At 32.3% G+C, this 287,317-nt stretch overlaps 33 protein-coding genes and 4 non-coding genes across 51 annotated transcripts; 19 read left to right on the plus strand and 18 right to left on the minus strand.

Annotated features, from left to right (window-relative positions):
- The first annotated feature begins 2,418 nt into the window (after positions 1–2,418).
- Positions 2,419–5,802, plus strand: LOC113869726 (LOB domain-containing protein 36-like). The gene is made up of 3 exons (XM_027506185.1): positions 2,419–2,566; positions 3,237–4,377; positions 5,520–5,802. The coding sequence occupies exon 2, from the start codon at positions 3,437–3,439 to the stop codon at positions 4,316–4,318; it is 882 nt and encodes a 293-aa protein (XP_027361986.1). The 5' UTR covers positions 2,419–2,566; positions 3,237–3,436; the 3' UTR covers positions 4,319–4,377; positions 5,520–5,802.
- Positions 5,803–14,677: 8,875 nt separating this feature from the next.
- Positions 14,678–20,775, minus strand: LOC113869172 (protein misato homolog 1). Of its 7 annotated transcripts, XM_027505372.1 has the most exons (11): positions 20,670–20,728; positions 20,499–20,579; positions 20,212–20,299; positions 19,563–19,812; positions 18,971–19,046; positions 18,084–18,174; positions 17,811–17,996; positions 17,017–17,266; positions 16,645–16,887; positions 16,453–16,572; positions 14,678–15,534 (listed from the first exon to the last, which is right to left on the minus strand). In XM_027505372.1, the coding sequence occupies exons 5-11, from the start codon at positions 19,030–19,032 to the stop codon at positions 15,092–15,094; spliced, it is 1,395 nt and encodes a 464-aa protein (XP_027361173.1). In that variant the 5' UTR covers positions 19,033–19,046; positions 19,563–19,812; positions 20,212–20,299; positions 20,499–20,579; positions 20,670–20,728; the 3' UTR covers positions 14,678–15,091. The 7 variants fall into 7 exon arrangements, with proteins under 7 accessions (XP_027361173.1, XP_027361168.1, XP_027361172.1 ...); XM_027505367.1 differs by having other exon boundaries at positions 17,811–18,174; positions 19,767–19,812; positions 20,198–20,299; positions 20,670–20,775; XM_027505368.1 differs by having other exon boundaries at positions 15,040–15,537; positions 17,059–17,266; positions 17,811–18,174; ... (1 more) ...; positions 20,198–20,299; positions 20,670–20,775.
- Positions 20,776–23,629: 2,854 nt separating this feature from the next.
- Positions 23,630–25,577, minus strand: LOC113869666 (transcription factor HHO5). Its single transcript, XM_027506110.1, has 5 exons — positions 25,283–25,577; positions 25,014–25,210; positions 24,550–24,904; positions 24,356–24,432; positions 23,630–24,241 (listed from the first exon to the last, which is right to left on the minus strand). The coding sequence occupies exons 1-5, from the start codon at positions 25,479–25,481 to the stop codon at positions 23,966–23,968; spliced, it is 1,104 nt and encodes a 367-aa protein (XP_027361911.1). The 5' UTR covers positions 25,482–25,577; the 3' UTR covers positions 23,630–23,965.
- An 11,312-nt stretch (positions 25,578–36,889) lies between these two features.
- TRNAK-UUU lies at positions 36,890–36,962 on the minus strand. The gene has a single exon. It is a non-coding gene; the product is annotated as a tRNA-Lys (tRNA).
- Positions 36,963–38,038: 1,076 nt separating this feature from the next.
- On the minus strand, positions 38,039–44,594 carry LOC113868556 (upstream activation factor subunit spp27-like). Its single transcript, XM_027504234.1, has 6 exons — positions 44,055–44,594; positions 42,007–42,124; positions 41,721–41,895; positions 41,204–41,260; positions 40,702–40,877; positions 38,039–38,493 (listed from the first exon to the last, which is right to left on the minus strand). The coding sequence occupies exons 1-6, from the start codon at positions 44,420–44,422 to the stop codon at positions 38,368–38,370; spliced, it is 1,020 nt and encodes a 339-aa protein (XP_027360035.1). The 5' UTR covers positions 44,423–44,594; the 3' UTR covers positions 38,039–38,367.
- Positions 44,595–45,425: 831 nt separating this feature from the next.
- LOC113869289 (probable disease resistance protein At5g66900) lies at positions 45,426–50,324 on the minus strand. Its single transcript, XM_027505542.1, has 5 exons — positions 49,400–50,324; positions 48,771–49,177; positions 48,172–48,539; positions 47,330–47,601; positions 45,426–46,531 (listed from the first exon to the last, which is right to left on the minus strand). Exons 1-5 carry the CDS (start codon positions 50,025–50,027, stop codon positions 45,702–45,704), a joined length of 2,505 nt encoding a protein of 834 aa, XP_027361343.1. The 5' UTR covers positions 50,028–50,324; the 3' UTR covers positions 45,426–45,701.
- Positions 50,325–51,058: 734 nt separating this feature from the next.
- On the minus strand, positions 51,059–51,130 carry TRNAW-CCA. The gene has a single exon. It is a non-coding gene; the product is annotated as a tRNA-Trp (tRNA).
- Positions 51,131–51,297: 167 nt separating this feature from the next.
- Positions 51,298–52,235, minus strand: LOC113870266 (reticulon-like protein B13). Its single transcript, XM_027506858.1, has 4 exons — positions 52,178–52,235; positions 51,868–52,066; positions 51,545–51,756; positions 51,298–51,464 (listed from the first exon to the last, which is right to left on the minus strand). Exons 1-4 carry the CDS (start codon positions 52,233–52,235, stop codon positions 51,298–51,300), a joined length of 636 nt encoding a protein of 211 aa, XP_027362659.1.
- A 2,966-nt stretch (positions 52,236–55,201) lies between these two features.
- On the plus strand, positions 55,202–58,451 carry LOC113869375 (L-ascorbate oxidase homolog). The gene is made up of 9 exons (XM_027505673.1): positions 55,202–55,277; positions 55,415–55,557; positions 55,679–55,788; positions 56,466–56,736; positions 56,905–57,001; positions 57,120–57,471; positions 57,577–57,942; positions 58,061–58,139; positions 58,248–58,451. The coding sequence occupies exons 2-9, from the start codon at positions 55,423–55,425 to the stop codon at positions 58,449–58,451; spliced, it is 1,614 nt and encodes a 537-aa protein (XP_027361474.1). The 5' UTR covers positions 55,202–55,277; positions 55,415–55,422.
- Positions 58,452–69,313: 10,862 nt separating this feature from the next.
- LOC113869458 (dof zinc finger protein DOF2.2-like) lies at positions 69,314–71,051 on the minus strand. The gene is made up of 2 exons (XM_027505780.1): positions 70,855–71,051; positions 69,314–70,670 (listed from the first exon to the last, which is right to left on the minus strand). Exon 2 carries the CDS (start codon positions 70,653–70,655, stop codon positions 69,633–69,635), a length of 1,023 nt encoding a protein of 340 aa, XP_027361581.1. The 5' UTR covers positions 70,656–70,670; positions 70,855–71,051; the 3' UTR covers positions 69,314–69,632.
- A 20,560-nt stretch (positions 71,052–91,611) lies between these two features.
- Positions 91,612–95,761, plus strand: LOC113870267 (pentatricopeptide repeat-containing protein At3g50420). The gene is made up of 4 exons (XM_027506859.1): positions 91,612–91,986; positions 92,257–92,382; positions 92,633–92,908; positions 93,578–95,761. Exons 1-4 carry the CDS (start codon positions 91,612–91,614, stop codon positions 95,759–95,761), a joined length of 2,961 nt encoding a protein of 986 aa, XP_027362660.1.
- Positions 95,762–96,746: 985 nt separating this feature from the next.
- On the minus strand, positions 96,747–100,995 carry LOC113869035 (nuclear pore complex protein NUP58). Its single transcript, XM_027505140.1, has 6 exons — positions 100,438–100,995; positions 100,169–100,283; positions 98,678–99,148; positions 97,892–98,420; positions 97,441–97,481; positions 96,747–97,245 (listed from the first exon to the last, which is right to left on the minus strand). The coding sequence occupies exons 1-6, from the start codon at positions 100,740–100,742 to the stop codon at positions 97,207–97,209; spliced, it is 1,500 nt and encodes a 499-aa protein (XP_027360941.1). The 5' UTR covers positions 100,743–100,995; the 3' UTR covers positions 96,747–97,206.
- A 1,192-nt stretch (positions 100,996–102,187) lies between these two features.
- LOC113869633 (GDSL esterase/lipase At2g23540-like) lies at positions 102,188–104,060 on the minus strand. The gene is made up of 5 exons (XM_027506062.1): positions 103,814–104,060; positions 103,579–103,709; positions 103,223–103,471; positions 102,734–102,989; positions 102,188–102,510 (listed from the first exon to the last, which is right to left on the minus strand). The coding sequence occupies exons 1-5, from the start codon at positions 104,058–104,060 to the stop codon at positions 102,281–102,283; spliced, it is 1,113 nt and encodes a 370-aa protein (XP_027361863.1). The 3' UTR covers positions 102,188–102,280.
- A 1,091-nt stretch (positions 104,061–105,151) lies between these two features.
- LOC113870268 (cell division cycle-associated protein 7) lies at positions 105,152–107,566 on the plus strand. Its single transcript, XM_027506860.1, has 5 exons — positions 105,152–105,432; positions 105,522–105,758; positions 106,122–106,205; positions 106,944–107,073; positions 107,168–107,566. Exons 1-5 carry the CDS (start codon positions 105,152–105,154, stop codon positions 107,564–107,566), a joined length of 1,131 nt encoding a protein of 376 aa, XP_027362661.1.
- Positions 107,567–118,020: 10,454 nt separating this feature from the next.
- Positions 118,021–121,993, plus strand: LOC113869293. Of its 3 annotated transcripts, none has more exons than XM_027505548.1 (2): positions 118,021–118,283; positions 118,365–121,993. In XM_027505548.1, exon 2 carries the CDS (start codon positions 118,739–118,741, stop codon positions 121,562–121,564), a length of 2,826 nt encoding a protein of 941 aa, XP_027361349.1. In that variant the 5' UTR covers positions 118,021–118,283; positions 118,365–118,738; the 3' UTR covers positions 121,565–121,993. The 3 variants fall into 3 exon arrangements, with proteins under 3 accessions (XP_027361349.1, XP_027361351.1, XP_027361350.1); XM_027505550.1 differs by having other exon boundaries at positions 118,021–120,628; positions 120,692–121,927; XM_027505549.1 differs by having other exon boundaries at positions 118,021–120,613; positions 120,677–121,927.
- Positions 121,994–126,600: 4,607 nt separating this feature from the next.
- Positions 126,601–128,919, plus strand: LOC113869822 (cytochrome P450 CYP82D47-like). Its single transcript, XM_027506315.1, has 2 exons — positions 126,601–127,587; positions 128,240–128,919. The coding sequence occupies exons 1-2, from the start codon at positions 126,616–126,618 to the stop codon at positions 128,867–128,869; spliced, it is 1,602 nt and encodes a 533-aa protein (XP_027362116.1). The 5' UTR covers positions 126,601–126,615; the 3' UTR covers positions 128,870–128,919.
- Positions 128,920–135,984: 7,065 nt separating this feature from the next.
- Positions 135,985–138,460, plus strand: LOC113868365 (cytochrome P450 CYP82D47-like). Its single transcript, XM_027503830.1, has 2 exons — positions 135,985–136,976; positions 137,624–138,460. The coding sequence occupies exons 1-2, from the start codon at positions 136,014–136,016 to the stop codon at positions 138,251–138,253; spliced, it is 1,593 nt and encodes a 530-aa protein (XP_027359631.1). The 5' UTR covers positions 135,985–136,013; the 3' UTR covers positions 138,254–138,460.
- Positions 138,461–138,504: 44 nt separating this feature from the next.
- Positions 138,505–144,334, minus strand: LOC113868364 (extra-large guanine nucleotide-binding protein 1-like). Of its 3 annotated transcripts, XM_027503829.1 has the most exons (9): positions 143,446–144,173; positions 142,739–143,382; positions 142,501–142,638; positions 142,290–142,394; positions 141,983–142,168; positions 141,329–141,506; positions 140,840–141,081; positions 140,332–140,495; positions 138,511–139,604 (listed from the first exon to the last, which is right to left on the minus strand). In XM_027503829.1, the coding sequence occupies exons 1-9, from the start codon at positions 143,948–143,950 to the stop codon at positions 139,013–139,015; spliced, it is 2,754 nt and encodes a 917-aa protein (XP_027359630.1). In that variant the 5' UTR covers positions 143,951–144,173; the 3' UTR covers positions 138,511–139,012. The 3 variants fall into 3 exon arrangements, with proteins under 3 accessions (XP_027359628.1, XP_027359630.1, XP_027359629.1); XM_027503827.1 differs by having other exon boundaries at positions 138,505–139,604; positions 142,739–144,334; XM_027503828.1 differs by having other exon boundaries at positions 142,290–142,399; positions 142,506–142,638; positions 142,739–144,173.
- A 2,071-nt stretch (positions 144,335–146,405) lies between these two features.
- LOC113869910 (protein JINGUBANG) lies at positions 146,406–147,785 on the minus strand. The gene has a single exon (XM_027506430.1). The coding sequence runs from the start codon at positions 147,783–147,785 to the stop codon at positions 146,406–146,408; it is 1,380 nt and encodes a 459-aa protein (XP_027362231.1).
- A 1,162-nt stretch (positions 147,786–148,947) lies between these two features.
- LOC113868387 lies at positions 148,948–166,874 on the minus strand. The gene is made up of 2 exons (XM_027503895.1): positions 166,329–166,874; positions 148,948–148,975 (listed from the first exon to the last, which is right to left on the minus strand). The coding sequence occupies exon 1, from the start codon at positions 166,838–166,840 to the stop codon at positions 166,334–166,336; it is 507 nt and encodes a 168-aa protein (XP_027359696.1). The 5' UTR covers positions 166,841–166,874; the 3' UTR covers positions 148,948–148,975; positions 166,329–166,333.
- On the plus strand, positions 151,183–151,488 carry LOC113868388. Its single transcript, XM_027503896.1, has one exon. The coding sequence runs from the start codon at positions 151,183–151,185 to the stop codon at positions 151,486–151,488; it is 306 nt and encodes a 101-aa protein (XP_027359697.1).
- LOC113868386 lies at positions 151,883–153,735 on the minus strand. The gene is made up of 5 exons (XM_027503894.1): positions 153,568–153,735; positions 153,384–153,436; positions 152,509–152,685; positions 152,349–152,432; positions 151,883–152,250 (listed from the first exon to the last, which is right to left on the minus strand). Exons 1-5 carry the CDS (start codon positions 153,619–153,621, stop codon positions 152,082–152,084), a joined length of 537 nt encoding a protein of 178 aa, XP_027359695.1. The 5' UTR covers positions 153,622–153,735; the 3' UTR covers positions 151,883–152,081.
- Positions 157,183–162,133, plus strand: LOC113868383 (wall-associated receptor kinase-like 14). The gene is made up of 4 exons (XM_027503889.1): positions 157,183–157,461; positions 157,729–158,499; positions 160,340–160,420; positions 160,656–162,133. The coding sequence occupies exons 2-4, from the start codon at positions 157,779–157,781 to the stop codon at positions 161,930–161,932; spliced, it is 2,079 nt and encodes a 692-aa protein (XP_027359690.1). The 5' UTR covers positions 157,183–157,461; positions 157,729–157,778; the 3' UTR covers positions 161,933–162,133.
- On the minus strand, positions 162,179–164,568 carry LOC113868385 (thioredoxin-like protein HCF164, chloroplastic). Of its 2 annotated transcripts, none has more exons than XM_027503891.1 (5): positions 164,213–164,568; positions 163,884–164,093; positions 163,684–163,787; positions 163,239–163,516; positions 162,179–162,394 (listed from the first exon to the last, which is right to left on the minus strand). In XM_027503891.1, the coding sequence occupies exons 1-5, from the start codon at positions 164,390–164,392 to the stop codon at positions 162,186–162,188; spliced, it is 981 nt and encodes a 326-aa protein (XP_027359692.1). In that variant the 5' UTR covers positions 164,393–164,568; the 3' UTR covers positions 162,179–162,185. The 2 variants fall into 2 exon arrangements, with proteins under 2 accessions (XP_027359692.1, XP_027359693.1); XM_027503892.1 differs by having other exon boundaries at positions 163,884–164,087; positions 164,213–164,562.
- Positions 166,875–167,064: 190 nt separating the features above from the next.
- On the plus strand, positions 167,065–170,609 carry LOC113868384 (NASP-related protein sim3). Its single transcript, XM_027503890.1, has 6 exons — positions 167,065–167,443; positions 168,183–168,439; positions 169,206–169,406; positions 169,522–169,612; positions 169,808–170,066; positions 170,147–170,609. The coding sequence occupies exons 1-6, from the start codon at positions 167,142–167,144 to the stop codon at positions 170,468–170,470; spliced, it is 1,434 nt and encodes a 477-aa protein (XP_027359691.1). The 5' UTR covers positions 167,065–167,141; the 3' UTR covers positions 170,471–170,609.
- A 2,362-nt stretch (positions 170,610–172,971) lies between these two features.
- Positions 172,972–173,062, plus strand: LOC113870570. The gene has a single exon (XR_003505591.1). It is a non-coding gene; the product is annotated as a small nucleolar RNA SNOR75 (small nucleolar RNA).
- Positions 173,063–173,117: 55 nt separating this feature from the next.
- On the plus strand, positions 173,118–173,197 carry LOC113870556. Its single transcript, XR_003505578.1, has one exon. It is a non-coding gene; the product is annotated as a small nucleolar RNA Z105 (small nucleolar RNA).
- Positions 173,198–181,410: 8,213 nt separating this feature from the next.
- Positions 181,411–183,257, plus strand: LOC113868953 (oxygen-evolving enhancer protein 1, chloroplastic-like). Its single transcript, XM_027504978.1, has 2 exons — positions 181,411–181,750; positions 182,315–183,257. The coding sequence occupies exons 1-2, from the start codon at positions 181,520–181,522 to the stop codon at positions 183,071–183,073; spliced, it is 990 nt and encodes a 329-aa protein (XP_027360779.1). The 5' UTR covers positions 181,411–181,519; the 3' UTR covers positions 183,074–183,257.
- Positions 183,258–184,439: 1,182 nt separating this feature from the next.
- Positions 184,440–186,381, plus strand: LOC113868836 (CASP-like protein ARALYDRAFT_485429). Its single transcript, XM_027504771.1, has 4 exons — positions 184,440–184,602; positions 184,841–185,039; positions 185,505–185,637; positions 185,717–186,381. The coding sequence occupies exons 2-4, from the start codon at positions 184,888–184,890 to the stop codon at positions 185,909–185,911; spliced, it is 480 nt and encodes a 159-aa protein (XP_027360572.1). The 5' UTR covers positions 184,440–184,602; positions 184,841–184,887; the 3' UTR covers positions 185,912–186,381.
- Positions 186,382–187,777: 1,396 nt separating this feature from the next.
- Positions 187,778–189,787, plus strand: LOC113870269 (pentatricopeptide repeat-containing protein At2g22410, mitochondrial-like). Its single transcript, XM_027506861.1, has one exon. It carries the CDS (start codon positions 187,778–187,780, stop codon positions 189,785–189,787), a length of 2,010 nt encoding a protein of 669 aa, XP_027362662.1.
- A 6,461-nt stretch (positions 189,788–196,248) lies between these two features.
- On the plus strand, positions 196,249–196,746 carry LOC113869911. Its single transcript, XM_027506431.1, has one exon. It carries the CDS (start codon positions 196,249–196,251, stop codon positions 196,744–196,746), a length of 498 nt encoding a protein of 165 aa, XP_027362232.1.
- A 10,402-nt stretch (positions 196,747–207,148) lies between these two features.
- LOC113870270 (STS14 protein-like) lies at positions 207,149–212,487 on the plus strand. The gene is made up of 2 exons (XM_027506863.1): positions 207,149–207,551; positions 210,587–212,487. The coding sequence occupies exons 1-2, from the start codon at positions 207,149–207,151 to the stop codon at positions 211,165–211,167; spliced, it is 984 nt and encodes a 327-aa protein (XP_027362664.1). The 3' UTR covers positions 211,168–212,487.
- On the minus strand, positions 212,487–217,492 carry LOC113868856. Its single transcript, XM_027504812.1, has 12 exons — positions 217,053–217,492; positions 216,864–216,939; positions 216,456–216,528; positions 216,027–216,110; positions 215,704–215,820; positions 214,985–215,446; positions 214,280–214,680; positions 214,099–214,198; positions 213,938–213,997; positions 213,772–213,858; positions 213,469–213,597; positions 212,487–212,812 (listed from the first exon to the last, which is right to left on the minus strand). Exons 2-12 carry the CDS (start codon positions 216,935–216,937, stop codon positions 212,510–212,512), a joined length of 1,890 nt encoding a protein of 629 aa, XP_027360613.1. The 5' UTR covers positions 216,938–216,939; positions 217,053–217,492; the 3' UTR covers positions 212,487–212,509.
- Positions 217,493–227,482: 9,990 nt separating this feature from the next.
- LOC113869230 (histone-lysine N-methyltransferase SUVR5-like) lies at positions 227,483–240,938 on the plus strand. 2 transcript variants are annotated; one of them, XM_027505457.1, is made up of 12 exons: positions 227,483–227,789; positions 230,903–231,438; positions 231,701–232,003; positions 232,110–232,220; positions 233,353–233,463; positions 235,162–237,963; positions 238,269–238,430; positions 238,891–239,007; positions 239,082–239,185; positions 239,277–239,414; positions 239,750–239,837; positions 240,115–240,938. In XM_027505457.1, exons 2-12 carry the CDS (start codon positions 230,968–230,970, stop codon positions 240,220–240,222), a joined length of 4,515 nt encoding a protein of 1,504 aa, XP_027361258.1. In that variant the 5' UTR covers positions 227,483–227,789; positions 230,903–230,967; the 3' UTR covers positions 240,223–240,938. The 2 variants fall into 2 exon arrangements, with proteins under 2 accessions (XP_027361258.1, XP_027361259.1); XM_027505458.1 differs by lacking the exons at positions 227,483–227,789; positions 230,903–231,438 and having other exon boundaries at positions 231,792–231,901; positions 232,120–232,220.
- Positions 240,939–245,241: 4,303 nt separating this feature from the next.
- LOC113870271 (serine/threonine-protein phosphatase 7 long form homolog) lies at positions 245,242–245,697 on the minus strand. The gene has a single exon (XM_027506864.1). It carries the CDS (start codon positions 245,695–245,697, stop codon positions 245,242–245,244), a length of 456 nt encoding a protein of 151 aa, XP_027362665.1.
- An 18,108-nt stretch (positions 245,698–263,805) lies between these two features.
- On the plus strand, positions 263,806–267,728 carry LOC113869350 (BTB/POZ domain-containing protein At3g50780-like). 2 transcript variants are annotated; one of them, XM_027505640.1, is made up of 3 exons: positions 263,806–264,095; positions 264,418–265,344; positions 266,384–267,567. In XM_027505640.1, exons 2-3 carry the CDS (start codon positions 264,721–264,723, stop codon positions 267,329–267,331), a joined length of 1,572 nt encoding a protein of 523 aa, XP_027361441.1. In that variant the 5' UTR covers positions 263,806–264,095; positions 264,418–264,720; the 3' UTR covers positions 267,332–267,567. The 2 variants fall into 2 exon arrangements, with proteins under 2 accessions (XP_027361441.1, XP_027361440.1); XM_027505639.1 differs by having other exon boundaries at positions 263,806–265,344; positions 266,384–267,728.
- A 6,419-nt stretch (positions 267,729–274,147) lies between these two features.
- Positions 274,148–281,865, minus strand: LOC113868396 (BEL1-like homeodomain protein 4). Of its 2 annotated transcripts, XM_027503912.1 has the most exons (6): positions 281,761–281,865; positions 281,461–281,686; positions 279,979–281,226; positions 278,345–278,730; positions 277,210–277,270; positions 274,148–275,163 (listed from the first exon to the last, which is right to left on the minus strand). In XM_027503912.1, the coding sequence occupies exons 3-6, from the start codon at positions 281,155–281,157 to the stop codon at positions 274,546–274,548; spliced, it is 2,244 nt and encodes a 747-aa protein (XP_027359713.1). In that variant the 5' UTR covers positions 281,158–281,226; positions 281,461–281,686; positions 281,761–281,865; the 3' UTR covers positions 274,148–274,545. The 2 variants fall into 2 exon arrangements, with proteins under 2 accessions (XP_027359713.1, XP_027359714.1); XM_027503913.1 differs by lacking the exons at positions 281,461–281,686; positions 281,761–281,865 and adding an exon at positions 281,362–281,403 and having other exon boundaries at positions 274,150–275,163.
- Between the last annotated feature and the right edge of the window lie 5,452 nt (positions 281,866–287,317).

The following is a 287,317-nucleotide window of genomic DNA, read 5'->3' on the forward strand; positions in this document are numbered from 1 at the left end:
GGTTAGGATTCAAATTTCTTTCTTTTTCTTCAGACTTCAAAAAAATATGGCTTTGTTTGGATTAGTAAGAAAAATATATAAATTATTATTTTTATTATTTCCAATAAATAATTTAAAAATCACGGAATTTTAAATGAAAATTTTTTTTTTACACTTCATTTTTAAATACAATTTAAGTGATAAAAAGGACAAATAAGAAGAAAAATGTATATACGATGAAAGAAGAAATGGTATTTTAATTTTTTTATGACATAAATTATAATAAATAATTTTATGTTAAAAGAAAGTATAAAAAAAAAATTCTAAAAATTTTATACAGTTTATCTATTTTTTTCACTCGTTCTTTCGCTTAACCATATAAAATACATTTAAGATGCAATCTTTTACCATTTACGAAGTCTCCGGTGGTGACATTAGAAAAATATTCTTCTATAATATGTCATCTTTTAATTATGCGTTATATTATTTGGACATTAAATAATTGATAAAATACTTTCGAAAATAAGACAGAATAATAAAATTACCTCACTTTTAATATACACAGATATTCCCCTTTAATTAAAAATAAAGAGGCATAGATTCAACATTTCTACGGGTAATTAAAAAAATATTATAACAAATGACCGAATTTTATTTAATGCACATGTTCGTTTCAAGTCTTCGGGATTTTAAAACTTCAGATTTAATTGTAAAAACAATGGTTATTTGAAAGAGAAGATTCTATAAATCAATATGGATCAACTGGTCAACTCTACCGTCTAAGCTGAAGTTCCCGTAGCCGCGGAAAGTAAAAACACACAAATCACACATTTGTAATTAATTAATTATATGTATATATATAAAAAAAAATTTGCTATAATTAAGTAAATATTTTTGCATTAGATGTTTAAAGGACAAAATGAAAAATTAAATGATAACATTTTATTAAAAGGAAATGAGTTCTATATCATTAATATATTAACTCTTATAAATTTAAATAGTAACTTATTATAGTTATATTTTTAAAAAATAGATACTAACACCTCTTAATAACTATTTACTAATTTAATCATTAAATCACATGGTATGTTTTTATGATTATCTATTATATTTTACATAATTTGAATATTTATTGAGATATTATCAAAATTTTAATATTTACTTATATTTTAAAAATATAATATATTTTTGAAATAAAATTATTATACTTGATAGCAACTTTTAAACTCAATATTAAATTTGTCAATCTCACATGAAAAGTTATAAAACAATCCAAATGTTGAAATTTAACGTACGATGATATCAACATATTCTCACGTTTTTTAAAATAATTAAATCAGATAGTTATGGTGTTATGTTTTTTAAAATATCAACTCTCAGCTACTAGTTAAAAGTAATATTTTTATTTTCATTATATCTTTAGTAATTTTTTCTTTAAAATCTGTCCACAGTTGCATTCAAAGCAATATAAATATTTTGACAAAACCATTAAATCTAATAATTTAATAAATCAAATAATTTAATATATGAATTTAATTAAATTATATTATTTTATTTAATATTAAAAAAATTAAAATTAATTATCTTAGTTTTAAAATGATGAATGATTTTAAATAGATTAATATAGAAAATAATTACTATTTACAAAAGTATAAAATTTGTTTTGATAATTAAAGATGTGGTTAATTATTTTGTTACATTTACCAGTTAATTTAACAACTGATTTTATAAATCACTTTTAATTCAACTAGTTATGTTTTAAATGTTTGTTTTTATTTTTCAACTAACTTGTCCAATAATTTTGTGAAATACACCTTTACATATTTCTTGTTGTATGCCTTTGAATATAGTTTTTTTCCTATACTCTCCAAGTTATCTTTCTACATATGAAATAAAAAATCATTTAAAAATATAAAACGTATATAATAAATAAGGGAATTTATAGGAATAAAAGATAGATAATCTAGGACAATTATAAAGAAATGGAATAATTTATGTGCATCGAGTATCACAAGGATGGGAATTACAAATTGAATGCATATAATATAATAGCACTGTGATTTAAGATTATTGAGATACACATGCACGACGATTGTCGCACAAATTGAAGATGGCAGCCGATCTAGGTAAGGTTATATATCGGGTTCAAACACGATGAGCACCACAGATGATTTTCGTAGAAGAATCAAAACTAACTAAGAGCACGTCAATTTAGCAGAAGGTGGGAAAGCGTGACAAATAGACGATTTGTTTATTTATAAGTTGGTGTTCTGAGTGAAAGAGGACTAAGCCATCTCTAATAACTAATATTAAATGTGAAAGTCTAAATATATAAATATTACTAAAAAAGATAAGGCAGTTAAGAAAATAGTGATGGTGAGTGTAAATAACAATGATAGTTGAACACAATATATAGGGTGGGACGAGATGGGATTTATTAAGATAGATTTATGAAGAAGGGAAGGGCAGTAGCAGTAGAACTCAAGAAACTTGAAAACCCCTTCCTCTATATATCCTTTCCCTCTTTCTTTTCTCAACACACCACACGCTGCCAATTTTTATCTTGCGCCGCGCCGATCTATTCAGAGTAAGTTCTATCCATCTCCCTCTCTTTTTTTTTCTCTTTCCTGTTTTATATATATATATATATGTATATATGTATGTATATATTCATCGCTTTGTTTCTAAAATCACACGAATTTCGATTACGAGCCACTGATGGATCTTGCCGCTTCTTTTCTCCGCCGCAGCCCTTAGATTTGTCTTTCGCGTCTTCAAACTTCATCTGCACGCAAACGACGCCGTATTCAGATCTACCGGTGCAACTTTTTTTTTTCAAACTGAGAGTTTCGCATTTCAATATTTCGACGTTCTTCACCTTCTTGTTCCGATGATACTTATTTTCGTTTCAGATTCTTTTCTTCCTATTCTATTTGATTTGAAATGGATTGCATCGTTTATTGACTCGTTTTCGAGTCGGTTATTAATTTCTTGTGAGAAAAGATTAGGAGACGCTTTTAATGACCTAGATTAGTTTAATATTATCACATTTGATTTCCTTTTTTAAATCCGCGATCACGAATCGGTACGTGAAGCTTCGTTGAATCATCCATTTTGTTTATTTCTACGATTCCTCAATTTCCATGCCTTCTAATTATTTACAGCTATTACGATTTAATTATTATTATCACTATTGATTAATTAATAATATTATCTCCATTTGACTCTCTCTCTCTCTCTCTCTTGTTTGTTTGTAGAAAATTGAAATCCTGATACCGCAGGGTTGTGGAAGCTAGATACTGATTAGATCGTTCATTTGGAGAAAGAGAAAACCCACAGTACTAATTTCTATTAGGGATTTGATTTAATTCAATACGATTTGATGGTGATTTAATTAACCGAAGAGGTTGCCTTGGTGTGTGGGGGAAGAGAGAGAGAGAGAGAGAGATCGGAAAATATGTCGTCATCATCAAACTCGCCGTGCGCGGCGTGCAAGTGTCTGCGGCGAAAGTGTACCCAAGAGTGCGTGTTCGCGCCGTATTTTCCTCCGGACAACCCTCAGAGGTTCGCTTACGTGCACAAGGTTTTCGGCGCCAGCAACGTGGCAAAGCTGCTCAACGAACTCAGCGCAGCTCAGCGAGACGACGCCGTTAAGTCCCTGGCTTACGAGGCTGAAGCGCGTCTCAGAGACCCTGTTTACGGTTGCGTGGGCCTCATCTCCGTCCTTCAACACAAGCTCAGGCAGATCCAAGTGGAACTCAACAATGCCAAAAAGGAACTCGCTACTTATATTGGTCCTCAAGCTATGCAGGGCATGCACGCCCCCATTCTCCAACACCACCCCAACAACCCCTTTTCCTCCACCATTTATGGCAACATGCCGGCGGTGGCGGCCGCCGCACACGGCAGCCAGTTAATGATTCGGGACGCTCAGCCACAGCAGCATCAGATCTTGGAGGCTCAGCAGTTGGCTGCGGCTGTGGTAGCGAGAGAGCAGCAAGAGATGTTTAGGAGTTATGAGAATCAACAGCAACAGGAGTTTCTGCGGTTCAGTTGTGGGTTCGAAGTTGGTTCGGTTTCTTCTGGTGGTGGGTTCAGCCAGGTGTCCCCAGGTGCTGCTTCAGCTGATCAGTTGTCTCCCTCGTTGGCTTTGGGATCCTTTGACAGTGCTTACCACATGCAGCAACCACAGCAAGGAGAACCTCATCCTCATCCTCACCCTCTTCCACTTGAGGCACAGCTATTGCTCCCTCCGCAGCAGAAGCAAGAGTCACAACTTCCCCTTCACCAGCAACAGCCCGAAAACGAGGAGTGTAGGAGTGTTGGTCCATCTTGTTGATTTCCAATTTTGCAGCTCTTGTGCCTATATGCTTTTTTCTGAAACAATTTTCAGCCTAGGTATGCTCTTCTCCCATTTCAATCCATCCATTGTGGGTTTTTCTTTTCTGCTTTTGTTCATTTGTGAAGTTCTTATGGTTCTTGATGTAAGCCTGTTCACGTGGGTTTTGCTAACGGTGAACTCTGTTTATGAATGATTATTTCTACGTTTTTTTTGTTTATGCGATTGTAATTATTAGCTAGCTTTTTCATAACCGGGGCAATCTAGTTTGGTGGCAGGAGAAAGTTAATACGAGTCCTCGGGGTAGTAAGCAAAAGGTCGGTTAGGGGAATGGTCTTTTCACAATGAGAGACGTATGGTCTGGATCATCAATTATGAGAACTTAGAACAGTAAATGACCACATTAGATTTGCCAGCACGGCATATTCTACCTTTTTGTCGTCAAGTTAAAATGTCATGCTGAATAACAAAAGAAAGTTTACATATCTAGGTGGAAATGTTATAAATAATCTATGTTATGCTCTGAAGTCAAGTAAGGTACCTGTAGGGTGTGTCACTGGAATTCGGCAATCTATCAATTCAAGTAATTTGCCCTTGCAATCATATTAACTATTCTAGTAATTTGTTTGAATAGTAACATTAGTCTCATGTGATTGCTCGTGTTTACCTAATGAAAGAGATTATAAGCTAATCCTCTGAAAGGTAATTTGTAGAAGCCGACATGCCAGCCAAAAAAAGTTGGTATAAAAAACAAGATGTGTCCTATTGCGGGCTAACACCTTTGGTCTGCTTTTGTGGCATCCTTAAACAGTAATCACAACATACTTTCGTTTTCTTTTATGAGATCTTAAATACTACGATTGAACACACGTTCATCTTGATTTGCCATGATATTTATTGTTTCAAATAAATTCATGCTGTGTCTCGTAGGAACCGGAAAAAGGCTTTGGCGAGTGTAAAGATGATAGTCCACAATTAACTTTAAGTAAATGAATAATATTAGAGAACATGGTAAACTTTATGTGCCATGCATTTGGTGTCCTACGAACATGAATGTCAATTGTAGTTGCATCATTATTTGGCTATATTTCGAAGTCTTCCGCTGGCTGTTCAAATCCCTTAATATAGAATTTGCAGGATTTCGATAATATGTTTTGTATTAGACATGCCTTAATACCTTTTTATTTGCCCTCTTCTGCAGTTTTTACCTGCCGGATAGAAATGGATAGAAAGAGAGAGACGCGTGAAGCATACATGCGAGATTCATTAATCCGCATCGGTTTGCTTGGCTTTGAAGAGACTAACAACGTAGACACGATTGGAAAAGAGTAATTAAGATCTTCGCTGATCTTGGATATCTTTTTTTTTTTTTTTTCTCTTCTTAAATTCAATTTAAAGCAGTTGCCATGTTTTATCTCTCTTCTTTTTGTCAAAACAAAAATTGTAAATCAGAATTCAGAGAGCTTTCAAAAGCTTTAATTACTAGCTCCTTCGTATTTGTCAGATTATTAGTCATATAGCTGTCCAAGAAATACAAGAAGAAAAAACTCATTTAGCAGCCGAAAAATTCAGTCTGCTAAAATGAAAAATTCAATTACAAATTTATTTAGTTACTGAAATAGCAATCGAACTGCTAAAATATTGGTCGCAAATAGATTTAGCAACCATAAATAAATTTTGTTAAAAAATTTAAAATTAGCAACCAAAATATTTGGTTTACTGATTCTTCGTTTCAATTGCAAATTTGTAACTACTATTTCTTATTTCGATAGCTAACTGCAACTACTATTAGTAACACACTATCTAATACACATTTTTAATCATAGAGTGAAGTTTAGGTATTTTTGACGTTTTATTTAATCAATCCATTCACTACAAGAAATGCTCCATTTAGCGTCAGTTTATTAGTGACGATTAATAATAATCGCCACTAAATTATTTTAAAAATAATATTTAACGTCAGTTTTAGAAATTGTCAAAATGCAAGATTTAGCGGCAGTTTTGTGTAATTGCCACAAAAAATTCGGGATTTAGTGGCGGTTTTGCATAACCGCCGCAAAATAGGCGGTATTTAGTGGCGGTTTTGCAAAACTGCTGCAAAAAAAGCAGGATTTAGTAAAAATGCGAGATTTAGCGTCAGTTCACAATAACAGTATATAAGAAACATCACTCCTCTCTCATTCTCTATCACTCACTCAAAGCTATCATTCATCTCCACCTTAGCATCATGAATTCCAATACTACTCCTCTCTCATTCTCTATCACCCACTCAAAGCTATCATTCATCTCCACCTTAGCATCATGAATTCCACCATTCTCTCTAACATTGCCGCCACCACTGCTCCTGCCATCACCGTCGCACTGTCGCCATAGCCAAAATATCTTCTCTAATCGTGATAACCTTGGTAATCTTCTACTATCATTTTCACTTACTCAAAAAATGGCTTTTTTTTCAACGATTCTACACTATAAATTATAAAATATATATGTTGCGATGTTAAAAAATAAATGGAATGTGAATCCAAATAGCAAAAGAAAAAAATTAAGTAGAAGATAAAAACGAAAAAAAGTGTGGAACTCAAAAAATGGCTTTTTCTCCAACGATTCTACACTATAAATTATAAAATATATATGCTGCGATGTTAAAAGATAAATGGAATGTGAATCCAAATAGCAAAAGAAAAAAATTAAGTAGAAGATAAAAACGAAAAAAAGTGTGGAAGTCAAAAATAGAGTACTACCGGCCAAAAATAAAACACAATCTCGCCAAAAACAGAACATTGTCGCGCATAGTCTAAAATTTGAATTTCAAATTTTAGCGACAGTTTTAAACCGCCACTAAATAACTGCCACATATTTAGTTTTACATCACCAATTTTAAGGTCAGTTTCATAACCGCTGGAAAAATATTTAGAGGAGGTTAAAATTTAACCGCCACTAATAAGTATCTTTTTTGTAGTGATTCTTTAATTAATGCCACTCATACTTCAAAACAGTGTGTTTTAAAATAAGTTTAAAAATTGAAATTAATCTTATTAGTTATAATTCATACATGAAAATCCATTTATAATTGGAATTAAAATTTCGTATCAATTTCATGAAGTTATCAATTACCAGTTAATTAATATTATCAAGTTATAAAGAACACTCAAAGGTAATATTTGTCTCAAATATGAGATATCTTTACTTTTTTATAACAGGATAAGCTTAGTTAAACAACATTATAAATAATAAAAACTTTAAAAAATATTTTATTGATTAAAACTTTTAAAATCATTTTAGAAAAAACCTAGTTTTAGAATGTTTTTATTGTAATTCTCATTTTTTTTTATTTCAAATCTTAAAATGCACTGCCAAATTTAAGGAATTGTTGATTTTTATATACTTACCAAATTTCCAGTAGCACTAAATTACTAACTGAAGCTGCACATATTTGTGTTTTTAGTTTTTGTATAGTTCATAAATTTAGATATTGATTGACTCGGTAAGATTTACACTCAAAGGTAATACACTATAACTTGAAATACTCCATGTTAGAGTAAAGAGATGGTGTTACCAAATGTAAGATAGAGAAAGACTTTAGACTAAAAAATTACTCCTAAAAAATTATATTTACCTCATAAAAAGGGTCGAATTGTTTATTAAGTTTTATGCTTAACTTTCATTCATGGTATGCTTTTTATTAAATAAGACGATCAAAAGTTTCTAAAAGTCTACTCAATAATTTTTTAAACCTAATAGAATGACTTTTAAAATAAATATATAATAAAATAATAAAAAATATTGTTTTTGTAGTAAAGCTATTATAATATTTTTAGAGTATATATTTATTTATACTTTTTATAATTTATTTAAAGGTTTAAATTTACTGGTTAATACACATAATAATGTAAAATTTTAGGCTTATTAATTTATTTAAAAAATCTTATTACAAAGTAATTAATTTATGCTGATAAAACGTATATATTTTTTTTATATAAGAATAAAATGTAACTTAAATGAGCCTATTTCCATCTCAAGCTCACCTTAACCTCTCCGTAATAAGATTAATGATTAGCTCCTTTTCAGACATAATGCGCTATACATGCAGATTCATAGAGAGAGAATTTGTTTAGTTTAACAGATGTTTTTATAATTTTAATTGCATGTTATTTTAATTTTTAGTATTGTTACACAGTCTCTTTCATTAAAAATTATGTTAAAATACATTAAAATATATAGGATGAGTGCATTTTTATATATTTTTAAATAAAAACATTTATTTTTATTTTTTAATTAGTAGTATTTCCTTTTGTTTATTTCTGCATAAATTTTTAAAAAAAACTATTTTCATAATTTGAATCAAGGACTGTACCTTATTCTCAGCTCGACCATTGAGCAATTGTCTGTATTGGCTATGGTTTTTATTTTTATTTTATAACGTGCATGTATCTCGATAAATTTACACAGTTTATTCGTCTAATATATCTAAACTCAAACTAAAAGCGATCCAGTATTTCACATCATCACCGTTAAATTATAAACGACATAATTTTATATTAATTCCATAAAAGATTCATAAATTAATCCATTTTTTGTATTAAAAAATTGTTTTACATAAAGACTGGTAATTGCATATCATTTCACACGCAATGTATGTCTCTGATAAAGATTTGACCAATCTGTAGAAAATAACAACACCCTAACACGTTACTTTGTTCATGTAATTTTTTGCAATCAAAAATTTCAGGCAAGTTGACCAAACAAAGATTATAGATTTGTTTTCCACGAAGATTGCCTTAAGTCAATGGTCAAATATAATAGTCCATTTTTCTGTAAAAGCTGTTTTGGAATCTGTAATCACTCAACCGTGTGCAGCTCACCGATTTGGGAATTAATACAAAACGCTACTTAATTTGATTTTTTGAGATCTGTAATTCTTTTATGGTGCGTTTTGATGTAATGGAAAATAAGTAGAAAACAATATGGTGAAAAAGAAATATGTCAGATTTGTAATTTTTTTATATCAGCGTGTTATCAAGCAATAAGATAATATTTGAAACATTTTTTTAAATTAGCAGAAAAGTTGATAATCTTGGATGATATAGAAATTTAGAATTTAGACAGTGTAATTTTTTTTATAATTAGGGTATTTTAATTAAATTCTTAGCGATATTGCCTAGTGTTTTTGAGCTTTCATTAAGAAAATATTTTTTTATTAAAATCACAAATAGTTATTAATTTAAAATAGAAATATTTAATGCTTATTTTTTAAATCATTAGAAGTATTTCAAAAATTATATTTATTAGCAGAACCCTTATTGTAATGAATGGTTTTGTTAATTAAGATATTGTAATGGTTCAGAAATTAAAAATTATTTTAAAATCCAACACTTACAAACAAATCCAATATAATAAAAATCATGAAAATTGAATCGAAAACTAATTGAATCGCTATATATAAATTGATTTTTAGTTCCTTAAATCAGTTAATAGTTTAAAAATAATTTGATTCGATTTTGAACTGTTCTATCGAATACTCCAATTTTTTTAGTTAAATCATTTTTACTTTATGAATTGATTTTCAATGTAATTTTGTATTCAGTAATATTCAAAGAACTTGATTGGCAAATTTAATACTTTTTTAATATATATATTTTTATTTTATTTTTACATTTTACATCTTTGTTTTTTCTTTTCTCTTCTTTTCTTCCACCTATTTCTCATGCATTAATTGAGTGTGAAATAATAATTACTCTCTCAGTTAAATTTAAATAGGAAAATGAGTAACATGTCTTTGTTAATTCCTCATAACAAAATCACCCCAAACAAAAATTTAGGAACATGTTCCCATGTGTACTAAAATTTAACCGAGGTTTGACCAAACACAAAAACATTTGCTTCCATATAGTATTTTTTAGGTAGATATGGAAATTAACGAAACATAGTTTACAAGGCTCAGACTAATTGTGAATAGGCACCTCTCGCCCAATGGTTTGTAAATTGGTGGTATTGGGAATCTTCGAGTTTGGTGAATGGGTTTGAGTGATAAGTACTGCATATTATATAAGGTGTTACCCATTTACTCGACAAGCTTGAGATTATAAAGAGCATTCATCTGCTCCGTAAGGTCTGACTCCAGTAATATTTTTAGCTTTTGTTGTTCACCTTTCATCCGTACAACATAAATCTGGCAACAAAAGAAAAATAACAATAATTTGATGTTTTCATGCTCAACTGGATACATTGATGAAATGTAAAAATTTTCTAAGACCCGAGATTTGACCCCTGGTCACCTTGCATATAACTTGCTTGCTCTCACTACTTGAACTATACTGCACGTTTAAGATATCCAATATTTAAATGCGGAACCCAAAGCCTTCTATGGACACTATCTGCTTACTGTTAGCCCAATGACAAACTGGGCTGGATCCTCACTTTGAGATTCATAAGTCATGTGTATCTTTGACAAAAAAGCAGCAGCAGCATATATGTAAATTCAACGCTTTATTCATATTCACTCTAGGAGATCATTGTTAGAATTTAGAGGTCAAGAGAGCTATTCCAAGGGTCCAAAACTTTTTGTAGTTACACAATCAAGAGGTTTCCTTAGAGTATTCTAATTGTGTGTCACTTGCATTTGAACACAACATAATTAACCAACATCATTGTGTGAAGTATGCAACATATTTCGTCCCATTACTCTACAAACAGTGACTCAAGGGATGGATTCTTTGGCAGATACATCCTTATCATCTTCAACCTGTTGCTAATTAGAGTAATTGCTGCCTACTGTTAGATCACATTCAGCTCATCCTTATTGACTCACCAGAATGATATCAGATCAGTAAGTTAAGAGTGCATAAACAAAAAGAAAACATAACATGAAGTGAGCCAAGTGCTTATTATCTGTAATTATCATATGTAAATGATAGAAGGTTTATATGTAACTATTCCTCGTGCTTTTAACACAACAACTAAATCTTATCTTACTAAGTGAAGTCAGCCAGGTAGATTATAGATATCATTAAACAACTTAAAACTAAAATTTTAAAAATATAAATTATCAAAAAATATTTTTTAATAACTTTATCCTAACACAATATCATTTTTTTAATAATTTAACTCTAACACAATATCGTTTTTATATAAAATGTTTCAATAATTAGTCACCAAAGATCTAACACAACCTTCCTACTTTATTTTTGTAATAATAAAAGAAAATTGTACTTATCTTTTCAACTCATAAATTAATGAGTGATTTAATAGTGTCTGTACAACATGGGTCTAGAAGGTTTTCATTAAATAGAATAAGTTAGAAGTTTGGTAAAGTTTCGTAAGAATTTGGGCCGCGCATGACAAATTAACATAAACAACAGTATGAAAAAGATGCCCACATAAATTATGCATTTCTTTTGAACCAATGCATTGAGGAAGTTGAACATGATCAGGAATCTTGTTACTGAAAGCCTTTTATTTATTTAAGCAAACCAGATGACCCTCCCAAATACTAGACACAAGAAAAACTAACCAGGGATTTTAGGTTAAATTAAAAGGTCGTACATTATAAGGCCTAGTATCCCAAAATACGTGACCCCGACTCGCAGCCTTTGCACATAACCTTGGCAAATTCAACCGTTTCTACAAGAAAGCCCAGTAAAAACAAAAAGGCCGCAGAGCGAGGAATCTTATACATGCTGATATAAAGAGAAAATTCTCACTAAATTTCTAATATTTTCCATTCTCAAAGAGTTAAATATTTTTACTTGTCTAAAAGTGAGAAAAAGGCCCTTTAAACTAATTCATATATCTACCACCCATACCTCGTTCTCATGAATTATTTAATAATATATTTTTAAATTGTGTTTTGTTAATCTCAGTTCTTAAGATTGAGTTTAAATATCTATAAATAAAAAAAATTTATAAAAAAGGTACACAGTTATTATATTAAAATTATAAAAATATAATAAATATTTTTTTTTAATAATTTTTTATTATTAGCTACTTATCCTCAACCATAGACCCTTAAAGTTGATATTAACAATTTTTTTTAAAATTTATTACATTTTTAAAGTAAAATTTTATTGAATTCAAATTTGTAAACAATTGTGGGGCATAGCATAGTATTCAAAAATACTCTATTCAAAATCACATGTTTTGTGTTGCAAAAGCGGGTGAAAAAGAAAAAAAATTCATTGTACAAAAGTGAGTACACAATCCCACACAATCATTCCTTTTTTGTCTTCCAAAGAGTCTCCATCTCCCATACTCATCTCCTCCATCTTTGTAGATCTATCAACATTGTACTTGTCCTATATTGCCGCCACCTAGCGTAAGCAACACCACAGACTCACCTTCAGAGCTAACTCCTTCGCCTCATCCTTCGGTTCTACCTCCTGAATTTGACATTCCCATTGTTCTTCAAAAAGGTATATGTTCTACTCATAATCCTTCTCATTATATTTCTTTTGAGTTATCATCGTCTTTCTCTTTCCTATTATTCTTGTCTTTCTTTTTGTCCTTTGTTTCCATTTCTAAGAAGCAGGTGATGCATTTGCCTATCTTGAATGACAACAAGTTGTGTTAGATGAGATGTGTATATTACACAATAGTGGGACTAGGGATCTCATTCGTCTACCACCAGAGAAGTCAATTGTTGGTTGTCGATGGGTGTATAGAATAAAGGTTGGTCTAGATGGCAAGGTTGACAGGCTTAAGGCTTCGTCGTCAAAAGCTTTACTCAAATTTTCAAGTTGGATTATAGGGACATTTTTTCTCCCGCCGCCAAAATGCCTTTTGATATGACTATTCTTATCCATTATTGCCATTTGTCATTGGCCTCTCTATCAGTTGGATATCAAAAATGTCTTTTATATGGAGATTTGCTCGAGGAAGTCTACGTGGAGTAACCTCCTTGCTTTGTTGCTCAGGGAGAGTTTTCTGGTCTTGTTTATCAACTGCAAAAATCTTTATATGGTCTCAAACAGTCACCCACAGTATGGTTCAACAAATTTAGTACTGTGATTCAATAGTTTGGCATAACTTGAAGCGAGACTAACCATTCTGTCTTCTATCGTCATTCACCAACTATTTGTTTATGTTGATAACATTATCATCATGGGTAGTGATCATCTCAGCATTGCACGAGTAAAGTAGCATCTTTTCAAACATTTTTAAACGAAGGATGTTAGCAAATTGAAATATTTCTTGGGAATAGAAGTAGCATGGTCCAAAAATGGGATCACCATATCTCAAAGAAAGTATGCAATGGATATTCTAGTAGAAACAAGAATGTTAAATTCTAAGACAATCGCTACCCCCATGGATTCCAATGTCAAGCTCATGCTAAATTAAGAGTAGTCTCTTATAGATCCTAAAAGGTACAAACGATTAGTAGAAAAGTTAAACTACCTCATTATTACCTGTCTAGATATCTTGTATGTAATAAGTGTAGTAAGTCAATTCCTCAACTCTACATGTAAGAAATATTAGGACACAATGACTCGTATTGTTCGATAAATTAAATGACTCCAAGAAAGGGTCTTTTATATGAAGACAAAGGATACACTTGAGTCATGGGGTATTCTGAAGCAGATTGGGTAGGATCTTCCCTTGATAGAAGGTTCACTTCTGGGTTCTGTATATTTGTTAAAGATCACCTTGTCTTTTAAAAAAGTAAACAAAATGTTGTAGCCAAATCCAATGTGAAGGTAGAGTATCGAGTTATGGCTATAGCCAGTCAGAAGCTTATATATCATTTATATGTGACAATTAGACCGTCATGCATATTGCCTCAAATTTAGTATTACATGAACAGACAAAACATATTGAAGATGATTGTTACTTTGTCAGAGAAAAAGTTATGTTTGAAGAAATGTCTTCTAATTTTATAAATTTTCATGATCAACTAAGAAATATATTTATTAAATCACTAAAGAGTCTTCGGATTAACTACGCAACAAGCTTGGTGTATATAACTTATATACTCCAACTTGAAAAGGAGTGTTAAAATTTTGTAAATATAATAATTATATATTTTATAATTATGTATTTTTTTTCTTATAAAATTCAATAGATAAATTTACTCAAATATCTCTTTGATTTCTCTTTTCTTAACAAAGTTTTTGTTAACATTATCCCTTAAATATGATTTTAAACATCCAGAAACAAGATTAATTTTTGTATTAAAAAATATTACATTAAAAATATAATAAATCTTTCTTTTCCCATAAAATCTTATTATTTTTAGTCACTTAAAATTAATTCTAATGTTAACATTTTCCTTATCAAAATACAAGGGCAATAACAGGTAACACGTCAGGAAACACATGCTAATCCAATGGCTTGCCACCTAATGGCCAGAAATGAAGAGGTTCTGTATATAAGGAAGGCATGGGTAACGAGGGTCGCAACTAGATTGCAAGGAGTTGAACGCCACCTAAGAATCAGCTTCAACAACTATGCGATTAATGTTAAAACAAAGGGCAAGGTTAATCCCATAGAGAAGCACCCCAAAGCTCCACACGGATCGCCAAGCAAGCTCCGAAGTTACAAAGATGACTGAGAAACAAAATCCCTTGTGTCATTTCTGACATTTCTTTATACCCATATCTTGAGTAGCTGCCCTAGTAAAAAAAGGTCAACTATTTGGCTTGAGGAATTGACCAACAAAATGTCCGAAACTCAAACAATGCCAAAAGGCATGAACAGCTAGCACAGCATAGTGCAAAATTGTTACTATAAATAACCGTACAAAATGTTACACTTCTTCTTTGGAAGAACAACGTATGTATTCTAATCTGAATCGGATGACAACTGAGGAGGACACAATGTCGCAACCATTTTAGACAACATCTCTTCCATTTCCACCAATTCTTCCCTACCAAAGCCCCAACTCCTAAGTAACTCCACCCCAGCTGCTCCTCGCTCAATTCCAAACCGGTGAAGATTTTGCAATTTTCTCTCCAAAAGTGGTAAGGCAGCACTGGTGGAACGTAATCTGGCTGCCATGGGAATGGAATGGACGTCAAGAGATCCTTTTGGTGAAGAATTAGTGCTTTGCCCATCCATCAATTCACCCCGCTGGCCAACATGGTTCCCAAAGATTGATGGAAAAGGCAAGGGAATAGGCAGCGGACAAAGAGCAACAGATAGATGACAGAACATTGGCCTTGTATTTGCAAATTGAAAAGCAGCATCAACTACATCCTTTACCTCAGAAACTGAAGCAAGATGACCTATTAAACCAAAACAGAAGGGTTGAGATAAAATAATCATGCAGACGACAGAACTTAAAAGCGACAGAATGGAAAAAAAAATAGAATAGAATAGGAGAACTAAAATAGTAGACCACTAACACATTTATGCTTATGAAGAATCTATTATACATCAAATAAATTTGCACTAGTTAACACCTTGTTCAAGCAAAATCAAAATTTAGTCATTCTATTGTCATAAATATTTTTTGAAAATCTCCTGTCTTCAAATGACTTTTAAAATGTAAAACTAATGAGGAAAAATGCATGGGCACGGTTATCTTACTTTTGTTCTGCCAACATTGCTGCATGTTCTTCTAAGTATTATTTTAATTTCTCATTTTTTTCAAACATCTTCAACTAAAAGCAGGTTTATCTGCCTAATTAAATAGAAGCACTGTATCAAAGTTTGACAAACAACTAAGATCTTCACAAATTGGTGAATCTATGGTGATTTAACTAAGAGAGTTCCATAACAAAGAAGATGAGTGCCAAAACAACCTGAAGCTACCAGAATCATTGTCAAGATTGTGGATTCATTAAAGTGTAAACACTGAGGTCCAATATCACTTTCCACTATGTTACAGCTGAAAGCTATAAAGTAATTTATCATCTAGTTCATTCAGAATTATAAAAGAAAGATGTAACCCATGGTGTTACTAAACATTTTATGTATGTATGTATATATCCTAAAATTCTGTTGTTTTCACATTACGGCTTACTCAGAATGGTAAATGGAATTTAAATTTAGATAATATACTATATACTATACAATAAATTAAACCAATATGCTTAAATGGGCCAAAAACATTGAAGTGGAGAATACTGTTTGATTAAGTTCGAAAGACTAAGACAAGCGAAACATTCAAGAAAAAAATTATAAATCTCTATAGCCAATACCTGATGCAAGAGCTCCGTGGACTGTCATGTGTTCAATTGCCTGCATGTCTTCAACATCCTCTGCTATTTGTGGGGTCAACGGCTGCAAATTCTCTAACAAAGACAGTTCATTCTGTCCCCCTGCATTTGAAGAGTAAGACCGATCAAATACATTTCTTATTAATATCAACCTGAAAAATTATTCACATTTACCAGTTAAAGAAGGTGCGGGCATAGCAGCATCCAAAACTGACACCATATTTTGCCTTCCTTGCCCTGACAACATTTGTACGACTCCATGAACATCCACAGCCCCGGAAACAGAACATGCATCTGCAGTAGGCCCAACTGGAACCATTCGGAAAGGTAGACTAATGGAGTGTATTGCAGCCGCATAAACTGCACTCGAGTGGTACTGCTTCACATCTTCAATGTGGAGGAATTTGGAAGCTTTACCTATGAAATAAAAGATGGTTCAGTAAAGTTGAATAAGCAAACATCAGTACTTGCTGGCTATTATCAAAGGAAGGGTATTCACTATTTAGTTGTCTAACATAAAAAATTCTATATTACAAAGATTATTACTTTTACTTAACGAGGGCAGACCAACAGGTACAATAAGTTTACAGTAGGATGATAGTCTTGAAAATGATACAGCATCATGAATATCCTCTACGATAGTACGCTTTCTGCTATGAAGATTTGTGCGTGAACCAGAACCTTGGACAGCATAGAGTAAGACAGGAGTGTTTGTATATTCATCTACAATATTCTCTAAAAATTCAGCAGCAACCGCAGAGAAACCCCCAGAATCATCAACCACAAATTGAAATCCCTGTCAAAATTGCCAAAATTTAGAGATTGCATAAGGCACATCAAACTAAAATGAATTTTCTTTTAGAGCCTAATGGACACAGGCTATGGCTAAGATCAAAACAACATATATGTTTGTAGTTATACTAATATTACCATCAATCTGAAAATTTCAAACCAAAGTTCATTAAGCTGAACAAGAAAAAAGTAGGAAATCCATTAATGCTTCAGATATCTAGTCATAAGGTAGCTTTGTGAATTGTGAAACTACAATGAATTAATGATAGGTAAGCATTTTAGAGAATCATGATTTCTGTACTTCTGTTTGGTTCATTAAATATAAGCTTTTGTTCAAGGCATAAGCAATGCATTCTCATATATAACAAGGACATTATAAAAAACGAAAGCTAAGAATATAAATTGACCGAAAAGTGAAAACTGGTAGAAAATCCAGATGCCACAAAGTATTAATTCCACTCATTGTTTCACTAAAAGGGTTAAAGTTAAAAGATACACAAGTATACCCCAAACCCAACTTAAAAATTGAAATAGCAAAAAACAGTTACCTGTATATGGTCACACTCTTCAACAAAAAATCGAAGTCTATCACTAATTTCTTCCCCTTCCGCAGCCCAAGAAAAGCAATCCCTTCCACTTCCATAATTGTCAAATTCCTCAACATCTGCCCAAACTCCATTTAATTCATATAGACTCCGCGGGTGATAATTTACTTTTGAGTAGTCTGTCCAAAACTGTACACCATTTTCTAGACATTCAATTATATCCTTATCCTGAAACTCACTCTGAGAACCATTATTTGAATCACTGATCTCATCTACCACATTCAAATTCTCTTCTTCTTCATGAAGTCTTTGTAGGAATAGATTTCTTTTATGAGGCTCAGAGGTTTGGGTGGAAACTCTGCCAGCCCTGCACCTTGGTGTATGGGCATTCAGTGCATTTGAACATAAATTTAAACCATGGGGCCATGACAGATATAACTGATTAAGTAGGTTTCATGTCCAATAAAAAGTGGCAGGCAAAACAATTTCAAATTTTTAATACCCTAGAAGGCTTTAAGTAGATGCTTGACACAAATGAAATATACAAGTGAACAGAACATCAAGAACTTTTGCAAGTTAGATACTTGTAAACATTGGCCATTTTTAATCTTTGTGCATACTTTTAAGGCCTAACAGTCCCTATAATTTCATTAAATTTTTAATAAAGCCCTCATAGTTTAAATACTTTTAATTAAGATTTAAGTCCTTATAAGTTTAACAATTTTGTAATTATATTCTTAAAGGTTAACACCATTAACCCTCGGTGACCTATATAACTCACTCCTTACTCAAAAATTATCTCTGGGGATGATTTTGAAAACATTTCAGTCACTGTATTTTTCTTTCTGAGTTTTCCTCTGAATCCCCCACCCAAATTCTTCCAGGTTTTCATACCCACAATTCCCATCACCATATTTTGATTCTTTAGAAACTTTTTCAATTATTAATGTAAGTAAGCTAAAAGATTAAAGCTGTTAGTCTGTTTCTGTAATTTTTGGTTAAAGAAAGAACAAGATACTTCTTGTCATTTCACTTGCCTACTTCAACTCAGGATCATTCAGACTGTGAAAATGAAAAATGAATAGATTCTCTATTTCTCTACGTTCATATGTTAAAACACTGCTACAATTATCATAGAAGCATAATAGACTAAAAGCTCTCACCAGGTGACAATATCTGGTGTTGTGGGAGCAACCTCCTTATACAATGTACCACGTGAACTCATACATCCAAGGGATCCTGAAAAGGTTTACAAATTCTAAGAATTGATTACAAGAGGGATGAAAGTGAATGATGTTTACACTGTACACGAAGAAAAAAAGAGATAAGAAATTATACAACGAATCTTATGCTAAAATAAGTTTGCATTGACACATTCTATCCTCATGAGATCAACAAAAGACAAAATTAACATGGAGCAAAGGAAAGTAGCAAGGATATTTAAATATAAAATTGAAGTACAAGAAGGAAACACTGCATAGGCAAGATATTGAGCTTTCTTCAGCTCCTTAAGGGATGATAGGCTAGCATGTTGCATAAAAAGTTTTAAAATGTTGGTGGATTGGTTTTCCATTAACTTAACATGCTTGCCTTGTTTCTACCTCCCACAAAAAAGGTTGGGGGATCAGTATCACAATATTTAAATAATAACTAATGAATTTTTGCATTTTGCACCAATTACATTGGTACTACTACATATTAGTAAAAAAAATAATTAGTATTCTTCTTCAGAATTCAGTTGAATGTAAGACTAACCATGAATCCTTTGCTACCACTTAGCAGCATCAACTCAATGAACAGCAATACCAGTAAATAGATTCTATAAAAAGGGCAAGAAGGAACAGCACTGATAAACAAAGGCGAGCAGTATAAGCCCTTCTCTGGCCTGGGAAAAAGCAGCGAACTCTAGAAGCTAGGGCGTTGTAGCTTCAATAATTTAAAAACTTATAAATTAAATACCTCTCAAGTTTAGTGAAACTAGGCGAGGAGTATATGTAAGGATGCCCTGCACATATTTAAGCAAAAATGGTGTAAGCATTAGAATAACATATAATGCTTCTAATCTACAGATTTGAATCGACTGTACCCAATCCCCATTTTCCCTTGCCACCACTAAAAATATGCCAACTAGATATCTGAGTATCAGTTAATAGTACCACAATCAAATTAACCCATACTCTATTGTACACACTGGTGCAACAGGCAATCTGGAAATGGTAAATGGAACAGGGACATCAGATAGCAGCAGACCATGACACCAATTAGACAAGTCAAAATGCAAGATCTCATTCAATCTTCTACAACACACTTCTAGTTCTAGTCACTAACGAGATTATTTAAATAAATATATAAATATACTTAAATGCCACTTCAACCACAGAAAATTGCACCTGCTGTGTCTCACCAGTACGATAAAGTACATCCATGTTAAGATCCTGATTCTTGAACACCAAATCAGCACATGGGTCCCCAGCCAACCCAAGCAATTCATCCTTACAACAGAACACAAACGAAATGCTACATGGTTAAACAATGAACACGCTATCAACAGTATTCCAGTGAAACACAATAAACTTCACCCCAAAATAAAGGGAAACAGAATAAATTATATTAGCAAAATGCGTGTCAAGAGAATCAACTTCCCATAAGATAAAAAATAAACGTAGAGGGGGAATGAATAGGAATTGAAACCTGAAAGTTCCAGAAGTGAGAACCAACGAAGTTGGCAAAACCACCAACTTGGATAGTCACAATTTCTTTCATATTCGCTTCCTGCTAGTCACAGAATAGCATAATCCATTGATTAATTGCGTGAAAGCAGTTTAATACGAAATTAAGTATGCAATTAAGTGAGAAGCGTACCTTAGGTTAAGCTCAGCGGTTGGTTTTTGGCGGCAAAGGGTAATATCGATGTTTGGGTGATGCAAAATATAAACACTTCAATTTAATTTAAGCGACTGAGTCTGAAGTATGAAAACAGATTACTCTTCGCCGCAAGCGGCGGAAGATTTTCTTTTCCTTTTCCGAATCGGGTCGGATCTACAATCCTGGTTTGGAATTTTTTTAAATTATTTTTTACCATAATTTTTTATTAAAAAATTAACTATATGTTTGGAATGAAATTATTAAAAATATGATTTTTTAATTCTCTCAGAATTTTATTAAAATAAATAATTAAAAAACAAATTAAACATATATGAACTTGAAGAATATTTTATTAAATAATCACAAAAAAATAAGACTAATTTATATTATATTTTATTTTTAAAAATAATTTTTTAAAACAGAAAGAAAACATGCTCTAAAGAACTACCTATGAATTTATTCTTTCCTATGCTTCTTTCCAAATTGGATCGGGTTTGATTTGATCCGATTTAGATCCATTAACATTATGGTCGGAGAAGATTTCAAATCGAGCCCCAAACCATGGCAGATCGGGTTTGATCAAGCTCGTAAAACTTGGCAGTTTTGGGATAGTATCAGGCAACAGGGTTTGGAAGGCCCAACTTATCACTCAACAATCAACCCACAGGCTCATTTCATATATCTACCAAATAACTTGACCCAAATAAAAAACAATCATTGTTAATATATCTGAGTGGAAAATAAAGTAATTTTATAAATGGCTTAAACCATTTAGTTCTGAAGATAAAATATTAGTTATACTGTAAGTCTTTTTAATCTAGATTACATTGTTTTTGGGCCACTTAAACCTATTTATTTTTTAAATTACACAAATTTTTTATGATTTTTCTTGTAACTAAAACTTTGATTTTCATTTTTAAATATTTCAGGTTTACGATGAATCTAATACATAAAACATGAGGTTTACATTGCTAATTACGTCTTAATTTAATATCCTTTTAAAACATTTTTAAATTATAATATAATTTTTTTCAAAATAAACTAAATTAATGTATTTAAACTATCATTTTTACTCATATAATTTTAAGTATTAGAAACTCAATTCTTAACTAATTTCTATATTATAAATGAGAATCTATTATTTAGAATAGAAATATTTAATAGAATTATTTTTTGTAGTATTTACCACATGTATATCTTATGATTAAAATTATGTGAGAATGATGTATAAATTAGTTCTACATTTTTACTTTTTTTATTTAACTAATTCTTATTATTTTATATAAACTTTTATTTTTTTAATACTTAGTTTTACATTTATAACTTTTTTTATCTTATATAAAATTTCAAAATTTTCTATAAATACTCGTATTTACATTTATAAAATTATATTTGTAATATTATTCAAACTTCATATTACTCTTGGATACTTATGTTTAATCCTACAAAATTCACAATATTTAATTTTTTATTTATAGTGCTTTAAATAAAAAATTTCAGTAATTACATGTATTTAATTTAATGCATAAAACATTATTATGTTTTTTAGAAGCTATAAAGTTAATCACTTTTATCATTTTTTTCCAAAATTCGTATATTGATCTGAAATACTCTCTTACAATCGTTTCTTTAGTTAATCATATAATATATATACACACACATAATATTTTATCTAATTTTCATTAGTGTATTATATTTTATTAGTTTTATAATTATGCAAATTTCTTAATTTTTATATTTTTTTATCTTTATAATATATTTTGATATTTCATATTAATGAAATTTTGTTCTTCAATTATATATAATACTCGTACATTATATGAACTAGTTGTATAAATTTTAATATGTTCTGAATGCGTGTACATATATGTGTGCCTGTATCTTAAAAAGAAATTGTGTTTTAAATTTGTTAAAATAATTGAATAATGAAGATGTGAATGAGTATTTTTATAATTCTGATAACCGGTTTAGTTTAAAAATATTGGTTTATTATTAACAAAATTATAGAATTGACAAGTAGAAAAATACGTTTTAAAATTACAGTATTAGAAAGTGCTTTGAAAATAGTATTTATTCCCACGTTTTGTCTTTTGGTATTTTTTATTCGATTATGAATGGTGAAAAAGGCAGAGGTTATCTCTGAAAAGAACCAAATGGATTATGCACATTACATTACCTTTCTAATCTCGTGCAATGAAAGTATCATTTTTGAAAAGAGTTACTTATGAGGATAGATGCTCATGAAAGAATAATGGAAATTATTCGTACACAGATCTGTTGATAGCACGATGAAAAAGAAAGAAAGCAAAAGAAAAATAAAAATTAACGGTGAAGAATAAACTTTCCCAAGCTTGTGAGAGACAAATTTACGTGTGAATAACATTGTAGAAATAAAGAATACCACTAACTTGGATTATTACTATATAAAAAGGTACCGATGAGAAATGACGAATGATATGCTGCCGGAAAAATTCTGACACTTTATGTCCACCTTAATAAGATCCAGCCAAAATGCTGAAACCACGTCTACAAAAATTTGAGAAACAGTGTCTGTCAATATTCTCATTCGATCATGGATGGCAGAGACAGATTGATTAACACTTTGATTAATGAGAAGCAGAAAAACTCCTGCTTGTGTTAATATCTGTGTTTTAGACATAAAATAATATCCTGACAAATCACAACGATGGTTGATCACAACACCCCCATTCTGTGCACTCAACCCATCTCCACAGGACACTGTGTGTTTCAATTATGTTAAAAAAATTATAAGCATGGATTCAACTTCAAATTTTCGATTAATAATATTAAAATAAATATAAATTCATAAACACTCAAACGTGAATCTATCTAATCACGCGCACAATAAACTCCCGTTGGTATACTTTAGGCAATAATTTATCTTGTTGCCCAAGTTTTAACCGCAATATCCAATTTGGATATTTCCAAGTTGGATTCCAATACGGTGTGACATTTGCATAAAATTCAACCACCAAAAGCCAAAGCACAAGATAAGAAATTAGAGCAAATAGCATTAATGGGGATTAATCTATAAAAATTGCCCAGTAAAATTACAGCTACATACAACTATACTATACTGATTGTGACTTAAAACAAAAACCCGAAAAATCTGCAAAACCTCAGCAGCTCTCTACAAAACAGTTTAAAATAATGGTAGCATAAACTAGATCTCTTCTATAGTTCTATGTTGTTAGATCTATTATTTTTATGTAGTCAAATTCTGGGTCTTCATTTATATATTTTATTATTATATATTATTTATCTGCAAAACTTTAGAGGCTCTGAATATCAACTTCTTGGTGCTGGTGGACCCCACCTTTCCAATTCCGGCAATCTGATTGCTCGTCTTCTGCATCCACACTGTTCCTTCCAGGGCTTGAAAGACCTTTAACAGACCCTCCTAAGAGAAGAGGACCTTGTGGAGAACCAGACTGTGACAAGCTCCCCTTTGATTTATCTCCACATTGCTCTTGCCCCATCCACAACCCATTATTAATAGCCTGTCCTACTGAAGAAACTGGGAATCTCCTAACATGAAGCCTGTACTTCTGCACAAACCACAGATCTACATAAGTTGTTGTCGACAAAAAAAAGATAATAATGATAATTGAATTCTTAATAAACAATAATAATTTGGGTTCTAATCTACTAGAAAAACGCACTTGCAAATGGCTTTTCACTTCATCATTTGTTAGGCCTTCCACTTGCATCAATTCTCTAATCTGTTTAGGAGTGGCCACTGCAGAACAGAAATAACCCAATTAGATTAGATTAGGTTCAGTACGCACCCCCAATTTACATGAACAAGAATCAATTAGGCCTTGCTGAAACTTATATTTGTTACTTATTATTATACCTTGTGCTCCACCCAGTTGTTGAAGCGCGTCCACAAAACGCCGGTGAAGCTCCGGCGACCAGCACCGTCTTTGTTTCCTCGGATTCTGCTGCAGATGTTGTGGTGGTTGTGGATGACTCTGCACCTCAACGCGGAGCAAAGAGGAGCCAGAACTGCTTCCTCCACAACCACTCTTGGAATTGCTATGACTCAGTTCAGATGCTGGAGTCATCAAACTAAAGCTCGGAGCTTGCGAATCCGTCTTGGGGGCACTCGAATTTCCATTGAATGATGTAAATGCTCCTTCTCTATTGTTCTTCTGCTCCCGTGGTTGAATTGGGTTATTAGGCACATACCCGTCATCTTCATCATTCCTCTGCCATAGCAAAAAATAAAAATAAAAAATCTTAATTCTGTTGAATTGAATTTAATTACATTAAAATGTAATCTATGAATACAAATCCAAACGACAACTTTAAAATTACCGATTTGGTTTCAGTGCTCCAAAGCTGAGCTGAGCTCATCCAATTCTTCTTGTCACAGATTTGATTTTCCATGGTTAAGGGTCCATTTCCATTTCTGTTTCCTCCAGAATTGGTTTTAAGTGGCATGAATTCTTCAAGCAAAGGTGGATCTTGCATTCCCGAACATTTGTTTTTTTCCTCTTTCAATCTTGCTATGGCTGCATGCAAAACAAAATTGTTATTTAAACCGAGAAAAAGAAATGCACAACAGTGATGATAACAAAACGCACCATCGCTTAGGAGGAGCATGCAAAGGGGAAGCTCCCGTTTAAATGCCTCAACCTTCCTCGATTCATCTTCCAATCTTTGCACAAAACTCTCGAGCATGGCGAGTTTCTCGCACTTGTCTCTGTTCCGAGAAACATCGCCGATAAACAGGGAAATTGTTTTGGGGACAAAGCCTAAACTCAAATCCAAGCTAAGTTCCATAGCGTTTTTGTTTTGGGTTTTTTTGTGTGACAGTGAGCACCACTAACGCTAAGCTCCAACAAGTAACAAAGGTGCGAAACTACCATACCCTGCTTGAGTTGAGAACGAAGGCATAAAGAAGAAGAAGATAGAGATTAATTTATAAATAAGGAAAGGAAAACTCAGATTCAGACCAAAAAGATTCGTGTCTCTCATTCGGGTCGTCGCGTATTTGTCTCACTTGTTAACACTGCCCAAGCTTATGCCAGAGATTATTTTTTACACAGGAATTATTTATATTGATAAAAAAGAGAGCTCAACGATTACATCCAGTCAAAGAGGAAAAGAAAAAATAAATAATTATCGCTCATATGATAAATAAACAAGAATTAGATGATAATAATAATAATATTTTTATGCGCTGTAAATTTTATTTTTTTAATTGTATGTATATAAAAAAGTAAATTTTTAAAATAATAATAATTATACATGATACTATATAAGATATGATATTAAATTTTAAATATTAAATAAAATATTAGGCTAAATTTTTCCACACTTTGTTTATATATAAATAAAATAAAATAAAATAACCACTCAAGTAAAATTGAATCTTATTAAAGTAAAATAACTGAAGTAATATGATAAGAAGAAAAAAGATAAGATGAATGAAAAATGTTATTTCATTTGTTTTTTAAAGTTTAAAGTTTTGTATAAAATTTAGGAAAATAATTAATGTTTCAAATTTTATTAAAAATCATTATTTATTATATGTAATCTTTCGCTAGATATATTAATTGTCAATGATAAAATTATAAATATGTTTATTTATTAATTTTATTACATAAAAAATGGACAGCTTAAAGTAATTAAAGTATAAAAAATATAATAAATAAATATTTATATTATTGGAGCATTTAATTTATTATTAAATTACTGTTGTTATAAAAAAAAAAGGTGAAAAAGTAAGGATAAGAGAAAAAACAAGAAAATAATTTGTTTTGTGCATGTGAGAAATAAAACCATGATAGATGAAACATTCTTTAAAAATATATCTATTGTTACTTAAAATTTTAAATAAATAAATAAATTTTAAATTTTAATTATTTTAGTTATGTTAACATTTTGTATTTTTAAATTACAAAAATATAGATATTTGAAAAAATATTTACTATTATTTTAAAAATTATTCTTACCACTTTTTGAAACCTTACTACTTTTATCTTTAAATGTATGTATCTATAGCTTTTTTAATAATTTTTCTAAAAAATTACAAAAACATGATTGTTTTGGTAAAATTATAAAAATATAATCTTTTATAAAGATTACTATTAGCGATTTTTTAAAAAATTGCTAACAATGACGTTTTTTTAGTATTTATTAAATATTTAATAATTATTTTAAAATTATTATTGACAAATTTTTATTTTTAATATTTTTTTGAAATGTTATCATTGTCAAATTTATATTTTTTTAATTTTTTATCTTTAAATTCTGTACTTACGCAAAAAAATTATCATTGATGATCTTTAAATTTTAAATTTTTTTAATTTTTAAAAAAATCAAATATAATTAAGTTTTTGTTCTGTTGATAATAGAAAAAATAATTTACGTATCTACATTAAAAAAATAGATATTTTAAATTTTCAATATTTTTATTTTTATTTTAAGTCTTTTTATATATATTTTTAAATTACAAAATATAGGTATTTTTAAAAATATTTTATTATTATTTTAAAAATCGTTATTACTACTTTTTAAAACTTTACTAGTTTTATTATTAAATATATGTATTTATAGCTTTTTTTAATGATTCTTTTAATAAGTTACGGAAATATAAATTTTTTTGTAAAATTATAAAAATTCAAATTTTTTAAACAGTGATTTTTTACTGTTTTTAGTACTTTTTAAACAATTAATTATTATTTAAAATTATCATCAATAACTTTTTTTAATTTTTAATATATTTTTTAAAATATCATTAACAACTTTGTTACTTTATATTTTTTATTTTTTATCTTTAAATTTTTGTATTTATACAAAAAAAATTATATTTTTAAATTTTGTATTTCTGTAATTTTTCAAAAATTACTATATTTAGTATATATAATTTTTAAATGTATAAAAAATAATCCATGTATCTACGTAAAAAAAATTCATATTTTTATAATTTTAAAAATATTACATTTCAGTATATATAAATTTTAAATATTATATATAAAAATAATTTATATTTTGTAATTTTAATTAATAAAAAATATTAATAATATGTGATAAAGTATGTCAGAAACCTCTGGATTCCGTGCTTAATCGAGGCAAAATGTCATTTGTTACTTTTGATTATGTGAAATTGTTTATCCAATTAGTCTGCTTTTGTGGAGATTCTTTGTTTGGTTGGCTAATCAGTTGTGTAAGGTGAGGTATAGTTGACCTGACACGTATCTGTTACAGTATTGATGAAAAGTAAGGGTATTTGAGTCATTCCAACACAGCACCTCATCCATGACCCGTACTCTTCGCTCGTGTTTGGCATGACTATATTTTGAATTTTTTATAGAATGATCACATTGGTCAAAATTTCCTGATATTATCATCTCAACTCCAATAAAATTATTGCTAGATATACTATTTTTAGAAAAGAAGTAGTGTGAAAACCACATATCAACATAGACTGAACTTGTTATTGCACCCAATGTTTGACAATTTCTGTTTCCTGCATTTCAAAGGTTTAAATTTGCAGTAAAATTCTCGGTGATTTTAAAGGGAGACCATGAGTCCAACAAAAAGTAGATATAAAACTATTTACCATGTGCAGTTTTTACGGTCAACAACCTTTATTTTGTGGCATTGATTCCTTATGTGATTTTGATTCTATATCTCCTAGCGTAACTCGCAATTATTGTATATTAATATTACTCATGAAAATGAAATTCATGAAAAAAAATATTATATATATATATATATATATATATATAAACAGTTGATTAGTTGTTTAGTTTTGTTAGATTTTTTTAAGTTTAATTAAAGGTGAAAGCTAGGATGAGTTAATAAAATAAATGACTTATAAATAATTAATTATTTTTAAATCGTTAAATGTATTTTAATATCTATAAACGTTTTATATCTTTTATCTATTACTTAATAATATAAGTTTATACATATTTATTATTTAATTTTTTATAAATTTTTTTTTTACTTTCAAAATTTTTTATTTTATATCTTTAAAATTTATTATTGTCTTTTGTCTTTAAAATTTTGGACATTGTGTTTTTCTTTCTTCAACTTTGTATATCATAGATCTCTTAACTTTATTTTAAGAAAGTATGCATTTATATACGCATTTAAATGCAGCTTAAAAACATAATCAAATATAACTTTTGGATCAATAAAATGTTAAATGTTATGTTATATCTTTAGAGTTTTCACAAACTCTATCTATGAAATTAATAATTTCTAAAATTAAAACTTTCATATTCACTCTTACTATCTCAATTCATCATGAAAATGAGATTTTATATTGATACATTATTTAATGCCTTTTTCGACATTTCTCATGTTCTCCTTATATAATGGTCATTTTTGTATCTACAAATTTTGCAACATTCACTTAAGTCAAATTTTTTTTTTCGCTTGAGTGAAAATTTAAAAAAAAAAAACTCATTGCATGTAATTCGCTTAAGCAGAATATAAATCGTTTAAGCTGTGAATAACAGCTTAAGCGATGATTATTAATTTAAGCGAATATCAAGGTAAGGAAACTTTTACATTATAACCAATATAGCTTAAGTGAATATCAAGGTAGGGAAATTCTTACATTATAAGCTATTTTTTCTAGCTTAAGTGAAAATTACAGGAAAATAGTGGCTCACTGGAATGATTTTATATAAGCGGTGATTCTTGCGCTGAAGCCATACAAGTTATATTACTCACTTAAGCGAATAATATTAGCTTAAGCAAATACAATGCTAAGAAAACCATTAAATTATAACTTATTTAAGCTTAAGCCAAAGACTATACCTTAAGCGAAATAATATAAGATGTAACAAATATGTTTTTCAATTTTTCCTGTATTGACCTATGTTATATTTTGATTTCATAATTGAATAGATATATTAATAAATTAATTATTTCATTCAATCCGCTTGAAGCAACTTACAAACCAAAATTAAACAAATTATCTTTGGGAGGATAGTCAAGGGGTTAATTATTTTAAGGCTTTAATATGTGATTGGTTCTTATAAGTTGCATTTTGTGATAAATGCTTATAAAGTTTTTTTAGTTAAAATTTAGTTCATAAAATGTTAACATGTTAAGATTTAGTTCTTGTCGTCAATCTCTCTTCTGTTAATGGGTGACCTCACACCTTATTTTATTCATTGTTTTAATAATTACAATGATAAGTTAATTGATTAACAATAAGTATTGACTTTTTATGATAATTAGGCTTAAGCTTTCAAACACTTTTATTGAAGTTGTAAAAAGAGTTCTAAAAGCTTCAATCTCGTTCCAAAATATAATAGTTACTATTAATTCAAGTTTCTTTGACAAATAAAAAATTTGTTCTTTAACAATCATTTCAGTTATGTAATTAAATTTTTAAATATCGAAAAAGTTTTACTAAATACATTCTTAGGCTTAATATTAACTTTTATAATTGAAATGTATGTCCAAATTAAAATTGTAATAAATAATTAAAAAAATTAAAAATAATATGAAAATTTTACTTTTTATACTCTTCTATTTTAAGTTTGAGATTTGTATTCATAACATATGACTTAGCTCAGTAATTTAATATCAAATTGATTAAATTATATTTGGTTGGACTAGTGGTATTTATGGTGATTAACAAATGTAAAATATATATATATACATTTTACTTTTAAATTTAAATTTATAGTTTAAGTGAAGATAAGAATGAGTCTATAAAATAAACTAGGTAATAATTTGTTATCTTGCTTGAGCAAATGATGGAAATTTACTAATTTGCTTAAGCTAATAATAATTTGTCTAAGCTAATAATATTTTGCTTAAGCTAATGATATATCGCTTAAGTTGATGATATTCTACTTAAGCTAATGATATTTTGCTTAAGCTAGTCTTTTGGCACTTAAGCTAGTATTATATTGCTTAAGCTTATAAAAACTAGCTTAAACCAAATAAATATAGCTTAACCAAGACAAGTCTAGCTTAAGCAAAATAAATAAAGCTTAAGCGACTAATTTTTTGCTTAAACTAAAAGTATCATGCTTAAGCTAATTTTAAGTTGAAGCTTTAAGTTATCTTGCAATACCTAACTCGTTTAAGCGCATGAATACTAGTTGAAGCAAAATTGATGCAGAGAAATTATATTGCATGAATATTAAGGCTAAAGTTACACATGAATCGTTGAAGAAAAAATTTAGTAGGTTGTTGCGCTTAAGCGAGTGGTATACCGCTTAAGCAATTTTTATATTTTATACAAAAAACCTCCCTATATTATATTTGCTTAAGCAGAGATTGAAGAGCTTAATCGAAAATGTAACGATTATATGTGAAACTGCAACACATTCTCGGCTTAGTTAATAATAACTTTGGTATTTTTGGATAATAAAATTGCACACCTAACTCACTCACTAGAGAAACCGTCATTGAGTTGTGACATGTCAGTTTTAACAAAACAATCACCTGAAAGATATTTTTAGGTTAAGCGAAATCATATTGACTTAAGCAAAATTTGACAAAGTGTTTATATTCATCACTATTTAAAACTAGTTTTAAGCATATCAATATTAGCTTAAGTGAATTTAAAAAAATATTTTGAATTCATCATTGTCTATTATTCGCTTAAGCTAATGATTATAAACTTAAGTGAAATATGTCAAAAAAATTTAGATTCACCACCGTCTATTATTCGCTCAAGCGAATAAATATTGGCTTAAAGCGAAAATTATTGTTTTGTTTCGTTCAACAAAATCTTTTCATGCATTGCCCCTATTCTGATATAATTACACCAAAGTGTTAATATCTAAGATAATTAGGATGAATATATAATGTTTTCAAATTTAATTGGTTCCACTTACAAATATTATATATCAAAGTATAACAATTCAAAAAAGTTGTAGTTTTTTAAGTTTAGGGTAAATTTGGGAAATAAGTTTGCATACTATTAAAGAGAGAAAAATAAGGAAGAATTGAAATTGCATAAGAAGAAATTAAAAAAAAATATTCGACAATATTTCAATAAAGGATTATCTGATTTTATTGATTTCATGGGTAGAACTTTTTAAACTTCTTTCAAATAAATTTCAACACAACCGCTGAATTTATTGTTGAACTAATTGTTAAAAATACCAAAAAAATTATTGAACTTGATATAGAAATAAATTTAAGAAAATATAATTTAGTTCACTTCAATGAATAATTATATTCTTCTTAAAAAACAGAGTATTAAAGGACTCGTTTTAAGTATCTAAAACATTAAAATCTTAAATATGCAAAACTTATTAAAAATTAAATTATAAATATTATAATTTTTAAAACTTGTCATACTTACTATAGCAAGTTATTTAGTTAACTTATTGGTGAGTCACTTAGTTTAGTAACTCACCATAACATTCATCCTAATTAAATAAAAAGTTAAAATGTGTAATTAATTTTAAAAAATCAACACCTTAATTATTTTTATAATTTTAAATTTGTAAAAATTAATTAATAATATATAATTATTTATATTAATCAAAGGAAAATAATATAGATTTTCAAAATTAAAAAAATTACAAGAATAATAAAGTATATTATTTTAGTTCAAACTAGGCATTCAAGTGGTATAAATATATTTTTTAGGTTTATTTTTTACTGTTCAAACTCTCCCAAATATTTGATTTTTTTTTCCTCAAGTTTCCCTTATCATTCTTCATCGTAGGTTCTATAATTAACTCCTTACAATAGTGTTATTCTTTGCATTTTGGCATATTTCATTCTGCATTATGTAAAATGTTAAATCAAATAGATGTTGACTTACACTGATGAAGATAAACTTTCTCTTTATCTTGTTGTCCTGAATATAAAATTTATTTGTAATGTTCCTTTAGACTGGTTCAAACTTTTTTATGCGAGACATATAAAGTTTATGAACAGTGACAAGTTGCCTTCTAATGACATTTCAAGTAGTTAAAACTCAAAATAGTAATATAAGAAACAGTGTGTTTCTATCATCTATATACTAGTGATCACATCAATTATATGCTATGTTATAATTAATTTTTATCCTTAAATATTTTGTCTTCCTTTGTTTACGTAATAATATAATAATAATTTTCTATCATAAAAAATAATTTTGTAATAAAATTTAATATAAAATACTTAACATAGTATGCAAGATATACTAATTTTCTTATAATTATATATACCTTTTAAATAAAATCAATTTAACATAAAATTAACAATAAAAAGGATAATTAATTTATAACAAACAATATTAGCAAACTACCCTCAAAAGTTTGAGGGCTACCTTCTATATAAATATGCAATCCATGTTTTTACAATTTGTTTATTTAAAAAAGAACCCCAAAAAAATAATTAAAATACTGATTTTTTAATTAAATAAAAAGTATATCATTCACGCTGTTTTCTTTCTCTCACACAAATAAACAAGTGTTAATTCTCTTATCACATGAATCTCGTGTTGCATATGTCAGTATCCCTCGTAGAGACAAATTTTATCCACATTATGTTTGTAGGGATTTTTTATATCTAATTTTTTATTGTACTTCAAAAAGTTATTTATAAGAAATATTTATTAAAAATTAATATTTTAAATATTAAAATTTTCAAAAAAATATTAACTTAAATCTTTACTGTGTGCAAAATATATATTTTATATTATAAACTTAATTTACTGTATCATCCAAACAACACTTTTTTAACCACTTTAACTCATTGATTCATTAGTCAGAGAAAAAAAATCAAAGGAATGAAGTGTGTTATTTTGGTCTCCCAAGTGATGTAAATGTAATAATTTTCCAAAAATGAAAAGCAGCATGATATGTCTGTCACGTGCAAGATTCTTTTGAAGTTATTTTTTAATTTTGATGTTTATCAACATGATGATTGATGATGCCCTATTGGCCTATTACTTTTCATCATCTCTCTATCCCCACACAACTTAACCTAAAGAAAAGTGGTTCTTGTGGTTAGTGTATCTTCGAAATAAGAATCTGACAGATTACAAAAATCAATTGTCACTACCAATGCAATAACAACACATGGCAAAGAATAACTTTTCACAAACGCTGTTATTCTTCTGCGGTTATGTGGTCGTCTTCTTCCACTACCACCCATTCGTGGCTTCCAGAATTTTAATCAATTTGATCGATCCATGACAAACGTCAGATCAGATGGCAGCACTTTGGATTCCATTTCTAGTTTGGATTCCATGATTTCAGCATCTGCGCGTTTTAAAAGCATCTCGTAATTTTCCACATGCATTATACCAATGGTTACAAGATATAGATAGGATTTCTCTGGCTTTTTCATTGATATGGGGTAATAAGATCACTTCAAATTTTTTAGTAGCTTATGAAAAACTTTATTACATTTTGAAATAAACTATCTCAGTGTTATTTATTTATGCAAGTAACTTTTGGCAGTTTGTAATAGTAAATTTGGACAATTTTAAATCACCGCAGATGGTTGTTGAAGTTTAAAGTAGGCAGATATTACTTACCTAAAAACAAAATAAAATGACTTTTTATATTTTATTTTGAGTGAAATTTTCAAATGTTTTACTCATTTACTAATTTTGAAAAGTTGTTATCCAATGCTAATATAGAAAAACCAAATTATGTGTGAACAGTGAACGTGTATTTTTACAAAAAAAAAAAATAATTATTCATTAAAAACCAAAAATTAAAATTGTGAGAGTACACAGGCATAATTAAATATAGAATTATTAATTAATTAAAATACAAACAGACTTTATCTTTTAAAATGTATTTCCTCTGCTTAAAATGAATTAAAATCTCCTTAATAATATATTATTTTAAAAGTATCTTTTTAATGTAACTTTTGTATTATATTCTTTTAAATGTTTGAAAAACTTAAACATTGAATATTTTTATTTAGTAAATACTTTGTTTCAATAAAAACGAATTATTCTTGATTTGTTTTCAGCATTTCAATGAACACAGAAAAAAATCTACACCTTTTAATAGTTATAATATGGACCCTACCCTAATCCATGATGTTAGAGATAAGGATTCGTAGGGGATGGGATTTGGTTGGTGTAGTTTATGTTGTGCAAAGACAAACCACAATGAAGAAGATGCCTCCTTTCCTTTTTCCTCTGGTATTCATTTCATCCATATGCGTATCAAAAACAGAGGACGATTACGGGTAGCCATTGGTTCTGTCTTCACTTTCCCCTTTATATTGTTATACCATGTTTATGTTTGTTATTTGCATCGCTCATGGGTCGCCGTTTGGGATTTGTCTTATTAGGGAAATAGCATAGGTCTTTCGGAACACTTGTTTTTCTTCGCTTCCCATTTATCATGGTACAAGATGATAGGACAGATTCTTCGTCCTCTGAAACAGATCCGGATAGATATGATGCTTTCAGGTGAGAGAAACTAGGGATATACATCACTTACCATCTAATCCATATTCCCTTGTAAATAAATCAAAATGCAGTAAATTTGTAAATTATCACAATTTTGAATAATTATATAAAGCTTATTCAATTGTACCATTTAATCGTAAACTCACATTGCTTGCGTTAAATATATGCAACACTGGAGCAGTAATCGACAAATATTATTTTATCTCATAATATTTTCAAGATTTGTATATACAAATGACATAACTCACATTATGGTTGCTATGTTATATTTTTAAAAATTTAAAACAAAAAATAAGGTAAAAAATAGCGTGAGATTCTTGTGATTATAATTCGCAGTGAAAAATAATTATTTTTTAAGATTAAACATTCATTTATAATATCCACACAAAAATATATATTAGTTTTTATAAAAAAATTATTTTAAATTTTTTTATTATTATTACAATGACAATTTCATATTAGTGTCAATTAACTATTTTTTTATTATATTTATCTTTCACATAAATATTTTAGATTTTTTAAATAAACCTTATAATTTATTACATTTTTTTATGTTTAACTTTATGTATTGATTAATTTTTATATGAATATTACTTTTAACATTTTTATCTTTATTATTTAGAAGAGTATTCTAAATTCTTTAAATAAGTTTCATATTTTTTTATGTTTAATTTTATGTATTAATTTATTTTTACATGAGTATCGCCTTTAACATTTTCATCTCTAGTATTGTTATTTGTGTGTTTCATAATATCTCATAATAATTTTTAAATCTCAATTATGTTCACTTGAGCCATATACAAAATTAAGAATTTTTTTTTTCTATATCTTTGATATATTGATAAAAAAAATTAGAATAACTCTTTAAACACTTATTTGATTTAGCTTTAATCTTTAATTTTTTAAAAATATATTTTAAAATAATTTTATAAAACTATTTTTAAGAAGAAAATAAAAATAAATTTTTTTTAGTAATTTAGTTTTTAAAACTGTTTTTGATTAAATTTTTATTAGCTGTGATGAGAGAAATAAAAAAAAAAGAAAACATAGAAGTAATTGTAATTTTTACTTTTAAAAACTAAAAATAAAAACAAATTTTTATATTTTTATTTTTAAAAATATAAAATTATATTTAAAAAGAAAAAATATACAACCTGAAGTATTATCATCATTCTTATTTTTATTCATTTATGTAACTACATATTAAATTTTTTAAAATAGTATTAAAATGAGAATGATAGAAGAAATAATGAGATTTATTATTATAATGTGATAGAATAGATAAATAGTAATTTTTAAGATAAAAATAACGCAAAGATAGATCAAGACATAAGATCTTCTCAAGATGATTCTTGCATGAATTTAAAATAAAAAGACATTAACTTGTATAATAAAACTTGATGTAATGAATTAAAAATATATGAAGTTTCTTTAATAGATTCAAAATATTTATTTAAAAATGTTGAAAAAATGTCATTATATTAATAGAAACAAAATTTTAAAAATAATTTTTTATAGAAGGATTAATATACAATTTTTTTTATTTATAGAAAATAAATTAAAAAAATGTTTAAAAACTAAAACAATTTAAAACTACCATGTCGAATAATCATTTATCACTAGAAAAGAAAGCTAATATTTTTATTTAAGAGAATAAATTTAATCTAATATTCTTAAATAAAATAACACTTCTAATTATAAATAGAAAAAAATAGTATTATCATTAAAAATTAGATAATAATTTAATAGATGATATAATTGTTTAATTAAAAAGTAAAAGAATTAAAATTAAGACCGGAGAATGAAATTTAAATCTAGTGACTAAAACAGTCGCCGTCTGTGGGAATCGAACCCACGACCACGTGGTTAAAAGCCACGCGCTCTACCGGCTGAGCTAAGACGGCTATGTACATTGTGCGACAGTTTATTATAACTAAAATAACTCTCCACTGTACAAATGAAAACGCACCAATTAATCTAATTTGGTGTGTCGCATTTTATTAACGAAGAAAATTCTTTAATTTATTAAAAAAATTGAAAGAAGGGCAAGTTATACATAAACATTGAAAATTGCAAAAAAAAAAAAAAAAAAAGGAAAGGAAGAGAGACAAAAGAATAGAAGTATTCTCATGACATTTTTTTTTTATATTTAGTTATATTGAATAAGTTTTATATAAATTTTTAAAATAGTTATTAAATTAAAAAGAAATAATTACACTTTTAGTTCTTATACTTTAAATATATATGTAATTTTACTTCTTTAATTTTAACTATTCACATTTAATTTTTAATCTTTTAAATACTGATATTAAATCATTCACTTTAAAATTTTAAAAATAATTTTAAGCATACATTTTTTATATGTTTATTTAAATTTTGTATATTTTTATTTATTCATTTGCATAAATTAATAAAAAATATTATACTTCAATTATATTTTTATTAATTATCGAATAAAGTTTTAAACTGAAGGACTTAAATTAAGCATTTAAAAAATTAAAGAGATCAAATATAAACAACTAAACACTTAAAAACTTGAAAGTTAATTCTTTATCAATATATATTAAACATAAAATAAGATAAAGCCTATCATACTCTTTTTCCCGGACTAGTCCTACATAACATTCATTATATTACAATTAAAAGATTATTGGGTACTTAGGGACTAATTTATTTTTATATACAGTAAAGGCCACCGAACCACTAATCAAGTGTTTCACTTCATTTTTTTTTTTTCAAAATCTTATTTTTATCAAAATTTCAAAAAAACTTTAAATATAAATGATTATTCCTTTTATAGAATAATCATGACCAACATGCTACAAGCCTTAACCGGATTTGGTCCTGCGGTCATAAACTCTAATTTTGACGTGTTTTTCCTTCAGCTTCTGATAGAATACAATTACAAGGGTTTCCTATGTAGACTGCCAGATCCAGATTTTATCTCGAGAGCTGCAATTACGTTTGCTTTCTGAAACAATATAGTGTATCGATACTCTGTAGTAAGGCCAAATGGCCCAGTAAAATATGAAGTTAACATGGTCCTCGCAGCTTCATGAACTAAAAATATACAAAATCTTCAACTGCGAAGTGGCAAAACAGGATATATAGAATAAATAAAATAAAAGGTCACGTAACATCAAGTACTTCGAAAAAAAAAATTACTGAAAATCTGTCACTTTACTAATTCCTATTCCTCCTGTTGGCGGACTGCCTAAAAGACACTAAAGAAGACCTTAAAAAACTAATTTGACAAACAAAATTCCCCATCTCTCCCATGCTTGACAGAAATAACAATGTACAAGCAACTCACTGCTCTGTCTTTATAAAATGAGGAGCCAGCAGTTTTGTAACTGTGAAACCATGGAAGGAGTCAACATCAAAGAGTTCTTTCAGCTTCTCGTCACATATTATTTTCCTCTTGTCAGAAGGATCCTTCACAAAGCAATCAGAAATTTAACTGGTGTTTTATCTAGAATGTATAACACAAAATAAAACCACAGAAAGTTCAAATGTGCAGCTTAAAGGTAGCCAGCATTGTCAATGCTTCAAGCTCAAACCCAGAGGGCGGCTCTTGCATGATGGGGCATGTTAGAAATACAATGAAGCCCTCAGGACCCCTCACACAATCGTTTAAACTCTTGGCAGGAGTAGCTGACTGACAAATTCATTATTCAGAAATGAGCACAGTTTATGGTTAAGAACAAATAATCACAATGATAATCATAGATCAAAGAAAAAATCTGAACAACATTGTTTTGACTAATTTCAACTTGTTAGTCTCATAATTTCTCTACTTAACTAGTAATATCAAAATTAGTTAATAAGTCCATATTTTGAAACTTGGCCTATATTTAATGAAGAATTAGTACTGATTTTGCCATTATTTAATGAATTAAGAAAGAATTTAGTCACAATTAGAAAAAAATTTGATAAAAAATAAGGTTACACATAGCAGGAAGCACAATTTTGCTTAAAAGTCAACCTAAAAGTGTTTCATGATTATGCACAACCATGCTTTTTCCCTAATTGATTAGGAGATTTTCAACTGTCTATGAGGGTAAACCTGAAATCCAAAATTAGTAACACAAAATCATATATTTCTCTATAGATAAGTCATATTTTCTATTAGAGTTTAAATATATTTTTAAAAAAATAAATCATTACATTTTCTTGAATTCTAACTCCTATATGATGAGCTTTACACATTTGATACAAGACACTTTTTCCTAGTCTACTTTTAAAGAAATTTGAGAGTAGAGATCGTTCATGAAAATATAAAATACCTTTCTGAAGTTTAAGTAAGTGATTGAGAGTGCTTTTTAAGAACAAGAACTCTTTTTATCTCTTTATTTTTAAGATCTCTTCTCAATGACAATTGAGATTTTCTTTTTAAATTGATTTTTTTCTTATTTATTATGTTTATATTTATATGTTTAAAATTGACTATTTTTAACACATCATAATTAATTGTATTGTAAACAACTGTACCACATGTAATTAATGAAACTATAGGATAAAACAAGACATAAAATTAATTAAATCAAACTTAATTTTTCTCTTTTTAATCGTTATTAAAATAACATAGACTCTTATGCTTTCCCATTCTTTTTGTTTTACATGACTACTGAAAATAATAGTTTTCAAATAATGTTAATACTGCATGATCATGTGATATTAGTAGTTTTAATGTGTTTGATAGTCATAGGAAAATTGAAATTAAGATTAAACTGAAAGTATACAAAAATGTGTAAAAGTGAAATCATATATCTTAAGTTCATCTCAAATAATTTTTTGTTAGAAATTGCATTATTTTCTTTATCTTTTGATTACTTTCTCTTTTTCAATTTTATTTTATTATGCACTATTTGGATTTAATCAATTAAATTATAATATTCACAGCAATTAAAAATAATTTGTGTGAGACGATATTCTAAAAATTCAAAAATCCTTTTACTACTTTTCGACCAGTACACTTACAATCGAATTGGATGAGATTCACAATTCATTTAAACATAATGGAATGTATATTGTCAATTAAATTTCATCTTTATCCTCTCCACTCATTCCATTTTCTCTCCAAGTACACCCATTGAACAAATTATGCAATTCTACAACGTCTTGATTCTCTTGGTCAATTGGAGTTAAAAGCTTTACAACTTGGAAAGGGAAATTCAGAAACAAAAAGAGACAAGTGGATAAGCACAAAAATACATATACAAAGAAGGATAATGAGTGTCATTTAATCCAGTCAAAGGTAGGCATTGGAAAGTCAAAGACTTCTGGAAAAGTCCATGTCCGTGGACTTGGTTATGATGTGTTAGAGGCTTTATGATTGGGTTTACAGCTAACATGAAATACAAAAGTACATCTTGTGATGATTTTTCACATTATCACATACAAGGTAGAGTTATAATCCAATTAGTGCCTTGCTTGAGGCACGCCATCTGAAATTGTTATGTTAACTGTGTGGCATAAACTGTGGTGTAGCTGATATTATTTTATTCAACCAAAATGTCCGATTATTTGTATACAACTTTTTAAGCTTTTCACATGGCCATTACCACTAATGCAGAGAGACAAATAAAGGTTTATTTAAGCAATATATATAGGACAGTAGGACAATTTAGAGAAATGACAAACCTGAAGATTGTTTCCTTTTATGTACTCCCACATTCTTTTTATGACATCAGCTCTTGATAACTCACTTTCTCCAGTACCAAGGAAGTTTACAAGGGCGTCAGATAGCTGAAGGGGAGCCAGAAAACCTGATTTCCCTACCTTCTGCCGTTTTTCCTTTCTTTTTGGCTCATCTGAATCTGTCAGAGGTAAGTTATAGGTGTAGTACACCATAAGTAATTGATTGTATTCATTTGACTACATGTATGAACAGGAATAGAAAAACTACAACCTCATACCATAAATTTCCCTAAAAGTTTATCCACTGTGTGCATAAATGATTTCCAGAATAAAAACATGGATTTCTTTTTGCCGATTCAAAAGAAGAATACTCCGAACAAACAATATACAAATAAAATATGTAAGGTGGGGTAAGAAACTGCAGACGAATTTATAATTGGTTAAGAAGGGACTGTAATCAGGTAGAAAAATAATATAAAACATTAATCAAATTCATTACTCATACCATCTTCTCTCTCTTGCTTCTTCTGCTTTTCCTTTGATGCAGACTTCACCTGGACCACTATATCAAGAGATGCAGTTTAAACATTTTTTTTTATTCAAATTATCAACAAAATATTGACTAGTAGAATGTAACAGGGAAGCACGAGTCTGCAGTGTCATCAAATCAAAGTAAACAATCAGTACCATGGAAATATATATATTATTATAAATCAGTAAAAGCTCTATCTTAATGCAAGAATATGTAAAGGGGTCTGGTGCACAAAGATCAGTGGTATTTTATAATGCATAATAACAGGACCCAAAACAATACTTTGATAAGAAACTCTCGAAAAGAAAACTTCGCAATTTCAAGGCATTAGAATCCCTACAATCACAATAAGGCCCACCTGGAGGAATTTAAAAACGGATTAGGTGTCTGGTCTAGAAAAAAAATTAAAAATAACAATATAAAAAAAATCCAACATCATATGCAGAGTAGCATAATAGTAAAAAAGAAGGGCAAGGTTACATGAGCATACCATCATCTGAATCCAATGGCCAGATATGCTTCGACAAAGCTTTGTTCATTTGGAACATGTCAATCGAATTGACACTGAAAAGGGCGCGCAATGGTTCATCGCAAATTATAATTCGTCTATTGTTTGTGTCTTGCAAATTTTTCTCCCTAATATAAGCCCATAGTTGCTTAACAACCTAAGGCCAGGAACAGAGTTACATCATACACACATTTTCACATAAATTGTAGGTATCCATGACCAGTAATATGGGTGTAATTTCTCATTTAGAAAAAGAAATTACATATACCTCTGTCCTGGCCATTTCTGGAGCTCCAATGAATTCTTGAAGTTGCGGAGACAAGCTACATAACTTGCAAAATCCACCACCTCTTTTCTTTACTACCTCATCGCCTAATTTGTTAGATCTGAAGAACAAGAGGAAACAAAACTGATGGTTTACTTCATCACCTAACAAGCCACTAGTTAAGAAATATTCAGTACAACCTGCTAAATGTTTTCAATCACTTAAAAAATCTATATAAAATTATTTGTGTTGATATAATAAATCCTTTCTCCTTTTATCATTGTCCCATGGATACTGGTTAGTATTTTTTGACATTGAAAATTCAGGATGAATAAAAATTCTTAATTTTTTTTTCTCAAGGTTGTAACATAAACATCATTACGTATAGATAAATTTCTCTTCGGCTGTCTTTGGTTTCTTTGATTGTTGTTGCCTGGTCGGTGATTATGAACTAGTTGTTTCATCTCTTTTTTTATTTATTGTTTTAATTTTGTTTTCAGTTTTCTTTGAGCCAGAAATTATAAGCGTGCGGCATCATAATAAGAATCAAAATCTTAACATTTGCTATGGAGAAATTTTTCATGAGTGCTTTAGAAACCTTTTAAGAATGATATATTCTTGTGGCTCCAGAACAATACAAATCAATAGTTGTTCGCAGATGATAGTCCTAGCAAAACACTGTATCAACCTGCAGTTTAAGTCGATACATTTTTTTCTTTTGGACTAAGATAGCCAAGGCCAATGGTCTGGATAAAGTTACATCAGCTTTCAGATCATCTTTCCTTCGAAAAATCTTTGAAGATAAGCAATGTATAAATACAATGACAAATATATGGTAGTGTTTTACATGCTTTTTCATTATTTTATATTTTGCGGAAGGGAAAGAATTTGACCAGGAGACTCTACAACTTTAAAAGGCCGCCTGTGGATCAATTCTCCTGCTGGCAATTGTGCAATAATTGCATAAGCATCAGCATTACACTTCAGGGATCCAACCTTAGTAATGATTAGCTAAAGTGACTTAGCAAATATTGAGGAAGAGGGATTAGAATATCCCATTTCATGATCTATAGTTTTCCAAGGAATTTCTTGGAAACATAATTTACAGAAATATATACTAATTTTGCAAAGGCTACTAATTTGGTTCATCAAGTTGTCTACATGAGCGGAAACTTGTTAGATGACAGAAAAAATTACTTAAAATTTCACAATAAACAGTTACAAAAAGGAAGGGCAGGGGAGAAAACAAAGCCCTTATCCACCATTATGGAACAGGTATTCTGAAGTCTTAATTTGAGGACAGTGTGATTACCGGGCATGAGAGGCAGAACAGAAGACCAGTAAGTTGTATAGTGTTTATGAAAAAATGTTATTACAATCTTCACAAGAGCAGAAAATCCGAAAAAATAAAAGTATAATTTGATGTGTCATTGGCATTACCATACAAGAAAGCATGCCTAACAAGATTAGATCGTTAGGCAAAGCAAAGAATGAGATGAATATGCGTGCATAAAAAAATCTAAAACTGTAAAGTTTCTTGTTCATGTAAACCTACAAGGCAAGAAAGCGTGGAATTGATGCATAAAAAGATTGAATTGTTAGGAAAAGAAGAGAATGGGATGAATATGGATGTATAAAAAAAGCAAAAAATTGAAAACTGTGTTGATGTAAACCTGCAAGGCAAGTAACCTCGTCACTAACTTGAAAAGCACACAATTTTTATGGAAAACACCAATAGAGAGGAACGTAGCATAGTCTTGGAGTGGACCCCAATTGCTCAAAATAACTGAAAGCCATGTGCGTGTGTCAATGGCGAATGCCAGCGAAATTAAAATTGATAAAAAAAATTCCAAAAAATAAAATAAAATAAATCGATATGATGCTATTGATTGCTAAATGGCAGGGAATCTATGCTCGAAGATAAGACCTTTAAGGAGAAACCAGTAACTGTCAATCAAATTTGTTTTATCCTTACACACAGAATCAGAAAATTCAAAGAAAATAGCATGAAAATCGAAAGGAAAGGAATCAAGAAGCAAGAACAGACTAACCGTGCTTTATTCTTCCCATTCTTGGCGCCCTTGGGTTTGGTTTCCTCTTCCTCTTCGTCATCGTTATCATCATCTTCTTCTTCCGATTCTTCCTTGGAATCAGAGCCTTGGCTTTGTTCAGGATTGGGCGCATCTTCTTCTTCTGCCTCTACGTCGTCGTTTCGGGGAGAATCTTCTTGTTGTGGTTGGTGGTGCTCGCTCTGGAGGAACAAGTCCACCTGTTCTCTAATGAATGCCTTTCGGTCGGATAAATCGATTCCGAAATCGGCCTCCAACTGGCGGCGGACGGTGGCGGTGGTGGTGGTGTTGAGGTCGGAGCTCCGGAGAAACTCGCGGAGGCGGCCGATAAGCTCCGATTCGGAAACCATAGCGTAGAGGGAGTTAACCAACCCTTCAATGCACGAGTTGCCTTGTAGCGGGTGACTCACTCTCTGACTCAGTCTCAACGCTAAAGAAAAAGGAATTGGAAAATGGAAATTCCTCAGCCAGGGACACAACTGGAAATATATAATTTATAAACCTTCTCTCTCTGTTTCGCTTGCTCGTTTCTCGTTACTCGTTAAGGAATAAGGAGTAGGACGAAGCAGTTGCCAGCGCCGCACGTGCCCAATTCTCCTTACTATTTCAATTAATAATTTTTTATTTTTACAATAATTTTCATTTTCTTCTTATATTTTTTAATGATGAAATAAAAATATAATTAATGAGGTCTAAAACTTGCGAATAAAAAATTCTTACATTAGTTCGTTTGCGCTGTCTTTTTTCCGATTTTGCCCCTCTGATTGTGGCGAAATTACCCTCCCATCCTGTCTCTGCGTTTTGGTTTAAGAGAATAATAATATTTATTTTTGGATGCACGAGAAAGGAAACTGATCTCAGGTTTGGATAAGTTACAAGTTTGTGTGTATTTGGATTTTGGCTTTTGATGCTCTGTCACATGCATAAAGTTGGGCTTTCGTCACCGAATCACGTTTCGAAAGAGATTTTTTATTTAACGTGATCCGGTTGGGCCGCGCTTACCCTCACTGAAATTGTCAAACGGATCAATCGTTTTGTGGGCTACATTCTTTCTAGCCCAAGTTCTTATTACAATTAAAAAAACCACTTATAAAAATCCAAGGGCCAGTCAGACAAAACCTTTCCAACCTTTCTTTGATAATTCAGTGTCCCTAATTATTGAAGTTATAAATAAAAAGCTGTCAACATTATAATTCATACCGTTTCTATTTTAACATTACTTTTAGATTTGGTCATTAAATAAATTTTAATATCGTTATATTTTCATTGTACAGTAAAAATCAACTCGGATTTTTTTTCATATACAAAAATGTATATTTTTTGTTTAGGGACTATGACAAAACACAAGTGAAACACCAAAATTACGATTTAATTTATTTATTTACATATAAAGATTTTGGTCAAACAAATATTTTCAGAGTTTATTACCAAAAAAAGTACCTAACCATTCTAAAAAAACTTATGAAGTGTTCTTCCAAGTACAAGCCACATTGATGCATTACGACTTTTACAGCATCACCTAACACAAACTCCTGCTTTTTTATTTCACTACAGCCAGCAACATTAATTTCAAATTTCGACATGATTACTAGCGATCATCAATTTCAGGATACAAGTCTGAGGAACTAACTAATGAAGCCAATTTAGGTTAATATCAACTTCAGCCATCTCTACCTTCAAATTGGAAATGGTAAGGGAATTTTCGCATAACTTAGCCATTTCTTCATCACAGATCACATGTATTGTATGCTTTAAATGTTCAAAATTGGTGACCGAGTATGGCAATTCTGATTTACACAAAGCTGAGCAACCCTTCATGTAGAGCTTCTCAAGCTTCTTCAAGTCACCAATGTCATCTGGTAATTTTGTAAGACTAACACAGTCTGAGATGTCAATACAGCTTAGCTTGTTAAGCCCTCCAACAGAGTCTGGCATCTCTACCAAATGAGAACAGGAACACAGCCTTAGCACTTCCAAATTCTCTAGTTTTGCAATTTCTTGTGGCAGTGCTGAAAGCTTGTGACAGTTAGTGATACTAAGCTTCTTCAATGGGGTAATGTTACACACCCCATCAGGCAATTTAACCAGATCCTTGCAATAGTCAATGCTCATTTCCACTAGCTTTGGCATTGCATCTGAGATTGGGATAGAACAGCTTTCAAAAGCCAGTTTTGTATTACACATATAAAGGGACAATTTTCGCAGATTCTTCAGCATGCAAAGGGGAGGGACTGAAACCTTATCTAGTCTGATTCTTCTCAAGTTGGATAAAGAGCCAAGTAGCTCAAACTTGTTTACTTCAGAATGATGGAAGCCATAATTTGTGACTATTAGAACTTTAAGGTTACTCATCTTCTCAGTGAAATCTGGTAACGAGTACTGGCTCGAGTGAAGATTTAAAATCAGAACCTCAGCCTCATCAGGTTGCATGTCACACCAATCTGAAGTGAATGTTTCATCTGCAAAAGCATCATTATTTGCATCAACAATGGGAGATGAAGTATGACATATTTCTCAATAATCCCTCAGTTTTCAACGTATCACTTGAAGTTTAAAATGCTGTTTGTCTCAAAATATGTCACTTTATACTACCAAGAAGGCCCTAATTACATTTTTCCACCTTTATCCTTATCTCTTGATATCTCCATGAAGTGGGATGAGAGAGCACTAACAGAGCAAAAGGATAATATAGTCAGATATACTTAGGATCTAGCTAACAAGAGCCTTAAGGACACCAATTAAAGAATTATTACATGATTTTTTTTATTAAAAATTATGTTAGAGGTGTATTGAAAATTACGGTAGCAGTACATTAACAATATCTTTTAGGAAAATGTTAACAAATGCTTAGAGCAGTAATTAAGGAATAAAAAAATAGAAAAATGTTATTAAGGCACTCATACTGTAATTTCTAATGTATTTTTAACATGATTTCTAATAAAAACTATCTTATAATTCTTTAACCAATGTCTTAGAATACTGGTTAACAACACCCTATTTTTAATAAAAAAAATTCCATTTTTAAATCTTCAAGTGTTCTAAGAGTATTGATTAGCAATATAAACTTATATTGCTTTAAAATCAAGAATAGTTAATGAATTTCTTAATTGTTGTTCAATAACTGACAAGTATTTGCAACAGAGAGTAGTATTTCTCATTTGTTTATAAGCACAACGTTAAATGAAAATGATTATGAAACGGGAAGTAGCATTTCTCATTTGTTTATGAGCATATAATGTAGACAGAGAGAAACTTACCAGTTGAAATAGACAATATGCGGGCAGCAACTCTTAGATGTTTCTGTTTTACCAACAATCTTGTGACTAATGAAAACATCCAGCCAATGGTTCCTTGCTGATTCTGTCCTATCCACCATTCAGGACGATTATCTCCATCCACATCAATAGTTAGCCTTGTTCTCTGTTCAAATGGTTCCCCTTTGCTTTGATGAATCGCTAGCTCTCTGAGGAGATCATGCAGCATGACAAAGTGGTTATTGTAGTACATGTCTGCCTCCTTCGCAACTTTCCTGGACAACAAGGGAAGGACCAAACCAATCAACAAGATGAACAATTTTATTCCTTTTGATAACATAATTTTACTTTGCTTCATAATGTCAAGCAGAAGAAAGTTACAGATGTCCATGCATTCTTCTTGAATTTGCACTGCTACATTTAACTTAAGTATATATTATACATATGTCTTTTGTATTTATTAAGTTTATCAACCATGTCAAATTGTAATATTTCTAACTTACACTTCCGTTTATTTTTGCGTAATCAGGTGGAGAGCACAATGTTGTTAAAGGACATCAATCTACCAATACGTTTTGGTATTTCTATGTTCATAGTGAAAATATGTTGTGCACCTTTAGAGCATTGAAGGTGCCTATCTGCCTATATTTGTTTAGACTTAAAAAAATACTTCAAAATAAGTTTGATAAAGGAAAAGAAAACAATCAAATCATAAAAGAACTAATACACCAACTCAAGCTTTAAATTTGTCTTAATGGGTCAAGCTTGAGTAGTTTCATGTTTTAGGTGCCAATAATTACATTAACCATTAAATAACCAACAAGGAAAGAGGGGAGGGGGTGTACCTTGTAACCATGACGTTAATCAAATTCCTAGTGGTTAAATCATGGATGATGGTCATTGCATTCCTGCCATTTTCATCAAGGTTATACAGTTCTGCCCACATATCAATGAGGGCAGCAACAGGGATTCTTTTGTCTTCAGGAAACAACCCTAAATCCACGAAGCACACCTTCTCGTTGATGGAGAACTTATCCTCCAACATATCTAAACTTTGTTGAAGGCGACAAAGCAAGTCAATACTACTAGACTCCAGAATGGATTGACTTTGTAAATGTTCCTTCATATTTTGCCACAACACAAGAGGCTGCTGACAGAGTGATCCAGCAATGACCTTAAGCGCCAATGGTGAACCCTTACAACCTTTCACTATCTGCATTTTAGTGCAAAAAAGTAGAATAAGACAAAAGGCTTAGGTAACTAGGTTGCTAGTATACTAGTCAGTGGACAGCTTTGGAGGGGGGCTTCATTGATATTTTTCTTTATCACCCAATGCAGAAGAATTAACATCACAAACAAGAATAAATTTGACTTGCATGTTGCATCTAAATTCGAATCATGTTTCACTGGAGTGAATATTTGGGAGAAGCGGAAGAAAATGCACCTCATGGACAAGGTTTTCATCGGGTACGTCTGAGCTGAGCTTGTCGTTCAGGTTAGCAAAGTGCCTGAAAAGGGATACTGCATCATCATGACTAAGCTTGTCCAACTGGCATGGGGTGCCAAATCTTCGAAAAGCAATCCTTGAAGTCACCAAAATCTTATAATCAGGTATCTGGATTATAAACTGCTCAAGAAGGGCCTCCGAGTTAGGCCAAACATCATCCAGTACCAACAATATTGGACATTTCCCAACATGCCTCAGCAGAACTCCCACTCGGTTAGTTGCATCTTCATCACTTTGAAACTCAGGCACGGGACATCCACAGCATTCAAATAGTGTCTGCACAATGGTCTTCAAGTTGGGCGTTTTTGACACGGTGATAAAGAAAATATTTCCCCCGAATTTGCCTATTCAAAGCATAAATAGCTTTCTTAACAAAGGAAAATTTGAGGTTGTACTATTCCGCAATGCATGCCAAAAATAACCAAATCAGCCAGTGAGTTCACCAAACTAGAAGAGTAATAATTTAGATAAGTAATACATCACATAATAACTAAAATGTATACATAAAAAATTGTATATTATCTCCAAAAATAATAGTGATCAGTATCATCAATTTTGTATATTACCTTTGACTTGAGGGTCCCAACAGATCTTCTTTGCTAAAGTGCTTTTGCCGGATCCACCCAAACCAGTCAAAACAAGAACCGAGACACCATCCTTGAGCAGGTCCATCTTCAAATTGTTCAAAGGCTCATCCATTCCAATACACACTGGTTCTTCAGGAGCACCACGTAGACCCCTTACCTGATACCCATGATATTGCCCGAAATTCTCCTTACTGAGCAAAATCTCAAGAATTTGTCCCACTTTGTACAGAATATCCATCAAGTCCCTCTTATTCTCAGCTGACACATTCATAGACAAGTGCCTCTTCAGATTCTCATCCTTGTTCCTAAGCTTTGTCTGGTAACGAGGGAAGGAGAAAATTCTCCATGGACCAAATTTGGAACACTTGCGAACAAGCTCTTCTCCAGCTTGCATATGGGCCTCCAAACCTTCTATCTCCTTCATGGGGCGATCCAACATCTTGTTGTATCTCTTCATCTCCTTCACAATAGGAGCCAAATTGTTCAAGGTTTCTATGTTGCTTTCAAGGGTGGGTTTGAACTCTCTACCCTTTTTTATGGTTTCAAGCGCCCCTTTTAACATCTCTCCCATCACTGCTCCCACCGCACCTCCGCTGAACAGATCCATAACTGCTAAGACACAGAAGGCAAAATCGAAACTTTCTCGGAAATCGAAGTAAAACACCGCTACGGATGCAAATGATGTGCGGGTTATATGATCTGAAGCAACAAGAACGAGTTTGTTTTTTAAAGCAAAAGACGTTGTGAATTGGTAGGAAGGTGCTACCTACGCTGCTACTAACGATGACCAATGTTTTTGGTCTTTCTGTTATCTTACCTTTAGCTAATGCATACACTTGACATTAATGGCTTCACACGCCAATTCACGGGAAGGAACATCATTAAAATTATTGCATAAATCTACGATAGATTCTGAAACATCATTCCTAAATATTCTTTACTTCTTTGAAAATAGAAGTTCAGTGAATAACTTATTTTTTAATTTCAAACAATTAAAATTAATGCTACAGAAGATATTAGTAAAACCGAATAATAGACAGAGTACATTGTTTTGATAATCAATAAAACCTTACATCAAAATTAAGTGAAGTTATCTAAATTCACCTTTTTCCAATTAAAAGAATGATTAACAGACTGGCACTTTACTAAATTAATGTACGGTGAGTTCATTAATCAGATTATATATCTCTTAATAACTTCTCATTAGTGTCAAATGGAACCAAGCCGTTATAAATAAAAACAACTTTAATCGATCAATTATTACACGATTTTTTGATATATGTCCCAAAGAATACAATAAAAAATTATATTAAATCGTGAATTTTAATATATTATTATTATTAGATATTATAATTTATAAGAAAATTTTATTTTTAGCGGGTTCGGAAAGTTGTCCCTATAATCATTATGGGGACGTTCAAACTTGAAACCATGAAAATGAACTTGGACAAGTTAGAGAGAACTTGACCTTCCACGATATTTCGATATTAGCAACAGCACAGAATATACACACACACCCATTTGGATTTTGGAGGGTAAGTTCAAACTTAAAACTGTGGGAGGCTAGATGTACCTTTTTATCACTAAAAAGAATGGCTAGATATTATTAAAGAGGCTAAAATAAAAATATTTGGGAATTGAACCCGACGTGAATCGAACACGCAACCTTCTGATCTGGAGTCAGACGCGCTACCATTGCGCCACGGATCCACATTTATTTAATTACTTATAATTAAATTTATAATTTCACTGTGTTGAAGTCACGATATATATATACACAACATTACCAAAACATAGCAATAGTAATCTTATCTTATTCACTAATAAACATTACATAACGGTGCATTTATATCTTACATACAAACTACAGAAGCAAATTACCCTGTTTTCTTCTCCACTATTTTGCTTTTAATCTTGTTGAAGGCCTTCTCATCGATAATCTCATGACATCTTTTGTGTTTCTCCCTCAACCACTCCCCGAATCTCTTGATCTTGTCCTCGTTCTTCACATAAGTTAATGGAACCATCGCACTCACTAATATACCTATACACCAAAATTAAAATAAACAGATAGTGAGTCGAGAGAGAAACAAATATAATGGTTAAAGAATATGACCACGTTACCTATAAAAACCAATGTTAGGAGGTCCATGCAATTTCCAACGCAAGAGAGTAACCACAATCCAGCCTCAACCCCAACAAACACAGGCCAATCTTTCTCTACGCTTACAAGGAACACCCACCTTATTGCTTCTTCAATCCAAGCTCGAACTGTGTTTCCCATTCTCAAAATTGTTTCTTCAGTCAATTCCAACCTCAACAAGTTCGGGGGTTCCCTAAATTTCACACCCACAGAAGAAAAGAATAAAAGAAGCTAGTTACTATATATTGCATAAAACATGAACAATTTTTCATTAGAATAAGAGCAAGTTGAAAAAGGTGCTCACTTGCCCAAAATTCCAAGCATGTTGGAATAGAGGAATATTGAAGCAACAACAAATATGGCCACCCATGAGATTACAGTGAGGAAGTTGAATTCATATACTTCCATCAACACCCATGTTGTTGTCGCCACTACAAGAACAGTTGCATTGAGTTTCTTTCTTCTCCACAAGACTAAATCCTTCACTATGTCATTGTCAACATCTACACCACAAAATCAAAGTGGGACCCGTGAACGTTTGAGTCATCTTCAATTTTCAATTCTAAATACTATTGCTACAAATTAAATAACATAAAACACGATCAAGTAATCACCTGAGGAACAAGTGGGTGTAGTCAAAGGTTGTGTTTCTGCTTTTGCTTCTTTAGACATAACAAAGATGGTGATGAAATGAAGTTGGTGTCCAAGGGTAGGAGCAGGAGCTACTAGTTTCGTTTTCCCTTCATATAGTGGTCTTTCGGTGGAAATGGTTGTCAACATGGTAGTTTTGTGTCTGACTTACACGTGTAGAACTCTGAGAAGACGTGGAAACCTTGCAGCCTTCGTGGCACTTTCATTTCCTTTTTGCATTCTTTTAAGCTAACGGTGCCGTTTTCATTAAAGTGGTAGAGATAAGCACAGGAAGGTAAGGATTAGCGTAGCCTCTCTGAAGCATGAAAAATAAAGAGTTACAGAAATAACGTGGCCAAAAAGAATCATACAGAGGTGAGCAATTGAGCAATAATAATGCTTAAAGGTGTAAATATACAACTTTAGAGATCCTCCTAATAATTTTGTTAATAATTCTGTATTAAATAAAAATATTAATCTGTTATTGTATTCCAAACATAAAATATATTAAATATTTTTTCATTTAATAATTAGGAGGATTTAGAATTATTAATAACTTTATAAACGGAGCCAATGAATGCTACTAACTTCTAATCGGCAATCAAAATCAAACTTAATGCATTCTCTACTCATCATTGGTCCGGTTGGAAAGATGTAGCTAACTATGTCTCGCACATTCAGTGTTTCATACAATGACAACAAGTGAAAAAACAGTGTATGAACTCCAAGATAATGAAAAAAAAGAAGCTGAAATGTGGATATGCAACAGTAACAGTTAGACCAATCTGAGGATATGTCGAACAAGTAATACATTGTGACATGATATGTTTCAAAGCATTAATTTTTTGTAGAAGTGGCAGTTTCTGCATCTGACAATTGATCCAGTGCCTAAAAAATCGTATATTTCATGTAATGGCTAGTCTAATTTTGTTGGCTTATTTCTAATATTGTGGTTCATGCTGAGTGTTAGCGAAAGGGTCCCAGTAAATAGCAAAAACTAACATTTTAGGTCATGGTTTAAGGTTAAGCCAAAACCCAGTCTAACCAGTCAATTTAGCAGTATTATACTTCATGCTAAATAAGTTCACATCATTAACTTCTGTCTAAACGGGAAATTAACGTAGTCTATATAAAGCCTGATAATTTTTTATAAATATAAGAATAGAAGGAGAAAAGTGTAAGATAAAAGATACGACAGAAAGAAATAAAAAAATAATATTACTAAAAAATGCATTATCTAAATTGAGTAATTAAGATCTTAAATGTGAACCATAAGACATTTCATGAAAACTATATGTAGTATTTAAAATAATGCTCTCCAATTCTATTTAATTATAAGATATTTTGTAAACAAAATTATACAAATTTTTTTGAAGTATTTTTATTTATATTTATTATAATGAATTTTTTAAATCTAATACATTAAATAATTTTTAATTTTTTAAAAATTTATGTGATTTAATTAAAAAATTATAAATAAGATTGGAGAGAATACATTATATCTAAAAAATATTAATTTGTAAACACTCAAGAAGTGTATACATCTAGAGAGAAATAATAAGAAAAGACAAAAGAGAATAATTGTGATAAACGATATAATCTGATAAAAAAATAAAAAATATTAAATGAATATTGATATTCTTGAAATATTCAAAATTTGATAAATTATAATATTAAGATGGTTAACTGGTTCAGGCATGTTAAAAATTCATCCTTAATCGCCCCTAAAATATTTGCACCCCTTTGAAAGATTATTTGATAATCAGCAATTGAAAAATCCAACCTATGATCCAATATCTCATCATATATGTGCCCATCATTAGTTGGCTTGGCCTACCTCTGTTTTCGTAGCTTTTTAAAATTTTCACCATAATCGGATAAAAAAACTTTATCATGATGTCCTCGGAAGTTGCATGGTGTTATTGCATCTAATATTAACTAAAAATAGTAGACCACTGAAATGAAACAAAAATTGCTTTTTTCATGTTTTACTACGAGAAAGCCATACTTTTCTTTTACAATATAAGTGGAAGAAAATTATATTGATTGTATTTTTTTAAATAATTAATACACTTTTATGATACAATACATTTAAATTATTTTCTAATTTTTAAATCAACACTTCAAATTATTGAAAGAGTAGTTTAGAAATCTAGTTGAGGTTTTATTCGCTTCTCGGTCGGTTGGTTAATTTACAATTTTATGCACTTGCGATCATGGCATCTCTTCGCTTCTGTTCACTTTTGTTTTATTTTCAACCTTATATTATTATAAAATTTTCCCATTTTAAATTCAAGTAGTTAAAAAAATATATATTATACTGCATTGAAGTTGTTCTTTGCACCCTTTATGAACTTCACATGGACGTAGTTTGAAACATTATGGAATATTATAAATACAAATATCTTCGTCAAATCACTCCCAACAAAATTCAAAATAATTGCCTTGTCGGTGCTTCTTTTCTTTTTGACAATTAGTCACTTACATTAACTACCCGTCATCTTTTTGGGAGTATTATGTAGTAGTTATAGTTTAATAGATCGAAACTTTTCTTTTTGGGGGGTATAATGATAGTGTAAACTCGAATGAAATTTATGGATACTTCCCTATTTTCACAAGGGCAGAGTTGCCTAAAAGAGTTAAATTATGTTCCTTACGCAAAACAAATCCACATTGTAATATTATTTGTCTAATATTACAACTTTAAAAAAAACAAATAAGTTTTGTTACAATACTTAGGAGGGTACTAAGTTTGGAGAAGGCTTCAAAGTTCACTTTAATATAATGTTTTATGTTCTACGTTAAGAAGACATAATTCGTAGAGGCATAGTATTTCGTTAGCTGGAAGCAACAACTAACGCGGAAACGCGTGAAACGCGCCGAACATGAATGATCAATTTGCAATCTTAAAAAACAAACAAAATCCTCAAATTATTATTAAAATAATAATTATCTTTTAACAAGTGCAATACAATCATGTTTTACCACTCCTTTTCATTTTTGTATATATTAAGGCGGCTCCTAATCTTAGCGGGTGTAAGTAAGTGTTGGAGTAAGTCACTCTTCCAGCAAAACCCAGATCTGGTAACTTCCAAATTGTTTCCTTTTATATAAACTCAAAGATAATGTTTCATTTGTAGTTCCTAGTTCCCAGCATTTTTTCTTTCGTTTTCTCTGAAGTGTGAAGTAATGTGAGTGTGTTTTTCAAATGTCATTTTCAGTAGACACAATGGGAAGCACTAGTTTGCTACATCTTCTGTGCTTTGTTGTTGCATTATTAAGTGTGCAAGCAGAAGATGCATACAAGTTCTACACATGGACTGTGACTTATGGGACTCTTTCTCCACTGGGCAGTCCCCAGCAGGTGGGTAACCAATCTACTTTTATTGGATCTAGGATCTATTCTTGGATTGCTTTATGCTACTACATTCTAGAGAGGTTCATTGGAACTTTGATTCTGATGTTTTAATGTTTACTCTTTGAAGGTTATTCTTATAAATGGTCAGTTTCCTGGGCCAAGATTAGACTTGGTGACTAATGACAATGTAATTCTGAACCTTATCAACAAGTTGGACGAGCCATTTCTACTCACTTGGTATGGTTCTATGCTTCTCGGTGCCTTGTCTCTTGACTCAAATTCTGTGCTTTATGGTCTGCATTGACTCCCTTTTGTGTATATTTTAACTTGTGGTTTCTTTCTATGCATTTGTATCTGTCCTATTCAAATTGAAGGGAATCTGTGGTCTCTAGCTGCTTAATCGTGATAGATCTTATTATTTCAAACCTTTTGGATGAAAAGAGTTGGAGAAGAAGAATGTCATTTGTGTTATATAGAACATTTACTATTTAACTTCCATAATTTTCGTACATCCCTTCAACTTTTTGTTGCAATGGAGGTTTTTGCTTTAAGAAAGTTACGTTTTCATGATTTTTGATGATATTCTGTACATTGATTGAATATCCTAAGGTTTGTAAAAAGAGCAGACATATTTGCCTAAAAGTAGCCCGAAGAGCTGCATTGCTGTCCACTAAGCCGATTGTTCAACTGTTTTTTTTTTAACCTCTATTATTATTATTATTATTATCAGTGGACAAAAGAAAAGAGGTTTGAAGATTTCCAATGTGTTTTTAAAGTTCTCACGTTGTTTCAAGATGCTGTGTTATACAGTAATAGCATATGAAACGGATTTAAAATTCTTTTTTCCTTGTTCATATTATTTGGTTTTTAGATTTTCTTTGAGAACATGGTTTAACATTGTTGTCACAAAACAGGAACGGCATTAAACAACGGAAAAATTCATGGCAAGATGGAGTTTTGGGAACCAACTGTCCCATTCCTCCAAACTCAAATTACACTTACAAATTTCAGGCCAAGGATCAGATTGGCACTTATACATACTTTCCATCAACTCAACTGCATAAAGCATCTGGAGGGTTTGGAGGACTCAATGTTTATCATAGATCTGTCATCCCAATCCCTTATCCAAACCCTGATGGAGATTTTACTTTACTCATTGGGGATTGGTACAAGACCAGCCACAAGGTGAGAAGCTAAGATTTTTTACGTTCTCATAAACATACTATTTCGGAATATCCTTCATACTGCCTTGTACTCCCTAGGAATATTTGCGTACATGAATCTGAGATTGGAGTAAATTAATTAAAATTCCTATTGTTTCCTGTTGTTAACTTCATTTCATTATATCTTCAGACATTAAGGCAATCTTTAGATTCTGGAAAATCTCTTGCATTTCCAGATGGCCTCCTTATTAATGGCCAGGCTCATTCTAGCTTCACTGGTAACCAGGGTAAGTCTGTTTTTTAAAGGATATGTATGTTCAAATATACACAAATTCTAAGTGATACGTTCAACTTTGTCAAAACTCAAAATTGCTTTTACCAACAGTATTTTTACTTTGTATTCAGGAAAGACCTATATGTTTAGGATCTCAAATGTGGGCTTGTCAACCTCAATTAACTTCAGAATTCAGGGTCATACCCTCAAACTAGTTGAGGTTGAAGGATCACACACTATACAGAACCTATACGATTCACTTGATGTTCATGTTGGCCAATCCGTTTCTGTGTTAGTAACCTTAAATCAGCCTCCAAAGGACTACTTCATTGTTGCCTCAACAAGATTTAGCGAGACACCTCTCACCACCACTTCAGTGCTACACTATTCAAATTCTAATTCTCCAGCATCAGGATCCTTGCCTGCTCCCCCTGCTGATAAATATGGCTATGACTGGTCTATGAGGCAAGCTAGAACCTACAGGTCATTCTTAAAACCCAATGAAGAAAAAGCCTTTTTGATATTTCCTTTGATTTTTTGTCTTTTTCTTTTTGTGTAGATTTTAATATTCTTAACATATTCCTGCAGATGGAATCTGACAGCAAATGCTGCTAGGCCTAACCCACAAGGATCATTTCATTATGGGAAGATAACTCCAACAAAAGTATTTAAATTGGCCACTTCAGCACCTTTGATTAATGGAAAACTCCGTTATGCTGTTAACAAGGTTTCCTATGTAAACCCTGATACCCCTCTCAAGCTTGCTGATTACTTCAACATTGCTGGAATCTTCAATATGAATTTACTTCAAAGCAATCCCTCTACTGGTCCCGCATACATAGGCACCTCAGTATTGCCAACTTCTCTCCATGATTTTATTGAGGTTATCTTCCAGAACAATGAAAACACCATGCAATCTTGGCATCTTGATGGTTATGATTTTTGGGTCATTGGGTATGTCAGCTTCCTAGATTTAAGTTTTCTATCTATCAATATATATTTTTATTGGTAGAAGAAATTTAGAATAATTAGCTTAAGAGAGTTCTAATGATGCTTATTGCCATAATTGCAGCTATGGTTTTGGCCAGTGGACAGATGCCAGTAGAAAAACCTATAATCTAGTGGATGCCCTTACTAGACACACTGCACAGGTAACTAAACAAGAAAGTGCCTTATTCCTTATAATAATTAATAGAATGTGCCTACTTGTTTGCTTCTTTTTCTGCTATGCTTAATTGGTGTGTTTCAAATGGATACAGGTGTATCCAAACTCATGGACTGCCATATTGGTGTCATTGGATAACCAAGGTATGTGGAATATGAGGTCAGCAATATGGGAGAGGCAATATCTTGGGCAGCAATTCTATCTCAGGGTGTGGAATGCACAGCACAGCCTTGCTAATGAATATGAAATTCCCAATAATGTCCTGCTTTGTGGCAAAGCTGTTGGACATCACCCTTAGTATATCAACTATCAACCTCCTCTTCGTTGCTGTATTTTCTAGTCATGAGGGCTTGACTACAATTAGATTTTTTTTCTTTTTCTTTTTTAAGAAAGGAAATAGATGGAGAAGTTAATTTCTCAAATTTCTTATAGTCTAGCTTGTATTTGAGAAAAAAATCTTGTATTAATTTTTCATTGCTCATTTATATGTCAACAATTGAATTCATAATTATTTACAGTTATAATTTGTGAAGAAACCCGTTTAGACTTGGTTGCTTTTATTTTGATCAGCTATCAAATTGATTTTTACCTGGCCGAATTTTAAGCACAATATATATTAGGATTCAATTGTTCATAGTACCTTATAATCACCATGCGGTAAATGCCAGTACTTCAAAAACAAAGGGAGGTCTGGTCGCCAGATCCTTTTCAAGCAATTCCTACTACTATTGAATTCTCACTCTAAGAAATCATAATCATTGTTAGCAAAATTGTAGGATTATTTAGTTTGGGAAAACCTTTTATTATTATTATTATTTATCCACGGCCAATGTACATGGGAATGTCATTAAGAAAATGGATGAACCTTTCCTCAGTACATGGTTACCGATCCTATTCCATCACTATTTACATTTTTTTTTTCATTATAAAAAAGGACTTGGGTTGGGAGTATAAAGGGTTTAATAACCATTATTTCTATTGTGCAAAACTAAGACTTGAATTGCTTTGTACATGGAGATAGTTCATAAGAATTTCATCTAAATTGTGCCTGTTCTATCAGTTATATTTACTAACAATTCTAAAATAAGTAAAAATTGTTAAGTATAATTCAAATCAATAAAACATGTATTAGCTGTAATTGTTTAAAGTAAAAAATCTTGTACATGTATAAAAAGATTAATATCTGTATTAAATTAACAGATTTTTTAGCATTTCATTTAAATATAAGCTCTCGTCTCTCTTCCCTGATCTCTCATTCACTCTTTCTATTTTTCTGTTCCTGTGAGCTACGTCATTGAAGTTCAAAGGGATTAAGCTCGAACAGTAGTATCAAGAGCATTAGGTTCATGTGTCTTGGAACGTGTTTCTGCTGCAACAATGGCGTCGATGAATGGGAACAGTGGCTTTTCGGTGCACATGCCAATCTTGGATGGGAAGAACTATGACAAATGATGCATTAAAATGAAAGTGATTTTTGGAAGATGTTCTTAACATTGTCCAAATGGCAGTTCAAGACTCAGAGAAGTTTGCTTCAGATGCTCAAGAGAAATTGTTCAAAGAGGCCAAGAAATGTGATTGTAAGGCACTTTTTCTCATCTATCAATGTGTAGATGCTGTTAATTTTGAGAAATTGCATATGCAAAAATTGCAAAGCAAGCATGGAAAATTCTTGCTAAGTCTTATACTAGATATGAGAAGTTGAAGAAAATCAGATTGCAGAATTTAAGAAGGTAGTATGAGATGTTGAAGATGAATGAGAAAGAGAACGTTTTTGAATATCTTGGTCGCATGCAAATCCTCACAAACCAGATGGGTACCTGTGGAGATGATTTGAAGGAGCAATCTATGGTGGAAAAGGTACTCAGAATCTTACATTCCTGGTTTGATCATATAGTTATGGCTATAGAAGAGTCAAAGGACTCAGAAAAATTGACTCTCGAGGAATTGCAATACTCTCTTCAAGCACATGAACAGAGGCTGAATGAAAGAACTGCAAAAAAGGAAGCAATATAGACACTATTTGCTTACAGTAATAAGAAGAATGTGCAGTGCTACAATTGTCAAGGCTGGATTCACTTTGCAAAAGAGTGTAAGAACCCTAAGAGGCCTACAGTTCGAGATGATGAGGCCAAACTGGTCAAAAAAGATGATTCAGAGGATAATCATGTGATGTTGATGGTCACCATTGCATTAGAAGGAGGTAGTAGTGAAGAAAGTGCATGGTATCTTGACACTGGTTGTAATAACCATATGACTGGAAGAAAGGATTGGTTGGTTAATTTGGATCCTAGCATCAAGAGTAAAGTGAGATTTGCAGATGATAGTATCATCAGAGCTGAAAGAATGGGAACTATGCTAATTTAGAAGAAAGATGAAGGAACTTCTTGCATTTTTGAAGTTCTCTATGTGCCAACCATAAGGAGCAAGCTACTCAGTCTTGGTCAATTGTTACAGAAAGGATATAGGATGGTGTTGGAAGACAATGCCCTAAAGGTGTTTGACAAGAAGAGTAGATTCATCTTGAAAACTCCTTTATTAAAAAAAAAATAGGACTTTCAAGGTTGAACTCCTGATAAATCACAAAGTAAATTACTTATCAGCAACTAAAGATAGTATGAGTTGGTTATGACACAAGAGATATGGACATTTAAACTTCAGAAGTCTGAAGAAGCTGCAATCTGAAGGATTAGTGATAGGCTTGTCTCACTTGAATGTACTAGAAAAGAAGTGTGAGAGTTGCTGTGTGTCAAAGCAAGTTAAAAAGTCTTACAGGAATCAAATTTTATATAGAGCAACAGTAGCTCTGCAGGTGATCCATTCAGATGTTTGTGGGCCAATAGAGACTAAGACACTTGGAGGTAATAGATATTTTATATATTTTATTGATGAATTTACTAGAAAAGTATGAATTTACCTGTTAAAAAGAAAACTAGAGGCGTTTGATGTTTTTAAAATATTTATAAGTATTGTATAAAAACTCTCAAGATAGACGATGGTGGTGAATTCACTTCCCAAGAATTTGAATCCTACTGTTTGAATGAGGGTGTTATTCATGAGGTAACTTTACCCTACACTCCCCAAAATAATGGCACAGCTGAGGGGCTCAATAGATCACTGATGAATATCACTAGAAGTATGTTGAACTGTTACAAGGTTCCTAAATAGTTTTGGAGATATGCAGTAACAATACCTGCCTATCTCATGAATAGAAGCCCATCTAAGAAGTTGCATGGAGTAACACCTAGAGAAGCTTGGTCAAGGAAGAAGCCAACTATAGCACATTTCAAACGTTTTGGTTGTTTGTGCTACAAACATACTCTAGATCAGAGAAGGCAGAAGTTAGATAACAAAAGTGAACCTAATAATTAGCTATCATCACACTAGTGTATACAGGTTATTTGATCCAAAAACAAACAAAGTTGCTATAATTGCAAATGTAAAGTTTGATGAATCTAGAGGATGGAACTGGGATCCGCAATCACAAAAAAAATCAAGGTTGACTTGGATGAATTATGAGGGAGAGAATCCTTCAGGAAATAATGATGGTGCAGAAATCATTCCAAATCAGGGTGTTGTAAAAGATGAGCATCTGTTCCAGGGAGAGGAAGCTATGATTCCTCCTAGTAGACCTCAGAGACAGGAAGAAATGCCACAAAGATTCAATGACTATTAGATCATGAAGGATAATGAAATAAATGAAGATGGTGAGATGGTGTACTTAGCATTACTAGCGGAGCTAGAACCAGTCTCATTTGACCAAGCAATTAAGGAGACAAGATGGAAGAATGCAATGATTGAGGAGCTAAATTCAATTGAAAGAAATCAGACCTGGTAGTTAGTGAATCTACCTTCTCATAAGAAACCTATTGATGTAAAATGGGTTTTCAAAGTAAAAGAAAAGTCTAATGGGAAAGTTGCTAAGTATAGAGTAAGATTGGTGGTCAGAGATTTTCTTCAAAAGCGAAGCATTGATTTTGGAGAAGTTTATGCACCAATAGTAAGGCTAGAAACTATCAGATTGGTAGTTGCAATAACTTCATATAAAGAATGGTCACTTCATCAATTAGATGTGAAATCAACATTCTTAAATAGATGGCTGGAAGAGGAGGTTTATGTGAGCCAACCTCCAGGTTTTGAGATTCATGATCAGCAACACAAGGTATATAGGTTGAGAAAGACTTTGTATGATCTAAAGCAGTCACCTAGGGCATAGAACAGGAGGATTGATGCTTTCCTTGCATAACAAAAATTTCTAAAGTGAAAATCTGAACATGGTGTTTATGTTAAACACATTTCTACTGCTAGGATACTGGTGTTGTATCTTTATGTTGATGATCTTTTAGTAAATGGGTCAGATAAAGGAGACATTGAAGATTTCAAGAAGGTGATGACAAAGGAATTTGAAATGACAAACATAGGAAAAGTAAGTCACTTTCTAAGTCTGGAGTTTGTTCATACTAGGTAGGGTATCTTCATGCACCAAAGGAAGTATGTAAGAAGTGTTTTTGAAATATTTAAGATGGAAAACTGCAACTTAGCAGTGACACCAGCAGAAGTTGGTTTGAAGCTCTCCAAAAATGAAGAAGGAAAACTTGCAAATCCATCTATTTACAAGTAAATAGTAGGTTCACTCAGGTATCTATGTAATAGTAGACCAGATATTTGTTACTCAGTTGGAATCATCAGCAGATTCATAGAAAAACTCAAGACCTCTCACATGCTAGTAGCTAAGCATGTACTGAGGTATGTGCAAGGAACTTCAGAGTTTGGAGTTTTATATCCAAATGAGGCTAGGTGCATGTAACACCTTAATTTAATTTCAATAAATAGAGAATTTCGCAAATTTTTAAAATGATAAAATTTCCATTTTCAATCCAAGTTCATTAAGCATTTTAAATAAAGAAAGACTTTACAAATTATATCGAACAGTTGCTATAGGACTTATTCCAAATACAACAATTTTTAAAATAATATTCTAAGTCCTATAATAGTTTCATCCATCCATTCATTGAGTCCGGTGCTGATCGTCTTGATTATCTAAAAAATAAATATAAGGGTGAATACTCTACACTAACAAAACATATAATTAAGCATAGAGTCTCACCTCCAGCACATTTTCAATACATTAAACAAATACAGGCACAGGTAACATTATCACATCCACAAGCATAAATCATGAACCCATGCATACGCACGCTAGCCACACTCACATTGACATTGTGATCACAGATTTACACCATGAATGGTCGCTGGTTACCTCCACCTCACGGATACCCTGTGGGCAGTCACGGGGTCGCTCAGCAAAAGTAATTATCAGAAGTCTAGTCATGAAGAGAGTGTGTGGCCTGTGGTGCACCCGTTCCACAGTTGGTATCACCACTACTCCCTCTTCCCCAAGGTATTTCTACCGTCCTCATCTTTCAGACTCCCAGTGTATCGCTGAACCATTCACAACACATTACAACGGCGTTGCACGCCTCAGTCACACACATTTCAATATACGGCACATAGCCCACATTAACAGTTATGGCACTAGGCCCACATTTCATTTTCATAGCACACACAACACATAGCTCACAATTCATTCAAGACACACGGCCCCTAGCTTATTTCCATTCATATTACACGGCCCTCGGGCCCACCTTTTCACACAAAGTTCATTCAATAATACGGCACGAGTGCCCATACCCATTCACAACATCCAGTACATAATTCACATCATTTCCTTACATCTACTGGCAACCAACAGAAGCACATCACTCAATTTCACACAATATGCCGGAGGTCGGACACCTCTACACTCTACCCAATTCGTACGATTCATCAATACACATAACCTTATCTCCTATTTCTATCACATTACTATATTCGTTCAAATAAACTCATTCCTAACAAAGATAACTAAAGTAAAGTACTCCCCTTACCTAAAAAAGAAGACCCGACATGAAACATTGATGGAATCGCTTCCCCACATGGATTTTGTCCCTAAAGCACACAAAAATTTCAAGGAAATTTAAGGAAAACCTCAGAAAATGAAAGTAAGGGACGAAAACCAAAACCCTAGCCATAGAACTTACCTCCAAGAGCTCCAAACACTTCCCCAATCCTCAATCTAGCTTCCAATCAGTCTTGGAGGGCTTTTAACCGGTAGGAATGGGTTTGGGTAGAGAGAATCGTGAAGGAGAGAGAGGAAAATCGTGAAAATAACCCTCTTCTCGAACTCTAACCCTTCAAATACCCCTCTAGTTGCGACACTCTCGCTACAGCGAGATATTCTCGTTGCAGCGATGTCCCATTGCTGCAGCGACACGCCCCCTCGCTATAGCGAAAAAATAAGAGAAAACTGCACTCTGGTTTTTGTAGAATCTCGCTACAGCGAGACTACACCCAGAAATGCACCCCAGACTGTTGCTCTCTTGCTACAGCGAGAAGACGATAGTTCTGGTCCTTTCTCCCAGGGCCCTCTCGCTGCAGCGAGAACTGCCAGTGTATTGCCCTGCACTCAGCCCAACCAGTCAAATTCAAACATACATCCACCCATATATATATATATATATATACACACACACACACACACACACACACACACACACACACAAAACATATTCACATCACATCTCTAAAATGCACACATGAAAATACCTTTTATTTTTATATAATTATCAAAATTAATATCACAAAATTTGGGGCGTTACATTGCATGATGAGTCACTAACTCATCTAGAAAATTTAAAGTTTTTAGGCATATTTCATTGAATTTGAATTATAAGTTAATGCAATTAATTAAGAAATTCAATGGAATGTTGTATTTGCTAGAAAATTCATGAATCACTCAAATTCTGAAGGTTGACAGTTTTATTTTGAAGGGATTAGAAAGAAAATTGCAATTAAACTTAAAGAGCAAAAGATGAGTGTTGCAGGACTCATTTGTGGGGACACAAATTCCTGATTATGGGGACACACTGCTGACTGAGCATATAAAAGCGAAAAACTTCTGAAAAGGCAGCATCTTGGCATCTTTTACTTTTCTGTCTTTTACGATTTCAGAGCGCAAAAACCTAGGTTTTACATACAGCTTATGTAGAATATGGTAGCTAGGGTATTTTTCTTTACATCTTTGCTAGAGGATTCTTATGGGAACTTGAATTTCATCTCATTTTTTCTGGTTTATGTACTGAAACAATAACTTTATCATTTCATCCACTTGCTGTAAGCTTTTCTGTAAACATGAATTAAGTATTTGCAATATATTTCAGTTTTATATTATCTCTTTGCATTATGCTAGCTAGATCTCTTTGGGTTGAGTGATGATTAACTTATACCTTTGCCCTTTGCAATGAACTAATACTGGATATAACTCAAGATCCATGCTTTAATCTAACATCTTAATTTTGAACTTAATGCTTCCTTATTTTACATGAATAGGGTTGATAAAAAGGAGTTTATTATTGGAAAGTAGTAAGTTTTTTTGGACTGGGATTAATTTGCTCATTATAAATTATCTAGGAATAGAAATTTGTGATGATGTGGTCAATGGATTTAATTCTTAATGCTGAATGTCTTTAATTGTATCTAAGGAATTAGGACACTAATTTCATTTTAGAACTAATTACCAAGGAATTGGGGTTGGGTACTTTAGAAAATCTGATCATTAGATGAAGTTGTATTTTGAGTTATAAATTTTTTTGTATGCAAGGAGAAAGGGATAAGGAATTTTGAACTCAACTTACTTTAAATTGTTATCAGACCCAATCTGAGTAATCATAATATTTACATTCTGCAGTTAATTTACTTTGTGTTTCCAAATCTAGTTTCTCATTTTGCATATTATACAATTAATTTCCAGCATTTTAATTTAGTTTTTATAATTCTACACTTAATTAATTTTCGCTCTATTTCTACTCTGTTTTTAAGTGACCCAACTAGTGTCATTCTTGTGGTTTGGTATTTAATATTAATCTTTGTGGACGATAATCTTTTGTTACTTCAACGATTTGGTGCACTTGCCAAAAAGTTATTAGTGCATGGATGTGGACTTGATTGGGTTCACTGACTCAGATTAGAAAGAAAGATCTTGATGAGAAGAAGAGTACTGTTGAACATGTGTTCATGTACTGCAGGACTCCGATATCTTGGAGCTCAAGGAAATAGGATGTAGTAGCACTATCAACCTGTGAGGCAGAATATGTAGCAAGAGCAGTTGGAGCATGCCAAGCTGTTTGGTTGAAATCATTACTTGAAGAAATGAAGCTAAGCGAAGTAAAGCGGGTGAAGATACTAATTAATAATCAGTCTCCCTTCAATCTAGCTAAACATCTTATAACACACTGCAGAACCAAACATATTGATACAAGGTTTTATTTCCTGCAAGACCAAGTCAGTAAAGGGACAGTAGATGTGGAATTCTGTAGATCTCATAACCAGCTAGCTGATGTTATGACTAAGGCTTTGAGGCCTGAAAGATTCGAAAACCTAAGAACTATGTTAAGAATGAAAACATTAAATGATTTGAATTAAGGAAGAGCTGTTAAGTATAATTCAAATCAATAAAAAATGTATTAGCTGTAATTGTTTAGAGTAAAAAGTCTTGTACATGTATAAAAGGGTTAATATCCATGTTGAATCAACAGATTTTCTAGCATTCCATTTAAACATAAGCTTTCGTCTCTCTTCCTTGATCTCTTATTCACTCTATTTTTTTTGTTTCTATGAGTTACATCATTAAAGTTCAAAGGGATCAAAATTGAACAAAAATAATAACTCCACTCTTTATTGAAGCTTATCATATAGAGTATTTAACTATTTAAATCATTCTAGGCGACAAGGTCAGCAGTCAAGTGTTTTATCATTGGTATGGAATTATTCTTAATACAATTCCAAATTTTTTTTGAAGGTACTAAGCAAACTATATCTTGGACATTTGCAAACGGCAAGTGTTCCTGTTACTATTTTTTTTTTTTTCATAAACGGCCCAAAAAGATTTTGCTGTATTTACCGGTGAAAAAGGAAATTAATTAGCCATGCATGAATCTCCATCGACATATGAAATTTATGTCAAATCCTATTGACAAGAAGGGAGTAATTCTTGCACGAGCAATATATAGCAACCTCAAATCATTACATTTTTGCTTCGTGTCGTTTTACACTTCCTTTTATTTTGTTTTTGGGTCAACATGTCGTTTACACTTCAAACAGCATGTTCTCACAACTGTAGCCACTCTTCGTTATCAAGCTGGGTCCAATTTAAGGCTTGCGGTCCATTTCAACAGGCCCAACTTTTGAAAAAGCCTAAATTGGAATTTTGACTAAATTGGATATTGCTTGATAGGATGGACTAACGGATTAAAAGATTTTGAGGTGGCTGAATTCATGACCGGGAGTCTTCCCATGAGATTAAGAGGGGAAGGTAAAGTTAGGTGGTGTTTGATTTGAGAAATTTTTTTCTTAATTTTAATTATATAATTATTATATATATATATATATTTAAAAAAATTTATATAAAAATATTGAAATTATGTTTTCAATTAATTTTTTTCTTGTATATATTTTTGAAAGTTAGAATAAAACAAAAATAATATGGTATTTTTGTAATAAACACACACACATATATAAATGATACCTCATGTTTGCATTGATTTTTTCCCCTTTTGATTCTTTGCTTTAAGGTTGTACATCTTATTACTAATAATGTGTTTTTGTTGTGAGAAAACATTTCTTCCGGACAAGTTTATCTCTAAAATGAGTAAGGATACAACCATATTTAACTTTTAATTAATTAAAATAATGAATTGTTTTAGACTGAATATGGATAAATATATTCTTTTATATTCGTTTTAGAGACGTTCATCACGATGGGAAAATTTTTTTGGTCAATATAAAAATTTTCCAATTCAATTCCGATCAGAATTAAACATTTTATTTTTATTCTTTTATTTTATTCTGATCATTTTGATTCTTATCAATTCAAATCAATTCAAGTGCATCCTTTAGCATAATGTATTAAACAATATCATAATGTAAATAATGTCTATAGACATATTATTAACATCTAATTTCTATAATTTTTTGTTTCAATTTTCTCATAGTTCTATCTGTTAGGATATTCTTCATTTGATATATTTTTCTTACTATAACTTTTACAAATTTCCTTGCACATGGTAAAACCACCTAATTAGGTAAATTTTTACTATAATTTCTACTCAAGGGTGATATCCCGACGTGCTTATCTCTACTACATTGCATATATTTTCCCGTTAACAACATTTAATTTTACCTATATAATATCACAAATCTAACAGTTGTGCAATAATCTTTTTCTCTCAACTCCTATTTATCACAAATAACACTCTCGCGTCTTATCCATTTTGCTTATCCATCTTACTTGAATTTGATATTTTTCATCTCTCTATTTTATTATTATTGCACAAGATACATCCTAGATACTAAAAATCATGTGACTTGTGTTAAAGAATGTTTTCTAAAGTATACGTCGAAGTTAGGGTTGCTGTAGCTCTTGCTAAACTTGAGCGAATGCCATGAGTAGATAGAATTTTTATTTTACTTTTTTTCGTTTCTTTTCAGTCCTGGAAGTAAATAAATTTAATGCGACACCGGAGAAGCAGAAATCAGGCGTAGTTGTTGAGTGAAGTCGGTGTCAAGAACCAATTACTGGTGGATTTCTCACAACCCGCATCAAGAATCAAGTGCTGTTTGAGGAAACTTTTTCCAAAGGCTGCTTTTGCATTAGATTCATCGATTTCTCGTAACAAAACAAAATCTTGCATTTGCATATGCTACCCACCATGCCTCCACTACCTTCACTTCTTAATGTACATGACAACTAAACCCTAAAGTTTTTGTGTTTACCAAGATCATATATTCCTGTAGACCAGCTTTACTCTATTATTTTAGTCTCTTATAAACATATAGGTTGACTACTACCCCTGATATAACGTCAAAACACCCCAAATCTTTCATTCTGATGATGCCTACTATTTAAATATTTTAATTTATTTTATAGAGGACCCACACTTCTTAGCCACTAGCCTACTTCTTAACAATATGTATTAGCATTTTAGAGGTAAAGTAAAGAAAAGGGAAAAAAGTTGAAAAGGTAAAATGTAAATTAAGGTGCATAAACGCTACGAAGCAATTGAGAAACACTTTGTTTTTCATTCATTGCAAACCCTCTGGTAGACCTTGAAATGCCTTACGAGATAGCAAAACAAACACCATTAACCAAACATCCAGACGGAAGCAAACGATAGAAAGACACGAGAGTGAAAGAAAGAAAAATCTAATACTACACATCCATATTCATTAACCATCTAAAATCCAACCAAACAAACATAAAAGTAAGAGACTCCAAAATACAGATTATCAACTATAAACTATAAATTAAGGAGTTCTATCTAATATCGAGAAAAAAAAAAGAAAAAAGAACAGTAGTGAACAAAAAAGATAAAAGCAGTTACTGCGGTTAATTTGGATATGCTCCATTTGTTGTCGGAAGATCAGACCAGGCAAGGGTTGGATTCCAGCACCCGAATTCACTGTTCCCAGAAACTGAAGACGACTCCAAAATGCTGGATAAAGAAGAGGAAGAAGCCATGTTGCCTAGAAACACTGGCGAGTTATCACTGCCACAATAATTCACTGACGAAGATGATCTGAGCTTGTGGTAAAGTTCTTGAATTCCACTGCTTGGATGCTCTCCAAGTACAAAGCCGTTACTTTGTTGTTGAGTCTGATCTTGATTGTTTCTCCAAAAAGAACTGCATAGACCCAGTGAAGGAACTTGTCCAACTCCATCGTAACCAAGAGTTCTAGGACTCATCAACCCATTTGCAAGTAATGGCTCATTCACCACGTGGGACTGCGATCCCATTAAGTTCCCTTCTTCCTTGACAGTAACAGACATGGGACTAGGGTTAGGGTTAGGGTTTTGATTTTGGGCAGCTCTCAGTAAAGCCATCAGATGAGTATTTTGCGGTGAACCCCAAAGAATTGGGGTTTGTGGAAGCTCTTGGTCGAAGTTATTAGGACCAAGTCCTGATGATGACCTTCCAAACTCAGAGGCTACCGCTTTCATCTTTGTAGCTGTTTGCTTAGCCCCCGAGTTGGACACGCCGGCGTTCTTGTTTTTCCGGCAGCCACCTCCGATGGGAACATTCCTGAGAGCACCACCTTTGGTCCAGTAACGGCGACATGTCTTGCAGAAGTGGCGCGGCTGAGTGAGGTTGTAGTTGTTGTAGTAACAGAACTTGGTGTTTGAAGAATCGCATCGTGGGCACCTCAAGTTTTGGTTGTCTGAAGTGGACGAGGCGGGGGTTGTGGTTGTGGAAGTGGTGACACTCGTTGTACAAGAAGGAGAAGGAGAAGAAGGGAGTGAAGTTGGAGAAGGTGTGGGTGGTGGTCGTAGAAGTCCTCCTCCTCCGTTAATGGAGATTTTCCTTTCTCCTGCTATGAGGCTAGTAGCACCCCCCAACAGTTCTTGGATCATCTTTATCTTTTAGATCTAGAACAATCCAAAAACACCAAAAGCAAAAGGGTGGTGCACTGGTGAGTCTTTTTGCGTTAGTGGAGAAAAGCGAAAGAAACTAAAGTAGGTTTTGCTCTGTGTGTTAATGTATGCGTGAAATGGGGAGAATGAGTGAGAGAGAGAGAGAGAGAGAGAGAGAGAGAATTATATGATGAATCACCTTCGGGAATTCAATTGGGTTGCTCGGTTGTTTTATGCTAGGATAGCTTCTTTGTCGGTTAGGTCCTTCTTGTTGCAAACGAATGTATAGAATGGGGACTGCCATGATTATTTATAAGTATTTTTATAGACTCCATGTGAGAGAAAGACACCCATGATTCATGAGCTCCTATTTAGGCCATCCATTTCATAAACGACAACTCGTTATTAATGTTGGAATTTGTATTTGAAGACAAGGTATATCATTATAGGGGGAAAAATGTTAAGTTGGTAAGTGTATAAATATACATTCAAATAAACCACACTAACATTCTTAAAAGGAATTTACAGAAATAGTGTTTTTTTATTTATTCACATACAAAATTTTATAGACTTAAAACAAGAGAAAAAGTCATTAGAGTTATATCTCTATTAGTATATTTTTTTATTTAGCAGAATTATTGTATCATGTTAATAGTATAGTGTACTAATAATATAATATTTTATGTGGGCAGTGTGAATTTGTATTTTCTTCATCTGTCGTGTTAAAGTTTTGTATACGAAATAAAGAATACATTTAATATTCCTATTTTAAAAAAATTATAATATGTTTTTCATTGTTTTTATGATTTTTTATTAATTAATTACTTCTTTATTTTAAATCAAGGGTATAATTTATAAAATAAATAATTATAATTTTGTTAATTTTGACGTTAAGTGATGATTTTGAGCATTTAAAAATAGTAATTTTTTAAAAAATAAAAAATATCATACTTTTATATTCTTGATGGAATAGATATTTTTTAATATTTTTTTCTCCTTTTAATTACCTAAAATTAATTTTAAAAATTGAAGTTAATACTTTTTAAAATAACAAATAAATACAAATATTTTTTAAAAACTAATTCATAAAAGAAAAATAAAAGAGTAACATTTATGCCAACAATTTAATTTTGTAAGATAAAGATTATATCAATATAGAAAAATTTAATAATTAACATTTTTTATGAATAATCTGTTTTGGTAATAACATTTGAATTAGTATTTTTTTTAATAAAGAGTAACTTTTGTTGAAATCGAAAATTAAATTACTTTTGCACTAATTGATCCATATGCTTAACGTGTGAATTTGTATTTTAAGTGCTTATAATGCACCCTGTGTACTTAAATATTTTTCAGAAATTAGGAGGGCAAAACATGATTATTCCTTAGAACTCATTATTACTCTGATCTTAAGTTTCCAATCACATTTAGAAGAGGTATGCTAATGCCTTGATCATTACACTTATTATATCATACGTGCGGTCTTGGCATAACCAATTATGAATTATGCAATTGCAAGGAGAAGAAATCATTTTGCCTGTCCCACTTGGGACTAAATAATGCCGATAAAGACTCATCGTTGTTTTTCTAAGGATCCGAACAGTTTCATTTCCCTTTCTATATTCATGCATACTTACAGAACCTTCACAACATTTAATCGATTTTGATTCTTCTTTTTTCCTTCTTACACATTTTAACTAATCTTTATTATTATTATTTTCACAAATTATAGCATGCAATTTTAATATATAATATTTCACATGTTTTTATCTTTATTTTAAAAAATATGTTTTGATTCTGACCATCTTAATAATCAAAATATATTTTACTCAAAAGAACTCTCATTAAATATGTCATAAGACACTAGTAATGAAGCTTTTAAAAAATAACAATCCTCTTGTGCATAACAGGTTTGCTAGCTAAAAGATGCTGGGGCTCGAAAAACCATCATGACAAGTTCAAGAAGACTAGGATAGGGCTAATCACGTGGAAGTACGTGTAAAGCTGATTGTCCCTACTGCATCAGTGCTTCTAACTTCAAAATATGTGTCACTGCACACTCCCTTCAATTTAGCCCTTCCTTCCACACACCAAAAATGTCCCGTCATCTACACTCATTATATTAAAATGAGAGCCAACTCAATTATGACGCAAGCATCTTCGGGATATAAATGGAGATGTCTATTTTGGTAGAATAAATCAGAAAAATAAACCTATACATAATAATTTTGAGAAGAAATAGGATTACTTAGACATATAAACAATGGTTTTAAAATAATAAAAGTATAATCCGTACGTAATTGTGATGGTAGGTAGGGGCGATCTCGCAATGATAGTGTGCTTCCTTGTTAATTACTATGCTAATTCTCCGGTCCACTTTACCAAACATGACCCACGATATGATATAGGGTTTTGATTTTCTCCCTGTCTTCCATTAAATATAGATATATTCCTATACCTTTTGGATGTAAAATTTATTCTTACTTAACGGTATATATGACCGTAACAACTCACAAAGTATTTGATTCGACGTGTATAAAAATGTATTTTACACAAATGTGAATTGCATCTTGGATTAATTATTAACTCATATCTGATCCAACTTATAATAAATTTATGTTTTAAATACCTTTCTGGCATTAATAACCCATCTCGAATTAATATCGCGTGCATATTGCTCCTTCAAAATCTATGCTTTAACCCAATTTTGGACGACTTTGAATATTGAAAACACATTTCACGCCATTTTCCTAGATAGGGTACGCAATCCTTGGTCAAATTCACACGCACGATTAATCTCATAAATAATTGGATCAATATACGTATTTGTATTTATTTAATTTGAGTTTGTTTGGTAAACATAATAAGAGAATAAAATATAATATATATATATATTTTTTTACATTTGTTTAATCAATAAAACATGAAAAGTCTATATCATATGCATTTATTTTACTATTCTATTTAATGTAAATTTTATTTTGAAAATTAAAAATATGTAAGATATAATTTGTTAATTTAATTTGCATCCAACAAAAATAAGAGTAAATTTTCTTTCATTTTTCCTCTCCTTCCTTACCCTTCAAATCATTGCTTTGTCTCTCCCTTTAAATTTTCAAACAATGCCTAAACAAACTAAAAGTAATACTAATTATTTTCTTATTAATTTTTTTATACTTTACAAAAAAAGTACAATAAAAATTACATTATTCTTTCTTTTACTTTAAAATAACTTTTTTTAGAATAATATATGCAACAATTCAATTTGTTTTAATGTAAACGAACTTTTAAGAGTTAATTTTTTTCTTTTAATAATTCAACATTATCAGCAACTAGTTTTAAATCTCTACTATGAGATTTTAGAACTAAAAAGATAAAATAAAGATTCTAAGTGAATTTTCAAAACCAATAATATGAGTGCTCAAAACACTATTTCATGTACAAAAAAGTCCACAATTGATAACCTTAAAATTAGTTGTCGACGGTCTTATGGGTTGAAGAGAGAAAAAAAAAACACTGAGGAAGTTTATTCATAGTTGTCCACCACTAACTGACTCATTTGAATTAAATAAATTTAACAGTAGCACCTATCAATCTTTCAAGAGAAGGAAATGAAATTTTCTAAATGAGAATAGAGAACAATGTAATTTAATATTTTTTTCCCTTAAAATAGAGTATTTGACTTAATTGTATATTACGTTAAAAAATATATAAGTCATTTAAAACTTGTTTACTTAACAAAATAAACATTAATTATGTTTGTATTTTTAATTTCATAAATATTTTTTTATTTCTTTAATCATTGTGATTGAACAATTATTGTGTGTACATATCTATATTAGAAATATATTTTACTAATATACATGCTAAAACCAATTAAAACCCTGTAAGAACAATATTTAAGAAGTGACAAAATTGATATAAAATTATTAGAATGTATATTAGTCTATGAGGAAAGTTGTTAAAACTAGAACATAAATATCACAGTATAGAAAAACGTTTTCCTAACTAAAATTGGATGCACGAGTGTATGCGTAGGTGGAGACGACTGGTCTCCATGATATGACTACATGAATTGGCCGAAAAGCATGCAGTTTGTAGAAATTTTACAATAGTTACAAACAAGACTCAAGTCGTAATGAATGACTAGATGTTGTACTCACCAAGTGTCCATAATACTTTATACTGTTTTACCTAATAACAAGAGGACAAATTGAGCGTCACCTTTATGTAATGTGCTAACTTGCCACACATGAGATCATGTGAACTGTAAGCATGTGTTATCGATCGATTAGACACTGAAATGACAAAGTAACCACAATTTGTAACATAATTATGTGAACAAGCTGCTTCGCGTAAATTGCTGATCTGGCCGTCTATAATCTTTTTACTATATATTTTCACCCAAATTTTGTTCGGAACGGGATGGTAATATAAAAGTCAAGAATAATTAGTTAGAGAAAGAAAATGATCCAAAAGGAGATGACACGAGGAGCTTATCGAAAAAGAAGGGGTCTATATGTCTCCGATTTGCAGAACCATTTGTCAATCAAGATCATGATTGATTGAGAGAGGATGTTGATGATGAAGATTAAAGTAATAGATGTCATCACTTAAATTGCAAGATAGTATAACTGCCATAGCAATTAATTTATTAATTGGTGATAGTTGAAAAAAGTCTCAATTATTTATAATAATATTTAACTATTTGCAATATTATTCTTTAGTATAAAATCTCATGGAATTGACGGATCGTAATGATTTTCTACCTAGGCATTGATCCTGTGGGCCGCAACCTTATCAAAGACTAGCCATAGAATCAAACACAAAATGTTTTAATTTAGACTACTTGACCAAAAGGAAACACTCTCTTTCACACTTGTTCTAGTCCAATACATTAATAAAGCCTATAATATAAGTTCATTGGCAAGACATAATAATAAGGTGGAGCAAACCATTATAAAACACGTTGGTTGGTTTTGCTAAGCTTAACCATTGGCGACAACGTTGATTGTGAGCGACCAAAGGCAACGGTCTCCAAATTTGACATGAGAATTAATATACAAAGTGGTGTGAACCTAGGAGGAGGTAAAATAAAACAAAAACGATTATCACGCTAAAACGAATGATGAAGGAAACTACTAGTTAGACGATATATACAGTGGTCAATATATATAATTAGACAGAGAAATTGAAAAAAGGTGAGAAGGATGAGAGGGGAAAGGGAAAGTGAAAACAGAGACAGCGCAAAAACGAAACTGCAAACGTCAATAATTGGGATCCATAATTCGTAAGGTGATGTGATGTATAGAGTGAAGAATGAAGGAAAGAGCGGAACAAGAAAATAAATGAGTAGCTAGACTGAGCGCGCGTGCCGTCCGGAGTCATTCAGAATATGAGAACGACGTGCCCTTTTGCCTTTTTATTGTTTTTGTGTTCCTATATTTATTCTACTTATAATTAACTTCATACTATATATACGGATTGAATGATACATAATGCATGCACAGTGCATACATACGGATTAGGATTCTGATTAAGATTAGGAAAGAAAGAGACAGTGAGTGAGTGAGTGAGTGGTGGCTGCAATGTTCAGTTGGAGTGCAAAACTTTATTCTTTCTCTAAACAATCAAAAGTTGCCACTTCGTCGGGCAGAGCGGAAAACGACGCCACCTTTGCCTAAAGACGACGTCTTGGGCAACGCGGGCAGTGCGCGCGGGCACATCTATGGTCGCCGTCAAGGGCCCAACTTTTCCCATTTCCCCCCTCTTATATTCTGTTTACCCTCTTCCCTTGTCCTTCTTTTTTTTCTATTATTATTATTTTTTTTACTTTCACTTCCTTTTATTCCAAGTCCCAACAATGTACAACGTTTTCTATTCTTCTGCTATTTTAACTTTCATGTACTTGTTCACCCTCCACATATAACAATATTAGTTTAATTTAGTTCAATGATGTTATAGGTCCTGCATACATTTTAACTAATAAGAAAAATTGACAAATTAAAAATGATATTTACATTATTTTATTTTTGTTTTATTTATCCAAATGAAGAAGGTACTATTAGCAGGAAGCCATGAAACTTAAGGGTACATAGGTTATAGGAACATGAAAGGACATGACTCCAATGCATATATGCATGCATGGTATGGGATACAAACCCATATTCCTATCTACATGGATCATGGGCCCCTACTGTGTCTCTCCTTATCCAGCACTACAGCTTTCTCAGGGTTCCTCTCATTTCGTCTTTTTGTCATATTTTTCCCTCTTTTTTCTCTCCCTTGTTTTCCTCTTCCTTCTCCTTTATAATATTAGGGATAGATAGATAGATAGATATACATTTGTAATCCCCAAGTATTGATGAATGATGATCAGTCGCTCTCCCATCTAAGACTGCATGTGATCTCACTTTTAATGATCTCTACCTATAGAATTTCCAACATGTGATTAACATTGATCCTTCCTTTAATTTGATCATAGAGAAGCGTTTGTGTTTGGCTGTATATAGACCCTCTATGTTACATATCAATCTATCTCGAATGTCTGTCTCATTTGATCATTGCAACAACACGCGATCACGCAGTGTGGGTATCGGATACCTATCGATCTACACGTAGGACACTAGAGAAGCGATTTTAACTTAAACACTAGCACGTCTTGTTTCTAGCCAGCTACAACATAATCCTCGAGGCAAAGCAAAAATGTTTTGAAATTTTTGGACTCACATGTACAAATTTATGGAAAACAAAGAAAATAGTCATCCGTATTTCAAAAGAGATCAAGATGGTCAATAAATGGTTTTTAGTTGTAGATTTTCTTCGCCATATTGGACGGTCCCTACCTTAAAAGCAGCAAAATATGCTTATGTTGGTCATCCACATTCCACAATGAGATTGATTGAGGAGTGAGAATTCCAACGAAGGTTTCAAAGCTGACAAAAGCTATTGTTTGACAAGATTCCTTGTGTAAGAAAATAGTAAAATTTCATAGATCACCTCACGTGTCGGGGACATATGGTCTCTAATTGGAAATGGGAGGGACCTATACGAGGAATTTCTGACATATATATCAAATTAGAACTCACAAAACCATGACGAACAAAGCCGTTAAGAGAATTTTCAGTTTACTGTTACCAATACTCTATCAACGCCTTGATCCTTCTTCTTGGGGCTTTGCATGCTTAATTACACAACTTTAAGCATATCTAATTAAAGAGAAATCTAACATTCACATGCTATAATATGGTGGAGCTACATTTCTCAACAAAAGATTTTATATAAATATATATATATATATATATATATATATAATTTTAATATTATCAATACATGCACCTCTATTACTAATTTTAATATTTTTTATTAATAAAGTCAATAATTAAAGCCTTCTTTGTTATGTAATAAACAAATAGCTACTTTATCAGCTCAATGTCCATGTGATCCTACGTTGAAGATCTCCACATCAAGATACGGTATCTAATATGGGGTGCATATTAATTAATTGATCAGTTATTCGAAATTTGTGAAGTGTGTTAGTTTGAAGATTAAAATAACGGATTTAGGAAAAAACTTATTTATTTAATATATTAAATAATAAAATAGTATATACATATAAATTAAGTGATATGATAAAATTTTTAAGTGCAATAGTAAATATAATATTTACCAGCTCATAAATATATTTTATATTATGTAATGTACTATATAAAATATTAAATATTTTAATTAATAATTAATTATTTTCTTTAATTTATTCGATCGGTACAATAATATAGATATGATGAGTTCATATTTTTCTGTAATTTACGTGCTAACGGGAGTTTGGTTTTGTAAAAGGGACTAGATCCCACAAAATGGCGAAACACAATTTAAATCTTTATTGGGAGAGATATCGTGCTTGAAACAAAATTATTTTCTGTAAAAATTATCTACAATAAACTTAAAAAGAAAAAACAGTTGTTGCACGCAGTGTAGGGCTGAATTCACTTGCTGTCAACATACGATGTGTTGTAAGCTGGTGGGGCATGTTATTAGTTCTTGTTTGGGCTATGAATAATAATAATAATAATAATAATAATAATAAAATTATTATTATTATTATTAAAAAATAACCAAATTATAATTATCATAAAAATTTGTCACTTATAATTTAATATTTAATCAACCTTCATTAGTATAAAATTTTTCTAACAAATATTAAATTATTAATATAGATATTACGAGTTCATTTTTTTTTGCTGATATTATGAGTTCATATTAATAGTATAATATATTATACTAATAAATAATTTTGTGGACCTTCAAATAAGTTGACTTTTTAATAAACGGTTCAATTAACTAATTTTGGATAAAAACTGGTTTTAAACTAAAGTTATTGTTCTGTTTTTTCTTGGAAAGTCCAATTTTAAAAAATTGGAACCAAGGTGGGTTTGAAACCAGTTTAATATTGATTCATGTAAAATCAAAGCATTTATATTACCAAATTCTCTTTGATTTAGTATTCTAGTGTGCTATTCTAATTAAGTAATTATCAATCTTATAATTATATTAGCTAGTCCTGTATATATATATATTATCAGTTTAATGATGGCTCATTCACAATAGGATCAGTAAATTATAAATGACGCCTTCAAATTCAGCAATCCGTCTAAACTGTAAATCATTGCTAGGTGTGCCTCTCAAGTTGAAACTGAACTCATCCAAAAAAGAAAAAAAAAGAGCCAACACAAGCACTTACCGCAGAGAGTCGTAAGTCCATATATGACAATCTTATCATACTGTTATAATAAAAATGCTGATAACATATTCTTTCACTCTTGGTTCTTTTAGTGTGGTATGGCTCTTACAACTTCAACTCGTGTTTCAATCTTCTATCTTTGGCCATCTACATCTTCTAGTTGAAGTTTTAACATATTTTCTTTTGGCTGATATAAAAAAAGTTTTAATTGCAGCTGTGATTACAATTTTATAGTTTTTAAAAATTTTAAAATGTTGTATAATTAGTTATAAATAAATATGGTCGATAAGTTATAATACCCTTATGCAATTGTCATTGGATGCACTTTAAAGAGTTCAAAAACCTTCATAACGTGGCCTCAACTGTGGTTCTGACTATAATTTTATTAACATTACATCTTGAAAATAAATTTAAGTATATAAAATTAGTGATTTTTGTTTTAAAAAATATTTATTATATTTTTATATTCAATATAAAAATATGTATTTTTTTAATAAAAGTTATAATTTTTATTTATTTAACATCGGCCTTAATAATTTAAATTTAAAACATTGCTTCTAGCAAAGCCACCTGGAAACTGGAACTATAATGGAAGCTGAAAACATCAAACAGTACATCTTCGTGAATTGAAACGGTGTTTCTAGATTAGCTTTCAACCGTATAGAAACCCATAAAGCACACAAGCCAACTTCCGGGTAATGATAATTAATTGTTTACTACCAAGCTCATATTCCTGTATGAGAATTCACTATCTGAAAGGGGTCCTTTTCCACTCAACAACTGATTATAGAAATAATTTAAATCTCACGCTTAATTCGTTTATTTTATATTGTCCTGTTAGAGCAATTATGGTTATAATAAGCAAGTGGCTATACTGTTAGTGATTGATGTGTACTACTAGATAATGACTGTGATTTTGATAATAAATTTGTCGTTTGTAATTTCTACATTGCTTGGAAGGGTAGTTAATGGATAATGGGGTCTATGTTATATCATTTCACACTACACATAATACAATGAACTGATGTGGTACGTAGCTTCTGTTCTTGTCTCCACATGATGTTAATTAATGCCTCTTCTTCAAATTCTATTGTGATATGGTCAACATTCTAAGCGAAGAGAACAAATACAGATAGTCCAAGCTCTGATCATTCTTTTATAAATTTTGCCAATATCTTTCTCTTGCCACCATCCATCACATTTATCTGCGATTATTATAACTGAGTACTAGTAAATAGTATATATGCATAGTTGGTAAAGGTTATTTTAAGAGAAATTTTCTTTTTAAAGTTTCTTTTGTGAAGTTGAAAAAAAAAAAAAACTAAGATAGTTTAGATACATATAAAGAAAGTCATTTGAGACAACATTAAAAAAAATGTAATTTTTAATTTTATATATAAAAAAGAAGAGAGCCGTAATTTTTTAAAGAAAATTATCGAAACAGATTAACCTCATGCTAATTATGTAATATTTAAAAAATTATTTTTTTGGGACCAAACTTACAACAACGTTGTGTGATCATTTAGTCGACTTAGCCGGATAAGATAAAATGAAATTACTCTTACTTCTTTTCCGAAGTTGCTGAAAAGAGGACCAGAACTTAAAATAAGCTGATAAATACTATGCACTTGATGACTTAAAAGATTCTGATGAAAATAATATTATTCATGTGTGAATACATGTGAGCTGAGGGATTAGAATTCTTTCATGTCAAAATTCACATGAGAAGTACGAGTGTTTAATCTCACTCTTTAACTTTATTAAAATATATTATTTAATAAAATTTTATATTATAAATAAATATATTTAACGATTAAAATTTAATCTCTCTCTTTAACTTTTTTTTTTTTATACATGATGGTGAAATCTTATTTAACTCTTAACTCCTGACAACTATTGGACAAGCAGAACACAGAAGACTGAAAAGAAGGCAAAAATCCAGGCGCAAACCCTATAAATGAAGTGTATGTAGCTATGATATGAACAAGAGTAAAATATAGTGATAATCGTGATAGACAATATAGACAATAGCATGCAAGGACAATTTACGGAATTGGTAGATCCTTCAAATAATGATATCAGCAGTGTTATATGCCAACATTGAAACATAACCTGTGCGTATACTGGTAAAGGTGGAACGAAGAGATAAAGGAAAAGAGAAACCATACAGCAGCCTTAATTACAACATTGTATAAGCATGTGCATGTCAGATTCCTCTACCTCACTGCACATTGGACTACAAATTAGCATATAGCAATATGTACTTTCGTTGGAGACCGGATGTAGCTTTAAAGAAAGGAAATTATGAACAATCTCTAGAAAGTATAAAAAAAAATGAAGAACATTTTAAATTTTTCCGCATGCTTCTACAAACGCTCTTATGCTATTTCCACTAATGTGACTTACATGAAGATGTAATGTATCAATACTTAAATGCCAGTTTATAATGTTCCCACAAACCTTCCCAGTTTATATGGGCATTTAATTTTTAAAAAACTGTATTTCATCTTAGGACAATATGTCCATCAAGTGTTCTTAATTCTTTCTCAAGTTTCCCCCTTTTAATGATTATAGTTTCAAAATCCTTAGTTGTTACTTCAGGAAGTTCTAGGCACTGTGTAATTTAAATTAACCCTTAAAGTGGTGCAATAAAATATAAACTACTTTTTTATTTATATAAAACTTATTAACTTGATTTATAACAACTTTCAATTTAACAACTTAATAATTTTTTTTAATTTTAAAAGGTTATTGAAGGTATAAGTTTCTCAAGATGTGCATATGATGTAGAACGAAGAAGATCCACATATTCTAACAATATCCCTTTATGTTGACCCCCAAAAAAATCCCCTTATTAATATCTATGCTAGGACGGTCGTCAATTATGTATCCTGCTTTTTCTGTGTGTTTGGTCTAAATGTTTGTTTTTGTTTTTGTGAACATATATATCCTGCTTGACTATTAACACTGTCGAAGAAAAGCCCATTTACACCGACAGCAGAGCAGTAGCCGGAGACTGGGCCAACATGGCTTCACTTGGCCAGCCCTGGTCCATGCATAAAGAGAAATCAAGAGCTAGTTAGTGTTATACATAATTTAATAATTACACATTAATTTTATAAGAAGAGAAGAAAAATATCATTTAAAATAACAATTTTTATGACATAACAATATTATTTAATTTTACCTTTATTTATGGTTTTGTTTACGTTTTAGCCCTTTCTATTTCAGTAACTAATGTGCTTTAGAAATCAATAAAATTTATTACAATTATAAAAAAAGATGTGAATTTTATTTTAATTCAATAAATTTTAATTGATAAATGATGATATATTAAAAATAGTACATTGCAGAATGCATTCCTTACCCTCTTCTATTTTGGTAAGGCTAGAATGACAATATGAACGCTCTGCATCAACTATGACCAAATTGAAGAATTCTAAACGAGTTCTGAGATATTTTGAACACGGTCCATTTATATAAAACCATGAAAATACAAACCCTTTGCCTTATTAACGAAGAAATTTTTTGATTTTCGGTCTTTATTGTGATTGCACATAATTTCGAAAACAAAATGAACAGTTAATTTGCTAAAAATAAGTGTTGGAGATCTCTTGAAGGCAAGAGAAAAGTTCTTGCGGTTTAGAGAACATGGCCATGTTATCAGCATCAGCAATCACTTTGACGTCGTTAGGAGGGTTTCGTCAATCATTGGGTGTTGAAAATCAGGGTTTATCACATTGTCTTCTTCGCACACTTTGGATGGATCCCAGAAGCAGCCATGTCTAGAACTGTCACTTTATGTCCACCTGATTTCAGCAAAGCAGCCATAGCAGGCTCCATGAACCAACACCAAATGCCTCTTCTTCTCCCTCTCCCTCTCCATCTTCGCCTAGTTCCTCTCACTCTTGTCATCTTGATGTTAGGTACTAAAGTAACTGAGTAATACCACACAACTAAAATAGAGATGAGAAAAGAGGAACTGAAACTTAATAATTTTACGGGGAAAACCCTCAACAGATAAGGGAAAAATCACGAGCAAAATAAGAGAAATATTTTTACTATGTGAAAGAAATATTACAATTTTTTTTCTCCAATTTACAAGGAGAGAACAATGACACTCTCTTAAAAAATAGGAAAAACTCACTCACTAGGAGAACCTCACAGAAAAATACTATTTTATCTCTCTGTATTTTTTTCTCTCTATGTATTTTTTCTACTCACTATGAAATTACATTCGATTGTGTTGGATGATGGGATGCATAAAACTGACAGAGGGTGCAAATATTTATAGGCAAGGATTGTTCCAGTGCCTTCAAATGCCACCGAACAACATGCAACATTTTTTCTTCAATATGAGCTGGATGTACATGCACCTAATCCATAGCCCACTTCATGGCTTCCTTTCATTTACTTCTTCCACCGAAAACAAAACCAACAATATTGACTATACAAAGTCAACAAAAGTGGCTTTACATGTTCACAATCTCCCACTTAAAGTCATTTTTGTGATCTTTCAAAACTCTCTCTTCTTGCCAGTTCCATGTTGCTTACGTTTCCAATAGGCCATAAGAGGATCTAATCCATGTAAACTTATCTGCATTGATTGGCTTCGTCATCACATCTGCTAGGTTATCTTTCGTGTGAATCTTTTGCAAGTCCACAGTACCGTCTTCTACTACTTCTCTGACAAAGTGGTATTATACCCTATGTGTTTTGTCCTGGAATGAAAGACTGGATTTCTTGCAATATGCAAGGCATTCTGACTATCACAATACACCGTAATCTTTGGTTGCTTATGCCCGAGTTCTTCCAATAACCTTTGTATCCAAATTGCTTCTTTGCATGCCTGAGTCGATGCCATGTATTCTGCTTCTGTAGTAGATAAAGCTACAACAGATTGTAATTTAGATAACCAGCTTACTGCTCCTTCTGCAAGTGTAAACACATAGCCCGTAGTAAATTTTCTTTTATCAAGATCACTTGCAAAATCAGAATCAACATATCCTCTGACAATAAACTCTGATCCTCCAAAACATAATACAACACCAGAGGTTCCTTTAACATATCTCAGGATTCTCTTTACAACATTCCAATGCTCTTTACCAAGATCTACCATGAACTGACTGACCATACTAATTGCCTGAGCAATATCAGGTCTTGTGCAAATCATTGCATACATAAGGCTTCCCACCGCTGATGCATACGGTACTCAAGACATTTCCATCCTCTCTACTTCATTGCTAGGACCCATACTTGAGGATAATTTATAATTGATAGGAAGAGGGGTAGAAATTGGCTTACAGTCTTGCATGTTGAAGTGCCGCAAAACTTTCAATAAGTAGTTCTTCTGAGAGAGCCAAACTTTCCTATCTTTTCTGTCTCGGTGAATTTGCATCCCTAAAATCTTGTTTGCTGGTCCCAAGTCCTTCATATCAAACTCCCTAGTCAATTGTGCTTTCAATTTCTGGATTTGATCTTTGTTGGGGCCTACAACCAATATGTCGTCTACATACAACAGTAAAATGATAAAAGTATCATCATCAAACCTCTTGTAGTATGTACAATGGTCTAAACACAGTCTATTGTATTTGAGACTCATAATGAAGGAATCAAATCTCTTGTACCAACATCTTGGCGCTTGCTTTAGACCGTACAGAGATTTAGTTAACCTGCAAACCAAGTTTTCTTTTCCTTGTTCTTTAAAGCCTTCTGGTTGGAGCATATATATTTCTTCTTCAAGTTCTCCATGAAGAAAAGCAGTATTTACATCGTAAATCAAATGTAGCACACATAGCTAGGACTACTCTGATAGTGGTAAGTCTAACCACTGGAGAAAAAATCTCATTGAAATCAATGCCTTCTTTCTGAGCATATCCTTTAACCACCAGTCTAGCACGATACCGCTCCACTTGATCATTGTCATCCCATTTGATCTTGTAAACTCATTTGTTTCCAATGGCTTTTCGACTTTCTAGAAGTGTTACAAGTTTCCATGTCTTATTTCTATGTAAGGCTTCCATTTCTTCCTGCATTGCTGTCATCCATAGAGAAACATCTGAACTGCTCACAGCCTCTTGAAAGGTTGACGGTTCTCCTCTTCTGTTAGAAGACAATATGCATCATGGCTTGCCATCACATAGTCTGAGTGCCAAGATGGTTTTCTTATCTGACGTGTTAAACGTCGAACTTCTGCATTATTGATCTTATTTGGTTCTTGTTTTTCATGCTCTGGTTCTGCTTCAGAAGAATCATCTCCTCCAGACTTTCTATCTATCTGAACAGTAGTAGCTTCTTTACAAGTGCTATCATTTTTCTACTCACCTTGCAGTTCATTATCTGCAAAAATTACATCTCTACTGACAATAACCTTGCGGGTAGCGGGATTCCACAGGCGATACCCCTTAACACCATAAGCATAACCCAAGAATATACATTTCCTGAATTTTGGATTTAGCTTTGTTCTTTCCTGGGTGTTGTACATAACATACACAGGACAACCAAATACATGTAGAGAAGAGTAATCTGTTGGCTTTCCTTTTCACACCTCCATTGGTGTTTTAAGACCAATAGCAGTTGATGGTGACCGATTTATCACGTAACAGACAGTTTTGACTGCTTCTGCCCAGAAAGACTTAGCTAGACCCGCAGTCTCCAACATAGCTCTTGTCTTCTCCAGAAGAGTTCTGTTCATCCGCTCTGCTACACCATTCTGCTGAGGAGTATGTGGCACTGTGAATTGCCTCTGAATACCCTCTTGCTTGCAAAATACAATAAATTCACCATTTGTATATTCTTCTCCATTGTCTGTCCTCAAGCACTTGATTTTCTTACCAGTTTCTAGCTCTACTTGTGCTTTGAACTCCTTGAATACTAGAAATACATCAGACTTCTTCTTGATTGGGTACACTCATAATCTTTTGGAATGATCATCAATAAAAGATACAAAATATTTTGCTCCTCCCAGGGACATTTCTGGTGACTCCCAGACATCAGAATGGATCAAGTCTAATATATGTTTGTTTCTAGTAGTAGACTTATTAAATTTCAATCTATACTGCTTACTAGTCACACAATGTTCACAAAAAGGTAAATTTATCGATTTGAGCTCGTGAAAAAGATTGCGGTCTACAAGAATCTTCAAGCCACGTTCTGACATATGGCCCAATTTACGATGCCACATCATCATAATTTCTTCTTGACTAGTTGAAGCAATTAATGCATCTGTCGCCTGCAATGTATCTCCTAGAAGCATGTATAGATTAGCAGCAATCTTCTCTGCTTTCATCACTACTAGAGCACCTTTCACCACTTTCAAGATCCCACCTTCAATATGGGTCTTACAACCGAGGTTATCTAATTGCCCTATAGATAATAGATTTTTCTTCAATCCCTTCACATGGCGTACTCCCTGAATTGTGCGAATAGTACCATCATACATTTTTAATTTGATAATTCCAACTCCAGCAATTTCTAAAGTATGATCATTTCCCATGAACACAGATCCTTCTGAGATAGGTTCATAAGTGCAAAACCAATCTCGTTGTAAAGTCATGTGCCATGTTGCTCTAGAATCCATTATCCATGCGTCAGTGAGCTGTCTTTTGCCTTTGAAACCAATTGCAGCTTCGCTGTATATAATTTCTCCATTGTCAAAGGTACTAGCAACACACCCTTGAGATGTACTTGCTCCAGGAGACTTCTCTGGATTTTTCTTGTTGTACCAACAATCTTTCTTTAGGTGCCCCTTCATGCCACAATTGTAGCATTTAAAGTTCTTCCGTCTTCGAGACTTTGATCTACCATGGTTCTGGCTCCCACTGGGGCCACGCTCCGTTGATATTCCCCTCGTCATCGTCAATGCTTCCACTTGCTTTAAACTTTCTTTACTATCTTCTTTATTTTTGCTTCTAGATTCTTCTTCAAGAATGGCTCCGGCAACATCATTAAAGTGCAAGCGACCAACAATATTATTATTTGTTATATTGATGATGAGTTGATCATACGAATCTGGCAAGCTCTGAAGCAAAAGTTTGGCACGCTCATTTTCTGGTATTGTGAAATCTGACGCTGTAAGCTGAGCAAACAACATATTCAGATTGTTGATGTGGTCCGTTACTGATGTGGACTCACTCATTCGAAGAGTATACAACCTCTTTTTCAAAAATATTCTATTGTGAAGTGATTTCACCTCATACAGTTTGATGAGGGTATCCCAGATCTCTTTTGCAGTATCCTTTTCTGCAATGCTTGACAAAACTGAATCTGCCATTGCTAAGTGCAAGGTAGAAACAGCGTTGTTATCCATTTCTTTCCACTTTTCATCGGTAATGTCGACGGGTCTACCTTCAATTGCTGTTAAAAAATTTTCCTTTCTCAAAATTACCTTTATCTTCAATTTTCACAGGGAGAAGTTACTCCCACTGAATTTCTCAATCTCAAATTTTTTCGCCATTTTTTTTAACTAAACCGGTTTACACAATTTCACCGTAAATAGTACAGTATACGTGAACAGTATTGTATATTTTTACCGTGCACCAGAATAATTCCAGTATACGTTAACAATCACTGCAAAAGAATACAACCACACTGTGAATAGTAACCATGAATAGTTCCATAGCGTCAACAACCAGTGGATGATTCTCCAACAACAAGGAATTAATCTTTTCTGATATGGAAGATCAGACTAAGCTACAACCACAGAGTATACTAAGAATATCCTACCGAACCATCGGCTCTGATACCACTGTTAGGTACCAGAGTAACTGAGTAATATCACACAGCTAAAATAGAGATAGAAAAGAAGAATTGAAGCTCAATAATTTTACGTGAAAAACCCTCAACAGATAAGAGAAAAACTACGGGTAAGATCAGAGAAATATTTTTACTAAGAGAAAGAAATATTACAATTTTTTTTCTCCAATTTATAAGGAGAGAACAATAACACTCTCTTTTGAAAAATAGGAAAAACCCACTCACTAAGAGAACCTTACAGAAGAATACTATTTTATCTTTCTGTATTTTTCTCTCTATGTATTTTTTCTACTCACTATGAAATTACACTCGATTGAGTTGGATGATGGGATGCATAAAACTAACGGAGGATGCAAGTATTTATAGGCAAGGATTGTTCCAGTGCCTTCAGATGCCACCGAACAACATGCATCATTTTTTCTTCAATATGAGCTGGATGTATATGCATCTAATCCATAGCCTACTTCATAGCTTCGTTTCATTTACTTCTTCTACCAAAAACAAAACCAACAATATTAACTATACAAAGTCTAACAAAAGTGGCTTTACATATTCACACCTTATGTAATGAACATACCATATATCCACTTCTGCAACTTATATACTATACATATAGTATATAACTTTTAATATAACAAACCTTTTTCTTTATATCAACAATTAATAAAGAAACATTCCATGATACTTTCTTTTTGGGATACCTGCTTTATTATTATTTAACAATAGTAACGTTTTAATTTTATCTTCCACCTAGTTTTAAATTTATCATTTTTATTAAATTTCAATAATACACTACTTGAAGTGTAACAAATACACACGCACACACATGTTTGTAAGTTAATTTTAATTTTAAAATATATACATGATAAAGTATAAAAAAATATTAAATTTACTAATATTTTACTTCCTAAATAATAAATTCTTATTTATAATATAAATGTTAATTATATCATATTTATTAAACTTAAATATTTTTAATTTAATCCTTATTATGGCATATAATGAAAGAATTTTTTTTTTAAATCAACAATTTTAGTATATTCTAATAGATAGTAATTTACTTGTGAATTTTAATATATTTTTTAAAAATATTTAGAAAGAGAACCTTTTTGCTATGAAATTTATACAGTTTGCAGAAGATTATTCTTGATAGAAAATATTTATGATTAAAAAAATGAACATAATTTTATAATATTTTAATATACATCCAGGTTGACACGTTAGTTTTGTTATCGTGTTGGGCAGCGGCATGCCGGCACGTGTGGCACTTTCATGTGGTTGGGGCATTCCTTTTGGGCCAGATCACAATCTCTGTCGTTAAATTTTTTAATAATAAAATAAAATGAATGTTGACTATTTTTCATTTTAATTTTACACCTACAATTGACAACATTATTAAGATTCTAATAACTGAGGAATGACATGCACGTATATTATTTTTCATGATTCACAAATTTTTTCAACAAAAAGTACATTTTTCATTGTTTAAATTATTTTAAATTTTCATGCAAATTTTATTTAATTTAGTCCTTTAATTTTTTGTGTCAGTATATTTTTAAATTTTTAATGTAAATTAATTTTTTTATTTAAAATTTTTAAAATTTTATTTTTTCTTATAACTTAATATTTTTTTAAAATAATATTTTAGACTATGTTTAACTATTAAACTATCAATCAAAATTGTCATTGGATATGTCCAACTAAATTTTTTTATTTCTTACCATTAAGGTTGAGCGTAGTCGTTTAATATTTAATCTCAAACACTAATATATATTTAAGTCAGTAATATTTTTTAATGTACTCTTAATTATTAATTATATTTTATTAAAATTTATAGAAATATAAGTGTAAATAATTAAATTAGGAGTTTACTAATATTTTTTTTAATTTTTTAATTTTTTTTGTTAATAACTAAAAATATGTTTAAAATTTTGTATTGCATTTTGGTTGTAAATTTTTAAACTCTTTAAACATTTTTTAATTAATAAACAAGTATATTCATTGTTTGTAATAAAATACAATATTTTTTAATGTCAAATAATGTAACTGATAAGATTTGTTGACTTAAAAATAATAAAAATTAAAGCAAATTGATAAGAGAATAAAAGATGAAGAAATCATGTAATAGAATATATATAATTAAGTTTAGAGCTTTAATTTTTTCTTATGAACATTTAAATATATTTTAATTTAATTGTAAATTATGGTGCAAGTATAATTATCAATTATCTAATCAATTATTACTGTCACTCAATAATTATATAATAATAATTTTTTTATTTAAGTATTATTTTAATAATTATAGACAATAATAAATATTAAAGTTTATTAAATTTGTCAAATTCAATTAAATGATTAAAAATATGAGTAATAGATTGATTATTTTAACTTCTATTCATAAATTATCTCTTAATTCTGTTTATCTATTAATAATATGATCTATTATTAATTGATTAATTATAATTTATTTTTGAGTAACCAATTTAAGAATAATTATAACAATAAATAAGTAATTATAATAAATATTTAGTATTAATAGTATAAAAATAAATTGAGATTCAAAAGAGTTACATCACAAATATTTACCGTAATTTCATAATAAATCAGTGTTGAGTTATGCATAGTTATAACATTTAACATAAAAATAAACTAAACAAACAACATTTACAATTCTAAATATAAAGGAAAGAAAAATTTCATGGCTAATCTACTATAAAAAAACACTCCTTTATGATGAAAAACATTATTTTCAAAATCTTATAAAGATGATGCATAAAATAAAGGAGACACATATAAAAATGTGATAGATGAAGGAATTTTTGGATGAAAGATTAAAATTTAAGTATAAAAGGGAGATAGATTTATTGTTTGAGTTTAATAAAAAGATAAATTTTAAAATATAATTTTAAACTTCAAAATTTAAATTAAAAATTCAAAACTAATTTTAAAATACAAATTCAAAATTTTTACCAATTTTTTTTACTTATTTTAACAATTTTTTTTATAATTTGAACTATTTAACTAAGTTACATTATCATCACTTCATATAATAAAATTAAGATAAATTTAAGAGATAAAATAATAATTTAAAAAAAAATTAAATTTATTAAATAAAATGACATAATAAATTAGATCATAAATCTCTTGACATGTATTATTATTTTAAATTATAATAATTTTTTGACATGTAACGGATTGCAGTCCTTTTCATACTTTATTTTTTTTTTTTCAATAAAATGTTATTACTTAATAATAAAAATAACGACATTAAGTTTTCTTTATAAATTAAAAGAATTTTAAAATTAAATTATTTTAATTATTAGATGTAAAGATGACGTAAACAAATTATTCAGTACAATTTATCCACAGGGAAAAGTTAGCTGGTCTTATAAACTACAGCAAAGTAAGGGTTCTGATAATATATATATATAAAAGACTGAGCATGTGACAAACAAAGGCATGATGGCTGAAAAACAGAGAGATGAAAAACATTTTGTCTTGGTGCATGGTCTTGGCCATGGTGCCTGGTATTGGTACAAGCTTAAGCCACTGTTGGAGTCCTCAGGCCACAAAGTCACGGCCCTTGACCTTGCAGCTTCTGGCATCAACACACACAGTATTGAAGACATCCACACGTTTTCTGATTATTCTAAGCCCCTTTTGGAGTTCTTAGCTTCCCTTGCTCCAAATGAAAAGGTTGTCCTTGTGGGACACAGCTTTGGGGGGATGACTATAGCCCTTGCAATGGACAAATTTCCAGAAAAAACAGCACTTGGAATATTCCTAGCCGCTTTTGCTCCTGATACCCAACACACACCATCATATGTCTTAGAAGAGGTATGGTTTTATAAAAAGATCGAATATGCTTAAATCTCCCTTGCTTCCTACATCCCAAATTTAATCTACTTGATTATTCTTAGAATTATTATCATTTATTTTTTCTAGATTCAGAAATAAGACGGTTGCTCAAATTTATAATGGGATATCAAATTAATTAGACATGTAAATTCCATCTGATAAAACTTTTTTTTTTCAATCAACATCAATAATACATTTCGTTGATCCTAATGTTCGTTATTAGTCTACGTGATCTCTTGATATTGACAGTACATTGGAAGATACGCAATTACCGGATGGTTAGACTCTGAGATCTCATATTGTGGAAGCAAAACCACATTGCTTCTTGGCATCAATTTCTTGTCCAACAAGTTCTACCAACTCTGCTCCAATGAGGTACTCGTGGCTTCTTTCCTCCGGTGTCAAACAAATTGTTATTAAATAATATAAATATGATCGTGTTTAATATTTTTTATCAAATAAAAATTTACCACAATTGATTGTAAGATTTATTGAATAAATTTAATAAAAAAACATGTCTTTTTTCTTTTAATAAGATCAATATAAAAGGATCTAAATTTGTGTCAAACACATAAACCCAAATGGTTGGAGCTCACTGGGAATGTGTTTGGATTGGATTTTGCAGGATCTGGAATTGGCGAAGACTTTAGTAAGACGAGGGTCACTTTTTCCTGAAGAGCTGTCTAAGGCGAAGAAATTTTCTAAAGAGGGTTATGGGTCGATCCCATGTGCTTATATTGTTTTCAATGAGGACTTGGCAATTCCAAAAGAGTATCAGCAATGGATGATCCAAAATGCAGAGATTGATGTGGTGCGAGAGATCAAGGAAGCAGATCATATGGCTATCCTTTCCAAACCCCATGAACTGTGTTTATCTCTCCTTGAAATCGCTGATAAGCACGCTTAAGTAAATGTTATTCGGGGATTCACTTTGAGTCTTCCACCGTAAATTTAATCCTTAAAAATATATCGTTTATTCATGTTGAATTTTTAAAGATGAAAATTATCATGAATGATATGTATGGTATATGTATTCGTGAATTATCCTTTTGTCTCCCAAACAATTATGTGATAATTTTTAATTTTTGAAAATAATATGATTAATGCAATATTATGTGAGAGGTTAACATTTTTTTCCCAATATGTTGTGCGGAATTGTCGGTTAGAATAACGTGATGATATTTTTAGCATTCTTCAGCAGACATAATTCGGAACCTTTATGTTATTAAATATTTTAATTTTTATTCGCTGACTTGAGAGTAATATTACACGATTAAGTTAAAATTTATTATTTAAATATTATTATTAGAAAAGTTGGAATGATAGAGACTCTTTATCTATCTAAATGAATGCTTGTTTTAATGCGGTGCGCAGTGATGTTAATGCAAGGCACCCAGTGAAGACTGCATTTCATCTTAAAGTGAATTATAATTAAAATAAGTTTCATTTAACGAAATTAAAGCTTGGCCACTGCTTAATATTTATTCAATTTCATTTTAGTTCATATTTGGAAAGAATCAAAGCAACATTGAATTCATCACCGCTTTTTTTGTTGGGGACAGTGTTTGAGATTTACCTATGCAGCATTGGCACAACATACATGAACAAAGTATGTTGTTGTGTAACGGAGCCTCAAGCTCCATCTCTGCTGCAAAAATGCAGCGCAGTGACATCACTGCGAGAGGCGCGTCGACTCCACGCCCTCATATTAACTACTACCACCGCCTTCAACTCCCAATCTCCGTTTGTGTTCAACAACATTCTCTCAATGTATGCACGGTGTGGTTCTCTCAGAGACTCTCACCTCGTGTTCGACAAAATGCCAGATAGAACTCTTGTTTCTTACAATGCACTCCTTTCAGCCTATTCTCGAGTATCATCAGAGCATGCTATTTCCGCCCTAAAACTGTATACCCAGATGGAAACTAAGGGTCTTAGACCCTCTGGCATGACTTTTACTAGCTTGCTGCAAGCATCTTCCTTGCTTCAACATTGGTGGTTTGGATCATCAATTCATGCGAAGGGCTTCAAGTTGGGTTTTTTGAATGATATTTTTGTCCAAACTTCTTTACTTAATATGTACTCCAATTGCAGGGATTTGGGTGCTGCCGAGTTGGTTTTTTGGGATATGGATGATAGAGATGATGTTGCTTGGAATTCTTTGATTGTGGGATACCTGAAGAATGGTAAGATCAAGGAGGGAGTTAGGCTTTTTGTTAGATTGGTGAAGGTTGGCTTTGTCCCAACCCAAATCACTTATTCTATGATTTTGAATGCGTGTAGTCGTCTGAACGATTATCATTCTGGCAGATTGATTCATGCCCATGTGATTGTTAGCAATGTGCCCCTCGATTTACATCTGCAAAATGCGCTGGTTGACATGTACTGCAATGTTGGCAATACTCAAACTGCATATAGGATTTTTAGTAGAATGGAAAGCCTGGATTTGGTTTCTTGGAATTCAATGATTGCTGGATATTCTGAGAATGAGGAAGGAGAAAAGGCAATGAATTTGTTTGTAAAGTTGCAGAAATTGAATTTTCCTAAACCAGATGACTATACTTATGCCGGCATTATATCTGCAACTGGTGCATTTCCATCTTCTAGTTATGGAAAACCTCTTCATGCACAAATTATTAAAGCAGGTTTTGGGAATAGTGTGTTTGTAGGAAGTACTCTAGTATCTATGTATTTCAAAAATCATGAAAGTGAAGCTGCTCAGAGAGTATTTTATTCAATCTCAGTGAAGGATGTTGTTCTCTGGACTGAAATGATTGTAGGTTATTCTAAAACGCCTCATGGAATTAGTGCAATTAGATGCTTTTGTGAAATGGTTCATGAAGCCCATGAAGTGGATGACTATGTTCTCAGTGGAATTCTGAGTGCATGTGCTGACCTGACAATTTTAAGACAAGGAGAAATAATTCATTGTTACGCTGTTAAATTGGGTTACGAGGTTGAAATGTCTGTTTCTGCCAGTCTAATTGATATGTATGCCAAAAATGGTAGCGTTGAAGCTGCATATTTGGTATTTTCTCGAGTATCGGACCCAGACTTGAAATGTTGCAACTCGATGCTTGGAGGATATAGTCACCATGGAATGGTGGGGGAAGCATTGAAACTTTTTGAAGAGATTCTTGAACAAGAACTGGTTCCAGATCATGTGACATTCTTGTCTCTGTTGTCTGCTTGCAGCCACAGTAGGTTGGTTGAGCAAGGAAAATTTCTCTGGAGTTATATGAACAGCATTGGTTTGATTCCTGGGCTCAAACACTACTCTTGCATGGTAACTTTGCTGAGTCGGGCAGCATTACTGGAAGAGGCGGAAGATATTATCAATAAATCACCTTATATCGAAGATAAATTAGAACTGTGGAGAACTTTGTTAAGTGCCTGTGTTATAAATAAAAATTTGAAAGTGGGAATTCACGCAGCAGAGGAAGTTTTGAGATTGAGGGCAGAAGATGGTCCAACGCTTGTTTTGGTTTCTAATCTTTATGCTACTGCAAGGAGATGGGATAAAGTTGCTGAAATAAGAAGAAATATGAGGGGATTGATGCTGGAGAAAGATCCAGGGTTAAGCTGGATTGAGGCCAAGAACGACATTCATGTGTTTTATTCTGGAGACCAATCACATCCGAAGGCTGATGAGGTGCAGACTGAATTGCATAGGCTAAAAAGAAATATGATTAGAACAGCACGAGACACAAAATGCATGCTACACAGAATGATTCAATGTAGGATTCATGTATGAAGTCTTTCTGCGTTTAGGGAATAAAAATAGAATTTTGTGAAGGAAAAAGTTTCGACAAATTAAATTAAAATAATGCCTGAATCAGTCTGATGTTAAGAGCATTTTAGGTAAAAAGAAAAAAAATTTGCCATAAGTTTAAAAAGTTCCGCTAAATTTTATTACTAATTTACATTTAAAATAACAATTTTTAAATGTACGTCACATTCATTTCACTTTAAATTTAATTTTTATCAAACTCTTGTCTAATTAATATCATTTAGAATCAAATTTACAATGACTCGTGCCCGTAAAACAGAGTGATTTGTCAGCCCACTATGACCAAGTATGTTTACTTTTACATTAGGATGTATTTCTACGTTACATCTATATTTATAGATTTTTAAACATATTTTCAAATACATTAATCAGATGCACTTTCAACCGAAAAAAAACGGCAACAATTACCCTAAATGAGATTAATATTTTTTTTTAATCAAAAGTTATACCTACTGCTCTTTGCATTTCGATAGTGTACTCTCTTTTTTTTTTTAGAAAAAAAATACATATTCTTTTGTACATTTGAACCTACAGAAAATCTATTCACGAAATTGGAAATACATTCCAAAACCGAAATGTGTAAACATAAACAATAACAATAGAAAAAAAAAGAACAATAATTATTCCTTAACATCCTTCGACCAAAATAATAAATAAATAAACTTCCAAACACTGGCACCATATTCAACTCCCGTTCCCCGTACAACCGCAGCCCAATTGGTCACATCTCAGCAAATTTTTCATATTGACAAAAAAAATGTTCCAAATCGTACAGAATCCAACTTAAGACGTTCGAGCAGCCACCTACTCTAAGTACAACAAACCTGTTACCTAAAAATTCTGGAAACCACTCCCAAAGTAATACTTGTGAAAAACATGTTTTTATTACGGTTAAGGCATAATTGAGTTAAAATACTTAGCACAATGGAGCAGATGGAGATTTCAGTAAAAATCTTGAAATCCATATAGAAAACTCGCTTTATCTAAAGAACAATTAAAAGCCAATTACTCCGTGTTTGAAATATATCAGTAAAATGTACCATGCTAGCAGTTGGCATCTTTTACAACAGTGACCGATGTATCCACCTCAAACTGGAACCAGGAAAAAAGCAAGTTGCAATTAATCAAAGTTTAGCATTCAAAATCATCTATCTATATTAATCTACAATGTTAACTCACGGAAACTGCCTAATGGAAGAGCTCAACGGATTGAAACAAGGCAGAAATTAAATGTTGATATGTACCAGTGCCCTCAATGCAGCATCTACGGTCCAAGACTCACCAAGTTCACACCAAAAACCATTTAACACCATTTAATAAGGAAAAACCAATATTTCAAGTGGAACATTGCATATTTGTTTGACAGCAGAAAATGTTCCAATCAACTTTATGCTTTCTGATCACGTCTATTAACGTCGAGTAGTCCTGGATTTTGCCCGTGGATTTTTCTGCAAGAACATCATAGAAAATAAGGCTCAGAAAAAGCAATCACAAAAGCCATAAATAAAATCACAAAATTAACAGATCATGATGCTTACTTCTATCAAGGCTGACAAGACACAATATACTAGAGTTATTTTCATTTAACTAATTAATAGCAGAAATAGTCTACAGACGAGCCAGAAAGGATAAAGTTTATTTACCGATCCAGGTCCAAAGCTTGCCCCAGATCCTGTTGCAGCGCCTGAGTAAGAAAAAATTACATATGGTTAATTTCATGTGAAGATAGAATTAAGAAACACGAATAAAACTCTCATCCCCTTCTTTTTTTCTTTTCTCCAACAACATGGTAGGAAACGAATTGAAATTGACAAAGACAAGGTCTAGACGTCTAATGGTACTGAGGGATACCGTTCTATCTTTTTGTCTCTTGCAATCAAGTTCAATAATATTATATTCAATAATTTCAACTAGATTAAAAAAAATAGACCAGACCAGCTCATCAAACTGGGAAAATTCGGTTGTCCTCCACCCATCCAAATGACCCAAATCAATTTGAGATTGTGATTTCCAAAAAAGAAAGTAAGATGACTACATAGTTTGTTAACACTTGAGAGTAAGATGACTATAATGAACTAAAACCCAAGAAATTACCTGAACCAAATGGCGTTGAAAAGAGTGAACCTGAAGCCGGAGTTGTACTAAACAATGAAGCAGTATTACTAAACAGTGAGGGAGTTGATGCAGGACCAGGTACAGATAATGATGTTGGACCAAAAAGTGAGGTTTGAGGTGTAGCACTAGATGATGCAAACCAAGAGTATCCTGGAGCAGGAGTTGATGGTGTTGTAAACAAAGATGATGACAGAGATGGAGCAGAAGATGGTGTGCCAAAAAGAGAGAAACCACTTCCTGCTGTCGAAGATGAAGTTGCAGCAGATGTCTGTTGGGCAGTCAATGCTGCTTGAGTTCCTGAACTGGAAAACAACCCAGCTACTTGGGTTGAGGGTTGTGAATTTGCTGGTAAATGCAAAGTTGGATGAACTCGTTTTGAAGCAGCTTCTTGTCTTGCGGTTTCCCGCCGATCTGCCTCCAGAAATGGATCATTCACCTCCCCTCGGCGGCGCTGATCAGCTAGGTATGCTGATTTCATTGACTCAATGTATTGATGAATGCTCTCCACCTGAACAACCGTTATTTAAAAATCTGTTATTATTGTAAATGAGATTGATAAATATTATGACACACATAAATACATATATAAGTAACTAAGAATATGATAAAGACAAAGGAAAGAGATAATTGATAAAAAGTATTAAGAGTTCTCCAATCATATAATTTCCAGGTCATATGCTGAAACCATGAATAGATAAGTTTTAAGAAGTACACATAGTCATAGCTGTATGTTATGAGCTAAAATTACTATATTTTCCATTCTACCTTTGCTGCCACGTGAACAAAAAAGTCATGCACATTTGTCATGACCTTGGGAAGAGATTGCAATAATGAGGATCCATTACTGGATGCATTTCTCTCAGACTCTAAGAGAAGCACCTGCTCCAGCTCTTCAATCCACTGATGGCATTCCCCAAGATACTTTTCAAATCTTAAAATTGTTTGTTGTAAAAAGGGGGATGGTTTCTTTGGAAGACCACTGTAGAAATCAAAAACAGGCACTATAGATGCAGTTGTTGGTTGGCTACTTGAACTAGGTGCTAGAGATGCTCCAGGAGTCTGTGATGGGGCAGTGGCACTTGATGTACCCCCGCTGGGATGAAGGAATCTAGGGCGTAGCATCATGAAGGAGCGAACAGCAACCTCTGTGTTGCGTAACATATCCTTAACAACAAACATCAGGTCCTGCAGCAAAGTTTTCTGTCGTTCCATAGCAGTGCTAATTCCACCAAGTTCCTGTCAATCAGAAGAAAATAGATTGTTTCATGAATAGATCACATTAAGCAATAAGCATAATGTTCCAAGAGAAGCGAGCAGTCAACCATGTCAACATTGATGATAGTTTATTAAAAAGAAAAGCTGATTAACAATGCATGAAAGCAAATAGGACACGGAATAGAAAATCGGATCTAAAAGTAACCTTACCACATCATAAAAAAAGCCTGCATACTTTAACATCACTCAAAAATAGGCTAGTTGGTTTCCAAAAAAATACTACAAGAGTTGGATTATCTGCTCAGTGCCTCAGTCTTAAACAGCCATTTACCAAGGCTAATAGTACATACCGGATCTTCAAATGACAAACAAAATACACAGAAAGCTCACAACCTTGTGTTTTTGAGGGCCACATGCCTCACCTAAATGAACTAATCAAATTTGAGATGCTTCCTTCATATAGTAACAGAGCAAATTATGCAAGTGTCAACTATCAACTAATTTTGCTACATCTTCCTTCTCACTTTATGTTGTAACTATCAACAAATAAACTTCTTTCCCACTTTACGTTGTAAACAATAAAAATCGAAATTTAAACTTCGTATACAAGTCAGCAAAGGATGCAAATATTTGCTTGACAGAATAATAATAATTATAATAGAAATGGCTAGTAGCAATAGCAGGTTTTGGTTTACGACTAGCAACTGGATAGCTATAATAAAACCCAGGCTCTACCGCATGCAAAGCAGTAGTTATAACAGAGACTCCATTAATTGTCAGCACCAACATCTTTAGTATATAATTACAAAATCAGACACATGAAATCAAATATGCCTCAACTAGAACTAGAAACATTAATTGTTAGTTTTTTTTTTTTTTTGGTAAGGGTGAGCTGCAATTTCACCAGAAGCTCTACTTCCGAACGAAAATATGGAAGTTAAAACGAAAAAAATGGTGTCACTGATTTATAACAAAAATGGAATAGATAAATAATTACCAACAACGAGAAGTCAACAATGGGAAAGAGCACAAAGATAACACCTGAACAATGTGGCTTGCATCAAGCTCAAATCCATCATTCGAAACCGAAGAATCATACAAACGACTACATTGATCTAGTCTCTGGCTTTCATCCCTATACTCCAATATCCGCTCCCTAAGTAACAAATAGCAGTCAAACAACCAAAAATTGAAACCAGAGCCACATAATAACCACGAAACACACGCAAACACTTCCTCTAGCCATTCTGTCTGTCTGTCTCTCTCTATGTTTTGCAGAAACATTGAAAATAAGGGGAAATTGAGCATACTCGATCTGAAGGAGAATCTTCTGGGAATCAGGATGTAGATCCGTCCAATTGGTACTATAACTAGCTGGAGTTCTATCGTTAGTGAACAAAAACAATTGTTGTTGTTGTTGTTGTTGTTGCTGCTGCTGCTGCTGCTGCTGCTGCTGCTGCAACTGTTGTTGTTGTTGTTGTTGTTGTTGTTGAAACTGCTGCTGTTGTTGCTGCTGCTGCGGTGGAAGGAACAAACTACTCTGCTGTGGCTGGAAAGGAGACTGCTGCGGTTGCGGTTGTTGTTGCTGGGGCGTGGAGAACAACGAAAATGACATTGTGGTGAGTGCTAACAGATTGAAGAAAACTACTTGTTAAACCCTAGTTTCAGGGAGGTTCAGGCTACAGCACAAGCACACGCACGCGCCTAGTTGCTCTGGGAATTGGGGGGAATCTTAATGAATTTTTGTTATCGAAGTTTCAATTTCATATTGAAGGTTTTGAATTAAGGATGAGAAATGATAATCTTTCTCAATTCTCAAATCCCGCGTCCCCAACCCATGCGCGGCCAAGTTCAAAGGGTATGTGCGTATTGGTTTTCAGTGCAACCACGGCCCATTTAAGCCCACCTTCTTTACAACACCCTCCAAGGCCCGTGTAAACCAAATTTTACAAATAGATGGAAACTGCTTTTTCACATCTCTAGAATGTTTTTTAGGTGGATTGGCTTTTTTTTTGTCTATTTAATATAAATTTGTTAATTTAATTTTACATAAATTAAATTTTGTAGAATACAGAGTTTTTAAAGCGATATAATTTATGTTCATAATTCTTCTTTCAAGTAAGTTTATGATTAAATTTAACAATTTTTTAATTTAATATAAAAATATAATTCATTACTTTAGTTCAAACGTAAATTTTAGGATAAAATTAATTTTAATAAGAAATAATTAAACAAAAAATATAAAAGTCATGTTATAATCAACTAAATATAATGCAAATCTGAATATGTACTTATAAAAAATAAAACTTTGGATTCGATTGATAATTTACTAAAAATTTATAGTGCATGAAAATTTTTAAATATATTAAAATCTAAGTTTTCTTTTTTGGAAAAAAATCAGATATACATAACCGTTAACAAAAAAATAATATTAAATTTATATAAATAAATATATTATATTAATATACAATAAAAAAATTTATATAAACAACGTATATTTAAACTTAAGTAGTGGAAATGCCAGGTTAGTAAAATAAGTAATCTTTCTAAATTCAGTTAAATAAATATTTTTAAAACGTTGGGTGAATCAACCATACAACATTTGTATTAGCTGCAAAAGGAAGTTTGTTCAACGAGAAAAAATAAAACCAAATTTAAACGCAAATTATTACACAATCAAAGAATTAAAAATTATCACGCATACAACTTACAAAAGTCAACGATTATTAGTAATAAAAAAATTTATAATTCAATGAGAATATAAAAATCTTTATAATATTTCAATTGAATTTTAAAAAAAAAGATGATTTGCAGGGGTTAAACTTCTTAAACGACCAAGGCGCAGAGTTGTTGAACAAAATGCCACCTTGCATGTGTTTGTTATCTCTATCACTGTCACTAAATCGTCTCCATCAACCCACAAGAAAATGAAATCCTCCCCGCTTAGCAACGCAAGGGGTCAAAGATCAAGTGTTGAACTTGAACCAGCAATGTAATAAAATCTTGAAACAATACATAACGTCACTTAAAAGTTAAAACAGGGAAATAAATTAAGCTTGTAAAATTGACAACTACAGTAATACAAATTGATAGAGAATTGTGTAAAAGGGAATTTGCGTGGACAAATTAAGACGTGGAAACTATAATCTATGATCAAAGATCCCTGAGTTGCCTAAGATTGATTGGAGATATGTATCTCTTGTCTCCATCAAGAAGCTGCTTGGCAAGTATTAGATTGGCAGCTTCACTTGGGTGATATTGATCCCAGAACACGTGCTTATACCTGTCTGAGCACAAGCTTGATGTAGGTACACAAGGAATTATCCCTGCAAATTGGCCTCCAATTCCGATTCCACAGCAAGCTCTACTCGCTGTTGTGAATCCTGCAAAACAACACATATATTAAATTAACAGTTGTTATAAATTTATAATGGATATTCCGGATTGATATACTAGTTAAGTTGGTGAAAGTCTCAAGTACAAAGATATATATTTAATTGTGGTACCCAAATGTAAAATATAATAATATATGAAATATTGGAGGGCATGGATCCATAAAAGAAAAATTATGACTTGAATACTTTTAAGACTGAGTTATTATTATACCATATTTATCATGATTTCTAATCAGTTCCGACACTAAATCATACACATTCGCGAGAACGAACGTGGCACCATGGAGGTTCTCATTTAGCTCATCAAGCAAATCCTTCAACCGGGCATTGTATTGGGTTGCAAGCTTGTCAGCCAAATCCACACAATCATCGTCATTCAGTTGATTTATAATCCTCTGGTAAGGTATGCAGCCTATTGGGCCAACGTTGCTGATGACAAACTTTCGAGCATCTAGTTGGTAAAGTCTCTGTCAATTCAAACATACAAACGTACCCAATTTAAAATGTCAGAAGCAAAACGATTAATTTCGTCTACAAAGTTAGTTTATGCGTTATATTTGACAAATTATAAATCATATTAACTTTGATACTATGTACACATCATTTTCAACTTAATAATTGGGGTTTTCCAATGAGAGAAAATATTCACTACATTTTATCTTGGGAGTTCAATTAGTTAAATTTGGATCAAGGTATATACGTTAAGTTGGGCCCTGAAGTGATTGATCATGTCATCGATGAAAGCGTCAGGGTTTTGAGAAGCTCTCACTCCAGTGGAAACAAAAGGAAGAAGATAATTATTGAGGAAATCATTAGCCCCAACGATGATGGAGAACATGGATTTGTTCATTATGTAGCCTCTAGCCTCCGATTCACCTAGCAACTTGTCAATTTGTTTTCTTGTGATGTTGAAGTAATCTACTTGAATATCCATTCCGATCCTATTCCTCTGAAAAATAAATCAAAGCACGTAACATGGAACAATTATATTGCTTAGTACACACCATGATATAAAATCAATCAAGAAATGAATGCTGCAGAATTAAAACAACTGACAAATATGCTTCCTGTTGCATTCAGAACCCCTCCTCCTCCTGAAGCATAATTGACTCCATTGAGTATGGCCTTCCCACTTGCGTTTGGTGCCAAATATGGGACAGCATAATTTGGTTGTCCTAATTCCTCTCCTGAAAAGGTTAAGAACCCAAAAACAATTGAAAAAAGTGAAAGCAAACGAAAAAAATATAAGAAAAAATATTGTTATATATCTCACAGAAAAGTCACCACTTACCAACAATATCACCAATGGTTCTTCCATTGGTGAAACGCCCAGTGGGGTTTCCTCCTGAGGCCTTGAAATCAATTCCATTGGGTGGCACGTTGGCTTTGGAAAGAGTTGAAAGATAGTTGTTGTTTCCTGCATCCACCAACGAGTCCCCAAAGATGAAAGAAGCTCCTAACCTGTCATTCTGAGCAGCAAAGCTAAGATTAACAAGCAACAGCAAAAACACAAATGTGTTATAATGCTTCAATGCCATGAAGGCTTTCATGCTCCACGAGTTCTTTTCACGTAAAAAAAGCAGTAAAGCACCCTTAGTAGAAGAAGCAAAGCCAGATGTGAAGCTTATAAGGAGCTTTCTTTGTGGACAAGAGAAAACTTGTAAGTAAATTCAATAGGTTTTGACCCCTTTTAACATTTAAAAAATAATGCAAAGATGTGGGCAATTTAAACATAATTTTCCATGTGGGTAGGTCATCAACATATGTACAAGTGCAGACTCAGATTTTGTTTCTAACAATATATAAGCTAGTCCTGCAATTCAAAGTCACAGGGTTATACATGATGACGTACTCTAGAGGCTGAGACCGTTGGCGAAGAAAGCTCTGGGGACTAATTAGGTGTTGTTTGGTGACCTTAACTAAAAGCAAATCCCCTTCGAGAAACTACATGCAATGCCCTGTATAACTCCCCTTCATCGTGTAATTTAATGCCATAGTTTTCTAATTTAATAATCAGAGAAGTGGTGAATTTTAGCAGTAGTCGATACATAATCTTTCAATAAAAAAAAAGACACATAAGAATAAAGAAAGAAGAAAAAATATTAAAACTTAAAAATTTCAAAAAAAGTTAAAGAAAAAATAAATTATTTTTATAATATTCTTTCTTTCTCTCTCTCTCTTTTTTTTAAAGAAACAACTTATACTTTTTATTTTTTGAAAAGTTATAATAAGATATCTCATTTAGTTTATCTAAAATTTAAAGAGAAATTACTTTTAATTTATGACAAATTTTATTATTTTTTATATAATTTTTTTATAAGTACTTCTAAAAAATATTTCAATTAATTTTGAAGTTTCATGTACATATCTTTTAAATATATTGAAATGAAATGTGAGGAAGTTTTGTTGTCCCATTTCGAATTAGAATAGAATAAGATGATGGGGGGTACAATATATATTTAAGAATGAAAGACGGCTGTGTAAAGAAGTAAAAACAATAAATTGAGGCGTACGAGGGCAGTGATACCCTTTTTAGAGACTCCCTTCCCTCTCCTAAACTCACTCCAATTCCAATTTCCAAACCCCAGAAATCGACCGTTGAAGCTTCCAACTTCAAATTCAAACAGCAATGCCCGCTCTCAGAAAGCGAACCCGAACACCGGACTCCGCTGGCACGCCTCAGGCGGTGAGTCACGATGATCAACACCACAAGGTGTCTGAGTATGAGCTATCCAGAGAGCAAAGAATACGCCAAAACCGTGAGAGAATGGGAAAGTTGGGCATTTTCGACCTTTCCCTCTCCCTCAAGCTCAAATCACACCCACCTTCAACTTCCAGATCAACCCACAAACCGAAAACCCCTCCTTCTCTTTACCCATCTGCCCCCGCTCCCCTTCGCCGCTCTTCCAGGTTCTCTATTCTATTCTTCCTTTTATGCAATTGCAATGCAACGTATTATCTATTTAATTTCGCCCTAAAAATATAATCTTTCTTTTCAGATTGCAGAATGTCACCCCTGTTAGTTACTCCGAAGTTCTTCCCCCCAAAAAAACCGAGGTTTTGGAGAATGGAAGGATCGTGATAGAAGAAGGTTCCAAGCCTGAGCTCTACACTGATGAACACGAGAAGCTGTTGGGAAACACCCAGAAAACTTGGACGCTGTTCGTCGATGGTTGTGGGAAAGATGGAAAACGGATTTACGATTCTGTCCAAGGAAAAACTTGCCATCAGTGCAGGTTCTCTCTCTACCCACTCAGAACTTAGTATTTTAAAACCTAAACCATTTTTTAAAATGCTAATCAGTGCTTGTTTAGGGCGTACTATCTGCCATGATCTTCAATATACCCCATTGTTTTTTACTGTATTCAGTTACTTGGTGTGAGTGTTTGTAGTTGGGGTTGGCAGTAAGTGAAAATTTTGAGTTTGATAAGCTTTCACTTTTCTCTTTTCATATGATCTTTGCAATACAAATAACCATTTTTACCATCACTTCATATGTATGATGATGAATTTAATTTGGTGGTCTATCCCTCCATCTGATTTTGTTCAGTTTCTTTTTCTTAATGAACTTGCACGCTGGATGAAATACTTATTTTTAGGCAGAAAACTCTTGGTTATCGTACACGCTGTAGCCAATGCAACATGGTCCAGGGGCAGTTTTGTGGCGATTGCCTGTATATGAGGTACGCTTTCTACAACATGCTTCTTTCTTCTAACATCTGCGGTACTGGTAAGAGATCGTGTAGTCTCTTCTCGTTGTATTATTTGGTAGGATATTTATAAACGAAAAAAGATAATTTTGAATTGTTCGTACTCTAGTCCCTTAAGTGTTACCCTCTAATATCTTGAATAGTAAAACAAGTTGTAGATACCGCAATAACCTTTTTATTTCAAATTACGTGTATGACAACAGACTCGGGGTCCTAACATTGAACACAAAGTGTCTCATTCCAATAATACATGTTCATAGGATGTAGCTGTGAATCAGTTTTGTAATTGTATTGTCTTTGCAAATATGCCTTTTGATTTTTCTCCATATTACTATCGTATGTTGGTTTTATTTAAGTATAGCGAATCATCAGTTTGCTTAATAGGGTCTTGTAGATTACAGTCACCTTATTTCACTCATAAAATAAAGGTTGCTCGATTCATATTATCTTCAGACTAGTTCAAATCTTCAAACGTTTATGGTTGATCATCTTGTTAATTAAGCTACTCCGTGACACTCCTTTGTTAAATTATTGATAAGTTGTTTTAATTGAAACATATAACTAGAGTTATGATATATCTGTTACTGACTTGAGATAGTATCAAAGTCTAATTTCACATGTGCAAACTAAAACTGTCTTCATGATTATGTGAGAGCCCTCAAACATTGAATATTTTGTCTGGAATCTTTAATTAGTCAATATGAAATGCAGATATGGGGAACATGTACTTGAAGCCTTGCAGAATCCAACTTGGATATGTCCAGTTTGCCGCGGAATCTGCAACTGTAGCTTATGCCGTCAAGCAAAGGGATGGGCCCCTACTGGCCCTCTATATAAAAAGGTTACTCCTAATTCTTTACCAAAATTTGGTTTATCCCTTAGTTGTTTCTCCAAAGATTGAGCAGAAGGTAAGCTCAAATTTCTCCTTATTTTAGGTATCAGGATTGGGTTACAGATCAGTTGCACACTACCTTATTCAAACGCGGCGCTCAGATATAAATGTGGAGAAAAATGCAGTTGCTTCCAACTCAGTTTCAGCAAAAAGGTCATTACCTTTCTCTGATGTGGACAACGAATCTCATGAGGTTGAGAACCATCCAGGATCATTGAAGCCTCTAGCTGAAAAAGGTGATGGTGAAGAGGTTTCGGCAAAGAGATCATTGTTTTTCTCCAGTGAGCAAGATCTTGAAAAAGTTGATTGTTCAGATACCCCAAAATCACTTCAGCTTAAAAAAAAAGTGTGTTCAAATACCATGAAGCAGCTTGCTTCTTCCTCCAAATCTCTCTCAGACAGCATTGCTGGAAGACTTAGGTCGAGGTTGAAAAAAACATGATCAGATTTTCTTTTAAAAAAAATAAAAATATTTTGGGATATTGTTGGAGGGTAATATCTGCTTGTAATTTTCAAGGAGGCATTACGTTTTGAGATAACCGAACATAGTGGTAATTTGGTATGAAAAACCTCTTTTGTCATAGTAATAGCAATGCTTTAGCATTCTTCAGTATCGTTTTTTTAGAAGAATCAACGATCCATTATTATAATTTCCATTTCTAAAAAGTTACTTAAATACGTGTTCAGTTTAACTTGTTAAAAAAATAAGTGATTATTTTTCGAAAACAGACACTTATATCCTTTTCCAAGATATTGGAGTTATGCATGCCAAGTGGCTAATTTTTCTTGTCAAAGTGTGGGTAATTTTCTATTTTTAATTAAATTGCTTTCTTGAAAATGAGATTTGTCAGAATAAGACTTTTGAGAAAATTTATAAATTATGTTTGATTATTATTAAATATGTTAAATAATATATTTGCTATCAATTACCATGTGAAAGTCAGATATCTTTACACTCATGGAAAAAATTTATTCTTATGAAGGTGAGAACACTTTATTCCTGTTTATTTATAAATTAGTATCACAAGAATCGTTTATTTTTAGGAAATGTTTTTATTCTCTTCTACCAAAACATATAAAGCTTTAAATTTCATGCCACTTTTCTGGAAATATTAAAATATTTATTGTACCAAAACCCATCTTTTATTGTTGGTCTATTTGAGGCTAGGCCTTAGTTTTGTAACCAAATGCCGATCCAAACAAAGCTATTAGCAAGAAAAGAATAAGCTTGCTAATAAAAGTCATATCAATTTTTAGCTTGCCATGCGAGCAAAAAGACATAAAATATGCAACAAATATATTTTTGTAACACATTCTCGTTAACGTATCTTTACTTATCATTAGTTTAAAATACATTATAAGATTTACTCATTCAAATTCCCTTTCTCAAATATACGGATTCTTAACAAATAAAACACGATATCGTAAAATTGACACACTTCAATTTTATCTCTTCTTTTAACTTCAATATCTTCGTCTGACATATATGCTCATTGAGATCGAAACAAAGAATTTATTTATAAATTATTATTCTTTTTAGAACAATATAACTTCATCTGTTTGTAACTTATGCTGTGCATGTTTTTGTCAAAATTAAAGACAGCAAAATAAAATATAGGTAATAGATATTATAAATGATACTCTTTTTTTTTGGCAAATTTATCAAAATATTGTAAATTAAAAAACAATTTATTATTTTATAGGAAATCTGAAACAATTTCTTAATCTGGAGTTTTTTTGCCATGTGGAACAAAATTTTGCTAAACGGCTGGCGAAAGTATTAATTTTTGAATTTTTTAATATTTATTTCGCCACAAAAAATACGAAATACGACTTCTTAGAGCGGTTAAATTAAAACCGCTCTCAGTAGTCTATTTTAGAGAGCGGTTCCTTTTGAACCGTTTTCATAACTCCATTTTAGAGAGCGGTTCCATTTGAACCGCTCTCAGAAGTGCATATTAGAGAGCAGTACTGCTGGAACCGCTCTCTTAGATTTAAAATAGACGGCTGGGGATATTTTGATACACGTGGCAACATCTGAAATGATTCGCACTGCTACTGGCGAAAGTTCATTTCGCCCTGCAGTTAGCGAAACCGCTGTTGACCGTCGCCCTTCTTCCTCCTCCGTGACGGTCCTCCTTCGTTTCCATTTAGCTTTTCTCCGTCTCTGCTCCTCTTTCATCGTCCATTTAGCTTTTCTCCGTCTCTGCTCCTCTATCATCGTCCTCCAGGCAAAAGTTTCAAATTTTGTTTTGATTTGCTGTGAAGGATCAAATACTGCTAAGAATTTAAGAGGTATGGAACTATAACAACATGCATTTATATATTATTTTTAGTTTGATTTTGTTAATTAGAAAATCTGATAATAATATTGTAATTTTTTTAAACTCTACGTATGTAAGTGATTTGGTAATTAAGTGGAGGTGAGTGAAGAATTTGCTGAAAGTTTATTAAAGATTAGTAAAAAAGAATTTAAAATTTACTACAAAACATGCTTCCATTGTGAAGGTCAGACATGGCCTCTTCTCCACGCTTCACAAAATATTCAATCAATCGTCCATAGATGGCTTTAACTAGTGCACATATGGGCAGGTTTCTAGCACCTTTAAACACTTTATTTACTGATTCTGAAAGATTTGTAGTCATGTGTCCATAACGCCGTCCTTCATCATCATAAGATAATGCCCATTTCTCTTTTGATATACTGTCAATCCACCTTTCTATATCTTCAGATTCATTGCGAAATCTAGTTAACTTTTGCTGAAAAATGACCTTCGATGGTGTATAACCTACATATACAACATTCAAAACATTAAAATATCTATCCACGGATTCGATGGATATCTAATAATTTAACCATAATCTAGATAAAAAAATTAAATATATCCAATTTGATGAGCTCTTTCTTCAATGCTATATTCTTAAACCGGTGATTAAAGTTGCTGGCAATATGACGAATGCAATATACATGATACGCATTTGGAGGTTGCCACCCAATGTGTGGATTTGACACAACTCCTTTTATACTTTGATGTCTATCTGATATCAAACAAATTCTTGCTCTATCGGTAACATGCAAACGAATCAATGCTAAAAACCATTCTCATGCTGACAGTGTTTCTCCTTCAACAATTGCAAAAGCTACTAGAAGAACATAATTGTTTCCATCTTGAGTTGTTGCAATGAGCAACGTATGACGATACTTACCATATAAGAACGTCCCATCCACTTGTAATATAGGTTTGCAGAATTTAAAAGCCTCATGACATTGTTCGAATGACCAGAATAGTCGTTCAAACACTCTATACCTATTATTTACTTGATGACCAACCACGTACTCTTTTGTTTCAAGTTTATAAACAGATCCAGGAGAATTTAATTGCATGTATTCTAACCAACGAGGCAAGGTAGCATATGATTCATCCCAATCACCAAATACTTTAACAATGGCTTTTTGCTTCGCCTTCCAAGCTTTTTTATATGAAATTTTATATCCAAACTGAGCACATATTCGCTCTTGTATCAATGAAATATGTACCGACGGTTCCTCGTTGACCATTCCTACATAAAATAAATTTTCTCAAGTTAATAACAATGTCATTGTAAAAATAAAATAAAAAACTTGATATTTTACTTACCAAGAATGCATGAACAAATTAAATCAGAATCTAACTTTTGATGATCTTGAGAAATTCTCATATTGACACATGTATGTGAACCACCCCACCTAGTAATTTTTCACTTGTTTGAATTCTTCAACAATGAAGCCCTCACTCTCCATGGACAACCAGATGTATGATTTAAGCATTTAACGTACAAACATGTTGGTTTAGACTCAGCCACAAAATAACTTTGATGAATCTTCATTGCGTAATGTTTTAATGCATTCTTCACATCTTCTTTACTGTCAAAATATAAGCCAACAAATAAAGGATCTCCTTCAACCCATGAATTGACTTCTTGAAGATGTTCTTCATCCATTTCTTGATCAGGATATTCCCAATTAATATACTTATACTTTGGAGTAACATTCCAAAAAGAAATTACAGTATCTTCTGCATTATATTTATCATTAATATATAAATAAATAACGACAAAAAATAAATTCTTTATAATTATTTCACATTATCTCCTACATTTTCGGTTACTTGTATATGTAAGTTGGAATTAAACTCGCCTTCAACATCAGTAAAAGAAGAACTGCCTAACGAAATTTCTGCTTCATCATCTCCATCAGTGTAACTCTCATAATTTGAGTGTTTATTATCTTCATCAGCATCATTCCTAACTCCTTTATTGCAACAAATTTTTCAGTTTTAATTCAATCAATTACATATATTACTTAAAAGACATTAGAACAAAAATAATTTTACCTTCATTATAATCACGACTCACAAAGGTCCTATCATTTTGTTGTGAAAGTAATAAATTTAAATTCATCGTCTGTAAGGACATTGATGAACTTCCACCAACAGCAATATCTACATATAACTCAATAATATTTCTACTAGATTGTTGTTGAAATGCACTTATCATACAATCAATATCTTCATCATCACATATATCCAAAGCTGTATACTGTCTAATATTTTCATCAATCAAAAAACGAGAAATTAATCTAGAAATTACTTGATTATGATTAAGATTGAGTTTCACATGAATTTTTCTTTTCAATGTTTCATAACTTATTCCTCGTTTTATTTGAATTACTTTTTTACTTCCTTCAAAACTTACTCCTTCATTTCCTTCATAGATTCTACCATTCCAATATATAATAATAACAATCCCACTCATCCTGCATTTTATTCAAATAAACTTTATTTAATATTTAAACTTTACAATAATTAACATAAATAAAATAAACAATACTCATTAATTAAATATAACTAAAATTATACATTCAAAATTAAATAATAAAATTATTAAATAACAATACCTGAGATTTTCTTCTAATGTGTCCTTCCGATGAAAATGAGAGAAGGGTTGGGGTATATTTATAGCGTTCAAACTTTGAAATTGGAGTGTGCAATTTCGCCACCAAAATGAAGAAACTGTTATTTGTTTCGCCAGTCCGGTAACGAAATTAATTTAAAAATATATTAAAAGAAAATTTTTGCCATCAAATATGCGAAACTATACTTACATTTCGCAATTCGGTTGGCGAAATTCTTTAGATACAAGTTACTGTATATACCTAAGAGAGCGGTTCAAATGGAACCGCTCTCTAAAAGGAGTTATGAGAGCGGTTCCATTTGAACCGCTCTCTAAAATAGACCTATGAGAGCGATTTTAATTTAACCGCTCTAAGAAGTCGTATTTCGTTCTTTTTGTGGCGAAATAGGTATTAAAAAATTCAAAAATTAATACTTTCGTCAGCCGTTTGGCAAAATTTTGATCCACGTGCCAAAAACACCCCAGATTGAGAAATTGTTTCAGATTTCCTATAAAATAATAAATTGTTTTTTAATTTACAATATTTTAATAAATTTGCCCTTTTTTTTTTGGGGGTCAATGAAAAATGATACTTCTAAAGTCACAAATGATTAAAGAAACATTTATAAAAAGTTGGTACCTATGTTGTTCTTTTGGGCCGTAGGTTAGATCGATTGATTGTCTATATGACCCAGACCAGATGATATGAATTGTTGATGGCCCAATGATTATTCAATCTATATGGATTGGTAATGAGTTCCATTAAACCGACCAATAAAGACGGGTATTGAGACCTGTTTCCTGAACATTGATGCCTTAGAGAACTGCTAAACACCACTAAATAATTCAGGTACAAATTGTTACAAGGCAACGTGTTAGTATATTATTGATTAAATTTGAAGTTAGAAAACAAGACAACTCTGAGGAGTGGCAGAAATTACGGTACAAGTGTGATGGTTTAGTTTTTCTACATTTTCGTGTACTAACTTCAACTATTGAATGTGAATACATATCCGGTAAACTATTAGTGATTTAATAATAACACCCTCCCCCAAATAATCACGATGCTGAGATTAGCAATGCAATAGTGAAGAGAAGACACAAAGGAATCCAACAATTACACATATAATGGATAGGAACATTACTTAGTGATCATTGGAACATAGTGCAACAGTGAAAAAAGAAAAAGAAAAAGAAAAAGAAAAAGAAAAGGCAGCCATGAAATTAAGAAAAGGCATAATATAATGGGCAGATAAAGAACATCCTCTACTCATTACTTTCAATTGTCAAATGAAGTTCCCTTAGTTCCCTCCTTTGAAAAAGTTGGGATCATGGTCTAAAGTGCATGATTATACCTCTGTGTACATGAACTTCGACACCACACAAATGCACTAAGTTGATGCCAAGTGAGGCCCCATCCCCCATTCAGCCAAGCCCTTTTCTTCTATTCATTTGAGACATTCAAACCTTTCTGTTTCTTTTTCCCAATTTTCAGAGGTGGGGTTGGGTTCGGATAGAGTGGGTGTGCCGTAGACGTATATACATATGCTTCACAATTAGGTCATCTTTGGTTTGGTTAGTTCTATCTGTTCTACCTATTTAATGAACAAAGACGCTGCCATTAAAGTCTGATTTCTTATAATGCATGCCAAGACTTATGATACAACACTCTTTCTCTCGTGATTTTGACCAAGGCGAATTTTGAACGCTTGAAAAACCATATTAACTGTCATAAATTGTACAAAATCTTCTATGGACTAGCTATATATAACTTATGTAAATTATTTTAAGAAAAATCCTTGAGTTAAAAGTTTTTTTTTATAAAAAAAAAACCAGTTAATGCAAATATTCAAAGGGAGTGAGAGAGATTAAAAAAATAAATAAAGCAAAAAATAACATTAGTATAAAAAAGGTAACATCATATTTATTGGCCTGGAAGTTGCTTAACCATCCATTATGTATTTATTATTTTTAAAATAAAAAGTTTAATTTTTTCAATGGTCAGGATATTCTCTAGTAATAATATCAGTGTAGGGAATCATTTTTTATGTAGAATGAGTTTCTAAATAACCAAGTAGTGGAGAGAGGGTAATAAAATATAATATTAGACTGGAATCATGAGAATTAGGGGTAAGGTTTAGAGATAACGATCGCAATCTCTATAAATTAATTAAAATAATTCAATTAAAGAATAACAATTAAAATTTCAATAATTTCATTGTTTATTATAAATATTTGTTATAACTGTAATAATTTTTTTTTTCAACGATTACAGTTTTACCCTTTAAATTTCTGAAGTGTTGCTCGAGGATTCAAATCCTATAAGCAAGTCGGAAGAACCACATTTAGCGGCAAGTTATTTCAAGAATAGGAAGAAGTTGATTTAAACACTGTATGTTATAATATTGAACTATTGTGTAATCTTTTTCCTCGCTCATTTGACAAGAAAAAGAATAGCACTTTATTCTTGAATGATACATTTGCTAGTCCATTAGTCAATTTGTTCCTTCAAACCCAATAAAATAGAAAAGTTAAAATCTGTAATGTCGTCAAATGCTCTTTTTCTTTATCAGTTTGGCTTCTAGGGTTTTGCGCACGGCCATTGAGAAAGGAATCCAAGACCAAGAGAGTAAAGTAAAGGGCTTGCTTACCACTTATTAAAGTAAATTAAGATTGGGTTTGGTGGGTATGCAGTAGAATTATAAAAAAATAATTACAATATAAAAAGTTAAGTTCACTCCTTTTAAAAGTTTTTAATATACTTTCATTGGCAAGACTTATTTAATTAAAGAACAACAGTATCAGCTAAAACAGGGGTTTTATGATTGATGATCAGCAAAATTAAAGTGACTATAAATTTTTAGTTACGCACGGCTTGCCAAACCTTATAGTCTCAATTGCGAAAATTTCTGTTAAGTTTTCTTTTAATTTGCATGGCAATATTTTTGATAGATGAAAAGGAACTGTAACATTGAGGACCCATGCATATCATGAAACCACAAGTGATTAGTAATAAAAAATTCCATACATTTGTAACTTGGTATCCGTTGTTTGCGCATATGTCTTGTTCCTCATTATTGTGTGCATATAACTTTAAACCTATTGAATGAAAGGCATCATATGTAATGCTAATGGGCATAAACTATCCCGTAATAATCTTTACATTATGACCAAATGCACTCAAAGCATATACAAGTATCCTAGTAGGATCCCAATAATATTCATAGTGAATCAATCCTTTCACTGAATCATTGCATAGTGTAAAGACCTCTGTTCTGGCAGCCATGCATGTTTTGTGGGTGCCTTTACTTTATACAGACAAAAAGTGATCATAAACTTAAAAAGAAAAGTGCCTCAACTTTTACATTCTGTTCTCTATCTCCGTTATTAGTATATTTCCCATTTTTTGGTAGTTTTCATTGCCACGGTATATAAAAATCTCTTTTATCACTTACTCTCTTTCGAGCTGTGGACCTAAACTTGTGAATTGAAGCATTTGCAAAATATTGTTAGTTTGCGGGGAAAGGAGTGCCCACTTTACCTAACCTCTTAAATATGGATGTCCTAACTCCAAGACTGCGTGGTTAATGGTTGTGCCTCGATAAATACTGCTTCTTCCCCTCCAAGTTCTGAATAAACAATGAATTTCTTTAAAGAAAAAAATAAAATTAGAGGTTAAAATGATTATATCAGATCCCAGGAATTTATAGGCTACTTTGGTACTTTGAATCAAATAATACAGAAATTTGATACCATCCTCGTTTAATTTTAATGGGAACTTGACAGTTAAAGAAATTCCTTAGCACAAACATTTTATATGTAAATATACATGACATTTGTAAAAATTATACATTTATTAGTGATAATTTCTCTCGTTCTTATAAAAAAACAGTTTTGATAATTTGCAAAGTTAAAGAGAAGTAAATAAGGATAGTCGTACTTTCATGAAGAATTAATAAAAGTCAATATTGGTAAGTCAGAGACCGATTAAAATTTTGATGTTTAAGATTTTCATGAGTTTAACAGAGTCAACAAGCAATCATCATTTAATTTGAATAATGTACCCATCACGTAATAAACAATATATACCAACTAAAATTAGCTGGGTAAACTATATACCGCATGTCATGCTGTGATTTAGAAATTTTTAAAATATTTTACAAGTTCTACATAATATAGCTTACAAAATAAATGTTTTTTTTATTGAAACATTTAATAATTAAATTTTTTTTCTACCATTATAAATTAATTCAAGTATCAAACTGTTTAATATCGCTTAAATGAAATTTTAAATTTGAGTATGTGTATAAATACAAAAAAAATTTATCCATAAAAAAACTTTTTAAATTGGCATAATAAAAAGTTTTTTTTAAAAAGTATATTATAATTTGAAAGTGTGTCATATATATAAGACACAAATATTATTTTTTATTTTAAAATAAGGAAAGTGATGTTTTTGCACTTTAGAAGATGTCCGAACATTTAGTCACCCGCACATCAAACATAAATTCTTTAATAAAAAATCAACAACTGCATTAAATAAGCACTGTTGGTGAATGTTAAGTAGTTGGCTCATCATAGCTGCATTAGGGAGCCCACTTGAATCCTATGAGCTTTTTATTATTTCCATTTACGCAGTAACGCATGGCTCTTAACGCTAGTGCTGCCGTGGCTTTGGTCTTTACCTATTTTGATGAAATGAAATGGAAATCGTCAGAATTTGGGTCTGTAAGAAATTCCAAGGTTATGACTTTGTTACTGCATAGTTTATTTGTTATAATTAATATATATGGAGATAAACGTCATAACAAAACAAACCTACCCTTGATTGAAAACTAGGAAGGCATGTCTTACTTTTTAAAATTGTCAATTTATCGGTTTGATCCACTTTGATCCTCTTGCTGGAGTTGACCACACCAAATATCACAATACATTTCTACAATCTCCTTTTAATAATCTCCTTCTCTGTTTGTCGTTTCTCCCATCCAAAACACCGATGAGCGAAAGATTATTGAATTGGGTTCACGAAACAAAATCCTCAAGCACAAGGCACTGACACGAGGAAATTGGCTAATTTTATAATCCTCACCATGAGCTTCTAAGCATCTGGATCAAAGATATTTTGAGGGGCTGGGAGAATAGATGCTTTATCAAAACTATAGTATAATGTTTCATTTGTTGCACGAGAGAATATCATAGCATGTATCTAATCTAATTGTGGGTGGGCAAGTCTTAAAATTAACAGTTTTTATAAAATTTTAATATATTCAATTATTATAAATAATTGTATATGAATTCTTCATAGCATATTTAATTATTCATTAAAAGCCCATTACGCATATGCAAAAGTAAAGATAAAAAAAATTCGCATTAGTTTAAACGTTTATTAAACTTTTATTTTAACGAAAACTCAAGGACATGAACCTACTGTGTTACAAAAGAAAACACGAGATCTGTGAAATTTAAGGAAATGACAGTAACGGTTTCAACCGATGTTTAATCTGGTTTTATTTGAGATTGGGAAATAGAAGATTTTATTTGAGCTAGAGTAACAGTTGGACAGAAAACAGCTTTTACAAACCAGCTTATTGTTTGACTTGGAGCCATAACTGCACCAAGGGAAAGGCTCTTGTGGGTCCCCCACTCCAACATCAATTCTAAAATAATGGAAGACTTTATTATTTTTAAATTATAAAATTAATCTCACATTTTTTTAAAATAATACTTAAATTCAAATTTATTTTTACATATCTCACTCAGATTAATATATTAATAAAATTAATGTTACTCGATGGAGTGATTGAAATTCGATATATCATTTTAATAACATAACACATCATTAAGTTATTAACAAATTGGTTTTTGTGAGAGTCAATGTCCTTTCTTCCTGTTTCTTAAGCCTCTCTTTTAGTGAGAAAAAAAATAAAAATTAAAGATCGTGGAGGCAGGGTCAGAGAGAGAGAGAGTTATTCTGAATTCTCTCCTCTTTTTTCTTTTTTCTTTTTCTTTTGTTCTGTATCTTTATTCTCTTTCTCGTTTTCAATTTGACAAGAATTCGTACAGTGATTCAATACCGTATGTCTGGTTTTACTCCTCTCGAGTGAAAGAGCATTCCATGTCTTTAATTACGCTGCAGTGAAGAGAGAGAGAGAAAGAAAGAGAGGGTCTTTCATCTTTGAGGAGACTATTCATGTTGTTTTATGAGGTTTCTGTTTCTATTGATCAAGGTTTAAAGTTTCCATTAGCTGTTAATTCTCCTATAAAGTCTTTAAACCCATTTTTTCCCCCAACATTCAGTGTTTTTTAAGGTATTTTTGGAGTTTCTTGTAGCTTTGGGAAGTTACTCTGAAATTTTTGGGATCTGGATTCTAGGGTTTGAGCCTTTGACTTTTTCTTTCTTCCTTGGATTTCTTCCATCTTTTATCTCTCTGTTTCCTTTTCAATTCATTCTGGGTTGTGCAAAAATTTCCTTCTTTGTTTGTTTTCACCTGAGTGACCCGTTTTTTGGGAGAGGTTCTGATTCTCTTGAATTGAGTCCCTTGAGGAATCCAAAGTTGAAGTCTTTCAACGATCGGGTTTCTTGTAGATTCTTCTGGTTCTTGGGGGTGTAGATACATAGGTACATGGGCTAAGCAAAACAGAAGAGTCTAGTTTGTGTGAGATTGGTTGGAATTGAGGTATCATGCATCTTTCACTATGGAAGCCTATTTCTCAGTGCGCTGCTCTGATCATGGACAAGAAGAGCAGAAAAAAAGATGAATCTTCCTCTAAGGTGGAGGCAAGGAGAAACCCATCAATTCTGCGGAAGCTGCAAGAGAACAAACTGAGGGAAGCTCTTGAAGAAGCTTCGGAAGATGGGTCACTGTTCAAGTCTCAGGACATTGAAACAGTGAGCAAAGAGGAAGAAGAGGGTCTAGGGAGATCCCGGTCACTGGCCAGGCTTCATGCTCAGCGCGAGTTCCTTCGAGCTACTGCACTTGCTGCTGAGCGAATATATGAATCCGAGGATGCAATTCCCAGCCTCCAAGAAGCTTTCTCCAAATTTCTCACAATGTACCCAAAGTATCAGTCCTCGGAGAAGGTGGATCAGTTAAGGTCTGATGAGTATTCACATTTGTCCCCCAAGGTATGTCTTGATTACTGTGGATTTGGACTCTTCTCTTTTGTTCAGACCATTCACTATTGGGAGTCTTGTACCTTTAGCTTGTCTGAGATAACTGCTAATTTGACTAACCATGCACTTTATGGTGGTGCTGAGAGAGGGACTGTTGAGCATGATGTAAAGAGTAGGATTATGGAGTATTTGAATATCCCTGAGAATGAATATGGACTTGTTTTTACTGTCAGTAGGGGATCTGCTTTTAAGTTGCTGGCTGAGTCTTACCCCTTTCATACAAACAAAAAGTTGTTGACCATGTTTGACCATGAGAGTCAGTCTGTGGCTTGGATGGCTCAGAGTGCTAGGGAGAAAGGTGCCAAGGTATACAGTGCGTGGTTTAAGTGGCCGACTCTAAAACTGTGCTCCACTGATTTGAGGAAACAGATTTCCAACAAGAAGAGGAGGAAGAAGGATTCTGCTGTTGGTCTTTTTGTGTTCCCGGTTCAGTCAAGAGTTACTGGGGCTAAGTATTCGTACCAGTGGATGGCACTAGCACAGCAGAACAATTGGCATGTCTTGCTTGATGCTGGATCGTTGGGCCCCAAGGACATGGATTCGCTTGGCTTGTCTCTGTTCCGGCCAGATTTTATAATTACATCGTTTTACAGGGTATTTGGGTATGATCCCACAGGTTTTGGTTGTCTTCTGATCAAGAAGTCAGTTATGGCAAGCCTTCAAAATCAGTCTGGGAGTACTGGGTGTGGAATGGTGAAAATTACCCCAGAATTTCCATTGTACTTGAGTGATTCAGTTGATGGGTTGGATAAATTGGCTGGGATTGAAGATGATGAAGACACTGGTGATGGTGAGAAGGCTTCTGAAGCTCGTCAGGGGTTGCAGTTACCTGCCTTTTCCGGTGCATTCACATCTGCCCAGGTCAGAGATGTGTTTGAGACTGAAATGGATCAGGACAGTTCTGAAAGAGATGGAACTAGCACCATATTTGAAGAGACTGAGAGTTTTTCCGTTGGGGAGGTGATGAAGAGCCCTGTATTCAGTGAGGATGAGTCATCAGAGAACTCATTTTGGATTGATTTGGGTCAGAGTCCATTGGGGTCTGATAATGCAGGTCAAATGAATAAACAGAAGATAGCTTCTCCCCTACCACCCTTCTGGTTCAATGGGAGGAGGAACCAGAAACGATGTTCTCCAAAACCAACTTCCAAGATATATGGCAGCCCTATGTACGATGACAGAGAGGTCAATCTAGGCTTTAATGATGAACGCCATGTTCTGTCGTTTGATGCTGCTGTCCTGTCAGTGTCACACGAACTAGACCGTGTTAAAGAGATCCCAGAAGAAAATGTTGCAGAAGTCAATCATTTTTCAAGAAATGGTGATGGGTCAGACCGTCTGTATGTCAACGAGATCCAGGAAGAACCAGGAACCAGCAAAGCAGTTAATACTGGATCTGTTGCTCTAAAAGGATCTCGGCTGAACAATTCAACTTCAATTGCTCAGGATCACAGCTTGGAGAATGGCTCAACCTCTGAAATATGCCAAGACGTTAAAGAGAGTGCCATAAGAAGGGAAACTGAAGGTGAATTTAGGTTGTTAGGTAGAAGGGAAGGGGACCGATATGGTGGTAGTGGTGGTAGGTTTTTCGGATTGGAGGAGAATGAACCAAATAGCAGAGGAAGAAGGGTGTCGTTTAGCATGGAAGATAATCGTAAAGAATACCTGAGCCATGGCTTGGAAACTGGGGACATATCTGCAGCTAGCTTAGATGATGGAGAGGTCACAAGTGACGGAGAATATGGTGATGGCCAAGATTGGGGCAGAAGAGAACCAGAGATAACATGTCGAAACCTTGATCATGTTAATATGCTTGGTCTCAATAAAACTACACTTAGACTTAGATTTTTGGTAAATTGGCTTGTAACTTCTTTGCTGCAACTTAAGTTATCGGTTTCTGATGGAGATGACAAAGTAAATCTTGTCCACATCTATGGTCCAAAAATTAAATATGAAAGAGGTGCTGCAGTGGCATTCAATGTCCGGGACAAAAAGAAGGGGCTAATCAATCCAGAGATTGTTCAGAAGCTGGCTGAAAAGGAAGGAATCTCTGTTGGCATTGGTTTCCTTGGTCATATACGGATTATTGATAACTCAAGACAACATCGCGGAGCTCTGAACCTTGAAGATACAACTATTTGCAGGCCAATGGAGAATGGTCGGCATGATGGAAAAGGTGGCTTTGTAAGGCTTGAAGTTGTTACAGCTTCACTAGGCTTTCTGACTAATTTTGAGGATGTGTATAAATTGTGGGCTTTTGTGGCAAAGTTTTTAAACCCTGAATTTATCCAAGAAGTTGGTCTTCCTACTGTTCAAGAAGGTTCTGAGACGTAAGTTTTAAAGACAAAATAGTCACTGGTGACATATATCAATTTTGGAAACTACACATACAAAGATTATTCATGAGAAGTTGCCCAGAGGGGTAACAGCCAACAGCTGCTGGTGAATGGGTTGGTGATCATTTGTTTGCTTCCAAAGACACTGACACTTGGAAGCCACACATCACAAGCGGGTGCATTTGTTAATTCATGTTTCTTGTTGCTTACATTTTTCGTTTTCCTCTATGTTGCTTCTTGTAGAGTTGTTGGCTTTAGAGATTTGTTACATATTGGAAAGCCACGGGGTGTACTTGAAGCAGATTGAATGGATAGAATTGTTACAACACCTTGCTTCTGTCGCATATGAAAGGATTTCCAGCACTTGTAAATGTCAATGTTCATTTCATGTTTTCGTATATAAAACTTGCTATATAGCAGAACTACTGTTCAGCTTAAAATGAGAACCCGTTGGAAGTATTAAACACTCAAAAAGAAGATAGAAAATCAATTGTCTCCGTACGTAAGAAAAGCTATTTCCATGAACCGCAAAAAGTTAGTATCTTGCATGGCTTGATTGTGGTTGACTTATATTTCTTTTAAGAATTTAATTGGCACCTTCTAATAGTATAAACGTTTTTTACACTCTCATTTATACTTTGTTATATTAAGAAAAATCATTAGACTTCTATAATAATTCTATTTACATATTTTTTAATTAATTAATAATATAATATTTTTTATGCTAATAATATATCAAGAAGTTGATAAACCACCCAGTCTTCCTTGTTTCAAGAGGTTCCATGATAGCTGATGCGTTTGATTTCACATTGTCTTTGAAGCCGTAAAAGCTGTTTCAGCTCAGATTTTGCATTCAAATGGCTACTTCTTAAATCACTTTTATCTTCTTCAGACTACCGAAGCCCATTGCAGGAAATTAAATTCTGTGGAGGTTCATTACAGAATCGTTGAGTTTTCTTTCGTTCAGTTAGTTGCTTTGTTAGCATTTCTCGCTTTCAACGCATTTTTCACTCGGTCTTCTGTTCCATGTTTTTGCCTTGACCATTCATAAAATACGGTGATTCACATATACTTCAAACATTACGGTCTTCAAAACTTAATATCTATATAAGATCTGAGTAATTCTAGCCAGAACCCAAAGAATTTAAAAGTAATTAATAATGTATTGAATTCTTTTATTTTAATGTCTAATATATATTTTGAAAATATAAATAAATGCTGATTATAAAATTAGTAAAGCTAATAAAAAATTTAACTGGTTGAGCTCTATCACTAATTCATGAGTTAGGATGAAAAGCTCAATAAATTAAAAGTCTATTAGACTAAAAAGTGCATAGGGTTAGAATTAAGATAAACGTTTTATGCACACACACAAAATTATTAATGTATATTTCAACGACTTACACAGTTAAAAATTGTATAACCTTAAAATTTTGATATGTCATTCTTAACACTAACAATGTATTTTCAAGATCAAATTAAAATAAAAAAGTATTTTAATTTTTTTATATACAACTAAGTATTTTTTTTATTCATGTGAAACTCATTAAGATATATTTTTTATTCTTGTACGTTATTATTTCTTATTTATTATTTTTTATATAAAAATATTTTAAATGCCATTTAGTATCAAGCATGCATCTTAATAAAATGGTTTTTTTTTATTAATTACTATATTTAGATAATTTAATTTTATTAAATTTTTTATATTAAAAATACTAAAGTCATTGGTACTCAGGTAGTAAAAATTATTTTTGAAATAATATTGAATTTATTATAATGATTAATTATTAATTTTTATTTTTAATAATAAATAAAGAAGTTAGTAAAAAATAATTTCTTTTTAATATGTGAAAGCAATAAATAATTTAAAATAAATATAAAAACGCTTAAAGAATATTTAATATGAAATAGAAGGAGTATACCTGTCACATCTATCTATTTATCATTTAAATATAAATATATAACTAATTTAATTCTTTGAATCATTTAAATTTAATATTATTTTTATTTTATTATAAAACTATAATTTTAAACCTGAATTTAGTAATGATAAATGGTATTTATTACAATTGATTCAAAGTAACACGACAAACGATAAATAAACGGAAAAAAAAATAATAATTTAACCACGGTAATATATACTTTCTGTAATTTTTGAATTTTTTATAATGTAAATATCATAGTAAAAGAAGTATCTAATTGTTAGTTATCTAGTCACGCACAAAACTTTGAAAAAATATTTGTTATTTTATTTTATTTTATTTTATTTTCACAAGTTCAGTATTTTGAAGTCAAAGATTAGCAAGTGAAATAATCATAACTCTTTAATATAATAATGACATAGTATTGTATACAAGACAGACATGTAAAAATATGATAAAGATCATTTATAATTATTCTTATAAAATTTTAATTTATTAACAAAGACAGTGTTAGATTTTTTTATATTTTTGAGAGATTAAAATGTATTTTATTTTTATTTAATATTTTGAATAAAATATATAAAAAATAAAATTATATTATTAGAGATCAAATGTTATATCCAAGAGAATACATTAATATCATATGAACAAATGCTTTTTTGCTCCGTAACATCAGGAAAGGAAACATCCATTCGTTGATTCCAAAATGTAACGTTGAAGCGACTAAACTCCAGGCCCATGAATGTGGAGAAGTAGTGACAAAAAATAAAAAATATAAATATATATTTTTTAAATTGAAAGGAATCAATTAAAGATGATAATGAGAGTTAAATTTAATAGATATTTAAAAAATTAGAATAAGTAAATTTAAATAATATTCTGTCTTGATTTTATCTGTATCACATACATATTCATTATATTTTATATTTAAAATTAAAATAATTTAAAACATTTTTAATTTAATTTAATTCATGTATGATTTTAGAGTGTTTTTAAGATCTGTATTGATTTATGAATATCTTCACCCTTACTCACATATTTTGAGTAAATTAATTTTAGGTTTAATAACTTTTTTAATTAATACAGAGACAAAGCTAGGTAGATTATTTAAGAGTTGAATAGTTAGTCCTTGGGTTAAAACTCTTTTTGATAGCTCTAAAAATTATATATAAATAAAAATATGATTATGTTTTTCTTTTATATATAAAATTGATGTGCACAATCAACATAAATATATATGTAACATTTTTAATGGTTAAAAAATTTAATATTTATAAAGAATTGTTTAAAAAACAATGCACATATACAAGAAAATTAATAAATTTAATATTTTAGTTATTTAGAGCTACACAAAATTTAAAAAATATATATATATATATTGTTGAAAATAACTATTATTTATCGTATTTTTTTCTCTTTCACTTATAATTAACCTTTTAACTTCAATACTTTCACATCCACGGGTGGAATTGTTGAAGTCCCAAAGTTGATAATAAAAATATTTAAATCTTCATTGTCCTTAAAAAGTACATTCATATGTTATCACAATTAGAATATTTGTTTAAGTTAAAACATAACACAATTGATCTCTTATGAGAAAGAGGTTTAATTTTATTTTTTTCATTTAAAATAGGATGACAAGTATTCTATTAATTATTTCTAAGGTTATATAATGTAGGAATTGCAATCACTGATGAAGTAGAAAGTGAGAAAGGTAGCGCGACCAAGGATTGAAAGTCGTTCATCCGCATCACACCTAACTCTTCTATAGTTCATTACAAAAGTAAAATAAAAACACAAGAATACGACGATAATGACTGTTAGTAGCAACTGTTAAGACATCATTTTCTAGCAGCTTTGAAATGATGTCTGTTTTATGAAACATTGAGAAGTAGAGGTCTAGCTGAGAGACACATCCCAAATTACCATACAAGAAATGATAATGATAATAAATAATAACATATTGTATAATTTTTATTTGGGGATTATTTGAAAAAGAAGGTAAAAGGAGAAAAACAAAATTGAAGACAAATTTTGTATTTTAAATTTAATATATTAATTAAGCGTTTATCATATAAATAATATATAATTTTTTAATTTAAAATTGAAAAATATATCTTCTCTCTTTTTTCCTCTAAAATTTTCCTAGTAAACATACCCTAGTTACTAGTCATTCTAGAAAAACACTGAAATTTTTTTCCCTGTTTACGATGGGGGTTACATTTTTTTTAAATGAGATTTAAAAATGTCATATACCCAAAAAAGAGAATTACAAGAATAAGAGAATTTAAAATCGTGATATAAAATCAGTTAAATTCAAAAAGTGTCATAAAAATTAACCAGACGACTTTTGAATTTTTATATTTTTGCAATGATTTTTATATATAACTCAAGATGCCGGTCCAGTTAGCTAAGAAATATTTTATCACGAAAGACTCATCTTAATTTGCATTGAATATTCTAATGTTACTTTCTTAAAGGTGGCCTACGCCTAATGTACACTTATAAATTGATGAAAGTCATGCAAACCTATCTTCTCAAATGAGAGAAAAAGACAAAATAATCTTCCACGGAAAAATAAAATAGAAAGAAATTAAGTAGAACCTGATGAATATTTTAAGTCAGATAAAATCGAATCAAATCTTTATTCAGATTTTGCACTTACGCTTGCATATATGCGGAACAAACTATAATATTTCTTACCCAATTCCTTTGAACTTTTCAACATGCCGGGTCAATTTTTGCTAAGGGAAGGATCTTATCAGAAGTTTAGCTGTTTGAATACATAGTACCAGTTTAATCATAAAATAAATCTAGACCAAAAATTAGACGTGTCATCAAATTAATACTTCATAGTAAATTTTAGGTCAATGAGTTATTGTAAGAATTTCCAGTCCTGAAATTCAACAAACTTTTGAACAGACATTTTTAATTGTATGAAATCTATTCAGTGAAGCAGTCTTTATATGAATCAAGCAGAAATATTAATATAAAACAAATTTTTTCATAAACCTGATCCTAGTATAAATCAAAAGTCAAATAGGGTGCATTGCTTGCTGAGCTAAGAATAAGGAAAACCGACATATAGCAAAATAGGGGTGGGCTACACTTAGTGGCACACAACATGGTCATGATCATGGATGTTTTCCAGCTCCAAACACTCATTTCAGGCATTCTTGCCTTGTTAGTAGTAGTCTTGTTTTATCAATTTAAGAAAACATTTGTTCCTAATCCTAACACAAAGATCTGTGCTGCACCTCAAGCAGGAGGAGCATGGCCTGTTATTGGCCATTTACACCTCTTTGGGGGTCATCAACTTATACACAAAACACTTGGGATGATGGCTGACAAACATGGACCAATTTTCACAATAAAACTTGGTTCATACAAAGTTCTGGTTTTGAGTAACTGGGAGATGGCCAAAGAGTGTTTTACTGTCCATGACAAAGCATTCTCCACCAGACCTTCTGTTGCAGCCTCAAAGCTAATGACCTACAACTGTGCAATGTTCGGCTTTGCTCCTCATGGGCCTTACTGGCGTGAGATGAGGAAGTTTACTACTATTGAACTTCTCTCGAACCAAAGACTTGAACTACTCAACAACACAAGAAAATTTGAGTTAGAGGCTGCAACAAGGAAGCTTTACAAGTTATGGTCAAGAGAAGGTTGTCCAAAGGAAGGGGTTTTGGTAGATATGAAGCAGTGGTTTGCAGATTTGACACATAATATTGTTTTGAGAATGGTGGGAGGGAAACCATACTATGGGGCTAGTGAGGATCATGCAGAAGGTGAAGAAGCAAGAAGGTATAAGAAAGCTATGAGAGACTTTATGAGTTTGTTTGGGATACCTGTGTTATCCGATGCATTTCCTTTTCTGTGGTGGTTAGACAACAATGGATACAAAAAAGCTATGAAGAGAACAGCTAGTGAAATGGACAGTCTTGTTGCAGGGTGGCTAGAGGAACACAAAAGGAAAAGAGCTTTGAGTATGGATGGAAAGGAAGAACAGGATGTCATGGATGTCATGCTGAATGGTATGCACGATCTCAAGGTTTCTGGTTATGATTCAGACACCGTCATCAAGGCTACTTGCCTGGTAAGTGTGTCCAACTTATTATATCATTAAGTCAAAAGGAATTCATCCAACAAAAATACATGACTTAGAGATTGAAAAATTGATGTATAATATATTCAGACTGTGACTTGATTTGCCTATTGATATCTCCCAATGAGGAACCAAAAATACACCAAGACTCATTTGAAAGAGCTTATGAAAATAGATTAGAATTTTCATTAACTCTTTTCAAATTATTTCAATAAGCTAAGAATATGTTTTTTCTTAGCTTATTCTACAAAACATAGTCAAATATATGGTATAAGCACTAGTGTAATAAGAGTTTGTTAAATAAATACTTAAGTTTATATCCCAAACACACCTGAGAAGTAAACTACTGGTATGATAGGCCGTCGCAAGGAAGGATCCACTTGTTTGGAACAGAAGTAACCACGTCACCTTCTACAATTTTTTGTCATAAATCCATAATTTGATTCAATGTGATATGTGTGATTCATGTAAACGGCAACTAGTGAGATAAGGCTATTATTGATTTAATCCGATTCAAGATAACATCCTTCTATGGTTTAGAAGACAAGAAACGAATTAAAAAGGGAAAAATACAGATTTTTGGTACATATTGCTGTCTAACTTTGAATTCCATTTCCAACCATGAGTTGGTACATTTTTGCAGAATCTGATTTTGGCAGGAGGCGACACCACCATGGTGGCTCTAACATGGACTCTTTCTCTGCTACTAAACAATCAAACGGCACTTAAAAAAGCCCAAGATGAGTTGGACACTCATATTGGGAAGAACAGGAAGGTGGAAGAATCAGACATCAAGAAGTTAGTTTACCTTCAAGCCATTGTGAAGGAAACTATGCGACTCTATCCACCAAGTCCCATTGTCACCCTTCGTGCAGCCATGGAAGACTGCACTTTCTCAGGTGGCTATCACATTCCTGCTGGCACACATTTAATCGTTAATACTTGGAAGATCCAGAGGGATGGTCGTGTTTGGTCTGATCCTCATCATTTCAAGCCTGAAAGGTTCTTGACAACCCACAAAGATGTTGATGTGAGAGGTCAGAACTATGAGCTTGTCCCTTTTGGTTCTGGAAGGAGAGCATGCCCAGGAATCTCACTGGCTCTGCGTATGGTGCACTTGGCCGTGGCTAGACTGTTACAGTCTTTCAATGTTGCTTCTCCTTCAAATCAAAATGTAGACATGACAGAGAGCATTGGACTTACCAATTTAAAAGCAACCCCACTTGATGTCCTTTTAACTCCACGTCTAGATACCAAGCTTTATGAGGACTAGATTAAATTAAACTAGTTTTCTCAAAATAAGGATAGGAAGTTTCTTGGTTGTGAAATTGGTGCTTTCAATCTTTTAATAGCATGTTTAATGGAGTGGTACTATGTTATATAATAGCGGTTCACTTCCTCTAGTTTTTCTTTCTACAACGTACATTGTCTTTAGTATGTCATTTACGAACATGATAATGCCATATAACCTAGTTAAATTGTAATTTGCAAGTTAAGGGATATATAAATGCAAAGATCAACATGTTACGTTACCATTGAAAAAAGAATGTGAACATTTTAAGCAGACCCAACCCCCTTAAAATTTGCATGTTTTTAGTGCATCTTACGAGGATAGCCTGCGGAAGGAATGTTCCCAGTTACTCCTACTCAGCGATCAATGTATACGGACAAAATTCAAGTCAAGAATTGTTGGCATTTGACAATTGATTTTGAAGGATTTTTGGGCTTGGAGGAGTGTAGGTACGATTGAAGTGTCGCATACTTGGCTGAAACTAACATGACTCAAAATCAAGTTTAAGGATTACACTTCATACATACAAATAAAAGTGACAAGTATATCTGGAACAAGGGTAGTGTCATTATTAATGCTATTATTATCGGATGAAAATCAGAGAACCAATCACACTTTGTCAAAGGAACTTGTTCGATTTTCTCCTCAAATTGGTCAAATTTGTAATAGTTGATACCTGTTTAACCGGGAAAGAAAAAATTATCCATCCGAACACAGACATATAATGTGGAAAGCACGCAAGTTCCTTCTGAGTCTGTTCACATTTTTCAAAAATCAGCAACATCAAAGGATGGTTGACATAATTAAAATATGCGTTCGATCGGTAATAACAGTTGTCCAAGAATTTGAAAGAAATCTACAAATTTGATAGCATCTTTCTTACAATAGCAGCAGTTAAACCTGTCTTCCCACAGGAGAGAAAAGACAAAATAATCATCCAATAAAAAAGAAAACACAAATGAAATAGAACCATATGATCCAAATGAATATCTGAAGCCAGAAGAGGATGTTATCAAATTTTTGGTTGTTTACTGTGTCTGCCTTGTTTCATTCCTTTGATCTCTCCTCACATTCTCCCACTTAGCAACTTCTGATTTGAGGAGAAAGGAATTGACCAGAGTTTTTCACTGCACATGATAAAACATTTTTCAACAGAACCGTTGTTACTGGTTCGGAGTCACAAGCATGGGATTGTTCCGTATTTGGATTTGCACGTTATGGTTTATTAGGCCCATCACTGGCGTGAGTCTCTCCATACATAACAATTTCTAAACTTCACAATTTTACTGTAATAGTCCCCGATAACCATGGTAATATTTACAGTCTAAATTGTAAAAGATGATAGAAAATTATTTAAAGTACTTTGATATTGTAAAAGAAAAAAGAAAAAAACCATTAAAATCACCAGTGAGACGAATAAATGTCATAATTTTTAGTCCAATCAATAAAAATACAGAAAAAGCAGGAAGAATTTTAAAAAATATATTAAAAGAAATTTAATAATAAATAATATTTTTGATATAAGCTAAATAACATCAACAATCATAAATAATGGAATAAAATTTGCTGTTATTGTTGTTAGTTCACGATAACCATACTTCTTTCCATAGTTGTTTTTTTTTTTTCAGTCTTCTGTGTTACATAACGTTGTTCATCAGATCTTGACTTGCAGAATCCATTGACACGATCGAAGAGAGAGTCTCGAGGGTCTTTAAGTTCAAATAATTGCAGTTACGTAAATTGGTACTTCTGTGTTGCTCGCAAAATCATACGTATCAGAATCAATTATCAGTGAGAACTAGTATTAGATGCAACCGTTACAAAGGATTGATGCAGTTCTTTTTTTCTCAGCTCAGTTATAATGTAGCCATGAATAGCATCACAAACGAAGTTCAGATGATTGTATAAAAAGAAACAAGAAAACGATTTTTCGGATATTCATCGAGTTCTTTTGACGCTAGAAAGACATGGTGCTAGAATAATGTAAAAAAATAAAATAAACAGATAATTTTTTACCAAAATTATTTTACAGCAACTCATACAAAAACACAAAACAATTCATAATTTTTAGCATATATTTTTTTTAATGAATAAAACAAGCTCTAACATAATTTTATCTTTTTTAATTCATTTTTGTATGAACTGTAATAAAATAAAATTTTCTATAAAAATTAATATCATATCTTTAAAAAAGTTGTCTAAAATATTTTTTTTACATTGTAATTTTTACACCTGTCTTATATCTTTTTTATAATTTTTATTAATTACATCATTGCCTGTATTAAGAATTATTACACTAATTTTTCTTGGAGTTGGCAATAATTATTCTCAGACCTAACCTTTGTTAGTTTGAAATATATATATACTTCTTTTGTATTGACAACTTTTATCTTAAAAAAATTACACACACTTGTCTTTTTCTAATGCATAAATCATTAGTAAAGTATTCTTAAAAATAATAAATCAAATCAAGAGACATAGGAAGTAGGAATATTTTTATAAGAAAGCAAGATTTAAGAGTAATTATTATCATTATTAAAGAAGATTTGCATAATTATTTCTTAATTAAATACTTTTTTTCTTTCATATTTTTTTTCTTCTGAAAGTATAATGACGGTGAATTTTTATTCTTGTAATGATAATATATATATATATATATATATATATATATATAGGTAAAAAAAATTTATATTAATATAAGTTTAAACTTAAACTCAATTTGAGTCTTCCATTTAACTTAATTTTAATGAATTATAATTTATTATTTTATTGGCTATTAAATTTAAATTAAATAAAAGACTAAAATTAAATATAAGAATTTTTAAATTTATATTGGTGTAAAAAAATTTTACTTCATATATATATATATATATATATTTGAATCTTCTGGTCCATAAGAAGTGTAATTGACTTGACTATTGAGAAAATGTGAAAATAAAAGATGTAAAAGTAACATTATTATTTTGAAACGCAAGCATTCTTATCTGCTTCAGTCTTTTCAGCTACGGTGGACCCTTTCTTTCAATTTTCTCCGACGCTAACAGTTAGCAACTTAGCATGCATAGACCATAATCCATTACGCGATGAGAAGAAAAACATCCTTTAATAAAGTGTGTTTACATTTTAATGTAAAGTTAAAGTTGTAATATTAAAAATAAAATTGAAGTGAATACAAACTCACGTTAAAGATACCTACAACCCATTTTGGCCATACGCACGCCTTATGTGGCCGGCATCTAATCCGTAGGACACCAAACTCACACTTGAGACAAATATGGACCACCAAATTCTGCCATACATATGGATGGGTTCACTGAATGTTGAGATTACAACCTATGTTAGGTCGATAGTGTGCAATGTGCATAATGCTAAAAGTTGATGCCTAGGGATTAGCTAGTCATTTATGAATGAATTCACCTCTTGCCTACACGAAAAGATGTGTTCTCTCAATTTTGGCTGAAAATACCCATTTCTATATTTGTATGATCTCGCTTAAAGCTTTGCAATATACATCTTGATTGACATGGATTGAGTTAAAAGGTGAGTTATCAATCTGACTCACTCTACTAACTGAATAGGTTACCTCAGATGGTGTTAGTTTGTCGAATAAAACCAACTTGTAAAAAATAACATGTCTTAATATTTTATTATTATCATTCATTAAAAATTTAAATTTTTAATAATATTAAAAATAAATAAAGTTTAATTCCTAACTTTCAAACGTATCTTTATAAAATTTGAGTGTTCTAAAGAATGAGCTGTGATGCTTCTCGAATCTTTTCTACTTATAAACATGAGCCTTTTTTATTTGAAGTTCTATTGCAGTCACATTCAATTCTTTATTGATTTCAAGTTCCCAAGTGGATCTGCGTCTGCCTGTGAAGAGATTGCTGCATGAAAATTTTGACCAAAAGCATAAAGATTAAGAATGATATTTGACGTCACAAACAGAAGAATCAACCGCTTTAGAAGCCCATTAGCCCAACAAAACTATGGTTTATTACATCACCCATATCCAACACGTCCCAGACACCACCTTGTTTGCTGTTATAGGTTTGAAACCAATAAGGAGACATGATGTCCCTATAAAGAAAACACTGATCATAAGCAATGCTTAACCCATTCACTCATCCTCATTAGATGGTTATGATAATAGAATTATAACAGACAGAGGTTAAGTTCAAATCTTCATAATTATTGTTATTTTTACTGAGTAAAAGAGAGAAATCTGATACGATTTGGGTATCGATGCTGTGGCGAATCTTGTGATGATGATCTTACCAATATCACAGTTATTTAAATTTTAAATTTAATTCAATCTAATTATAAAATTATATTTGTCTCTTAATTTTATTAAAATTAAATTTGCCGTTTATTCTAGTGATTTGAATAAGAAATTTTACAATAAGAAAGACATTATAATACAATTTCAAAATCTTAAAATAAAAAATACACGAGTCTATATCTCTTCATAAATTTTTAATTTATTCATATCTTATTTTACGTGTCATAAATCTTTAATTTATTCATATCTTATTTTACGTATGATTTAATTTACACTTAATTTTAACATGTTTCACAAATAATGCAGTAAAAGAATGACATTCTTTAATCCATTTTTTAGATATGCGTTTAGTCAAACTTATTATGATTAACGTATTGAATAATATTACAGCTACGTTAATTTATATTTTTATTAGTATTATTATTATAGATGTTATTACTAATGTTATTATCAATAATAAATAATATCTAAATTTATTATATATTCCTTTAAAATAAAGAATTAATGATGATACTTCTTAAAACAATTAAAATCATGTAATAAAGTAAGATTCACCGTATAGGCATAGGCAGTATTGACTGTTACTTCATTTATATATAATTTGGTACAATTCAATCATGAAAAATGACATCAAGTTTTAACATGTATTTATAACAAGTAGTAAAATAAAATACAAATTTGATTAATTGGTGGGATTATTTTATTTTAATTTATAGGTCCCTAAGTTTAAATGTCAATAAATATAGATCATAAAAATATTTGTACACAATAATTTTGCTCAACTAAAATAAAAGTATTTAAAATTACATGAAGTCATCTCAAATTGCATTTCTTTAATGTTTTGGCGAAGGTTTGGCTAAAGAAATTATTTCACAAAACTATTACATGTCTTTTGTGTTATAAAGTGATTTTAAAATTGAGATGAAATATAAAATAATAATGATTAAATAAATGTTTAATAAAAATATGTATAATTGATTTTTAAGAGTAAATTACATTATCCTTCAATAAAAAATATATATATCACATTAATTTTTTCTATTTAAAAAATTTATAATCTCCTTTATCAAAAACTTAAATCCATTATAATTTAATTTATTTTAAGTTTTTATTAAAAAAATTTATAAGTTTCAAAATATTTAATAAGAATTTGTCATTATTATAAAATTTTTAAAGACTTATTTCAACGTAAAATATTAAAAATAAAACTAAAAAAATCACCTTCAATGAAAAGGTACATGATATAAATGAATTATAATTTTAACACATTCAAAGAAAAAATTGAGGATAAAAATAAAAAATCAGGACATACAAATAAAAATTAAGCTATAGATAAATGATAAATTAGTAAATTTATATATAATAAAAAATTAAAATATTTTTAAAAAATTGTATAGTGTAAAATTAAATGGACTAAATAATATATTTTATAATAAAATGAAGGATAGTATAATATGTATATTTTACAGAAGAAAAATATATATTTTACTCTTAATTTAAGTATACTTTGAAATATGTTAAAAATATTTAAAATTAAATTATTTGTTTAGAAAAGTGAAGAAAACAATTATTCTTTTAAAAAATATATTACAAAAGATAAAGTTTAATTTCAATAATTTTGATATTTTAATATTATTTTATAATTATAAATAGAAATTTATTTTAACTACTAAACTATTTTTTAATCTTGATTTTTATTATATTTGTATATTATATCTAAATTTTGTCTTGTTAAAAGATTTAACTTGTCAAAAAAATTCTCTTTAATTTAACATATAAATAAATAGATAATAAAATCTATACTAAAACTGTACTATCTTCGGTTTTCTACATGAACGGAAACAATAAATAAAGCAATATATACCTGTATATATATAATTAAAATTAACAATAAATGTATTTTTTATTTTCTTATTTTATACATTTATATAATAAAATTTTTGTGGATGATTCGATTGGAATCAATTATTGCTGAAATTTTCACAAATTCCAAACAGACAATCACTAAAGTGGGGTTCACCGATTTGGAGTCACGGCTCTTACATACATACATACACAAAGGATAGGAATTGGATGGCAGCACGGGGATTCAAATATCACTAAGGGTTTGATAACTATAACACAACGATATTAAGAAATGGGTACATCATTTTTTTAATTGTGTTAAAAATATATAATGATAATGTATTAATAAGATAAATAAACTCATTTGTTTTAAATATTTTAATTTTATCTTAAAATATTAGCTAACATTTGCTTATAAATTATACAAGTTCACTGGCTTAATCTTGCCGAATTGCACGTAAATCACTAAATTCATTTGGTTTTGCCCACCCTTCTTTCTTATACTTTCAAAGATAAAAGTACACTACCAATTTAAATAGAAAATAAATTGTCACTGAATTTGTTTTACAATTAAACATTGAAGTGCACTTCATACGTTAAAATTACTCTAAACCACTTGATTTTGCAATTGGTCTAGCTTAGGATGGTTGGATCGTAATAAACCAAACCAATCTGCAACCTCAAAAATGTCAAAAACATTAAATATTATTGTAAAACACATTCAACTGTTTTAAATAATAATTATTTTTGAATCTTTTAAGACAACGTTATGAAAGAGAATTATTTTACCCAAATTTAAAACAAGTGGCTCAAAATCCTCACAGCGGAGTGACTTGCATTATATCGAGTGAGTGAAAAATTTAAATGGAATGCTGGGATGAAGTGACACCTAGATAGATGCTAGGTGATGCACGATTAAGCAAAGCAACAGGAAACCGACAAATATGAAATTTCTTTATATAAGTTGTTGGCTTAGTTTGGAACTCAAGAGGGGTCATGGTCATGGATGCTTTTCAGCTGAAAACTCTCATTTCAGGCATTCTTGCCTTGTTAGTAGGTGCCTTGTTTTATCAATTTAAGAAAACACTTGTTTCTAATCCTAACACAAAGATCTGCAGTGCACCACAAGCAGCAGGTGCATGGCCTATTATTGGCCATTTGCACCTCTTCGGGGCTCATCAACTTACACACAAAACACTTGGGATCATGACTGACAAACATGGACCAATTTTCACTATAAAACTTGGTTCATGCAAAGTTCTGGTTTTGAGTAGCTGGGAGGTGGCAAAAGAGTGTTTTACTGTGCATGACAAAGCATTCTCCACAAGGCCTTGTGTTGCAGCCTCTAAGTTAATGGGCTACAACTATGCAATGTTTGGCTTCACTCCTTATGGTCCTTATTGGCGTGAGATAAGGAAATTAACTACCATTGAGCTTTTGTCTAACCAAAGGCTTGAACTACTCAAGAACACAAGAAGATCTGAGGTAGAGGCTGCAGTAAGGGAGCTTTACAAGTTATGGTCAAGAGATGGTTGTACAAACGGAGGGGTTTTGGTAGATATGAAGCAGTGGTTTGGAGATTTGACGCACAATATTGCTTTGAGAATGGTGGGAGGGAAACCATATTATGGGGCTGCTGATGATCATGCAGAAGGTGAAGCAAGAAGGTATAAGAGAGCTATGAGAGACTGTGTATGTTTGTTTGGGGTGTTTGTGTTATCTGATGCAGTTCCATTTCTGGGGTGGTTAGATATCAATGGATATGAAAAGGCTATGAAGAGAACTGCTAGTGAATTAGACACTTTGCTTGAAGGGTGGCTAGAGGAACACAAAAGGAAAAGAGTTTGGAATACGAATGGCAAGGATGAACAAGATTTCATGGACGTCATGCTGAATGTTCTGCAGGGTGCAGAGATTTCAGGTTATGATTCAGATACTATCATCAAGGCTACTTGCCTGGTAAGTAATTGTTAGGCTATTTTCTATTTTATTTTTTTTGTTGCTACTTGTTACTACTATATATATCTTGCCTCTTATTTAATAAAACCATAAATGCTTGATGGAGTCTAAAAGGAATTTAGAAGTCTGTTATTTGTACCTTTCATTTGCGTGTATAAAATAAAAAAAAAAAAAAAAACACTTAAAGTCATCCCAAAAATTGTGCATAAAATACTTTCTCTTATGCTAAAGCTCCCAACCAAGGACATTACGCATTTACACCTTTGGTTGTAAAATAAGCGGGATAAATTATGCCCCATCACCGTGATTCCTGTCCATTTTCTTCTATTTTTATTTTTTATTCAGCCAATAGCATGTAAACAAGTTGCTTCGTACTATATCGTACGATATAGAAAAACTCTTAATAATTCGGTTCCTCTGTTTAAATCTTTTCACAAGGAACAAAGAATATACCAAAAGCCAATAGTTTTGTGCTGCCAAAAGGGTCCACTTGTTTATATCCTTCGGATTTATGTTATATCGTACAATCTAATTTAGTATAGCATCCTTCTTCTGTTTAGAAGAAAATCGGAGTTTTTGGTTCAAACAACCTTTTTGGTTTGACATCTAACACTGAATTCGAACCCCGAGCTGGTATATCTTGGCAGAATCTGATTTTAGCGGGAAGTGACACCACCATGATCACTCTAACATGGGCGCTATCGCTGCTACTCAACCATCAAACGGAACTTAAAAAAGCCCAAGAAGAACTGGACACTCATATTGGGAAGGACAGGAAGGTAGAAGAATGTGAAATGAAGAAGTTAGTCTACCTCCAAGCCATTGTCAAGGAAACCCTGCGTCTCTATCCACCAAGTCCCATTATCACGTTTCGTGCGGCCATGGACGACTGCACCTTTTCATGCGGCTATCGAATTCCTGCTGGTACACACTTAATGGTGAATGCTTGGAAGATCCACCGGGATGGTCGTGTTTGGCCGGATCCTCATGATTTCAAGCCTGAAAGGTTCTTGACAACCCACAAAGATGTTGATGTTAGAGGTCAGAACTATGAGCTCGTCCCTTTTAGTTCTGGAAGGCGAGCATGCCCAGGAACCTCCCTGGCTCTGCGTGTGGTGCTCTTGACCTTGGCTAGACTGTTACACTCTTTCAATGTGGCTTCTCCTTCAAATCAAGTTATAGACATGACAGAGAGCGTTGGACTTACAAATTTAAAAGCAACCCCTCTTCAAGTTCTCCTAACTCCACGCCTTGATACCGATCTTTATGAGGACTAGATTATTTTAGGCTACTTTTCTAAAATAAGAGCAAGAAGCCTCTAGGATGTGAAATCTGGGCTTTCCATCTTCTAATAACATGTTTTCTTTTTGTGTCAGGTAATAACGTGTTTAATAGGGCTGTGCTGTATTATGATAGCTGGTGCAATTTTTAGTATTCTGTTAATTCTGAACTCGTAGTTCACATTTACTATTATCTTTTTCCACCACTCTCATTTCAACACTTTACCCTAAAAAGAGCTAAAGTAAATGGATAACTTTAAAGTATATTATGTCTTTTATAAACCATTCGCAAACAGAATGACGCGCAGAGCCTACAGAAAAGCTCCAGCTTTTTTTTGGGTCAAAATGAAAAGCTCCAGCTTGAATGATATACAACCGCCGTGGTCTATCATGTATTTTTAGCACACAAAAGCCGGCTTGCAACTCAAATATTTGACGGACCGGCTAAAAGTGATACACAACTTCTAACATAAAGATTGACCCAAAAAAAATTATAACAATATTACTTTAACATAAGAAAAATAAAAAATGAATTTGAACATTACACTTGGATCTGTGTGGCATGTGCTGACTGACTCACCAACATACCTTAACCCCTTGAAACCTTACCTACATGTGTCTACAGTCCACTGCATCTCACAAGTCGATAGCTTGTAGAAGGAATGGTCCATGTTACTTCTAGTTAGCAGTATATGTACACGAACAAATGTCAAGCCATACACAAGTATGACTTACAACTCTTGCCTGAATTAGCAATCAATGAGAGAATGAACTCGCCTCAGTGCTATACATTGAGTACTCACTCAAGCTAAAGTTTGGTCTCTCTTCGTTCCACTTCAAAATTTCCTTGGCGTATTTAAGTGCTGCATCAACACTATCAGGCTCCAACCCCTTCACCAGGGACACGTACAACTTTCGTCCTCTAAGAGATGAATAAAGCCTTTTAAATTTAACTGCTATGTAATGGGAAGCCAGCTGACCAAGGGAGGGATTATTATTTATGCTGTTGCTATTGCTGTTGGGACGATTGCGACTGATTATTGGATGAAAATCAGAGAACCATTCACACTTAGTCAGAGGAACTTGCTCAATTTTCTCCTCAAACAGATCAAATTTGTTTAATATCAACAGGAAGTCCATTTGCTCAAAAGTTGGATGAGTGACAATGGTTTCAAAAAACTTCATGCTCAATATCATCTTGTTAGCGAGACAACCGTTTCCATCAACAGAAAACTGATCATAGTCACTCAAGGCAACACAGAAAATGACCATTTCAACATCGTCAAACATCTCCAGCCACTTGCAATTTTCTCCTAGCCCCCTTGCATGCACTCTAATTAGTTGATACCTGTTAACCAACCAAAAAGTATTATTAATCATCAACATTCAAGGGCAGTTGTAACGACTACTTTTTCCCCTCCAAATTATTATTATAAAAAGAAGTTACATATCTTAACACAAACATTTGTGGTAGGAAACGCATAAATATCTGTACGAGTCAAATTCACATCCATGAAAAACAGCAACATCATCAGATATTTCTGCTAATTAGATATGCTTTTGGGAATAATAGTATTCCAAGCATTTGAAACAAATACACAAATTTGAATGCGTCTTTCTCATAAGAGAGGTCAACTTTTTCACATTAAACCTGACTATAAGAGCATTTTGATGGCCATTCCAGTATGATGTCCACAATCCTATCCAAAGAATATAAAAATTGAACTAAAATATCAAATATAGAAACACTCATATTCGTAGCCATATCCATGCAAATGGAAGAAACCTCCAGTATGTTTCTTAAGTACCAGTGAAAAATATATTTGCATTTATCCTTAGTAGGCTCCTTACTACAATTCTAAAATACTTATCCTGCATTTTGTTTCTTTTGTTATTTTCTAGTCCTGATGTACTTGCATTTACATCCCTTGGCAGTTTACTAGTGCTACTTTTTTCCAAGACAAAAACAATTACAACAGCAATTAGGTTAATCAGGGCCACAACACATTTCCGATGTACAACAGGCACAAATATATTTCTTCTGTTAGAGACAGGCACAAAATATTTTCACCTACCTAACCAAAGAATCATGTCGATCAGCAGTGTCAACAGCTTCCTCAGAATCTGATTGTGGAAATGAAAACTCCACACAAGCCACCCCATTGGATGATGTAACTCCCTCAGCATAGAGGATATCTAAATCTGAGGGTTCATAATCAGTCCTTAATATCTTAACAGCCTAAAACAGAGAGCAGAACAAGTTTGTCAAAGATACTAGCCCAACAATCTTTCTTCAGGAAAGAAAAAATAGAAGTGGAAACTTAAAAGAAAATAAGGAAGCAAGATGGTGCAACTATTTGCAAAAATAACATCAATGAAGCATTCTAATGCTTAACAGGTGAAAAGCAGTGTTAATTCATCCGCATAAACAGCTGGATTTGAAAGCACCTAATATAATTGAAAACACTTGACAAGTGCTTCCATATGAAAGTGTGACAAATAAATATGTAAATAGGTTTCCCACAATTCATTTGACAAGAGCCCGCTGACAAAATAATAAAATCAAAGAAAGAATAATCTTACCCGCTCTAAGAAATAATTGGCAACACTAGGCAGCATTTCTAATTCACTTCTTCTTTCATATGTGGCCTTAATGGCAGCATCATTCCACAATTCCTCAATCAACGGTGCATATTCACGTGTAGCAGCAGGAAAGATGGCATCAAGTTTGCCTGCTACCATCGTTTTCAGCACCCAATCAGAGAATGCTTTCAATCTTGGGCCAATGGAATATATGGTCTTATCATCAAGTTTTGGACTAGTTCCTGTAGTAAACCATAATTGCAAACAGCCAAACTTTTAGTATAAATATAAAGGAAAGGAGATAAGAACAGAACTACATACATAATAACACCATAAGAACGCTGCAAACCATTTGGATTGACAAGTAACGAATAGATGGTGCACAATTGGTGCTTTAAAAGAAAGATATCTAGGCTACTAAGTCAAAGTTCAATATAAAACACACATCTCTGACAAAGAAGTGTAAGGGAGGGAGAAAATGCATCCTACCTGTGGTATCAAGTACAGAGGATTGCCCTTTTTTCAAATCAGCCAAACTTTCATCTTCAAAACGCTCACGTCCCTCAAGCAGTATGCCAAGGTATGCATAAACATTGCTCTGAATGGTCAACTTTATATTTTCATGCTCATCTTCTGAGAATGGGACACTTTTGTAAAGAATCTTGGCCTGCCATACATATTTGCAATTCTATGAATACATTGACGTTTAAAGGTATTTCTCATCTCATTTCTATCAGTGACATTATTTTCACTTTGAGGAGAAGGCTTATCAAAATTTCACTTCAACAATTCCTCATATACCCATGAAGAATCCCATACCGTGTCCAAATACGAAGTCAATTGTCACTTACCAACAAAATTGACCTTGCTAAACAAGGAAACACTTGATGACACAAGAAAATTACACAATCGTGCATCCAATAAGCATTTACAACAACCTTTGCAGGATTGACACTATTAGTGTGAGTGTCCACAAAATATTGTGATTGACAAGGTTAATACTTGTGAAATAGAGTCCAGAAAACTCCAAGAAGTTTCTTTCGTCACACAGATCACATTCTGTCCAATTTTTAATGCTCCTAATTCAAAGAAAGTACTAAGTATGATTTAATTCACAGACTCCATTATCAGATATAAAATCACCTGTTTAAAAACAGTGCTCGTTCCAGATCCACTGCAACCAACTAAGAGAAGCTTCTGAACTATTCCATGCTCAAGGTAGTCAGGAATGGTTCTGCTAACCAGATTGGAGTGTTGTTCTCCCAAAGAATTTGAAGATCTAGAAGGAACTGGCAGGGATAGGAAAGCACATACAAGCTTTGTTCCAGCCTAACAACCAAAAATCAATGAGTGCACAGTAAATAACATTTGTCTGGAAGAAAATAGGAGAGAAATAACTCCTTCCTCCACCCCTTCCCCTCCTCACCCCACTCAAGAAAAAAAGGGTTACCTTTCCCCATATATATCCTCTTGTATTCTTCTGCCCCTCTTCTTGGTAGGAACCATCCTCATTGACCCAAAAATGTGGGTTGCCGGCACACTGCACTCCAGCCAACTGCACAAGCAAAACAGGATTCTTTCAACAAAGTCGCTTTACAATAAACAATATTTGGTTATTAAGAGAGCCTTTCAAAACTCTCTGCATACACTAAATTTTCAACCTGCAACATCCGAAGCTCAACTTTTGTTATTTCTCGACCATTAATGAAAACCTGAGTGTTTCCATTGCTAGCATCCGGTTGGATGGGGTCTCCAACATTCAGATGGGGACTTATAATTCTGGAAGGCTTCTGTCCTTCCTGTGAAATTACAAACCAATCAGCATCAGCAGAAACATTTAAAAACCCAAACACCAAATCACAAATGCACGAAGAAAAAACTAAATCAACAGACAAATACCTTCCCCCAAAGACCAGACACTTTATCATACCAATAGTTTCCTGGCTTTAGCTTCTTTGGAGGATTTGGACAATTCTGCAACATAACCAACTCCTCATAAGAAAGTGGCTTCCCATTCACACAAACATATTCAGGTGGAAGCTGATTCGCTTCACAAAACCTCTCAGCCTTCATTATCTGCCGAACCTCCAATTCATTAAGCAACCGCTTTAGCATCCGAGAGCATTTCCCTAAATTGCCTCGTTTGGACTCATCAATAGGGAATCCAATGCAAGTAACACATTTCCGACCTTCTGGCATGGACCCCATAGCTCTAAGCACACAATTACTACAATACTTGGCATCACAAACAAGACAAACCTCCTTCTCAGTAAACCTATTCCCCTTGAAGCATCTATAACAAGACCCTTTCTTCCCCTTCGTCAAAGGTTCCCTTTTAACCGGTCTAGTAACAGTGTCCTCCACATCAAACTCCTCATCCAAATCATCATCAGATTCCACATTGAAAGTAACAATAGGGGGTCGCTTGCCATCGCAATCCTCAGCCTTCAAAGAAGAAACCCGAGTCGACGGATACTCTAAACTCAACACTGACTCAGTGGAAGGCCAATCTTGCTGATTTAACTCGTTGAAATCCAAACTCTCTTTTCCATCATTCGAAACCCTCAACATATCCGAACTCCTCCCAGACTTGTCCCAAAGATCACCGGTACTAGAGCTTTCAGTTCTAGTTCTGCTTATTGTTCTACCTTCCGCTGGTAACTCACGCGAGCTCGAATCTTCGAGCACTCTCGAACTGTCACCCAAATCAGACAACTCGCCGGAGCCATCGTTCCCGTTGGAGAACTCGAACGCGCCGGAGCTGCTCAACTCGCCGGAGAGCTCGCAAACGTTGCTCTGGGAAGCTCGATGCTCAAAGGCGATCACGGAAGTAGGCGAGACTGTTCTCTCGGACGCTAATTCGAGTTCCTTGGAAACCCTAGGCTCAGAGCCGTGCGTTCTGAGCTCCTTCACGGCGTGATGATGGTGTTGCGATGGTAGGAGCGGCTGCACGACCGGCAGTGCTAGAGCGTCGGAAAGAGAAACCTGGGAAACGACGGCGGCGACCGGAATGCTGTCGACGCTAATAGGAAGCGCCCGAGGGAGATCGTAGGTTAGCGGAGGTCCGTCGTACTCGACGGCAAAAGAATATTCGTGGGCCGCCGGCGACATGGTCGGGAAAAGAGATGCAGTGTAGCCCTAATCCGAATCGCCTCCAATAGGAATGATGCAACAAAACCATGAAAGAAAAACAGAACTGGATTTTGTTGTTTGCAGAAGATGATTGGGATTATCAATAACAAAAATAATAATAATGATAATGAGTGGAGCGAAGTGTATAGATTAATGGGAGTGAATGTGAGTGTGAATAAAGGAAATGAAAAAGAAAAGGTAATTTTAGGTGTGGAAGGTGAGAGAGGGAATAATATAATATAAAGTTAATGTGACATAATAGAGGTTGTTGCGTTGTGTTGGATTGGTATTAAGATGGTGAAAGAACGAAGCAAGGAAGGAAAAGCAAAGTGAAAGAAAGAATCTTTCTCCTTTTTTTGCCATGTGGGGTCCAAGCTGGCCATCACTTTGTCCTTTTATGTAGCTCAGCTTCCTCATTCGCATCCTATCCAACCCAATTCTTTTTTTTTTATTACAATTAATTATAAATTATTTTTTCACTTTAATAACTCACTCGACCAAATTAACATTAAAAATTGATGTCACTCTTTAATCTTAATCAAACGATATATTATAAGTAAGTTTTGATTTATGTTTTTGGTTTTTCCTTTTATTCATGTGATGATGGGATATGTCCTTAAACAATGTGCTATGGGATATGCTCCAAGCAAATGCAATGTCCGAATCTCATTCTTCGGCTTGCCTTTGCCCAATGGGCTCTCCCCTTTGTTTCTTCTTATTCTAAAGGCTTCCTTGCAACCCATTTTACTTTTTAGACAGTTAAAGATTGAATTAATACTAAGTAAAATATGGGTGACATTCACAGTAATTAATGAAGTAAAAAATTCTCAAGAGTGTTTATTAATAATTGCTCATAATTGTCTAGCTGTTCATATTAAAAGGTATCCAAGTACAGTGCACGTTTTTACATTATTAGTTAGGAATTAGGATTCATCTTCTTACTAAGTGTGATGAACTTTGTAGATTAATACATTTTTTTTAAATAAAATGAAGAGATAACATGATTTAAACATTTTAAGAATGTATCAGTGTACTTTTTTAATTAATTGATAAATTAACTGCATCACAACATGTGTTAAAATAAAAACTACCTCGGATGCTTATAAATAGTGTAATAATTATATAAAAATGAATCATTTGATGAACTTAACCATTGATATTTCATACTGAATAACTGAAGTATATCAATATTTTATAAATAAAAATTGGATCAACATTAGTTAATTTATAAATGAATTTTATTAAAAGTGTACGATAAAGTTTTTGTATACCAACAAAGATATAAATTATATGAGTAAAAATATTTTAGTTCTTAAAATAGTAGACATAGATGAATTTAGTTTATAATTTTATAAAAATCTCATCTTTTCGCAAAAGTTGGTGCTTTTGGAATCATGAAGACTTTTTCGACACGATGCTGCTTATCAAAAACAGAAGTAAAGACGAAAACACAAACACACAATTCTCAGGACACATTCCACTGTCAAGTTATTTTTGTTTATAATTCTGGGCCTCCTTCCCCTCCATTTACCCAAAAACAAAAAACTATAAAGACCGAATAAAGAATGCTAGGCCAATTTTATCACGGCAATTTTAATCCAAAAACTCTGATAAAATTATTTTTTAGTAAATAGAAACCATAAAGAACTTTTTTTTTATTATTCTTTCGCAGGTTATATAAAAAAATTATACCAATTAAAAAATTAAATGTATGTTGAAAAAATTGAATCTTTCATTTAATACATTACTTTATATATCTTCGCTCTCCGTCTTTTTCTTCCCAAAGGATATACGTACACCGTTGGGATGTGAAAACGTTAAATTTTTATTTTCAAAATTCAGACCAACGCACCTTTGCTTTGAGATGAATCAGATTGGATTGTGCACACTCCTAATAGTTTAACAAAGTTGATAGATAATGGTTCAGCTCTAATAATTTTTTAAATAAATACTTACAAAAATAAAAAACTATGTAATAAATTGAATTAATTTAGGTTTTTATATATATATATTTTTTAAGAAACGTTCTCACCTAACTTCTTTAAATTTTTTAAGAGATAATCGGTGTGACAGCTATCCCTGAACTGAGAATTAAGAGAACCATTTGCTAGTGATTTTTTCCAGCAAATATTCAAACATTTGACATATTAGAGACTAACGATCCCTAAAGTTGTACACAAGAACACATGTTGTGCGAGTAAGAAGAGAGAAGAAAGTCACAATTCACAATCCAGTATCCAGTATGGTATACACAACATAAACATATCCAAATTATGAATCGTTAGGTATCACCACGTTACATTCCTTGGTGCACAAACACTAACTAATTAATTAGTCAGTCACTTTGCGTACTTATACTTAAACTCTGAACACAGAGTACCACCAACACGGACTGACACGTGTCCTTGCATGATGTCCCATCCTACAACCTAGTTTAGTATCTTCTGGATCCCAATTTTCTCAAAGACGACCCCCTCGAAATCTGATCAACACTAAGCCGCGGCGGTTGGGGGTGGTGGTGCGGCGGCGCAGAGGTAGGATTCTCGGAGACCTTCCAGACCTTAACGGACTTATCCAAACTGCCACTATACAAAATCCAACGGCGTTCATTGCACATGGCATCAGGGTCCTTCTCAACAGCGAGACACTTGACAGGCCCAGTATGGCCCGACAAAATAGACATACACGTGTGATCATTATTAAACGTTCTCTTCCACACGCATATTGCCATGTCAGCAGAGCCACTGAACACCAAATTCCCAGCACTCGCCAAACACAAAACCGCTAACTTATGTCCCCTCAGAACGCCCTTATGCTCCAATTTTGTATCACTCAGCCAATAATTCACCAACCCATCTGAGGATCCACCGTATAACCATGTTCCTTCCTCGTTAATCGCTAAGGCCGTCACTGCGCACTCTTGCTTTAACAGCGTTTGCGAAAAGAAATGCTTCGTCCCTTTCCCTTGCACTTCGCGCCGCCATATCTTAATGCTTCCGTCGGCTGACCCCGTGAAAACCAACCCGTCAAATCCCACAACTAAAGCGTTAACGGCGTCGTCATGCGCCGTAACGGATTCTAAACACTTGAAGCTCGAGGTTTTCCACACTTTGAAGGTTTTGTCCCACGAGGCAGAGTATATGAGGGAATGGTCTTCCGTTAAACTGAGACAGGAAATGGCGTCGTAGTGTTTGATCCAAAGCACGTTACGCCGTCGTTTCACTTCCACGTAATTGCTGGGTTTTATCGAACATTTAATGTAGTTTCTGAGTGTTGGCAACGTGGCAACGCGCTTGTGTTGTTGCTCGTTTTTGCCAGAGACTTTCCAAACGCGGATTCTGCCGTCTTGATGGCCCGTGAGGATTTTCTCACCTGCAATCACAATGGCTTTGACCAAACCGCTGTTGGATTTGAACCCCGAGAATTCCTTTTGGTTCTTCCAAACGCGAATGTTCTTGCTATCTGACCCCGTGTATAACAAGTCATTGGATGCAGCCAGGGAGTAAATGTGACCCTCCTCACGAATTAGAGAGCCAACGAGAACTTCGTTGTCGTTGGAGGCGGAAACTTCTTCGTTTATGTGAGAGGACCATGGAGATTTGGATAAAGGAGAAAGAGAAGGGTCGTACGGAGAGTTATCTGAAGCCATTTGAGGATCCAAATGGGGTGCATCGATGGTGACGGGGCTGTTTTTTCTTGGATGGTTATCGGAGTTATAACCATCGAAATCGTCTTTATTTAACTTGCCAAACTTTCGTCCTTGGACACTACCTTCGTCTCCGAATATGTGCCCTTTTCTCGATGACCCTGCCATTAATATTCCTTCCTTGCACTCATGCAAAGTGCAAAGTAAAACAAATAGTTTGAGAAGCCGAAAGGTTATTCAAAGGTAAGGGAATAGGCTAAGCTTTTTGTTCGTTTTATTTAAAATGCATGCAATGTTTAAGGAGATATAGGCGCATGACGAAATGTTAGTAATCCCTTGTCGTGCCAAACCGAAGAACGTTGGGAGGTTCGGGATTGGGATTGGTTGACAAGGTACTTTGTTTGGCACATAGTTGTTGCTGGTGAGTTGACAATGTCTACGTGGCGCTATTGTGTTGTGTTACGTTCTCTGTGCACGTGACTGCGCGAGTTATCTTCCATGCTAAACTAAAGTATGGTCAATGGAAAGGTTGAAAGATTAGATAATGAGAGAGAATCATGATATGATTAGGTGAGATATCCAGATTGCTAAACTAAGCAATTGGGCAATTTTAGACATTGAATGGGTAAACAAGCTTATTGGACCTGGGAAAACAACTTTTGATTTGGTCAATGGACTAAAATTGGCGCTTGTTTTTCTCTTTTCCTGCAACAAAAAAACTGGTGCATTTCAAGAGGCACTACGTGGTTAACATTCAATTATACAATCTTTATAACTTCTATACTAGATTTTTTGTTGTTAAAATTAGGTACACATATGTATACTACGGAATGAATGACAAACTTTTAAAAAGAAATATTACTTCATCAGATTTTTTTATATATAAATAATCTTTAATTAAATTATACAAATCAATAAAAATAATAAAAATAAAAATTTTAAAAAGCTATAAAAAAAAACAATTTTATCCTCTTTAAAATAAATGCTACTGAAACAAAATATCGTGCTAATTCATCATAAAATAACGGAAGTTACATGGCTGAGACCAATTTCAAAACCAGGTGATTAATTAGGGACTAATTTTAGTAATATTTTTTAAGTGACCAAAAATAACATTATGATACTTTGTAGGGAGTAAAAACATATAACTTACATATTTTGTTTTAATAAGTGAATGTCGCAGAAAAGGAGATGGGGCGAAGTTGATCTCAAATTATCGTCTAGTTTCTTTATCCGGACTCTTGAGGTAAGGTTCTTCCATATAAGTTTACAGTAAGAGTGGATAGAGGTAACAATCCATGCATGTTTAATTTAAATATAGTCGTGGAAGTTGAATTCTGTGTCACTGACTGATGAAGCTTATATAATTATGTAGTATATTTTTTTATGATATTAAATAAAACTAGAAAAGGGAAGCAGATTCATTTAAAATGGGGAGGTTCATGCATATGTATGATCTATTCTTTTATTCCGAATGAAAAAACGCACCTGCGCTGCTAGCTTCTTACAGAGTATTTTTACACGTACAAGAAAATCTTATTATTTGAAACTTTTGGAAAGCAAAAATGAGAACTGTAAGTGCCCCATCACACATGACAATTTTTTTAAAAGGTAAACGATAAGTGGTAACGGCTGAAATTTGTAGCCCTCACTAATCTTCAAATTCTTTTAGTCCTCTTGATGTTCTTCCAGCGTCTCCACGATGATAATTAATTGTCTTCGCTTGAAAAGAGTAAAGTGGGAATGACATAAAGATAGATAAGGAGAGTAGAAGACACACAATCGGTTAATGTTGAAAATGAAAACTACTAACATAGCCCATTGTTTTTCTGCTAAGTTGTCTCTATCGAAGAGATCATCTATCAACCATATCTGCTTCAAATTTAAACCTAAAAATATAGCTAACGCAACGTGTTTCTCTCTCTCTCTCTCTCTCTCTCTCTCTCTCTCTAGTTCTGATTACACTAAGAGTGCAAAGTTTTGAATTTGGAAGGAAGATCTGAATAAATGTTTAACTTCTATATCATTTTTACATGCACTTCAATCATAAAAATAGACAATTAATTGAACTTCAATTTGGTGACCCTCCCACACCCACACGTAAATAAATGGATACACAGAGAGAAAGAGAACAGTGGAAAATTTAAGTTATATTTATTTAAGTTACGTCAGATCTTATATTATTTAATCATTTTTATTAGATAGCTTTATCATAAAATTAGTTATTGAATTACAAATTTTTACTTTATAATATTTTTATCATAAATCTTTTAAAATTAATTAATATCTCGTTAATGTGCATAAAAATAATTTAATATAATTCATATTTTTAAAATATTATAACAATAAAAAGCTTTGAATTATATTCTTATAATTATTTTATTTTAACAAAAAAATTAAAGTAATTTCAATATATAATAAAAACTATCCAGCTAGTACACAAGGGTTGAACTGCATGTGAAGCCAAATTTCCTGCTCGATACTTTTTTTTTTTTATTGTTATTAAACTATTGATTGTTTATTGAGTAAACTCTCGTCCTCCGTGACACTATTTTAACATGTAATTATTTTTCAATTATTGAATCAATACAAATTATATTTTATACAAAGTTGATTAGTCCCTTTTACGAATTGAGTGTTTGTATATAGTTTTTTTTCATTGATTCAATTGTTAAATTATATAATACTATCATCATTATGTATATAAATTTTTTTCTATTATTCACATTTTTAAATACAAAATCAAATGGTAATTATTTTATTGTCATTTTAAAATATTAAATATCGATTATTATATGGATTATTCATAGCACTCTGTTTGTTTTAAAGAAAAAAAATAGTGAAAAAAAAGAGACGTCCCTTAATTAATTAAAAAAAGAAAGTAATAATAAGATGTTATAAATAAAAGAGATAAGTAAGTCTCAAATATTTTATTTTTTTTGCTCTGTAGTACGTGTGTGTGTGAGAGAGAGAGAGAAAGGGAGAGATTACAAATTTTATCATTACAAGGTCTTTGGCATTGAATCCTTTGTTTTTTGGTTACATAATATTTAATTTTGATGCAGGGTCATTTTTTTATTGTGATACTTAAATGAATTTTATTAGTTAGTGTCGTAAAATATTAATTAAAAAATATATTTTAATGATTTTTGTACTAAATCTTAAAGTAACTTATTAACATTTGCTTTAATAAACAAGAAAGTAACAAACTAATTTATTATAACTGGCGTACCGGGAATAGAAGAAAGTGGGCACATCTATGATCTATGGTTTGACATCACACGAGACAGCCAGCTGAATCTCTTAGGTGGTTTCATGGTAATGTACTGAATCTCAATCCTTTTGTCAGTGGACAGTGACACATACTGTTTTGTCTCGTCCACGATACTTACGTGTGTATCCCTTGTTTGAGAAAAACAACAGGCTTTGAGAAAAAAGTAAGACATCCCCAAACTGAAACCAGTTGCTACTGGTAGAGATTTTTCCATTATATATTTCAACTTCCCCTGCCATTTCAACACTCTCGGGTTTAGCAGCATTCTATCCCAAACTCAAACGCAGAAAAATGGCTTTCATGATTTCCAGAGCTGAACCAGAGACCGAGAAGTCTGGCCTTAATCACCTGGAGGACAAGGACCCTGCAACCGTTGGAGCCATCTCAAGCGAGCTCCACTTGAAGCCCTCATCGTCTTCTGAAGCATCTTCTCAAACCCTCAACAAACAAGTTGTCCTCAAACGCATTCGCCACCGCAAGTCCCTAAACAGAATCAAAACTGCTTTTGAAGGCCTTTTGGGCGGCTCTGAAGGCAATACAACCTCAACCCAAGAGCAGAAATGGCTGCAACAAGATGACGCTTTCTCTGCACCTTAAGCAACCCATCGACGAGATTCCTCATCGCTTTATTGCTGCTTCAGTTATTTTCCATTCGCGTATTGAATTGAATATGGAAGCACTAAACTAGGAAACTGTTATAACGCTCGTCAAATTGACCAAATATGAAACGTCAAACGTTTGCGTGTGCCACTGCAGTTTAATAACCAAAATTTAATTTGTATTTTGTGCCACGAACAGTTTAGATCGGTTGTTAAGTAGCATTCATTCCACTAAACAAAATATCCATGTTATAAGGATTTTTTTTTTTTCGTTCTTTGCCATCAGACTGAAACTCCAATCAAATTGAGCATGGGATGTCATTGAAGGGTATTCTGTGGGGATAAATTTAGTGTTATTCAATCATCTAAAAGTAATTTAAGGGTTATGCTGGGTGTTAAATGCGGCGAAAACACAAGTGCATAAATAATTGCAACTGTCATCTAGGATATATTTAGGTTACAATTCAGTCCAGTATCCCAACACCAGCACCAACGATGAGCACCCACGATAGCAGGTTAAAAATATGTATTACAACACTAACCTCACTTTCTTAGCTGAAAAAAAAACGAATAATAAAGAAATAAAAATCCTCATTTCCTGTGTAGCACCCCTGAACTAGAAAGGAGACGCAAAGCCTGATTGGAATTGTTCAAAACTGCAGATGATCTTTGAACAGACATTTTTCTTTGTTTCAAGAATTCTATGGCGCTGTGTATGCATTGAGGAGGACCTATTTCGCTCAAAATAACAGGTTCCAAACTACAAATCACAATTCAAATACACACAATTAAATAATAAAAAGTAATATGAATACATCAATATAGAATATACAATAAGAAAAGGATGAAATTCCTAACCCTGTCTTCTTTGATTTTCTCTTCCTTGAAGTGGTGGCCTTTACTTCATTTTTTTCCTCATTAGTGTCAGATATGAAAACTACTCTGCAAATGAATTATAGCCCCTTAGATCCAAGCAATCATGCAGAAATTGGACAAGAAAGAAAGAAATCAAACATACTTCTCACGAGCTGCAAGCATTTGGACAATGTTGTCAGGAAGAAATCCTGCAGCTGTATTTGATTCTTGCTGAGGTTCAGTGCCCGATACATCTTGAGATTTTTCACTGGCTTTGGGTGGTCGAGGTGTTATTTTTTGGGCCCATTTCCTCCTACGCTCTTTTCCTTCCCAAACAACCCTGCCGAACAAAGTCATATTATGAGCCATTGAATTCAATAGAAATAAATCCTACAAGTGACTTCAACAAAGCTGAATAGCATGCCATCATATTTTAACCCAGGGTTATATAAGAAAAAGTGATACAAAAAAAATGATAACTGTAGGAACAATTTGACATATGCCAAATGTTATCATATATCAATCCACATGATTCAAACAGTTGGATCACAATATAATAAACAAGTGATAGTACAATACCCTTAGAATTAAGATGAATATGCAAACTCTCGTCTCATAAATGAGGCTGAGCAGAAAAAAAACATTAAGCACCCTAATGCTAAATGATGAATAAACAGCACAATGAGAAGGTCATAAAGCCGCATGTTTCAACGAAAGAGAGTTTGTGTATCCACCCATTCCCTTAATGGAATTTAGACCAAGCTCAAAATTGTCCCAAAATCTATCTATATTGATAAATTCTAATTGATTTTTGACTGAGCTCAATGGCATTGTGTGCTGACCTCGCCTAGTATAAGGCTTGGTTATTGTTGATGTATTGTTAAATTCTAATACAACTCAGGTGATGCATATTGCAAAGAAAGTTAAAAGCAATTCCTGCCATTAAGGAAAAATAAGATTTTTTATTTCCAATTCATCTCTCAACGTAGATTAATAAACTGAACTTCATAAGTAGGTAAACACAGGTTAAAGCAATACCTGGCCTTGTTTTCTCTTTGAATCCTTCGAATCTCTTCGTCTTGTTGTAAACCCTGCGAAACGCACGTTGGTATTAAGCAGTGATTTTGTTCCAAACAAAAAGAAAAAAGAAAGTTAGAGTTCGATTTTGATTTTGATTTGAGTCGTTGAAACGAAAACAAGAAAAACAGCAAGAGATAGAGACCTGCTCAGCCGTGAATTCCTCAGGGGAGTCGAAATCGTTGTCTCTATCTGACATCGATGCCACTTCCAAATTCCCTCTCTCTCTCTCTCTCTCCTTTGAAATCGAATCCGTTGAGAGCTTCAAACTCTTCCTAGGGTTAGGCAGAGTCCCACTGGCTTCTATCTTTTCCTGTGCAATGTGAAACTGCAAGAAAAACGATTTTATTGATCTGTTAAGCTCGTTCACGTTAGTGAAAGGCCCAATGGGCCTTAAAGAAAGTGCCTTTGTCTGTCTAATAGGCCAGTCCACCACTAAACAACAGAATACATCGAGCTTTGCAATTTAACTATACTTTAGTATTAGGAATCAAGATCACCAAAATGATTTTTAGACCAAAGATTAAAAATAATAAAAAATAAAACATAGCGCTGATAAGTTAATACTTAATTCATTAGCTTTTTAATATGTAGATAACTACTTCTTAAACTTTAGAATATTAGTTATTTGTATTTTTCAAGATAATATAATTTTGATTCATGTTGTCGATAAAAACTTAGCATGATAATGATTTTTAATATTATATTATTTTAATAATGATAAGACAGTACGTAATTAAAACATATACAAGATCGTAGTAGTTAGAAAAATTAAAACCACTTTCGTAAAAATATATACTTACAAAAATATTAGAAATTGAAAAGGATTTTGCCTGGTATGGTAACATAACATTAAGAATAATGTCTTTCACTCAAGAATTGAAATGACAATTTTAAAATTTTTAAAGATCAAATTGACAATCCACATCTGTCGGTTAAACAGTGGTATCAATTTTAAATGACCCATCACATTTAAGACTAATTTTCCTGAATACAGAGACGTGGGGAAATGGGAATGATATTGTGTTTACGCAGATAAGCCTAAAATCGTTATTGTGTGCACAAAAAATGCGGTTATACAGCACTTAATGATTCTAGCACACGGTCCTTTGGTTCCAAGAAAGTACAAATTTCAGCTATTTGTTCGAGTAAAACTGTTCTTAAGCTCTAGTTCATAAACATGTTCATAATGTACTTAACTTTCTTTTGTTCTCGATTATAAATGAGTTATTTAATATTAATTGTGCTGAATTTTTTTTTAAAATGTCGTATAGGGCACAGAAGTCAAAAACTCAAGGGCTGCCCATGGCTACGAAATGTCTGGCTTGTGGAATTATCTGCCCTCCTACCTGTACACGTAATTGAACAACTGCTTTTTAGGCCACCCTTTTTTTTTTGTTTTGACATTTACATTTCCCTCCTTTAATTTAAGTTAAGCTTATTTTTCATTTAATTTTTAAATTTATAAAAAGTTAATTCTCCAACAAATTAAATTGATTAAACTGTTTTTTATTTAAAATTAACAAACTAAAATATTAAAGGCACAGTGTTTCCACAACAGGATCGAGTTGATGACTGTATATTATGCTATTAATTATCTTGCGTAGTCTTTTCACCTGGTTCCTTGTATGACAGTCAAAGAATACTGCGTGCGTCTTGAAAAATTAACGTTTCCACTCCTACTTGCAACGATGGCCATTGATCTCATGTTCAATCTCATCCGTATTAGCCTCAGCAACACTAAAGTATGATATGACAATGGAAGCATTAGCAAATTCAAACATTACTTTCCGTATGTAATTATATGTGTGATTGGATTTACCCTCCGACGCATGTTAACAATCATAAACCTGAGTTTCTAAAAATATAATAAATCCTCTCAACTAAAACTCTTTTTTTTTTTCAGTCGATGAGTTTAAGTTAAAATTTGTTATAAAGTTACATTTGAAATACAAAAATTTTAAACATACACAATGCATTTTAAACTGAATTGTAATTCAGATTAATTTTATAAGATTAAGATGATTTTAAACCAGTTTTACGAATACTCATGTAAATACATCAAGCAAAACTCAAACTTGTTCTCTTGCTCCATTCCATGTTTTGTTGACTCTCGATTGCTACCTTTAGATCAAACTACACTATACTATAACCTGCTGAATGCTTTGTGATTCAAGTGACTTTTGGCAACGATGAAATACTATGTGCCTTTAACCTGTCCACTTGAAGATGTGATTTCATGCCTACCATTTCAAATCACAATATTATAAATTGTTAGTTTAATTTGTGACGCGAAGCACAGTCATGCAGGCTACTTTCCGCGCACTCCACCACTCCCACCCAGGTCCCTTCATCAAACCATTTATAATTACATGGTATTTAAAAACCTTAAAGACAATTTGTATAAATCATTTACGATTTTTATAATTTTTTTATTTTTATAAAATTTATGGTGTAATATATTAAAAATTAAAAAAAACCTATTTTAATTTTATTATATTATTTTTATGGGTTAATCTTTTTATGCAATGCTTTTAAATCGTTTCTCTAAATGTTTTTTTTTTTAAATTACATGACCATCTGCACCATATTTACCTTCTTTCTCCTATCACTATTTTTTTTTTCTTTTAATTTTCCTTTTTCTCATACCCTTATGCGCTCCCGTTATAAATTCAAATATTTGAGATACAACTAAATTAATACGACTACAGTGGAAGGGATTGAGGGAACATAACAAACCAATTTTAGATTTAGCCGCAAAAATGTCGTTGCCCTAAAACAGGCGCATTCAGACATTGTAATAATAATATCTTAAATTGTCTATTAATGTTATTCCTGAGTAATGAATTGACAATTACGTTTTAGTTAATTTGACACAGACAATTTTACCAAAAAAAAAAAAAAAGACAGATAATTGAATGAGATTGGATAATCTAATTCTTTAATCGTAACTGGCACAGTCGCGCATAATAATAATAGTCAACTATTTTGGCTGTGGATAAATAAACAACAATATTATTTAATTAATATTCAATTGATAAACAGTGACTCGACTGTGGTCTTTGTTGTGTCACACTTGCCATCTTACATCTAGCCAAGTATCTAACAAAAATCTACCACCACGGCTCGCCGAGTCAAACCTCATCGTTAGCCGTCACGGAGGCTCAGTTGATTATTTTATTTTTCTATTTATTTTAGTTTCATATTTTTCCTTCGTGCTAGCAAGCAAAACCAATCAAAGTCCTTAAACGTTGTTCCGGTCGTGCAATCATATATCATTTGATCATACATCAATTTGTCATAACAAAGTAACAAAGCTCAGGGAAACATGTTTCATTTTACAGTCAATGCATGGACATTTGGACAATTTTATTTCAATAATCTTAATCATACTACACAAACGGACGATGAAAGGGTTGAAGTGGGGAGTTAAAATATCCATAAAAAATGTTATAGTTTTTATGAATCTAACAATAGAAGGGAGCTAGTAAAAGTGTGACGGTAGAACATTTGAAAAGCGAACATATGTGTAGGTCTGAAAGCAGATAACTTCTCCCCTATAAGTCAAACACTGTATTATTTGGCTTGTTTTGACTAAAACTAAACGTGCAATGCTGGTAATATGAGGCAGGGAAGGGGGGCTTTTTGTGTAGTAGAAAATTCGATGAGGGGTATATTCGGCATTTCATTGAACAAAAAATAAAAAATGATGTCGACGGGCACATGTAGTATTTTATTAAGTGATATTTCCTGGACATGGACCCACAAAACAAGTGTGAATGAGGCGAAGTCTCTGATTAGAGTACCCCTCAATTTGCATCCTATGCTCATGCCCCTGCTTCGATCTATGGTTTTCTCTTGGAGAAGAACGTTAAGCAGACAAGGGATGACTCTTCTATTTTCTTTACAAAGAAAAAGAAAATTTATTATTCTGTTTTCACTCTAGCCATTCAACTTCAAAATTAGATTTTCTAGGGGGTGTGGTGAATTACTCCTTCAACTGCTACACATTAATTTCAACCTTTGCACAACCTTGAAGGTATGCTGCATATTTATGTCTCACAACACAATTACTTGGAAATTTCAGTTTTTTTTAAACATTTTTTCCATTAAAACTTTATTGTTTCTCTTTTAAGAGCCAGCATTTATTAAGATGGATGGCTACCCAACGGCATCGATCACAAGCTTTAATTCTCATTTAATCCATCATCCCAGAAATATTACTACAACTACTATGTTTGTTCTAATTTCTTAAACGACCAAACTTTGGGCAATTCAGGTTGACTTTCTGTTTTATTTTCACAAGGGTGATGATATTGATTGCCCAGTTGAGGCCAGTTCAATTTGCATCCAAAAATGATTCTTCCCCAACATACAAATTTAGCTATCGTTCTCACAATATTCATGGCGATCACAACAAGAGCACAAAACTTCACACGCTGCAATAACAAATGCGGAGGGCAAACCCTGCAGTACCCTTTTGGCTTCTCCGAAGGTTGTCCAATCCAATTGAACTGTAACAACAGCCAAGTCCAAATCGGTGAGTTTCTGGTCCAGAACGTAACCAATAGCAACATATTCATCAATCTCCCTGCAAAATGCAACCGTAGCATACAATCCCTTCATCCACTTTTCGGTGCCAAGTTTGCTCCCACTCTGAACAATAGCTTTCTGGTGCAAGATTGTAGAGATGTGTTGGGTGGGTGCGTTATTCCCGCTTCCAGTTTTGTGGGAAGCGAGATTGAGGTGGAAAGTTGCGATAATAGAAGTGGTAATATAAGTTGCTTTTCGAAGCAGCCACAAAAAGATAACGAAGTGAGTGTTGTTAAATACGAGGATTTGAACCAAACTGGGTGCAACTACTTGTTCTCTGCTGTGACTTTTGGGCATAGCAAAGAGATTTCGCTGCAATTTCAGGTGGTAGAGTTGGGATGGTGGCTTCAAGGGGGGTGTCAATGCTCTGAAAACGCTACCTGCACACCACTCCATCTCCACGGAGGAAGCTTCGGGTTCCGCTGTCAGTGCCAAGATGGTTTTCGGGGAGATGGATTCATCAACGGCACCGGTTGCCGGAAAGGTGAGTTCAGATTCCAAAATTTTTTTGTTTATATCATGAATGTAGTTTATGTGGTATTTTGCTTTTGTTTTTTTTTATTATTGTGCTTTGGTACTTGCTTGTGGAAGAATAATAATAATGGTTTGACAGGGTAATTGGGGATTTAACACCTGGTTGCGGCTTTATGTGCTCGCCAATTAACCATGTTGCATTGCAACACCTTCATAACATGCTAGGAACCTAGTATAGTTCATACTTAACAGAGAACTTAGTTTTCAGGAGTTTGCACTTTACTTCAATTTTATTTATAACAAACTACTATTAATTTTTCTTTTCAAATATAAGAAATCAATTTTTTACAATACATTAATTATTAATTTTTTATATTTTAATTTATTGCGAGGTTTAAATTAACACAAGATTTAATTTTTATCTACTATTTATCTTGGACATATTCATTCATCTTAAAAATATAAATTTATGATTTATAAATATTTTTTATTAATTTAATAAATTAATTATTTATTTCTTATAAATAAAAGTATTTATATATTTACATTTGCCAATAAATGTCAAAAGGACACTTATTAAAATATTAATAAATTTTAATTAAAATTAATTAAATTGGATTAAAATTATAAAAAGGCATGTGCATTATATATATATTTTTTAAAAATACTTCTAATTTCTTAATTATTACCTTTAGTATTTTCCTTTACAGAAAACTTGCAAATTTTGTTTTGCTGAATTATCATTTTGACAACTGACATGAAAGATGCATCTTTAAAATCGATTTCCTTAGCTCGGGAATGATAGAAAGGGCAGCGTGTGCCTTTATTAAGGGCCCTCATGACTGGAACATTTGTTCTGTTGGGGCTAGGGATGGGAACACATTGATCCTGTTTTAACTAGTATTAAAAATATGTTCATAATTAAAAAAAAATCCGTTACATAAATTTAAGTCTAGTCTAAATGTGAATATTCATTCGTAAAAATTTATGAAAATAAGTGTAATTATAAATATTTTATTATTTACTTCACCCAAACTATTATTTATATATTAAATTTTAAATAAAAATGAGTGTTACGCGAACTATTATATGTAATAAATATTACGTAAATCATTATATAACAAATTATTATATATTACGTCTTTGTGTGTGTAATTAATCAGTTTTAATATACACTTATTTCACTTATTTTATCCAAATCACCTATTTGAAATTTTTGTGGGGATGTGTTCTTGTTTTGAATGATAACTTCACCAAACAAATAACCCTTCAAAAATCGAAAGTCAACATGTTCTGGCTGCACATGCGTGGTTGGATGGATTTGAATTTTCTTTGTGTTAGTTGTGGTCAAAAGGGTGAGATCGGTGACAATACATTATCAACGTGAGAATCAATATTAAGAAATGACCTAATATTAAGGTAATAACTTGTGACCTTAAGCATCTCGACATCACCGACCATTTGCTTGTCATTCCAAGTTATGACAACAGATTGAGTGTGATGCGAATTACGATTTCTACTACATATCTTACAAAAATAATAACCATAGGTGGGACCGAGGAAGATTTTCTGTGCCACATCTAGAGTTTGCATATTGGAACGTGTTTATTTTTGTTTTTTAATTCAACATGGTTTATAACTAAAACTATAAGAATTTTCAAACAAATAAGAAATTAATAAAAATCAAGTGAACAAATCCTGATCAGTATCAATCGTGTCTTGAAAAGGTGAAAAATGAATGAAGTTATTTTTTACTCAATCAGGAATGGTGATTAATATATTTTCATTATTCCTTTAGTAAAAATGTTGTCATTTTTCTAATTCTTTCTCAATGGCTGCCTTGTCATCAGCTTCAGCTCCAAGTTGCAGTGCTTCAACGTTAACGTCTGGGAGATGTGGGAAAGCAACCAAAATCGGTTTTATTGTTGGAGGTACATTATAACCTTAAATCTATCTAGCAGATTTACTATCAGAGCCTTTTCATACGAGTATTTTTGTTGATGTGTTAATCAGTATACTATTGTTGAAAGCATGTTTTTTCATGTCTCTTTTCCCATTTACTTACTTATACGGCATCGATCCTGATACAAACAAACATGCATGGAAAAATGTACTTCTGAAATTTGGCATTTGGATTAATGCTGGGTGATTGTTCACACCTTGCAGTGATCATTACTGGAACTTTGGTCGTAGCTGTTCTGTTTCTTCTGTACTACTGTGCCAGGCGCCGTTGTACTTGGTTGGGAAAACATACCAGAGTAAAGCGCCTATTACGTGAAGCTGCAGGCAATTCTAGCGTACCTTTCTACCCTTACAAAGAAATTGAAAGAGCTACAAATTCTTTCTCTGATAAACACAGGCTAGGAACTGGGGCTTTTGGTACAGTTTATGCTGGAAAACTTCACAACGATGAGTGGGTTGCTATAAAGAAGTTAAGGCAAAGAGACACCAACAGTGCTGACCAAGTCATGAATGAGATCAAGCTCCTTTCTTCAGTGAGTCATCCAAATTTAGTTCGTCTCCTAGGTTGCTGCATAGAGAAGGGGGAACAGATCCTTGTTTATGAATATATGCAAAATGGAACACTGTCTCAGCATTTGCAAAGAGAGAGTGGTAAAGGACTTCCATGGACAATACGACTTACCATTGCTACTGAAACTGCTAATGCTATAGCATATCTCCATTCTGCAATCCATCCTCCAATTTACCATAGAGACATAAAATCCAGTAATATACTCTTGGATTATAACTTCAAATCTAAAGTGGCTGATTTTGGGCTTTCTAGGCTTGGAATGACAGAAACATCTCATATCTCAACTGCCCCACAAGGGACTCCAGGTTATGTTGATCCACAATACCATCAGAATTTTCATCTTTCTGATAAAAGTGATGTCTACAGTTTTGGAGTAGTTTTGGTGGAGATAATAACTGCCTTGAAAGTGGTTGATTTTGCTCGACCTCAGAGTGAGGTCAACTTGGCTGCACTTGCTGTTGATAGGATTAGGAGGGGTGCGGTAGATGAGATCGTAGATCCTTTCCTTGAACCACATAGAGATGCTTGGACACTATATTCTATTCATAAGGTGGCTGAGATTGCATTTAGATGCCTTGCTTTTCATAGTGACATGAGGCCTACTATGATGGAAGTGGCAGAAGAGCTAGAACACATCAGACACAGCGGATGGGCAACTATGGAAGAAACTATCATGGCTTCATCTGTTGGCTCTGCAAGTTCATCACCTCGTCATGGAAGTGAGAAGTCACTTGGTGGTATTAAGAAAAGTGGGCAAGGGAGTGAGAGATTGATTGTCCCACAGAAAACCGAGAGTTTTTTGCAATCTGTGGAGGTGAAAGACAACTCACCTGTATCAGTGCATGATCGTTGGTCAAGTGGACAGAGTTCACCTTCAACAAACAGCTTGTTGGGAAATGTCGTTCGGTGACATATACTTTGGGTGGATAGCCTCTAGCAATGTGAATACTAAAGGCATATAACACTTCTTTTCTCTTACGCAGTTATTGCTGTAGCTATTTTTGTGTATGATTGTCATTAGGATTCTGCTTTACTAACAACTTCCACAGCTTATTTGCATAAATCATCAGTAATCAATATACAAAATTCAATGTACTACGTATAATTATGGTGGAAAAGCCAGCACCTTCGGCTGATTATAATTGTCTATTTAGTAATGGCAGCTAAAGATGGAAATGCGCAAAATTTAATGGGCTTTTGGCGTCTGAGTAGTCCAAGTTATGCCTAAGTACAGGCAGAACTTGACGCCACGTGAAAACATGATGCGTACATGTCTTTGCCTTAAACGCTGCTTCAGTGTCATTGTTGTTGTCAGTAAACCTATGACAGGAATTACGACAGAAATGCTTGTGCCCTGCCCTATTTTTGCTGTCTTTTAAAAAAAATAATATATTGTTTCTATTAACTTGGAGATGTTTTAGAAAAACATATAAGTTAAACAATTTAGCTACGAAAGTTCATTAATAAAATAGCTGAATCTGAATTGGCCCCTAGAATTTGAAGAGTATCCAAGCAACAGGAAGACACAAACATTGTAGAAAACAGCAAAGGATAACCACACTGTTGGTTCCAAACTTGCAACATGTAATCATCACAAGTCTCATAAAATTTCAAACATGTTTCGAGATGTCAGTTTAATTTCTTACGTGAATTATAATCAAAACACCAGACATATTGTCTCCACCAAACGAGGACTTTGTGTTTGAGCAAGAGTTACACGAATTTAGAATATAAAAAGGGGGTGGGGTGGGTGGGTAGGAGTGTATCTATTACCACTCTTTTAAGTGTCCACTGTCGCTCCTATTTAAGTGATTTTTGTCAAAAATATCATTTTTTTTCCTCTTATAACCATATTAATAGTAGAGGCATTTCACATAAAACATTCTTAAATAAGAATGGCAATAGAATGAGAATACAAACTCCCAGGGAACAGATATAAATTGTTCTAAAACAGATAATGAGTAGAGTAGCAGACTTGTAAGCATTGAAGTGCATTTTTACCTATAACAAGTTTGCATTAATATAGACATTTGAGCTAACAATTGCGGTAGATATCTAGATTCAGATCCTAATCTATGACAAATAGGCATGATTCATAATATAATAAGCTTGTGATGACTATGAAATAAGGGTATACAAGAGCAACGAGTTGTTTGTATGCTCAGATGTTGCTCCTTGACAAATCAAATGAGTTGCTGTATATGTTGTTATCTAACCATGACTTCTTGGATCAACAACTTGATGCACCTTCCTTGCTTCAGCACTTGAATATTGGCCTACAACACGAGCATGAGGAACAGATGCTTCTCCGCGAGCAAGGGCATCCACATTTTCAAGCAGGAACTGTCTCGGAAGCCTACCCACTACATTGCCCTCCTCATTCCCTTCTTTGTCAAGGAATGCAAAGTGTGGAATACCCTCCACGCCAAACTCGTCAAGCTCTTGCTCCCACTTCGTGTTATCAACATTCAACATTACAAAATTCACTCGATCCCTGTATTGAGAATTAAATGGTGTTAATATTGTGAATCAGTACTAATAAAATTAATGTTTTTCAACTCGTGCAAAATATGGGCTATATTATAAATGGTGACATTTCCTGAAGGACTAGCAAATCTGCAAGGCATAAAAAGGGACACATGAACAAAAGGAGGTGATTACTTGTATTGCTGCTCCACTTTGTAGACATCAGGAGCTAATTCACGACACACTTCACACCAATCTGCATAAAATTCCACCACAGTGGGCTTTCCATTCGAGAGAGCCTGGAACATCAACATCACGGTACAAATACCAAATTATATTTGTGTGACATGATAGAGATAATGAAATGGGTAAGCATGGAAAACAATTAAACAAACCTCTTCGTAAGGCAATGCCATGGCAGAGAGATCCTTGAGAGAGACACCGAAATCCAACCTTGAGGATAAGAAAAGTCCCAGAGCTGCTAAGGTAGAAACAAGTGCGATTTTGTTGTTGATATCTTTGGTTGGCAATTGAGGAAGAGACGGAGTGTCCGAAGTTGAACTGGTTACCATGCTGGGCTCAACCGCTAATCTTTCTTCCTGAGACTGAGAGCAGAGAGTAAAGGTTAGAGGAAGTTAAGGTATGAAATATACAACGTGGTAGGTTGTTTTGTTTTCGTAAGATGTAACATCAGAAAGCAAAAGGGGAAACATAATATTAGTACCGTTGTTGAGGAGGAGTCCTTTTGGTCGAGGTTTGGGTTTGTTTGGCAAGCTAAGGTCTGGAATTTGCGGGTATTGATGTGACTGTGGCGAGGAATTGCAATGAAGTGAGGGGGTTGAGGAATTTGAAAGCATGGTCGGAATCTATGGAAACCGATGGGGTTTGAAGAGAGACGAGCCATTGACGGGGGGGGGGGGGGGGGGGGGGGGGGGTACCAAATAAAAATCTTGTGGTTACTTGGTAGAGGTTATTGGCAAGCAATTTGGAACTAATTAATCTGTGCCGTGCTCAGTTTCAGATAGCAACAGCACCGCTAATAATTTATTTTTATTCTTCCTTTTCTATTGAAAAATAATCAAGTTCAACTTCAATTTATCTCTGGTTTGTCGTATTCAGTTAGAATACAAAACTTTTATTCATTTCTTATTCATCCTTAAATTTTAGTTATAAAAAAATTAACAAGAACTCTAAGTCATGGATGCAAAAAACTAATAATATCAATCTAAGATTAATTTAAATGACGTTTTGTATAGAAATGTTTTAATATTCTTAAGAAAGTGACATAAAACTATTTTTTTATATTTTAAGAAATGAATAATTCTTGGGAAAAAACTATTTTATAGATATGTAGGACTATGGAATAAATTTTTCTCACATTCACGGGTGGAAATTAAGTTTTCTTTGATCATAAGGACGCAAACAAATTAAGGGTTTTTTTTTAAATTTAATATTTAATATATTCATATTAAAAATGAAAATAAACATTTTAACTTAAAATTAAAGAAAAATTAAATAAATCTTCCAAACTAAACGCTCTTTAAAAGTATGTTTAGCTATTTAAATTATTTTAAAAATTCAAAACCATGTTACGCCATTTATCTTCTTCTTCTTCTTTTTTTCAATCTTAGAGTATGAGATGAAGTATTTTAGTAAATTAAATGATATTACAGTGTTTATCTTTTATTTACTTTAAAACAATATATATGAATTAAAATAATTTAGTAGTAAGATGAAATTTAAATAGCTGATTACTAAAAGGTTCTATCAATTATTGTAAGACAAGGTTTGATTTGCTCTTTATGAATTATTTAACCCAATGTAGCTGTCTTACTAGGTAGAAAAAGTCCTTATAAGACAGCATTTCAATTGCTCCCTGTTACTCATACGGCCTAGTATACTTATATTGCCAATGAAGACAAACAACTTTTCTAGACATTAATTAAATTATTAATCTGTTTGTTTTAATTGATTTATAAATGAAGGTGGTTTCTTGTATTTTAACAAAATGAAATACTAAACCTTCTACTGTTTTACTATTTTAAAAACTATTAAATTTTCATTTAAAAGTAATTACTTTCATAACATCTAGCAGATTATTTTAAATTAATTCTCAAAACCAATCAATACAAAAACATGATCTAGAAATATTCAATTTATATATAATGCATTTAAATAAACAACTTAATAAAGTATTTAAATTTTTTAAATAACAACTTATGCACAAATTTAACAAAAAAATTATTAGAATAAATAAAAAATAATTTATTTTAAAAAGTATATAAAATATTATTTAAAAAAAAACTTAAAAGAGCCATAGTAAAAGCTCATAAATAAAAATCAATATTTGTACAAAGCACATACGGTATAAATAAAGGTCACCTCTTATTGATGATTTTTTTTTCATCCAAATTTATTCTCATTCCATGCAACAAAACAATCCCATAGAAATTGACCATGCAAAATAAGATTTAAATAAACTGTATTCGATTATATTTATGCACCCTGTGACTCTTGTGTGTAACAGTGTGTTTCAGAGGATATATTTTTAAGCGAATAATTATAATTCCAAAATTAAAAAATGCACTTATTATTAAAAAAATCCAAGTTGATTATCTACCATCATATGATTGGTGAGGAACTCCTTAATGCTCAACAATATATCTATCATTCTGAACGATTCCAAAACATAAGAACAAGCCTATATGCATAGTTCACAGATACATTTACACAATATGATCACAGAGCTACAAAGATAAACACATAAAGCGAGAACAATCTTACAGAATGATAGATCAATTTTCACACAAATATATGCAATTGAATTTTCACACAAATACATGACTCACGACTTTTGGGCTTCTGGGCCCAAAATATCGTTCACCACTGCCAATGCAACTAAAACGCCCAAAAACTCTGCTCCCGCCACCGCACCCGCCTGCGCCAAACCCCCAAAACTCACCGCAGACGATATATTCCTCTCCGCCGCCTCTATTCCCTTCTCCGCCGACACCAGCTCCTTCTCCGCTGTCTCCAGTCCCCGCTCTGCCGTTTCCAGCCCCTTGTCCGCGGCTTTAAACCCCTCTCGCACAATCTCCTCTGCTTCCTCCTCTACTTTCTTCAAACTCTTCCGTATCCCAAATAAGGGAATATCCTGTGCCACCGATGCCGCTTCCCTTGCCGTCAACGCCGTCGACGCCGTTAGAAAGAACAGCAACTGCCTCCGTCCGTTGGCGGGTAATGCCGTTGCAGGCTTTGCAACGTGCGGCTTGCACGAAGACAGCGTGGCATTGCGCACAACGAGACGGCGAAACGAGAGAGTTGAGAACGGTGACGAGATTGCATAAACCATGGCCACGACCACACTGATCCTCTACGTGTGGCACTGGCTTCTGCAAACTTTAACTGATTTATTTAATTACGATAACGCCCTTACAGAATCTACCTTTATCAGTTTGACACGTGGACAAAGCAATTCAGAAAACGATGCGGGTAAAACGGCCCATTCCAATTCGGGTCTCTTTTCATTTTCACATTTTGCGCCAGAAAAGAAGAATCCCTCAAAACCCCCAAACCCTCGTTAGGTGAATTGCATAAACCTTCGCTCTCCCCTCTTTCCCTCCATCAGAAGTTGAAGGGAAATTCGCTTCGCAATGGCGGAAGAAGCTCCTGCATCTGAAACTTCAGTCACAATGGCTCAACCCGCGGAAGCTGTCACTGTCTACGAAGCCCTAAACCCTGCTGAGAACGACAAAAGTGGAATCTCTGTCGATGCGGCAGCGCAAGGCGGCGAAGAGTCTGTGTCCAACGCTGAAACTTCTAGTGTGGCATCTGGTAGCGATCCTCAGAAGTCTCTGGAGTTGGCGGATGAGTTTATGGATAAGGGAAGCAAGGCCATGAAAGAGAACGATTTTGGAGAGGCTGCTGATAACTTTAGTCGTGCTCTCGAGATCAGGTTCGATCCTGTTCCTGTAGCAACCTACTGAAACAGTGTTATTTATGAGATGCTTCTCTTTTTATTTATTTTTCTATAATTTTGTTGTAGAATACTCTGTTCATTTTATAATTGTTCACCTCTGCATGGAGTTTGAACTTTCAGTAAGAAAAATTAAGAAATAAGTTGGGAAAATTCTGCCTTAGGGTAGGAGTGCTTGTTCTCACTAGAAAGTCATCCATCCAATGGATGCATTGCATGTATAAGATATTATGGCTTGTGCTCTTCACATATTCCATGATAGGGACGGTTAGCTTTGATAATTATACATTCATGGCATCACACAGGCTCAATACTCAATGGAATGGATTTTTATACTCTGAATTATCAGAATTCAAGAAATGTTGATGCATGAAATGAAATCTTGTGTTTTTTATACAAGATATGCTCGTAGCTATTATAGATGGCATTTTATGTCAAGTAACCAATTATGCATAGTCAGCATAGATATTGGAAAGATCTTGGGGTTTACACAATGTATAAAGTAGTTTGCAAACTGGTAGAAAATGATAGCTAATTTGATATTTCCAATTTTTTTAGTCCCTCCAGTAGATTTTTCCAAACCAACTCGATGCTCCTACTGGTCCTATGTACAATCTGAACATGTGCACATCCAAGAATATCTACAAATCATAAATCATTTCTAGGCTTCATTATGTTCTATGAACAATGTTCTAAAAGAAAAATTCAATCAAAACAGAGTCTCCCATTATGGTGAACTGGCTCCTGAGTGTGTTCACACATACTACAAATATGGATGTGCACTTTTGTACAAAGCTCAGGAGGAAGCTGATCCTTTGGCTGATGTGCCCAAGAAGGAGGATGGATCTCAGCATGGCTCCAATAAAGATGGATCTGTGAAGAGTTCTATGAATGCTGAATCTTCTACTGCATCCTTTTCAAGCAATGTTGAGCAGGATGTGACTTCAAATGACCAGGGTGCAGCAGTGGATGATGGTCAGTGTGTTGCTTCTAGGTCTTATTGCTTAGTAGTTTTATGTTTTGTTTATAATATATAGTTTGATTTTGTCAGTGTGTTCCAATCGTGCCTCTTCGGTCTTTATATGGCTATAGATGTTATATAAATTTGTCTGTTGTTTTTCACAAAGAATGATTACATTTTACCAAGATTGGCATAGAAAACATGCTTTCATTTTTATGTACTTTTGTGGTCTGCGCTATCGTGCACACTAATTGCAAAATAAGGGAAAGTGGTGAGAATTGTGAGATTTGCCTTTTATTTGGAGTCACTAGAGCATTCTTTATGTCTGCAGACATGGGTTAGCTTGATTTACAAACTGTTCAATACCTGCAACAAATTAAAAATAAATATGTTCTAAGGTGTTTATGCTAACTAATCAGACCTTTCCTTTGACACATTTACATGCATGGAACCAATGGTGAGGTTTGAAGTGAATTGGCTCCTGCTATGGACTAAGTGGGATAAAAAGGTTTATGGTTAATGCATATTATACAGGAAATATGCAAAATAAGATGTGCAATAATACCTCCTATAATTGTTAGAAGTTGTCACCTTGTGTCACAATTTCAACCTTCATTACCAAATTTATTAAATCTAGCATACAATCATTTTTGTAGGAGAAGTATATTATATGTTATTCTCTTTTCTGAATAAATTTTATGATTTGATTACAGCAAAAGTTGTAGTTGGCATGTAAACCAGTTTCTCATCATTAGTTCTGTATTTTAAAATATGAAACAGGGTCCACTAAGAATGACCAGGAAGAAGATGGTGAGGATAGTGATGCTGAAGACTTGGCGGAAGCTGATGAAGATGAGACTGACTTGGACTTGGCATGGAAAATGCTAGATATTGCTAGAGCCATTGTTGAAAAGCAATCTGTCAATACAATGGAACAAGTGGATATATTATCAACCTTGGCAGATGTTGCATTGGAAAGAGGTATTTTTCATGTGCTTATGTTTATTTTAAATTTAATTGATACCTTCTCCAGCACACATAAAGGGGACATAATTATACTGAAAGCTGGATTATTTCTTGGTTCTGTTCTATACAGAGGATTTTGAAACTTCACTCTCGGACTACCGGAAGGCACTATCAATCTTAGAACAGCTGGTTGAACCAGACGATAGAAAAATTGCTGACTTGTATCCTTGGGATAATTCTTATGTAGTGTGATTTTTCCAGTGTCTGTAGACTTTGCTGGTTTAAATGATTATGAATAATGAAACGTAGGTGCAGTAATGTACTTAATTCACGTTAATGAAGTCTGCAATTTAAGATAAGCAGATAACCAAATATATTCTCTTCCATTGCTAGACAGCCTTAGCTCATGATTATAGAAATTTCCGTGTATGCTTGTGTTTGGAGGTTAGTTCTAAGCCTCAAGAAGCAATTGCTTATTGCCAGAAGGCTACATCTGTTTGTAAAGCGCGATTGAGTCGTCTCACAAATGAAGTAAAGAGTTTGGATTTGACATCTGCTTCTGATTTAGAGCAAGATGCAAAAACATGCCCCAGGTCTGAGTCGAATATCTCAGTTGTGGATAAACAAGCAGAGATTGAAACTCTCACAGGTCTCTCAAGTGAGCTGGAAAAGAAGGTAGACTTGAAAAACTTTTTTAAAGATAAATCTGTCCAATGTTGTTATTTTGATATAAATGGGAATTTATGGAATTGCAGCTTGAAGATCTGCAACAGTTAGTCTCGAACCCAAAATCAATTCTCTCGGAGATCCTAGGAATAGCAGCTGCCAAGGCAGGCTGTGCGAAAGCATCTCCAGGAACAGTGAGTTCCTCACAGTTGGCTACTGCCAACAGCGGTGGTGGTTTTGACTCACCAACCATTTCAACTGCCCACACCAATGGATCTGCTGGAGTCACACACCTTGGTGTGGTAGGAAGAGGAGTTAAGCGGGCATCAAATGCTGGTGCGGCAGATGGAAGCACAGCAAAGAAACCAGCGTTAGAATCAACTGGAGACAAAGGTGACGGCAATGCATGCTGATGTGTCTAGGTCATAGTTCGATTGTATGGAGTGTTTAATTTGAACTTTGAATGTAACCATACGTTTGGTAACTCTGAAGTATTGATAAGATAAATTCTAGCAAGTTCCATGATCAACTATTTTCAGGGAAAGTGTTTTGCCATATATTCTCGTTATTGGTTTAATATGTGGCTAATTGATCTCTTCACTAATTTCAAAACACTTAAATGTTACTCATACAAAAACCATGAAAATGTTTTTTAATTATGCTAAATACTGTCAATTGTCAGATGCATGTGCCTTTAAGGTTTGGCTTGGTTTTGTTGTTTGGGAATAGATTTTGATGGATGATGAAATAACGATGACGAGTCCGATCTCATTTCCGTTCCACACAATACTGACAAGTCGAGGCATTTGTCTGAAAATTCCACTCTTCTTTCTGTTCCTCCTTTTTTCTATTTTGAAGGGAAGGAGTTTTAATTTGATGCTCGTTGTTTGTTGTCAGAATTAGGATTTAGGATTATTATTATCTAATTATTTAATTAGTTATTTCATAACAAATAAATTAATAAATATATAATTAATTGGTTGTTGATAAATATTTATTAATTAAATGATTGATAATAAATAATTAAACAAATGAAACAGACCTACAAGTTGTGAAGGTGATGTTTTTCTGCAACGGTTATACCGATGTACGTGGCATTATGGCAATGGTCCAGCGCAAGATCTGGTCCATGAAGGTTTCGAAAAGGCAACTAAGAGTGGATGCTAAATGGAATATGTGAAATGGAATAACCGAAAAACTAAGCAAAGGCGTTATCTTCAGTAGCGAGCTGGCCTCGTGGTAGGTGCCATAGGAGACAAAAGAAACAAAGTTGATGTTAACGAAGTGCTAGCAATGACTGGAATAGATTTGCTATAAAATGTGATGCTAAACTGGCAAGGGAGGCAGCATTAGAAAACTAAAAGGATGTGTTATAGGGTGGAGTGTAGGACCTGTGGGCGGTACTCTTGGGGGGGATGTGGAAGGCACTTGACCACCCTTTACAGCAGCATTGACGAGGGAATGCGCTGCATGTGTCGCTCATGGCCTGGTGTCGTCACAACCCCCTCCCAGCCCACGGCCAGAACCAGTCACCAACCAACTCAGTCCGATAACTCCTCCCAGCAAGGTGATTAAGCTTTCTAGTTCCCTCTTCGTCAAAGGTTCTAAACAATTTTATTAGTTTAAACTACATCGTCGGGTACAACACATACCCGGATTACTTATTAATGACATAATATATATTTAAACATGTTCTTTTAAAACAGTCACTGATGGAATATTCCATCCTTTTTTATGCCATGTTCAATCTTCATTCAGGCCAAGAAACAACTGAATTAAAAGGGAAGAGTTATTAAAATAAAAAATAAAATGGTGTATAAAACGCTGAAAGTGTACCAAAGTTGCTTATGAATATAAGGCTTTTTTATTATCCAAATATCAATTCGTGATGAAGATGAAATTTACTCCTTTCTGTATATGTTTCTTTTTTCCTGTAGGAAATGGGAACTCTCAAAATTCTTGAAGATGACTTCTGATCTGCAGCAGTTATTTTTGAGTTCGAGGACATCGAGAGGGATAGAGATCGGTATTGCCGGGATACCATCGTATGTTACAAAAATGTTAAGGAGCTTGATAATTAATAATGTAATGTAGGGCTGGTCATGTTAAACTGACCAACATTAACCTGCATTCTTTTCTATGTCAAAAGGTCTTAATAATATAGAATAAATCCCTCTGTTCTTGTGTGCGGTCCAAACTATAAATGCTTGTTAATTTAATTTTAGGATTTAGGTACATTATTTTGTTTGATAAAAATATGGATTTGGTCGTTATATATGTTTTACAATTTTATTTTATTTTGGTGAAATTACAATTTTAATTTAGTATTTCTACATAGTGGTCTTTTAATGTTTAGATGTATTACAGCAACGTCTTCTCTCTACTACCATGATTTGACTGTTTATATTAGTGTTTGCATATGTTACAAAATTTTAATTTAATTATTATGTGTTTGAATATAATTTTAATTCGATTCATACTCTTTGCAAAAAACATCAAGGACTGTTCAAAAAGAATTTTAATTACAGTAAATTTTTTTGGGTCATTTAATCATAGATTATTTTAAAAATGCAATCGCACACGGGCAACGGGCAGCTTCAATTCTACAACATATTTTCACACGGCCCATAGTTAGTATTAGGCCCAATATGTGCGGGTCAAGGCCTACAAAACCCTAATGCTAACTCAACCCTAAAGCGTCGTAACGGAACCGTGTTGCCTATAAAAGCGAAGCATGTTCATAAGCTTCATGGAGCCATGGCCAGAGTTTTATTATGCCAAAACTAGTTTCTCAATTAGTGTTTCGACGAGGAGTAATGTCTCTCTATGTTTGTATTTTTATCTGACTGGTTCGATTAATTTAATGTTGTTTGCGATATATTTTGATGGAAGAAGAGGATATTAGAAGTGGTTTTCTCTGTGATGATGAATTAACGATGACGAGTCCGATCTATATTCCATTCTTTACAATACTGACGACAAATCGAGGCATTTGTCTGAGAGAATTCCACTCTTCTTTCTGTTCTCTTGTTTTTCCTTTATTTTTGTGATTTTTGAAGCTCGGCATGATGATGATGATATTGATTAATATTTTCATATGATGATTCAAATGATGAATACAATCCTCCTACTCATTCTGAATGCCTCTCATACTCTTAATTTTAGTGTATCTATTAATGTTAGTTCCTTTTGGCATATTGAGAAAGATAGAGAAAGGCGATGGCTGTGATGATAGTGACATTCTTTTTCTGTTGAGTTTTTCCGATGATTCTATTTCAAGCACTTTTGAGCTGCTGTCTTTCTCTTTTCAAAATTTAGGGTTTAGAATTTCTAAATTATTGATTAATTTCACGTTATTTTTATTTATGAATAACGTGATTGGAATAAATCTCAATCCTCTTAAAATTAAGAGTCTTATTAGAGCAGAAAGTTTATAAAAATAATTTATGATCTTTATATTTTTTAATGATTTTATTAAAATATTTATTATAATTTTTCATTTAATTATTTTATTTTAAGAAAATTTGTGATTAAACATAGGATAAAAATTTCAATGTAATAATTAACTACAAAATGTTTCAGATGATAAGAAAATGTATGGTCAAATAAAAAAAGATCTATTTTTTACAAGACTAGTTGCCAATTAAACTTAAAAGTGTTTTTTTTATTAATGTGACTTTGAATTATTAATTACATGGAAAATAAAAATATTAAAAATTATAAAATGAATTTGATTATTAATAAATAGTGAGTTATGTAAAGAAGAAAATTATTAACATCGCAGTAGAAAGAAAAGACTAAATTTGTGGTGATAATGACGTGATTAAAAACATGTTTTATTAGTACTTTTATTATGTTAATAAAAAAAGTAAATTTACATAATATAATTCTATTATAAATCGATTTTTAACCTTTTTTTATAATTTTAATTATTTAAAATTTAAAATATCAAAATAACCTCAGTTAAAGAGAATAAAATTTATTGCATAAAAAATAACAAAAAAAGCTTTATACCAGAAGAAACAGCAAAATTTAAGAAAAAGTTATCAAAACAAATACTTAAGAATAAAAAAGGTAAAAATTACCATTTTATTATTATTATTATTATTATTAATAAAGTTAAAATGTAAAAGAAAAAAAATTAAAAATGTTAGAAATTGTAAAAGCTTTTAAATGTACACGATACTACTTTTAGCAAATTGCATGTTTAGGAAGAACTCTTTTCAGCTTACATGTATGGTGTAAATCTCAATCTCTTACTTGTGCTCTGGATAGAGTGGACGATCCAGCGGCATACATATCTATTGTTTACGCTAAATGCCTGGTAACAGATAGAAGATCATTATGGAACCATTTATCATCCATCGCCTCTTCTGACCCGCATCTGAACCAACCTTCTGATTCACGAATAAGCATGATACTATACTTGACTGAACCTCCTTACGCCGGTTCAAATCACATAAGGGCAATAAGAGCGGACTGACGCGTCAGCTTCTAGGGCGCCTTTTCCTTAAGCATTTCTTTCTCCATCTAAGGTCAGGGAAGATAGGGAAAAGAAAAACCGCTTTCTTATCAATTAGAAGGAAGAAAGAAGGAGCCGCTCGTCCCGGGAAACGAACGAAGTATGCTTTGGTGAGCGAGAAGCTGCCAGGTATAGGAGAAGGAGCGGTAGGCTCAAAGGAGGCGGCTCAAAGGAGGCAGCTCTTCATTCTTTTCTATTCCTGTTGTGACACCCTTACTATTTATTATGCCATCAATATAAATATAATATTAAAATAATCCAAGCAGTAAGAAAGTCACATGTATGAGTTTACATTTGTTCACATTAATAGAAACTAAATACACCATCTGCATCGGTTATCCAAATACGTATATAGCAATCATCTGTCAAAATATACAGTCATTCAGTCATATAAACATATACACATAGCTGATTTACATACAAAATAAAGTGGGGTCACGATATCAGAGACAACAACAACAAAAATGACCTCACAAGCTTTCCCCCTAGACCCATGATTATCAAAAATACCATTTCCTCCAAAAGTTAACAATACTCTAGGAGTAAATGGAAAAGTGAGTCTCATGGGTACCCTGATGAGGATGGGGTATGCCCGTGGGCCTGACCTATTTCTATCTAACAAAAAGGTAATAGTGCCAGTATGGGTGAACTGTTATCGTTCTCAATCGTACGCCCATCTTCCTTCAGGATCATATCTGACCGTGACGCTGAACTGGTATGGTGGTCGGGCCATTTGTGTCCTCACCTACTAAAAATATTTACATACAACACACATAGCAACTAAAAGGGTGAGACAAACTCATTTCAACCAAAGTACAGTAGAAAACACGTCAAGATATTTACAATCATTATAGCAATTAGCAACAACTCAACACACAATGTACATGCCATGTATGATTTTGTGCATCACCTAGTTAATTGCTATACTGACACATGCATGTGGGCCCAAACCATTTTCTTTTTCTTTTTCTCTTTCTCTTTCTTTCTTTCTGGGAAGGATCAGGAGTTCACTGTCATCAATCATTCTTGGTCATAACCATCTCATTAGATAGTTTCAAAGATATAGCTCAACTGATTCTGATAATCCATCGGGTTCTGTCAGGATAGTCCGGTTTTGCAGTGAGAACCGACAGCACAAGATTACGAACCCTGGCCTTTGCCCGGCTCAATCACACCCAACTATCCCCAAGACTAACCTGGAGTCTCTCCTAGATTTCGTATACTTCCCATCCAACACCATCATCATTACATGCTTATGATGCATAAACCTAATTTCAGTCTTTTAATTAGGTATTAAACATTTCTTTTTAATCAACAACATATATTTCAAAATTTCACCGACAATCCGGCAGAGTTTCCTCTATAATTCAGATATTTCTAAATTTTCTTCTCTCTGCAAAACAGCCAGAAAATTCTAATACACTTCGAATTTTAAACAGAGTCTCACCACCACCACATTTCACAACTTTTCTGTCATTTCAATGGCTCTCAAATACCTTTTTCCAATTATCACCACATTTCAAAATACCCATTTAAAATAATTCTTTAAAATGAATTAAAATCCTTTAAATTATTTAAATATGTATATAGGTATATTTTAAATATATAAAAACTATTAAATAAATTTTGACCAAACCACTTAAAATTAAAGAAGATTTTTTTTATATCTTTATTTTGCAATTCTCCAATTCTTTTCAACTTTCAACAGACCTTCTACATGCTCACTCCACATGAATGATAGTTCATTCCTCAAGTATTTTAGGTAATCAATTATTTATACTGAATTCAACAAACAATTATCATAGAAACATCATCACACATAAAATCAATATCAAAAAGGAATATCAAACAATTGTACACTAAGTATGGAAATAATTATAAATTCTTTCAAATAATTCATATATACATAGCAAAGAATAAAACACCCATTTCTCAACGTTTTTCTACTATACCCGTGAAAATAGATATGTCCCCCTTACCTTGAAGTGTATACCAATTTTTTTCTCACCAACGATTTCTTTCCACCACTTCTCAAACCACGATCCTAACCAAATAATCACACATAATCATGATCAAGGTTAAGAGGCATTAATCACCCAACCCACTACTAGTGAGTTGAAACTATCATTTTCTAATCTTCGCAAAAATGACTTACGGGCCTTACAATTATTTTCTATGATGTAAATAGAATACTATAAGCCTAAAGGTGATAAAAAATAATTATTTTTCCTTCATAACACTCTTGGGACAGCACCTCTAGACCAAGGGTTTTAAACCCCCAAATGTATTTTTAACAAAACAAAAAGCACCAAAATTATTTATTATAAAATATAGAAAGATTAAGCTAATTAAAACATAATTTAGAAACAAAATTTTGGACAAAATCTCACCCTCATGCCACTGTTCCAGCACCCAAAAAGAGGGAAAAAATAAAAAATTAATCGGTTCAAAGTATGCAAAATGATGAAAATAGATGAAATATTAAAAAAATTTAATGAACTTACTTGAAAATTTAAGAGATTAAGACCAAAGATGATCAAAGCTCCTTGGAAGAAAGAAAATGGGGCTTACGGAAGTGAAAGGAAGAAATAGGAAGCTTTAGAGACTAATCCTTATCTTAAATAGTAAAAATAATAATATAATATTAGAATTTCTACTAATTTTTTTTAGTAATTAATTGAAATAATTAGATAAAAATCCTAAAATTTAAAAATAATCATGAAATATATTAAATATAATTAAAAAATAATTTTTGACACTATTGATCCTTTAATTGGTGTCTAAAATTTTTACACGAAATTTCTGCTTAAGCATATAACTAATTCATGTAAAATTAACCAGAAAATCCACAAATGCTCATTAATTACAAAAAGTTTATCTTTATATTCCAAATAATATTTATAAATAAAATATAAATTTTTTATAATTTTTATTATTATTATTGTTATTTTTAAAATAAAATGTTATTTTTAGCATTATACAGCAATTTTAACCAATACAAATTGACACTTTTTGAAACTTAAAAATTTAAAAATTAAAAATTACCAAAAATTTCTTAAAAATATACCTAACAATTTTGTCTAAAGCATCTCATGCTAATTCTATCCCAATTTTTCCCAAAAAATTAAGTACTATATATTAACTTAGAACTATATTAATAAATTAATCGTTTAGTAAAAACGAAGATGTTACACATGCCGCGGTCAATCATCATAAAGGACCTATGCTGTCAGGACTGGTTTCTAACAAGCGAAGAACTTTTTTTACTCTATTTATTCTTTCAATCCAGGTTCTTATAGAAGAGTTACAATGAGACGACATGAACACTAAGATCACCGCGCAGCCTTCATTGATTGTGATGTGTAAACGCTCCTTAAATCCAAAGAGTTTAATCTTAAAAAACATTGTTTGAGATGTGAAGTTGATGGTTGTATAAGAGTAGTGTTTTTACGAGGACATTCAAATTCAAAAGCATAAATCAAGATTTGTATCACTAAAGCAAAAGTCATGAATACATTATATAACTTATAAAGTAACATAATGCTCTGGTTATAATAATTTATGAATCCATGCTTATAATATTTATAGTAAAAATTTATTTTGTTGTAATATTAGGAGAAAATTTGTATTTATATAATTTGATAAATTGTAATATATATATATATATATATATATATATATATATATATTAGAAAACAAATTTAAAGTGTGTATTTTTTAATAATAGATATAATATTTATCAAATAAGTTTAATTATTTTTTTATAAAAATAATATTTATATGTTCTTAAAAAAATTATTAGTATTTAGTTTTTCACATATTAAAATTATAAAGATTTAGTTCGTAGTCTATTGTACTTTATTAAGTGATAAATTAAATAAAAAAATTATGTTTTCATTGTTATATTATTTAATTATTTTTTATGTTTTATTATTAAAATATCAAAATTTGTGAAAGAGTTCTAAATTTTTTTCTGCTTCTTCCTCTCATGTTTAAGTGTTGATGGTGTTATTGTAGATAAGGATTTAAACGAAGGGAATGTAGTTGATAGAAAAGTAAAGATGGTAAAGAAGACTAATGATTCGAGTGAATGATGGATGAGAGAGTTTGATTAGGGTTTTGGGAATTATTGATGCTGAAGTGATTTGGAAGAAGAATGATAGAAAAACTTCTAAAGTAAATGTTAAAAAAAAGATTCTTTTCTAAATATTATCTTTAGAAATATTTTGTAATTAATTTTTAAATAATAAATATAAAAAATAATTATAATATGTTAATAATTATTATTTAATAAAATAGAATTGATGAAAGAGACTAAATCATTATATTTTAAACATATTAAAACTAAATTTTAATTATTTTTTAAAAAACTTATCCTAAATAGTATTATTTTTATAAAAATAAAAATATAATTAAACCTACCAAGTATTAAGTATAATACTATTATTTATATTTAATAAAATAAAACAATATAAAAATAGATTTTGTGAACATTATATTATATGTATGAAGTATATTTTATATATAATCTTATATAATATCAACTTATTATATAGTAAATAAAAAATATGAATTTATTCTTTTAAACAAAATAATAAACTGTAATTTTATTATTATAAAGATATGTTTATCCTTAAAATATAAATAAAGATAACAATGAGAATATAAAATAAAAACATATAAAGACATATATTCAAATTTTATAATAGATAAAAAAAACTGATTTTAAATTAAAGAAAGGAAATTACATAGAGTTTATATTTTTATTATTTATATGTTATTTAAAAAAATTTAGTAATTAAACTTATTTAATCAATAAACATATAATTACTATTCAATATATTTATTATTTGATATGATTACATATAAAGTTTAAATATCGTTTTAATTCTTATAAATATAATTGAATATAAATTTATTTTTTATCATTTTATTTAACATCACAATCCAAGTTTGATATCGGCTAAAAAAATGGGTGTATTGAAATTTTTATTAAATAAGTCAACCAAGTCTTACATTATTAACTCAATTTTCTGAGTTAATAGGTATTTTAAATTAAATATAATGCGATATATCTAAATTTATATTACGTTGTTAATAAACAATAATATAAATTACTTTTTAAAAAATTAAAATTTATAATAATTAAAATTTGTAAAAGAAGATTTGAAAAAAATAAATAAATCATATCTATACAATTTAAAATATATTTTATCTTATATGTAATTACTTAATTAGTCCAAAATCTTTGATAAAATAGGCTTATTCATTTTTTAATGTTTTTTTATAAAATAATTTTTTAAATAATATTATTTTAAAACATATTCCTTGTTTCGAATTTTTTTACCGAGTTAGCATAGCATATGTTTGTTTTGACAAATTTTACTTTTTAAAATTTTTTCTAATCAAGTTTCATCTTCAATTAAAATAAAATTATACAATTATGCCACATGTCATCATGTGATAAATTTTATTTATTATATTAATAAAATTTATAATACTGCATCATGTATTTTGTCAATATAACTTTTGAAAATTATTTTAATTACTTGCAACTTGTAAAGTAGTTCATGCATGCTAATAGTAATAAAGACTACCATAATTACAATTAATATCACTTTATGTACAAGAGAAAACATGTAAGATTTTTAAGTTTTTTACTTTAGTAGTGGAGCCAACACTAAAAGTGAGAATTACAAAGTAGTTAATACCACATATTTTGATCTTTTGCACTTACAAATTTTCAACTCCTTTGAATTTAGAAATCAAAATTGGTGCATTTAGAAAATAGGTTAAAAGCATTAATTATTTTTAAACAAGTTACTTTAATAATATTAAGTGTGAAATTAATTATTAACAATCATCTTACAGTAATAATTATTAATAAATTAGGTCGATATCATGTAGCATAATTCTAACAATTTTGTCCATGCAGCAAATGAAAGTTATAAAATAATAACACATGATATAATTACTTAATTTCATCTTTATTAAAGACAAAACTTAATTAAAAATAAATAAATTTTATCTATACAATAAATAAAACAGATAATGATATGTTAAAAAAGACCTAAAATAAGAAATATGTTTTTTAAAAAATATTATTTCAAAATTTATTTTATAAAATATATTAAAAAATAAATAAGCTTAAAATTAAACTCTTCTATTTTACAGTCAATTTCTATCACATTCATTATTTTTTTTTTATCATATTTTATTTAATTTCTAAAATATAATAATTAATGCATTTAAAAAATGAATTCTGATATTTAAATTTATTATTTTTACAATTATTATTTATAAATATAGTAATAATTAATATAATATTGTCTAATTTTTTCTAATCACTTCTTTCATTACTCATTTTGTGAAAGAAGTGATAATATTTTTTTAAAAAAAATAGCATATAATATTATTTTTCTTTCAATTTTATTTATATAAATTAATTATTAAAATATAAATTGATTTTAAAAATATATTAATTATAAAAATATTGATCATAAAATTAATGATAACGAGAAATTTAATATTTATTTAAAATTAAATATATATGTATATATATGTTTATTTAATATATTATATACTAATTTAAATATATTTAAAATATAATAAAAATTATAATATTTAAGTAAATTTTTTTATCAATTTAGATGAATTAGTTACTTATTTTTGGGCGTATTGGTAAACTTGTAATTAAAAAGTTTGATTTGTTTGGGAAAGTATATTTTATCCTAATAGAGAAGCTTCCAACGTGGCAAACATGAAAACCATTGACATTAGCTTGAGTTATCCAATAAGAGATGGCCTTACCCTATCGGAAATCTTAATGAAAGCAGAGGCACCACATACATACATACATCCTTCTACTCTCTCCATTCTCTGCCATCACAAAAACAGAGTCCAAAGCGACACTAATTTGTTTCACTTTCAATTCGCAGCAATGGCAGCCTCACTACAAGCTGCAGCCACCTTCATGCAACCCATCACCCCTCGCAACTCCACTCTTCACCTCAAATCCACACAACTCATTTCTAAGGCTTTCGGCTTCGAACCGGCTTCGGCTAAGCTCACATGCTCTCTTCAAGCCGATTTCAAGGACGTGGCTCAAAGATGTGTCGACGCCACCAAAATTGCAGGATTCGCCCTTGCCACCTCTGCTCTCGTTGTCTCTGTATGCCATTCTCTTCTGTTTCTTCTTTCTTACATATCACAGCTACATATCTTCCGTTTGATAACATATTTCAACGCTCCACCTTGACAACCTGCGACTTCTATAAACTACACATAGACTATGATCTTATAATATATCAGTAATTCAATTTATCCTATCCAATCATGCAGAAGGCTAATTTACTAAATTATTGACACGTCTCAGTGCTTGATTATCTAAAAGTTGAAAAATTAATTATTGCACTATTCAATAAAATAAAACACACGTTTTGGTATTCAAAGTAATTTATGCACATGCGTCATAACTAGCTCTTTTTTAACGTACTATTTTGTCATGATTCTTTTGAGTGGGAAATGACATTATAAATACACTAGAAACAGACTGGCTAACTCACTCCCAGGCTAATTTAAGGGAGAACGATTGTTCAAATATTATGAAATGTTTATTTATAAAAAATAAGTTAAAAAATTCTGTAACTTCAAGTAAAAATTACAACTAACGACGTTAAAATAATCGTAAATTTATAAGTATCATGCTAAAAGAATATTATGGTGATGCATTCAGGGAGCAAGTGCGGAAGGCGTTCCGAAGCGGCTAACCTACGATGAAATCCAGAGCAAGACATACTTAGAAGTGAAGGGAACTGGAACTGCTAACCAGTGCCCCACCATAGATGGTGGAGTGGAGTCATTCGCCTTCAAGCAAGGCAAATACACTGCCAAGAAGTTGTGTCTTGAACCCACTTCATTCACAGTGAAGGCAGAAGGTGTAACCAAAAACGCCCCTCTTGAATTCCAAAACACCAAACTCATGACTCGTTTAACCTACACTCTTGACGAGATCGAGGGACCCTTCGAGGTTTCTTCCGATGGATCAATCAAGTTTGAGGAGAAAGATGGAATCGACTACGCTGCTGTCACCGTTCAGCTACCCGGTGGTGAGCGCGTGCCGTTCCTCTTCACCATCAAACAGTTAGTGGCATCTGGGAAACCAGACAACTTTAGTGGAGAGTTCCTCGTACCATCGTATCGTGGTTCCTCTTTCTTGGACCCAAAAGGAAGGGGTGCTTCAACTGGTTATGACAATGCTGTTGCTTTGCCTGCGGGTGGAAGAGGAGACGAGGAAGAACTTGCCAAGGAAAACAACAAGAGTGCTTCATCATCCAAAGGGAAAATCACTTTGAGTGTGACCAAGAGCAAGCCTGAGACTGGAGAGGTTATTGGGGTGTTTGAGAGTATTCAGCCATCTGATACTGATTTGGGTGCTAAAGCTCCAAAGGAAGTGAAGATTCAAGGCATATGGTATGCGCAGCTTGAGTCATAGAGCTTCTTTTTTCTTTTCAATGATGTAATTGTATTTTGTTGCAACTCCACGGTGTTACTGCATCATCTTGTGACCCCCCAAGTTGGCGAAGCACTCAGAGCATTATCATGTGTGTATATTGTAATGACTTCGATTATAATGCTTATAATTAAGATGTCTATGTTACATTTGGACCATTCTTGCATCTTATCATAAATTGGACTAAATTTAACTTATTTTCATAAAGTTGGTTTAAAGAAAAAAATGTTCCGAGTTTTATGAAGATATTTTGATTATATTTTTACTTGGTTCACAAAAAATTTGGAGAAAAGAATAGCTAGTCCTGCTTTTAACCAAAGCTTGTTATCCAGTCACCCGAGCTGCACTATTTGAACTTCAATACTTGTCGTGGAATAGTAAGATACTATGCTAATTGTAAACCATTAAGCCACCAACTACGCTGATTGCGAGAATTTTGAGTAATTTCCGGTAAAGTTATAAATTTAGAACTTTGTGCCACCAATTTTTATTGTATTTTACGTCGTTGAAAATCGACCATGGTTTGGGTTGAAACTTTAAAATTTGGAGATTTCCGAACGAAAATCAAGCACATTGTATTTTACACACCCATATTGTTCTAAGAAAAAACCTCGATGATAATTGGACCAGTCTTAAGCTTTTTGAGATAATCTTGACACGGGAGGAAAATATGTCATTTTGTTGTTTCTTTAATTTATGTATTTCCATCGTCTCTTTGTTCATGTGACAATGACCAATGAAATGCTGACGTACACAACAAAGCAAATTTTGTTTATTTAAGCAGAATAAGCATGCTGCATGTTTTTTCGACACTATAGAAGATTGAAATGAAACAAAAAGATAACCATAAATTTTAAGACGAAATTGAATAAAAGATAAATGAAATAAATAAAATTAGAAAATCAAAAGTAAGAACTTTATACGATGTAATGTGTCCAATTACATAAATTAAGATAAATATTGCAATAACACTAATAAGAGGAGACAAAATAAAGCTTGAAACTAAATTTTAAATAGATAATGAATTCAGTTACCTATTCAAAACCAAAAAAAAGTTTTTCTCTGTTTCCTATCTTGTAATTAACTGTCGGTGAGCAGAAATCCAGCTAAGAAAAAAAGTCAAAAGAATATTATTAATGACAAGAGAAATAATTCTTTTTTAATTAATTATTAATATATTTCATCGAAACTTTTTGCGCAACTAAAGTGAAATAAATTTATTATTTCTTCAGTTTTCACTTTAAGAGAGTATTTTTTAATAAAGTAACATAAATTATTCAATGTTTAAATAATAAAAAATCGAAATTTAATAGGTATAATTGGCAGAGATAATGCATTGAATGATCAAGACTGGGGGCATCCGAATACAACCCGGGTATCGCGCCGACGGAACACATTCTAAGTATTGGACACGCTCACACACAAGCTTAGTACTCACAAATTTCATTCCTCTTCGCAACTTTGTGTATCAGAAGGCTTCATTTTCTTTTGCAATTCACCGTAAAAGAAAAGCAAGAATATAATTATATTTACTATTTTAATTTGTCTGTAACACAGTGTCTTATGCTTCTCCTGTATTTCCATACTTATATTTTATCATATGGTTGAGTTTCACATTCATATTCCCAGTTTCCTTTTCCTTTCTCATTTAATTTATTTCCTTTTGTGTTAAGTTAAATTCTCTAACAACTTTGATTGATTTTAATATTACGGAGGAAATCAGGCATGTTTCATGCGCCTATTTCGCAGGATTGAATTGGTGTGACAAAGACTAAGGTGCATGATATTGCTATGCGATGTTGCTATGCTATGTGATGATGGAGGAATTGCCAGGGTCGTTTGGCACTAGCGCTAGCTTCGCTCTCCGTTTGGGTCAAACCGTTTTTTCCTCTGCTTCCCTTCTCTTCATGTGCTTGGACGTTGGTTTCTACTCCTACACTGCTTTTTGGTGTGCCCCTTTTCTTCTATTCTCTGGCTTTTTCTTGCTATTCGCATACCCATTTCTAGCTTCTCGTTATTTTCAGTCTAATTCGATCAATTTGTTTAATTTATCTATAATCCTCAGTTTTTTAGGAAATGACGGTTCTCAATTCCCATCTTGGGATGTTGTTTTGAAAATATATCTACTGGTACCTTATATCAAACAAATGAAGGATTGCTACAAGTATGGTCCTAGAAAGTTTATACATGTCATTAATTGGTGTGTTTTTTACATGATTTGGCTGTGATAAGAAAGCAGAAGTCTTTTTGTCCATTTAGCACGTTTGTAGTTTGAACCTGCAAAAGGAAAAAGATATAGGTTTATGCATGTCATTAGAGTTTCAACTTTCAAGTTATATTGGAATGATACATCTATGCATATGCCTTGCTTGGGTATTTTTTACTATTTTTTCTGTATACTGCTATCCCACAGCTATTTGGTAACAGTCATGGGTTTGGTAATTCCATGGAGCATAACATTGTTAGTGGTAGATGCTTACTCTGTCTTCATCCAATATTTACCGGTTCAACGAAGGCTCGTGATGATAATCTTGTTTGGAGACATGGTAAGTAGAGTTTATATATTTCCAACACCTGATGGCTTCATTATTAATGGACTAATGATGCTGAGTTTTTGTGTTTCAGGTTTTGTCATATCTATCACTTGCTGCAGCATGTTCTACAGCCGGTATCATAGATCTTCTGCTTGAAGCTGGTGGATCCCATTGCCCCCCAAAGTTATGTGGTAGATATCAATTGTCTGCTGCTATGGCCTTCTTGTCTTGGTTTCTCTCATCTGCTTCCTTTCTTTTTAATTTTTGGCTTTTCCCTTCTCTGTAATATACATGCCTCACTGTTGATATGTACATACATGAATGGAAAGGGTGCTGCAAATGACTAAGTCATTTGCTCTCAGGCGCATATATTTTTGTGTTTCCTTGTGAGTAAAGTTTTGATGATTAAAATCAACAGGGTAATAGTTGCTCTTTCAATGCAAGGGAAATAAGGAAGTTCTATTTCCTTGATGCTCAATTGGTTTCATAAACTACGACATTTGGCAGATATTTGTTTTCCTGCAAGTTTTGATGCATGAAACTAAGTTGTTGAGACTTGACCCTGGTTAGGAAAATTGGTTGCAACTCCTTGGATGATTTATATGACATTACACTATAGCATGACTTAGACTAATGGATGCCTTCAATTGATTAGCATAACACCTATAATCATGGTATAGGTGTAACTTATTTGCCACTTTCCATTTTTGGGTTGAGAATTCAACTGCCGGAAGAGATCTTTTTCCTTTGACTGCTAAAAACTGATATATAGTGTTTGGGAGAATGCATTTTATTTTATTGAAATCATTACACCATCTATGCATTCCTAACTTTTTCTTATTTTAGAGATTTTAAGATAAAAACAAGAAAAAAATAAATTAATTTAAATTAATAAATGTCAATAGATTTATTGGTAAAGTGATGTTTTAACTTAATCCATAGTTTTGAGTTTCAGTAAATATAATTATGTTAAATATTTGAAAAAAAAATTTTAATGCTCATAGTAATCTTGATCTGTTCAAACATAATGATTTCTGATGAAAAATACCTATGGTCTAAAAAAATAAATATAAAAAAGTATTTAATATATGGTTAATTTAGATGATAAGTGTTTAATTTAACTGAAGTTTTTAGTTTAAATCTTAGTATTAAAAAAATTGTAAAGGAAACTAACTCCACTGTTATCCCCAATAAGGGATACTTCTTTTAGCTTAAATAATAATAAAAGAAAAAGGGCCATAACGTAAATCCTCTGAAGTAATAGACTTTTTTTTTTTCATGTTTGAGAATTTCATAGTGGGACGAGTGGAAGTAGAAATGTTAATATATGAGGATTTTATACATTTTTGGAAAAGCAAGTATCTGCATGTTTATTTTTATTATAATTTTAAGAGAAAACTGCTCATGTAAATTGACAAGATCGCATTTTATGTTTTGCGTAATTTGCGACTTAAGCAATTTTCAGATTTTTTTTTACTATTCATTTTTTTTAATTTGTCAAAAAAAATTGTATCAAATTTTCATAAAGTCTAGGACTTAAATTTCTATTTAGGTAGATGGAGGAGATGAGTATCGGATAGAATTAAAGCTTTTTATATTAAACTACATAATCTCGCCATAAGTTAAAAAACTAAAAACGTTAACTGCAATCTCTGCAACGAGATTGCAAGGTGTGACTCGTAAACAAAAATATTAATCACACTCTAAAATTCTTTCAAACACAATTTTAATCATCAGTTAAAAAATGTTTAAAACTATGTGTAACATACTCTCTTTTTAATGAGATCCAATCATGATTTATAACTTTAAATAAATTTCAACCCACAATAAATAACATTGCTTGTATTTCTTGATGTACAAAAATATCTAAATCACGTAAAAATCTGTTAATAACATATTTTATTTTTTTTTACCAAATGCACTTTTTATAATAGGTTGAACTATACTGAGATTTGCAGGATGATGTAACAATAATTTTTTATTTAATGAATTTTATTCATAATTCTTAATTTTATCAAAGAATATGTTACTAATTATATGTTGGAGTCTAACACTTCCACTCACTGTAATAGCTGTTTTTAATCAACAACAGAATTAAAATAAATAATAGGCTGGACACAAACACAATAGACTTGGTATTCGGTTTCATTTGATGTCCTCCATTCTGAAGGTGAAACCCGCGACCGTTGGATCCCGCCTGTTTTCCGTTGGTTCCCTACACACACAAACACAAATCAACAAAACCATTTGGCACAATTTGAAGTCACCCACTCACCAAACCCTTCACTGTCTCGTGGAACAATGTTCCTCAATGACTCAACTCAAGCTTATCCATGCCCAGATCATCCTCCATGGACTCGCTGCCCAAGTTCTCACACTGGGCAAGTTAGTCTCTTTCTGTGCTCAAGTTGGAGATCTTCGTTACGCTCACCTTCTGTTTGATCAAATTCCGCAGCCCAATAAATTCATGTATAATCATTTAATAAGGGCTTATTCAAATAGTGGTGACCCAATAAAATCCTTGTTGCTCTACCGCAAAATGGTGAGTGCTGGCCTTATTCCAAACCACTTCACCATCCCCTTTGTTCTCAAAGCATGTGCTGCAGTACCCTTGTATTGGGAAGCTGTTATTGTTCACGCTCAGGCTATTAAGCTCGGAATGGGGCATCATGACTGTGTGCAAAATGCAACTTTGGCTGTCTATGTTGCTTGTCGTTTGATATCCAGTGCACGCCAAGTGTTTGATGATATTTCTGATAGGACTCTAGTCTCCTGGAATTCCATGATTGCTGGGTATTCTAAATTGGGCTGTTGTAACGAAGCGGTTTTGTTGTTTCGAGAAATGCAACACCTGAGAGTTGAGCCTGATGTTTTCACCTTGGTTAGCTTGCTTTCTGTTTCCTCAAAGCTTGGTAATTTGGATTTCGGAAGGTTTTTGCACCTTTATATCGTTATTACTGGAATTGAAATTGATTCGATCGTGACAAATGCACTCATAGATATGTATGCCAAGTGTGGGCATTTACAATATGCTAAAAGTATTTTTTATCGAATGCATGATAAAAATGTTGTTTCCTGGACTTGTATGGTTAATGCATACGCGAATCATGGGCTTATTGATAATGCTCTAGAAATTTTTAATCAGATGACAATGAAGAATGTAGTTTCTTGGAATTCAATAATTTGGTGCCACGTTCAAGAAGGACGGTGTATGGAAGCTGTGGAACTTTTCTTCAGGATGTGTAATTCACATGTGATGCCTGACAATGTTACTCTTGTTAGCATTCTTACATGCTGCAGTCACATGGGTGACCTGGCATTGGGAAAACAAGCCCATTGTTACATTTGTGATAATAATATTACAATGAGTGTGACGCTATGTAATTCCCTAATAGACATGTATGCAAAGTGCGGTGCTCTTCAAACTGCCATAGACATCTTCTTTGAGATGCCTGAGAAGAATATAGTGTCATGGAATATTATTATTAGAGCACTTGCTCTACATGGTTTTGGAGAAAAAGCTATTGAGATGTTTGAGAAGATGCAAGCTAGTGGGCTCTATCCCGATGAGATTACCTTCACAGGATTACTCACTGCTTGTAGTCATAGTGGTCTTGTAGACATGGGACGATATTACTTTGATATGATGAATTATACTTTTTGGATTTCTCCTGATATTGCACATTATGCATGCATGGTTGATCTTTTAGGGCGTGGGGGTTTCCTAGGAGAAGCAATGACCCTGATACAAAAGATGCCCATTAAACCAGATGTTGTTGTTTGGGGTGCTTTGCTTGGTGCTTGCAGGATCTATGGGAATCTAGAGATTGCTAAGCAAATCATGAAGCAGTTGCTGGAGTTGGGACGATATGATTCTGGACTTTACGTGCTTCTCTCGAACATGTATTCAGAATCTCAAAGATGGGATGACATGAAAAAGATCAGGAAAATAATGGATGACAGTGGGATAAAAAAGTGTAGGGCAATTAGCTTCATTGAAATTGATGGCTGTTGCCATCAATTCATGGTGGATGACAAAAGGCATGGTGCTTCAAACAGTTTATACTCCATGCTGGATCAATTAATGGATCATCTGAAGTTTGTAGGATATTCAAGTAAACCTTCGGATGTGGAAGAAATATACTACACTAGCAATATTTAATTCAGCATCAAGTTTGATGGATGGAATCGTAATTTCATGAAATGAAATGATTATTTCAACTCTAAAGTTTTGCGAGCCTTCTGTTGTTTGATAAATGAAATCAAAATTAATTTAAATGGCATAAGTGTCCTATTTAATAAAAAGTAAATAAAAGGTCCGACGTTTTTCATGGATATAAACGATTATGAGCACTCTATCTCGGTTCTTTTAGATTCATTATCTGAAATTGTGAATGAAAGCCTAAATACGTTGCCTATAATAACTCATCTTTCGCATTCAAACAGTTGTACAAAGAGAAATGTTAATACCACATACTTTCGTATGTTTCTCGACTCAAACACGTGTTTCCGTTGGCATGCATGAATACTATATAATTATATATTGATGTCAACAACAACACAGTTTTCTTTTAAGGTCGGTTACACAGGCCAGTAAAAAGTAAAATTTTAAACATATTTCTACCTCTTCATAACCGTGTCTTCGAGTTTCAAACTTCTTACACTTCAGGCATAATATCGCATAATTTACTCATAACAAAACCAGTGATTGTTTAAACTTTAAAGTAGCGTGCGTGCGTGCATCAAGCCGTGCTTGCTTGTGGGGGTACCTCCTTAACGAAAATTCTCCTGCCCAATAATAGAGTTTATAATCTTGCATTATGTGGATGCATCTCGGCCAAATTAGTTGGATTTAGAAGCACGCAAGTATTGGTGAAGCATACAATTAATCAACTCCACCAACCGGCAATAACACATAATAAACATATTTTGTATTTAAACTTAAAAACATAACACAAACAACAATAATCTTTGTTATGTCAGTCGATTAGATTTTCGAGTCCCATGACAATTTGGAAATGGTTTTTTTTATCTTTGATCGAAGCGGATATATGATTAAAAAGTTGGGCATTGTCAATAACCTTGAAACTTCCTTGATATTAAACACTTTTTGCCAGCAAGGCTGGGATGCCCAACTTTTGACCTCTCAAAAAATGGTCAATTGGAGGGTACAGAATGAGTACCGTAGCCACAGCATCCAATCTATAGCATATCTGCGATGTCATGCACTATATTCTAGTATTCAATGCATCGTGCGCATATGTCCAATCAGATAGAAATAATACGTGAATCATTTACTAATAGGAATCCTATATATCTCTGATGATTTCCCTTTTAAGAGCACCGTCTTAAAGAAAATAAAACAACATCTTATTATTCACGGATGTACTTTGTTTACTCAAGGTTATCAAAGATATTTCAACAAAAAATAAAAATAAAAAACAAAATTCTTGTTAACAAGTGTTTTAAAATTGTGTTAAAAGATGTTTTATATACTTTATGAAATATTTTAAATTATTTATAAAATTAAATAATTTTTTTTTAATTTCGTTATATAATTTTAATTTTTGTTTCTTAACTGATGTCTAAGACAAAAGGGGATCTTTTATAATAATTGTGCTCGGTAGTTATTGTATTTTTCACTACTTTTGCTTAAATAAAAAATTTTCACTTCAACAAAAATGCAAAAATTACATTAATCGCAAATATAGATCGTGTAAAAAAAATGAGAGAGCATTCTTCAAAAAATAATTACAATTTCCTAATAATCATGTTGCGAATACTGCGTTATTTTGTGAAACTACTGTCATTAATTATATCTCTAAATCAAATATTATTTAATTTTATCAAAACTTAAGTGAACTAATTAATCAACTCAAAATTAAAAATTTCCACCGTACATATGTAAATTCAATGTGTCATCTCATTGACTATTTGTGACGGAAATGATATATTGACTAATAACTAAGCATCCATGCATTATTCACGACATTTTTAGGTACAGATAAAATATAAATTAAAAGTTTACTTATGAAAAATAAGCTAATTGATAAAATGTGGCTTTATCGTTAACAAAAATGTAAGATGAAATGTAAGAATGCAGGCATTCACAACATTTATTTTTAAAATATCTAAAAAAAAATTTACAGAAGAGTATTTTATTGATGATTTGCAAGTATCATATCGTATACAATGGTAATTTTTTAAAAATTTGAGTGTTAATTAAACGAATTAAAGAAAGTAAAAATCTTCTTTGATTAAACAAGGTATTGAAAAAAAAAAAAAACTTTGATTCAGTATAGAAACTTAAAGATATGTTTTGTAAAATTAAAAAAATATATACAAAAATACATTAAAAATATGTCTACAAATTATCTCACGAATAAACATTTAATTTTATAACGCGGAGATAAATTTCAAATAATTTAAATAAAAGATTGAAAATTTGTCCCACGAGCAGCACCTTTTTTCTCATTTTGAAGGTAATTAGCAATAACTTATCCAAAAAAATATTATAGCAATGACATTTGCTGCAAATGACATTTTATGAAAAATGTAACCTGTGACATTTTAATTAATCAAGAAAACTGAGTATATAAATGGAGAGAGAATTTATTTTATGAACGAAGGTTTTCATTTTTTATGTATCTTATTAAAATAATATTCATATCAGTCTACACTCTACATATTGTTAAAGAAAACCATATTCTCACTGTGTTTAAACTTTTTTTTTTTAATTAAGAGTATTTTTTATTTACAATACTAAATTAGCTTAATATTATTTTTAGACTTATACTTTATTTTAGTTCTCCTAATTTTAATTACTTGCATTTATTTTTTAAAAATTTATTCAATACTAGAAAAATATAATAAAAGTATAGCATATTAATTTATACAAATAAAAATATAACATAAAGTATACATACTACAATAGAAGTATCATAATTTATATAAACCAATAATATATAATTTTAAATTATTGAATAAAATATAAAAATAAAAAATAATTTAAATAATAAAAAAATACAAAGTAAATATAAACCATTAAAATAAAAAAATCACATAAAACAAAATATAATAACTAAGAGTAAGCTTAAGTCGGTGCCTTTTAAAATTGTTGGGCTCTAACATTTGTCCTTTATAAAATTACAGTTGATTAGTGATTCTCCCTCGCCACATTTTCTCATGACGGAAACGTGCCACAATATGTCCAATTCTACGTTCAAACTTCGTAAAAGGCAAGTGAAAACATATGAGTACCCTGAAAATTTTGGTCAAATCTGTACTTATAGTAGTTTGCAAACCGCATTTTCTTTTTTATTTAAATTTGAACTATTAGATTAATAAATTGAAATATATTATTACAAGTTCTAAAATTTTAGAGTATGAAATAAATACAGAGCGGTCGCGAGAAAAAAACAGAAAATGTATAGTGACGAAAAAATCAACAAATACATTCAGTTGGCTGTTCAATGTTAAATACTAAGTAAGATATGGATATAATTTTTGTAAAAATTAAAGTCAAACTAACTTGTAAAATTACTATTGTTTTAATTGACTTTTAAAGTGATAATCATAATTATAAAAAGAATATAATAAAAGAAATACAACAAATTAGACAAGATAAAATAGTAAAGTTGAACAATTACATTTTATGAAAAATGTAACCTGTGACTTTTTAATTAATCAAGAAAACTGAGTATATAAACTGAGAAAGAGGTTATTTTTATTGTAAAAACAAAAATGTCTATATTTTACTTAATTATATTATAAATTTTTAATTATCATTTAATTTAAAAAATTCTTTGTCCTTTTTTTTAACAAAGTGAAGAAAGAATTTGATATTTTCTTTCAATTTAAACAGTCTAAAAGTTTTATTTATATTTATCTTTACAAAATATAAGGCTTTTAATCGTTGAAATAAACCTTAGATTAAGAAATTTCTATCCTTCAAAACGTCAACAACTTTGAAAGTTTACTTTAGGATCTAATCTATTAATTATTGTTTTTTATTGCAAAAGTAAATTTAACTACAACACATGATTGGTCAATCTATAAAAATTACTAAAAAACAAAAAATAACTTAATTAAAAGATAGAATATTGAATTAAAATATAAAAATAAAATTACAGAAAATTTAAATTGAAAATTCATCATTTTCTAACTTATAGAATTTTTAAAACACAATAAAAAGAAATATAAAGAAAAGAAAGAGAAGAGATGATAAAAGAAAATCAAACTCTATTTGAGGTTGAGCATCAACTCTGTTTTTTTCTTCTCTTGATAACTTTTTTTATTATTAAAAATATGTTATAAAAGCGTTAATAATAATAGATATTATTTCAAAGAGTGGAAAAAATTAATAAATAATAATTTTTCATGAGTTAGAAAGAGTATTCTAATAAAAATAAATAAAAACTTAATCAAAATACATTTTAAAATAATGAAAAATATATAAAAAAATAAATTAATGAATTTATGATAAAAAAAAGTTATAGTTTAAAAGTTCAATTTGGCCTCAAGTGCAGGGATAAAAAGATAAGGAAGGAATATAATTTTGAAAAAATAAACAAAAAAAGAATTATAATGTGGACCTTCTTTTACGATAAAGACCATGATTGAGTGGGGAAAGGGAATCAGTGAAGAAGCTTCATGCGATGGCCTGAAGGGTGGGGTCAGGACGATCATTATTAATTCATAACAACCAAATATTTTAAAGGAAGACAAGTCTTTTTGAACAGCATCATGGACCTCCAATTGACATACATTTAAAAAACAAAAGACTGCACTTTAGTCCCCTACCCTCCCTGATCTCCCACCAAGAACCACATAAAAGTAGCCATTAATGTATCTACCCTTTACTTCGTAGAGAAGATTAACCATATGCTAACTATGCAAGGAAGACAGTGAAATCAATGGAGGTAGGTGTTGTTCTTAATCCATATAGTATGCTTGCGGTTACTAGTACTGGTGCCGTGATTCCTCCCCATGTTGCGTAATTTAAAAGTAAAAATGCAAAAAAATAGAATATTGTATAAGAAAAGAAATCAGAACATTTAATAACATAATTTATATATATGTTTATATTAAAAAAGTGTTGGATCCGCAAAAAGAAGCAAAAGAGTAGAAGGAATGGGGTTCTGGTGCCTGGCGAGGCTGCAGGGGGTTGGGGTCTGGGGGTTCAACCCAGATCACGTTACGCCAGCTTCTGTCGGAGTGTTTCTGCTTCTTACAATCCTTCTTACTTAATTATTTTTCAATCATTGTTATTGTTTTATTTGTCCAATTTTCATTTTGCAAAGCCTTTTCTCCACGTGGCTTCTCCTTTGCCTTGCAGCGAAGCATCAAGGACTTCCCTCATTGCCACGTCCTCTTTTAGTGCCACTCTCCACCCTTCCCTATTTGTTACCCCTCCTAATCATCATTCGAACCCTTTTAATCTACACTGCTCAACACCAGCAAAATGACCTTATTCAAGAATGATACGATAGGGCTCGAATCAGAATGATTGTATGTAGGAACTGTTTGACATGCTATCATTAATATTGACATAACTATTCACTAATTTCTCGCGAAAAACTGGACCTTTTGCCTTTTACCATGTAGTATATTTTTTTAATAAAAAAGAAAGACTACGTGGCAAATCTCTCGACATCGTCATAATGAAATAAAATGCTCATAATGTACAAGACGACTAGCGGGAGCGAGGGGTTGATTTTCACGTGTGAAAAGAAAAGAAAACGACAAAAGAACAAAAAAGGCTTAATTTTATTCAATAATAATTTATAATATATTTTTATTTTTGTTAAATATATTATAATAAATCTTCAAATATATTTTATTGAGTATTGCTGTTCATTGAATAACGTTTATCCCTCCGTGGAATGCAGTGGCGTGGAATTCAAAAAATAATGATTATTCATTTATATTTATTTGAGCCCTGGAATGGAGTTGTTACGATATCGGAATGAAGATAGGTTAGTCCTTAAAACGAAAGAAACAAAAGGGCGAGGGGTGTACTTGCATTGAGAATTGGATTTGGCGTTTCCATCTAAAAAATTGAAACTGGCAATAGGTGAATGGCAGCAACTTTTACATTGGTGACCAGTGACGTCAATGCTTCCCGAATATCGCAAACTGTACCATCGCACTCTTAATTTGTAACAAGAAAATCCACCATCGCCCATTGAACCCGGGTTAGGTATTAGTTATCAGCACGGTAAGAAAATAAAAAATACACCATCCCACCCACGAGTCTTCACGTGATTTGCTAACTTTGCTTTGCTTTGCTTTTCCCTTACCTCACAGACATTATATTTCACTTGCATCATGCATCAAACTATAACCCAGTGGCACGAACCGTAAATATATGATATCGAGAATCGGGTCAGGTTCGCACACTAATGCGAGCAAGTACTACAACCTGTCAACAACAACTTACAGCCTGGAAAGCCATTCCCACTGTTTCGAATTACATGATTTTAAATAAATAGAAAATCCGACGTGGCAAATCAGTCCAAAATTCTTTCCTATATATACTCTCTGCCCTTAGTTCCTTCCTTCTCCAGCTAATATAATTACCTTTCCACTTCTCCCGAGTCACAACTCACGAGTCCACCATTAATGGGAAATTGCAGCTCCTCCGATTCGACTCAGGTTGCCACGGCCAAACTCGTCCTGCAAGATGGGAGGCTTCAAGAGTTCTCCTATCCGGTCAAGGTTTCGTACGTGTTGCAGAAGTACCCCGCCTGTTTCATTTGCAACTCCGACGAAATGGACTTCGACGACGTCGTTACGGCCATCGACGAGGACCAAGTTTTGCAACCCGGTCAGCTCTATTTTGCTCTTCCGTTGAGTTGGTTGAGGCACCCCTTGCAGGCTCAGGAGATGGCCGCATTGGCCGTCAAGGCCAGCTCCGCGCTCATGAAGAGCGCCGCCGCCGACAAATGCGGTTATCGCCGGAAACAGATTTTGTTCTCCGCCGATTATGACTCTAAGCGTGTCTCTCCGGCAGTCTCCGTTGGCGGCGGCACTGTACATAGGTCGGGGAGAGTAAGGACCACTGGCGGCGGCGGCGGTAGGGGGAAGTTTTCGGCGTTGTTGAGTTCTATACCGGAGTAGGGTTAGTTTCGGAAGAAAATATGCGCCGGTGATTTTGTTTTCTTGTATATACACAATTTTTAAAAAAAATATATAATATAAAATTTTGAACAATGTAGAGCTGTTTCAGGCAACAATTGAACCGATTAGATTCTTGGAGACTTAGACCGAGTCGTATTGGAATATTCCGTTCCTTTCTGTCTTCCTTTTATAACTCTCTATTCCACTATTAAGTTTTGACCGCAAAATCTTTTATTAGAGCTTTTCATTTTTAAGACGTCAAAACATATAGCAGCAATAGTTAATTGCTGATGACGGAATTAAGATACTTGGGTTCGTTATTATAATAGAATTATAAATTGAACATAACTTGATGTGAAAGATACGTGAGGGGAAATTAAGATAAAGTTCAGTCGATCGTGTTGCGACAAATGTAAGTAGAAGACAATGTAAAAAACAGAAACCAAGCATGAGGTGAAGTTAAAAAACGACGAAATGGATTTTGGGATGGGATGGGATGGACGAGCGAATGAGGTGAAATAAACGACGGAATAGATTTCGGATGTAAGAAAGCTATTATATGATAGAAAGAAAGGGTTGACGAACGTAACGTTATCCTTATCTTGAAGCATTTGTTAAAAGGTTAAACGCCAAAGAGATGGGACAAAGAAATATATATAATTTTACGCATCTAAAATGTTCTTTCCCCGTTTTGGACTTCTCAGATCCAATTGGAGCATGTTTGACAGTTGAGGCTATTATACTTTGTAGGGTATAATTAAACAATAATTTGGTTGAGCAATATATAGATGATACAAAGGAGTGAACGTTGAAGGGAGGACGGAATGATGGTTGATGTAGGCAATGAAATGAAATGTCACGATTGTGTATGAAAAATGTGGGTACCCAAAGTGTGAGGGAGTGGTGGAGAAGCACGCAATGCGTACAATATACTAATATGGCATAGAAATTATAGGCATTGGCGGACCCAACAAAACGAGGGGGAGTGGGTGAGAAGGAATTGTTTACAGCTGTAACAAGCCTGTGCTGGTACAGTAATAATAACAATACAAACAAATTAAAGTAAGATCAAATTTGGCTTTGTCATGATTGACAAACGAAACGAGCATAGCATAGCTTAGCTTAGCCCCATCTCTTGTGCATGCACACAGTGGAAATGCAGGGAGGGTGAGAGAGCCTGGCCGAATTCACTTGATTTTAACTTTAATGATGAGTGGCAGAATAACGTACATGCATCCTCCAAAGGTGCTGCATATGAATCGTACTGCAGTGAAATTGCCCAATGTGACGACTCACCATGTACTCCACTTACACACCCGATTATGGTGACCATTCTATGTCCCTGTTTTGGTTTCAGCATTCTATTTGGGTTAGCTCAGTAGTTGTGAGAACGAGGTCACCAAGTTTGGTAAATTACATGCTATATTAGGTTGTCACTAATTAATATGACAGGTTTAGTGCATGGATAATGCTCTGTGCTCTACAGCTGTCGCGATGCCATGATTTATGACTCCGCTATACTATTGCCAAATCCAATTTAATTTCTAACAAAATGCGCCAATATCTTTTACAAGGAAAATCTACATGATTCTAAAAATATACGCATTTATTATCAACATTTAATTAAAATTAAAATTAACGTGTCGTTTCTTAATTAAGTAAATTAAACCGCTGTAAAGAATATGTTTTGAATGAATAAATGTTGAAAAATATTTCATTTAATATAACTTAGTAATTCATTTAAAATATATATAGCTTGTAATTCATTTAGGAGTAGAGTTATTTGCTGAATATAAAATTAAAATTCATAACTTTAAAAATATTATTTAGAGCAAATTTTAGTTTCAAAAGGTCAGTTATCAATAATTTGTTTTTTATCTTTAAATTTTAAATAATTTACATTCTAACTAAATTCTCAAATAAAATGGTGAGTAACTTCGTAACCAACAAAATGAAGGTTTTTTTTTCTAATTATAAAAATTGTAAGATAATTTTTAGATATATTAAATATTGAATTTTTTATACTCTTTTTTATTATTAAATATATGTTTACTGAATAGATTATTTTTTATGCAAGTTACCAACTGCACCATTTAATATCATGAGTATTTTTAAAATTAATTAATTTCTTAAACTGCAAAACATATATATATATAGATATATATAATATTTTATTATTTTATACAAATAAATAATGATAATAAATATAATAAAAAATTTAATTTTAAACTGAAGGATTTAAATTAAATTTTAAAATTTTAAATAATTAAATGTGAATAATTAAAATTATGACAATAATATTTATACACATGTATAGAGACCAAAATTAAAATCAAGCATTTATTTTATTAGTTTTACGAGTAAGTTTTAATAACATTTTTTTTTTGTAAAATATAAATTTAGTTACTAATTATTCAAAATTGGCTTGATAATTATATACGCAAGTTTTAAAATAAATCCACATTCGTATACGTCATTTTATCTATGACATTTATTTTATTTGTATTTTTTTGAAAATAAACATAGTATTTATTAAAATAAAGTCAAAGTTAGATAATTTTTTTAAAATTATATAAAATTTTGTAATTTTGATATATTCAATAAAAAATTTAATTTAACAAATAGATTTATAAAAGTTAATATTTTTAAAATATCATTAAACTAAAAAAATTGACAAAATTTATTCCTAGAATAGAAGTATCATGTATCGGCATGTACACAAACAAACCATGATTTCTTCACAGTTTACTTTCTCTACACTTATCTTGTATCCTATCACTATTTCTCTTATTCTTGATACATCATTCATCATAAATATGTGTGTAAGATGTATCATTGAAATAACTGTTTTAATGCATATTAGAGTGTTATATGAATAACAAATAAAATGCTGTATGATGAAGGTTAATTTATATCAATAGTATGAATTTTTTAAGTGATATGGTATATATTTTGTTCTTTCCCACATTATCTTCCATTAATTTTTTTTTATATTCAAAACAGACTTAAATATTACATATGAAGATATAAATTTTAAATAATCTTTAATTAAAATTAATTATATATGGATTACAAGATTGAAATGTATTTTTCTTTGTTAAATAAAAAGTATATATACTTGATACACATTCACATCAATATATTTAAGTAAACTTGCTTGTAATGTAAGCTATGAATTATTGAATTGTAAGATTCAGCGATCTATTGTGGCTTGCACCCTTCACCGCATAATCCCTCCTTCCGTTGACCGGTTATTTTTGGGGAAGGCACTGTTTGAGTTTCAAACTTACTTGTATCCGCAGTCCTACTTTTCACCAATTAAGTCAAATTATGTTTTTATTTTCGTGTAAATTCAATTCCTTTGGCACATATATGCATTTAAATAATTGCTAACACTCATCTTTCAAGCATTAGTTTGAATTCAAAGAGATATAATACTTAAAAAGTAAAAAATGTTTATTTTGATAACTCATCTGTCTACTTAGTATTAGTCCTAAAGGCAGTCGTAGTAGATTTTTAATATTGTGCATTTTTGGATAATGTAACATTTATAATAATTAAAAAAGAAGTCTAACGATAGTTAAAAATATAAAAAGTTTAAATATTTTGGATAATGTAATGATTTCACTCTCAATCTTTTAAAATGTTGACTACACTGCTTATAATATTAGAAATTAACAAGTTCACGATTCATTATTTGACTAATTTCAAAAAATATAATTGACTTGACATGGAGAAAACTAAGCAATCGCATAGATTATTTAAAAAAATTTAATGTAAATCTCCCTCATTTCTACTTTTAAATTAATGAATTTTTCTAATATATTTATAATTTTTAAAAAATATCCTAAAAAGTGAGTGTTATTTTTAAGATGGACTCGAGAATATAGGATTGGTTCTCCATGAGGAGGGAAATAATTAACATTATATAATGTCTTAATTTCACCATGAAGTCTCTTCTTCGTATAAAGCATGGCATTATTTATCCATTGTCCCACTAAACCCACAAATAAGATCCTTGGGTGTTAAGAAAATATGTGCGCGCTGGGACCCCAACTTGCCAAATTGTTAATGGTAAAAGGAAGAAAAGAAAGGTCTACATTCTACTGTAGATGGTTATAGTTCCTTTTGGAAGACCTAGCTACGTCAATCCCTACATCAAATTGCACATGCAGTCATGCACCAAGTTCTTCACCCATCAACTGGAGCACTTTTCTTTGGTCGTCTTTTCATTAATGGAATAGCTACCCCATCTTTTTTATACTTTAATTTAAGCTTATTTTTATGCTTCACTGATTCTACATCGCAAATTGTGGGTATTTTCAACCAACAATGAATATATGACCCAAAATGGTTGATCACTTGGACTTTTCCCCTGGAAGCAAATCAAGCGACTGTGGCAACATTTCGCAATTAATTGATAATATACTATCACATGAATTAAAATAATGAAGGTAAGTTTTTTATAAATTAAACTACAGATTCTTAAAACTTTTGGGGTGATTTAAACGTCAATTGCTTTATACACGCCCGTGGTCAAAGAAAGGTGCTAAATATTTCAATCGTCCTTAATTAATTAAAATCTCAAGAACATTTGGGCTCTATATGGGGTCAAAATAATGTGACTAAATATATGCAAATGGCTCGCTCAACCCATCTCAAGTTCAATCCAAGTAGCTGTGAAGTGACCGTATAGATCAACTTAGGTAATTAATGAACATCAAGTAAATTTGTATATAATCTTTTATTTTAAACGATTATGTATATGAGACCAAGTTATTTATTGATTTTAAAGGCGGTGGAGACTATGTTACAGCATTTATAGTCCTGTTTGTACGTACACTAAACATCATTTAGCTAGAACAAGTAATAAGCATATAATTAAGGAGTAATTGCTAAGATAACATTAGTCAAAAGAAAACAAGTCAAGGCAAAATGAACTTTAACAGTGTTGTTGAGTTGAGATTGACATGAAAGCTTTTGAAGGAAAGCGGATAAAACCTTTTAGATAAGAATAAATGAATAAAAGTGTTAATTTTATTTTTTTGAAATTAAATGTAAATAATTAATAATAACACTTTATTAAAATTATATTCATTATACTTCTTATTTTAAATGTAATAAGTTTTTTTATTAATTGCATAAATTCAATGCTTAAAATTGGAGGTAAATAAAAAAAATTATAATCAAGGAACACATCAATTAAGGTAGCTGCTAATTGATGGACATATTACTTCAAATGTTAAGCAACCAATGGATATATTAGAAAGTTATGATTGAAGTAGGTTGGTCGACGAAAAAGAATATTGCTTTTATAATATAGTTTTATATATATTAGATATTAAATTTCTTCAATAGGCAAGGTGCGAACGAGACTATATATAGCTTGTTTTTCCTTCTCTTGTTGACGAAGTTTTAATCATTTTTGTGTAATTTAAACACCGTACACAAAATTCAAAGAAAATGAAATAAAATAAAATAAAATAAACTCACCATACAATCAGGAAAACAAAAGCACTTCAAAATAGTTAAACAATAATAAAAGAGGAACAATTAGAGAAGAAGATAACAACATTAAAAAAATTTAAAGAATCTAAAAAAATTATAAATCAAATTGAACAACAAATTTTACATAATAAAACTTACATAAAGTGTGAATCTTTTATATTTTAAACAATAAAATAATTTAAAATATTTATAAACGCTGACAAATTACATGTACACTGAATAATTACTATACTTGATAAATGAATTTAATTAAATTGTGAAAATATTCTTTTAATTATTATCACTTAAGAAATTTTATTTTATTTTTATAAGCAAAACATATATTATTAGAGAATTTAAGGGAAACTCAAAACTTGTATACACAGATAAAAAATCTAACACTTACTCCAGAAAATAAAAAGTAAAAACATACTTATATAAAGTTAAGACGGATGCAATTTCTAGGGTTCAAATACCAATCAGCTAGCAAAATAGCTTCTTTCTTATTAACCAGTGATAGTCATTTACAAGACCTTAGAATAATAGAATCTTGGACTTCCCTCTCATCTAAAACACCGTTAAAAAACACAATTTTATTTATATGTAATCACAAAGACCACATTGCACTTACCCAAATAGGAATGGCAATAGGTAAAGGATCTGATGAGTACTCACAAAATTTACCTACAACAGGTAGGGTATTTACCCGTTACATGGGTACGGGTATGGGTAAATACCCACAAATTTTAATGGGAATGGGTGCGGGTATGGGTATCTAAGTACCCACCCTGTCCCATACCCGCATATATATATAAACTTTATTCTACAACTATGTATTAAATTTTTGTATTATTATATTATTTATATAAAGTTATATAAGATTAATATAAAAATATATTTAATAATAAAGTAAACAAAAAAATGTATTTTATGTTATATTTTTAATAAAATGATTTATTTACTACTTTATATTGTTTAATTAGGCTAATACAATTTAATTATTACACAATTGATATGAGATTGACTTTTTAAAAAAATATTATTTATATATGACACGCATATAAAATATTTTTCACACAAATATTTTTATTAATAAAATCATATTAATATTTAAATCATAAAGTGAATGATAAATAATAAATATATTATAAATGTTTTATAAATTTTATAATCACCTACTATTACTGTAGGCTTATTATTTATTGATAATATTTAAATTTTATTTTTTATATTTTAATTTAAAATAATATTATCTTATACAACATGTCCATTGAATATAAATAATATTATTCTTACCATTTGATTTACCAAAAAAGTGTTTGAAAAGATATAAAATATAAAAAAATATTGTTAATTCTTATTTGTTAATTTTTTCTTCAGATAAAAACATATATTTTTTATATACATGTATATTTCTTTATTATAAAATTGTATTGTGACTACTTATCTTTTATTTAAATTATTTCTTTTAAAATTTATATACATTATAAATATTTAATTCATTAAAATAATTTTTTAAAAATTTGTATATTTAACAAAATTCTTTCTTATAGTACATGAATTAAAAATACTGGTATTAATATATATATATATATATATATATATAATTTTAATTAAATCTGTTATTTTTTTTACAATTTCAGCTTCAAAAGTTAAAAAAATATTTTATATATCCACTTTTTATTGTCATTTAGTACTTGAATTTCTCTGTCCTAACTCTACTCTCATTTTCAATATCTGTTTCATTAAAATCTAGCAACTATGAAACGTTATTCATCATAGTTAGTTGTCAATGTCGCCATAAAAGGTCACCAAGTAGTTCCACTTAAAGGGTCACTAATTGTGCAAATCTATCTCTTTGTAACTCTATTGTTGCCGTACGATTGGATCTCATACAAGATAGGGTCATCGTTGACAAATAGCTTATGTGTTTAATTTCTTTTATTATTTTTAAGAATTTTAGTTTAGAAAATTGTTATATTAAGAGATATTTAGTATTTGTGATCTTTGAATATTTATTTTTTTATCTATATTTATATCTTGTTTGGCAAATATTTATTGAATTTTTATATTATTATACTACTTATGTGAAATTAAATAAACATGTTTTTTTATAAATAATTTTTTCTCAAATAAGCGCGAGTAATGGGTACAAGATAGATATGTGGGTACCCAGAGGGTGCGGGTACGAGAATCAATGTTTATACCCATACCCATGCAGGTATGGAGTTGGGTACGAGTACTTTTTTAAAATATGGGTATGGGAATGGATACTATAGTACCCTACCCATTCCCATTCCTATACCCAAACAATTAATAAACAAATTCCTTCTCTTTTACTACAACCAACATCAATTCAAGAAAGTAAATGAGTCGATAAATTTGAAGGCAAAACCATTGAGAATCTAAGCCAACGTGTAGTAAAATATTATATTTGAGATGAAACTGAGCACGTAAAAAACAAATGAGTTGAAACTTTCTCCAAACCATGATAAAAATAACAAGATATATCATTAATTTGAACACCATGATCAATCAGCAAACATTTTACAAGGAAGTGCATTCAACAACAATTGCCAAGTAAATACTAGATACTTAAGATGGACCTTCCCTCTCTATAGTCTTTGTAAGGCGTCTGTCGTACACTGATTTACACTATTAAGACCACCAAATAGTTCAAATAGTCATGAATACGCAGATTGCACTGAATAACAACCTGAAGAATATGCCCTTCATACCCATTTATTTTCTTGTACTACCTGAATAGAAACTCTATCCACAAGCTCTAACAAAAATATTAAAGCTTGAGATCTCATGTTGAAAGAGTTCTCTTCGCCAACTAACATCCCAAACCCATCTAGTGTCATCATGAAAATCATTCTCTAACACACGAGATTCAACATTCCTCGCCACCGCAAATAATCGCGGAAATGCCTCACACAATCGCACTCCACTTACCCACTTATCTCTCCAAAAAAGAGTATGCAAACCTGCACCCTAGAACAATTAACACATCGCCACAACCATTTATCAAGAAGCGTCATGTTAAACCACTGGACTTTCTTAATTCCCAAGCTACCATTCTTCCGCGGTCTACAAACTGTGTCACATTTCACCAGGAGATTTTAGATCCATCTTTAACACCTTATCACTTAAGAAATTATTTGTTAAATGAATTTTTTAAATGTTAAATTGCATATTAAAATATCAATATGTTATTAATATTAGTCAATATTGTTATCTATATTCAATTATGCAATAATCACTTCTAAATGATTGGTTTAGTTTGATATTAAATTTTCACAATAGTATTTGATTTGACTGAAGTGAACATCTAATATTTGTTATCATATGCTATAATTAATATTTTAGTGCCGTCACGTGACATGAGTTGCATAGGTGAAAGCTCTCTTTATGTAATGTATGATATATTTATATTTATATATAAAAGAAAAGTAGATTAATTATAGTTATTAGAACGATTTAGACAATTTGATGGATCGAATGGGTGTAATTTTACATCTAACAGACCATTGTCTTTTTTAAATAAAATAAATATAAATGTTATTTAAGTTTAGCAATTTTCTTACCTTAAAAATATTGTATTTGTCTAAAATTAGTCTAAAACATAAAATGTTTCAAACCACAAAATTGATCTAAAATAAAATAAGATAAAATCATTAAAAAATTTAAAATTAGAATAAAATATACTTTATCTGTTTTGATTCAATGTTTAAAAATATTTTTTTTAAAATAAATTAATCAAAGTTGAGTCGTGTGTCCTCAAACTTTTTAGAGAATCTCATTTTAGTGTTTTTTTTAAAGAAGTTTTAAAATTTTGTTGACTAATATTTATGCTGTAGTGTGATGATTGATACTCAGTTTTTATTATAATTATTGTTTAATTCTGAATTTAGTAAACATTAATTGCATGCTTAAGAACAAATATTTCAAATCCACGCAGACCGATCCATTTTGTTTATTTATCTGTTTGACTTGATTTGGATTTTTGTTCAATGATCAAATACAATAGAAGCACAAAACTTATTTTGAGATAAACTAAACTTAAGGTAGTGTTTATCCCAGTTCATTTTGAACTTATCTTTTCCTTAAATGGTGAAATTAGACTAGATAAAATTCCAGTAAAAAGAACATTAAAAAGGAAATTTTTTTAAAATAAAATAAGATTTATAGACAAATAGTTCAAAAGCTGTTTAACTAATGCCTTTTTTTTTAATTCCTTATTTTAAATGTCAAGATTAAAACATACAGTGCCCAAAGAAATTTAGCTTAAGAAACTATAAAGTTACCATAAATCAAGTTAGGCCAAATATTACTTGAATCAGGAAAATTAAGAATGAAAAATGTAATGTGATACTTTGAGTTATACTATTTTTTCCCTTGAAGACTATTTTTGTGTGTGTTTTTTTTTCCACATGCTTGAGTCATAATATATTTTAAAAATTAATTAAATTATAACAAACACTATTACATTATCAAATTAGTGTTTGAATAAATCGACAAATATATATTTTAAAAGAGCAAAATATATTTACTCTGATTAAAAATACAGCAATAGAGGACTTAAAATAAAATAGCATGAGCATTGGTTGTAATATGATTAAATGGGAATATATCATAGCAATCAATTATCATTAATTAAAAAATAAACTATTATTATATCATGATGCGTCACGACTGATTCTTTATTTCACTTTGGGTAAAGTCGCTTTAATTGTTTTTTCTTTTCTCAGTGCACGCGCAGAGGTCAAAGTCAAAGGCGCAATGTGACATTTACACCAACGTCACCATGGAAGAAACCAGATCCAGAATATACAAATAAAAATAAAAATAAAAATAAAGATAAGAAATAGAATAAATCACGAAACGGAACCGTCCAAAGTAAACATCTGCAATGGGCGCGTGTGCGTCTTCTCATTCTGCGACGATGACAAAAACGACAAGTGCTAGTGCTAAGGGCGGCATTGCGTGTGCGACGGAGTCTTTCCGGAGACCGTCGTCGATCGTGGTGATGGACATGATGGGGGGAACAAAAGAGTACAGACAACCGATCCCCGCGAGCATGGTGCTTTCGGAGAACCCGAATTGTTACCTCTGCAATTCAGAGTCAATGTACATCGGCACGTGCATGCCACGCATGGCCGATGAGGAGGAGCTTCAACCTGGCCGAATCTACTTCCTCGTCCCACTCTCTCATTTTCATTCCCCTTTGTCCCTCCGTCTTCTCTGTGATCTCGCCGTTAAAGCCAGCACTGCACTTGTCAAAACTAACGATAACGGAGTCTCTGTTCAGCGCCGTTCGCTCTGACTTCATCGCCCATAAGCATGTAATTGATGTAAGTTAACTTTCATCGATTTTTGTTTTTTTGGGGGAAAGTTTTATAGTGTTTCATATTCATTTGTAATTTAATAGATTTATTCATGGGTCATTAAATTTGTATGTGGTAGCGAAGAAAAGGCCCAAATAAGAGTATGGGTTAATTGGTGGGAGAACAAGAACGGTTCTGTGAATTGGTATGGAAATGGACTGGTGTGTGCCGGTGCCCCACAAGAGTAATCAAATGGAGCATCCTCATTCCTCATTGTGATTGTGCAGAAAACTCCACCGTATTAAAACTGTCCCTATTTGTAATTGTGTGGAAACATGTCCCTTACCAGATGTAAAGGAACCCAACAGAGTCCAGTATTCAAATAACAAGTTAGTTGTAAGCTAAGTTGCCTAAGTCTTGAACTTGAGGGAAGTGTATTTTTAATTTATATAAATAAAAATAATAAAAATAACGTGTAAAAACTATTTATTTGGTGGTCACCCTTTTTTTTTTCGATCAATTCATATAACTATACGATAATTGGGAGAAAAATAACAGACAAACTTCATTCTGTGCCTGTGCATTGTTTATTATGGACGGGTACGCCAAACTCAATTTCACGAGTATTGAAGTTCGTTCTTTCTCATTAAAGCCATCGAGGTAGGTTAATTCGATAGGCCTTAAGTTTAAGGGTTCAAATCATTAAATTTAAGGTCTAACTAAAAAATAACTTATTATATTCTCTCAATACCCCAAATAATGGAACCAAAACAAAATTTTCTATCCACACTCCAAACTAAATAACTAATACCGGTTAGGTCACAACTCCGGTCCTTTTCCTGCCAGTATTCTAATAATCCAATGGCTACCCGCTTTGGTACTGATTTGGGCCCATCCTCAGCCTCTCAGCTGCGCGGTTAGAAACACATTTTCACAACCATAAAAATTACATTTTTTAGTAATTAAAACTCTTTTAATAAGTTAAAATTGAGTCTTATTTTTTATTTTTTAGAAATATTTTTAATATAATTTTTTTAAAAGCATAAAATGCATAAATAAATTTTAACTTAGATTATTTTTTGCAAGTACTTATGCATAAACTTTTCCAGACTGCCATATCTGATCTGATTAAAAAAAATAAAATAGTAATGACGTTTTTACATGCATTCAGGAGATGTAATTTGGGTATGAGAAGAAGAGAAATAACAAATAAAGTAAAAAAAATTTAGAAAAAAAAAAATATGTGATGTGATGTATATAGAAAAATAAAGGATAAAAATGAAAGAGAATTGAATATAAAGAAAATGAGGTGTGAAAATATCCAAAAAAAATAAAATAGAATACTAGTGTAAATACATAAATAGTTACTATAAGAAAAAATGAGTATTTTTTTTCTTTATTTAATTTGGATTTGACTTAATTTTTTTTATATATATAAAAATTTAAACTTAAAATCTTATTTAAGCGATATTAAGTCATTTCTTATTTAGAATAACTCTCGTTGATAAAAAAAAAGTATTTAAATATATAGTTTATAAATTATATCATAAATTTAACTATAAAGTTTATTAAAATATATTTAAAATAATTTATTTTAATGAGATATATTAAAAATATTAAAATAACTACAAATAATTTATAAAAATTATAAAATATTTTTAACAAACTGTTTATTAGTTCTGTTAAACAGTATCCTGATACGTAATTATGCATGCTGGTATTGAACCTGTACCATGCATCAGTTATCCTCGGAGTTTTTAACTCTGTGAATCATATTTATTATTTAATTATTAATATCTTTTATTATTTGTTTATAAGTTTTCTATCAATTGTTCAAAACAAAAGTTTTGCCCCAGACACATTACATTAGGGGAAAACCAACAAAAAAAATAGTCTATTAAGTCTACTCTATTCAAATTATGAAAACACATGATAAAATAATTTTGTATATAATGCGGTAATTTAAATCCAATTTTTAGCTTTTATTTTTTTTAGAAAAATCTAAAACATTGGATTGACATTAATTGTTGTCCCATAAGTCGCCTCAAGTTGAAATTCTAGATTGGGTTGGTTAGGTTTGGATTGGGTTAAGGTGAAGTTAACCATTAATATTATGAACCCAATTGTGTGTGTGTTTATAAACCCTTCTTACAAAATTAATAAAATGATTTTTAAATAAGGTAAACTAAAATAGCTAGTATTGCTGAATCAAGAGGATAAAAACAAGTACTAATAAACCACTATAATTCACGATTTAATGGTTTAAGATCTTATAGAATATACAATTCCTTCTTCATGTATGATGTTATGTTATGGTTTACCAATAAAAAATGTTTATTTCAACGTGGATGTTTTGCTTATGACAATATAATTAACACAAAGCTGTCTCCATTACGCAATCCCCTCTTAAACTTTTATTCGATTTTCAATATATAATTTTAATATAATAAATAATATTATTTTACAATATTTTGTATGTTAAAGAGAGAGATTAAAATCTTTTGAAAATGTACCTTAGTTATTAGTTGAAATAAACAACTATAATGTGAAATAAAATAAGTAAATGGCTTACGACTTTCTAACGTAGAAACAAAAACACCGAATTGGGAAAATCCATAAGCTGCTTGCCAGCAGATAGTGGATCCTGCATGAGTGACACGAGTAATAAAATCTCGCACTACAATCTGCAATACAGCTTGCACTCCATGTTTCAAACCAAGATAAAATTATACGACTTTCGATAATATCTATGATAGATAAGTATTTAATTTCCTAAAATTAAAATATAGTTATTTATTATTATTATTATTATTATTATTTAATAATTTTATATTATTAATTTATTGTGTAATTTGAGAGTATATCATGCATCATTTATATTGCGATGTGCGTTAATGTTTTACGATTTAAAAAAAAAAAAAGAACATTCATGTGGCGACGTGAGTATGTGTTATGTCAAGGACAGTTTCGTAAATCCACTTGAGCCCCTTCGTACCTCCTATATAGCAATAGCATAGTCTAAGCCTTATTTACAACTGCACGTACGAATACCCGTTCAGAGGAAGATAAGGTCAAAATGAAAACGTTCCATCATCCACTGTTTTCGCTGGCGGCTTTAGCCATTTTCCTCGTCTCAGCCACCGCGCCGGAGCCTGCGCCGCCGCCTCCGACGCTCACGGCAGCTGCGAGGGAGTTCTTAGAGGCGCACAACGAGGCAAGAGGCGCAGTGGGCGTGGAACCGCTGAAGTGGAGCGAGAAGCTGGCGAACTTGACGAGTCTTCTGGTTCGGTACCAAAGGAACAAAAAGGGATGCGAATTCGCGAACCTCACCGCGAGCAAGTACGGCGGAAACCAGCTGTGGGCGGGCATGATGGCGGTGACACCGAGCGCGGCGGTGGAGGAGTGGGTGAAGGAGAAAGATTTCTACATTCACGCGAATAATACGTGCGTGTCTAAGCACGAGTGCGGCGTTTACACGCAGGTTGTGTGGAGGAATTCAACGGAATTGGGGTGCAGTCAAGCGACGTGTGTGAAGGAGCAAGCTAGCTTGACCATTTGTTTCTATGATCCACCTGGAAACGTCATTGGGGAGACCCCTTACTAATTATGCTAATTCTGCATTCCTTTCACTATCTCTTTAATTATATGTATCATCAAGCATATGCTATTTAAGTGTTAGATTAGGTGTAGCCGTGTAGGCGTAATGTCGTAAGAATGTAATATTGCTATGTCAATTTGTCAATGTCATGCCACGAATTGCATTACATATATATGAAGTGAATCGGAATCAGCTAGTAGCATGGCACAAGATAAGATTGCATGGATTTATTTGTTTTGACTTAAGTTATTTCCTCTCCTACCTGTGTATTTTTGAAAGGTGGATCTTAAGTGCGTCCTTTCCACACTTTTATTACTTAAATAATTAAAAATTAATATTGAATGTAATTAGAAATCTGGCTTTAAAAGCTCTAGTTATATATGAAAGGGGAATTGTCTCAGCCTTAAGAAGGTTTTCTGATCATATTTTTAAACGCATTTCTTGATCCTGGAATGGGATAAATTATGTACGAAATTTGCCTCAGAGAATACTTATGGCTAATCTAAGATTTAAATTGAATAATTTATGATATAGACGTTAAAAAATTGGGTCTAATGAGAGAGGATTGTCTAACATATAATTATTTTTATCTTTTATTTGTTTGTATACAGATGCAACCTGAAAAAGCAGCTCAGTGATTGGGCTGGTGCTTTTGGGGTACGAGTAGTGGAAGTGGATATCGTGATATCACTGACGAATAATTAGCCTGGAGTTCACGTGCACATAAGGGATCAAATACGGACTTGGATCAACATGTGAACCTAAAAATCTTGCAACGTCATCTTAAATTTTAGTACGTGGATCATACTTGAGATTGGAGATTATTTTCCTATATTGTTCTGTTCTTTGGTTCCATTTGGGTTCCAAGCTGGAGACGCAAAATCGGTTTTAGGTGCAGACTAGTCAAACAAACACTAAACTCGTTATAGTAAATCATTTATGATTTTTTTACCGCTGCCACGTCGTGTGATTATATTATTGGTGATCTAAAACCCCCCCACCTTTGATTTTCATGTTTTCTGCTATCATTTGTTTTGTCTTTAAGCTTATATTAATAGTTTAATTCCCAACAAGTTAGACAATCACCAAACATATACATGTGGTGTGGGATTTGTACGTTAGTAACACATTATTTACACCGCTCGCTGCAGAATCTCAATTATTTTGACACACTACTGCAACTACAGGTTCTCCAATGACATAACAAGACATTACAAATGCAAAATGCTTCACATGCATTGCAATATTATATTTTCTGTTGATGCTACCTCCGACTTTGTACAAAAAGAATTACGTAGATCAAACAATGCCAATCGTCTCCCACACTAAGAGGTAATGCTTCCAAGAATCATTTAACCATATCCTTGGATATGAGGTATCGAAAAGTGAAGTTATGTGGAGTCCATTCTATGCACTTCCTTGATTTTGCAAGCTGACATTTCTTAACACTCTTTCTAAGGGATTCTGGAAGAGATTCTTGAATCATATCCATGACACCACTGGGGCACAAACCTGAGTCTTTGGTGAATGATTCAACAAGCTTTGGTAAAAGTATCTTTTGGTCCTTGCGTACCCCAAATGTAGCTCGAATGTACTCCTCCTTTGCAACTTCAAGCTCTTGAAACACCCTCTTTGGTGTGTATACGCGGACCTATCAAAGGTCATCAGAGCATAAGCAACTCATTGAAGTTTAGCAAAGGAAAAATGGTTGTTAGTTAAAAATTAATTGCTTCTAGATGTAATAATACCGCCAAGGCAAGCATCACAGATGGCAGCGTCAATTTATTAAGGCATGTAAACAACTTCTGCAAATGATTTAATTCCAATTTTATTTAATATCATGGTACAAAAACTATTCCAGTACAGGTCAAAATGATTTGTGCATGAATACTTGCCAATGTATCTAGTATTGTCCAAAGCCCCAAACAAATTCTTCTTTTGTCCGATATTGTATTTCATTTCAATTGTCTTAAATTATTTGTCACTAAAATATTTATTACTTTCTGCAACAATAACCTTACTTATTTGAAATATTTTTTTTTGTCAAATAACAATTAAAATAATTCCAAGATTAATTATCACCTAATTACTGCAATAAATTCAGAACTATCAATAGGAGTGTTTTAGTAAAATTAATTTATTTTACCATAATAATTAATATTTTTTTTTCAAAATGTGTACATTAGTACAAAGTCACATCCAATACGAGGTAGAAGGACCTTGGAGGATTTCTATAATCAAGCACTGGATAAATTGGTAAGTTAGAAATGTAATAAAATTGAATAAAAATGAGAATTGGGAAAGTACCGCTGGATCAGAATGATTTCCTGAACAGAGTGCGAAGTGTGAAAGTGGCTCAGGATGCTCTAGTGCATGGGCTTGTCGTCCATTTCCAGCTCTGAATTTTTTCCTTGGAGAAAACAACAAGCGCAGCCACTACAAGAGGAAGCGAGTTTGAAGAAACACCCATGTAAGTCACTAGTCTCTAGGATTAAAAATAAAATGCTTTGCATGTTATGGAGATATTTCAAAAGTATATCTGCATGGCACTTCCATTGTATTTTTTTTGTTTATTTTTTTACAGGGATGAGGTTGTAAACATGGAATCACCTGTCCAGGGCGAGACATCCTGCACTTGAGTATACTACTTTGTATTGTGTCTGCACTAACTGTACGACCCCCAACATTATATGCAGCCTGCAAATACCAAGCAAGCACATGGGCTTAGGAGTTTCATCCTTTAATGACTTTAAGCTACTACTCTCTCAATGTTTACCTTCAAAAGAAGAAAGACTCTTCTCACATTGTTTTGTGGAATCCCATATGCCAAAAATGCCTATTAGAAACCAAAGAACAAATTATACCCAACTAATCAAATGAGAAAATGAATGGGAAAATACTATAGCGAAACTTATTCTTTGATCATATAATAATTACATGCATAACCAAAGCATTGTGTATGTTGATCCAGAAAGCTAGCTTCTCCTCGTGTTTCAACTTGCCAGGATTTACTTCTTCTAATCGACAAATAAGTGACCTGAAAGGACATTCTCATTAAAACTTCCATTACTGTTAACATGAGACCCTCACTGTCTTTATAGAAATATGCAATAACCACCTGAAATTCTGCAGCAACTTCTCTGTATCACCCGATTTCCGACTCTCTCTATAAATCCATGATATTTCAACCATGGTGCTGTATGGACCACTAAACTCCTTTAGCCCTTCCACATGGAAAGGGTTGTCTAACCGTACATCAAAAGAGTTATTCCTGAATCTCGGGCTCCACATATCAACTTGATCTCCAATAGAAAAGGCACTTGTTGTGGACAAGGATGAACTGGGAGAGGAAAGGCCTTGATGTGTCATGGGAGGGTCTGCTAGTTTGCAATATATGGCTGATATGCATTTGACCATATCCTCAGAAAGTTTATTAAGTTGTACTGGAACATGATCAGATATCCGGGTACCAAGATGTTCAGCCAAACTTATTATATTTGATGAAGAACTTTGAGTATACTGCATAGAATCAAGTGGTGAAGGTCAAAATCCAATGAAGGCCTCCACACAGGTCAATCTCTCTCTGCAAATAATTCTGATGTAGTTGCAAAGAGAAGTGAACATAACACATTTTCACGTGACATATTGATATGTTTTCTACAAAAATGGAGAAAATAAATAAATAAATAATTTGAGGAACCATTACAGTCTCCTCAGTTAAAACTCAAAAGTATTTTTTGATTTGTTATGCAACAACTCAACGTGCAAGGAGCCAAACTACACATAAAACCAGCTAAATAATTTTCCATGAAACTAGATTCACCTCCAACATGGACAATGGCTGTGAATGACAGGCACGCAGAGATTTAGTTAAAGATTCTGCAGGAGGAGATGCCATTGTAAAGGCTGGACAATGGGACAACGAGGAATGGCAACGATAAACACCAGAATCTAAATGCTTTTCTTCTAACCCATTTCCATTATATTCTTTCCCAAAAGTCTCAAATTCATATCTATTATGCTCCTTTTTCAGAGTCTCAAGCTTATGGTCGTTAGATTCTGTTGTAGATAATTCTCTTGTTCTTAAGACCTCGGGCATAGGAACGTTGATGAATCTTGCTCTCGGTGTTGTTAGAGGGGACTTCACAGTTTCCTCCTTGGAAGACGGAGACACAGGAGATAATTGTTGATCAAAAGCTTTACGGTACAAGGAGAGAAGATGTTGTTCCAAATACACAACTTCCAACTCTAACACTGCAATTTCCTTAATTAATTCTGTTGCTGGCTGGAATACAAAAAACAGTAAAAATATAAAATTTGACAAACAGAAGTGTAAACCAATGTATAATCACATACAGGCTGCACAATAATCTTATGATCCAAGCACACATAAGGCAAAGTAAACTAGTGACATCAATGTCAATATAAAACATTCCATAAATACAAAACAGATCAAAGCTGTCAATAATTGAAAATTTAAATCAACAAATAAATATGCAAATGCATATTTATAGCCTCGGAATTTATTTAACTTGTTGCTACCTTGGGTATCACTATCTCATTTGAATTTACGAGAGATGAAGATCTGTATCCAAGTGCCTTTTCTAAGGTGCACCTGACCTGAAATTGGTCCTGTAATCTCCTCTCTAGCAGTAGAATCTGCCATAAGGTAATTTTAATTTTTAACATGATGAAAAGAACATGGTCCATGTCACACTTGGTAGGCACAAAGTCATTAATGGATGCAATTCACCGAAAAAAGAAAACAAAAAGGACATGACCAAATAGGCCACAGTGCAGTAAATACGACTGCAGTAAAACATGCATCAAAAGAATTATGATGAGCAAAAATTCTGGTATTGTACCTCTTGCTTCAGGGTACGGTGTACTTCATCTGTAGGGATTTGGTTTTTCCTAGCTTTATCACATTCCGTGAGGTAACCCGTGTCCTGGAACCAAATCAAACCCATATTGAGGCATGAAAGCTAATAAATTTTGTTGTGTGTGGGGACTGCAGAGAATGGAATCAAAATAGACCATAATGTCCCAACTGTATGGAAGTGATTAATGACATCAAAATATGCTTTTTGCAGAATATCAATTCTCTGTTCATCCATTTCACATTAAATTTTTAAAGTATAGTTACTGTTTAAGATTTTGGCTGCCCTTGGCATTCATGATATAAAATTGTCAAAAAATGAAAAGAAAAATTATTAAGTTTCTTTTAAGCATCACACACGCCTCTTAATGCTAAAGATCATTAAAAAAAAAGGGAAACAAGTGATTGACTATACCAGTTTCAATCGGTCTGAGGAATCATGGCCATTATCTGGATCATCCTCCTCAATTCTTTTCTTATCAGGAACACTGCCATGTAGAAATAGTAAACAAAGTAAATATGAGATAAGTTGATGCCTGGTACTGTATTGACTCATTGAGAATCTTCATATTTAGTTTATTGCCCTTTGAGGAAACCAAGTTGCATTCATGAAGCCCCCAATTATCACCCTTTGTAAGAGTATAGAAGAGGTAAAACTAGTCCCAGAAACGAGGAAAAATAATTGCAGAGGACGCAATAAGAAAAGCAACCCCTCTTGTATATATATGGTTCCAAATCAGGATATTATAGACAAACAGATAATCAAAGAACACTTATTTATGCAATATGAAAAGCTAAACCATAAGAAACAAGACAAAAAAACCTCTTTGAACGCTTGTGCCTTGGAGTGAATTTCAGTCCCAGCATTTTATGGTCTCCACCCCTTTCAAGCCCCATACCTGAAAGCCACCCAAATCAGAGTTATTCACAGTGAAGCATACACAATTGACAATTCACAGAAACAACAACTGCAACTGTGGAAACACAAAGCAACAAAGAGTCACCATCCTACCCAAGAACTTCACGAGCGAGAACTAAGATGAAGCACACTTGAGCCAAACACACTAGTCCAGAGTCCAAATTTTGTTGTCAGAGATTAGTAAACAGATTCTAACACTTCACATGTCCCTTTGCAATTCAGCATAGAGAAGCTTACTTCCTGGAAGTGACCACAAAGTGATCATTTAAGTGTCTATGATATAAGCATGCATGAATGTGGTGAAAAGATTAGTCTTTTGCCTTCTCTTTGAAGACTCTCCTCAGTCCTCACTACTTGTGCTAACCAACTACTGTCCTTTGTAAAGGGTGGCTTTTTTGCACTTGCATCAAAAGGAGTTCATGGAGTGTGCTTTAACTCAAGAACGAAATCTTTGTAGAATCACTTTGACAATGGTGAACGAGGGGAAAATGTCAAAGCATCAAAAAGTGGACAAATCTCACTCTAAAGTCTAAGGTCTCTCTAGAGATCCAAGGTGTGACCAACGAGAAGAAGAAAATAAAAAGTGGCTGCCTTGTTAACTGTTAAGTCATTATAAGTGGAAAGTGTATGTATGCATCGCAGCGTATTTATTTTCAACATTCTCTTCTCTTGTTGAGAAAACAAGTGGGAGTTGGTGACCGTCCCTCCATCCTTTTGTCTCGTTTTGCATCCTTCATTTAATTATACCTTAGACATTAAGCCAATTGAATTGATAATAGATAATGAAGACAAAAAAAAAAAAGAGACAAAAATCATATATTAGTTTATTTTTGGTTGAAAAGATACATTGTAAATGAAGTAACCGGGTATTATTTATTTTTTAGGTGTCTTGGAGCAATCTATGTACAGTGCTAGAGAAACCTCGGTTAAAATCTCCATACTTGGAATGGTACTAAGCATGTAAATTCTGTGTATTACGAATCAAACATTTTGTTTAATAATTGTTTTCTCCTGTTTAAGTGCTTAATCATTGATTTCGTTTTTACTTTTCTAGTTTTTAGGCTTATAGTCTTAGATAAAGTACTCTATAATCAATAACGAGAAAACAAGTGAGCTGGTAACAAAATACTAGATTGAAAGAAAGAAAAAGGCAAGGATTTTCCTCAAAAGGAATGAAAGGTAAGCGATAAAGAACATTGGATGCTTGAAAAGAAAAATAGAGGTTTAGTGGGGTTTCTCTTTGTCTAAATGGCTTTTTGAGGGATGACATAGGAGATACCCATATTGTCCTTGAGTGTCAAAGAGACTAACGTTTGTCATAGAATCAACAAATATAATAATATACTAATGGGGTTGAACCTTTTTGGTTCCATAACCAATGCAAAAAATAAAGGATGGGAGTGCAGTAAGGTGGCCAGGTCGTCAATACAGACCCATTGACAATTAAAGTTTCTTTTTTCCCTACACCCTTATTTAGTCAGAAAGGAGGGTGAGAAAAATAAAATAAAATAAAATAAAATTGGAGCTTAGGAACTAAAACAAATAGGCTCATTGTTAGTAAGAACTGTTCAGGTGTTATAAAACAATTTACATACCAACTTTTTACAAATTTTTATACAACTTTTTGTATAACAAAGAGAAAAACATAAAGAAAAGAAAGAAAAGTATAAGATACAATGATTAATTTGATGGAGAGAAATAAAAAAAAATAGTCTTATAGGATGTGTTTATGAATAATATAACTTCTATAGTATTATCTAATGAAAATATTATGTAATTGACTATTGCAGAAGAGGTGGGGTGGGTCACCGCAGTGAAATTCAGTGTAGAGAATTATCTTAACCTAACTTGTCTTATTATTTAGCATAGAGGGTAGGTGGAAAACAGAGCCAAGAAAGGCTACAGAAAATGACCGGTAAACTTCTTTGATAGGCTAGGGTTGAAACGTTTTGCTCAAACAATTTATCTATTTTCCTGATAAAGGAGATAATGTATAAACAAATGGCATTACTTGTAGGGGAAGATGAATATTAACATTTGAACTTTAATTTAATTCTTTATTAAAAATAGTAAGTGACAAATTTGACAAAATCTCAGTGAAGTTATACTCCCAATGGACTGAGGAGCAACAAAACAAAATACATGGTTCTTCTTTGGACGCATCAGATATTTTAAGCTTCAATACAGAGTGGAAATTTCTTGTCCCAACAAATAAACAAATGAAACTTCTATTTTATCTTATTATCGAAATTGCATCTAAGTCAGAAGGACGATTTTCAATGCCCAAAAATACCATTAATAACAAGAGAAATTTGTAGAAAATGGTTTCAGATCAAGCGAAGGGATCAATTTTCAAATTAATCTGACAGACATGCTTCCTAGGTTCATGTAATCCTCGAAAAATATATAGTAGAACTCTTTAATTGAGGAATAGGATTACAAAAGTACAAACTATGGCATCCCTATAATAAGGATCCAAGTTCACATAGTTTTATATATCACTGAGATTCTCCTTGAAAAAAACCACTTTATAAACACAGGACTAGATTAGGTGACCATGCTTATATGTTAAAATTGTTGTTTACAGAAATATTTTCAAATGCATACAGAGTTAAATGAGTATTTTAACTGATGAAGGACAGTAATTTTTGGCTGAACTGATATAAGAGGACAAATTAGAAGTTTTATCATACGCAAATAGATTCAAAAACAGCTTAGAGGAGAGGACTTCTAAACTAGTCTGAAGACTGGTACTTTCTATTTGTGATATTTTGTCCTTTTTGCCAGCTATATTATATTAGCTAGTGTTTGTTTGTTTTCATATGAGAACCAAAATAATTTTGAAAACACTGTTTAAACAAAATTAAAGTTAGTTTTCATACGAACTTGTGACAGAAGTACTTAGTGTACCATGCCTGACATGGTGACACTAGCTAGTGGAAACATCACAGTCATTTTTATGTTCGTGATTATTTTGTATTGTCTAGTTTTTGGCAAGGCTTTTACCGTGTGCTACATCAAAGCATGCCATAGGAGAAGGGAAATTGGAAATTAAAAAGGAAATGAAAGTGACTTTTCAAATAAAGTGTACATCTATTGCCCAAATCATGAGATGAGACCACTAAGTGACTAAACCAAATCACAAGTGTTGTTTCCAAATGTGAATCATAATTTGGCTGTTGCAGCATCATGAATCTTCTAGTAGAGGGGGTTCTGATCTGATAAGGGCGCCTCGAGTTAGCAAAAGTTATATACACTAGTTGTGTCCATTAGTTAAACGTGGGGGAAGGGTGAAAGAGACAGTGAGTGACTGTTTGTGCATGTTGTGGTGGAAAACTGGAAGAGGCTAATATGGACACAAACTGGTTTGGTTTGGGAAGGTGCAATAGAATCCCATTTGTGGGACAGAAAAAGTGAACTTTCCAAATAGGTTTGGACAAGCTAGTCAATGCCAATCATATATAACCATCAAAAGGCATATTCTCTCTCTCTCTGTCCCCACTTCTCTATCTCCCTTGTTCTTGGTTGTTTATGTCTCTCCCTCCCAGGCTCCTAATGAAAAATCTGGATGAAAAACAGAAATTTTAATATTGTGCATTACAAATAGATTAAACTTCACTCACTTTTAAAAATTAATTTTAGAAAAAAGTATTGTCAAAATTGTATAAAAAGTATTTTAATTATATTTTTAATCTAATCGAGACATTGTAATACACCTCTCCTTTGCTCAATAGTTGACATTTAGTATGTGAAGTTTGAAAAAATAAACTAAATTTAACTCAGTTTTAGTTTAAGAGGGAGATTTATTCAAATATTATAATAAGTACTCTGACCATATCTATAAAAAAAAAATTGACATCTTGTGATTGTGCAATAATACTTAAAAGAGCTAGCATGTATCAAGGCTTGTTGATCACTGACAATTATTTCCTTGCTGTATTCATTTAACTTGATCAAATTAAAGCTTCCAGTTGAGTATAGATAATGAAGTTTAATTGTACTTTTGCAGCATGCCAACACGTTCCTCTGCTTGAACAAACTGCTCCAACTAGGAGTTGGTAAAGGTAAATGAATTGGAGGCCATGAAATCACATGTCTATAGCAATTAGCAAATTGGCAAATAGGACTTTTGCATATGGAGATTTTGACAAAAGGTGCTGACATACCGGAGGTTCAACAGGCTTTAACTTTAGTCTAATCCAACATTGGTGAAGAGGATATGAAGCCCAACATCATCCAGGAACCACCTCATTGTCCTCATCTCCTTTTCTCTTTTCTCTTTACTTTTCTTTCCGTAACATTTCTCTTCTATCCAAAAATTCCGGGCTATAGTACTTACATTCACAGCATTCATGCACATTCCCTATAAGATGTAATAATGATTTTATTTATCCCTGCAATCAAGTTTTTAACTTCACATTCTGGAAATTTTTTATGTCAAATTAAGAAAATATTTGGCCAAGAACTGTGTGTCCTTCTCATTCAGATTGCTCATATAAATACAGTAATATTACAAGCTGTAACGTTGATTTCAGCCCAATAAATCAGCTAAACTACCATATATACATTTATAGCTAATTATGTTAAATAAAAGAATAACCGTTACAAATAATTGTGCAATCAATCCCATACAATTCTGTTTTCCATTAATTCCGTTGACATCCCCCCTCAAATTGATGCTAGTAAATCTACAAGCATCAATTTGCCAAGTAGAAAATTGTGTCGTTAACGTGTCAAGGATTTAGTGAAAATGTCAGCGATTTGAACAGATGTTGAGACATGTGGTAGATTGATGACTCTTCGATCATAAGCTTCTCGAATAGAGTGGCAATCAACCTCGATGTGTTTCGTCCGTTCATGGTAAACTGGGTTTGCTGCAATCTGTATGGCACTGGTGTTGTCAGCATGCAATGGAGTTGGTTGTTCTTGAGAGAATCCAAGCTCTGTAAGAAGACCACGCAGCCATATAATTTCAGAACAAGCGGCAGACATTGCGCGATATTCTGCTTCAGTGGATGACTTTGAGACTGAATCTTGTTTCTTACATTTCCATGAAATAGGAGCATTTCCTAAAAACATACACCAGCCGGTAGTAGATTTTCGGGTGTCTGGACATCCAGCCCAATCAACATCACTATATGCTTGGAGTTGCATTGATGAACCAGTAGGAAAAAATAAACCACGCTTTGGAGTGCCAAGGAGATATCTAACGATTCGTTGTGTTGCTGAAAGATGGAAATGCCGTGGAGATTGCATGAACTTGCTTACTGTATGGACAGCAAAAGAAATATCGGGACGAGTGATAGTTACATAGATGAGACTTCCCACCAGCTTGCGATATTGAGTGGGATCATCTAGAAGGTCACCTTCATCTCGTCTATATTTAACATTAACTTCTATGGGAGTGTCAACAGGGGTTGCATTTGTGAGTCCAGCTAGCTGAACCAAGTCTTGAATATACTTTTGCTGATTTAGAAAAATGCCTTCATGATGATAATGCACCTCTAAACCCAAAAAATAAGTGAGTTGGCCTAACTCTTTCATATGGAAAGTTGAATGCAGTAGGTGTTTGATTCTTGAGATAGCATCTTGATCGGAGCCAGTTACCACAATGTCATCCACATAAACGAGAAGCACCACAATTCCTTGAGGAGTCCTTTGTAGGAAAAGAGATGGATCATACTGACTTTGAGTGAATTCAAAACCAAGTAATGTCGATCGAAACTTTTCAAACCATACTCTTGGTGCCTGTTTCAATCCATATAAAGATCGTTTTAGTTTGCAAACAGTATTAGGCGAAGGTGTAGGCATACCATTAGGAAGTTTGATGTAAACTTCCTCCTGAAGATCACCGTGAAGGAATGTGTCTTTGACATCCATTTGATGTAGCTGCCAAGATTGTGATGCAGCAAGAGCAAGAATAGTGCGCACAGTTGTCATCTTGGCGACTGGGGCAAACGTCTCATCATAGTCTAGTCCATACTCTTGCTTATTTCCAAGCACAACTAGACGAGCCTTATAACGATCTATAGAGCCATCCAAACGCAACTTTATAGAGAACACAAACTTGCTTCCCAAAGGTTTAATAGATGATCCTGCACAAGACAACCAGACTGTGAGAATTGTACTTGACAATCATTTTCGACTAATTGACCAACTGAAATTAGATTACTAGTGAGGCCAGGAGAGACAAAAACATCTGTGAGAGATGAAGAAATATCACCCGTGGCTGTGATAGGCAATTGATTTCCATCAGCGGTATGTATGTTGAGAGTGCCCAAATATTTTTTCACATTTGTAAGAAATTGAGCATTGTTGGTCATGTGGTTGGAAGCCCTCGAATCAAAGTACCAAGATGAAGAGGATTTACCTGAGATTCCTAAAGCAGAGAATGCTGAAATAATCATCTGTTGAACCATTTCAGGAGTCACCGTTGAAGTAGTAGCAAGAGGATTTGGTTGAACTGGTACTGCATTGACTGAATTGTCAGGAATAGATGAATCAATTGCGCCGGTAAAGGCTGTGACATTTCGCTTTGGTGGCCTTATTGTGCATTCCTTAAGAATATGTCCATGCTTTTTGCAGTAGTTGCAGAATTTTTTTGGACAATTGGAAGCATAATGTCCAAATTGCTTGCAACAAAAACATTGAACAGCACTCATGTCATGACTTCTTGACTTCTCTCGTGCCACATATGCCATTGGAACAGTAGATGATTTTTTATCTGCAATGATGGACTGTGTATGGAGGCGTTGTTCTTCACGTAACAGATCATTGAAACACGCATCCAAAGATGGTACAGGGTCACGATGCATGAGATTTGACCGAATACCTTCAAAGTCAGATCTCAATTTCATAAGAAATTGATCTCGTTTAGTCGTTTCATAAATAGTTTGTACTGAACTTAGACCTTCAGAAGTTAAGTTTGCATAAACTATATCAGTGTACTCAGCCCAAAGATTCATGAATTGAGAGTAAAAATCAGAGATGGAGAGACTATCCTGTTGAAAGGAAGCTATGTCGTGCTCAAGCTGGAATCGTCGTGCAGTGTTCTTTTGACTGTAGACTTTTTTTAAGTAATTCCACATTTTGGCTGCTGTTTTGTAAGGACGAAGATTCAAAACAATGTTGGGGTCAACGGAACTAAGGACCCAGGCCATGACCTGAGCATCTTTGACTACCCACTTGGCATGTTCAACCTTATCTTTGTCTTTGTCAGGGATTGGAGTGTTGCCATCAACATGACCCCACAAATCTTTTCCTGTAACGAATATCTCGAAATGGAATGACCAAGCTGAGTAGTTTTTGCCGTTAAGGCGAACCAACAGGACATCGTGCTTTTCGATAGACATGGAACTAGAGTAATCTGGACTGGGAAGCAAATGACCGAGAAATAGAAGTGAAAAAAAAATCGAGAACGTAGGCGAAGTTCTTAGATCGTAACCTAAGCTGATACCATGTCAAATTAAGAAAATATTTGGCCAAGAACTGTGTGTCCTTCTCATTCAGATTGCTCATATAAATACAGTAATATTACAAGCTGTAACGTTGATTTCAGGCCAATAAATCAGCTAAACTACCATATATACATTTATAGCTAATTATGTTAAATAAAAGAATAACCGTTACAAATAATTGTGCAATCAATCCCATACAATTCTATTTTCCATTAATTCCCATTAATTCCGTTGACACTTTATGCTTAAAGTTTCTACTACCAATCATAGTGCAAACTATTTTTCTCTCATCTCTGCACAAGAAGAGAGAAACAACACTGTCATTGAACTACATGCTTAATTATTATACGAATTTTGTTAACGGAAGTCTTTATTAAGTAACTAGTGAGTTTTCTGTTTCCTTTAAATAAAAAATTAAATATATAGATTATAAATATTTTAAATTGAATAAATTTTGAAGAGTAAATATTTATTTATTATTGATAATGTTTTATTGCATTAAAAAAATTTTAAAATACTACTAAACACATTAATCAATTGAACTTAAATTGTTTTATGATTTTAAATTTGATGGTTGTATTAAATAATTAAAAACACAATTTTATTACTTACAGTGGTCCTACTCTCTTGAGGATATGTTTGATTAAAATTATAAATAAAGTATAAATTATACAATTAACCTCTTTTTTTACTAGCCCAGAAACCGTGGCCCAAATGTCCAAATCAAGTTGGATTGCTCTGTTCAAAACCTATGCACTTATGTTGAAAAAAACATACACAATTTACTTATCGACCAAAATCAATGAAGGCACTTACATTGAGTGACGTAAGCAGGTCCAAGTTCCACAATATTTCGGGTTTCTTGTCCAGCTTCCTTGGATTATCAACATTAATTTATTTGGGTAGTAAAAAAAAATTGAAAAAAAAAGCTGGCTAAAAAAAATATATACCAAAAAAAGCTAAATTTTTTTTTGAATTTTAAAATTGAATTATTTAATATTATAATATAAATTTATTAAATGTTATAAATATTTTTTAACATTGTTTTCAATGTCTTCGGCACCTATCATGTATTTTTAGATATTGTATATAATTATTTTTGTTATATTTTCTATTATGAATATAAAAATCAAATGATGTATTATCGAGTATAAGAAGACTAATGGTTTATTTTTATTACATTAACACTCTCAATGAGGATATTCGTCATCTTTTTTTTTTTCAATATAAAATTTGTAATATAGGTTTTTTATCCAAAGTGTTGATTGAGTGTCACTTGCAATTTATGTTAGAAAATATCTATAGAATTACATTAATAATTAAAACAGTTCAAATTTAATATTTAGTATTTTTTATTTTATTTTTCAACATTTTATTCTTTAAATAATGTTATTAATAAATTTTTGAAAAAAGTAACGAAGAATAAAAATGTTGATCTTTAATAGAATATCACATAAATACTTTAATCTGGGCGAAAAAAAATATCACATTACCTTACCTTTACATTTAAAGATCAACCTTTAAGTAAGTTTCAATTCCTATGTGGTACAGATATTTACTTATATAATATGAATATTAAAATATTCATATATCATATTTCACCGAGAAATTTGTATCTTACAACGAACAAACAATTGTTTCATAATTTAAAAATTAAATTAGTACATGCAACGAAAACATAATATTAAAATAATAACAACAATAATGATAAATGAATGAATAAATAAATAGATAAATGAATAAATGCATGATATTTTTCTTTTTTTTTTCTGCAATTTCAGTATAAGAAGATTCATTCAATACATTTCATGATGATTAATTATTGTTAATAATATTACAATCACTTAACGAGAGAATCATTAATCAACAAATTAAAGATATAAAAAAGGTAAAAAAATATACAGTTGTATTTGAATTTTTTCTTCAATGATATTGCAATCCAATTAATAATCATTTGTATTAATTACATTATTTAAAATAATTTTACAGATTAAATATATTATCAATAATTAATAAAAAATATTAAATTAGTAAAAGAGTAAAAATAAGCAATAAAATCTGCACAATATTTTGAAACTAGATTCCCCTAATAAAATTTAATATTTTTATAAAGTACTTTTTAGATAAAATCAATAATTACTTCAATCCTACGCTCAATTAAATTATAGTAAACTTAATTACTGTAATAATTATAATAATATTCATTACAATTGCTAAGCTAATAAAGTTAAATATGATAATATTTTAACTATAAAAAGCTATTACTTTAATTTGAGTAAATATTTTTATACTACCTTTCTTTTAATAGTAAGATATCTATTGTGAGTTGTAAAATACCATAATAACCTTATTTAATAACGTAAAGGATACACAAAAATGTGCAAAATTGTGTGCAAGTGGTCCATCCCATGTCGACGGTTAACTCTTTACCGAAACGACGTCGTTTGGGTTGCCAAGATTGTCGTTACAAACAAAGCGTCTTGTTTTGGTGTGACCTTTCCCTTTAACCGAAAATTCGGGAAATTACCGCTTCACTCGCATCTCGATGTTCACGATACCCAAACATATCTTTTTTTTTTTTTTTTTTTCCTTATTATGTCATTTTTAATATGAAAGATACAACTCGAAAATCTTAAAAGCTATTAATTAATTGATGTGCTATATTCGTATAAAATATAATCTGAAAAGGGAAAATTTCCTTAGATCTTAGAAAAATAAATTGGGGGCATTGAACTGAAGAGACGCGACCCTATAGTATACAATAATGTCTAGTAGAGAAAGCCGCAGCTGGGGAGCACTGGGTACAGAGCGCTGAAAAGGGCTTACCCAAAGGTCTCAAACTCAGAACTTAGCCCCTATTCCTAGGACCCATCTTCTTTTGTTGTGCCTTGTAACCCCACCACACCACACCCCTCATTTCTTTTCTACTGTTTCAAATTGTAAATTTCTACCCCCACCCCATCAATCACCCTCTAGCTTCTCTTACCATCCAATTTCATGTAACCTTCTATATTCTGCCCTTCAAATTAATTTTGCCCAAACACAACCCCTCCTAGGCGAACACCCCAAATTTTAATTTTCAATTTGAAAAATCCTTCATTAAATTTGGGCACGGGACCTGACCCCATCCCCTCTTTCATTCAATGTCTAAAACCTAGAGCCGCACTTGGTACATATATATATATATATATAATTATCAAAATCAATATCCCTAACCAATAGCCACGGTGAGTGAGGCATCGGTTAGGGAAAACGAGACACAACATTTTTCACATAAAAAACCAATTTCACCCACCCACCCACCACCACCCTTCTAATAGACCCAGCAAAATACTCATCTCCGTGCATAAACTTCCCCCACTCCTTTTATAAGGTACATTACCACTACCCCCTTTCCTAGTTCTTTTTAATTTTCTGAATTTTGGCTTAGCCAATGTCTATTCTATTTTATGTCACATTTTTTTTGCAGTCAAATTGGTTATGGTGTCTGACCTAGCTCATCCCTTAGATATATATTTATGTTGCGTACCTTATGTATTAATATAAAAAAAAAATCTCTATAGGTAACAGAAAAAGACGTACTAGTAATGGCAGGAGGGAAGATCTTAGCCCTTTTCGTTCAACGTTTTAAGGAGCCCCTCTATTAAGTGTTGAGGTTATAATTGATGTCCAGTTTTACTTTTATGATTCTGCAAATATTTTTCATTCTTGAGACATGCAGTTTACATGTTCCTCATCTTATAGAATATGAAATTGCTTAGGGTTTATCATCGTGTTACTAACGTACCCACAATAATGCAAGGATTTAGGCCGATTTTACTATTGGGGCTTCCTCATTAAGGGTTTTGGAGGTGAATGTAATTCATAAAGATAAAGATCCAGTCATTAATCGTGATGTGCCTGTCCTGTTTTGTTCTCGTGAAAGCTAAGAACTTTCAAGCTGTGTCTGAACAATTTCTTGTTGTTGCGGATTTAATTTTCCTTGGGACTGAGATTATTTGATTCTTACCCTAACTGAGGGAATAAAATTTAAAAGAAAAAGAATTTTTTCTGTGGGGTTTATGGGTTGGAGGGATGAACAAACAGAGTGTGACAGTTGACAATTGCTAGCTCTATGTTTTTATTCTCGTAATTTTCATAACAAAATCACCATCTTTACTGTTTCTTTTTGCCTGGTTTTGTTTTTGGGAATCTTGTTTTGACACGAATTTTTCGAGAAAAGGTATTCGATTTTGGGCTTGAAGATTAATTATTTCGTTAAGCCTTGAAATAAAAAAGATTAATGTTTCTAATGCTAATATTGCATGAATCTAGCTGAACTTAACGTAATTACTTCGAATCATGTTATATATTTGGTAGTGCGTGTATCAATTCCGATTTCCATTAAAAAAACCGTTATATAGTTATACATGAATTATTATTTTTTTTGAAAATTAATGAAAATATACTGGTTTTTTTTGTTTTTTTTTTCAAAAGATGCCTTACTTATTAAAGCCCCTCGTTCATTAAATGATATCTGTCACCGGGGCATTAGTAAAAAAAAAGCATGGATCGTTCTGTTAGTTCACATTAAACTGATTGAAGCAGGGGTTAGATATAGCAATTCAGAAGTTTCCAAATTCCTCAAATTTTTGTATGATGATAAAACTTATTTTTGAACCATCTTGCTTAGTTCTGTTTTACTGATTTGAACTTGTTCATTCCTGTTTTATGAGTTCATTAATCCCGTTGTCTTGTGCAGTAAAAAAAAATAAAAAAATCCATAAACAAGTATTGTAATTGATGAAGAAATTATTTCGTTGTGCTAACTAATTCCAACTTACTACTGATTATATGAATCTCCATCATAAAATTGAAATTACGTCTAATGAAATGGAACTGAATTAAATCATGAAAAAAGAAGATGCATTTATTAAGCTCATTTTTAGAGTGATTTTGCTTCCTATTTTGACAACAACGAATTTTTAAATATTAATTATCAACTATTACAAAATGTCATGACTATGAGATGCTTATGTCTCGGGTTTACCTGTTTCCATCAACAGTATCATGCATGACAGAATATTTTTTTTAATCATGGTTCACTATACAAATTGTTGCTATGGTCCTGTGTGTGAGAATATTTTACACTTATATTAACTTCACTTCCAAAGTGATATGTCTAAATGTTAATATCTATTGTTGGATGCTTATTCAGGAATACATTGAAATGCCTTTTTCTATCAAAATTAAAATAATCTTGCTCCTTCATGCTGGAATTAGGGACAAATGGTATACACAAGAACTGGACATTCAATTCCCTTATGCACTAGGTACCACCAAAATTTGATTCTCGTTCAATACTAAGTAATTTTTCAAGGTCATGGTCCCTGATTCTAGTATGAAGTAGCAGGGTTATTTGAATTTTTGTTGAATATAATAATTATGGATGAAACAAATAATTACAGATTTAATATAATTCTTATTGAATTTAGGGGAATATAAATAGAGAAATGGAGAGACAATGGAGTAGCTTGATTGATATTGCCTGACTGTGTAGTACTTTGGTTATGCAGAAGCAGAACATCTATATAGCCTTTTCATAGACTAAATGTGGACTATTTTATAGACAAGGAGCAAATGGTGCTACGTCCTAAATACTAATTCCTATAAAAGCTAAATGCATTTAACATCTGTTGTATAAACTCATTTAGCATTTAATACATGAACTGCCCTGTATTCTAACAATTCTAAAGTTGTAATCTATTTTCAATTAGCTAGGTTATTTGAACACTGATAGTAAAATAAGGCATTTCGATTAATGTATTCCTGAATAGACATCAAAAACAGAAATTGACCTCCAGACACTCCTGTCAGAAGATGAAATAATAACTACAGATGTAATACTTAAGCTCTTGCTTTCTCGGCATCAATCGACCCTTTCCTTGAAATAGTTATAGTGACAAAGATTCATTACTTCAATGCTGCTAATTAGTAAAGTCAGTAATTTAAGAAGGGTTATATGGCAATTCTTGTGTCTGGCTATATCATGGGTTTTTGGAAAGCACCAAAATCGTAAAATAGAATATCTTTAACTCTTATTGTTGCCTACTACTTTCTTTTTCTTGGAATTTTGGACTAATGTAGGTGAGTTTTAGTTTGGTTTTTATGTCAAAGGACATATATAGTGTTCTTACAAGTTCCATAATATATTGTCTGCATATCTAATTTTCTCTAATATCTATTAAGGTTTTATATTGTGACTACTAGGATCTAGTTATACAAGGAGCCTGGGTAAGGTTATGTATATCTAACATTCCTAGACACCAAAATGTTGGGGAGCTTTATGAACTGAGCTACCTTTTTTCTTTTTTGAATTTGACATGCCCGTGTCATTAAGTTTCAATATAATTTATTCCTCTTCTATTTTCAGCCTCTTTGTAAAAAATTACCAGCTCCAAAATTTCATTCGCTGACTTTTTTGTGGAATGACATTTACTTGAACAGAGAGGTGAGATAGGGATAATCAGTCCTAGCATGCGAATTGTATAACGCTATTTTAAATTAGTATCATGGAAGTGCTTCCTTGTTCTGGTGTTAAATATGCCGGGGAATCTGATTGTCCTCAGCAGAATTCAGGATCAGCTTTTGTATACCGGGAAGAACATAATTGCCCTGAAAATGATGAACAAGTCAGATTGGTAGATGCTCAACCGAGTGTATCATCACATGAGATGCAAGGTCTTCAGATAGAAGGGCAAGACGAAGGAAAACAGATTATTTGTGATTTGTCGACTAATTCTGATTGCCAATGCATTGGAGCTTCATTTTATGACTGTCAAGTGGAAGACCAAAAGGAATATTGTGGTTTCCATGATTTTCAAGAAGATGTGATAAATGAACCTTGCTTAATGTCTGAAAATTCTGTCTCTATTGTGGACACAATTGAAAGTGAATCACCAAACAACAATAGGGAAGGAGACTTGTCATGTTCTGAACCCAAGTGGCTGGAGGGGGATGGATCTGTGGCATTGTGGGTCAAGGTAACCATAATTCTTTTCTACATTGAGATTATAGATTGCTCTGTATTAAAAAGCTTTGTATTTACTTCTTTAACTGATCTGGAATGCCTTATCATAAGAAATTATCCACGAATATATAAGATCATGTTTTCTATATGCAGAAAAACCTCCTCTGGCATATTTCATTTAGCAATTTAGATGGTTTTCACTCTGTTGAAAAATGGAATATCAAAATGCAAGCTTTGCTAATTTTCAATTTTTTGTGAATTTTCTGTCTTTTTAGTGGAGAGGGAAGTGGCAGGCTGGTATCCGATGTGCAAGGGCTGACTGGCCCTTATGGACTTTGAAAGCAAAACCAACTCATGACCGAAAGAAATATTTTGTCATATTTTTTCCGCACACAAGGATTTATTCTTGGGCAGACATGCTGCTTGTTAGACCAATTAATGAGTTTCCCCACCCTATTGTGTATAATTCTCATCAGGTAGGACTGAAAATGGTAAGAGACTTAACTGTTGCGCGGCGATTTATAATGCAAAAGCTAGCTATTGGCATGCTGAACATCGTCGATCAGTTACATTTTAATGTATGTGATGGTGATGCTATTTTCTTTTCTCCATTCTTTTTTCTTGTATTCTTTTTATATATAGATATATATTCTTTTTAACTGGAGTTTATTTCAACACATACAGGCTTTGACAGAAACTGCCCGTGATGTGAAAGTCTGGAAGGAATTTGCTATGGAGGCTTCTCGTTGTAATGGTTATTCTGATTTTGGGAGAATGCTTCTAAAGCTGCATAATGTAATTTCTAATTCTTGATGATAGTTTATGGAGTAGGGAGTATCGTTCTGGTCTTTAAATTTGGGACTACTCAATATTTGTTTTATTGATGCATCACTGTTGTTAAATAATTGTCACTGTAGATATTCCTTGACATGATTTAGCAAAACAATGCCCTGTTTTTCTGATAGGGCATAGTTTTACTAAAACTGTCAGAAATTATAAATTTACTGGGAAACTGAATTGCTAAATTTTGTTTAGTTAAAATGTTTGAATTCTTTGTGGCTATCATTCTTTGTTGGGTTCATACAACTTGAGGAGCAGAAATCTCCAAAAACTGAGCATGAGACTTCAACCAACTTAGTTAAATGATGAAGTGATACTCGACAATAATGTAGTGGTCTTGGAACTTTCTGCATAAATAATTTATATTGAACTGGAAGCATTAATTAATCATTCTTTCTCTCATCTTTGACATGTGAATTTTGGGCTTCATATCTTCTTTGGTTTTGCTGTATTCATTACCTCTTATTTTATAATGTTACATGGTTTTATAAGTCTCTCATCCTCTTTGAAATTGTTTAAGATTGTTTCTGCAAGCTTCTGATTGTTAATAGTGGTCCTTGTTAGAGGATATTCTGTACATTTACCCCCACTCATTTGGATTATGTGCTTCATCAACCTAAGAGCACATTTAGTACTATGTCTTAAAACTAGTGATGAAGTAATTATTATTTGCATGGTATGTTATGTATTTCATAATAGCATTGTGAAATAAGGATACGTTTGGTTTTTTCCTTTCTTTGTTCTTAGATATGCTTGGCCCTTTCTTATTATTGAGAGAGAGAGAGAGAGCTTGGTATTGTATCTCTTCAATCCATTTCTTGTTCTATCAGTACTTGATAATTCAAGTAAATTTGACTGATGGCTGAATACCAACACATGAGAAGTTGAATGCTGATACCTGTAGTACAATACATGCTTTGCATGGTCTTTGCAATTTATGTCAGTTGAGCTTATATTATAGCTATAAAGTTTGGTATGTCCTAGCACTATTAATTTTCTTTTTAAAAATACAACAATGATTGTTTCCATTAATTTTTGCTGAAAACTTTCTCCTTGTGATTGAGGTAGTTTTTTTTTTTCCCTACAGAGCATACTGCAGCCATATATAAATGCTGACTGGTTACAACATTCTTATCACTCTTGGGATGAAAGATGTCAGAGTGCAAATAGTGCTGAATTGGTAGAGCTGCTGAAGGAGGTACCTATACCAATTCATATATCCAGAAAAAAACTAATGTTGCGCAATCATTATTGCAACTAGCATATTTTTCCTCATAAAGGATGATAATCATAAAAAAGAATAGGATAATAAAATGCATAAAATTTGTGAGCATAGCTAAAGGGTGTCTCCAATTATTTTTGCTTTTGTGTTATCTTGCTCCCTTTCTTTTAATAAATGGATTTGATGAAATGGCATTCAAGCTCAGCTGCTTGCCCAGTCCATGACCCATGTTATCAAGCTGCCACAGGCAGAGATAGATCTAGAAATTTGAAATGAAAAGGTTTTGTGTCTAAATATTTTCCATAACTATTTGTTGGTTTCCTGAATTTAGTAATATTTTGACTTCCCACAGCTGCCATTATAAAACCAAATGGATTTATTGAGCCATGCTTCATTTCTACAGAAAATGAAAAGTTTCTCATGTTATTGCGATTTGTCTTAGTCATTGCCCTTATCCTGTTGGTTTATATTTTCCCAATCTTTTACTTAACTAAGCTTTTAACTTATTTATAACAAATAAGCAAAATAAGAAATTAGAGAAGTTGAAGTCTTCCCTCCCAAAAGACTGAGGTCCTATAAAAAATATAGTGAATAAATCATAAGAAGATAAATACAATTTTCATAATGTTCTGTTTATAAGATTTCAACAAATCTCGATCAAGTATAGTTACCCTGTTTTAATTATCTGTTGTTTTACAGAATGGATTTGTTTCATTCTATTCGTTGTTCTTTTTCCAACTTTATCTTTGTCTCTTGGTATCTCCACTAAATGAAATGAGAGAAAACATTAATGGAGTGATAATGTTTTCGATATTTTGATAGAGGTTAATTTTGTCATATGCTATTATGTTTTCTTCCAGCTGAGATCATTTAATATATTTCTCAACTTGTCGGCAACAATCAACTCATTTTGAAATGTAGGTATATAAAGTCAGCAAAAAAGATTTAAGGCTTAGGATTTGGAGTGAAATAGCAGTTTGTTTTATTTAATAAATTAATAGCAAATAAAGCAATTAGCAACAGAACTTGGTGTATTGCATGGATTGACTTGTACTTTAGTGATATTGGCTACCTACTCGCCAGCTTATATAAGTTTCAAAATCTGTATTCATAAAATCATTGAAATAATCATAAAGCTCTTTGTCAGCAATAGGTAGAGGCACATGCAAACATAGCTTAAGAGACAAAGGGTGGTAAACTTAGATAAAAGGATGGAGTATTGCTTTGTCACTTAATGTTTTAGAAAGAAATAGAACAATCAAATGTTCCTATTCTTATTATTTTAATATATTTTTTATTACATCTCTCTAGTTTTAAAAAATATTTTGTGCTAATAAAGACTCATTCTGATACCTTTTTGATAAAAAAAAAAGTGAAAAATAAATTCTACATACTCAGTTTCCTTGTTAGATTGACTGAGACTATCTTCTGCCATCTGGGGATTTTAGTTTGTAAATTTTTTCCTGAAATACTGTACTTAGCTGATAAGGTCTCATTTTTTATTTTATAATAATAGAGAACATGGATGATTTGGTGCTGCTTTTAAGATGCTTAGATTGAAATCTTATGTCAATTTTCAAACAACTGCAACAATGAATGCCTTGCTTCAAACAAAAATCACAAACTTTTTGCTCAATATGTTTGGTTGATTTTATTCCTTATCCTCATCTTCAGGAATTGTTTGATTCTATTTCATGGAATGATGTCAATACTCTCTGGGATGCACCAGTGCAACCACTATTAGGTTCTGAATGGAAAACCTTGAAGCATGATGTGATGAAATGGTTTTCAACACCACATTCCTTAACGAGCAGCAAAGACACCCAGCAACAGAGCTCTGATGATTTGTACCAAGCAAACCTTCAGGTTTGTAGAAAAAGGCCCAAACTTGAAGTTCGTCGTGCAGAGACACATGCTTCACAGGTAGAAATCAAGGGTTCAGATCACTCTATTGCTCTTGACACTGATCCTGGCTTCTTTAAGAATCAGGACACATTGAGCGCATTAGCAACTGAGACTTACAAACAGGACCATGTCAGGGAGGTACCTATAGCAACTGATTCACCTAGTAATTTGGCCAGTAAATGGAACGAAATTGTAGTTGAGGCTGCTGATTCTGATTTCTTGCATAACAAAGAAATAGGATCAACACCTGTAAGTGAAATTACTGTTGTAAAATCTGTAGAACCTGGTAGTAAGAATCGACAATGTATAGCTTATATTGAAGCGAAGGGAAGACAGTGTGTGAGATGGGCAAATGATGGTGATGTATACTGTTGTGTGCATTTATCATCTCGATTCTTGGGCAGCTCAACAAAAGCTGAAAAGCCTGCTGTGGTTGATACTCCTATGTGTGAAGGTACAACTGTTCTGGGTACTAGATGTAAGCATCGTTCCCTACCTGGCTCTTTATTCTGTAAGAAACACCGGCCACATGGTGAAACCGAACAGATTTCAAATTTACCCCAAAATACACTAAAGAGGAAACATGAAGAAAATTATACTGGTCCAGAGGACATGTTCTGCAAAGACATGGTTTTGGTAAATGTTGAAAGCCCACTGCAAGTGGATCCAGTGTCATCCATTGGTGGTGATTTGTTACATGGAGAAAGCAACTTTAATGAGAAGCCCATGCCTTCCGAAAATGATCATAATGCAATGGAGTCACTGCAATGTATAGGTTCTCCTCCCTATGATAACAAAAATCCTTGTAGAGAAGGTCCTAAAAGGTATTTCTTGTATTGTGAACAACACCTTCCAAGCTGGCTTAAACGTGCAAGAAATGGGAAGAGTAGAATAGTATCAAAAGAAGTGTTCACAGAACTTTTGAGGGACTGCAGCTCATGGGAGCAAAAGGTACATCTGCATAAAGCATGTGAGCTTTTTTACAGGCTATTCAAGAGCATTTTGTCGTTACGAAACCCTGTTCCTAAGGATGTCCAATTCCAGTGGGCTTTAACTGAAGCCTCTAAAGATTCTTGTGTAGGAGAATTTTTTACTAAGTTAGTTCATAGTGAAAAGGAGAGAATCAAATTGATGTGGGGATTCAATGATGACATGGATATGCCGTCTGTTATGCAAGAACCACCTCTCTTGCCATTTGCAACTAATGATAGTTTTGATAATGAAAATGCCATCAAGTGTAAGATATGCTCTGCTGATTTTCCTGATGACCAAGCACTTGGTAACCACTGGATGGACAGTCATAAAAAGGAAGCACAGTGGCTGTTTAGAGGCTATGCATGTGCTATTTGTCTGGATTCTTTTACTAACAAGAAAATGTTGGAAAATCATGTTCAGGAGAGACACCACGTGCAATTTGTTGAACAATGCATGCTTCTCCAATGTATTCCTTGTGGGAGTCATTTTGGAAATACTGAGCAACTGTGGCAGCATGTTTTATCAGTTCATCCTGTTGATTTTAAACCAGCAAAAGCTCCTGAGCAGCAAACTTTCTCTAATGGAGAAGATTCTCCAGTAAAACATGATCAAGGAAATTTAGCCTCTTTGGAGAATAATTCTGAGAATACAGGTGGTTTACGAAAATTTGTTTGCAGGTTTTGTGGATTAAAGTTTGATTTACTACCTGACCTAGGTCGACATCACCAAGCTGCTCATATGGGGCCCAATCTAGTTAGCAGCCGCCCTGGAAAGAGGGGAGTTCGCCATTATTCATATAGACTGAAATCTGGCAGACTTAGCCGCCCTAGATTTAAAAAAGGTTTGGCAGCAGCATCATACAGGATTAGAAATAAGGCTAATGCTAATTTAAAGCGATGTATTCAGGCAACAAACTCACTTGGCATGGGAGGAATAACTATAAAACCTCATGCAAATGAAACAACCAACATTGGTAGATTGGCAGAACATCAATGCTCAGCTGTTGCAAAGATTTTGTTTTCAGAGATTCAGAAGACTAAACCACGGCCTAACAATCTTGATATTTTAACAATTGCCCGCTCTACTTGCTGCAAAGTTAGTCTTGTAGCCTCACTGGAGGAGAAATATGGAATTCTACCTGAAAAACTCTATTTGAAGGCAGCAAAACTTTGCAGTGAACATAATATTTTAGTGAATTGGCACCAAGAAGGGTTTGTTTGTCCTAGAGGATGTTATGTATCAAAGGATCAAGCATTGCTCTCTACTTTAGCATCTCTTCCTAATGGTTTTGTAATGCCAAAATCTTCAAATTTATGTGATTCTGCAAGTGATGAGTGGGAGGTGGATGAATTTCACTGCATCATCAATTCACGTGGTTTAAAATTAGGTTCACTGCAAAAAGCTGTAATCTTGTGTGATGATATTAGCTTTGGGAAGGAATCAGTTCCAGTGATTTGTGTAGTAGATCAAGAACTTATGCATTCTCTTCATATGCCTGGATGTAATGAGCAGAATACAAACTCTTCTATGCCTTGGGAGAGTTTTACCTATGTTACCAAGCCAATACTCGACCAATCCCTTAGTCTTGATTCAGAGGTAGTTTACGATGACTTAATTTTGATGACTTAATTTCTTCTTTGATCAAATCCTAACTTGTGAGGGATAAACATCATACTAAATACCTGTCACATAACTTATATTGCGGACATTATTTTGGAGGTGCTTATTTTATGAATCAAAATTTATCATATTCTACAAAAGTTATTATAAAATCCTTTTACTTGTAAAAGCTGTCTAGAATGTTATGTGCTAAAGTACACAAAAATCTTGTATTTATAACTAATACCTTTTTTTGTGAGATTGAAGATATCCTTTAACCTACTTTTTAAATTTATTTGCAGTGTCTGCAATTGGGATGTGCCTGCTCATATCCTACCTGCTGTCCTGAAACTTGTGATCATGTATACCTTTTTGGTAATGACTATGATGATGCAAAAGATATATTTGGGAAACCAATGCGTGGCAGGTTCCCATATGATGAGAATGGTCGAATAATCTTGGAGGTAAAATGTTTTCTTCAATACAAAATCTGAGCTAAGAATTAATTTTTGGACATGTTAGGCTTTACTTGGTACTGATGTATCCGGTACTTGCTAAAATTCTGAATATGTTATCTCTTCCAGCTTACTTGACTTGTATTTTTTTGTTTTCTAAAAATATTAATTCTTTCTTTTTATCATTGCAATTTGCAAAATATTATTGTTAGTATTATAGAGGCTTTGAATGTGTTGACTTATCTCCATTTTCAGTATGATCATATAGGATCTTGTCCTGATATTTAAGAATTACTTACATAGGATTTTTTAAACATCATTATTATGAGATTTTAACTCTAGTTCCCTTAAAAAAATCAGTGGCATATATAGCAGATGTTTGCCTTTTATTCCTTCACTGTTTCTTTTCATTTATTTATTTACAAATTTTCATTTTGTTCCATTCTGGGGATTGTCTTGAAAACTGCAGGAAGGTTATCTTGTCTCTGAGTGTAATCATATGTGCAAATGCAATAAAGCCTGTCCAAACAGAGTATTGCAGAATGGAGTACGAGTCAAATTGGAAGTTTTTAAAACAGAGAAAAAGGTTACTACTCTTCTTTTGATTAACTCAACACTTCTCAAGGTTTATTATATTGACTTTTATGTTTTGATTTGTAGGGATGGGCAGTAAGGGCTGGTGAAGCTATTCTACGAGGCACCTTTGTGTGTGAATACATTGGAGAAGTTTTAGATGTGCAGGAGGCATGCAACAGGCGCAAGAGGTTTACAATCCTTCAAGATGTAATTTCTTCTAAATTAGTTCCTTTTCTTTCCCTTAGTACTGACTTAGTGACTTGTCTCTGTCAATACCAGATATGCTATAGGGAATTGCAGTTATTTCTATGATATCGATGCTCGTGTTAATGATATGGGTAGATTGATTGAAGGGCAGGCCCAATATGTAATTGATGCTTCTAAATATGGAAATGTCTCAAGGTTCATCAATCATAGGTGAGCATTTTGCTTCATAACACTTGACAACGTTTTTGCTATGGTATCTTGTTCAAATTGCCAGTTTGCTCTGAAATTCTATAATATCCTTCCAAAGTATTTTTTACCACCAAATTTGCATCATTGCCTAATAATCTAATGTCCTGAATTAATTTTTGGCTAGGTATGTTTTCCATCATCCATGAACTCATGCTACTTCCTGCTATTGTTTTGCCACTGTATGCTATTATATGAGCTTTTCAAAATGTCCTTCACATTTACATCTTTATCAATATCTTGATGCTGCATATCAATTTCACGGCGTGTTGGTTTGCTCTTACAATTTGTTGTTGTAGCTGCTCGCCCAATCTTGTCAATCACCAAGTTCTTGTAGAGAGCATGGATTGTGAGCGTGCACATATTGGCTTTTATGCAAGTCGAGATGTAAGTACTTTCCTCTATAGAACTATTTCATTCAGAATGATCGAACATCTATGATGCTTGGCAATTTCTACACAAACTTTTTTCTTGAATTTGCTGTATGATCCAAAATCTATTGATGTATTTTGGTATGAATGGGACATATAATGAACATCATTCGGCACTCCCTTTTTTCATCTCTTGTTTGTGAATAATGTTAACTCCCACATGTTATGTTGTAAACGGTGGGCAGCTTGGTTGTACTACATGGATTACATTTCACTTTGTTTCTTGTTGACAGATTGCTTTGGGTGAAGAGCTGACATATGACTATCAGTATGAGCTTGTTCCCGGAGAAGGATCTCCTTGTCTTTGTGAATCGTTGAAGTGTAGGGGACGCCTTTGTTAGAACCACAACGTGTGTGTTGCTGTTGCAATAATATTTTTCAGATTGCCAATTTGGGACACAAATGATCTGCTCAACATTCTAAGATTCCCAATGTGGACCCAACTTTGAAGGGTTCTATTAGTGGTGATGTCTTCTAACTGATGAGGACAAATCAAATCACCTGATGGCAACTTGTATGGAGTCAGCTATATAATTTACTAGCTGTCTCTGGTAAACTTAGGATTCAAGTTTTTTGGATTTTTTTGCCGTGTACAATCTGCCTCCATCCCTCTCTGGTAGAGTAGGCATGTTTTTGCAGCTTAGTGCACAATTGTACTCCTTTTCCTCTTGCTTTATTCTCCAATTTTTCTTGTCATGGAATAATTTGGGATTCTCACTCCTTTTCTCCCACCACCAAGGATAGAGAATCAACACCACCCCCCCCACCACCCCCCACCAAAAAAAAAAAAAAGGTCTAGCAAAAACATATGCAGCTAAAGCTGTCTGGATTGGTAATTGTTATGATTTTTTTTTTCCCGGATGTATGGTTCAATTTCTTTCAATTGTGTTTCAGGAATGTAAATATGCTTAATGTTTTAACATCTTTTTCGGGCAATTACTCCTTTTCTTATAGAATTAGCTTGCTTGTAAATTGTGTCATTGAAACACGAGTGCTACTAAATGTTGCTCTTTGTAAACCTAGACCAATCTCACGGATGTAAAAATTTGAGCTTAATTCTCATGACAAATAAATGAAGTGGATACCCCGCAAAACGAAATTTATTTACGTTCTTACATGTATTATAGATAATTCAAATCCTTTATATTGATAACAGTAATGTTATACAAATTGCTATTTGTATCATTTTACATTTGTAAAGTTTCCACCATTAAACTAAAAGTTATTTTATCTGAACTCCTGCACGATTACAATTTGATGGTGATTCATGTTAATGCATACGATATGAAACACCCAAGTAATGTACAGCAAACATCGACAAAAATAAAATAAAATATCGGGTTTAAAAGAATAGGTTTTTATTTAAAAAATTGTAGAGTCAATATTAAAATTTTATTTATTTTTATAAGAATAAAATATTAAAAAAATCTTTAAGAGTTTTGAGTTCAAAAGTTGATTATATCTTCATTAGCCTGTCAATTACTTTAAGAGTAAATAGTGCAATGATTTTAAATATGGACTTTAAATATTATTTATTTATTTATTTTTAAAAATAGGCCTTTAGTATAAGTATTATAGGCAAAAATAAGATTTGAGATCACTAAAGATTTCTATATTTATGAAATATGAGTGTGTGACTTCTTATAATAGATTTTATTGATAGTACAAAATATTAAAAAAAAAAATGAATCAGTTATATTGATAGAAGTGATTTTATCCCGTCAGATATTTATTCTAGTATCTGAAGTACAAAATATAAAAAATAAAAAATATTCTTAAAATATTAGAATTATTATTCATACTAATTATTTAGACCTTGTAATTTGATTTATAAAAACTTTTTAAAGAGTTAAAAGAATAAATTAAAAAATATAAATTATTTAAAACTTCCATCGCTTATTTTTTTTTATCAAAGGACAAATGTTTATTTATTTTATATATTCATTTAATAAGGGAATAAGTGATGATCTAACAGTTCTTACTCAAGAAATTTTTGGACCTCAATTAATTCCTTAATTTCAAATCATATATTATTTTTAAAAGAAAAAATTTTGTAATTTTTTTATTTGAAAGCTAATAAAAGGGTTAATAACTTAAAATATATTTTTATATTTTATTTTAGAAAAAAAATTTAATCATCTAAAACTATTTATTTATTATTATTGTTGTTGTTTTTGCATATTTGTTTTTTTTTTAAAAAAAGACTTTATTTTGAAAATGATTTAACATTCTAAAAATTTTTTAATTTCAATTTGAAAGATTTAACAACCTAAAAAAAATTAAAGAATATTTTTTTTATTTTTGCTCAACAAATATTTTTTTATTTTGACAGATTTAATAAAAAAAGTATTGATATTTTATTTAAAAAAAGATAATTAGGATGCTTAATTGAATTTTTTTTATAATTTTTGCACGGTGGGTGGAGTAACATTCAAAAAAGAAGAAACGCAAAGGAAAAAGAAATAAAAAGAAAAAGAAAAGGAAGAAGGAAGAAGGAACCACATACAAAAAAAATAGCACTAAAAACAAAGAGATAGAAAAGATAAAATAATAGAAGAGAAAGCAAAGAAGCAACTATATAGTAATTTCTATTTATAAGAAGGATAGACAAAATTAAAAATAATCAAAATTCATATATTTTTATTTTTCTTGTAGTATCTATCTCTTTTTTGTATTTTTGTGTGAAAATTCTGTGTGAAACAAATTCTCTCTACAAAATTCTTAGTGAAAAAATTTCTTTAAAAAGTTCAGTATCTTCAAAATTTCTCTCCCTTTATATGTAAGTTAGTCACTACTTATAATAAGATTAATATTTAATAAAAGAAAATTAAATATATTTTTTATGCTTTAATTATTTTAATTTTATTCTATATATTTTAAATTAACTAAAATTAAAAATAGAAACAATAATTATTATTTACAGAATATCTTTATAATTTTTATTGATTAAATGTCTTTTTAATTATTTATTTTTTATTTTCTAGAATTTATTATTTATTATTTAATAAAATGTGCTAACCCGAACAAAAATGAGTATTCCTATTGATTCAATGGATTAGTGAAGAATGAATTTGATATTAATATACTCTTAATGATTTAACATATGTTCAATATTAAATAGATTGTACATAATGGGCACAACCTAATCAAGAATTACTCAAAAAGAAGTGTGGTTCTTGCCTTAATAATACATATTTGAGTTTTAAACCAACAAGTTTTTTTTAGTTAAAGTATAGGGTTTTTTATTTAAATATTGTAAATTAAAAAACTATTTTTTAATATATAGGTTTTTTGAAATTAATTCTCTATATGGAGTAAATTTGTCACGTTGATATAGTGTCTTGCTAAAGTGAATGGCGAAAAGAATAATATATATATATATATATATATATATATATATATATCATACTAGTTTCGCCACAAGAAGAGCAAAAATAGAGGATCCTTACACATGTCTACATCTAGATATTTTTGCAGTTTTGATGACAAAATTTACAGAAACTTTCGCCATGTGCAGAGCGAAACTAATAGTTCCGTCATTAAAGTGGCGAAACTTGCACAATATTCTGCCGAGACTTCTAATATATATAGATATATATATGGCCCCTTCTCTTATGCATACACCCCTTCCACCGCTCATTTTCACCTTTGATTTTCCTTGACGACTAACGAGTTTTTAAAAAAGAAGGCCAATTTCTAATTTTTTTTCATTTCATGTAAATTTATGAATGTAGTTATTGTTTATTTTATTAAATAAATTGATTAATAATGAAGTGTTATTATTTATTTGATATTGATTTAGAAAAAATTAGATATTAAATAAACTTTATTTGTAAAAATGTAACATGAATGGATATGTTATAATTATATACTGGAATGGTAAAATCTATGAAGGAAATGAAGGTGTGAGTTTTGAAAGAAGAAAGAAAATGATTCAGATAAAGCGAGGAATAAGTTTTGAAGTTTTGAAAAGAAAAATTCATTTGAAACTTAATCTTGATCGTAATGAAGTTATTTCTAGATTAATTTCATGTTTTTTGATTAATAAAAATAATAGACAGTATACATCTTTAGATATTTGTGATGATGAAGATATTGATTGTATGATAAGTGCATTTCAACAACAATCTAGTAGAAATGTTAGAGTTGTATGTGGATATTGCTGTTGGTAAAAGTTCATCAGTGCCGTCACAGATGATGAATTTAAATTTATCACTTTCAGAGCAAAATAATGGGTTTTGAATAAAATGAATTTTTTTTTGAAACATTAGAAAAATTTATCTATTCATTCATTTATACGAATAAAAAAAAATTATTAAAAAAAATTATGATTATTAAAAACTCAACGGGGATCCACTCTTTCTTTGATGAATTTGAGAGGGTCATGTTGAGTTCTTACGCTTTCATTTCGAAGACTCAAATAATACGATTCATATAGGGATAAGTCCAATCCGGAATATGAACCATAAAAGAAAATACCAATTAAACCAAATGGGACTCTTTTGAGTCATCATTACTATGAAGTGATATGAATTACTTCATAAAATATTTTATTAATATATGTATTTGCTGAAATAAAAATTTATAAATTTGTTGCAATAAAGGAATTATGATTGAAGTTGATCAAGATAATGAAGACCCAAATTATGATAGTTACGGTGATGAAAGTTATTTTGTGACTGAGTCTAAACCAACATGTTTGTATGTGAAATGCTTGAACCATACCTCTAGTTGTCTATAGAGAGTAAGGGCTTCATTGTTGAAGAATTCAAACAAGTGAAAAATTACTAGATGAGGTAGTTCACATACATGTGTCAATCTTAGAATTTCTCAAGATCATCAAAAGTTAGATTCGGATTTGATATGTTCATGCATCGTTGGTAAGACAAATGTTTTCTATATGTTCATAATTTTATGTTTTATTATCTATACAATTACTTTATTTTTAACTAAATCAATTTAATTTGATGTAGGAATGGTGAATGAAGAACCGTCGGTACATATTTCATTAATACAAGAGCGAATAAGTGCACAGTTTAGATACAAAATTTCATATAAAAAAGCTTGGAAGGCAAAACAAAAAGTCATTGTTAAAGTTTTTGGTGACTGGAATGAATCATACTGTACATTGCCAGATTGGTTAGAATATATGCAATTATATGCTCCTGGATCCGTTTTAAAATTGAAACGAAAGAGTATGTGGTTGATCATCAAGTGGATAACAGGTTTAGAGTATTTGAATCGTTGTTTCGGTCTTTCAAACAATGTCATGAAGCTTTTAAATTCTGTAAACCTATTTTACAAGTAGATGGGACGTTCTTATATGGTAAGTATCGTTACACGTTGTCTATTGCAACAACTCAGGATGGAAACAATTGTGTCCTTCCAATAGCTTTTGCAATCTGTAGAGCATTCTGATTATACATCCCAATATGATTAAAGTGCTCATCCAACCAGCTCATCTTCAGGAAACTCCTTAAAAAAGCATCTTGGCCTGATTCAATACTTAGGCTGTCTTCAACAATCTGAGCCCAATCACCTCCAATAGGTGCTATAACTAATCTCTCATCTATGCATAGCCCTAATAGGATAGCAACATTTTGAAGAGTAATAGTACACTCTCTAGGGGGCAAGTAGAAAGTGTACGTCTCAGGCCTCCACTTCTCAACTAATGTAGTAATCAGTCCCACGTCTAGGAAAAACTGTGATAAGTTAGTCATTCCAATAAAGCTGACTAACTCTAAATGCGTAATAATTTGCTGAGAAACACTTTCTAATCCACCATGAATATTTTGACTCTTCCTGACCCTCAACATCGGGTGATCACGTATATCTCAAATATGTTCAGAGACATGAAAACTCTGAAATCGAAGGAGTGATGAATCTTCTGGCCCGAGATTAATAACCCTATTATGTCTCGAAGATGATGTTATCTATACAAAAAAAAAAAAAACATATAAATAGAAATATCAACTTTATTCGTCAATAAAATTATTAGTATTTCTTGTTTAATGAAAATAAGAACCTACCCATAATTCTATAAAATTGCTTATTATTACACAAATCATTATCACATTTAACAAAAATTCCTAACATAATTAATTAGAACTTTTTTTGAATTTATTATAAAATTATAATCACATTCTAATTAGACAAAAATTCTAACAAAAGTGTCCTACCTTTTTAAAAATAATTTTTTTTCAATGTACATACAAAAATTTAAATTACAACAACTTAATTAAAAGAATAAATTTAACTAACATAACTAACAATAATAGTTTTTATCATTACATATCAAATATAATTTTATTCAAATTAAAATATAAACATATGACTAACATAATATCATAATTTATTTTTTATAGTAACATACAATACTAACTTAATTATAATATATATAATTAATCTTATTTAATTTTAAAAACTTAATCAAACAAAATTTCATTTACATTTAAAATTAAAATTAAATTTTTAACATAATACAATAATTTCTTTTATTTACATATAAATTACTAACATATTTATAATAATGAATTTATCTTTATTAATTTTAATAACATAATCAAATAATATGTACTTAAGATTTACATACAAATTATGAATACATTTTTAAAAAACTTCAAATTACTTACATATTTACAATATATAAAATTACAAAATTTATAATCTTTCAATCATAATTAAAATTTATTTAGTTACAAAAATATTTTATACAATTAAACCAAATATTTCTCAATATATAACAAATATATTATACAACATCATATTAATAATATTATACAAACATATAATTAACAAATATCATTATATTATTATTCTTTGCCTACAAAAAAATATTTACAATTTAACATTTTCAGTCAATTAGAACTTTATTTTTTTAACCTATTAATCTAAACATAAATTAACAAAATCAATTTAACTAACCTTTGTTAAACTTGTTCTACTTCTTCTACTAATCTCTAATACTGTATTTACCTGCAATAAAAAGCATGTTTTAAATTTTTCAGCACTTTAAAATAATAAATAGAATATAAAATTACATATAAATATAAAAAATATGATTACCTTAAATAAAAATTTAAAAACTACAAAATCTTAGCCACAATTTGCACACCTTGCAAGCTTTCAGAAATAGAAATGGAGGAGAGGAGCGACGTCAGAGGGAAGAAGAGGAAATGGAAGAAGAAAGGAGGAGAGAAGGGGAAGAAGGGGCGAGGGACGATTACTGTATTGCCTGTCATGCTAGTCAAAGTTTGTTACTTAACGTGTTTTATTAATTTATGTTTATTAATAAGTCCTAGCTCTAAGGGAAGTTCTATTTTTTTGGAACAGTTTCTTTAATTCCTGTTTTGTTGCCATGTAGTACGTGACTCTTTGATTCATTTTCTATTTTGTGAAGGCTTATATAAGGCACTTTTTATTTCTGATGAATAAGACATTCACTCCCAATATTTCCTTGATCATAATTATTTCTTATTCTAATAATTGGTATCAGAGCTCTGCAAGGGGCCTAATATTGTATGTGAGAAAAGGAGCACCGAGAGATCAATTTGTCTACATCTGAGAAGTTTGTACAGTCAGTCATTCCAAGGTTCGATGGCCACTATGATTATTGGTCAATGACGATGGATAATTTTCTACGAAGTAAAGAAATGTAGCACCTCATAGAAGATGGAAACTGGAACAACACCAACTGAAGCGCAATGGAAGAGTATGGAAGAGGCCAAGCTTAAAGATTTGAAGGTCAAGAATTTCTTATTTCAAGCTATTAACAGAGAGATTCTGGAAACAATTCTTGACAAGGGAACTTCAAAGGCAATATGGAGATCTATGCGGCAAAAGTACCAAGGGTCCACAAAGGTGAAAAGAGCATAACTCCAAGCATTGAGAATAGAGTTTGAACTACTGGCCATGAAAGAAGGCGAGAGGTTGATAACTACTTGGGAAGGACTCTTAATGTGGTAAACAAGATGAAATCAAATGGTGAAGCAATGAAGCAAAGTACGATTGTTAGTAAGATACTCAGATCTTTGACCCCCTAAGTTTAACTATGTTTTGTGCTCAATAGAGGAATCAAATGATTTGGGTACCTTAAGTATTGATGAACTACATGGCAGCCTTCTTGTTCATGAGCAAAGAATGTAGGAATTTCAGACAGAAGAACATGTGTTAAAAATAACCAATGATGATAGACCAATCAGAGGCAGAGGTAGAGGTCTAGTCAGAGGAGGACGTGGTAGAGTGTCAAAATAATTTTCTGGTGTCTGTATATTCTGCTGAAACGATCCATATATACATTTACATATGTCAATCAAAGAGCACAATTCCTTGGCTCACGGTTAGACTAATTCCTACCCACTAATTACATATATTTTCCCAAAATAGTTACAATCACAATATTCAGCCCAAAATAAATATAATCAACCATATCTCCCTATGATTGATTACAATCAATTACAATCATTTCCGTTTTACTCCCCTCAAGATGGAGCATTCAAGTCATGTATGCCCAACTTGCCCAACAATGTGCCAAACTGTTTGAGACCAAGAGCCTTAGTAAAAGGATCAGCAAGTTGTTTAGTTGTGGGAACATGAGAGAGAAGTAGACGGTTTTGGGTGACTTCATCCTGCACAAAATGACAATCCACTTCTATGTGTTTGGTTCATTCATGAAACATAGGATTTTTAGCAATATAGATAGCTGCTTGACTATCATAATACAGACGGATAGGAGAATGATGAGGGATCAAGAGGGAGGAGAGTATATCCTTTATCCATTTTAGTTCTCGAGTTGTCTTAGCCATAGATCAATATTTAGCTTCAGCCGAGGATGCAAAGACAACTTGTTGTTTCTGCGTTTTCCAAGAGATTGGAGCATTGCCAAGTTTAATAATCCACCCAGTGAGAGACCGACGAGTAAGGGGACAACTCACCCAATCCGAATCACACCATCCATAGAGTTGCAAATTATTATCCTGAGGGAGGAGGATACCTTGTCCAGGACGTCCTTTTAGATACCTCACAACTCGCAAGGCAGCCTGCCAGTGTTCCAAGCGAGGTTGTTGCATGAACTGAGATAACACATGTACACTGTAAGCAAGATCCGGTCGGGTAAAGCACAGATAAATAAGGCGGCCAACGAGACGACGATATGAGCTTGGATCTTCTAATGGTGGGCCTGTAGCAAGACCCAATTGATGGTTTTCTTCACATGGTGTAGATGCGGGTTTGGCACCAAGTAGTCCGACTTCACTAATGATGTCTAGAGCATATTTCCGTTGGCGTAAGGAAATTCCAGCAGAAGACCTTGCTACCTCGACCTCCAAAAAATATTTTAAACGTCCTAAATCTTTCATGTAAAAACACTTGTGCAAATAATCTTTAAAAGTTTGAATCGCATCATTATTGTTTCCAGCAATGACTAGATCATCAACATATATCAAAACAGCGAGTTGCACACTCTTTTGATAAAAACAGAACAAAGAATGATCCTTCTAGGATTGTTGGAATCCATACCTCACAAGGGCAGAAGACAGTTTACCAAACCAGCATCGAGGGGCTTGTCGGAGGCCATACAGGGATTTGCGAAGCTTACAAACCAACCCTGGTTGAGATACTTGAAAACCTGATGGAAGCTTCATATAAACCTGATCAGCGAGTTCACTATGAAGAAAAGCGTTGTGAATATCCATCTGGTGAAGTTCCCAATCTTTTGTTGCTGCCACAGCTAGAACAGTGCGTATAGTTACCGTCTTTGCAACTGGAGTATAGGTCTCGTTGTAGTCCAAGCCTTCGGTCTGGTGATTCCCAAAGATCACGAGTCTTGCTTTGAACCGTTCCACTGACCCATCAGAATGATACTTTATCTTGTATACCCATTTACATCCCAATGCTTTCTTTCCTGAAGGCAACTTTGTGATGTCCCAAGTATCATTGGTCTCAAGGGCATGAATCTCCTGGGACATAGCCTCATGCCAACGTTCATCTTTCATAGCCTGAGAAAATACAGAGGCTCTTGCTCTGTGTGCAAGGCCGCAAGGAAATCTCGATGTTGAGGAGAAAATGAATTGTATGCCACAAATTTATGTAAAGGATAGGCCGTACTTGAGAACGAAGCTGGAGAAGATGAGCGATCAGAGGAGCTATGGAGTATCGAGGTGTGGGTGACGAAGTCACGGAAACACACTGATGGTGTCTTCAATAGATGATCGCGACCCACTAGATCTTGCGACAGTGAGGAATCTCTTGGAGGAGATGCCATTTCTGCAGTCGACGATCATTCCACGCCTGGGTCAGACATCATCGGGTTTATGGGTGACGGCACATCATTTGGTGGTGTTGCAGCCTCCTCTACTACCAACAGCATGTGAACTGGAGCAGTTGCAGTCTGTGTTTCTTCTGCGATTTTGGAGCCACAGTCGGTGCCCCTAGGCGAAACTCCATCGCCCTCTAGAATCAAAACTGAGCTCCCCTGTCGACAGTGATAGGGTAATCGTGTCTTTGAGGTGGGTAGGGTTTTTCTTGGACAATGGGCTCAAACTCAGGTCCAACTAAGTCATTGAGAGCGCCCTTGGTAATGGGCCTGTTTGTTTTCGCAAAGGGAAACACTGCTTCGTGGAAGTGAACATCCCGAGACACAAAAATAATTTCCTTCTCAAGATCAAATAATTTCCAGCCTTTTTTACCAAAGGGATATCCAACAAAAACACATTTTCTACTCCTACTATCAAACTTGTCCTTTCCTTTATTTTGCTTGTGTGCGTAGCATAAGGACCCAAATATTTTTAAGTGATCATAGGTTGGTACTTTCCCGTATATGACTTCAAATGGTGACTTCCCTTTTAGTATAAGAGGAGTGAGATTGATGAGATACCCAGTCGTCAAGATACATTCTCCTCAAAAATAAATTGGAAGATTTCCTTGAAATCGCAATGAACGAGCAATATTCAGGATGTGTTGATGCTTACGTTCCACCCTTCCATTTTGTTGTGGTGTTCCAGTGCAGGAGATTTGATGAATAATACCATATTGAAGGAAATGTTGTTTCAAGCACATAAATTCAGTTCCATTATCGGAACGAACAATTTTAACATGCTTGTTGAATTGTCGCTTAACAAAGATGATAAAATTCTTTAACATTGTCGCAACTTCTTTCTTTTCTTTTAAGAAGTATATCCAAACACCACGAGAACAGTCATCAATAATTGTTAAAAAATAATAAGCACCACAAGATGACGGTGTTCTATAAGGCCCCCACAAATTACAATGAATTAAATCAAATTTTTTTTTGGCTTGATGGTCACTAAGGGGAAACAGGCTTCGAACATGTTTAGATCTCTCACAAATATCACATATTTTATTTAACTCCTCATTTTTACATTTATTAGATAGATTAGGAAGCATCCTAATAATTTTTGTTGATGGATGTCCCATTTCTTGTGCCAAAGTTCCAGCTGATTCTTGATTCCCACATGATAAGTATGTGCCTTGTCCACCCCTCGATACCAATATAGCCCATCCTTTCGTTCACCCATTCCAATCATCATCCTCGAAGTGCGGTCCTACATAATACACAATTTGTCAGTGAATTGTACTACATAATCGGCTTCATCTATTAGTTAAGAGACTGAAACCAAATTGCATTTTAAATTTGGTACATATAGAACATTTTTCAATTTGAGACCTCCATCTAGAATTACCGTTCCCTGCTTACAGGCTACCACCTCATCACCATTTGGTAATCCTACTGGGCAACCTTGAATGGTTTTTCCATCACACAGGTTTTTCATCGAACCTGTCATGTGATTTGAGGCACCGCTATGATAATCCATGAATCAATAATTCTCTTACCAGTCATAGTTTCACTTTACTTTCGGGATTGTACCATCTTCATTAATACCTGCCATTGGTCATCTGTAATACCAACCATGCTTGCTGTATTCCCTTCCTTCTTACTCGAGTCATCCTGCACAGTGTTTGCGCGTGCAGCAGTTCCTTTAGATCGGGTTCCCTAACGTCCTCGACCCCTTCCAGCATTTCCTCCCTCGATTTTTGATTGGTCCCCCCACCAGTCAGGATAACCAATCAACTGAAAGCATCCTTTGATGTCGTGGCCATTTTTGCCGCAATGCGAATAGATTGCAGATTTTTCTGCATGATTGCCGCGACCTCTTCCCAGGTTTCCAGCATGAACTGAGAGCCCAACAACCATTCATTTCCCTTCTTTTGACCGAGCAATATTTTTCACCCTTTCTTCTTGCACCAACATTGCATACACACGACTAAGTGAAGGTAATGGGTCTATTGCTAGGATGCTCGATCTCACGGTTCCATAACTCATATAGTCCAAGCCCATCAAGAATTGATGAACCTTCTCTTCTTCCCTTCGTTTCTCAAATTTGGTTGTAATCCTGCACTTGCATCTGCCATATGTGCACACAGGCGCTTGATTATAATTTTCCAATTCATCCTAGAGAGTTTTGAGCTTTCCATAGTATGCCACCATGGTCAAACCTTCTTGTTTGCAAGTGGTTAATTTTGCCTTTAGTTGTATTCTTGGGCCATTTGCAACCGAGAAACGTTCTTTTATCTCATTCCACACCGTCTTTGCATTATCTGCATATGCCACCGTGGATCGCAGGGTCGGTTCAATTGTGTTAAGTATCCATGAAACAATCATGGACTGGACTGTCCACCAATCCTCCATTTGGGTTGAACTTTCTTCTGGTTTTTCATAGGTTCCATCAACGAAACCCCATTTCCATCAGAAGAGCTTGAAGAGAGATGTTGACGGCTCTGGCCTATTCATCGTAGTTTTCTCCCTGCAATTGGACTTGGGTAATTATGTTATCGGGATTGTCACTTGCATGTAGGTCATATAGTGAGTGAGTTTTCGTCAGGTCCCCCTTCATGGTTTCTGGTGTCTCTCCCTCAACTTTCTCATGTTCTTCTGCCATTTTTTATGTTTTTGTTGGATATCAGAGCAAGACTTGCTTTGATACCATGCCAAAATAATTTTCTGGTGTTTGTATATTCTGCTGAAACAATCCATATATACATTTACATATGTCAATCAAAGAGCACAATTCCTTGGCTCACGGTCAGACTAATTCCTACCCACTAATTACTTATATTTTCCCAAAATAGTTACAATCACAATATTCAGCCCAAAATAAATGTAATCAACCATATCTCCCTATGATTGATTACAATCAATTACAATCATTTTCGTTTTATAGAGGAAGAGGAAGAGAATGTCTAAACAGAGCAATCGTTGAGTGCTTTAAGTGTTACAAGCTGGGTCACTTTCAGTGTGAGAGTCCTGACTGGGAGAAAAAGGCCAATTATGTGGAGCTTGAGGAAGAAGAAGAACTCTTATTGGTAACGTACGAAGAGTTGCATCAAACTGTACAAGAATAAATTTGGTTCATGGACTCCAACTGCAGCAATCATATGACAGGAAACAAGGAATTATTTTCAGAAACAGAAGAGGGAGACTACAGAACTATGAAGCTTGGGAATGATACCACGATGGCTGTTGTAGCAAAAGGAAGTATCCGAGTGCAAATAAATGACATTACTCAGGTAATACCCGATGTTTACTTTGTCCCTGAGCTTATGAACAATTTACTAAGCTTAGGACAACTCCAAGAAAAAGGGTTAGCAATTTTAATTCAAAATGGCACTTGCAAAGTATTTCACCCGGATAAAAAATTAATTATGCATACCAGTATGAGAGGAAATAAGATGTTCTATTTGACAGCTTCTGCAGCACCAAAAGATTCCATGTGTCTACAAGCTAAAGTCGTCTTGGAGAAAGAAACTCAATTGTGTCATTGTTGCTTTGGACACCTTAACTACAAGGGGCTCAGTATACTTGCATGCAAGGAGATGGTCATTAGGCTGCTTTCTCTAAGGTCTCCGAAGAAGATTTGCACTACCTGTCTCATTGGAAAACACCAAAGAGAAGCTCATGGAGGGCCTAAAAGAAACTACAGTTAATTCATGCTGATATTTGTGTACCTATCACACTATCCTCAGACAGTAACAAGAGGTATATCTTAAGCTTTATTGATGACTTTTCTCGTAAAGCTTGGATTTATTTTTTACATGAAAAATCAGAAGCATTTGTTATGTTCCAAAGGTTCAAAGCTTGTGTAGAAAAGGAAGTTGATGCATTCATCACTTGCTTAAGGACAAATAGAGGTGATGAATTTACCTCTAAGGAGTTTGAAGATTTTTGTAAGGATCAAGAAATTTTCAGGCAATTGACGGCTGCTTATACTCCTCAACAAAATGGAGTCGCCAAAAGAAAAAACAGGATGATCATGAATACAGTAAGGACGGTACTGAGCGAGAGACGACTTTCAAAAGTATTTTGGCCTAAAGCAGTTAGATGGTGTGTACACGTATAAAACAAAAGTATGATTTCAGCAGTAGATCAGAAAACTCCAGAAGAAACATGGAGTGGTGTAAAGCTAAGAGTTGACTATTTTTGAATCTTTGGATGCGTAGCTCATGCTCATATACCAGACCAAAAAAGAAGCAAGCTAGATCACAAAAGCAAAAGGTGTGTATTTTTAGGGGTTAGTGATGAATCTAAAGCTTACAAATTATTTTATCCTATTGCAAGGAAAGTTATTTTGAGCAGAGATGTAGTTTTTAAAGAAGACAAAAGCTGGGATTGGAAAAGAACTGAAGAAGAATGCAAAGTTGATGTTCTAGATTGGGAAGAAGTAGAAAATGAAAAAAATAGTGAAGATCAAGAACCTGCACAAAATGAAGAAGTAGACAGTGGTGATATCAATCAAGGTGCATCTTCAAGCAATTCAGGCGAGATCGGATCACCAGCAAATGAAGAATACCATGATAGTAAATAAGAATTTTCAATTGAAGGGAGGGCAGCAAGAAATAAAAGAAAATCAGTTTGGATGGCAGATTATGAAGAAGAAACAAACTTATCTGAGAAAGAAGAAAGCTTAATGGTGATGATGATGGCTGATAATGGAGGTGATCCACACTCCTTTGAAGAAGCATCCAAAAGCATGAAGTGGAGAGAAGCAATGAACATGGAGATGAAGACAATCGAAAAGAACAAGACGTAGGAACTAATTGATGCCCTAAAAGGAGTTAAGCCTATTAGAGTTAAATGGATTTTCAAAACCAAACTCAATGAAAGTGGAAATGTTGAAAAGTATAAGGCGAGGTTGGTGGCAAAAGGATATGCACAGCGATATAGAGTAGATTATACAGAAGTATTTGCACCAGTAGCAAAACTTGACACGTGCGGGTACTATTAGCGTTGGCGACTCAACGTGGATGGGAAGTATTTTAATTTGACGTAAAGAGCGCTTTTTTTCACGGTGAGCTCAAAGAAGAAGTATTTGTTCAAAAGCCTGAAGGATTTGTTAAGAAAGGAAAAAGAGATAAAGTTTGTTACTTAACGTGTTTTATTAATTTACGTTTGTTAATAAGTTCTGGTTCCAAGGGATGTTCTATTTTTTTGGAACGGTTTCTTTAATTCTTGTTTTGTTGCCATGTAGTACGTGGCTCTTTGATTCATTTTCTGTTTTGTGAAGGCTTATATAAGCCACCTTTCGTTTCTGATGAATAAGACATTCACTCTCAATATTTCCTTGAATCACAATTATTTCTGGTTCTAATACTGCCACATGGCAACTTCTCAATGGTTTTGCCAAAGCCATGGCGAAACACAATTTCACCATTGACAACGCGCAACACATACATGTCACCACCTGTCATGGTCACTCTCCAGCCATTCATTTTGAATTTGTTTATTTTTTATTTTTTTAAATATTAAAACTTTCACATTTTTGGTGGCAAAACCATTTGGTCAAATCACGTGTCATTTTCCTATTAGTTGCGGAATTGTGGTGGCGAAACTCCTTATAAATTTTGCTTATTAATAAGCAAAACCTTAGATTCCGTGACACGTGCTTCAATCTTGTTTATTTTGCATTATCAGTGGCAAAAATTGTTATTAAGAAAATTTTAAAAATATATTTTTGTCGTTGCTTATGACAAAATTAATAATTGACGTGGTAAATTTATCCTAAACAGAGAATTAGTTTAAAAAAATCTATACATTAAAAATAATTTTTTAATTTACAATATTTAAATTAAAAATCTGTAAGTATAAGCTGACTTAGAAATATTAAAGTATATGCTGTAACTTAAGTTGTCAACCAAACTCCAATTTGTGGTTGAGACTTGAATTAAGGTTAAATTTAAGTGGATTTATAGATACTTATAATTGAAAAAAAATAATATATAAAATAAATAAAATTTATTTCATAAGTTAAAATTAACTTATTTTTTTAAGTTTTAAATAAATTAAATTAAAAAATTTAAAAATAGATGTACATAAATTAATTTTAATTTATGAGGGAAGTTTGATTTATATACTATGTAACTTTTTGTTCCTATAAATAATTAATCAAAGTTTATAAAAAAGTTTATATATAAAAAAAAGAAGAAGCGTTAACATTACTTTTGCCTAGAAAAGGTTACAGTGGCCTGATTTAATAAAAATAAAGGTGGAAACAAAAGCCTCTTGATTAAAACCAGAAATTCATATTCATTCCCCCTTTATGACACAAATAGAGACAAGTTCAACACGATGCAGAGCCGCAACATCAGCTTCCCTGCAGTCAGAGTTCAATTAATTAATTGGTAAGTGGTAACTAGATTTAGTAAGAGAGAAGTTCAACCTCTCAATCTCACCATTTTTTACTAACTCAAGAAATGCATTTCCTATTATTTATTTTATTTGTTTTCAATGGATGATTTGGAAAGCATTGTGCTTCTATATGCAAATATTATGGAATTGACATCTGATGTTCTTCATGTTTTCTCCCTTACAACTGTCACTTTAATCCTGTGCCCAACACTCTGCTATACCATTACCATATACCAAGTTTTGGGAGTACAACTTTAATTACAATAATATCTCAACCACCCCATAGACCCCAACTATGCCAAATTGCCTGTTCAGTTTGAATGAGATGATGCAGTTAGTGAGATTAATGATGAAGGCACGTGAATATAGTCATAAGTAAAAATACTAATCCATGCTGCTTAGAGAAAATCACTGATACCCATAAAGCTAGCTCAGATATTTGATAAGAGGAAAACAAAAAAGAAGAAGATATAATTGGATACAGAATCAAGGTCAGTTAACTGAATAAAGGCTTTGGTGAGAAATGGGAAGCCATTAGTGGGGACACAAACTGAATAACCATGTGCTTGTTGTCATTATCTACTCCTTCACCTTCAGAGCCTCTACCAGGGTCTAAGTGTGCCATGGATTTTTAAAATTGGGATTCAAGGGAAAGGAACAAAACTGGAGCATAATTATAATCTTCAACCCCTATTGAACACCATCATGATAATATGTTCTAAGTTTTAAATATCTAGGAATAATACAAATATATTTTGAAAAGAAAGAATTTATTATTTCAAATATAATCAATATTTTTCTTTTATATAATTTTATTGCTTTAAATTGTTTAAATTTAACTCTAAAAAAGTTAATATTTATATTTTTTGTTAAAATATAACGGATTTGGATCAGTCCCATTTAGGCAAAAACTAAACGATTTAGTCAAACAAAATTTTACAATCTCACTTAAACGAAAATTTTTTCACTTAAGCGAAAGTATAAAATACACTAACTGCACTGTCCAATCACGTTACTGAATCCATGTCCAAACATAATACTATATTCCAACGCAAAATTATTAATTATGTCACTTGTCCATCACCAAAATGGATTTAGTGCAGTCATCAAATCTATGTATTCACACAATTAAGCAGTAAGTAACTAAAAGTAGCTTATAACATTTGATTTATTTTTTTAATATAAAAAACTGCTTATTATATAAATATTTAAAGCTAACGATTAAAATTTATTATCCTTTTTTAGTTATTTTTACTTTTTAATAATTAATTATTTTAAAAATAAAATTAACTATTACAAGTAATTTGATATCTTTAAAATTTCAGTAAAAAAGAATTTTCTATACAATCTAAACATAATATAATAAATTATTTTGAAATCACTTTCACTTAACACATCCAAACATAAAACTTACTTTGTATAATTAATTATCGTATCAATAAATTTTTTTAGCTAACCAAACAGTATACAAAAATGTAAGAGAAAACTATATTTAGATATTCTTCATGGATGCAAAGTTCATTTGCTGATTTTACCTCTTAAAAATACAAAAAAGATAAGAGCAAGAAAAAATAAATGAATTTCATACATAAAAAGAAAAAGAGGGTTAATGACGTATTTTTCGATTTTATGGTTTTATCGATTAAAATATTTATGGTAGAAAGAGGTGGTGCATGGTGCATTCCTCCTCCTGAGAAGCTGCTTTCAAAGGTGCAGCAGTATACATAGGGGAAAGGAACCCATCGAAAGTGGACACAGAGAAAGTCATGGTCAGGGATGGGCCCACGTATGAGATTAGATTGCAGGGAACAGTGCACGCCTCACCAGTTTGTGGCCCACTCTTCTTGGGCTTCATAACGGGTCTGTTTTCATTCACGAACACATAAAACTGATAACCATTACCTTGTCTCCTTACATGTTTCCCCAATTGTTTCTCACGTTGGATAGAGCTTCTTACATGCATTATTATCATTCATCAATGCCCTTCTTTCTCACCTATCTTGGTTCCACATACTTCACTACAATTCATTTATTTTTTTTAGAAGATTTAAGTGATAATCCTAATAAGCTAATAAATCATGCTTAACTAAACCTAACACATACTGCATCATATTTGGGCACTAATGATAGGTTAGGTGGGTGTAGTTAACTTAATATCCGGAAAAATGGCCTATTAGTTGGGGTAAGAACTTTAGAGCACATGGGAGAAGGTTAATTAATGACATTAAATCTTGGGACTAAAGGAGAGGCACTGATTCTTCTGTGGGCCAAAAAGGCAACAATTCCAGGGCAGCATAGGCCACTCATCATGTGATTGAAACATCCTAATTCTTGATGACGAAAACACGTTTCCATCCTCTCTGTTTATAAATTAGATTGAATCATTGCAAAACTCTATGATTGCACTAAAGTCACGGCACAGCTACGTGTGATTACATAAAAGATATCAAAAGAATCAAAAAATTGTTGAATATCCAGTCCCCGTGGCCATGCCTTTTCCCTATGAAAATTTGCTAGGGTTGTGAAGTAAACAACAGCTAAGTGGGTTTGGAGACTGAAAATATATATGTGCTTGCCTTATAATAAATCCATTTTAATTGCAACGCTAACTTGAGTTTTTTAGTTTTTTTATGATAAATTATAAAATGATGATAAAAAGGAGATGCCAATTGACCCCTTTTTCTCCATTTCTTTTAAAGTTGTAGTACTCAAGAAAGAATCAGACACAGGTAGCATCAAATAAAGATGAAACAAATAGAGATGACCAGTGATCAAATCCCTACTTTTCTTTCACTGGATCCTATGAACATACAAACGCTGCAAACTAAAGATTCCATAAATTATTGAATAAATTATGAACTGTTTGATCAAAGATTAAATAACAATGTCATAAATTTAGATCAGGCCTGTCACCATTTGCATGCATACGATACCACTTTGTCCACAATTGAAATCATATAGAAAACCTTTATTTTTCTTTTTATGGGATAAAGAAATGACGTTAAAGGGGTGGCACAGTCAAAGACATTGATGCTAGTGTATTAGAGGACTAGAGATTACGAGCATTTTGATTTACTTTTTAAAAATAGTTTTTTTTTTCTGTTTTTAAAAATATAATATAATATAAATTTGCATTATATTTTATTTTTAAAAATAGAAAAATATTTTAAAAAATAAATCAAAACATGCTCTCAATTTAAAGAATTGCATTTAAGCTTAAATCACATATAATTTTATTCGATCATAACTACTCATCATTTAATTCATAAACCTTTTCCTTCAGAAAATATGTTTGCTAAATAATATTTAAATGGCTTCATTGAAATTACATACACACACACACATATTTATAACATAAAGCATATAGTGTAATATAAAGTAAAATAAATTTATTTTCTTTGAACTTTATTAAACCTAATCGCTAACGTGTCATAATAATACTATTAATAATTATTATTATTATTCACCTTTCAAATAACTAAAAATAATTAAGATAATTTTCATAAAATGATCATACCAAATTATTTAAAATTAAATACATTTTTTAAAAGAAATAATATCCATTCACACCAAATTTTAAAGTTTATTTTGCCACTAAAACTTGTCCCTTCGTTCTCTTTAAATGCATTTTAAGGATTAAGATTCAATTACTAAACCTATCACGTGACCTATTCTTTTCCCTTTTCTACTCCCAATTGCAAGTACTCTAATAAATAAAGTCAAACAACCCGTAAGAATTAAAATATATATTTCAAGCAAGTTAAAATAAAAAAAAAAGAATTTCAAGTACACCCATAATAATTATTTTTAACACGTCAATTGAATCACACACTATCCAACAAGGTTAAAATATGATTCTGGATCTTACGTGGAAGTTTAATTTTATTTTTGGTTAAATAATTTTGAATATGTTTAAACAAAAACAATTTTAATAAATTTTCACTTAAGTCAAAAATGTCTGAAAAGAGATTTCATGTATTTTTTTTTTTTTTTTAATTTAAGGGCATTTGAGTTGCCCTTCTTGTTGAGCTTGTCCCTGTAGTAAAGATATTTGTGCTTGTTTCCATAAGTCTTAGAAGGAACACATTTGCACTATGAATCAACAACAACATATTGGAAACCCCACTGAATAGTATCTACTTGTATTCAAATTATCATAGTTGTTCTTTCATTTGTGCGACACAAACTACTATTTTTTCAATTTATTATGTGACTTTATATAGTTTTGTTAGCAGAAACAATCTCACCCCAACACTACTTGAAATGTCATCTTCCTTACATGGACCATCAAAGTCAAAAATTGAGTTTTAAGCAAAGCTTGATGGAATTCCTCTACAAAGAGGACAAGTTGAATTAGACCGCAACCATGTGTCTATGCGGTCAATGTAAAAAGTATGATTGTACATGGGAGGCAATCTCAGTTTATCTTGTTTTAAGAATTTATATAGGTAAAATGTACAATCAAATGGTACTTTTAAATTGAATTACCCATTAGAAACATTTTTTTCTTGAGCATATGTGAAGTGACTTAAACAAAACTTCATTAGTTATTTTTGTTTAAGCAAAATTTAAATGTTTTAAAAAATAAAACTGAACATTTTATTTCGTGTAAATTGAAGATAATCTAGATATGTTAAAATATATCAAATAATTGATTATAATTGTTTTAAAATTGCAAGTGAATATATATGAATACACACCATTCCACCTTACATTCCTTCACAATCATTTCTTTTGTTTCACAATTCAAATGCAATTCTAATATCGTAGCTATTTACTCCTCCAAAGTATAAACACTGCGACGGGGAATAATGTAGTGAGAATGGGATTGACGACGAGTTTCAGAGTGAGTTTAGCAAAAATGGATAACAACTCCACTCAAATAGCGATCCCTAAGTATTCAAACCAAAAGATTTTAATAATGGCAAATGGGTTAGTGTTTAGCTTTAGCAATCTATTTTATAATGATCATTTTCTCCTTTATCGTCTTCTCATGTGTTCATTCTTAATTAAATTACTTAGACAAGTAAAAGAACAAATGATATTGAACCCTTTTAAAGTTTAATGAAATTAAATTTATCTTCCTTAAAAATTTAATTAGTATTACACTTTATATTTCTATCAGGAAAAGTGATTAAAATTAAAAATGTGAATTTAACTTGGAAAACAAGAGACATACCGAGGCTAATTATGTGAAAATTGAAAGGATATGAGCGTAATTTTGTAAATAAAAGCAATTATTAGAGCATGGAGGGAGATATTGCCGTTAAGATTAAGGTGGTGTTGTTTGGCAAGAGACCAGTCAAGTTCATGAGTGAAGACACTTTTTGTCATGTGCTCGTATTATGTTCATATATATATATATATATGTGTGTGTGTTTTCCTCTGTCTTCCATTTGGATTATGCTAGAATAATTGCTCTAACCACAATTCTGTTCCTACTTAATTCTAAATTTCTTTTCTTTATATATACATGACATAATTTATATATGTTTTAAAAATTATATTACATATTAAAAATTATATAAATTGTTTATTAATTTTTAAATTATGTAAAATTTCATATACCTAATATATTTTATAAGAACTTTCAACGTAATAAATAAACTGACAAAATTTAACCTTTATAGAATTTGATCATTTATTTATAATAATTATATGATTAAAGTTTCATTTTTTTTTTATAACAAGTAAAAAACATATCTCACTTGATATTTTGTATAAAAAGTTACGGAATAACACACTAGAGGTAGAGAGAACTTAAGAAACTAAAATGGCGATAAAGCTCTTTGATGGAGAGAGTAATAATCTTGAAATCCAATGCCAACAACTAGCTATGCCCCAACGGGGCAACCAGTTTTGGTGGAAAATAAAAGCTATAAAACTAAAAGAGTAAGGAAAAGACGGATAGGAAGATCCATCTCATGCTCCCCCAGAGTAAAAAAAATAAGGAATCAGTAGAGAGACCTCAAAAGAAAAAAGATTGAATTGCAAAGAAGAAAAGAAAATGAGAGAGATTAAATAGTAAATAAGAGAGGTAAGTGAATATTTGATTTTAATTCAAAGAATGCATCACTTTTCACCCATACAAATAACTTCATCACGTTATATAAATTTTACACTGCTGTACTATATACTTTTATAATCACATTTTATATTTTAACTTCTATATGTTATGGTTATTTGATTTGTTTTCTTAATGTGTTTTATTGATGTGGTAAGTCATTTTTATTATAGTAGGGTAGTGAAGAAGTTTATTAATTCATATTATAACCACCTTGATTAATATATATTGTCTTTTCACGGGAACATAATATTATCAATAGAAATTTTTAAAACTCTAATTTCCCTTTTGTCTGTGATACATTTATGAACATCCATAACTATTCTCAAATTTAGCTCCAATGGTAGTTGGGTTTATTTGAATTATCAGAGTTTTTTTTTAATCTAAACTTTTGTCACAAAAAATAACCTCACTTTCTTCCCCCGATTTGATTTCTATAATTATATTCTAAAATTTATGATGACCAAAATGAAACGATCCATGGCAAACCTTAGGCTGGGTTTTCACTTATCCCGAGAGCAAGGAAAGAAAAAAAAAACGATGAGGATAATTCACCATTAAAGTCAGGTCGTGGCAAAATAACAGACAATTAATTTGGGGTCAATAAAATGGTCAATTAAAAGGTAGCACGGGTGTCTATTCTTGGAAGATCCATATTTTGGGGGTGTGGATTTTAGGACAATACATCGTTTTCATGTTTATATCCTCCTACAAATCCCACGGGTAACTGCCACTTTCAAGATAAAACAATCAAAATGGAGAAACTGCTTAACACCTTTCTGGCATCTACTATCTGCCATCAATATCAAGATTCTCTTCTGCTTTATTTTGGCATTAAACATTAGCACAATCAAATCTGTGCCTCAACTACAGCCTAAGGGCATGCTGGTAATTGCGGCATGTAGTCAGCATTCTTTAGCTTTACTCTACATGATAAAAAAGCAATAGTGGTATACATAAAGAATCTCACAATAATATATAAATAAAATACAAAACAATAAAATGGGAGGCATGCTTGTTTGCTGTTTGATTGCTGAGTTGTGTATAGATAAAAGAAAGGTGATTACTTTTTTTTAAAAAAAATTATTTTAAAAAATTATATTTTTAATTAAGAGAAGATAACTGTTTTAATCCTGGAGGGCCAAGTGATGTAAATTCAAAGACCCAAATCATCAAAAGCATGGAACTGTTAAAGTAGAAAGTAAGAAACACAACCCATGAGGCATGAGCTATCATCCATTCCATTTTTCCTTTTTCGGGTCTCGTGGTGTTCTCAACTTTTCAAATTAAAGAGGGACTATTTACTAAACTCATTATTCCTCCCTGCAACTCTGTTCTCACTGGTTCCCTCGATGGTCAACACTTGAGCTTCTGTTCAATCATTTTTGAGCTGAGACAAAGCATTAGATAAGACATGGGATTTCTGAGGTTTCTCATATGACCAATGTTTGGTGAGTTTTCTGTTTTTGCCGTTTACTAGTTAGTGACTTGTGTCCAGAGAGAGAGAGAGAGAAGGGTCATTTTCTGTGTGCTGATCTGTGGTTAACTTTGATGAGGTCTGGTATAGAACTTGTCGGTTATACTTTTGAAAATGCTCCAACTACTTTTGTCGTGGAAAAAACTTAAATAGAAATTACGTACTTCTGCATAACTTCCTGTCATTTTTGCTTGGGTTTCATTTCAAATCCTTTTTCCCATTTGAGAAAAATGTCAAATTTTCAATACATTGATTGAACATTCCTCATGTTCCATGCAATTTGTGTGAAACTGCAGTGGTGCCGGTTCTTTTGGGGGAATTAGATCAGCTTCAAAAGTTGCACTTGCAGCTTTTCATTTTGCTTATTTTTCATATTTTATGAGAGGGGAAAGGACTGCATGATTCAAGGGAAGAACTGAAATTTCAAAGAGAGAGGGGCAAAGTTTGCATCTGCATACATATTTCTTCTCTTGACTTGCCAATACAACCAATTGGTTGTTACATTGAAAAACTAAGACTCGTCTCTCCACTGCATCATTTTCCCTGTGATGCTATCTAATGTTCCATATTAGCTTGTGAATCCTTGTCACTTGCTAGATATGGGGGATGTTAAGCTTACCCGGGTGGAGCAAGGTCAAACAAAGATTAAAAATGTTCCAATTGCTGTCACCCCTGAAGGATTTTGGTGTTGCCCTTCTCCTGTTGTGTTTCAGAAAAGCCTTAAGGCTCAAAATCCTCTGAATAAGCCCAAACCCTCTTCACCACCACCAAGGACTAGTTCCCAGAAAAAGCCAGTTTCAGTGAGTGAGAGAAAATCAGTGATTGCCCCATCAAGATTGGTGCTTTCAGATGAATGTAATGATCCAGAAAGACCTCCAGCTAGCACATCTGTGCCTACACAGAGAGCACCCAGAGCCAAAATTGAATCTTTGCCCAAAAAGGTTGCTATTGAGTTTGGTGAACCTGGAACTTGTGATGTGAAGGTGCTTCTTCTGGGAAAGCAGGGATTTTGTGTGAAGTTAAGTGTGCACAGAGATGTTTTAACAGAGAAGAGTAGTTTCTTTGCTGATAAACTTTGTGAACAATCTGGTTTGTCATGTCTCCAAATTGATGATTGTGAGGATGTTGAAATATATGTTGAAACTGTTGGGCTTATGTACTGCAAAGAAATGAAACAGCGGCTGATGAAGCAAAGTGTTTCTCGGATTCTTCGGATACTCAAGGTAATTTGCTTACTCTGTCATGCTTTGCTGTTCCTCATCTGCTTTGACTGCTATTGCTCGAATTGAACTCTGTTGTATAAGGCATTTCTGAGGGGAAGAAATATGTTATTTGCTATTACCTTTTGTTCTTACTTCTTAGTGATTTATAATTTTCTGATTATTTTTTTGGTGCAGTTTGTTTGTCTGAAATACTACACTTCCTTGGAGGCTTATATTTATATCTTCACAACGGAATATTTAAAGTTTGTCATTAATTATATCCCTTTTCAAGTTAATTCATGCTCGTCTTTTTAGCCTGGTTTTTGGTTCACCAATATATAATTTCACATAGAGGATTCTTTTTGTTAGGGGTACATTGGAAATGAAGTAATTAAAATGTGCTGTGAATGTGCACTATAGTGATGATGATAAAACAATCAATGAGTCATAGTTGTAAAATTATTATGGTTGTGTACATTGTAACTTTTGCCAAGTATATATAAATAAATAGCCTGAAATGTGTAATTGTTCACTAATATACTATTGACACGGCAAGATCAAAAGTTGAGTTGAAGAGTAGAATGTGATTGCTGTGAATTGCAGTGATGATCATGATATAATCATGGTGTCACACGGATTTTTCCCCTCTTAAAAAATAGTCAGATTACCTAGTAGGATATAGTCCATATTCCCGGATTCCTGTAAGATCATAGTATTTTATCATGGGTCAAGTTCTTACCTGTTCTCTATTAGGCTTCATTATGAAAGGTGTTGTCTCCATTTCAAATCTTTCTCCCCCCTGTTTCACCATTTTATCCTTTGCTAGGAATGAACATTGAATATTGATTGATGAAACACCAGTGTGTCGTGTGCATTATTAATTTATTTTCTTTGCTGGGAATTTGATATTTTGATATGGGTGGAGTTTTTATTATCTGCATATCCATAGCTTTTCTCTGTCTGTTTAATGATTAATCTACTATTAGCATTCCTTGGCAGTAGATATTTGGGGAGATATTTAAAAAGTTCTTGATATAACCTTAAAGAAACTATTTTGCAGGTTGCAGAATTCCTTGGCTTCAATTCATGTATCCAATCATGTCTGGAGTACCTGGAGGCAGTCCCTTGGAATGGAGAAGAAGAAGAAAAGGTGATCTCAACTGTACTACAACTCCAAGGAGAAGGAATTGGGGTCAATCCAGTGCTAAAACGAGTTTCTTCTGATATTTCTAATGCCCCAAAAGATACTCTCTCCCACATTGTTGAACTTGTTCTCAAAAGCAACGAGGAGAAAGGTCGCCGAGAGATGAAATCAGTTGTTCTAAAGCTCCTTAGGGAGAATAACAGTCTTCCAAACACTGCAGGTTCAGCTGACATCTGTAATGACACAATTTACAGATCATGCCGTAGCTGCTTGGATTCTTTATTGTCTTTGTTCGACCAGGCTGCAGAACCAGACTTTGCAAACTCACCTAGTGATAACAGAGAACCTATAGTAAAACGCATAGCTCTTGAAGCTGACAACTTGTCATGGTTGCTTGAGATTTTAGTTGACAAACAAGCTGCCGATGAGTTTGCGCTGATGTGGGCAAACCAACAGGAATTGGCTGCCCTACACGGAAAGCTTCCTATTGTATTCCGCTATCATGTTAGCTGCATTTCAGGAAGACTATATGTTGGCATTGGAAGAGGTGAGTTGTTGCCATCGAAAAACACGCGCCAGTTGCTGTTGAACACATGGCTGCAACCTCTAATCAATGACTACAACTGGTTACAGCACGGGTGCAGGTCATTTGATAGGAAACTTGTTGAGGAAGGAATTGGAAGGACAATTCTCACTTTGCCTTTGGAGGATCAACAGAGTATTTTGCTTTCTTGGGTTGGAAGTTTCTTGAAAACTGGCGATGGCTGTCCCAATCTTCAAAGAGCTTTTGAGGTGTGGTGGAGGAGAACTTTCGTTAGACCATATGTGGAAGGCCAAGGTAATAATGCCAAGCCAGATAGTTGAACGTTGTCAAAGTTGCATATGATGTGTTCATAAATATATCTTAAAATGGTTTTGGATTGGAGTTTCTCTCTTGAGTTAGTTGACTACTCTAAGAAATTATAAATTATATGTTTATTTGCGAATATGGTTTACTTCAGCTGCTAACTAGTTTTGAGACCTGTATATATATGGCCATTTCATGGGGGTGCTGAGGAAAATTGACACCATGCATACAAATCACTCATTGAATTGTAAGTAATTGCTTAATATATAAGCTTTTCGGAGGGCTTGAATGGAAATCAGTTCTTTCGTTATAAAGAAGTGGTTTAATGATATCTTTATTGAATTAAAGTGAACTATTCATGGCCCACATCGAAATATTTGAAGAGACAAATATATTATAAGTTGGAGAATTTATATTATGATTACTTGTGATTGAATACCTCTTATATAAGCTTAGCTAATAAAAGGGAAAAGTTCTTTCTATTTACATATGAACCATATATTAAATTAACTAACATTTATATTAAATACATGAAACAGTAGCTTAACTAATAAAAGGAAAAAGTGTATATTAATAAACCAATTGGGTACAACGAAAATTAATCGGTACTAATATGGATGAAATATCATGATGGTATATGATCTCAAACTGAATGAATGAAACAAAACAACTGAATTTGTGGAAATGATTGAAGATGCAATGACCCTTAACCAAAAGAAAATTGATTAGGAAGAAGGGAACAATATCATAGAGAAGTAGAGAGAATATTCAAAGAAAAGCATACCACACATATAATGAGCTTATGGCAAATAGTCCTTCCATAAAACGTTTTTTCTCTTTTATCTCACGTTTTTACCTTTTTTTTTTTTTTGGTTCCTCTGATTTGGTTGTGTGCCACCTAACTCTTTGGCATAACTATCTTTCCTTCTAATTCCAACTTAACAATTCCCTTTAATTCCACATTTTCTAGATTCCTACTTACATGTTACAATACATCACAATCTAATGCGTATCTAATTTTTGTTGTTTGATTATTCTCGTTTGAATAGAATAATTTAATTGCATTCTTTATGTTAAATATCTTGCCAATTGATATTTTCTCCATATTTCCAAGGAAACATTCATAGTTCAAACACATGCTTTTCATCTAATTGTGTTTTAGATGTTTAATAAAAAGAATATTGAATGCATCTAAGATGCTTTTCCAAGTTCTAACAGTTTAATCCTTGAATTTGCCTCTTCGTTATTAATTATAAATTTATAATTTAAAAAGTTAAAACTCTATTATTACTGATTTTGTAATAAGTGTGTTTAGAATTTTATTTTTTTTAAATATTTTATTTTTATTTCTTATTTTCTCAGATTGTAATGAAAATGTTTGTCTAGAGAAATTTCATCAAATTTACTTCTTTTTTTCTGTTTTTAACAATTTATATATGAAAGACTAAGATAACATTTCAGTACAGTTTTTTTAAAATGAAACAAGATAAAAAAAAAAAAAGCAGTTTTTAGTAGTTATTTATTAAAATTTAAAATAGAAATAACTTTTTAATGCTTAATTGGTTTAAAAGAATCTTCCTTTCCTTACATATCTTCCCCTTCTCTCTCTCCATTGTTGCTGGAGTTGGGTCAAGACCATTTCTTTGGTCGAGGATAAAGATCAAATCCCAAACAACCCAAAAAGCCGAAACAAAACAAAACAGAGCCTGGTACAAAAGAAAACGCGGGTAAGTCGCTTTTTTTTGGTACAATGAAACACATGGACCAAATCAAAAAAGAAATAATGAAACACAGAGAATCTAAACAAAAACGGTGGCTTGGTTGTGATTCTCAGATGGGCTTATTCTACTCGACCAAAAGCAAACGGGCTTATTAACCACAATACATAGACATATAATGATATTGACAAAAAAAAGATACATATAGATGTACAAACTGCATAATCTTATAATCAAATATATAATAATACATTTGATATCTATGTACGCACCTTTATTTTTTTAAAGTCAGACAGAGAAGCACGTGTAGATTCATTATATTGATTCCTCTAAATATGATCAACAAAATAAAAGCTTTTTAATCAATAATTAAAAAAAGTAGAATCAACTGTTTTCAGCCAGCTATTTATTAAATTGTGAGATGTGAATCAGGGAGTATGCAAGTTTAATTTCCTAGAAATTTTTTCTTATCCCCTCTCCCTCGCCTCCTTTACAAATTCTTGTAAAAACGCACACACGCACACACACACACACACACGTGTGTGGGGTCCAAGACTAGGTGGTCCTTGTGATATTTTACGGGATGCATTTTATTTGGAAATTTTCTAAATGTTATATACCAATGGATGGGTTATTTTCTTTTTCTTTTAACATTAGAAACACATTATACTGTAGCAAGTAATGTTTCACAATTCTTTAATGAATATCTGTACCTATTTGATGGGATTGTTAGTAGCACTTTTAGTATGAATGCTTTATCGGATTAGGTGTGGGGTTGTTGTTTGGTCTACAAGATTTATTATATTCTTAATTTGCGTATATTAGTAAGAATCATATGTACAAATGACTTTTTTCATTGTACAGGTAAGAAGATTGGTTGGATCAGCACAGATTATAAGCTAATATATTTAGTATTACATGCAACTTTCTTGGTTTAATTTCTTTCAGCAGTGAAGGGAAACCGCATTCTATCATGGTGTGTATGATTCCATTTAAAAATTGTTAAAGAAGCATAATCTAGCAAAGTAGCATGATAATTGATGATATATACAAAGGACTTTGTTCAGCCATGGACTTGAATGCTTAGGTGGTCCTGACCTGATCACTCCCGATAAGTGATGATTGCTAGATAAATGTGCGCTTTGTAAATACCCACTGCCAAGTTGTTTGCAGGCCCTTTAGTCCCAACCTTATCCTCCGTTAGCGTCGCTGCTTTTTCGCATTCATTATGATCATTAATTTTTGAGAATTTAGTTTAATATAAAAAAATATCCTGCAATATCTAGTATTCATTTGAATTTATAGTAGTTGATGATATGATACGCTAGTACTTCACCATGAATGCAAAAGTTTAAGTTCAAAATCTACCATTAAAAGATACGCTCTATTAAAGAATTGAAAAACACATTATAAAAACTTCAAAAAATATAGCTCAAGACCCAATTGGTTTTTTTAAAAGAAACTTTAATTTGCGTCTATGTGAATGAAATAACATACATCACTACCATCAATCTGTTTCAAGGGATGATAAAAAAAAAGATATTACTATCTACTACATGTGTATAAAAATCAAACCTCGGTGAGTATCATCACATGTATCATATTTCCCGCCCGTACACCATAAAAAAATATAATCTTGAACTTTTCTTACATAATTTTTTCATTCAAAAGATAAGAAAGCACTGGCAGATTTTTCTGATTAGCATGGACCACGAACTAATATTTATATTGAATTGGGAGAAGGCGTGAGGAGTGAGCTCTGAAGATGGGCCATGTAACACAAAGAAGGGTTCTATAGCTTTATAAAAATTATTATATGATTACGTAGCTAGCCATGGACAGAGCAGTGACCCAAAAAGCAGCAATTCCTCTGTAGCGTGTCTCCCTATCACAATTGGCATTGGTAGCACCACATGGGCTGATTATACCATAGTCTATCAAACCCACATAAGCCTTTCTCTTCACTTCCATCAATTTTAGTTGCATAAATTTTTCAATGGGTCACAGATGGGCCCGGGCCCAAGACTGAATGAATTCTAATCATCAATCAATGTCAATACTTAATGAATGATAATTACAAGAATGTGCTAACAAGTGTCTTACTGATTAGGAATTAAAATGCATTAAAAATAAAGTTAAAACATTGATATTTTAGAAACTTAAAAAATATCCAATATGTTACTCCATAAACAGTTCAAAATATTAAATGATTCAATATACATCTGCCTCATGTCATCTCCATATAAGAATTTTCTTTTGGGACCCATCCATTGGGATCCGGCGGGTGACGGATACCTGTTCTTTCTGTTCTGTCACATTGCAAATGGTGGGCCCAGCCCAATTTGCTGTCATCTGAGCACTTCCTTCCTGCAAAATGCTCATTGGTGATGGCAACAGTGGGCTCCTTCATTAAATGGATTGGAATTGAAGGCCCTCGTATCAATTTTTCGTCAGCTTCTTCCTCTATTCAATGTGCAAGTTATGTTGCAACCATACAAGACAAACAAACAATTTTAGGGTGGGGATTCCCTCCATCATCGACTAGGTTGTAGCCACCCTATTCCATTGTCTCTCTTCCTGTTAAATGTTAATGAATTGTCTCGCCAGAGGACCCCACTTCCTCCCCTATTGTTAATGTTAATGAATCCACAATTTTATCTTCACAACGTTATCAAAACATTTTACTCGCACATTAATTTTTTGTTGGTTATTACTTAGCATTCGAATCTTTAATGTTAGCTAGAGTCAAAACAAATTATCTTGTAAAGTAGGTAGAACTCTGAAATTAAATTAAGAAGAATGGTTGAAAATTCAATTTATTTAATAATCTAATCAATAAAAAGAAACGTATTATTGGTTCCAATTAGTATCTCCAATGACGATGTAACTATCCGTAACGCAGTTTTAGCTGGCTTCCCTATTCAATTAAAGGACAACCGGAAAAAAGTACGCAATTTCAGTGTAGCAGAGTTCATGCAGTTATCCATTGTTGGACCAAGACTATGTTTAAGTTCCAAACTATTTATATTTTTGGTAAGATACTTATACCATAAGGCCTTATGATTTCCTAATTAATGTATAAACAATATTTACTATGGTGAGTATGGTCCATTGATCAGAAACCTGTACCCTTGTTCTTGAACACCATCAATTAAGGTGGTGTTTTGAAACGCTTTTTTTTCAAAATTATTTATTTTCATGAATTGAAGCAATCCAAAGATACACTACTGAATCTTTCAGCTAATCTTTAAGTTTTACTTCGGAGTTTTTGAAGCCAAATATTAACGACAGCGACATTGCTGTAAAATAAGTAAATATTGTTAAAACCTGAAAAAGAATCTTTCATTCCTTCAAATTTGTGTTTTTATAGTGGCAGCTGCATGTGTAACTATCTAGCTAACTACTTCCACATCTTAACGTAAATCCCAAAACTTATATTAAAAAAAAACTCGTGTGAAATCACATATAGTTGAATATATTCAAAAGGCAATCTTGATCGTTGCTGCGAAACAACCTTGAAAAAATCAATTGGATGTGGAGAAGGCTCTCTTTCGGTTAGTAATATGTGGTGTTTCTCAAACAACAAGAAATATATTAGGTGAGAAGTGCTTGTTGCTTTGCAAGTTCTTGTTTTGGTTTTCACGGAATAAACGAGTGGCTTTTGTTTTACATACCACAACAAATTCCAGTTGATCTATTCTACCCATATTAATTACATATAACAGAAACGGAATTGACAAGCTTGTAGGTGTCCAGAAATCATCTAAACACGTCCTGATCTAGAAATGTAGTACAATTTCAACTTTCAAGGACGTACTGAAATTTGGTTTTTCCTTCTGGATAAGCAACGAATGCTTCGTGTATGAATTTTAGGAAAATGAGCAGCAACGCATAATTATAATTTGGTTGATACTACTTTCATTTTTGTTTTCATAGGCAAGTTAAAAATATTTTTACAAACATCATTGTCTAGTATGACTTAATCTTTTGCATAACTATTCTCAGCTATACAAATAACCTATATAGAATATGCTTTTTATTCAAGTGTTTATATTATATATACATCTTATACCCAACCACTCATCTATTATTACACCTATTTTAAAGTATGAATTACATTCAGTTACAATGTCAATTTTCTCCTTCCCTCTAGTTCTTAGCCGTTACAGACCGAAATTAAGTTCTTAATATATGACATGTAACAAGATCCATATTAGTCTAAACAAATAATAATTTTATTGGTAAATTAATCAATGGCCTTAAGACTTTAGAAAACGATGGAAGTCTTTTCCTTTCGTATACGACATGAAAATATCACACTATATTAAATAGAAGTTAACTGCAGTTTTATGTTCATCCTACCTATAAAAAGAAAAAAAAAAAAAAAAAGGAAACACGAGGATTGGCTCTATACTTCTATATTTTACATTTTAGAAATCATTTTCAATCACCGTTTGAAGTTTAAATGACTTTGCCAAAGAGGGGCACTTTGTCGGCTTTTCAATTACAAAGACACCATATTTTGCATTCGACTTTAAATTCCCTTATTGGTAGATTTTATGTGGTCCCATTGTAAATTTCATTAAGGTTCATAACAAATATGCATGTTTTTCTCAACAGGCATGCTTGGGATAACCTATGATTCATTACAATAAATTTTAGAAACATTCATGACAATAATTAGAAGGGTATGTAAGTGGACAATATGTAATGTAAGACTATCCATTCGACACTATATAAAAACTATGCGCACCAACGTTGTTGTAGAGTCTGGATGGGTGTCTCTTGGCAGCACTGAGGGTTGAGGAGTGGTGTGAAGAATAAGTAAATGCTCAAGTGGAATTGAATTTGGACAGTAAGAAATAACCACATCTTTCATGAAAGGAACGAGTGTGTTGACTTTCAAGGCAACAAGAATTGTTCGTAACAGTCTAGGATGATAATTCTAGAGTCACATCCTTTAAATATTTATAAGTTATTAATGCTGTAATTTGATTCTATGGGAGTCTCTCTACCCCCACAGTTCTTGGTGTATCATCGATCTTTGTATTCGGATAATAGCTCGGTTTATTTACCCAAGAAACAAAAAATAAAAAATCAACACTTGTATCATGACAGTGGAAGGCTTAAAATTGCGCGAACTTAAAATGAAAAAAAAGGAACACTTTATTCCGGTTATTGACTAGATCAAGTCCTATCAAAACTAAACTACAAACCTTAAATAATCTAAGTACATATATGGGAAACAAAAAAAAAATAATGGAAAACAATCTACTATACAGTTATACAACAGATACCATACGCTATAGCTAGCTAGCTAACTTAAGACTACGTTTTTCAAATCGTATTATGACCTTTTTTTTCCTGTCCATCCACAATGCAAATAAGACGGAGGAATATCAAGATGGTATTAAAGGGGAAAAAATGTTTTCTTTTGATGATGATATAATATGATAAAGCATCTTCCTATATATTATTTATATTATTATGTGAAGTACTATATGAAATTAAGTTTAAATGGCTCCAAAGTCTCTAACAGAGAAAGGGGTTTTCTCGGGCATGTTCCCGGCGTGGCGTAGCCCTAGGGTGAGTGACACGTCACCGGGGGTGGTCCCAAATCTAATGAGAGTGGATCCAATGTCAGCACTTGCAGAGGCGGTCCCATAATCTGCTGTAACCAAGCGACACGTGTCATCACTGGCAATTGATCTGTGTGGTGGCAGGTCTGAGTCGAAGCACTGAGACACGGGTGGCGCCACCTCAGAGGCGGTGGCGTTGATGGTGGTGGTTGTAGTGGTGGAGGTGGTGGACTGTTTTGCTTTGTTTTCCGAGAAACCTTGCCTATTGATTGCGACAAGTGAAGGGTCGCTTTCAGTGGCATTGATATCGGATCTTTTGCCTGTTGGTTTTGTTGTTGTTGTCGTTGTTGTTGGTGGTGGTGGCGCTGTTGCTGTTGATGTTGTAGCTGCTGCTGCTGCGGTTGGAGTTTGTGCTAGGTGGCCACTATTGCTGTTGCTCTCGTTCTTTTCTCTCTCTTCTGCACTCTCTGCTTCTTTAAGTTCTTGTTGGTACATCTCTTCCACCATGGGTTTCCACAACCGAACCCTGGCATTAATGAACCAGTTTGATACCTGAAACAAACACGTTCCGTCCATTCAACTCTATTATACACGGATGACATTTCATGATTTTATAATGAATAGTATATGCTAGCATTTGATACATTAAATAAATTATATATATAAATGTATACGTACATTGGAGAAAGGATTAACTGATTTAGATTAGCGGTAAATAATGTACACAAGTTGACCTAAATTATTAATATTTGAGTTTTCACCCAAGTATATAATTCCCCATCAATCATTTACTCAATAATACTATTAGCACAAGCGAAAAAGGACACAGAAGAGCTTCCATTCTGGCTTATTGTTGTTTGTCCCTCTGTGCTAAAGGGTGATTAGGCACCGAGGTATCTTCTCTGTGGTGTGATACACAAAGGACAGTGAAGTGACAGATTTAAAATGAATAATACTCCAAAAGAAACTATTCATCTGTATGATCTTATATGAGTCCAGTCCTTCCCCGTATCACTGACCAATATAGGGGGTAGGCATACATGTAAGGCACATGAAATTAACAGGCCTATTTCGTTTGGGAAAAAATAATTTGACGTGCTGCTGAGGTGTATATAACTCTTGAAAAAAGATAAATAAGAAAAGAAAAAAATAGTAATAATATAACAATAAAAAAAGAAATAGATAAAAGTGTAAAACAAATGTACAAGAGTGAGGATTGGTTTTTACATACGGGGAGAATTTTAAAAAAAAAAAAAAAGATGTAGAAGAAAAGGAAATGGAGAGAAGATTAAAATGAAAAAAATTAATTTTAGTTAATATATTTTAGTTGGGAAGAAAGGAAAGAAAAATGTAAATATATATTATATCACTTTTTATATCCTCTTGATATAATAGTTGATAACTAGGTAAGTGAATAAATATGTCATTATAATAATTTTTCTCTACCTACTTGTTATTTGAAAAGAGAAGTTTTTAATTGTACATCTTTTCTTTCTTTATTTTCTCTCCCTGACTAAGTAATAAAAAACATATTTTTCCTTTCTACTTCCCTCCACCAATTTTCTTTCTAATCATTTTCCCTTTAACCAAACAATAGTTTATATATAATTACATATTATATTATATAGAACATGTAACGAAGCTTTTGGATTTTGGTTTATCTGGAAGAAAAAATAAGGATTAGGATGAGGCAGGAACACAAAAATAATTAAGGAAAATAATCAATGATACACTACTATATAAATATCCTTAATTTGGGGAGAGGGACAAAGTTCTGTGCTGCATTATGTCGCTGATAGGTGTATGTGTGCACAAAAAGAAGGCATTTATGATTAATATGAAACGTGCAAAATTCAAGAATAGCGTTTATCTTGTGTGCATTATTCTAATCACGTATATGCAAGTAATTAGCAAAAGAAAGAAACTGATAAAATAACGAACTAGAACATGGAGTTGCATGAATAACGTATATGGCATTAGCAGAAAAGATTGAAGGCACTAACATCTCCAAAGCACACATTTATTCCCAATATTTATGGTTCCTATTGTGTAGTTGGGCGAAGCCATTTGATATGAGAGAGAAAAAGGAGTAACTGGGAGACTCAGCTCGATTGAAAACAACAAACTTTCATGTCTCATTGCTTCTGTACTTACCTCTGCTCATTTAATTTCAGAATTAATTATGTCGTGAAGTAAAAGATTCCAAAGTAGAAAACTAAATTACACAAAAAATATATATTTCTTTCAATAGGAGAAAATTAATTTTTTTAGGCCAGGAAAAAATTAACAAAAAATAGGTATTAAAACACAATAAAACCCGCATTGCCTCTTTGAGAAAGAAAAAACCAGAGAAACAAACCCCAAAAACATGTAAGTTGCATCTGAACACACTGCTGGTCCCTTTTCTTTTCCATTCATGGGTTTCTTTTTTTCTTTTCTAGTTAGTCTTGTTAATGTGGACCATGCATCTAATTAATTAATCAAAGTGGCCTGGCTAATACTCCACTTGTTTCACTTTCTCTCCTATTATATATGAAGTATCAATTGAATTAACGGCTGTTACTGTATAGTGGAAAGCTAAGAGTGGAGGGAACGAACCTGATTTCGCGATAGCCCGGTCTGTCGTGCCAACAGATGCTTATCTGCATCGCTTGGATACCTGAGAAAGAGACCAGAAAATGACATCAAAGTCCTTGCCTTAACCGTATAAAGGGTCACCGAGCTTTCTGTACCCCTAGCTGAGTTTGAAACCTTTCTTTCTTACCCTTCATGGGCGTGAGAATCTAAGAGAAAGAAAGATCTATATCCTAGCTGCCATAGCAGCAGTAAAGTGGATCACTGTACACACTGACCGCTGTCTCTACTTTATCCCCACCTTAATCAGTTAATCTAATTAGGTGTTTTTGTTAATGCCTTTGTGTTTTTTTTCAAATTCAGATATTTTAATAGATCGGAGAAAAGATACCAATAAATTCATTGTATTGTAGTTAAAGCAGCGATGCCTATATCTATCTTTCCACCTTTTTGCTGCCGCGAGACAACATCCAAGGACACTGCAATATTACTGCATTACTGTTCCTCTAAACGATCATACGTATACGGCACATAAATAATGGCTCTTAGATTCTCTCTTTCCTTCTGCCACCCCCTTCCCTTTCTCTGTCTCTTTATTTCTTAATAATCAGAAGCCCTGCTGCTTTTTTTCTAGTTAATGATCACAGTATCTTTCCTATCGTCCCTTATCCTTTATATATAATTCAGTAACCCCTCAAACATCATTAAGATCGATTAACCCCATATCTTTATTAATTAGTTCTATGCGTACATAATAACTTATATTATTTTGGAAAATGATATATTTTCAACTCAATTTTGATTTATTTTATATTAATTACCTTCTTTAAAAATTGCGAGTTAATAAGTGTTACTTTTTATGACAAGAGAAGGGTAATTATATATTTAAACTTACTTTCTTTTGGTGTCTTTTTTTTTTCTTTTTTATTGCATCATCTTTTATATCTCTCCTTTTTTCACCTAAATCACATTCCATTTTAGGGTGTAAACATGACATTTTTGGTTCAAGCAATTATCTAAAATAATAATTTAAGAATAATTATGATAAAAATATTACGTAAATATGGATGATTCTCCTGTTATATTGGTTTAAGTAACTAATAATTATGATGGAGAGAGAGAGAGAGAGAGAGAGAGAGAGGCAAAAGCAGTAACGTACGGGTGGAGAAAATGCTCGAAAAGCCAGGCTCTTAAAATGTTGACAGATCGTTCAGGCAAGCCTCTCTGTGGTCTCCAAGCTTCTTGTTCCATCATACCCATCTGGTGGAAGGCTCTCTGCTGTCTTAGGCTTTGTTCAAGCATCTTAAGCCTTGGGGTCTCTCCCTTGGTCAAACCTGAGGTTCCTGCACCATCTTTCTCTCCTAGTAGCTCACAACTGTGCTTCAGCTGCGCTGTTATTGCATCCTTCAGACACCGGAAATGCCTAGACATTGCTTTTTGCGCCAGTGCCGTGTATGGAACAGCCGCACCAAACCCCATCATCAGGTCAAATGAGTTCACTACCATTTGCATTTGTTCGCAGTAGTGGTTGTATCTCCTGTCCACCTGAAAAATCCGTACAAACTTTATTTACATCGACAACTTGGTACACGAATGAATCATGATATCTAGGATAATCACTTATAGCCTTATAATGTTGAAAGAACCAATTAAAAAAAGAGAGGAAAAACTAGAAGATACGGTGCATGCATGTTCTCGTTTTCTTATCCATTGTGCGGTTTGTGAAAAGATACTTGAACTAACTTAGCATTAATAAAGTAGAGAAGATTACATGTCAAATTAATGTGCATAGTTATTAGTTAGATTTACGGCCTCCAAACCTTGCAAACAGTGAAAGACGAACAAATACGTTACATGTTTGTTTATGATTTTTAAATGGATGGATTAGGCGGAACAGAAAGAAATTTTCTAATTAAGTCTTTGAAATTGGTTTGTTAATCTATATTCTGATCAATAAAATAAAATAAAAACGCTAAGGAGATTAACAAATCTGTGATTCCAAGGGATGCATTAAAATATTAATTGTTAACGGAGAGTGAGAATATCCTGGTGTTTCTTTTCCGAAATCTTCACCAATTACTGGGTTGTGCGAGTAAATAAATTTTTTAAAGAAAAGAAAAGACTGAATTTCCTATATAGAAAAGGAAAAAATAAAAGACCCAGTGGATCCCTTTCCGGTCAACTGAGATATGATAACAAAGTCCTTCACTGCAATATTTCCATGATAGGTGTGGATCCGTAAGGTGGAAGTGGCATTGATAACAACTAGGTACGTAATAGATATGGTGAGTGAGTGAGTGAGCGCCTTTCTTCCTTCTACTGGGGTCTATCTCACTAATGAGAAGGAACGTCGCTTCTTGATGGACGTATTCTCCTAATACTTAGTCTCATGGTTTTCACCAAACTAAGAAATCCAATTAAAATAATATAAAACCATCCCACCAATCAAATAGTAGGATTAAAAAAAGTGGTTTCTTTATCAAAATTAAAATAAGGAACAATTACCTACCAACTGATCCTATGCAATGGAACCCTATTATACCACCAGCCGGCTTTTTCCTTTCCAAGTTTTCAATTAAAAAAATAATAATTGAAGATACCGGCCGGAGAACTGTGTGTTTTATTATCCTTGTTGTTAATTTGAAAGACAAATCGTGCACTATTGATTAATGGACTAAATTAAACAAATAAGAAGAAAAAGATATTGGGAGACCTTGACTCTTGATGGAGGAGAGAGGGTGAGAGTAGAACAGAAACAAAGAGAGAGAGAGAGGGAGAGAATACAATACATGCCTCGTCAAGCATTGATAGAAGTTTGACCTTCCTTCTCTGATGCTCAATCCTATCAGCTGCTGACAAAGGAGGAGGAGGAGGAGCATCTTTTGATGAAGACGAAGAAGCAGCACCGCCCCCAGGATTTGAATTAGGGTTTGAATTTTGCCTATTGAACTTGTTCTTCTTAAACTGACCCCTCCCAACACTGCAAAACTCTTCGAGCAACTCTTGTGCAGCCTTCACATACTTGGAATTTCTGAGAACATTGACTACACCTAACGACGATGAGCCGAACCCAACGTGTCCCTGGTGGTGGTTGTTGTGTGCTATTGCCCCTTGCAAATGGTGGTTATTATTCTTGTACTGAAACTGAGCCGCGGAAGAAGAAGAAGAGGGACCTTGTTGATGATTATAATACAGAAAACCACTATCCCCCATCCTCAATTCCTCCGCTTTCGCCGCTTCCAACGAAGAAGACAACGACAACGAAAGACCTTGCCCTTCCACAACACCTCCTTCTTGATGAGCACTGTCAGGAACCCAAGTGAATTGACCAAAAGACCCTCCCGGTGCCGAACCGGTGAACCCTTGAAGCGAATTAGAAGAAGGGTTGGGAAGCAACATGTGAAGCGTTGAGGAAGGAGGAGCGTGATTCTGGGGAGGAGAAGGTGACCTCGTTTGAGGGTTCATCAGGAAAAGCTGCATGGCAGCTGCTGACTCAGCATTAATGCTTGAAATCTGGTTCTGAACCAAACCTTCTCGGCTATGCGCACCGTTTTGGTTCTTCGAATCTCCCAACCCACTCATCATATTCATTACCCCTAGTTGCCGGTTTCCGTACCACTCTCCCGGTTGCCTCGCCGCTCGAAACGACGCCGTCACCGGCTGCTGCTGTTCCAACAATTCGCCGCCGGCGGGAGGAAAATTAAACATCTCCGACAACATCCCGGCGCTTTCGTACACCGGAATCCCTCCCGGTTCTTCTTCCTCTATCCCCACCAATGGCGGCGGCGCTGCTGCCTCGAACCTCGCTTTCTCCCTCCGGATCTGCTGCTGCGGACCTACCGTCGATGATCTCTCGAACCCATTCGAGAAGCTGAAGATTCCTTGTTGATAATCTTGGGACATAGAATTCGAAGAATCGTGTTTGTTTGAGTGTGAGAGAATGGACGAAAGTGGCGGTGTTGCTATTCCCATGTTAAAATCATCATCACCTTCATCTCTTTCAGATTCTCCTCCACTAGCAACCTCACCTTATTATCACCACTGTCCAATACTAGAATTAGATATAGAAAAAAAGAGAAACATGGATATATTATACTGTGCAGAGTGAAAGATCAATTGAAAGAGAGAGAGAATAAATAAACAGGGTGGGTATAGGCCCCTCTCCTTTCTTCTCACCCGAGTGTTAAATTTTGATTTTTATCATTTTCAGCTTTGCTCACATCTCATATATATCATGGTGTCTATATATATATATATATGCACACATATATGTACCTCTTAGAGTTGCAGGGTATGAAAGGATGTGAAGCTCTCAGACATCGTTTTCCTTTCTGTGGTTTTGATAGCTTCTACAGTTGCTTCTCTCTCTCTCTCTCTCTCTCACACACACACACACACACACACACACTCTATACGTTGTCGTCTGTCGTCTCTTTCTTTCTCTTTCTCTCCTTTTCTTTCTTTTGTTGCTCTTCGCGGTAAGTGTTTTTGCAATCACCTTCTGGAAAAAGAAAGTGCGGGTTGCAATACAATATAAAAATTAAAAATGGAGGCTTTGGGGAACTGATATCATACTTGTCTCAAATAAACACTGAGAGAGAGAATAGAGAGAGAGAGAGAGGAAAGGGATGCGGTCGCTCTCGCTCTTCTTCGGTCTTCACCTCTTTAGTTTTTTTTCCCCCACCAATAATGTCTTTTTATATATACTTTTTTATCTTTATATTCTTCAATTTGACACTTATTTTTTATATCTATAATATAAAAGGTAATAAACTGCACGCAAAAGAAATATTCATGCCTTCGAATGACCATAATAGCCTCATCTTATCTACACAACAAGAATTACTAACATAATAATTGTTCGAATTACAAGTCAAAGCAAAGGGATCCCCAACTGACGTTTTCTGCTAAATCATGATTACGATGAATTTAACAGATTAGGGATTTGTATGTATATACATTTTTCATCTTTCAAGGAATGAGTTTTTACAGAAGAGAAATACAGAAGTCGTACTATTAAAGATCATTATTTGCACCGAAGATTATAAATGTACATGCGAATAAAATCCTCCCATGTTAAGAATATATGAGAAGATGAGGATCCATTTTATTTTTATCATGTTTGATTAATTTTATATATGGTGTTAAGGAAATGAGCACAATGTCATCACAAGTATTGGCTTTTATTGTCATTTGAATACGTCCTTTGGAAACCAACGCAAACTACGGAATAAAATAAAGATAAGGTGAGTACAAAGTCATCTCAATGATCCAAACTACCACCATCCCTTTTTATACGGTGGAATGACCATAATGCCCTGGATAATCATTGCAAATGGCGCTGAGCCCCCTTAGTTGGTAAGGATATTTAGGTCATCTGTGGCGCTGCAAATTCATTTAATAGCACAAGTGAAGTAAGACAGGGGAAGAGAGATGTTAGAAATAAGGGATGCTACACGAAGTGGATGGATGGCACGTGCGAGTGGATGGGCAAAATAGACAAGTTAGGTTTGTGTGGGAGAAATAGGGTCTGAAAAGTACCCATAACCGCTTTAAGGTTTGGCACTGTCACTATGCACATGTTCATTTTCCCTTTTGGTGTACCCTTTTATTTTTACAGGTGTTTTTCATGTTTCACCTTCTTTAACTTATCATTAAGGTTAAATAAAATATATTACATTTATTTTTAATTATATTTTAGACAAGTATTTAATTTGATTTTATATGTATAATTATTTTTATCATATATGAACCATCACATTTTAAAAATCATACAATGTTACTATAACAAATACATGCGTCACATTTTTTTAAATTTTTTTTCTTTATTTTATTGTGTTATGTGATTTTAACAGAATGTATTATAAGAATAAAATTAAAATAATAATGCAATAAAATTAATTAATTATTATCGTAGAGATTTCCAATCATTTCTTAAGTTGCCTTGAAGCATCACTGTACTCTCAAGAAAAATGGTACTTGTGCCTATAGAAGCTCGACTATACTTATTTATCTATGTAGCTTAAATACATTTCTAATTGATTTATATTATGATTAATGTGACACTTTAGTCTCTTAGTATTTTTTTTTTCAAATTTAATTTCTTAATTTTTTTTATAATAACCAAGTCCTTCTATATTTTTTTCACTTTTATATCATTTTCTATATATATCAAATTAATCTAAAAAATCCAGTTATATGAATAAAAATGAAAATTTAAGGATTTTTTTAAAATAAAAAGTTATAAAAAACTTAATTATAACAGTTAAAGATTTTAAAAATTTAACTTCAATAAAAATTTCAAATTATACACTAATTATAATGGAGGAAACAAAAATACAATTAAACATATACTATACTTATAAATTCATGAAAAGACATGGATATTATATTTGCTGGTAACTGGTAAAATATATGAAGGAAAACACTTACCAATAACTATCTTCTTTCTTACTGCATATGAATATCATATCTGTAAAAGCGCTTTGATTTTTTTCATATAATTTATATAATGTTTAAATATTAAAAAGTAAAAAATAAATAAAAACAATTTTAAAAAATCATAAAATATATACGAATCATGATATTGATAATAATTCAATATATTACTTCTATTTTACTTCGTGCTTTTAGGATAATATTTTTATCCAAACTTAACGACTATTTACCAAAAAAAAAAACCAAAAAAAAAAAAAAAACTACCATAGAGAGAAGAACGACTAGTTGAATGGATTTGGATGTAAATATGAATATTTATATAAGAAAAATTGTAGATAATTGCGGGAAAATTTCATAAAAGTTATTTAATATATGGAATTTAAAATAAAAAATATTACACTTATAGCTTTCATATCTTATAATAAGTTGCAACTAACAATAATATTTGTGTCGATATTTTCATAAAAAAAAAAAAAAAACTCTACATCCTAATCCTCACTATTTAATTGACACCTTTGAATCTTCGTGGCTATGCACTTGTGCCGTTAATTATGATTTCATCTGTATCTAGTTGAGAAGCAATTGCTAGTCAAGATTTCATAAGTTAGTAAAAGTAGATTTGAATTTAGTTAAATCATTCTGTTCATTACAAACATTAGCCATACATTACTTTTATAATTAATTATTTTATTATATTAAATGCAAGTTTAAATAAATATTTTGTTTATCTTATTTTATAATTAGAACATAAAAAATATTTACATTGAAAAACCACAAATAATGAAACTGAATTTAAATATATACAGAATACAAAAAATAAATATTAAAATTGTTATCTATAAAAATATAGGCAAGTATGTTTTAACGGACATAGAGATACGTATTGCATATTCTGGCTGAGTCCTATTCTTTATCATAACTGTTAGCTTATGTCTAATATATATTACTGTACTAGCAACATTTTTGGTGGTTTATTTTCTCACAAATCATAAATTGTAATAGTTTGTTCAATTAATAACGAGAAGACATCAGCGTGTACAAATTAGTAATAAAGAAATGTCTACTATCTGCAATTTTAATTAGCGTCATAGCAAATTGATACTAACAAACAAGTAGTATTCAATAACTATTGTTTTGAGTTCGTACGCGGATATGCTCCAGTAATGCTGCTTTTATATCTAATTTATGGTAACATAGGGCTAACTCTCTTATCATTTTTGGCAAGCATGTACTAGAGAGCTTATTTTGACTTTTGTAAACATTATACATGATTATACACGTCTTTTGACGTTCATAGCAGTCCCACCCAATCAAAGAAAAAAGAATAGCTTAACCACTCCATCATCAATTTTATTAAAGAAACGTCGACTCCAACTATTTTGAAAAATAAAGAACTGAAAATCACCTATTTTGTGAAGCCAATATGAAGAAGCTTTTGATTCCAAGCAAGAGAAAGTAATTTCAATTCATTTATTTTCTTAAAGCCAAAAAAATAATTCCCTCGTTATTATCTACAAAATTAATATCTAGCTATCTGGCTTTTCTCAATTTGCTTAATACTTTCTGTAAGAAAAAAACAGCTAAATATAGCATCTAATTAATATTATGAGTGGCCATTATTTAAAGTTGCATATTATTTGAGCTTACGTTCTATTAAATGATATATTACTCATGCATGTCATGATTCTTGATCATGCATTTTTGTTATAATTTCAAACAATTTGTTTATTTAATCTATATTGTTAAAATTTTATCTGAGTTAAATCATTTAATATGTAGATCATTTTTATACTCAGAAAAATTGTTTTAATCTTTTCCTAATTTATTTTTTTTAAATTTGGTTAAATTTAAAAATAGTTGTATGATATGCAACAGATAATTAATAGTTGAAAACATGTTTCCGTATACAAGAAAAGAAAAGTAGTTATCAAATTTCTTTTAATAGCATAGGCAATTAGGAGGCACGCATGTGCTTTTTTGCCATGTGAAAATAAGGTGATGTTGCCATTCAAAATTCGTCTAAGTTCATACACAAGAAAAATCATCGGTTGGTGACTACATCTCATATACCATTCACCATATATAAAAAGCTGGAATCCTTTCACCCATAATTTGTTAATATCTACAGTGTATGGTGAACTCTCTTAGCTTAGATTTGAAGACATCAAGAAGACTAGCTAGGTAATAATAGATATTTATCAACACTTGATATATATTAAATAATTCAGAAAAAAGAAAACTCTAGCTAGGATCTCAACTGTTGCAATCAACCAGGCAATTAAAGACAAATTCGTCTTGTTTGAAAATATATTAATTATCAGTGTTTATTTTGGAAATGCGGGGTTTATTTTGTGTATGGTCCTCCATGTGTGTCTGTATTATAACGTCCCATATCACCAATACGAGTTGTTGCTCAAAGAAGATTTAAAAAACTTTAATTAAAATTCACAATTAGAGACGAACCAACACTTAATATAATGTTATTACAAGTAAGAAGAGAATTGCATGATTTGAATATTAATCCAAACAAACACGTATAATTACATGAATTAAATAAAGTGATTGACGTGTACAAACAACCTTAAATATAAGTGTAGACTTCCACAAGAATACAATATAGGTGAGCTTGCTATATCTCTCTCCTCCACATATATATAGTATAAATACATAGGAACCGTCAAATCTCTATCCTTAGGTATTATGGTTAGCGTTAACCAAACATAGTTTTAGAAGTAGAGTAAAGATTGTCTCTATTAGAAAGTTGAATTATATTTAAAAAAATATATTAAATTACGAATAATAATTGACGTTTGTTTGTTTGCTTGAAATATAAGTAGGATTATGAAATACGGAAATGAGAGAAAGTGGGAATGGCAATCTATGAAATACAACTAACAAGTAGCTATGCCTAGCTAGCTCGTGCAATCTTAAGACACCAAATTACTACTCATTACTCAAACACTCAATTGAAAGGAGGAAAACAAAACACTTTTCTTTTCTTTCGCCAACTGCAAACCGGAAGGACAATTGACAGCTCAACTTTCTTCTTCACTTCTCCTCTATCTCCCCCCCAACTGTACGTACGTCTTTTGTGAGGTCACGTGATTCCCACACTCCCTCACACGTACGTACGTTCCATCCCTTTGCTTGGGCCGGGGCCCATTTCATCATTGCCAAAACCTAATTATCCCCTTATATCCTCCACTCACGTGCCAAAGTCGGCTACGCACGTGTCTTTAATTTATGCATGCTAGTATTAGTTAAACATTTATTTTGTCATCCCTCCTACTTTTTCAAGTTTGATCACTTTTATATGCTATCATCACTTTTAACGTTCACGTTCTGAGTTGCAAGTGCCGCACTGCTTTGGGAAAGTTAGAATGAACAATAGCCACCCCTTTGTTTTAGGTGGTTAAACTTTTTAAAGTCTAAATGCCACATAACATTTCCTCAGCCCCTTAATTTGCCCTTTTCCCATCACTATGTGATTTTGTTTCAAACAACAAGAACACTTCACCATCCCATCACTTTTTTTCTGTACCTCACGCTCCAACACTCCTATAGCTAGAGACGTACTTCCAAGCACAACATCAAAAGGCAAATATAGACGAATATTTTGGGAATTTTTTTATATACTAATTTTTAATATTGAAAATAAAAAAGAAATTATCAAATAAAAAAAAAAGATAAAAGT

Source organism: Abrus precatorius, unplaced genomic scaffold, assembly GCF_003935025.1.
Source record: "Abrus precatorius isolate BTA unplaced genomic scaffold, Abrus_2018 Scaffold6, whole genome shotgun sequence".
NCBI classification, from domain to species: Eukaryota; Viridiplantae; Streptophyta; class Magnoliopsida; order Fabales; family Fabaceae; genus Abrus; species Abrus precatorius.

Coding starts and splice junctions, on each gene's coding strand:
- LOC113869726 (XM_027506185.1), top strand. CDS start 3,437: ATGTCGTCATCATCAAACTCGCCGTGCGCGGCGTGCAAGTGTCTGCGG.
- LOC113869172 (XM_027505366.1), bottom strand. CDS start 20,570: ATGAAAGAAATTGTGACTATCCAAGTTGGTGGTTTTGCCAACTTCGTT. Junction 19,813..20,197: donor GTACTGGTGAGACACAGCAG/GTGCAATTTTCT, acceptor AAATATGTGCAG/GGCATCCTTACATATACTCC. Junction 16,888..17,016: donor TCTGCCCTCGTTAAGTAAAA/GTAATAATCTTT, acceptor TTTATTTCATAG/GTAAAGCTTCCAAATTCCTC.
- LOC113869666 (XM_027506110.1), bottom strand. CDS start 25,481: ATGGAACTTAGCTTGGATTTGAGTTTAGGCTTTGTCCCCAAAACAATT. Junction 24,433..24,549: donor ACAACTGGGTGGAGCACAAG/GTATAATAATAA, acceptor TCTGTTCTGCAG/TGGCCACTCCTAAACAGATT. Junction 24,242..24,355: donor AAGTGAAAAGCCATTTGCAA/GTGCGTTTTTCT, acceptor TGGTTTGTGCAG/AAGTACAGGCTTCATGTTAG.
- LOC113868556 (XM_027504234.1), bottom strand. CDS start 44,422: ATGGTTTCCGAATCGGAGCTTATCGGCCGCCTCCGCGAGTTTCTCCGG. Junction 41,261..41,720: donor GCCATTGGATTCAGATGATG/GTATGCTCATGT, acceptor CTCTTGATATAG/TGGTCCAGGTGAAGTCTGCA. Junction 40,878..41,203: donor GAAGCAAGAGAGAGAAGATG/GTATGAGTAATG, acceptor TACCTCTGACAG/ATTCAGATGAGCCAAAAAGA.
- LOC113869289 (XM_027505542.1), bottom strand. CDS start 50,027: ATGGATCTGTTCAGCGGAGGTGCGGTGGGAGCAGTGATGGGAGAGATG. Junction 49,178..49,399: donor TTGGGACCCTCAAGTCAAAG/GTAATATACAAA, acceptor TGCTTTGAATAG/GCAAATTCGGGGGAAATATT. Junction 46,532..47,329: donor CATATTGTCTATTTCAACTG/GTAAGTTTCTCT, acceptor ATGCTTTTGCAG/ATGAAACATTCACTTCAGAT.
- LOC113870266 (XM_027506858.1), bottom strand. CDS start 52,235: ATGTCTAAAGAAGCAAAAGCAGAAACACAACCTTTGACTACACCCACT. Junction 51,757..51,867: donor ATGCTTGGAATTTTGGGCAA/GTGAGCACCTTT, acceptor TGTGAAATTTAG/GGAACCCCCGAACTTGTTGA. Junction 51,465..51,544: donor CCTAACATTGGTTTTTATAG/GTAACGTGGTCA, acceptor TTTGGTGTATAG/GTATATTAGTGAGTGCGATG.
- LOC113869375 (XM_027505673.1), top strand. CDS start 55,423: ATGGGAAGCACTAGTTTGCTACATCTTCTGTGCTTTGTTGTTGCATTA. Junction 55,558..55,678: donor CACTGGGCAGTCCCCAGCAG/GTGGGTAACCAA, acceptor TACTCTTTGAAG/GTTATTCTTATAAATGGTCA. Junction 57,943..58,060: donor TATGATTTTTGGGTCATTGG/GTATGTCAGCTT, acceptor CCATAATTGCAG/CTATGGTTTTGGCCAGTGGA.
- LOC113869458 (XM_027505780.1), bottom strand. CDS start 70,655: ATGATCCAAGAACTGTTGGGGGGTGCTACTAGCCTCATAGCAGGAGAA.
- LOC113870267 (XM_027506859.1), top strand. CDS start 91,612: ATGGCTGAAAAACAGAGAGATGAAAAACATTTTGTCTTGGTGCATGGT. Junction 92,383..92,632: donor ACCAACTCTGCTCCAATGAG/GTACTCGTGGCT, acceptor TGGATTTTGCAG/GATCTGGAATTGGCGAAGAC. Junction 92,909..93,577: donor TTGAAATCGCTGATAAGCAC/GCTTAAGTAAAT, acceptor ACAGTGTTTGAG/ATTTACCTATGCAGCATTGG.
- LOC113869035 (XM_027505140.1), bottom strand. CDS start 100,742: ATGTCATTTTCGTTGTTCTCCACGCCCCAGCAACAACAACCGCAACCG. Junction 100,284..100,437: donor AAGATTCTCCTTCAGATCGA/GTATGCTCAATT, acceptor TTTGTTACTTAG/GGAGCGGATATTGGAGTATA. Junction 97,482..97,891: donor TTCAACGCCATTTGGTTCAG/GTAATTTCTTGG, acceptor TTTCTTACTCAG/GCGCTGCAACAGGATCTGGG.
- LOC113869633 (XM_027506062.1), bottom strand. CDS start 104,060: ATGGCATTGAAGCATTATAACACATTTGTGTTTTTGCTGTTGCTTGTT. Junction 103,472..103,578: donor ATGCAACAGGAAGCATATTT/GTCAGTTGTTTT, acceptor TTTATTTTTCAG/AGGAATAGGATCGGAATGGA. Junction 102,511..102,733: donor TAGAAATCATGATAAATATG/GTATAATAATAA, acceptor GTTGTTTTGCAG/GATTCACAACAGCGAGTAGA.
- LOC113870268 (XM_027506860.1), top strand. CDS start 105,152: ATGCCCGCTCTCAGAAAGCGAACCCGAACACCGGACTCCGCTGGCACG. Junction 105,433..105,521: donor CCCCTTCGCCGCTCTTCCAG/GTTCTCTATTCT, acceptor CTTTCTTTTCAG/ATTGCAGAATGTCACCCCTG. Junction 105,759..106,121: donor AAAACTTGCCATCAGTGCAG/GTTCTCTCTCTA, acceptor ACTTATTTTTAG/GCAGAAAACTCTTGGTTATC.
- LOC113869293 (XM_027505548.1), top strand. CDS start 118,739: ATGCATCTTTCACTATGGAAGCCTATTTCTCAGTGCGCTGCTCTGATC.
- LOC113869822 (XM_027506315.1), top strand. CDS start 126,616: ATGGTCATGATCATGGATGTTTTCCAGCTCCAAACACTCATTTCAGGC. Junction 127,588..128,239: donor TCATCAAGGCTACTTGCCTG/GTAAGTGTGTCC, acceptor ACATTTTTGCAG/AATCTGATTTTGGCAGGAGG.
- LOC113868365 (XM_027503830.1), top strand. CDS start 136,014: ATGGTCATGGATGCTTTTCAGCTGAAAACTCTCATTTCAGGCATTCTT. Junction 136,977..137,623: donor TCATCAAGGCTACTTGCCTG/GTAAGTAATTGT, acceptor ATATCTTGGCAG/AATCTGATTTTAGCGGGAAG.
- LOC113868364 (XM_027503827.1), bottom strand. CDS start 143,950: ATGTCGCCGGCGGCCCACGAATATTCTTTTGCCGTCGAGTACGACGGA. Junction 142,639..142,738: donor TGTCTGGTCTTTGGGGGAAG/GTATTTGTCTGT, acceptor GTAATTTCACAG/GAAGGACAGAAGCCTTCCAG. Junction 141,507..141,982: donor CGAGCACTGTTTTTAAACAG/GTGATTTTATAT, acceptor TATGTATGGCAG/GCCAAGATTCTTTACAAAAG.
- LOC113869910 (XM_027506430.1), bottom strand. CDS start 147,785: ATGGCAGGGTCATCGAGAAAAGGGCACATATTCGGAGACGAAGGTAGT.
- LOC113868388 (XM_027503896.1), top strand. CDS start 151,183: ATGGCTTTCATGATTTCCAGAGCTGAACCAGAGACCGAGAAGTCTGGC.
- LOC113868386 (XM_027503894.1), bottom strand. CDS start 153,621: ATGTCAGATAGAGACAACGATTTCGACTCCCCTGAGGAATTCACGGCT. Junction 152,686..153,383: donor CAAAGAGAAAACAAGGCCAG/GTATTGCTTTAA, acceptor TTTGTTCGGCAG/GGTTGTTTGGGAAGGAAAAG. Junction 152,251..152,348: donor AGAAAATCAAAGAAGACAGG/GTTAGGAATTTC, acceptor TGTGATTTGTAG/TTTGGAACCTGTTATTTTGA.
- LOC113868383 (XM_027503889.1), top strand. CDS start 157,779: ATGATTCTTCCCCAACATACAAATTTAGCTATCGTTCTCACAATATTC. Junction 158,500..160,339: donor CGGCACCGGTTGCCGGAAAG/GTGAGTTCAGAT, acceptor CCTTGTCATCAG/CTTCAGCTCCAAGTTGCAGT. Junction 160,421..160,655: donor AATCGGTTTTATTGTTGGAG/GTACATTATAAC, acceptor CACACCTTGCAG/TGATCATTACTGGAACTTTG.
- LOC113868385 (XM_027503891.1), bottom strand. CDS start 164,392: ATGGCTCGTCTCTCTTCAAACCCCATCGGTTTCCATAGATTCCGACCA. Junction 163,788..163,883: donor TGGCATTGCCTTACGAAGAG/GTTTGTTTAATT, acceptor TTGATGTTCCAG/GCTCTCTCGAATGGAAAGCC. Junction 163,517..163,683: donor AAAGTGGAGCAGCAATACAA/GTAATCACCTCC, acceptor TTCTCAATACAG/GGATCGAGTGAATTTTGTAA.
- LOC113868387 (XM_027503895.1), bottom strand. CDS start 166,840: ATGGTTTATGCAATCTCGTCACCGTTCTCAACTCTCTCGTTTCGCCGT.
- LOC113868384 (XM_027503890.1), top strand. CDS start 167,142: ATGGCGGAAGAAGCTCCTGCATCTGAAACTTCAGTCACAATGGCTCAA. Junction 167,444..168,182: donor AGTCGTGCTCTCGAGATCAG/GTTCGATCCTGT, acceptor CAATCAAAACAG/AGTCTCCCATTATGGTGAAC. Junction 168,440..169,205: donor GGGTGCAGCAGTGGATGATG/GTCAGTGTGTTG, acceptor AATATGAAACAG/GGTCCACTAAGAATGACCAG.
- LOC113868953 (XM_027504978.1), top strand. CDS start 181,520: ATGGCAGCCTCACTACAAGCTGCAGCCACCTTCATGCAACCCATCACC. Junction 181,751..182,314: donor CCTCTGCTCTCGTTGTCTCT/GTATGCCATTCT, acceptor TGATGCATTCAG/GGAGCAAGTGCGGAAGGCGT.
- LOC113868836 (XM_027504771.1), top strand. CDS start 184,888: ATGTTGCTATGCTATGTGATGATGGAGGAATTGCCAGGGTCGTTTGGC. Junction 185,040..185,504: donor TACTCCTACACTGCTTTTTG/GTGTGCCCCTTT, acceptor GCTATCCCACAG/CTATTTGGTAACAGTCATGG. Junction 185,638..185,716: donor TAATCTTGTTTGGAGACATG/GTAAGTAGAGTT, acceptor TTTGTGTTTCAG/GTTTTGTCATATCTATCACT.
- LOC113870269 (XM_027506861.1), top strand. CDS start 187,778: ATGTCCTCCATTCTGAAGGTGAAACCCGCGACCGTTGGATCCCGCCTG.
- LOC113869911 (XM_027506431.1), top strand. CDS start 196,249: ATGGGAAATTGCAGCTCCTCCGATTCGACTCAGGTTGCCACGGCCAAA.
- LOC113870270 (XM_027506863.1), top strand. CDS start 207,149: ATGGGCGCGTGTGCGTCTTCTCATTCTGCGACGATGACAAAAACGACA. Junction 207,552..210,586: donor CGGAGTCTCTGTTCAGCGCC/GTTCGCTCTGAC, acceptor GCATAGTCTAAG/CCTTATTTACAACTGCACGT.
- LOC113868856 (XM_027504812.1), bottom strand. CDS start 216,937: ATGGGGCTTGAAAGGGGTGGAGACCATAAAATGCTGGGACTGAAATTC. Junction 215,821..216,026: donor ACCGTACCCTGAAGCAAGAG/GTACAATACCAG, acceptor ACCTTATGGCAG/ATTCTACTGCTAGAGAGGAG. Junction 213,998..214,098: donor ACAATGCTTTGGTTATGCAT/GTAATTATTATA, acceptor GGTTTCTAATAG/GCATTTTTGGCATATGGGAT.
- LOC113869230 (XM_027505457.1), top strand. CDS start 230,968: ATGGAAGTGCTTCCTTGTTCTGGTGTTAAATATGCCGGGGAATCTGAT. Junction 231,439..231,700: donor CTGTGGCATTGTGGGTCAAG/GTAACCATAATT, acceptor CTGTCTTTTTAG/TGGAGAGGGAAGTGGCAGGC. Junction 237,964..238,268: donor CCCTTAGTCTTGATTCAGAG/GTAGTTTACGAT, acceptor ATTTATTTGCAG/TGTCTGCAATTGGGATGTGC.
- LOC113870271 (XM_027506864.1), bottom strand. CDS start 245,697: ATGTTGAGGGTCAGGAAGAGTCAAAATATTCATGGTGGATTAGAAAGT.
- LOC113869350 (XM_027505639.1), top strand. CDS start 264,721: ATGGGGGATGTTAAGCTTACCCGGGTGGAGCAAGGTCAAACAAAGATT. Junction 265,345..266,383: donor GGATTCTTCGGATACTCAAG/GTAATTTGCTTA, acceptor ACTATTTTGCAG/GTTGCAGAATTCCTTGGCTT.
- LOC113868396 (XM_027503912.1), bottom strand. CDS start 281,157: ATGGGAATAGCAACACCGCCACTTTCGTCCATTCTCTCACACTCAAAC. Junction 278,731..279,978: donor TTCTATCAATGCTTGACGAG/GCATGTATTGTA, acceptor CGGATTTTTCAG/GTGGACAGGAGATACAACCA. Junction 275,164..277,209: donor CCGGGCTATCGCGAAATCAG/GTTCGTTCCCTC, acceptor TGTTTGTTTCAG/GTATCAAACTGGTTCATTAA.